This window comes from Cheilinus undulatus, linkage group 9 (assembly GCF_018320785.1).
Source record: "Cheilinus undulatus linkage group 9, ASM1832078v1, whole genome shotgun sequence".
Classification (NCBI taxonomy): domain Eukaryota; kingdom Metazoa; phylum Chordata; class Actinopteri; order Labriformes; family Labridae; genus Cheilinus; species Cheilinus undulatus.
The window spans coordinates 19,011,145-19,299,502 of NC_054873.1; the positions used below are offsets into that span (position 1 = coordinate 19,011,145).

Genomic DNA, 288,358 nt, shown 5'->3' on the forward strand with positions numbered 1-288,358 from the left:
ATTTCCATCTGACATCAGCACATTGAATAATGCGCCCAGCTTGTAAGTAAAAATATAAAATGGAAACTGATATTTCCACCATCATATTATGTGGAGAAGGTGCGATTCGTGGAAGCATTGCCTTTTCACAGAGCATCACGCAGCTTCATATACTGCTGCTGTCATTTCTTTATCTTCAGGTGGCGCTAATTTCCCATCCTCCAGTATCCTCTCTCTTTCATCCCCTCAGAGAGTTTCTGGGTTTTTTTCCAATTGGCTCCTAATAATGGCAATCTATGCATGGTTGGAGAACCTGGTGAAGTTTGAGAAATCTCATGGAGTTAATAACACCCTGGACACAGAGATCATCCCAAAGTCTGACACTTAAGAGAAGGAGACACATCCTTATTGTGGAAGGCTTTTTGCTTTACACCTACAGACCTTTGATTGACGTGCTGAACCAACAATACTTTACTTCCATGGAGGCACTGTCCATATTCTTCCGTGGGTCATTTTGTTTTGGGGTTTGATTTCCTTTTTCTGGTTCTTGTGCTGTAACTTTCTGTTACTGATACCAAGTTCTGAACCTTTCAAAATAATGCTTTCACAGCTTTCATGGTTCAGAACTTGGTATGGACCCAGACCGCCTCTTTTGGTCGTTCTACTGTTTGGTCCGGACCATAGTCCAGAGGAGGATTCATACCTGTGCGGATCAAACTGAAAAACATGAAAGTCCAAACCAAATGATGTAGGTGTGAAAGCCTCAGAAACATAAAGCAAGAAAGCAACATTTTATTCTTTAGTATTTAAAAATGTATTTATTTTTAATCAAATAAAGACATTAGGAAATGTAAAACTGAAAGCAATTTGTCTTGAATTCATGCACATTGTGTTTTAAATGTATTTTTTAACAGTAATAGTAAACCAAGCTCTGTGTGTCTTTTTGAGAGTTACAAACAGCACCTTAACAACCTAGTGCCTCAAGCCAAGTCCACACCAAAGATTCATGTCAAGATGGAATGAAACTCCTAACTGTTTTTGACAGTCTGCTCTGCAACATTTTGAAATTAGGAATGCATGATTTTGGATTTTTGCAGATATCTAATATGCTGATATTTACAAATCAAGTCCAGTCAATTGGTGCTAGTAGTCTTACAGTTACTGAAATGGGGATCACCTGAGTTCAGGGAATGTGTCTCAAGAGAATTTAGAATAAAGGCACCTGAGTCTGGAAGGTCCAGTCACTGGTTGATCAGTATTCCTGTTTACCATTACACCATGAAGACAAAAGAACACTCCAAGCAACTCAGAGAAAATGTTATTAAAAAGCATGAATTAGGGGATGGATATAAAAAACTTTCCAAGGCACTAAACTTCCTCTGGAGTTCAGTTAAATCCATCAACAACGAATGGAGGGAATATGGCACATGTGTAAATCTGCCTGGATCAGGCTGTCCTTTTTGGCCTCCAGACAAGATGCTGTTTGGCAGACACCAAAGGCTGCACATCACCATTAACATTCCATCCCCACTGTGAAGCATGGTGGTGGCAGCACCATGCTGTGGGGATGCTTCTCAACAGCTGGCCCTGGAAGGCCCTGAAAGATTCATTTTTCAGCAAGACAATGTTACGAAGCCTACAGTAAAAGTTATATAGAAATGGTTTAGAGACAACAAGGTGAATGTTCTGGAGTTTTTGATTCAAAGCCCAGACCTCAATCTGTTAGAGAATTTGTGGCTGGACTTGTAAAGACCTGTTCACACTTGATCCCCATGCAACCTGAGAGAGCAAAGAGCAAAGAGGAATAGCGTAAAATTGTAGTGTCCAGATGTGCAAGCCTGATTGAGACCTATCCACACAGACTCAGTGCTGTGATTGCAGCCAAGGGTGCATTAACTAAACACTGACTTGAAGGTGTTGAACATTTTGAGTGACTTATTTTACATAACATATACCCCACATGGCCCCAAGGACTTTATGCTGATAGTACTGTGCATCCCTACTTAAACTCTCCAAGTGTTCCTGGTTTTAAACAAGATTTTCAATGGCACAGAACAAAAAGGGCTACCAGACCTCACTTCTTGGAAGACCTCGTGGATAATTGGCATTTTTATTCCTAAAATGTTTTATTTCTCACGGTAATCACTTACAAGTTTCTCTAGGACTTTGGTATTCCACCACAGCTTGTTAACTTTACATGCACTGAAATGTAACTGAAATGATTCATGTGTCACAATCCTTAAGGTTCTTAATTATCTGTTTAATCAGGTCGTCTAGCCCCAGCAACAGATGCCCGCTCCTCTTTACTGGAGGCTGTCAGGTATCAGGATGCCCTCGGGCAATAATTGCATCTGACAAATGAGTTTTGACAAAGGAATAGAGTGAAGGGTGGTCAATCTTGTGCTGATCTGACGGTGCAACTTAATTGAAACTATCAATCACTAGCACTATCCACAATCTCTTCTTTTCTGACTTTCATTTTACTCCTGCAAAATCCATTTCTCCCACTCACAGCTGCAAGAATATCTCTCCTCTCTGTCAGTCTCGCTGCCTCTCATGCTCACTTGCACACACATATTAAGACCTATGTATGTGCGTGAAAAATCAATACAAAAATATTGCCTCTCTCTGCTGGCTCTCAATCCTCATCAGTCCCCCCCTGCGGTGCACAAACACATTACTTGTTCATTACATTGTGACAGAGCTAATTAATATGTCATTACAGCGTTTTTCTGCAGTTTTTCCCCCAACAGTCTGCCTCTCCAACTCTGCAGCAGGTTTGTGTTTAGTGCAGTGCTATCTAAAGTCTGTGCATAAACATAGTAGTGGCTTTCCCCCGGCATCACTACAGTCCCACATGGGATGTCACAGTCACTGTCAGGGAAGAGAGGATAGAGTAAGAACAATAGGAAATACCTCCCTTCTCTGGAGAGGAAAGGGTTAAGCCTATTACAGGAGACCAATCAGGACTGGGGGAGCACTGCAAACCTCCGCAGTAAGAGAGAGAGGGAACAAGAGAGAGGAGAGAGAGAGAGGAGGGAGCAGAGCAGAGCGGGAGATAGAGAGATACGAGGAGTGTGATGGTTTGCACTCAGAATCCACACAGCTAGGCAAGGAGGGAGCGCAACAGAGTTCTTTAAAATGAGGAGGAGCCGTTTTTTTGAATGGATGGGAAAAAAAGGGGAAGGAAAAGAAGAATCTCTGTCAGGACTAATCTCTGTGGACTTGTTTTTCTCTGTGCGGGACTCTGGGAGGAAAGAACATCTGTCAGTTGTGTGACCCCTTGTGTGGTCATCAATATTCAATCCCACTTCTTGGATTACAGCTGGAAGGAGTGGAAGATAAACCAGCAGGTTTTTTATCGGTCGACCTAGATTGTTGCAGAGCTGGAAAGAGGAGAGAAGACAGGGTTGTGTGTGGACCAGCTCCGGAGCATCTGTGTTTACCCTGCATGGTGAGCTTAGCTTTGTTTTGATGGGGCACTCTACTTATTGGTTTGATTTACAGCAGAGCGCTGCTGAGGTGATGGGGGATAAAGATGATGCCAAACAAGGCAACTCATGCACCTGACTGGAGAGCATGAAAATGTTCCTAATAACTTCTGTTCCTAGATGACTGTCATTAAGAACATGTTATGTTGAAGTAATTTGAAGTAATTAAGTGGCTGCTCCTGCAAACATAACACTCTTATGCATTGAGATGTATGTGCATTCCCACACATCTTCCTCTTAGCCATCTGGTTCAGCGATAGTTTAAACTTAATATGCAAAAGCGCACTGTGAAACTGTGCATCTCTACTACATGTACTCTAATCCTCTCTCTTGCCCTGCACAGGAGCATTGCACTCATTGCTCATTTCTGACATGATTGCATGGCAAAATCACTGCATCCCTAACTGAAACAACCTTGAAAGATGACCGACATGTTCCCCTAAAGTGATTACATGGATCACATATGGTGACACACGAGGGGGCATCCTTGTCTTTATGACAAGTTACCCTAGGAACCACACAGCGCTGAAGCTCTGAGGCAGTGTCTGATCATGAAAAATGTATGACCACTTTATCACCGCTGTGTCTGCAGAAGTCATACTTATTTTCCTGAAATGCTTTACAGTTTATATACAGAATATTACAACAGTGATAGTGAAAGAAAGAGGCTGAGATGTACAGTAGTCGCTTTTGTGCGCCCTTCATTAGTGCACATGTTATGTTAAAGAGAGCAACACTAAAGATGTAAAGTGCACCAGGCGATGAACAGGAACATGATAAGACATCAGAGGCTTGTTGCTATGCTAATAAGAGTTTCCTTGTCGACTCTCAACTGAGGATATGTTTATTTTCACTAACGCATCCCCCACACCTCTCTCTCCTACTCCTCCTCCTACTCTTTCTCTCTCTTTCTACCATCCATTACCTCGTCCTTTCTCTTTCTTTAGGTCGCCGTGAAAGAAAAGATGCAAGACTTGAAGGATGGGAAAATGATGTAGTGTGCAGCTCCTTCCTTCCAAAGTCCGATTGTTGTCTGGGATCTGATGTCTGATGAGCTCACTTGCACTACCTCAAGAGGATGACCTTCTTCTGAATCACTTAATCAACCCCCCTCCCGCGCTGGTATAAATACTGGTGATCACAAATGTCACAGTGATCACACATGTCATGGTGATTGGACACACAAGCAATCTAATAATCTGCTCTGCTCATGCCATAACCGGTGATTGAGGGCTCGACATGCCGGAGACCCGTGCTCGATTTAAAAGTCAATGGCGGCTGGAGCCAGGCGTACGGAGACCGATGGGAGAGGTGGAGAGTGAAGGCCTGTTCCATTAGAGCTCCCAGGGGGAAAAGCATGGGCCTGGACGCTGCCTGGATACGCTGACCTCTCCTGGAAGGATTCTGTGTGTTATAATGGTGTAAACTGGGGGATCTACATGACTGGCAGGAGTACACGCTAATGGATTTTACTGTTTTGTTTTTTTTTTAACTTACAGATCTGACTGCTTTCTCTTTGAAGCAAGAATTTGGATTGCACTTTAAGCATCACATTCCAGTCCTACACATAAGAAGGAGTCTGTGTTTCTTTGTTTGCTCGGTTTGGCTTTCTCTTTCCTGCCTGGGAATATCATGAGAATATAAACAGGAGGCTGCTCTGACATCTTAGCCCTTTTCCCCTCATCCATCAGTGCTCCAACTATTACCAAAGCATACAGCCAAGAGATCTGGGGAAAAATTCAGAGAAAGACAAAAGCCTATATCCCACAAACGATGCAGGCAGCTTAACCTGAGTGTACTCTCAATTTGGGTTACCAAAAAGCCGGTTGACATTCTTTGGGGAGGTGGACAGGTGCTTTTCTGGCTGTCAGCTTCTCTGGGACAGACAGGCAGTGAAAAGACAGCCTCACTGGGGGCTCTGCTGGAGCAGAAACACTTTCCACAGGCTATGTTTGGATGTGATGCTTGTCTCTGTGGATGTAACATGGACTCTATGGCCTGATTACACAGCCCTGGTATTCAGATAGTGTTGGAGGAAAGGTAAATAGTACAAAATACCATTTATGTTTTCCAGTGCCATTTTGAAACCCATTAAGATTGGATTTATTTCTCTTGGGGAGGTTGGATGACTTTAATATTCTATTCACTAATCAGTTTAATTTATTCTGGAGTGAAAGTGTCCCAGCATTTTCTCATCCTTCTTCTTCTAGTAGTCAGGGCTGGCCATGGGGTCCATTGTAAATGTAAGCTGTTATAATACTCTAATAACCAATCTTACCAAAGATAACACAAATGTCAGGAAGCCAGAAAAACAGCAGAGAAAATGAAAAATTGAAATGGATAACAATAACAGAATTGTCAAAAACCACAACAATAGTTTAAAAGGGGCACCAAAGTAAAAAAAAAAAAAAAAAAAAGAAGGGCTGAAAACAGTTATAATGGGGAAGACGGGATAAAGTACCAAAAAGCAATGACACCCAAAAAATGGGTAAAAAAAAAAGACAGAAAGTGGCAAAAATTGTTTAAAATTGGTATAAAGTAGGAAAAATCAGATAAAACTCTGTAAAAGGAAGTGGCAGAGCATCAACAATTTGCCAAATAGTGGAGAAAATGGGCAAAAATGGTGAAAATGGGATAGAATTTCCCAGACAAAATTGGCATTAAGTGGCAAAATAGTGGCATACATAGGTATGAATGAAAGAAAATTGGACAAATTTGCCAAAAAAGTGGCAAAATTGGGTGAAAAGTGGCAATGTTGTAGCAAATATGGCAAAAAAAGCAAATGTGGGATCAAGTGCCGAAAAGAAGGGATTAAAATGGGCAAAAAGTGGCAAAATGGACAGAAAGCCACAAAAATTGGTAAAAAGTGGTAACACAGTTTGACAGAAAGTGGGGAAAAGTGGTAAAAAGCAGCAAAATGGGATCAAATTACAGAAAAGAAAGTGGCATAATGCAGCAAAAATGGGCAAAATAGTGGAAAAAATGGCTGAAAGCGGCAAAAATGGGATAAAATTTCCAAAAACAGGTGACAAAATTTGCCTTAAGTGGCAAAATAGTGGCATGAGTAAGCGATAAAGGGGAAAAAAATTATTAAGGTGCTAAAAAGAATGGCACAAATGGGTGAAAAGTGGCAATCTAGTAGCAAATATGGCCAAAAAAACAGCAAATGTGGGTTCAAGTGCAAAAAGAAGTGATTAAAATGGGCAAAAGGTGGCAAATGAGTAGAAAAAGCAAAAAGGGGGTTAGAAGTGGTAAAAATAGATGAAAAAGGGTGTAGCTTGGATAAAAGTGGCATAAAAGGGATAAAAGTACCATAAAGAGAGGCAAAAAGTGGTGAAAAAGGGCAACAAACAGCAAAACTTGGTTAAAAGTGGCTAAAAGAAGTTCCAAAAATGGGCAGAAAAAGTGCTGACATAGGGTTAAAAAAAGTATGAATGAAAAATTCTAAAATCAAAACTCAGTAATAGTTTGATGTACTTTTCACAACCAAAATGAGGCAACTGTTAGCTAGCATGCTAGCACCAATGCTACTGACCTAATGCTTGCATCGACATCATCAATCAGTCATAGTTGGGGAGGACCTATTCTCCGGGGTTTATCAGGTGCCAAGCCAGTTCTGTGGGCTGCCCTGCCAGTGGTAGTTACATTTTCACATATACGACTGTTTTTGGTGCATTTGTTAGTCCTTCAGTTATTCACGCCTTGTCTGAAGTCTTGGATTCAAGGTGCATCTCTGAAAGTTGGAAACCTCCTGGCTGTAAAGTAAACCATTTTCTGCCAGAATATTTTTGTCACTAATGAAGACCCTCCTGCAAAATCCCAGTGATTCAATACTGCCACAAACTCTTCTTAAGGGACCTCACAGAGCAACAAGTCTTGAAACAGTGCCCAGAAATATCAAGCCTGCCCAAATGAGCTTCAAATCTGCTTTTAATCCTTGCCTTCACCCTTAATCTTTGCCTGCTTCAAGACCTCTGGTCCACATTAATATGTAAATGGTACAAACTAATATGTTATGACTGCGTCAGCTTAAACATGCTGCAAAAGCCTGATAACCAAACCGTAACAAAGCCACAACAAATCAAGTCATAGCATCTTTGGGTCTATTAGAATTTAATTTGTCCCAAAGTGTTTCCATTATGTACCTCTGTGGTGGATAAATCTGTCTAGTCAAAGATACTGAACAAAAGTTGAAGCTGATTAAGGCGAGAAAGTTGGAAATTAGTGATGTCATGTGCAAAGCAAGCCAATCTTATGTGCAGGGCATAACAGAAAAAAAAAACTTCAAGTGTTGTTTTAGTGTCTGATCTCAGCATTTCACATTGACTCTAAAGGCTCCTGAATCATCTCATTAATACCACTTTAACTTTTTGTGAGACTTCGTAGTCGTGGGTTAATTTCAGCATTGAAACGCTGACCTCTTCTTTTCCTTCATTTACTTTGTTTGTCTCCACTCTTTATTTCTAGGATAATGCATATCCTTCCCTACCTGGAACAAGAAGCCACCATGAGCAACGTCACGGTCACTGACAACACTGAACCCATCAGCCGCACCATGAGTCCGGCAACTCCCACCCCTTATGCCTATCCAGTTAGTTTCCAGGTCTCCCTGACTGGCTTCCTCATGCTGGAAATCCTCCTGGGCCTGAGCTCTAACCTCACTGTGCTTGCCCTTTACTGTATGAAGTCAAACCTCATTAGTTCCGTCAGCAACATTGTCACTATGAACCTCCACGTGTTGGATGTGCTGGTCTGTGTCTGCTGCATCCCCCTCACCATCGTAGTGGTGCTGCTCTCTCTGGAGGGTGACACGGCCCTCGTCTGCTGCTTCCACGAAGCTTGCGTCTCCTTTGCTAGTGTTGCTACCGCTGCTAATGTGCTTGCCATCACCCTGGATCGTTATGACATCTCCGTCAAGCCAGCCAACCGTGTGCTGACCATGGGCCGTGCCCTGGCCCTGCTGTCTGCCATCTGGGTGCTATCCTTTATTAGTTTCTTGGTACCTTTTATTGAGGTAGGTTTCTTTGCACAGGGCCACGCTGAGCTGAACCAGACTGTGGTAGAGAATGTGGTCCATACTAACCAGTACTACACAGAACTTGGCCTCTATTACCACTTGCTTGCCCAGATTCCTATTTTCTTCTTTACTGCTGTTGTCATGCTGATCACCTATTCAAAGATCCTGCAGGCGCTCAACATCCGCATCGGCACGCGTTTCCATGCCTCACAGAAGAAAAAGGCTCGCAGGAAAAAGCGTCCATCCATGACAGCCATGACACCCCAGACAGAGGCAACAGACGGATCCCAGAGCAGTGGCAGCCGCAACCCTACGCTGGGCATGCGTACATCTGTCTCCGTCATCATTGCATTGCGCAGGGCTGTTAAGCGCCACAGAGAAAGGCGTGAGCGCCAAAAGAGGGTTTTTAGGATGTCCCTACTGATCGTATCAACCTTCCTGCTCTGCTGGACGCCGATTACAGTCCTCAACACAGTCATCTTAAGCGTGGGTCCCAGTGACCTCATGGTCAAGTTGAGACTGGGCTTCCTGGTCATGGCTTATGGGACGACAATCTTTCATCCTCTTCTGTATGCCTTCACGAGGCAGAAGTTCCAGAAAGTCTTGAAAAGCAAGATGAAGAAGCGAGTGGTGTCGATCATTGAGGCAGATCCTACTCCCAATAACGCCATCATTCACAACTCCTGGATCGACCCAAAGAGGAATAAAAAGGTGACATTTGAGGACAAAGAGGCCCAACAGAAATGTCTGTCTTCTGAGGATGTGGAGTGAAGGAACTTATTATCTTTAGGGTATACGGTCAATAAAAGCAGCTAACACTGACATCAGGTCAGGATGAAAAAGGGAACATGTTTATCCAAAGCAGAAATGTAAATAATATGTGCAATAGAATGTACAAAACAAGAAGTGGATAATTTATTACTATTTATTGAGAAGCAAAAGTAGGTTTCATAGATACAACATATATTGTACTGTAGATATTGCATGGCCTTTTGTAATAGTAGTAACATAGCCTACGGTAAATTGTGTAAACATGTACAGCATAGGGTATACAAGGTATATAAATAGAGACAGAGAAGTAGAAATTGTATTGTAAATGTATATTTATAATAAATCTTGTGTTCAATAACTCAGCAAAAGGCTTCCTTTCCTCCCCTCCCCCGCGTTGTTTGTGATTCTGTAACAGCCGTGAGATTACAGCCATTTATCATGACGCCACTTGTTCTGACACTAGACCCTGAACTCCCCAGTGACCACTGACCTTACTGCCCCGGAGCCCTCCAAGGAGAGGACCTTAGACTCAAATGAGACTGTAGGTGTAAATGCAGACAGATAAAATGGTGGGAAAATGCAACAGTATCCCAGGGTATTTATAAATAGCCACAGTGTTGCGTTAAGTACCATCATAAAAATGGTTCTATGTAATAAGCGCATGTTTATGATGAACGCCTCAAGAATGTGTGTCTGTTTCTAGCACAGCACCACTGCCTGTGTGCTAAGATGTTATAAAAGTGATGACAATGCTCATGCCAAAGTCAGGCCGATATGCTAAACAACAAACCAGGTATGTAAAGGGCTCGCCGTGGCACAATGGCACAGCGCTATGGTCTTCTTTAAAGTTGAACTCAAACGTGCACCACAGGTTGTAATATGGTTCACAGTGATGTAAAAGTTTGAAAACAGATTGATTCCTCCTTCTAATCGGAATAGTTTATGTATAAGTCTACTGTTAGTACCCATGTCTGCTACGTTTTGCAACTGTAACATCAGGCACAATGAAAGCGTGAAACATTATTTCTACATAGAGAAACTCCACCAATAAGCTATGTTTTCAACTGCTAACGACTATTTCAAGTGTTCAAAGTATAAAAACATAAACTTTCTTAATTCTTAAATTACTTTGTGTCGCTAAAGTAGTGACATACTTAGGATATATATATATATATATATGTATATATATATATATATATACATATATATATATATATATACAGGGCTTAACAAATTTACTAGACCACCCCCCAAAGTAAGGTTTATGCCACAGCTGCCCTAAATTAACAGCATTGGTAATTACCAAAATCATTTTTTATGTTTCTGCAATGTTTAATACACCAATATGTAGAAGCTCATAAACTGAAATGATATTTTTAATGCTAAAATATAAGTATTATTGTTATCCATGGATTTTCATATGTACTGATTTACAAAAAAACTGAAAAAAATAGTAAAGCACATTATTATTTCTTGATTAATATGTCAAATTATAGTTATTTACTTGCATTCCTGAAAAGAAAAATGAGTTTTAGTGGTTGAATGTTATGCTTGATTAATTTCTGACTTCTCAGAGAGCTGGCTCAAATTTTGGTATAAAAGGTGAAATCAGTTTGAAATTCCCCATTCCTGTTCAAAATAGTAAAATGTGGAGAGCTCACTGTAAATGAAAGAGTCCGCATTAAAGCACTTCATGATGCTGGATGGTCTCTGAGACAAATATGACAGGTGGTCTAATAAATTTGTTAAGCACTGCATATATACACTACATATAAAAATAAAATATAAAGCTTAAAATTATTTTGAGTAAGGCCATAACTTACACTCATACACTAATCTTTATGAACTGTGGCAAAAACAAAAATAAAATGAAATTGCACTCAATTTGCAGAAAGACAGCATCTTTTAAAAAAATAAACTATTTACAATAGTGAAATCAAATCTCTAAGAGTGCCAGATATTTTTGAGCATACATGTTTGCAGAAGACCATGTTGAAACAACAATAAGTGGGACTTATGAATTTGCAAGAAAACAACACAATTATAGCCCAGATTATATAATATTATATTGTTTTGATTTGTGCGTTTTATACTACATTTCTGCAAAAGAAGGAAGGATATTTCTATAAGAAAACAGAACTCTGGAACACACTGAATGTGATATGTTAGTGTTACTCCTCTGATTTTATATGCAAAAGGAATTTTTGCTCTATTTTACAATTTTGGTAACAATTCTACCTTTGTTAAAAAAAGGATATACAAAATGGAGCGCTGGTGATCCCGTAGGTTTTAAAGCGTTAAGGGATCTAGATAATTTGACTCAGCTCAGTAGCGCTGCTTGTTTGGCTTTTTAAATGTGGATTAAATAATGATAAAGGATGGAGGAAAGGAAACTGGCACTCAAATGGGAGCTAGCTACGGTGGTAAACATTGAAGAGCCGTTTTGTTAAACAGGCTCGTTCTTGAACGGCACATCATCACTCGGCTACTTCCCTTACAAGGTTAATTTGGCTGGCAATACATCAGTTTCAATTAAAAGCATGTATGTGACAAGATGAAGATTTTTTTTATTAGTACTGGCTGCAGCTAGCCTCTTAGCTCAATACAAGACTCCTCAAGATGTCTCCTTTCATTTGGCTAGACAATGCTAGATGCTAGGAGGTCTGCAGGACTGAGTAAATTGCAAAATTGATCACCTCCACGCCAAATGAACTGGTTAAACTGAAAACAAAAAAAAATCTGTTATATCGGGGTCATACTCATGGGTCGTACAGGTCAATTTAAGCTTTAAAGTCCGAACTTTCCTCTGTCCTATTCGTTCCCAATGGCTGTCCCTCACTTCCTGACCCCCAATGGACATTCACAAGTCATCAAAATCATGTCACTGCAAAGAACCTGTAAAATCCTTCCAACGCCCCTATAATAAACTTGCATGTACACGCCGGCAGGTGCTCGGTGGACCTGTATGATGTGGTCTTGGTGGTAATACTGTATACTGTAGGAAATTTCTGGCAAGCTTTAACAATATTCCAAAAAAAGAATGCTGCCTAATCCTAGGGACTGAAAAAGAGGGAAAGCAGTAAAGTAGCAGCATTGAATTGATGCTACTGAGCAGCTGTAGGGTGTCTGTTCATAGTCACCGCTTCTGGTGTTAAATAACACCTGTGCACACAGCAGAAAACCAACTTTTTCGACATAAACCAGGTGTAATCAAAGTTTAGTCTGTTTTGCTCTAACAGTCACCTCTTTGAGCCAAAAGGAAAATCTACTGTCCCCTTATTTTGGTTTGATGAATTAGGAATGACTTTATAGTGTTGACAAAAGGAGCAAATATTAACACAAGATAAAAATAAGTATTGTTCTCACACTCAAAGAGAATAAAGTCCTTGGGTTAACAGATGTAATTTAATCAAACAAAAGGAATATGGAGAAAACGGTTGTTATCAAATGGTCTGTTTTTAATAAAACTAGTACAACAAGCTCTCCAAATGAGCAAATCCATAACCTAATAAAAGAACTTACTCCTAGAGTCTAATAAAAGATTGTGTCTACACAGCGTAACAGATAATGAAGTTCTTCTTTCTGGCCTGTGTATATGAACCAACAGTGCGTGTAATTCTTTGTTTGTGAAGGAATAAGACAGAGAAATTGTATTGCACAAATGGCTGCTGCTGGAAGATTATAACGCAGTCAGCCTTGTATATTTGGCTCAACTTTTCTATGAAACAAGTTTGCCCTGAATAAGTTGGAATAATCTTTTTAAACAGCTGCAGAAAAAGCACCCGAGTATGAATCCACTACAACCAAAAAAAGCTGTCAGCTTATTACATTCAGCCTGGGCTCTAATGCCAAATCTAGATGCAGAGTTACAATATCCATTAGCATATAAAACTGTGCTCAGCTAGCCTGCCAGCTCCCTTCATTACTATCCCCGGGTCAAGGATTACATTCTGTCTAAGATTAGGATATATACAGTGCATTCATATGCATGCATTAAGGTGCATACACACATATGAATATAATGTACTTCACAGTAGATCTCAGTAATGAGCTTATTACACTGCTGCTGTCTCAGGTACAGCAGAAAATTGAAGAGCCCTTTAGAACCTGAAAGCACAGGGCTGTTGGCTAGCAGAGTGATTACACAACCTCGATCAGATGCTTCCCCGTCTGCCAGTGTGTTGGATGTAGCACAACGAAGAGGGCAGAAATGGGAATATTGATGCAGGCGAGGTTCTTTATGACCCTGCTGTAAACAGGTTTGTGGATGTCCCACTACCTTAAGGGCATGTCTGTGATTGAGAGTGAAGATGGGATCACAGCCAGTGACAGATTAGCCGACAGGGGGAGGGAAAAATAACCTACGAGATAAAACACAGTGCCAGAGGAGAGATATAACACAAATATGCAAATGAGCCCAACTTTCAGAAGGAAAACTTCAAAGGTGGGGATTCAAATATGAATGCCTGCACTTTTTCTCCTGCTTCCACCATAACAATGATACATACCCAGGATCTATTTTGCAGTTAATACATAATTTAGACCCTTCTTCAAATGTCAGGTATTACTCTAAACTTTATCACCACTGCTGAAAAATCATTCATATTGATTAAACTATAAGATTCCCCCTTTAAGAGCAGTTCTTTTTACACACAGAGGTCTGTAGTGCAGTCTCATAGGCTGAGCCAAAAAAGGCTTTTCAAGTACAACCAACATGCATGATGTTCTCACTTAATCGCCATTTAGTTAACACTCCATTATTCAGTCTGACATTCACTTCTTGTTAGTCAGTTCATGTTTGGGGAGGGGAGGGGCGTTGTTTTGCTCTCACTAATCACTAAGACTGATGTATCTGTTCTCCTGATGTAATTTTCATCTCACACTGAAGCTGAGGATGGGAGCTTCATTTCATCATGTTCACTGATGTGAAATGACATCTTAATAAACGTATAGCAAAGTCTATATTACTATTAACTATTTAGTGCCCACACTGAGACTATGCAATAATGAGAAAACAGCAGACACGACAGCAGCATGGGGAAGAATGAAAAAGATAACAGAGCTGATGGAGAAACACGTTTCTTTTTTTAATCTAAGGCCAGCCACACACTTCAGGATTTTAAGCCCGATTTGAGGCAAGATTTGTCTCCTCTGACGATTGTGGGGGCGTATCCCTGGTGGCACCTGTCGCAAACAATTATTTGTCTAAATAATCTGCATGTGTGTGGTGTCAACACGATTATTTTACTGCTCCAAATTGCGTAGTACCTCCCAGACACATTTCATATTTACGTCAGTGAGCAGACGGGGTTGCATCACTAGCCGGATCATACGTATTGTCATAAACCATAAACACAACTGTAACTTATTTTCAGCCAGGATTTCATTCTTAGTCTTTCCCTTGTTTTATGATTTTTGCTACATCTGTATTGCATGCCAGGACAGCCTGTTGTGGAGGGACAGCAAGAGGGTATATCGACAGTCATCTGTGTTTGTTTCTTTCTGAAGTCATGTGATCACGCGAGGTCACTGGCAGGTTGGCAGGTGTGTGTTCTCCAGTGATCTGACAGTCGGGTTGAGTTGTCTAGTGTGTATGTTCAGAGGATTAAAGATGAAAAATTGTTTAAAATTGTCCTAATGAACGTGATCTCCCATGTTTTTAAAATCATTTTAGATTTAAAAATCATCCAGTGTGTGGCCGACTGGCCAGCCTAAATGAACTTTTGGCTCTCACGTATACTTAGGCCTGTGTGTCATCACATTCTCCCTATATTGTTTAGTAGGGACAATGAAGGGATATAATAAACTTAATTAGGGATACACACGGTTAGCCAGATAAATGTTTAGATTCAGATATCAAATTAGCCAATGCAAGATTTCTGTGTTGGTTAAACTAATTCATTTTCATCATTTTTCATAAAGAGAACTGAAATCCTGACAAATGCTTAGCAGTTAGCATGTCGTATGAACAGTGTGGTATGGCAGTGTTTTGAGCCAGAAAATGGTAAGAAAATCATTTTCTGTTGAGGGTTATACTCAACCAAAGTGAGAATTAACCACATTAAGCAGGGTATTACTCTGCAAAGAGGAACGAAGGCAGGCTGATCTAGCTGCTATTGTTAACTGCGCTCTACAGAATATAAGGCCCACAGCCCTGTTGCAGATTTTGGGTGAAAAATCAACCATTTTTTAAATGAGTCAAAATTTGTCCCAAAACTGGCACCCACGGCCCTGTTTCAGTTTTTTGGGGGAAAAATTGACCATTTTTGAAATGAGTCAAAATTTGAACAAAAACAAGCACGCGCAGCCCTGTTGCCGATTTTTAGGTGAAAAATCAACCATTTTCTAAACGAATCAAAGTTTGACCAAAACATGTCAAAATTTGACCCAAAATGCAGCATCATGGCCCTGTTGCAGATTTTAGGTGAAAAATTGACTATTTTTGAAAAGAGTCAAAATCAAAACAAAAACGACCATGCTGTTGCAAATTTATGGCAAAAAATTAACTATTACTTAAATCAACAATTATTTAAATTATTTAATTTTTTTCAGTGTTTGGGGTAAAAATTAACTATTTTTGAAAAGTCCAAATTTAACCAAAAATGTGGCACCCATGACCTTGTTGCAGATTTAGGGCAGGCTGAGCTGGCTGCTATTGTTAGCTGCGCTCTACACAGTATATCAGGCTGGGGAATAGATGCCAGGAAGCATCTTTATGTTGCCTCTAAAAAAACAGAATGTTAGTGTCTGAAACTGCCTGGAAGGAATCATAGGGTAACTCACAACATGACTAGGGATGTTCCCTGGTGAACTACTTCACTTTTTATTACAGCAAATTACAAGTGTATTAAGCTGACGAGACCCTAATGTCAAGTAACCATATTCTGTACACCAACTTTACATCATTACACGCAAAGTTGGTTTACAGAATGTGGCAAAAGCCGTGTACATATTTCTATGCAAAGAACTACCTATCCCACAATGGAAACAAATGGAATCAATTTTATTCATTTTTAAGGTAGTGTTTCAATCTTTAAAGTCACATATCTTTCTTCTTTTTTATATCTTTATTGTGTGTTTACAGTTTGAATGATAATGTTATAATATAAAATTCAAGATATGGTTATGAAATAATAAAGCTGTGCTAATGAGGAGTTCTTACCCTCACATACATCATGAACTCCACCACAAGGATTCATGGAGGAATTTACTCTTTTGGTCTATTGGTAGAGAAATCTTATAAGAGAAAAATGGCATCACATCATTAATATATCAGTACTTGGCAGTATCAATGCCATTTCTAAATCATGAGTCAGGACAGCTTTTTGTGTTCTTGTGATATTTTGTCCTTCTCTTAAATTGCTCTGTGGGTGAGGCCTCTAAAAGGAAACACTGCAGTTCAGTGCAGTCAGACGGACTTTTTCCTTTGAAAGGCTATGAAAAACATACTGGTAAGTTTTTAAATTTGCATCAAACAACAAAAAGTGGCAGCATGATGCCTTCAAGGTTATTTGCCTGGCATTTCACAGCCTGTGTGAAATGCAAATATTCCGAGAGTAATGGTTAAACAGCATATAGTTCTGCCCTAGTCCACAATGTGTGTGACTTTTAAGTCAAGGCTCTTGGCATCTTTAATTTTGTTCTCATTAAGGCTGTCGAGGTAGAAGTATTGAAAAAGCCTTACATTTTATCACAGTCCAAAAGGGCCTTTTTTAATCAACTAAACTTTTCTCACTCTATTCCAGAGAGAAAAAGGGAAATGGAAAAAAACTCTTTCTTTCAGAGAAATACCTTCAAATGCTGAGCTGTTTCTGACTCACTCTCTCCACCTGTTTTATTGTTGCTATATTTATTTTGATTCTGGCTTGGCACAGTAAGATGACGTTCTTAACCTTGGGCCCATCTATAAAGGCACTGACTGGTTCAGTAGCTTCTCCATCAGGTGGAGAAGACACTCAGGCGAAAAACAACAGACCTTCAAAACACTTTGTAAAACTTTAAATGTGGCGATCCAGAAGCCTGGTGAAACTCCACACCTGACACTGGCTCACTTCGGCAAAGATGCTCTTTACTTGTGAACAAGGCCCATCAAGGGGGATAAAGGGGGGCCTAGCCGGGGGGGGGGGGCATGGAGGTCAGCAGAATCATGATTGTATGTTTAAACTGTGATATCCATAGTTTATGTTCTCACTGAAAAAAATAACCACTCTTTTAAAAGCAAGAAAAAAAAGTTTGATTTAAAATGCTGTAGTATAGTATTTCCTTTGTCAAAGTGTAAACCCCTTTTCTGTCATTGTGCTGTCCCTAATGTTTGTGGGTTGAGAATTGAAGGATCCTAAAAGTTGAAAACAAAAATCAAAAAGTGTCAAAATATGACAGAAGCAAAAATGGGCAATAGGAGTGTAAAACAGGCAAAAATGGGCCAAAACAGGAAAACAGGGGTTAAAAGAGGCATAAATGGGCTAAAAGTGCAAAAATGGGTCAAAAGTGGAAAAATACGATTTGAAAAAGGTCCAGAAAAAAGAAATGGACAGTAACAGGCTAAAAGATGTTAAAAGAGGCAATAATGGGTTAGAGTGACAGAAGCTAAAATGTTCAAAAGGGGTTTAACTGGCAAAATGGGTTAAAATTGGGAAAGAGAGGTGAAAGGAGGCTAAAATTGGCAAAAATAATGGTTACAAGAGGATAAAATGGACTGAAAATATGTTCAAAGGAGTGGAAAGGGGTTAAAAGCAGCTAGTATGTGGAAATAGAGGTCAAAATGGGTTAAAAGCTGAGAAAATTGGGGTTTAAGGGACAAAAATGCAAAAAAAAAAATGCAAAAAGATGCATATTGGCAAAAATGGGTTAAAATAGGCAAAAATGGGCAAAAGGGGTTGAAACTGGCAAAATGGGTGAAAATTGGAAAATAGGGTTTAAAAGGCAAAGAATAGGCTAAAAGTGGAAAATGGGTTAAATGGTAAATAGAGGTAAAAACAAAATTGGCAAAAATGGGCCAATAGAGACAAAAGTGGACAAAACAGACGGACTCAAAAATGGGCAAAAGGGGTTTTAACTGGGAGAAATGAGTTAAAATAGGAAAACGGGTTAAAACGAGGCTCAAATTCATCTAAACGGGGAAAAAGTTGTTTTAAGTGGAAAATATGGGGTAATAGAGGCAAAATTTTTCAAATTTGTGATAAAATTAGGCAAACATTGTGCAGATTGGGGCCCTGAAAATTTAGTTTTTCCTGGCCCAGCTAGTTCTTTGGGCAGGCCTACTTGTGTAGGCATTTAAGTAGCAATGCAATGTCCTCTAGTGAAATATTTGAGCTCAGATTTTTGCCTTGCACCCAAATACAAGCTTTATGGCATAAGTTAAAGTTTTATGAAAGAAGCAAAATCTTGAAACATAATTACATTTTGAAGCAACACTAAGCACTTTTTCAGCTCCAAGGACAAATAAAGAGCATTAAATCCTTGACATTCCCTTCCTTATCAGCTCCGTAACCCTGCCTAACACATTACAAAACACAAATCAATCAAGTGTTCAGTCAGACCTCAAGGTTACAGCTCCTTCTTAGTTAACATATTGTTTAGGTTAGCAGGTCACTATTAAACCCCTCTAACCTGGTGTGACCTGCAGATAACAAAGGGGTCAATACACTCCCATAGTCAATAGCAGGGGTGTAATGATGCCACAGCGTGAGCCTTGTTACAATCACTTGACCCTGGCGCGTCCTTCTCCCTCTCTCATATAATCCACATGAAGGCTGGAGCTAGCTGCTGTTGCCCATATCTCATACATTATGTCCCTCCATCCCCGCTCAGAAAGCCGTCCCCTCAAATTCAGATGCCATCTCTTCTGGGCCCCTCTCTTTCCAGCTACAGACACAGAATAAAAGCCTGGGAAAATCACATTACTTTGTCCGTATGGAGCCTCTATTGGATTAGGTCAGCGAACACTCAACTGTAATTCTGCTATCGGAGAGAAAGAAGAAAGTGAATTGAGCACACCAGTCAGCACAGCTTGACAAATTGTGGCTTGTGGTCATTTTCCAAATGTTACTCTCGCTGAGCCACATTTAGAGAGACGGTGGGACACTTCATGGAGTTGGAAGATAAATGACTGTGATATACAGCCTATAATCTGTGTACAAGAAAATCTATGGCAGGAATCAGAAGGAGACAGATACAACGGGGTATGACCTCCCCTTTCTTTGACCTTAACGCCACTGTTGTGAAGCATTACAGAAAAATGATACAACAGTCTACCTTTAAATCAGTGCTCTGTAGATCACCGCTCCCTGACACTATCAGCACAGAGCAGCGATTAATGACACAACAAGATGCCTCCTTCATTATCCAATCGGCATCACAGAACAAATAAATCCTGGGGCGTAAACAAGGAAAGCAACCTAACATGCATGCTTAAGTAGACAATATGGCGCCATGCAATGTTATAATTTGGGAAAACAATATAATTAAGAGTTTTTAATGAAGATAAATTGCCCGTAAAAGAAGGAACTCAACTGCTCAGCATAGAAGATCTTCTATTTTGATGAAATGTGCCATTATGCTGCAAAATCTTAATCATCCTTTAGGGAAAGTGGTTCAGACAAAAGGACAGACAAGCACATTCTTATCGCACTCAACCAAGTACACCAAGGACAAAAAGAAGACAGAAGTTTTGTTGCCGGTATGGCTTCATGCCTGGTGTGTATGCACCTTTCACTCAGTGTGCATGCGATTTGTTTGTGGTGTATGTGTACACCATGTGCTGCTTCTCCCATATGTGTCAGTGCAATTGTTTTATCAGGCCCTGACAGAGTGTCAACCACTGTGGGTGAGAGGAGAGACAGCAGAGAGAAGATTGCTGCCCTCCAGCTCTCCTCACAGTGATGATGACTATACTGTCTGGTGATTATACCGCCACTCTTCTCTCCACATGGAAGGAATATGAATGGGAACGCCACAACAGAGCTCACTCCCTCGCTCCCACAGTCAGGCAGCTTGAGTCTGACACTAAAGTTCGACTGTTACACTTTAAATGGAGTTCATTTTCCTCTGAGTGTACTCGTCACAATAGAAAAGCAAAGTGGTGAAAGTTATTTTACAATTATCAGGACACCTGAAATCAAAGTTCAATTTATTTTCTGCAGAGAAAGTGTTTGGTTTGAATGGACCTGAAACTCATGATGGTTTTAGGTTGTCCAAATGTTCATGACAGGTATGGCTGCAGCTCAGAGACCTCTTGGATACAGACCTCTCCCGTACAGACTTCTTGCATCCAACCAATGTGCATCATGCCATCTCAGTGCATGTGCAGGCATTCACAACAGCCAGCCTACTGGAGCAGAAGTGATCTGGGATGATTTTTTAGTACTTTATACCTACGTCAGGAAGGCAGAAGCTGAGATTCAGCATGGTAAAGGCGGGAGCCGTCTTCAAGAGCCTAATAGTCTTATCATACAGATAAATAACAAAATCAGCAGTATGTTAACAATAGACTACATCATTTATCTGAATTATAAATATGAACAGAAATAAACATGTTTTACTTTGAAAATTAGAAGTATTTCCTCTTCATTAAATATGAAATAGAGATATAAACAAACTAGACGTGATCAGATGTGATCTTTTATTTTGAAAATTAGACCACGGGGAGAGGGCATCCCTGCAGCCTCCTGGAGGTCTGTATGGGAGAGGTCTGTATCCAAGAGGTGTCCTAGCTGCAGTCAAACACTCATGAAATGTTCTGTACTTTTTGAATTCAGATCATATATCTGATATGATATCTGATAGAGTGGGGGATATGGCCTAAAATTTATATCTGCATTTTTTATTTTGCTCTTTGTTGTAATGGTACTGAATTACGGTTTTACAAACTTAAAAGAGATTGCACATTTTAATGCAGTTCACCTGCTACTATCCCCTAGTACTCCTCAAACAAGCCTGTCACAGCATGCTCAACTCATGTTTGTGCGTAAGATCACAGAAATCTGTCTTTATATTTACTTCTTCATAACCACACCTGTCATTTTAAGTTTCATTTCTCTCCTGTTAAAATGTGACGCAAAACACGTACATTATTATCCTCTCCCCAATAACTACAGGTACTGTATCAGCCTTAAGTCCATCCGTAAAAAGTGCACTTCCTTGCATTGGACACTAGGAGGCATGTCATATATTTACAGATATACAGATATCAGTCACATGCGTATGAGGAAACTAGATGTCAGACTTGCTTTACCTGTTCACATGGGAAAGTGTCTGTTCTTCATCAGTAGTATCAACACATCTGCTGCCTGTCAGCGTAATATCGTGTCCTAACAGGATGCAAACACCAGCACTGTGCAGCATTGCACATTTGAATCCATTAAAAATTGCATCCTCTGTGCTGTGAATTTCAGGCTCCACTCATAAAAAAAAAAAAATGACAGTAAGAATTGTTATTTTAATGGTAGGCACAAAGAGGCATGATGTTTTGAACTGAAAGCCTTTAATGGCTGTGAGCTGATAATTCTGCATTCATTTTTTTAGTTCAAGCGCAGCGTGTGATTCACAGATATGGATATTATTAATACAGTGCTGTCTCCCCTTTAACAAGCTTAAAGCTTGCTGTGGACCACTCCCATCATCTTTTAAATCACTATATCCCCTTGTTTTAACTTGAAAACTTAAGAATCAAAGCTTTAGGGGCACTCAGTACCTAAAGACATGGTGGCAGGTACCCACACATTTTCAAAAATCAAATGCAAGACTTTTTGAAGACCTGAACAAGGAAAATTTAACAACACTATTTGCATGGCAAATGGTAAAAGTAAAAGGAATTGAGATACCTCAATACACGCAACAGGGCTAAATTTTCTGATGCAATCAGCTGTATATTAAAACCGTACAGGGCAAAGACAAAACAGTTGTTGGTGAACGAGAGGGTCGCCCACTGCTACTGACAGTGGCAAGGGGTAAGACTCTGACTGTTGTTTGTGGTAATGCAGTGCAGAGCTAGTGCAAGAGGTGGAGCGATACTGACTCACCTCCACGCACAGCTCTGTCTCCAGAACCAAACTCCTGGAGAGGGGCTGAAATCCCCTTTTCCGGAGTTGCCCTAGGTGAGAGGTTCTAGGTGGTCGTAGGGATACTCACAAGCCCCCGGCTGAGCACCGCTATGTTGGAGTTCTCCCTGGTGAACAAGAGGGTAGGCAGGGGGTAAGACTCTGACTGTCCTTCTTGGAGTCTCTGGGTCAGGTCCTGGAGGGATCCTGCCTGGGGACTCCATGGTTCTGCTGGGAGACTTCAACGCTTACGAAACCCAGAGGGGTATGACTGGGAGGACCAGCATGCCCAATCTGAACCTGAGTGGTGTTTCTCTTAATTGATTGGATTTAATTTCATTATTGTGTCATGCATAAACAATATGCCCAGCCCAAATAGGCTTACAAGACACCTTTATCTTTACAGAAAGACCAGAAACCAAAAGTAGACGCTCAATAATATAGTAGACTAGTTCAACAAACCATCCTGATGCTTCCAGGCTTTTGCGACAAGAGGCCAACTTATAAATATCAAAAGAAAACAACCATTCCATCCCGTCAACATCATTGCTCCAAAATATTTTACAGACATTTCATTCATCAGAGGTAATCTTAACTCATCATAGAAAGGATAGTACAAAAACACTGAGATTCATTCTCGACTTCACCTAGATCACAAAGTTCAAACAGTCTCTGCTCCTCTGGGATGTTTTTAAACCTGCCAACTTCGAGAGCCAGAGGAAGGATTCCTGTTCTTAACTGGACAACCAAAGATCTCTGACTTCTTGTCTGATTAGTTTTGACATAAAATTCACTACCATAATTATGCTTGATTTGAAAATATGTCCTCAATTTGGGTTTTACCAAGACATCGTTTAACCATTTATTTTCAAATCTAAAAAGTAACAAAAAAAAAAAAAAAAAAAAGAATGAAGTTTATTTCATTTCAAGCATGAAAAGAAAATCAGAGGAAATACAAACTTTAACAAATGAAATCCAGTCACTATGTACTGATTCAATTACTAGAAAAAAACATTAAGAGGCTCTGCTGCTACTGTCCTTTTCAATGGTCTAAAATTGGAATTTTAAATCTTTGGTTACAAGCTCATTTCAAATGATATGCAGGTAGATGAAAACTGAATACCATGTCTTAACAGCATGCAAGCATCAGATATGTCCCATCACACAGCATCACTCCCTTTTTGTCCACACTGCATCTGTTATAAATCACAGCCTTATCACTTCTAGTTTTATTTTGAAAGTGAAAAAAGCAAAAGTGTTCTTTGCATTGATATCTGCATGTTTTAACAAAGCCAACAAGCCCTGTTGAGTGAGGAAAGTGACAGAAAATCAAGAAAATAATTCAGTCAGACACTCCCAATCCCTCATCTCCCTCTTTCCTTGTTCACTAATCTCAGCATACACTGTAATAAGATGACAGGCTAAACCAGCATAAATACTATCTTATTCCAAAAGTAAAAAAAAAACATATGATCATCTTATTATTGGTTTCTTTGGTCACATAAGTTCATTAGTTTTAAATTTGATTTGAAGTTTGAACAAAGAAGTACATGCTCGTCCCCACTCACCTACATGATATTACATCTTTAAGAATATGACATCTTCAAAATGTGATACCTCAGCTAGAGCTCAGAATAAAACATTTTTACTGTTTTTCACTGGATAAGAAAATAAAACAATTTTTGTTTAACTGTCTACCTCAACCTAGATTAACCCTTGCATGAATTTGTCTGTTTTTGGTGTGATAAACAACAACAAAAGTAACACAAATGAAGACCAAATCTTAAAGATTCAATGTATAGAAAAAGAAAGATGTTTATCTGGATTTGTTGGGGATAATATGGCTTAAAGTAAGTGTACTTGTTATTTTTTTGAATCTCACTGGGATTAAAGTACAGGGTAAATCAAATATTTTTCAAGTGTTTGCCTTTTATTTTTTAATTTAAATGTATTTAAATAGTCTGTACTTCTATAGTGCATGGATCCACTTTGCTTCTCTACAGCAGGACACATTTTGAATTGAAACATGTTTTTTCTTGTATTGTGTTTTTTCTTTTATTTCTTGTATCTAAATACATTGAATATCGGCAAAATGAAATAAAATCCTACAACAATTTTGAATGTTTTTGTCAACTGAGAAGAGAGTACTCTTTAGCTGAATATCTTATGAGTGTGAGAACAGACAAGACCCTTAACAATGTACAGACTCAGTAACCATAGACTAGAAATAGAAACCATAAAAGCTGGAAACCTAAAGAACAAAGAATTTGTAAACATTGTAAATTGGGAGAAACTGAAGATGAGGTCAACTTTTTTCTCATCTGCTTGCTGTATGAAGCTGTAAGAGAGAACATTTTGGGCCCAGTTACAGCAGCAGAATCACAGGAAGACTTAATGAGACTGTGTCTAGCTGAAGAATCACAACGTATACACCTAGCTGCACATTTTGTTGCTGAGTATAACTTTATTAGACATGCAGTTTGTTGACTGATATGATTTCATTACAATCCTTGTTTTTTTTTATGTACTCTGCTTTGGCAACAAAGGTCTTAACCATTCATACCATTAAAGCATTTTAAACTGAACTGAGAATATTCTTCAGCTCTAGAATAGAGCATAGGGCCCCATGATGTGACACAGACAGTTCTAGAGCATCTTGAACAGTTTAAATAAGACATTTTGGTTACTTTCTGTCAGACCCCTTCAAGCATCGAGAGAATAGAGACATATTTTTGGATAAGAGAGAGTTTAGTGTTGTTTATTTCTGGAGCAAGCAAACTTTCTGGAGGTCCCTCTGATTCAAACTTTTATTTCCAGCTTTGGAAAGTTCACAGAGTGTGAAAAAAAATGTCATCTGGTAAGACTCAAAATTCAACTTTTTCATATTGTAACATGGATTTATGTTACCTAATTCTATTTTTACACTATACACTCAGAGGCTCAATTAGGGGCAAGAGTAAGATATGAAGAATTGTTTTAAACTCTGCAGCATATTAGGTTCATGCTCTGGATTAAAGATATGCTAATCTCCAACTTAATGGCTCTCAACTGATGAGTTGGAGCCAAAAACTGTGTTGTAAGGCTTTTTTCCAGTGGGTCACCACTGTGAAACTGGAAAAACTGTGGAAAATAATCCATGTAAGGAAGCCCTAAGCTGACATACATCATATTTTTCTCTGTTTTGCAATGAAATGAGAAGAGGCCTTTGTACAGGCCATTTTTGGTCAGAAATTGCAGCTAAAAAAGGATTATGATCTTACTTGTGTTTATCATGTTTGCACAATTTTGCCAGTATCTATTGTTTTATCATATCTGTCCATGTCATTCGAATTTGCTAAATAATAAAGATCAGAAAAACAAAGTTCTGATGCCTTTCTTTTACTTGCTTCTCTTGAAAACTATACAGTGGTGTAAAAACAGCATTTAAGTGGTCAAAAGTATTCATCTATACACAACCTGCCAAGTCATTTAGAGATCAGGCCAGTTTCAGGTTGGGCCATCATGGCTTGTACCTCCTAAAAAGTGGGTAATCATAAAAAAGTTTGGAAAACAGTGCTCTTGGTTATAAATGGGAAATAGAGTTAAATCAAATAAATGCATATTTTTATTAGGTTTCTGGAATGGTATGTTTTTAAAACATGGTTTTTGTCTGGTCTCTGTTAAATCTACCATCCAATAGATCCTCCTTAGAATAAACTGAATTTAAAAAAATCTTCTCTCCAATTTTTCCACAGTCAGTGTGTGTGAATCTGATATCCAAGTAGGTCAAACCCTACTCAGCAGCTCCTTTGAGTACTCCATCCTGGAGTTTATTGGTGAAGGCTGTTTTGGCAAGGTGGCCAAGTGCCTGAACCTCCACACCAAAGAAACAGTAGCTGTGAAGATCCTCAAAAAGGACTCTGAATTCAGCGTGGACACCGAGAAAGAGGTTTGTACTTCAGCTCCTTTTATTATTATGGCGTAACACATAAGACAGATTGGTTTTATTATCAGAGGACTCAGTGAAATAAACTGCGGTATGTCCTCTTTTCTCCCTAGGTGTCCATGTTGCAGGTTATCTCTGCTCTCAATGCAGATGACACCCATCTGGTGAAATACTTTGAGCGGTTTGAGTACGAGGGACAAACCTGTCTGGTGTTCGAAATGCTGGACAGGAGTCTCTACGATCTGCTCGACGACAGAGACTGGAAACCCCTGTCTCTGAATGAGATCAGAGCCATTGCAAAGCAGCTCTTGCTTGCTCTAGATGCTCTAAGCAGCCTTGGTGTCCTGCACACGGACATAAAGCCTGACAACATTATGTTTGTCAGTTGGCAGGATCAGCCTTTCAAGATCAAACTGATAGACTTTGGAGAGGCCATCCATGTCTCAGAAATGCAGCCTGGTCTGGAGATTCAGCCAGCTGGATACAGGTACGTCTAGCCGGCTCAGTTCAGCAGTAAATACCCATTATGTTTCTATTTAACAGTCACTGTTCTTCTGTTACTTTAAGATTGGGAAAAATCTGTAAAATATACATTAATCATGAATGGGTGGAAGAATGTTTTTAATACTGTACATTTCTATGTAAAACCTGCACTTTTGGTTCCTACTTTTTCTACAAATTGCAATTGGCTGCTTCGGCTTCTCTGCTTAGTACATGCTCATATACATAAGGACACAAACCAGACCAGCTAGGGTTGGTCCTTGTCCCCCTTGTTAGGTTAGGTCATAGATGTACATCCAGAGAAAGTGTGAAGTTTACCATTAAATGAATAAACGATGTGGGGGCTGGTTTGACAGATGGGAACAAATATGCCATGGGGCACCAGATCAGCCAGGAGAAGTTTTTCAAAAAAAAGTTCCTGCAGCAGTAAGAGTGCAGCCTCTATGCACAATTTAACACAAAATGTAGAATTCAAATACTTTGTACTAAAACATCCAGATTTGGACCCTAACTGATGAACTGTTCTACTAAATCTACATGTATCGATTTAGATCTGGGGGCTTCATTACTCTTTAATGACATTTGTTTCTGTTTAAAATACACACAGTCACCAATCAGAAACCCAAAAATATCATCTGTTGAATCTCGTTCCTTCTCAGGGCTCCAGAAGTTGCTCTCGGTCTGCCTTTTAATGAACTGATCGATGTGTGGGGAGTTGGCTGCATCTTGGCCTTTCTCTTCCTGGCTGAGAACCTCTTTCCGGTCAACTGTGATTATCAAATGGTATGTTAGCGACCTCAGAAACAGTCTAGTTGTTAGTCTAGTCACAGAAACTCAGTTGATGGGATTTTTGTGTATTTTGTGTGCAGATGAAATGCATGGTGGAGGTTTTGGGTATGCCAGCAGAGCACCATCTCCATGAGGGAAAATACACCCGCTACTTCTTCACTGAAGAGGAGACTTCAGATGGGCCAACATGGAGGATGCTGGTACAGTAACCATGTTCTTTTATGACTTTAGTACTTACATCACTTTAAATGAACCTGTTTTCAACATTTTCATGTGTTTTGTACTTTTAGACCTCTGACGAGTTTTCGTCTGTTAATGGCTACAAGGTACAGGACCGTAGTTACCCGGGCCTGCCGAGCTCACTGGACGCTCTAGTCAATGTATGTACTCTCTGCTGTTTGTAGACGCCTTCAGTACCAGGTATTTATCCGTCTTTATGAGGTTTAGAAGTTAGATGAACTGACATGAATCTGTTTCCAAATCCAGGTCCACCCAGAAGGGGACATGAACCAACAGGAGGACAGGAGGGTTTTTGTGGACCTCCTGAAGGGTCTGCTGCATCTTGATGGAAATCAGAGGCTCTCTGCTCGCCAAGCTCTGCAGCACCCTTTCATCACAATGAGCCACCTGGTGAATCCTAAAAGTGAAGCCTAGTAAGTGTAAATGCGTCTGTTCACAACTTCGACTATTTGAAACTGGCAATTACACACTACAGTTGAACAAAACATACAGTATGCACTGAATACTGCATTTGACAGTGGCATGTAGTATGACTGCCAGCTGGATGTAGTTTGGCAGTATGTTCACCCCAGCTTAGTTGGTTTCCAGTCTTAAAAAGACTGTGGATGTTGTCTGCAAACAAACTATTGGAAATGCTGTCTCAGCCTAGCTTTTGATTAAAAAAAGGTAAAGAGGTGGAACTGAGGTGGGCCTTAAGCCTCCTGGCAAAAAGGTAAAACCTGTCATTCAACTGAGTAATACCCAAACTACACTCTTTTATATACACTTTTAAGACTTAATAAAATCAAATATCTTCTGAGTTTGTAAACAGGCTGTAAACATGTTTATTCAGCTTTAAAAATGGGCATTCTAACATGAAACATGTGGATTTCATGGCTTTTAGAGACAGCCCTGAGTAGCTATTTAAGGAATTGCAATTATATTTTCAAATAGGCTTCATCTTAAAGTGCCAAATGTTTCTGCTTGGTTCACACTTGTAGTGGACAACACGAGATAAAAAGGAGTGCTTGTTTTACTGAATGACTGATTTACTAACTTATTCTTATTCTCCACTTAGCCTGACAGCTGCCAAGAACCTCATGGCCTACCGCCAAGAGCCTGGCTCCAGTAACTTTGGCTCCCCCACTGCATCATGGGACGGAGCACTTGTCGATGACTCCTGGGAGGAAGATTCACTCTCATCCCATTCTGCCAAAGAAGAGCAAAGTTTCTATCATGAGACAGGCTCCTCTTCCTGGAGTGGAGATCCAACACATCTCTGGAATGAGGAAAGAACATCATCTGATGATGAGGACTGGGATGAGAGCAATTCTTGTGTCTCCAAAGGAAAAGAGACCAATAATGCAGCTATTTTCGCTGTTAAAGAACATTTATCTTCTTGGGCGGGCGTTCAAGACTGAACTTGTCTCTTTAAAGAGGACAGCCCGGCTTTCAGTGATGAGAATAGTGCAGATGAGGTTCCTCCTCTTATTGATTGGGAGAATGAAGACTCCTGGTCCTCTGAAGACTCTCATACTCTGATCACCGATGGTAATGGAGTTCAACAGAGAGACACAGTTTCAACTGAGGGAGAAAAACCTTCCTGGTCAGTTAATGAAGAACAGGAGGGTTGGTCTTGTGAGGAAGCAGAACCAGAAAAACCAGAACCCTCTGCCTCTGGATTCACAGCCTCCACTGGTGGCATGATAAACCGCCTAAAGCAGATAAGGAACTTCTTTAAGAGAGTTGCACTCAGCCTCTGCTGCTGCTGCTGCCATGGCGAGGATTGATATGTTGTATTTTTCCATGTCAATTCTTGTAAATTTTCAAATAAACTTTGCATTATTACCCTCAGAGGTAAAACTTTAAATGTTGTATTTTCCATGTCAATTTTGCTGTAAATTTTACATTATTACCCTTAGAGGTAAACTTTTAAATGTATTTTCCATGTCAATTTTCACATAAACTTTGCATTATTACCCTCAGAGGTAAACCTTGAAATGTTGTATTTTCCATGTCTATTTTCACATAAACTGTGCTGTAAACTTTGCATTATTACCCTCAGAGGTAAACTAAAAGAAAATAAAATATTCAATAAAAACTTAAATATGTTGTCACAGACCTTTCTGCTTAACAAACAATAAGCTTTCGTGTCAAAAGAAAGAAGTTTCAGACTATAATCAATAACACACAATGTTCCAGCACCATTCAAAGTTCAAATCTGATTTTAAAGTGTCAGAAAGTGCTGCACATTAACACTGCCACTGGTGGATGACGTTCAGTCAGTTCCCCGATGGCTCCTCAAGTGTCAGAGTGAAACATGCTGATGATGAGACTGTCATGCAAATATCACTGCAGACAATGAAAATTTCGAGCTACTGCTATCATTTTAAGCATGTAAGACCTAGGGAGCTCCTTACTGACCTGGGACCCTGAGCAGTTGCCTGCTTGCCTTACCTGTTGACATGCAACATGTCTGTGTGAAAGTTAGGCATAATATCATCATTTGGTTTCATGAAGATCATTGTGACTAGCTGCAAAGAGTAGTTTTTACTGTGCAGAACTTTTAGGTATGTTTGGGCTAAAAATTGAGGATGAAGTAAGGCGTGTAATGGTGAGCAAGCCCACCTGAGGCACCACTGGGTGGGAAGGAGGAGAAACACAACCCTGTGTGTGCTCTGGTTGTCCTTGCATTTTACCAGGGACTTGAGAAAATAACCTGTTGAAAAACTTACAAAGTCCACACCTTTAGGGCGAGGTAAGGGGTGGATGTGGAGCGTAAGCACGGTCTAAGATACCATCCAACGCAATAGTAGGAATGCCACAAGCCCTTGATCATGCTTTGGATGCCCCAGAGGGCCCAAAAAACGCTGGTGGTCGTTAGGCATATCACCAGGGGTGAAAAGGCTGGAGAAAAGAAATGCCATCGAGCTTGACCTTGGATAATGAACAACACATGTCAACATGGGTTGAGCTTTATTTACCCTTCCTTTCTTCCCCCAGGCCTTGTGTTGAAAAAATGTTTATACCAAAGGCTGGTACCTACAATACTTGAGTCTATGATTCAGAGATGAGATACACAAATAGAGGCATTATTTCATTTATCGTTTTGAAAATTAACTGTGGTATTAAATCTAGGTCATATTTTTTAGCCAGTATCCTCAGTTTTTATGGTTACTGTGCATGCCCTGTTTACACAGCTGATACACCCACTTTAACTAAGGTGTCATGAAGTGATTCATCCTCTAAGTTCTCATTCTGCCTCCTCTTCTTAACCTAAAATACTTCCTGCTGTACATGAATCAGCAAATCATGGATCAATGACCTGCTCTTGTATTTTAGTTTGGCCTAAATATGAATACAGTGTTGCTCTACATAAACCAGGTGTTGTTCTGACATTATCTTATGGTCCATTATTATACACTTCACTAATATACATGTAAATATAAAGTTTTTAAAGCATAAAACCATACATGCTGTGCTGATAAGAACATTAGCCTCTTGACAACTACATTTAAATTCTCATAACTTTTTTTTAAATTCAAAATGTTAACAACAACACCCCCTCACCTCGTCTTTCTGGAGCTCTCTGTGAAACTCAGCCCTCTATATTCATGCATCCTAAAATAGCGTTGCTGGGAAACAGTCTATAAAGCTATGATACTGCAAATATTTGAATTCACGATGAGGTCTTATTGTCATATTCAACAAGGTTTTATTAAGTTTGGACTCAGAAAAAGTCCCAGTGTGAAAGCCTCACGTACTCTTATTAGGCTTACCACTAAAAGATGACATATTACCCAAGTTTTAACATCTTTATGTTGGCTTCCTTTGTTTAATAATTGATTTTAAGATTTTACTTATCATTCTTAAGGCAGGTATGGGTCTGGCTCCAAGCTTTAAAACAGAATTATTGATCCCTGATGAGCTAGCCCAAACCCTCAAGTGGGGGCCCCATGGTTGTTCCAAAGTTGAGGGTTAAAACTATAACCTGGCACGCCAGATGGATTTGTTTCACACATCCTTCTGGTAAACCACTCACAGACAGTGTTTGGGAAAGGGCAGTGCCTGTGAAAAAAACTTGGAGGGTTATGGGATGAACATTCTGTCTGTCACATCTTTACAGGCCAATCAGAGCAACAAAACACATGACGTAGCCGCTACCAAGCTGAACCCCTACCAAAGGAGTAAACTCCATACAGAACTGCATAACACGAACCATGGCGACTGTAGACATGTCAGTACACAACTTCTGTCGTTTTTGAAAAGAAAACAACTCAGTGCTGTTCTTTATTCTTCTTTTAATGAAAAAATGTCATCAAGTTCTGTTAAAACTGGCGCTTTAGCAGCATCCATACTTATGTCTTCTGCCATTATTGCACTGGCCTCTTGTTGCTGTTTGCTTACGTCACGACTCCACTGCACCCAAAAGTACTGCCCCTCGACACTGATTGGTCCTGTCACTTTTTAACCGGTACCAATCGCCAGTGGATTTGCCAGTGAGAAACAAGGAAACGGGCGAATCCATCTGCTTTGCAAGGTTATCAAAACTAAAGGTGACAGAAGAACAGAGGAGGACTTTGGAACAACCTACCTGAGGAGATAAGGCGTGCAGGATCAGTAACATCTTTTAAGTCACTGCAAAACACTCATTTTTACTGACTTGCTTTTATGTGATGTCATCTTCTTATTTGTTTTTTGTCTTCTGTATATTATTCAAAATATTAGAATTCAATTTTCTCTTTAACTTGATTTTATTCCCTATTAACTTCAATGTATTTTATTGCACTTTTGGCTCATTTTAATTTCTACTGCCTTCCTCTCTTCAATGCTTGTATCTCTTCTAATGGTTTTATTTTTGTATACTTTTGCCATTTAATTATTAATTTTAACTGTTTATATTTACAGAGCTATTTTAATCTTAGTTTTACCTTTTATTTTGAATATTTTCACTGGCTCTTGTTCTGTTTCTCTTATCACATTTTACCCTCCTTTTATTTATTTTTTTAATCTCTGATAATATTCATACCTTTTTGTTTTCTCTTTTGATCGTTCACATCTTCTTAAATCAAAAATTGTAACTTTTAACTTTTTTTAACTTTTAAATTTTTCTTTTTTACAGATTTAAAAAGTGATTGGATGAATCAAGCACAGATGTTTATTAATTACTAGAGGTGGAAAAAGTAGAGGACTATCATACTAAAGAAAAAGTAGAATTACTTTGGTTAAAATTCACTTACTTTGAGAAAATACATTGCTCAAAAATTCCCTTACCAATGTGAGCATGACTGTTTGTAGCTCCATTAGTGACATGAATCAGCAAACACACATGAGACCAACGGAGCGCTCAGTGGTCCCACATGGACATGATGACACACCTGCTCACAAAAGAAGATAATACAGAGCATCAAGTAGATGGACTGACAGCAGATAGGTTTTGGATGCCCGGCCATTATATTAAAAAAGAACATGAGCCTGAAGGCAAAGCTTTCCGTTTACGAGTCAATTTATGTGCTAATTTTCAGCCATGATCATAAGCTTGGTTAGCGGCTGAAATGATAAGATTGTGTGTCCAGGCAGATGAAATGAATTTCGCTCGCAGGTCTTGTGTGCAGTCCCTCAGGGACAGACTGAGGAGCTGATGTATGTACATGAAAAATTCAAGTTTATAAACATCTCACTGTGGAGGTATTCTGCACACAAACAGACACGAGTAGAGCATTTCTGCAAGAAAACTTAAAAGAGACTGTGCTGCCTTGTTTTCCTTGCAACATGAAGAAACTGGAAATACGTGTCAACTCCCAGCGGCCTACTTTAACTGTGCATTTGTTGGTGATACAGCATTTAAGGCATATAGAGAGTTTCATGTTCAAGATAGGATTTTTGCAGTGTTCAGCATGCTCACATTTTATGTCTGTCATGCAGCAACCCTTCTGTTATACACAAACCTCCTTGATTTTTACAGATTTCAAAAATTCCAGAGATGCACAAAAGGTTTAGAGATTTGTTTCTATTCCAGCATGACTGTACCCCAGTGTGCAAAGCAAGGACTATACAGACATGGTTTGATGAGTTATGTGAGGAAGAACTTGACTTGCCTGCACAAATCCCTGACCTCAACACAACTGAGCACCTTTGGGCTGAAATGGAACGGAGATTGCGAGCCAGACCTTCTCTCCAACATTAGTGCCTGATTTCGGCTCTACAGCAGTGGCTCTTTACTGGTCTAGCCTTAGGACCCACCGATATCTTTGATGACAAATCGTGACCCACATTTCCAAAAAATTTCAACCATGCAAATTTAGTGATTTAAAATGTTTCACTTAGGATCTTGGATGGAACATCTCTCTCCCCATGATAATATGTAGATTTTAGCCAGTTTTCCAGAGATCTTGAGAAATTACTTCATTGACATGCTAAAAGCAGCTCTTTTATTGCAAGAAAATGGGATAAAAAAGTTGAAATATTGATAAAACATTTAAATTCACCCATCATCACAATAAAACAGAGTAAAATAAACAGTATAGATGCATGTTCTTTATAGACTTTTGCCACCATTTTTTTCCAGACACACATTCGCAACCCACTGAAAACTGCTCCGTGACCCACTTTTGGGTCCTGACCCGCAAGTTGAAGATGCCAAAGGGGGACCAACTCCATATCAAAATGCATCACAGCCCCTGATGGTGAAACTTTTAGGCTTTTGACCCTATAATGTATTTCAATTTAATCAGTTTGGCCATCAACAACCAAATACTTCAAGAGTTGTTTTCCTCTCCAGTTGAGGATAGAGCTGGCAGTGTGCCACCTTCAACTTTGTACAATTCTGCATCTGGATGTTATTTTGGCAAAATTAATGCAGGTAAATCAAAAAGAGAAATGGTTTGATTTTCATGCTCATGCTGCTGAGGTGAACCAGAGTGAAGATGCTGTATACATTGTACTCTATTGATGCTCTGGGACTCAACAGACTGCACTACTCCAGGATATTATGAACCAAAAAAAGATGGAGTTTACATCTGCGATCTAAACATTGCTCTGAAAAGGAGGCTGTTCCAGGGAAACGTTTAACACTAACCGCTGGCTTTATTGGAATCGCTGCAAAGTTCACATCTGTTCCCAGAGGTATTTATCGCTTATCAGGCAATGCTAAAAGATGATGGCTGATGGTTCCTGAGATTGGTGCTGCCTTCAAAAAGAACAACCCAGGGACCCAATGGAAGAAGAGGCTATAAATCATTCCCACTTTCCTCCCAATAACAAGGCCCATCCTGCCACATCAAGCAGTTGTATTGACAGTCAGTAAATAAAACGACAGAGCTCTTTGGTAAAAGCTTCCCACTGAGCGCACAGTCATTCTAGTCTGACCATCTGTGTTTTTTTTTGTTTTTTTTTTGCAGCCGTTTTGCTGTAATGACTCTCCAGTCTCCTGAGCTGCGACCTCTGAGATGCTGCGGAGAGGAGAGCAATCAGCGCCCATTCACTTGTGTTACAGTCATTTTACCCACACTCCAAAAAGCTATCACTGTGCAGCTGTAAACATTTTTGCTCCTCAGCAATCCTGAGACTGGCAGTCAAAGAGGATAGCAGCTATCAGTTTCTTTCACAGAGGAAGCTCGTGTGAATACTCTGCAAGCTGAATTCAGTGGAGAGGGCGCGCAGGATACACACAACGGTCCTTGGAGCTGAAATGGAGCCTAAAAACATCATCTTTCAGGAGGCAGAGGAGTGTAATGTTGGCTGAAGATTTCCCTACCCTCTGCTGTTGAGATGCAATACCCCTCTTGCAATTTATTTGTGTATGAGCAGACTAAGCTGTTTGTGTTCGCCTCTAAAAGGCAAAAAACTGCAATCCTTTTGAGCCCTTTATGTAATGATAGAGCTTTTTGGAATAAGCCTTTTAAAACAAGACTATTTATATTCATCTGGTGTGTAAGCTGAGATCTTGATCCTGACTGCTGTCTGTCTGTATAAGAGCTCCTTTGCACACTCAGAATACCTGGATTAAATATACAGCAGTGCTAGAAAACCCTGCAAGACTTTCTTCTTCCTTCTCCTATGTGCAAAGCAGTATTGTATCATTGGTGAACACTGCCCTCTTGTGGGCATTTGTTTGGATTTTTGTGCATAAAATGTCCAATCAGAAAAGTTAACATATTCAAGATATTACAAGGGTGTGATCTATTTTATTTTACTGTAGGTGTGCATGTCTTTTAAGAGAAATAAAAGACACCAAGTTAGCATTATTGTGAAAATACAGGGACTTCCCTTCTCCTTACATGACTATTTTTGTACCATGACATGTAATCTGAGAAGACAGCAGCAATCACACTCAGTCTCTCTCTCTTACATATATTATGGGAGGATAAGTGATCCTGGAGATTCCAGGACAAATATTGCTCTGATTCAGACCCAAAAGCATTTGCTGTGTCTTTTCCTGAGCTGTGATGGATCAAAAGGGGTCTGACCAGGGGTTTTAGTTGAGTTTTTTTTAGGGCTGTAGCTCCTCAGATGCTCACTAGCAGCTGTTGTGAATGTTTAGGACTGCGCATGTCTGGACTTCCCCATTCGTCTGATCACACAACTTTCTCTGGTAAGCAAACAACTCTGTATTATTTTGAATGGATTGACAACAAACAAAACAAGAAAATAGGGCCTAAATAGTAAAGCAAACATTTGTGTCTTCCATGATTGAATCGTGTTCTTTACTTTGCATTAATGTAGGTTAAAGGGAAAAAAAGCTGTGATCTTCAGCTTGTTTGGTAGGAAATGTCGTCATGATAATTTATTGTAACAGTGATTATCATTCGATGGAGAATTCTTTGTCAGTGGTGCTGTATGTGGAGCTCATCAAAGCTGTTAATCCTCACAGGAAATCACTGCCAAAATGACTCTTCAGTGGACGGCTGTGGCTTTCTTCCTCTACGCAGAGATAGCAGTCAACCTCATCTTGTGTATACCCTTCATTTCTGCAAGGAGGTATTGCAATTTCCTGCACAACACTAAAACATAAAGTAAGTGACACAGTGTGGGGTCAGACCATAGCTTAATGAACCTGGCTGTTGGATAGTAAGTTTTTTACAACAGCATTCTTTAAATAATTGCTATTGCAAACACACATTGCTTCACATCTATTAAACTATTACATGTACCTTCCACTGTGACAGAACTTCTTTTACAGATTTGTCTGTTTTAATTCAGTGTAGGAGCTGGTGTGTCATCTGGCTCCTTCTTTATTACCTCCACCAAGGAGGTTATGTGATCGGCAGGGTTTGTTAGTTAGTTAGTTAGTTTGTTTGTTAGCAATATAACTCAAAAAGTTGTGGATCGATTTTGATGAAATTTTCAGGAAATGTCAGAAATGGCATAAGGAAAAACTGATTAGATTTTGGGAGTGATCCAGATCACTGTCTGGTTTCAGGAATTTTTTTAACGGATTCTGTACTATTGGGAGATAGGGCTAATGGCGGAGGTCTGCGCTCTCCGAGTGCTTTTCTAGTTTGATATGTGGTCTTAATGTGTTATTATACCTGTAGTTTATGAGTTGTCTGACTGCATCATTAGCATCATCTGACAGGGTCTTTAGTTTAGTTGTGGCATGACTGTATCATAAAACTTGTAGTTGATGTGTCCTGTAATGGCATCATTGTTTATATAGTTTATGAGCAGGCTGACTCCATCATTAGCTGTTGATAGTGATACAATATAAGGACAAAAGTATTTGGACCCCTGGCCATTATACCAACAAAGACAGTAATGACATTGTATTAGGATAAATGTATTTATATTTATATTGGCTTAAAAGTGGCAAAAAAACAGCCCCATACCATATCATACCATAGGCTATAGCTCTGTTTAAGTCCAGCCACAAATTCTCTATTAGATTGACATCTGGGCTTTCACTGGGCCCGTCCAGAACATTCACCTTTTTGTCCTTAAGCCATTTCTGTGTGGCTCTCGCTGTGTGTTTTGGGTCATTATCTTGCTGGAAAATAAATTTCCCAGAGCCATAGTTCTCTTGCAGACTGAATAAGAGTTTCCTTCAGCATTTCTCTATATTTTGCCAAATTCATTTTACCCTCTGCCTGAATAAGCCATCGATGGGCCGGCTGCCAAGAAGCATCCCCACAGCATGATGCTGCCACAGTGTCACAGTGGGGATGGTGGGTTTGTGGTGATGTGTGGTGTTTGGTGTCTGCCAAACATAGTGACTTGGATGATGGGCATAAAGCACTGTTTTGGTCTCTTCAGACTAAAGAACTTTTTCCACTTGGCCATGGAGTCTCCCACATGCCTTTTTTCAAACTCTGGTTGAGATTTATTATGAGTTTTCTTAAACAGTGGCTTTCTCTCCCATAAAGCTTTGACTGGTGAAGAACCCAGGCAACAGTTGTTGTATGCAGAGTCTCCATCTCAGCTGCTAAAGCTTGTAACTCTTTCAAAGTGGTCATTTCACATAAGCGTTGTTCTTGGATTTTGTCTAAGCTAAGATTAACATGAACAAACTCTAGTGACTGTCAGAATCTTATTCAAAAACTGCACAAGCAAATTTAAAAGACAAATTTCCCCCTAAGAATGGGTGGCAAATTAGCCTCAATGTCTATTCTCTCACATTTTTAAAAATCCATTTCTACTTTTTGGACTTTTCCTGTTGACATGTACTGTTTTTGCCTTCCATAAATAGGTAGTGTTTTGTATTTGTCAGAAAAAATTGTCACAATAAACATCATTAAAAAAGACCTATGTAAAGTTGGCTGTAAATAAGAGACCTGAAACTGGCAGTTCACACAAGCAACCAGCAGAGTACACTCATGCCTATCTATGTAGATCTTGTCTGCATGCTGACTGTTCAACTCGCTGTGCCCTTATGACCTACTTTTTAGATGGCGTTCTGTCTTCAACTTGAGAATCTGGAATTGGTTATCTCCATATTGGAACAAGTGCTTCTTCACAATGATCATGGTTCTGATTGTTCTCTTCCTTGGTAAGCAGTCTGCTGACTCATAGACACTGTCAGACACCGAATAACACAGAATAGACTGACAGCATGTTCCTGGCATCCTGTCAACCCTCAGATGCTGTCCGTGAGGTGCAGAAGTACTCTGGACCTGAGCCCATGAAGGACGCCAAGGTGAACCCAAATGTGTACGACCACGTCCACATGAAGCTGTTCAGATCCCAGAGGAACCTCTACATATCTGGCTTCTCTCTCTTCCTCTGGCTGTCAGTCTCTTTTTTTTCATGTTTACTCACATTAGTAACTCTGTGACCCTTTTCTTCTGTATACTTTCACTTTCTTCAATCTTTGCTTACCCTGTCCTGTGTTTCCTTTCCATCTCCTGGTGCTCCTCTCTCTTTGTCCTGTGATCACAGTATAATGCGGCGGATTGTCACCTTGCTAAACCAGGTTGCTGTCACTTTGGAGGACAGTGCAGGTCTTCAGGTGCAGATGGACAGTGCTGTCATAGCAGCCAAGCAACACCAGGAGGACAACCTGACACTCAAACAGGTCACACTTAACCAGAGTTGGTTGACAGAACTTGAGCATATATATATATATATATATATATATATATATATATATATATATTTAACATTGTAGTCTTCTTTGGTATGTTTTATAATTGACCATTTTAACATGGCGGCCATTTTTCAAACATAATCAGGGTAGGAGACCAAAATGCTGTTTAATTATTATACAGCTGCTGAGTTCGGGAAGGAAAAGCTACACCAAAACCACAAATTTTGATAATTTGTCAGCAACCACCAGACAGTTGCTAATGTTAGCATCTTCCCACCCTCTAGCTAATATTACTGTTAGCTAAGAAGGAGATGCTTACATCGTTTTTTTCATTCTTATGAAAAAAAAAATGTCAATAACAACCTTTTAGGTTTTGATAAATCATTAGCTAACATCAGTCAGCTAATGTCAGACCTATATGACCAAATCTTGGCAAGTATTAGCTAGATTGGAATTAGCTACTTCCTAGCTAGCAGTAATTGACAGAGGCTTAATGTTTGCTGTTGCCTGCTAGCTAACAGGTTGTCTAATGTGTGTCCCAAATAGCATACCACTGTACTAAATGTTACATATTTTGAGTGCATAAGTGCATGTGGTTCATTGACACTGCTGGGTATACTTCTCTATTAGTAGCGACTTCCTGTTAGCACAAAACAGAGCGCAAACTGGGAGAATGCTAACCTGTTATGGTTTAGTGCTCTGTACTGTATTTAAGTGTACTGTATTACAGTCGACTAATAGAAGTAAGTGATTTGAGACACTCTACGCCTCTTTCGTAGCCTATAATATGGTAACGATTAAAAGGTTATGCTAGCTAACTGGTTATGCAGTATGTTATTTTAGCTAAAACTTTAGCCCAATACCAGCTGCAATGTTTTCATTTGGAGATCATTTAAAAAAAAAAAAATAGAAATATGATAATGATGGTTGGATTCCCCATTGTTCATTGAAATTACCACCTGAAGACACAGCAACGCAACCAAGCAGCATTGAAACTCCCACTGTGAATGTAATGTCAGGAAAAATTGACTCTATTTGATCATAGCATATGAGTACAGTGTAAGACCAAACAGTAAAAAGCCTTAGTCACTTTTGCCCCATGAGTGAAGTTACCCTCTAAGAGTTCCAGTTGGCTTGTAGGGGCCAACATTAACACAATAAGGATGATGTACTGAACTACTCTCCTGAGTGATGAGTGGTCAAAAGTGTTTTGTGTCTATCATCAAATCTATTAAATCTAGTGTGTATAACTTGAAAAATGTTTTTTAAAAAATAATTAATAAATTTGGGTTGATGGGACAGAGAGTTAAAAAGAAAACAACTGATTAAACCGAAACGATATATTTCAACTTGAGTCATACATAGGCTACTCTTATTTATTTCCACTAAAACATTTATGTAATCAGTTATGACACATACAGTGTTTGGAGTGTTTTCATATTGTTTGGTTATGCAGTGTGGTTCAAAGTGCACCATTCAGTCTTTGTTTCATGTAATACTGTAGTACTGAATATTGCCACTGCTGTGATTCAGTCATAGGTAAACAGCCACATGCTTAGTAACAAGCTGAAAATAGTAGTAAAAGTTGAAAGTCACAGCATACAGCACTTTCAACTCCCCTAACTAGTTCCACTTTTTGACAAAAAGACTGGCAAAGCAACCCAAACATTCTCCTGCACTCCATTATTCTGTCTCTATAGTTACCACGGAGCAGCTAATGTGAAGCATGAATATTTAGTTATATGTTGAAATTTATCATAAAACCAGTGAAATAAAGAGTATGCTGTGTAGTTCTGAGGAATGTCAGTGGTTCATAAAGCCTGCACTAAAGTATTTTAGAACTCCTGGCACATACAGAGTTATAAATATTAAGTAAAGTCCTGGCGATGCTCTCCTTGGAAAGATTGTCGTCCAGTCAGATGGCTTGGTTCAGAACAAGCTGCTGTATAAGTTTGCATTAATACGTAAAATTATTACAGTAATATGTATTTAGTATGTGCTCACATGCTGGCTGATGGTAATTAAAGGGACCCCTCTGTCCTCAGGCTCTCCTTGATGAGGACAGAGCCATGTCAGCAAAAAACCAGCAGCTGAAGCTGGAGGCTGAGAGGCTGGCAGGTCAAGTGAAGGTTGCAGAAGAAGGTGAGTAACAATCTCAACTTTCATACAAGATAATGTGACACTTTACACCTTAGAACAACTCATAAAGCATTCGTGAAATTGACAATGTTTGAATGAAATTTGACAATGACAATATGTTTCAGTGATACTGTTAGACATTAGCAGATCTTAGACCACATTACTACTTTGAAACATCATCTGTTTAATTACAGACAGGCATAACTTTCAGAGACATTGATGCTATTAAGTATAGATCGGAGCATGGATATAATTCTCTTTGTATAGCTGTGCGAAAGTCCCAGGCTGAAGTTGAGGCCATGAAGAGGCAGGCTAAAGGTTTGGCACAGGAGTATGACAGACTATTGAGGGAACACCATCAACTACAGGTAAAATCACAGGAAGATACAAAACCACAAAATACTTCTGCTAATCCCGCTTACCTCTGAATGGTTATTTTTTAATTTCTTCTCTTGTCCACAGAATCCACAGAGCAGTGCAGACAAAAAGGATCAGTAACCGACAGACAAAAGTCATACTGTTAGTTCCATGGATATCTTTTTCCATCTTAGTACTCTAAAGATGTATATGTAGTATTTCATGACTTAGTGGAAACAGATGACTCTTTTTCATTGATTTTACCAAAGAGAAAATAAAGAAACAAAATCAAAGACAATGGTTGCTTATTGTCATGCAAAGAAGGGATACAGTCATCTTATAGGTGGTTTTGTGGTTGTGTTCTGGATGTCCTTGCATATAACCAGGGATATGGGAAAATAATCTGTTAAAAAAAATAACAACAGAACAGAAAAGAGTAAGGGGTGGATGTAGCGGGTAAGCACGGCCTAAGTACTGTCCAGGTTAACGAAATTGGGCATGTAAAGTGGTGAAAAGAAGTAAACACTGGCAAAATGGGTTAACAGAGGCAACAACACAAGTGGCAAAACAGGTTCAAGTGGCAAAAATAGGCAGAAAAAGCAGTGAAATAGGATAATAAAGCAGCAAAATGTGTTAAAAGTGGCAAAATGGGTTAACAGAGGCAACAGCACAAGTGGCAAAACAGGTTAAAGTGGCAAAAATGGGCAGAATAAGCAGTGAAATAGGATAATAAAGCAGCAAAATGGGTTAAAAGTAGCAAAAACGGGCAGAAACGGTTGTGAAAAGGGGTTACTTTAAAAAGAGATGTAATTAAGGTGGAAAATGGGCACACACATTTATGAAATTCAGTTAAAGTGGGTAAAAATGAGCAGAAGGTTGTGAGTAGGGTTTATTAGAGACAAAAATAGATTGAAAGTGGCAAAAATGTACAGAAAAGGGGGTGGAATAGGATTAAAAGTAGCAAAATGAGTTATAGTGGCAAAAAACAAGCAGGAAAAGTGGTGAAAAGGGTTAACAACTGAAAATGAATTTAAAGGAGCAAATGGAATAATTAGTAATGTGGTTAAAAATGTAAACAGTTTGCTTAAAAGTGGCAAAAACTAGCAGAAAATGTTGTGGAAAAAATATTTGAGATAAAACTGGACTGAAATTGGCAAAACCTGCCAGAAAATTGATTAAAAATATTGGCAAAAATAGGTTGAAAGTGGCAAAAATTGGTAAACAGAGGCAATAAAAATCAGCAGAAGGTTAAAAAAAAACTGGGTCAAAAGTGGCAAAATGGGCAGAAAAATGTGTACAATTGATGAAAAGTGGCGCCAAAACTAGAACAATGCTACTGATGCAACACAAATACATTAATTTTATAAAATATCGCAACTTTGAGGCCCATTCTTTGGGCAGGGTGTCTAGTCTCTGGTCATTTATTAGTACTGAGAGCCCTCTGCTTGTGGAACAGTTTTCCCATTCTGATGCTGAGTCTGAACTTCAGCACATCATCTCAGTCAGGTCTACATGTCTTATTACCGCCACATTAGTTGCTGCCATTACAGCAGTTGAACAGGTGTACCTAATAAAGGTGATTGTATGAAGTCAGGGTCAGCTTAAGAATTTTTATATTGATGTTGAAAGAAGTATCATCAAGTAATAACCTTTAGAATAATGGAATTACTGAGGATGTTCCTGCCTATTTGGATCTGCATGTTGCCCACGCTTGTTGCAAGGAAATTTAATTAATGCTGCCTTCATAATCCTCCTCTTGTTGTGTTATAACCTGGAGAAATACGATCAAGCCATGAACAAAAGACTGACACAATGCATTTGAATTCTGTCATTTGAAATATCAAATTTATTCATAAAAATGAAGACAACCATTATAAAATACGGCACAATTAATTTTTTTCATTTTCTACAAAAGGTTGCAATTAATGAAAAAAACACAACAATATGAATGTATACATTCCAGAAATTAAAAAAAAACATATGTCTCCACAAATCCTGTACAAATATTTACTTTGTGTGCTACGAAAAGTGTCCACAGTGATTCTCTGTACATGCGATGTGCTCTATGGAGCTTGGCCGTAAGAGACCAGATTGTGCTGAGGCTCATAAACGTGTCTCTCTGTCAGGATTGCGGTCTGACGCGGGTATGAAGTGCTCACAGTGCGTGAAGCTGTTGTCTTCCTTCTGTAGTGTCTCTAACTCTGAGCTCCCATTGGTCAGGGCGTTTTTCTCCTCTCTCCTGATGTGTCTTTTGAGAAGAGCAAAGCCAGGGATACAGAGGAAGAAAGAGACCGTCCTCAAGCCAAGCGTCAGGCCCAGGTATACGATCCTGGAAAAGAAAAAAAAAAAAAAAAAAAACAGAGAAAGGAAAAATGAAAACTGTTATGGTAAAAACCGAGGGAAACCTTTAACTCAACAGTCTTTACTAAAGTTCCTGTAAAGTGAAATCCAAAATTTGTGTCTAAAAAAACTTGATAGATGGAATAAACCTGTTGTTAACATGTGAAAACACTGAGATCTATGTGTGACTGAATTTTGGATTCAGACCATGAGAAAGTCTTTCACCTCTTTCATGGCTTGGCTTTATTTGGGCCTTTGGTTTGTTCATTGTGAGGTTAATTTGCCAACTCTATCAGCCACATTGGCCTACAGCTTGTTCAAAAAAAGCATAATAACATAGAAATTTGTGACAGAAAACAGACCTATGTCTGTGGCAACTCAGGCAACTGCGCTCTGGTCAGAATTCACTGTAAGGTCAGGGGGCAGGCTAATTGCTTAAGTATGTGTCTATCTTTTACTTGAACCAGATGCAGCAAGAACAAACATCTTACCTGCTGAAAGTGTGTTTTAATCTATATCAATCCTATATTTAGGCCCTGTCCACAAGGCAACGAGTTCAGGAGTATATGCCATGGTGTTTCATCCACAGGGAAATTGCATTTTGGGAGGCCGTAAACACTACTTTTCTAAACCGGGTCCCAGAGTGTACAAATCTCTAAACTCTTGACGTTTTGTCTCCGTGTGGACAGCCAACTGCATCTTTCTTGAAACCATTACATCACACATATCATAGCCCACTTAGGCCGCATGCCAAACCAAAACAACTATAGCAGATTACAGGGCTGTGTTCATACTGCAGAATCTACTGAGCTTATTACGGCTTTTACAGCAAAATCTGATTCTCCTTGACCACCACCATGAACAGCACATACCAGTAGTTCTTAAATCTACCACGGTAAACATCCAGAAGGCAACCAAGAGAAAGTTTTGGCAGTTTTCTGTAATCTTGTTCTCTCTTTTGGTGCATTTCTGTGGCAGTGTTACAGTGCCACTTACAGGCTTGGCATATATACTAAAGCATTTTCAGTCATTTTCAGTGGTTCAATGCTTACGCAGGCATTTCCTGAAACAATACAGTGTTTATGGAAAACTTTTTCAAAACCAAACGGAAATATTTCGTTTTCATCTCAGTGTGGACAAAGCCTTAGTCCTGGATGATTTAAAGAAGCAGACTGTGGCTTTGTCTCTCTCAAAGCAGCAAGAGTTCAAGCCTCCTGTCTGTCAGTATTATGATGCTAAAGTTCAGTAGAGTATCTGATGGTATGTTCCTGGCACAACAGAAGCCTCAATGCTAATTATCATTGAAGATTTTTATTTTGAAGAGCAACATCAGGAAATGGTGTTTTTAGCAGCAATTTAACAACGACGATGTCTCATAAACGGGAGAGAGAAACATACAACCAAAAAAAAAAGAAATAAGAAAATTCAGTGGCTCTGTACAAAGTGTTATTCTTCAAAGCCTTTTACTGAATGATTATCAGAGTACAGTGTATAGTTAGTAGAACCGGTGTGCATTACTTTTCTGTAAGACATTTGCATTTCACTGCTGCTACTACTACAGTAGTAAATAACTCATTCTAATTTCTAATATCTTTACTTGTGTTCAGGCGGCTTCTGGGTCACTACCTTTTTAAGTAAGCGATACTGTAAACTAACACCAAACTAAGCAAAAGGTATAGGTCATCTTCATGAACTGTGCCCTTTAAAAGTGGTAAATTTGGATACAGCAAACATGGCACTGACACCGGTACCATGCTTGTGCTAAAGCTACATGTCATTTTTTAACATGCTACCATTAGCAAAGGTTCTATTCATAGAATTAAGTATCTCCAGTTTTCATCAGTTGAATAATTTATCTTCCAAAAAGCACATGCAGGAATCTTACAGGACAGCTATGATGTAAAAGATATATTATTTCAAAGTGAACCCTAGTGTTTACCAGACAACCCTGTGAATAATGCATAGAGTTTATAGACAAGGCCATATGGATCATATTACCTGTAGGATGAGGTGTTGTATATTCTGCACGCTCCTCTTCCTGCACACATTTTGTATCCCCACTTGAGGCACGTTTTGTCAATTATTGCTCCAAAATATATTGGGGCAGGAATTCCAGCTGTTGAGGGATTTATACAAGTTGTTAATTAAAGGAAAGACCAAAGACAAGATAGAAAAAAGAGAGTAATAATAAATATTGTTTGACTTATAATGCTGATATGTCAAAAACAGGCCACTTAAAACTTCATTTTCACAAATATATAATGATGTACCAAATGTAAAGATTTTCCCCCATACACACAAATTTCAGTACTAGACATAGAGTAATCCCAGCGTCAGGAGGAGCAGTGCCAGCTCTGAGGAGGCTTCTAAGATCTTGACATTCACTCTAATGGTACATTTCTACCAAGCAGTCCAGTTTGGTATGGTTTGATACAGTAAATCCTGATTTTGCTTTCCTTTACAGCTAACTGAACTGTATCTTGGTAGGTGGGAGTGTAAGCCTTATCAGCTATGTAATAGCGTGGCATCATAGCAGCACAAAAGAGTGTAACCTAGCAATTACTTGGTTTAGACGAATGGCACAAAGCAATAGACAGAGGTAAACAATAGAGGAAATACTCTTTTGTTTTCTTTTAGCATATAGTGGTTTATTTCAAAAAAAAATACAAGAAGTGATTATTCTATTGACTAATTAATGGACTGCAGTGTGTCTAGCACCCTTTAAGCCTGGTTAATATGACGGATAGACATTGTTCCAACACCGTGGTGACCCACACTGTTATGAGTCCTACATACTTGTGCACTGGTGTGTCTGCATCATACTGCAAGCCACATTTCCTGCTTGGTTGTGTACAGAAAACCAAGGTAACAGCAGCTGGCCTCAACATGTAGTTAGATTTTTTTTAAGAGATGCTACATGAGCTACAGTACATGTCTAGGCCTCTGGTATGGTTTGGGCTAAGTGGACCTACAGCATATTGATAAGAACAATCCATCTGGGTACTTTGACATAACAATGACGATCCATCCAAAACAAACGGCACTAAATGGGGAAAACTGGGACTTAAGTAACTTGAAAGCTTAAAATACAAAAAACTGTACAATTTAACAGTTACAGAAGACCCAAGTGAGGCAAGTGAGTTGCGCATAAAGTTCTTACTTCTCTGAAAAAAGACTGGCATAATATTATAAAATAAACAGAGTTATGTGTATATACACTTGACTGTCAGAAGAAACTGGAAGCCTGACCATAACTAAGGATGTTTCCAAGCGTCTACCCTATTTGACTAAATGCTCATTTAAATTTCTTTTGACTAGTTTAAAGTTGAAAAAACCCCTAGAAAACAGTCAAATTCGTCCCAGGGTCATTGTGTCAGCAGGTGTGATGTTAGCCTGATATACTCTCTACAGCATGGCTAACAATATAGCGCCACCTGCCTTCGTTCTTCTTTGTAGATTAATATTGTGCTTTGATGTGTGGCTTCTTTTCACTTCAGGTGAGTATTTATGTGTGAGTTCAACTCTTGACAGCCTACATACCACTTTATTTCCATTTACTACTTAAAACTGTCATACTGCGCTATTCCTGCTTACACGCTAACCTCTTAGTCACTGCCGGGCTTCTCATATTTAAATCCGGTGAAGTGCCAGACAGGAAAGCAGCGGCCTCTAGTGGCGGGAGGTTCATTACAGTTTAAAAGTGCATTATAGACCTGGATTTCAAGCCTGTGATTATAAAAAATTATAAAGTTATTAGTTTAAACAACTCGTAAATCCCATGCTGGCTAATTCGATAAACTAATTTAACCGTTTTACCGATTAACTGCGCACATCCCAAACCATAACACCAACAGGAACATCCTGGAAGGCTCTCCACAAGATTGGTGGGCTTGTTTTTCTTCAAAATGGTGATTTTGTACTGCTTTTATCAACACTACAGTGTAGATTTGACACAGAGAACAAATCAATCTTTAGGGTGGGATAGGTAATACCCTTACAGAGGGGTGCAGAAAAATAGGATTGTGTAGATCGTTATTTTGGTACCTCTCCCATCTTTTGACAGTGAAAACTGGACTGTTTGATGGAAAGGCAGCTTAAGTGGATCATGTGCACAGAATACTGAAAATGGTTCTCACCAAGGGTGCGAGTAGCTAAGGTGTGAATTCCAAGAGCAAGGGATTTTAGCTCCGGCTTAATACACCTACAAGCACAAGACAGAGAGGTTAAAAAAGACTCAACTTTTACTCTGGAACATAGACATTTATTGATTTTGTACTGGAAAAAGTAATAAAAAGTCTTAGAAATAACACTCCACTGATGATATGTTTGAAGGTAAAATTGCTTATGAAAGCTTCAAGGCAAACTTCAGATTGTTCTCTTTTCAATTACTCATGACGCATTTTATCAGATGATACTGTATCCTGTGAAAGTGCAAGAAAAATATAACAGCAGGAATTTCAATCTGTCCAAGAATGAGCAGATGATATATTGCTTTAAGAAAGGAACGAGTCAACTGATGCCATTGTTTTTCACACAGGTCCACACAAATTTTTTTCCCAACAAACCTGACTAGCAGAACAAAGCCAGGTGTTCCCCCCAGAGAGATGATGAAGGAGCTGACCACAGACAGAGCCAGGAAGTATGGAAATATTTTGTCACAGCTGTCTCTGCGTGGACACTGGCCCAGAGTGGCTGTCAGGTTGCCGGTAGGGTTTTCAGCCAGCGATATACAAGTGCAATTATTAAAAACCTGCAAAGAGTCAGTAATAAGTAATAAGTCATTGATAAAAGGCAGATCTACATAGGTAAATAATTCTGCAACACACCCTGAGCACCATGTGCTACATTGCAGATATCAGCAGATGTCGTGTCCATAAAGTTTGCATGATAAAACAAATGTTTGCTGGACCCCACTGGCTGGAAATAAAATCAGTCATATTTATATTATTTTCTCTCAGTTACCAGTTATCACTTAATAAATTATTTTATCATCTACCCTGTAAATTTTAGTTTCCCCTTGTAAATAGTATCACATTTTGTGCTTTTATTTTGAATGCCGAGAAACAGAAGTGCAGAACAGGCGAGCATTTGATGCAATATAGAACTCCAAATGTTGTATTCACTCAACTCCCTCAACAGTAAAATAAGTAATCAAGCCCCTTATGTATGTCTGACCGTGTTTCTGCCAGATCCAATGGACGAGGTGCATCCGGCCCAACAAGGAGACATGTACGTGATCCCATTCTCTCCGCACACTGGATCCCATTCTCTCTTTGAGCACAAGCATCCTGAGTTACAGTTGGAGAGGAGAGACTGCTCCTGATAAGACAGGCCTTCCAATCTGTGTGCGACAACACGAAGAAAATGCATATTTTATCGACAGCTCAAATGAAAAATGCATCAAATAGGAAGCCACTATCATTACCGTGCATGGAATATCAAAGCAAATGTTACTGAGAAAAAAGGCAGTATTCACAAAACCTATTACCTATTCCACTTAGATTCAAGAATAAAGTGTCTAGACTTTACAAACCCAGTGTATGAAACTGTGATGCCCGCCACCTTGGAGTTCTCACAGCCCATAGCTAAGAAGAAAAGTGAAAAGAAGTAGCCCAGTAAGGAGGTCCCAAATGCAAATTTGGCTGCTTCCATGATGCCAAGCTTATACTTCTTCATGACAACTCCTCCAGAGAACATCCCAAGGGCCACCGCAGGGATGTTTATCATCCCTGCCAAAAAAATGCACAAGACAGCAAATCATTTAGAAGAACAATAATCAGGGAACAAAGCGGACAGGATCAACCATTTATAGAGATAAAAAGCAGAAGCTGTATTAATATGAAAGCCAAACAAATAATGTTGCTTGTTGTGATTCATCACTGACCTAAAGGTTAATTAAAATTAATGACAGTTTTAATGGCACTTAAATGCAATCATTTTTTCAATCTAGTGCTGCACTGACTTTGAAACGTATTAAAAGTGTAAAATTATACATTAAGAAATATGCAGGAGAACATGTTCAAAATGACTCCCTGACATCCATGCTTATCCTGAGCATTTGCTCTATTCTAAGGGTTCTGGGCCAAGTGCACCACCAAGGCATAAAAAAATCAGTCTTATCTACTACGCCTGAAATAACTACAACTGACTTCTAGACTCAACTTTACACTGAGTGCAGCAAGCCTCACTCAGATTGGTCATGGCTGCATCTGCTCTTACCATGCATGTTCACATTAATCTTAGCCAAGAAGTGAATGACCCCTCACATTCTAACCTCTACAAACTACCAAACAAAGACTTGGATAACACAAACCGAAAGCAAAGAAATTATAATTTATTTTTAAGGCCAAAGAAATATCTCTTATAGCCTGGCATGCTTTTGTCTGATAAATATTAATGGGTCTCTCACTGTGTTTAAAAGAGCCTCTCATGCTCCCCTGTCTGGAATTTTGGAATAAAAGGGGGAGCTTTCTGGGGCCCAGTCAAATTGGGGGCCCATCTAGGTCAGCAAAATCATGGTCTATTGTAAAGTTTAGTTGTGATAACCATTTTTATTTTTTGACTTAAATAATAACCACTTTTATCAAAGCAACAAAAGTGAATTATATTTATTCATGCTGTATATAACTACAGCATAAAATGTACAGTATTGTGGATGTGGATGGTGAAATTGAACTTAATCATTTGGAAAGTAATGTTGAACTTGATATCATGATGGGCACAAGCATCAGAATACCTGAAAATGAAAGAGATGATAATGAGGTGACTATAAAGGAAACATGCATGAATAATTGCAAAAATAATTTACTTGTGGAAGAAATGGCAAGAAAAGGTGGTAAAAAGATTAAAAGTGTCAATAATGTACTATAAGAGACGAAAAGCTATAAAGTGTCAAAAATGGATTGAAGGGGCCAAAAATGAATAAAAAGTGGCCAAAAGTGTCCAAATTGGCTGGAGAAAGTGGTAAAACGGTGGCAACAATTAGCTTAAATGACAGATACGGGTAGAAAAAGCTGAAATGTTGATCTCTTGTCTCATATTCATCTTTTTGTGTCAAACCCAAATGTTTTTAGTCTACAGTAAAAAATAAAGGAATTGGCCTCACCGTTCCAATACTTGTGGAGGGGAATGTATATTGATATCAATAAAACACAACTGAGGCCCACTGACTGAGTTTTCAGGGGCAAATTCTGTGGGTAAGCCTGTTAACATGTATAGACTTCTTTAGACATGTCCATGGAGCCATCTGGAATATCCTGAAAGTTAAATCAGACATTCAGTGATGAAATGGTCTCTTTGTTTTCCATCACTGTAGGAGCAGGGAGGTGCTGAGGTTAGTGGAGTCCAGATGTAGCCTTGCTAGAGTAGCTTAACTAAGTGCACAAGATATCAAGCGGTTAATGCTGATAGTAATTCAGTGCTTTATTTTTGGACTTTTGTTTGACTGCGACTACCATGTTAAAGCTGACTGCCCTAATTATTTTCAAAGGAGATCGTTTTAAATCTCATTTTAACTTCATAGCTGATAGCATTTGGATGCATTTCTCATCCTTGGACAGCCGTCACTGTCTAAATTCCCATTAGACTGACCTTATTACAAGTGCCATTATTCTTTTAAACCAATGTTTTTTGAAGCTGTAGCATTTACTAGAGACTGATTCGTGACTCAGAGCATAAAAAATTCATCAAAAGCTTGCTCATGAAACACTTATGATGACCATCCAGCTTACATCATTTTGCATCCTTAAATACGGTCCTCTCAGTGAAGCAGCACAGGTTTCAAACATGCCTGTGATTCATTTGTATAATGAAATGACCATACAAGGAACATGAGAACAAGCCAAACATCATGAATTATCAAAGTAGTCTGCTTACCCATGAGAAAATTAGCCTTGGATGCTGACTGGCCATAGTGCTGCTCGATGTATTTGGGTTTGTAGGTGACCATACCGATGAGAGAGTTGAACTGGATGATGGTCACACATAAATAGATGATGTAAACGGGGTTTCCAAGGAGACACTTCAGTGTGGGCACAAAGTCTGTGTGGGAAATTATGAATATCATTAAAACACAAACTGTATTTCAACAAATTCAAGCATTTCTTCTGTTTATAGGAGGACTTTAGATGAATTTACAGTATAAGCAAGCAGTACATACTGTTAAAAACTTAACCTTCAATGATCATTAAACTAAATTCAGATTTGAGTTGCCATGGCAATACAAGATAAAGGTGACATATCATACCAGTTTTCACCTTTGAACACAGTCCCCTGTGGTCTAAATGAAACATCTGTGCTGTGCTGTGCTTTGATAAAAATACAAAACAGATCAAACACCAGAGGTGATTTCTGACCCTGTATAAACCAACTTGTAACAGTATGTGTCTATTTAACCATAAATGAGCTCCTTCTCATTCTGGCCCTCTCTTCTGCAGGGTGTGCCAACAAGCTGCTCAGCTGTGTGCTTCCATGGCTGTGGGTAGAGACGCCGGGTAAAGGGGCAGGCACTATTAAAATGTCCAAGTGCGATGTCACAAGGATCACAAATTCGAAACAACCAAAAATAAACATTACTCTGAAAGTCATACCCTCCTACCTCTACAACAACCTCTTTAACGACAAAGTGAAAAACAGTTTTTCAACAAAGTTATGTCCATTAAAAAAAGTATGGAAAAAACAATTATTACATAAATATTCACCCCCTATAAAGTAGCTGACCTAGTTCAACAGAGGTCCAGCCAACTGGTACTGTTAGTCTCATAATTAGTGTAATGGGAATCACAGTGCAGTGAAAGTGTATCAAGTGGGAGTGTAATGGGTTTTTTATTGGTCCCAGTTCAGTGCACATAATCCACGACAAATATGTCCAAACCATTAAAATAAGGTGGGGGAAATAATACAAATATCACCAAATTTACTGTTGATCCCAGTGACAGTAATGCTGACGAGTGTTTGCTAACTGCTAATAAACCACTAAGGAAGAAAGGGAGGCAGTCGGCCTGGCATATGAAAACACACTAAAGAAAAGTCGGCTCCAGAGGCAGAGCAGCGAGAGCTCCATGATGTTTTGTTCCCTCAACTTTGCCTGTAAGGCACTGGCTGTGAGACCCACTGCCCTTTTCTCTCTCTCTTTATATCTGCACAGTTTCTAAAAAGCCTCCGTATGTGAACAACGTCCCTTCCTGTGTTTGCATGAGCTAGTCTGTGATCCTTCATTGACTAACATGAGTCAGGATTTAGCCCAAGTAACTACTGCAATGGCGTTTTATTCAAAACACAGTGACAACGCACTTTATAAATCATAATATGACAAACTGCTCTAAAAAGCAGGCATTTTAATTTGTAATTTATGATGTGTTCATTTTTATTATTTTTTAAAATCAGGAAATATTAGGTTGATTTCTGTGTTGATTTCAGTTTGCATGTTTTTTTTTTGTTTTCCAATTTTGTCTCTTGCTTAATTTATCACAGGATGTACCAACTATTACTGATAGTTCTAACTAACACTAAATGGAGCAAAGGATTTATTGATTCAAATGTATGTTTGAAACATGTAACAAAGGCATTAGCAACACTAATGTTAGTAAAAGCTAAAGGGTAAATAAAAATAATAATTACAGTAATAATAATACAAATAACAGTAACAATAGGTAAGTGGTATCTAGAACTATAAATCTGGAACTTTTTATTTTTTGATCGTGACCTCAAAACCAAGGTACGGACCGAGCCATAATCTCTGTGAACTATTACTCCCCTAGTATTAAGTGATTGTAGCATCAAGAAACCTTTGTCTGGAGGGTCCAGTAACTGGTTAATCAGTATTCCTGGCTACCATTACACCATGAAGACAAAAGAACACTCCAATGACTCAGAGAAAAGGTTAAGTCAGGAGATGGATACAAAAAAAATTCAAAGGCACTGAACACCCCCGGAGTTCAGTTAAATCCATCATCAAGAGGGAATATGGCACATGTGTAATTCTGCTTAGATCAGGACACAAACTGAGTGACAAAGAAAAGAAAAGGACAATATGCAAGGAGAGATAGAGTAGGAAGAGGGAAAGAGGCAGAGTGATAATGTTCAGCATTTTAAATTATGTAGTTATAAACTAAATAGATGTTTTTTTTTCAAGTAATTGTTTTCCAATCAAAATTGATCATTCAGCTCTATGTAATCAAAGTTTCATGAGCCCCTTCTTAACTTTGAGCAACTGCCCCTCTACAGGTCTCAGATGTTTCAAATATTTTGGCTTTACTTCCATGTACCTGTTGCTGCGTCCATCTACATATACTGTACATTCTGAGGTTGTATGTAATTCTTTTCTTTTCATGTAGTTATTTAAGATTGTGCAGTCATTCACATGCTCTCATAGGGCTGAGTTAGAATCTACATATTGGGTGTCAGTTGTGTTTTTTGTTGCTCATAACAGTCAAAGGTTTAGTTTAGCCTAAAACCATGACCCTAGTCTTGATCTAAAACTCATCCTCATCAGACATAACTCAGTGCTTTTCACAGTATGCAACTCATCAAAGCAGAAAAAGAGAATTTTACTTTGCAGAAGAGTCAGAGGAGCCTTCAGCCAGCCCTGAATGTAAGAATACCGAAGGGTAATAAAGGTCCTCTAAAGAGGGTAGTTGGAAGAGACTCAGGTGACAGCAGAAGAACAGAAAATTATAACCTTCAAAAGATACAACTGACCACATATGGAGGACTTTCTCTTTTTAATAACTGTCTGAGACTATAATTGTACCTTTGGCCATCTGATGTAAATTAGCCGGCTCCTCGGGTCTAAATTTGTGCTCCATGCTTGGAGAATCTTTGATGAACCTGGTTTGCTCTGGAGTGCAGCTGGTGTCATGTTTCTCTACAGGCATGGGCAGAGATTTAGGGAGGAACCAGAAAGGAATAGCAGACATGAGGGTGATGGTACCAGCGATCAAGTAGCCCAGCCACCACGCCCCCACCCAGCGGGCGTCACCAGGGGTTATAGTCACCGTTTCTGCACACACAAAAAAAGCATTAATTAGCATCATATGTGGGCTTATGCATTCATTAATTGACTAGTGCTTGAACAATAAAGCTGTAGTTAATGTGCAAGCACAGATCTTACAACAGGAATTGATGCATTTCAGTATTTACACACATTTACTGTATCTATTTGCCTGTATTCATGATCTCTTTGCAGTAGTTTTGTGTCAAGTATTTTCAGTTGACATTTAGTCATTATTAAACATAAAAGAGCACAGACGAAAACCTGGCACAACATTGTTATTTAAAGCTCCTATGAAGAGTTTCCAGCTGGTTTTGAAACAGACTAATATTAATACCAGTACTTCTTTATGAGTCACAAAGGCAAACAAGAACATTATGACTAAGTTTATAAATATTTTCAATGCTGCAACAGGGTTTCAGACGTGGCAGTTTACTCCACAGCCTCTGTTTACATGTTGTGAAGCAAAGATTCATAAGAATCGAAACATTAGACCATTAAAAAAGCTGTATGAGATCTTTCAACACAATATTAAGTACTGTGCAGAACTTTTAGGCATGTTTAGGCCAAAAATCGAAGCTGAAGTAAGGCTAGGATGTGGCAAGTAAGCCGCCTAATGGTACCAATTAGGCAGGAAGGAGGACACAACCCCAGTAGTGCTCTGGATGTCCTGGATATCCCATATTACCATGGGCATGAGAAAATAATCTGTCAAAAAATAACAGTTAAATAGAACGATAAATAGGTCTTTGTTCTCTAACAAATAAAGACATGTGGCCCAATTCTGATAAAACTGCTGCTATACTATAGCTACATCCAAGCTAACCGTAACAAAGGCGGAAGCGCAGCAGCCATTGCTATTGGCTTCTAGTACAATTTAACCCTGGCCATGGCTATGCTGATTGGTCAGAACCATTTTTTGGTTTGGCACAGCCAAAAAATTGTGGATTGGAACTTTGCAAATGTGCCTGATGACAGTCTGGTAAATGCATCTGCTTCACAAGGTTAAGGGTTGTCATGAGCCCCTGGTCATGCTGTAGATGTCCCAAGAACCTAAAAACTGCGAAAAAATCTCCGAGGCTCTGACAAAAGAGGGTGCAGTCGAGCTTGGCCTTGGCTGCTGAGCAACACATGTGCGTCAAGCTACACTCCCTCATTCTCCAGCACTGGGTTGTGGTACATTGGGATCCTTAATGAATCCTAAGCAGTCTACATGCCCAAACCTTGTGCACATGACTATGTGTATTTGAAATAATTGCACAATGTTTGACCTATTTCCTGAAGTCAACATAAAAGGGTTGACAGTATAAACCTCAAACACTACAGACAAATTTAAAAACTGCCTTGTTTAGCAAATATTCTGTAATTATTAATAATCATTTTAAAGGTTTTCTATACAGAGATAACATCCTGAACCAATTCAAGTCACCTTTAACGATCTACAAGATTTTTTTTTTCTTGGTAACTTAATACTGGCAAAAACAACTACACTCATCAATGTAAATTGCATTATAAAGTTGGATGATCTTTTCTCCAGGTGAGATGGAATCTTTTTACAGGTGCATCTCTAAATGTTATGGAATAATTAATAAAATAAATGGAATATTGTGGGATATTATGGAGAAGTCTGTAAAGCAGTCAGTTCTATTAGATTTGATACTTTAGGTAGATTCCAGGTCCTGATGAAAAAGGGAAACAGCATCTCCGTAAAGCCTGTCAGCACATGGAAGTTCATTAAATTTCCTTGTAGACAGCTGCGTTGACTCTGGACTTGATCAAACACAGTAGACCAACACCAGCAGATGACATGGCAAACCCAAAAATCCTCATTGACTGTGGAAACTTTACACTGGACTTCAACTAACTCAGAAGCTATCCCTCTACACTTTTCCTCCAAATTCTGTATTTCTTTATTTCCAAATGAAATGCAAGATTTACTCTAATCTGCAAAGAGAACTTTGGATTTTGGGGTGGCATGACATCTGCTGCTGTTGGTCCACTGTGTTTGATTAATGGAGCCTTCTACCAGGAGATTTTAGAGCACGGCATGTTTCTATCTGCTGAGAAGATTCATGGAAATACTGATGCCATTTTCCAACCAGACTTTCATCTGCCCACAGTACTAAATCTACTAGAAACTGGTCTGTAACTGTGGTATTAAAGTGCAGGACTGGCCAGCCAACATGCCAAATCTGAAACCCTGTAGAGAATTAATTGAGTATTGTCAAGAGGAAGATGAGAGACTCCAGAGCCAACAATACAGATGAGCTAAAGGCCACTGACAAAACAATCCACACATCCATATCACCTCACCCCAGCCAAAGGGTAATTGTCTCTTTTCCATTTACATGAGCTGTTAGCTGTAAGCTGCAGTCAGACTGTTGTGCACTCATCTAGTTCAGGAGTGTCAAACTCAATTAAAGCAGGGGCCAGATTCTGAATTTAGGTCTAACCTGAGAGCTTAACAGGGTCAAGATTTAACCATAAACTGTCATTTGCACCAGTAAAAAAATAATAAAAAAAATTAAAAAATGGGAAAAACTAACTGAGCACTGATGATACATGGTTTTCAGATTTTAAAAAAAGTCAAAATTACAAGTTTCGCGGCTCAAAATCTGAGATGAAAGTCAAAATAGTCAAAGTAATGATATTAAAAGGCAAATACATGAGATAAAATGTCAAAGTTGGGAGTTTTAAGAATGGAAATATTACATAAAATCCAAAATCATTACTTAAAAGGTAAAACATGAGTTGAAATTTTGAATTGTGAGTCTAAAAGTTCAAAATGTGGGATTACAAGCCAAAGTTCAAAAGGTGAGATCAAATTTGAAACAGTGAGTTGAAAAGGTCCAAATATGACTTTAAATTCACAACTGCAAATTTAAAAGGTTGAATTTTGATATAAAAAGTCAAAATTGGAAATTTTAAAAGGTCTAAATATGAAATAAAAAGTCAAACAATAAATTTTATTGTAAGATGAAAAATTGAAAATATGAAATGAAAACAAATTGATTTCTTTTCCACATTCCTGACTTTTGATCCAGAGACTTTTACTCTTTACTTTTTCAACTTTCAAAGGTTAAGTTTACATTTTTATACTGTAGTAAATCTGCAGACCTCATACCAGCGGGCCAATTACAATAGAAATATGACATGATCATGCAGGCTGGATACAACAGTACCATGGGCCAGATTTGGCCCCGGGCCTTGAATTTGACACCCCTGATCTAGCTCTTTAACTAGTTCTGTCAACGTTCATTACAAAACATTCACTTAATTAAAAAAAAAAAAAAAAAAAAAAAAAAAAAGGATTTCTACCAATAAACCCATCTAAACAACCACCCCAGCCCTCAAGGATTTCTAGAGTATAAATTAAGGTTTTGCTCACATAATGAAAGCAATATTTTGGAAAAGACAGAAAGAGAAAAAAAGTTTTGCTTTTTTTGGCAAAGATGGCGTAAAATCTGACACCAATTAAAAGCTCTTTAGGGGCTTTATCTTAGCGTATGGCTCAGGTGGCAGCTTACCCACCCATATCCACATAGCCAATGTCCACGTAGATCTTTGCACACAGCGACCCCAGCAGGTAACCAAAGACAGGACCAATGATGGAAATGGTCTGGACACATCCTGGAAATGTAAACACAGAACTGACTTAAGTTCAGTTGCAATCAAGAATCGAGGACTTAATAATTAAAGATTTTCATATGTTTGGGATACAAAATAGGTAACATTATAAAATCTAGTCCATTTAAGAGGAGTTTAAGTTTGTTTTAATCATAATAATACATGTCTGCTAGTGGGCCTAAACACTGTAACTACTACTGAAAAGTCATATTTGGATGAATATAAAGTTTTCATATTTCACTGTATAATTTAAATCCTCGATTATTTTTAGTTGAATGGTTATGTCAATATAAAAGTTTTAAATTGCTTTTATCTCTGCAAGAACAGGGAACAACTTTCTTAAGGAACACCAGTGTATCATTTTTATCGCATATGTGTTATCTTATATGTTGAGAACTGAAAATCATCAGGAACATTTCCTTCAGGTTGACAAGTACAGAGAAAATGTGCTTTCTGATTAGTTCATATTAAAGATTAATTGACATTAAACTTTGTGAGGTGTAATTCCTACCACAAAGACAGTGGGTTAGGTGAGTTACCGATATAAAGGGCAGCGTTCTCAGATTGTGCATAATCGTCAATGTAGGAGATCCCTAAAGGCTGCACAGGAGTCTCTCCAATCCCACGCAGGATGTTTCCCAGAAACACATAGATCCACATAGAAACGCTGGACTCTCGTTCACAGCCTACGGTCCCAAAACATATAACAAATTTGACTCATGCATGTTTCAATTTTATAATTCAAGGACGACGTTAATGAGACAGCTGGTTTGGGAGATTAGCTTCACATTAGGACAGATTGTCTGAGTCATGTAAATCACAGATGTCATCAAGAACTAATTACACGTCATTTTTTTAATTCTAATGGATTTGTCGTTTTATCTCTAGGTGAAAACACAATTTATTTTGGCAGCCATGTTGCTCAAATATTGCTTAGAAAAAAAATCTGTGGAGAATGTGATAAGATATTGTTGTAACCCACTAGAGTGAAAAGTCTACTCTTACCTCTAGAAGGCAGTATAGAGGGCCTATCACCTGCCCTGGCTGACTCAGGTGAGCTTGCTGGACATGGAGAGAGGTTATTGGTTGAATTCACTGAAGATCTAACAGATGTTTCGATCTTATAGCTGCGTACAAAATACCAATGTGACTGTTAAACAAGGGAAGGAGAAAGCATCAGGCAATGTTAGATCCTCACTATGTGAAGCACAAATACACACATCAGAGACTACATTCTAGAGATGCAAGAATAGCTGTCTGCTTTTTTTTAACTGCTAGGGTCAAAGGGATATGTGGAACACTTTAAAGCATGCACATGGACATGACACTCAACATACCGTCCAATAATGAAGTGTGGCATGGCAATCAAGAAGGTCCCAAATGACATCAGGACACATCCAATCGCGATGATCTTGGGTCGGTGGAGTTTAGCACCAAAGTAGCTCACAAAGGCAATCACCAGCAGGTTACCTAAAGGAAGATGAGTTAAAGTATAACAATGAGATTAAGTATACGTATAGTGAATTGTTTTTGTAAAGAAAACGTAAAGATACATAACACAGTGTTCATTTCTGTTATCTGCTTTGTTTTTTCTGCACTCTATAAGGTGTATTTACTGAACAACGCACCAATGTTTGGTTATCATTGATAAATTTCACACGTTTGGGGAGAAAAGCAGTTAATATAGACCTTTCTCGTTAATGCTGCAAGTTACTCACAATGCATTTTGTTTTTGCTCACAACGCAAACAGCTTTTCTATCTCCTGATGTGAAATTCATCTATGAAACCAAAACATTACTTGCTGGAACAGAGTCCTTGGACCTTGTCAACACGGGGCAGTTGTTAGTTAGCAGCAGGCTCCCTGAGTACAGAGGCCACAGTCCTCACTGTGTCCTGACACTATTTGGGAGAGGTGTCAAGACTGTAACTGTCAGAATAAAATTATAGACTAAAACTTTTAAAATAAATTCAGATTTAGCTAGGTTGGGGTGAGTGTTGGGGTGAGGGTACGGATACTAAAGTTGAAAGTTAAAAGTCTGTCCTGCATAACCTCATTACAAAACCTTTAATAAAGCCAACTACACAGTCTGCTTACAGAACAAAAGCTGGTCCTCCATGAAAGTATTCCAACATAGCAAACGTAGCTTTCATAGCTCTGTAAGCTATGTAGATAACTAGACTACATAGCTAACGCACCCAAAACTAAAGCTCTCAAAGCTCATCGATATCTATAGTAACGAGGCTAAAAAGTTATCGTTAGCAACGTAAGCTACGTAAGCTATGTAGTCTAGTTATCTACATGGCTAACATGACTACATTATCTTTAGCTGCATTTAATGAAATTCACATTGCCAAAGCTAACTTAGCTATACTGGCTTATTTGGTAACATTAAAAATGTAGCTAGCGTAGCTATGTTTGCTTTAGCTAAAACTACTGAAGCTAAACTTCTTTAACAGGTCTATACATGATTTATCATGTAGAGACTAGGGGAGAGGGAAAAAATCAATACAGCATAGTATCGCAATATTTTACATGGTGATGTATCATATCTTATTCAAAGTATTGATTTTTTTCACATTAATTGCTAATGTGAACTGAAGTCTATGATACTGGATAAATAGCATCAGTTGCTTTTTTGTCCACTTGATGATGCTGTTGCACCCTTTGTCCAGTGAGGTCGGCAGAGGTGACAGTCATACAGCAGGAGGAAGTTAGTACAACCAATATGGTAGCAGCAGGGAAAGGACATTAGGGATGCAAGGAGGGCACCAACAACATGGACATGACACATGGGGTTTGCAAGGAGTGCCGCATGAAATTGAAATACTGCAGTAATACAATAAAAATAAAGGCAAGGCTAATGCTAATTCAGCTCAACAGTTGAAAAAATAGTATAGATCGCAGTATATCCCCATACATGGTATCGCAATACTCTGTGTATTGCAAAATGTTTAAAATCTCAATAATATCACATTGTGGAATGAGTATCATGATAATGTTGTATCTTGGGGCCACTAATGATTCCCATCCCCGGTAGAAACCTGTTAAAAAAAGAACAAATTTTATAAAAATGCTTCCAAATATAAACTCTTCTGTGTTTCTGCATATATATATCCCTACTGGTTGTTCATCTCTTGTCTGTCTGTCATGTGTCAGAGCAATCAAATGTCATTTCTGCTTCTTACAGCTTTTTTCCTGGTGTAAACATTTTTGAACTTCATGCAAATCAAAGGCGATTTGCCAGAGTTTTATTTTGGTTTCCCTCTTTATAATGGATAAGTGCCCTGTCTAAGCCATGACTCCTTGAGCAGTTCCAGAAAGGACAGTTTTTAGTTGATGGTGTCACTTTCAAAACTTTTCCACAACAGCATGACACATAAACCCACATACTTGACATTTACTCTTGCTTGACCACATTACCTGTCCAGACTAAAGCCAGCAGGTGCTACTCCTGGTTGGGTCCAGGCTGCTGTGGCTTTTTATGTTTCTGTACAGAGAGTCTCGCCCCATGAAATATAGGTCACGAAGTGATAAAAGTTTGAAATATTTGATTGATGATGAGTACCATCATGTATGAGAACTGTGATACATGATGGTACATTCAGTAAGAAAGCTCACTGGGGTAAAAGCTTCTTCTAATATGCACATTTTCACTAATTAATCGATTTACTGTACTAATTAATAATTTCATCCATTTACCATACTCAAATACTGTAAGTAATTAATCTATTCCCTGTACTCAAACACTTAAAGAAAGTTCACTGCTTTAAAATGTCTCCCCTCACATGTACATTTGCCCTTATCAACTATCTTAAATTTTCTTATCCACCTCATGAAATCTGCAGACATCCTTGAAAAATGTATTCCTCTGATCGTGTCTAGTCAGCATTCTTGCACTCTTGCAAATCCTGCAACTATCAATGCAAACAGACTTGTATATACTTTTTTGCATGTCATGTCTAATTCCTGTACACTGAGAGCCAAGCTAACTGGAGTCAAATTCCTCAAAAGCTGGAGTCAAAAGCTGATTCTGATCCTAATAAAGTGTGCACATGCAGAGTTTTAATTATTTAGGTGTATCTCCATAAACAAAAAATAGTAAAGGAACATTTATTAAGTAATATTTTAATGTATTGTACTTGTGTGGCCATGTGAAAGAGAGGAATAGAGAGAAACACACACATACCGCTAGAGTGTGCACGTACATATAAACAACACTGCTGCACTGATCCACCATGGACAGAAAGGTGCTTTAAAGCAAGAGGAGAGAGACCAGGTCTGTGTTGACCCTCCAGTATGTCAAAGCATTTTCTCCTCTGCAGATGGATTCCTTTCATTTACACCACCAACAAAAATTTCTCGCTCAGTATAGGGCAGAAAGCCATTGCATCTGTGCACATAGACACACCAGCACATGGAGAGGCTGAGCCATACTGCAGACATTTGAGTAAGAACTACCCCCCAAACAGCCCTGTTGTAGTATCTTAGTCACAAACAATGGCAATAACAGTCACAGTGGTACCCCCAACAGCTGTATCCACCTGCATTTGATGAGTTGGTGGGTGTAAATATTAGTGATGTGCGCGGTTAATCACTAAAATGGTTAAATTAGTTTATCAAATGAGCTGGTGCTGGATTTACGAGTCGGTTAAAAGAATTACCCATTATTTTTTCATAAACACAGGCTTGAAATCCCGGTCTATACTGTTCTTTTAAACAGTAATGAATCTCCTGCCACTAGAAACCGCTGTAGCTTCGGTTAAGGGCTGCTGCCTTCCTGTCTGGCACTTCAAGGATGTAAACATGAGAAGCTCAGCGGTGGCTTAGCGGTTAGCGTGTAGCAGGAACAGCGTGGTATGACAGTTTTTAAAAGTAGTAAATGGAAATAAAGTGGTATGTTGTCTGTTGAGGGTTGAACTCACGTTTAACTTATATATCAATGCACAATATTAATCTGCAAAGAGGAACAAATGCTGGTGGCGCTAGCTTGTAATGTTAGCCTTGCTGTAGAGAGTATATCAGGCTAACGTAACACCTGCTGACACTATGACCCTGTGAGGAATTTGTCTGCTTTCTAAGGATTTTCTCCTCTGTAGACTAGTCGGTTCAACAAAATTTAAATGAGCATTTAGCCAAATACTGAAATAGACACTTGGGAACATCCTTAGTAAATATCAAGCCCTAAATAGAAACATGGAAAAGTAGTCTTTACTACACTCATATACTATAGTCATTTTAATCAATCAAACATATTACACCATCTTTTTTATAGCATTTTTTCCTTTTTTGCAAGTCAAATCTACATCACTAAGAACTGGGAATATTTCTCTATTTCTGACTGTTTGTCATTTACAACATCAACAGTGCAGTCAGGCAGCCCAGCAGGTTTAGATCCCTGTTGAGGAAAATATTCATGTTTATCCCAGACACATACATAAAATATAAAATACTCTTCATTCAGTTTCCAGTCTTCTGTTCTGATGCACAGACCATCACAAAAAAAAAAATCCTTTATTTCTGAGCATACACGCTGTAGCTTCAAAGGATGTCTCGCTCATTAAAAGTCAATTAGGTATGGGACCATTCTGAGTATTCCAGGCTCAAAGGGGATGCATATGTGCTATAGTGTCAAGCTGGCTGACATGCTGAGGACATATTTTCAGCTTACTGGCATTAGCATCTAAATGCTTCAAAAACATGTGCATGAATAGCCAGTAAATAGAAGGAGACATGAAAAAAAAAGGATTGAAAAACTCACCTATTTCAAAGCTCCCATCTATGATGCCGATCAGATAACTGGGAATCTCGAACCGCCTCTCCAGTTGTGTTATTGTGCTCTTCATGTAGCTGCCAGATAAAGCTTTGGCAAAGTAGGCAAAGGACAAGGCTGCTAGAAACATCTGAGAACAAACACAGAGGACAGAAAATTGTTTCAAAAGGAAGTATTTCATACATTACACTGTAACTTTATGATAAGTATTTGTTTTACATAATAGTGGTAAAGGGAAAACGAGTGTGAACCACCTGTACTGTTTTCTGTATTACAGTTGATCTGCTATTTTTTGTCTATTCTTTTATTATTCCATTTCATTTTTAATGTATTTATCTTCTCTCACTGCTGTAATGTGTTCAAAATAACTATATCAGTCCATCTTTATCATGTAAACAATACTAGTGCAATGATAGAACTGTTATACCGTAGTTTTCAAAATGAACCTTCATTTTTCAGCTCAAACTGAATGCTAAATCTGTTAACATTGAATTTAAATCAAAGGAAATATTTACTTTAAAGGCTTCCCTCAAAAGGTAAATATAAAGGAAATCAAACACTTTAAAGGGTATAGAACTTAGCAGCAGCCTGTGATTTTGTGCACATTTGCTCTGAGTGACTTTGAGAGAATGCATGATGTGTATCTGCACTGCAGATACTGCAGTGCAAAATCTACACCGAGTGCACTGAGCCCCCTCTCCTCCATTCTGCCAAACCACCTGTGGACACTGACAAACAGTAACAAAGGGAGGATTAGAGCCAAGGCAGGGTTGATATAAAAGCCGATCCCACCAGGACACGGACACATCTCACTGCACGAGGAGCCGACAGACCCACCGACACGCTACATAATTAGAAACAGATGAGAGGTAACCACAGCTCGCACTCAGAGAGATGAAAATAGCCCCAGCTCGGACAAGATGCACGTGCCAATGGCCAGCACACACATGCTCAAGCTTTTACTCTTTAAAATCTCAAAATGTGAGTTTGAAGGTTAATAAGAGCTCTATCGGGGCACATTCACATTTTGTATTGGCCCATGATAAACACTGCAATGATTTGCTGTGTGCTTAAAGAGGTAGTAAACACTTTAACATTGTTTTTCAACTGTACACTCAGGTATCCGACTGAACTATGATAAAACACATCAGTGTTGGTGTTATAGCTGAAATTTGCACCAAACTGATAAAAATCTGGATTTTATGGCTTTTAATTAGCTCAAACGGACATCTGCCTTGAAAAATCTTTTCTGAAAAGGTGGGACTTATGTGACGTAGAAACTGACCATCAGTAGGTTTCTACATCACAAACTCTATAAAAAAAAGGTAGAGCGTTACCGCCACTAACTGACTTTACCATTCAGAGACCACAACCATCCTCTCATGCCTGCACCTGCACTGTCTCGGCTCTGAGAGCTCCGGCTATAGTAACGCCGCTGCTGGAGCCAATGGACTGAGCAGGTAGTGCTCAGAACCACCACGGTCCACCACGACACTATAGCCTGTGTCGGGGGGACTCTAAAGGGAAAAACTCCTCCACTTTAAAAGATCGCTATGAGGCAGAAGTGCTGTGAGACTCTGTCTGTGTCTCTCTCTGACAAGGGGACATCACTATCTCTCCCCCCTCATATGGAAAGCCCCGTCCTTTTCCCCTCCCTCCTCTCAGAGCCAAACTGCCCACTTTCTGTGCATTTTTTGAATTACGGAGGTGGGCGGAGTTAACTCTGAGCCGGGGGTTCTCTTACACTTTAAAAATCAATGGTCACAGCTTGAGTTCTATTTTGTTCTTTCCTGACAGGTGAAATTGCCATCATCATAACAAATGACTATTAAATTCTTTTTGAAAAATGTTCTACCATTGGAAATGATCAGAGATAGATCAACTTAAAGACCAAAGGAAAACAATTGTGAAGACCATAATGTTTCACATTAGTTCAAAGTCTCCAGCCAAAAATTAGTGCCAGTCTGCCCTGAACTGTTGAAAAACTGACCTGTTATTAGAGGGAAAATACATGGTTTCTTTAGCATTGGAGACTATTTATTACATTCCTTGAAATTCGTGTGCCAAGATATAAAGCTACTTTTGAATATTTAATATGCTTTTACAGAATGTAATACCAGCCAACATAACTGTTGTCTAAAAACCACACGTCTTAGCCAGGCTCAATCTAAAAAAATACAACCAGTGAGTGGATTTGTGTGGTGCCTTTCTGCAGCCAAAAGTCTTAGCAAAAATATATATAAAAAAATACACATTACGATTCTAAAAGCAAAAGGAAAAAACCATGACAAAAACAACTAAAACAGTTTGATAGCAGAGCAATACATTATTTAAGATAAATTAACACCCACATTAACAAGAGACAGGTCTTGAAAATTCTGTTTTAAAATTAGACAGGAGTTCTCTCTCTTGGGATCAAAGTAAGGGGTTTTCCACAGTCAAGTGCCATAAAACTGAAAAGCCTCACCAGATTTCCTCTGGGACACTGTAGAAACTTCTAAAGGAAGAGGGTGGAGGAACTGAGTTTGAGTTGGAATTTAAAATGAAACCTCAATGTGGCAGAATTGAGTGTAGTCTTTGTCTTTCTGTTTTCAGACCTTCAAAAATGTGTTTTAAAAAATCTTTCTAGTGTCCAAGGGTTGAATTAGTGATATAAGTAAAAGTATGTAAAGTGCTGCGGTTGTTAGGCAAGATGGACATGTTTAATTGTCTATCATCAAGATCAAAACCAAATTTCAACAGTTCAAAAACAACTTTTCTGTGAGGAAGTATAGCATGTACAAAGAAAAAAGAGAAGGACTGAGAAGTTTCCTTGTTGAACATCAAATTCTGTGTTGCTGTATCAGTATTACCTGATCTAAAACCTTGCACATACTGCTGTTGAGTGGTCATCAGTGTAACTCTGTGACTGTTGGTCACCATGGCTGTGTTTGTTGTGCCCCCTCCAGTTAACTGGCTTCTTAATCGGCTCTCTAAGCATGTCTGAGCATGTTTATCTGTCATGTTTGAAAATCAGAGGCCTTTGCTAACTTTGAGAGAAGGGGGAATCAGTGTGAATATCCTGAACGTTGTTACCTGCTTAAAAAGGAAGTTCTGTTTCAAAAGTTTGAGCAAAATCAGCCAGATGTGCATGAGAAACCCATAGAAAACAGTTACACCAAATAGTGTGGCAGAATTATAAAGTATAAATTCCAACTTTTTAATATACTCAAATTTTGTGTGAATTTTAACAGCAGCTTAATTTTTCTCTGACTCAAAGCTCTTCAGATCAAAGTGTAGCTCAGTAGGAGAATTAACAGCCATTGAGATTAATTACCATGTGATGCTAGTTTAATTTAAAAAACAAAACACTTTTCTCAACATTATTTTGACTTCATAAACAATCACTGTGTGTATACTGTATTTGCAGCAGAAGTCTACATAGGTAACATGTAGTGAGTCTGTGTGGTGCTGTGAGGGACCACGGGAGCTATGGCAACCACCTGGGTGGTCTGCAGCTGATTAATAATTCTCTCAATACAAGAGCAGGCTTTGCTCTAATGTCAAGTGCGTAATAACCCTTTAGCCCACAGAATATACGCTGAGTGAATATAATGCTCCTGCATGAATGCAGAGGCACGATGCCGCTCATATGACTGCAGTTAGATTGTTGACATGGGTCTATAGAAACCTCAAAGCTCATACTGGCATGGCGTTGGACAATAGCCATCACTTAAAGGAACTGCCACCACTTTTTGAAACATGGATGTTGAAGTGTTTGAGGCACATCATTTCAGATCCCTTTTAGAGATTATTTTAATTATCATTTTCTACCTGTCTTGTTTATGGAGATTATTCACAGCAGCATAAATCCCTCCATCATCTAAACCTGCCATAATGAATGTTCACATACTTGATGTTAAGTTTCACATTTCTTTTAATTCTGTCATGCACTATATTTGTAGTCACTTGTGAAGCCTTGTGACAAACATTTTCAGGAATCACTCATTCATGCATTGAGCTACATACACTCTGTATTATAAGGTTGGCTGGCCTTCTCTTCAGTAAGACATGAATCTTACTCTTATTTTTTGTGTATGAAACCATTCTACCGTCCTACCATACAGGATTTCTACATTTCTCTGTCAAACATTATCAGACATGCTCTTCAAACCGCTCACTTTAACATTTTCCTCAAGTAAGACCAGAACTTGGAAACACTGCTTTGAGTCATACTTTATCTGACACCTGGAGCAAGTTACAGTAACTCCTTGAACTCAGTGAACTTTTACCTTTAGAGCATTCCAGTAATATGATTTCAGACCTCCCAGCCTCTATAAGCTGTAGTTTTACCATGGATCCAGTTTCATTTATTTTTCATATTTCAATCGCCAAACCTTTTTAACTACTATGTTTCATCCTAGGTCTTATCCTCTGCGCTGTATTGTAAATTACCTTCAAAAAAAACTTGGGACAACAGCTGCAACTAAAATATGTTCAGTCCTAAACGTTTTGATGTTGAGGATCCCTGATCAATCTAAATATCTTCTCATATGGAAAGTTTACTCCAAGCGATTTGTATTGCAATTTTCTTAATACCATTGTCTGCATGCACTGTTTTAGTGTCACAGTACATTTAGGAACTTTAGAGTAAATTTCAGGGTATTTTAAAGTCTTGAGGTAATACTAAGAATGCTGGCTGAAAAAAATGTATAACCATGTATACTTTGTATTATGCATTTTAGTCCCATTTCAAAAGTGTTTATATGAATCATCATGATGGATTGTTTTAGCATTTGTTACCCACGCCGATGAAATCGGTATGGGGTTATGTAAAGGGTTCCATATCTTTGTTTGTTTGTTTGTTTGTATGTGTACAAGATAACTCAAGAACAGAAAGTCGTATATTCACCAAACTTTCAGGGAATATTGGGATAGTGACAGGGAAGAATCGATTAGATTTTGGTGATGATTCGCGCACCCGTTTGGTTTTTCTTGGACTTTGAAATTTTCAACACCATAGTAATCAATGGGGGTGTGAGTTCCTCGGTGGCGTGGGTCTGCCTCCTCAGACAGCCATTCTAGTATTGATTATGTATATATAAACTGATTGATTGATTGAAACCTCTGATTGTTTGAATCTTTTTTTCAGAGTATATCACAAGCTTTATGATTTTAAAGGCTATCAGTTACTCTTCTGGATTTCAAAAGTCAAATTTCTTCTGTAACTGTCTAGATATTGTTGTAAAAGAGTGCTGCCCTTCATTTATCTCTCAATTTTAAACAGATATTTATTGATAAATTGATTTCAATTAGTTGCGTAATTAGCTAGCATTGTTCTTGTATACCTACTTCTAGCTTTAGCCAATGGAGTACAAGTAATGTTGCAAAATAAGCTTCATTTGCTTTTGTTTAGTTGTATAGCTTTGTTTGCTTTAGATTTAGCTATGTACTTGCGTTACTTATGTTACATACATTGGTAATGTTGTTAACATAGCTAATCATCTTTACCTTTAGCTATGTTAGTTATGTAGCTACATCATCTATGCAGCTAACATAGCTACCTTAGCTTTAGCTTTAACTATGTTAGCTGCATCAGAGTGTTTTCATGGAGGACAAGCTTTATTTTGGTAAGCAGACTGCTTACTGTTTTATTAAATGTTTTGTAATCTGGTTTTGAAGGGCAAATTTTGGCTATTTAACTTTTGGCAGCCTAACCCTTACCTTACCCTACTGCCCAAGCACAGTGTCCTTTTGGGGTTGAAATTCTGGTCAAGGCAAGATCAGTATCCAGGGTGGGCTTTTGGAAAAGGTCCTTCACATCATGAACACCAGTTTATCTCTCAGATGTACAGTACTGTGCAGAACTTTTAGGCATGTTTGAGCCAAAAATGGATGCTGAATAAGATAGAATAATGTAGGTGCGGCAAGTGGGACCATCAGGTAAGAAGGACTGACACAACCCCGGCAGTGCTCTGGATGTCCGTGCATATTACCAAGGACATGGGAAAATAATCTGTTGAAAAGTTAGGACACAGTAGTGGCAAGTAAGTATGGCCTCAGGTTCCATCCTGGCAGGTAGTAGAATTGCCACAAGCCCAAAGTCATGCTATGGATATTCCAAGGACCTGTGATCTCCAAAGGGCATCGCCAGGAGGTGAAAAGATGTACATATAGTTGTGGTTGTGGCATATTGTAATAAATCCTTAGCCTGAAACTTATGCATATGACTTTACATTGCTAAGGACTGAAGATTATGCTAAATTACATTGTAACACCGTAGAACAGCATATTCCATAGCCATATCTCATTTGTAACAGAGGCAACGCTAATGCTAGCCAACTCTGGTATTATGGTTTAAAAAGTGACCTTGTTTGTTGGTGACTTTCAACTGCATGAGCTGTTGAAAAGAGAGAGTACCACTTGCCACTATGCTGCATTGGTAGTCTGATGGTCATTATTTTGACATTTTATTTAAAAAACAAAAAAGCACCAAGGCCTTTGTAAGCTTTGAGATCAGTGCCTGTGGAGAGAGAAAACACCTCTTTTAGTCCAGTCTGAGCAAGTTTCTCTGTTGGTCTGGGCCATCGAGGTGACTCACCTCATTTAACAGAGTCACCTTAGGCCAATTCTGTTATGTTACTTGCTGTTACTTACTTGGCTCCCAAATACGCTTAGAATTCTTGACCAACATGTAGAGAAGTCTAATGTCAACACATAAACTCCTGCCATCCACTGTAGTGTGATGTTGTGGTAGTCACATGAATGCAAAAGGGCAATGGAGTTCCAAACTGTGATTTTAGGTTCATTGGAATTAAAATAAACATTCAACAACATCAGTTTATAAAATGTCACTTAATGAAGCCAAGTACTTCATTAAAGTAGTGTATCTTAACTTGTGGGGATGAAATATTTAATATATAGAAGGTGGGACTGACAAAAATACAGAAAACTTGAGTGAAAATGTTTGCTGAAAGCAGCCAAAACCCCCCGAAAGTAAAAATTGAATCAGTATCCTGACCCTGAAAGGTTCATTTCAGGATTAGCACACAGAAAAAACAAACATGCACCAAAAGGGAGAAAAATTGAAATTCCTTATTACTGTTTGTTGCAAGTCACCCAAGTATTTCACTAAGCAGCTTTTTCTAACATTTCTTCAGTGTGCTTGTTAATCCTGTCAAGAGGTACAAACCCTGCACTCTGACCTCTTTCACTGAAGCTCAAACTTGTTGAAGGAATTTTTCACAAGTTAATACCCGGAGCAAAGGGCACAGCAAGCTACTGAATGCAGCAACTCACGGTGTCTTGAGAGAGTGTGTAGCACGCAAAAACTTTTTTGGATAAATGTCCTTGAAAAGATAGCTATCAAAATAGCCAAGCTGAAGAAACAGCAGCATAGAGACCTACAGCTTTAGCTTTTACATTTCTTCTACTTATATATTAAACAGGGAGTAAAATGGTTGTTCCAGGTCAGCTTTTCATACAGTTTTTAAAACATTTTCATACAGTCTTACTGAAAGATGGAAAACATGACTTAGTAGTAAAAGCTGTTCACAAATCATTACACTTGTGCTCAAAAACTTTAAAAAGAGTAGTGCTTAATTTTCCACAAATGTCAGTCCCTTACCTTCAGATTGGGGTGGCAGGAATTCTTTCCAGCTGAGGATGTCGGATTGTTTTCCAATGTCCAGCTTCCTGAGGCCGTGTTGTCCATTTTCATGACGTGCCTCACCTCAGATGTGCTTTCTCTTCAGTGGATTTACCACAGCTGTCCTCATCCACACCTGCTGGACAGACAACAGAATGTAGGTGTCGAAATCTGGTGAGCTCATTATTGTCTGATCTAAGACAGCATATCATTACAGTACTACACACTAGGAATTATGTATTCCGTGGGGCAAAACACTTTGAAAACAACATATAGAGTTAATATTAATTGCTTAATCTGGATTTACACAAAAATGTAAGTCATACAATGTGTTTATCCAAGCTAAAAAATGAAGAAGACAGTATGAAGATATCTTCCATGCACTCTAGTGATGCTTACATCTTTAAAACTCACAGCTTTCATGTTAAAGATGAAATTTTTTCTGACACCAGTGATGAACAACATCATGAGAGGTTTATCCTTCTGAAAAATTGCGGACTACGATGCATCGTCCATGTAATTGCAGATTTGTATATAAATTTAGATGTGTTTGGGCAAACACTGTTAACATACATAAAATATCAGAGTCTGATTGGAGCATGTACAGTGGATTCATTAACCACCTCCTGTTTTGTTGCAAATTATGCAAATTTGATGGCTCATCACAGCCAAGCCTTTCCCAGTCTTTTTCCAGTTTTCCCACAGCAACTTACAGTGCCAAGGTGGCTAACTTTACAACCCACGTCTCCTGCCTTAACTACGCCTGCAGAAAAAATCATTAAAACCCTTCTGTGTTTCTGTCATGTCCCTGTCATCTTCTAACGGTTTTATATTTATACATCATTGTGGATTCCATTGTCTGTTGCCTGTCAAACGATCCTTGTTGATAAGGCCAACATTGTTGGTCATTTTCTCTATGACTCATTCAAAAGGGCAGATAAAAAAACAGGCAAAATATCAGGATTCTTCTTACGAAGAAGCAGGTCAACTTCATCGTCTACAACATCTAACCTTCTTTTACCCTATAGATCAAGACGGACCTGTGGAGCAAGCTACAGAGCAGTAGTCTGACAGCTTGCATGAAAGTCACTCTGTATATGTGTGCACGGCTAAGTTTAGCTACAGTTACAGCTCCATTAGGACATTTAACTTGACTAGTGTCCTTGTCCCAGTATACAAGCACCAGGGAACAATCAGTTTATTTGGGAGAGTGTGTAGGTGGAAGTATGACACCTTGTACAGTGCTTAACAAATCTATTAGACCACCTGTCATATTTGTCTCAGAGACCATCCAGCATCATGAAGTGCTTTAATGCCAACTCTTTCATTTTCAGTGAGCTCTCCACGCTTTACCATTTTGAACAGGAATGAGGAATTTCAAACTGAATTCACCCAAATTTGAGCCGGCTCACTGGGCTTCTCTTAGAAGTCAAAAATTAATCAAGCATAACATTCAACCTCTAAAACTATTTTTTCTCTTCAGGAATGCAAGTAAGAAACTTTAATTTGACACATTAATCAAGAAATAAAAATGTGCTTTACCATTTTTTCCGTTTTTTTTTTTGTAAATCAGTAAATTAGAAAATTCATGGATAACGATAATAATTATATTTTAACATTAAAAATATCACTTTGGTTAAAGAGCTTCTACATGTTGGTGTATTAACCACTGCAGAAACAAAAAAAAAATGATTCTGGTAATTACCAATGCTGTTGATTTAGGGCAGCTGTGGCATAAACCTTACTTTGGTTAGGGTTAGGGTGGTCTAGTAAATTTGTTAAGCACTGTATATTGGATCATGTTAAGAGATTAGGAAGCAGCTAAACAGTTTTGACTTTCTGCTCTGTGACACGATTTGTTTTTCTGTGATTGTAATTGCTATGTTTTTTATAACTGTGCCTTCCTTAATTGTACTGCTGTCTGTTTTCCTGGTTAAATGAATTTAAATAAATAAATGAAATGTCCAACGTTAAATCCATGAAGAGCTTTACAGCTCTTCAAACAAACGGTTATACTTCAGTGTTTCCCACACATTGGTAATACTTTGGTAGACCACCCAGATTATTGTATATCTAATCAAGTATATTTGCTGACCTATTACATTTTTTTCTTTCTTATATAATCACCATCTGCATCTAGAGAGACATCCACAAGCACATCCCTCCTATTAACAACACAGTCTGGCTGCAGACCATTCATCTCTGAAGGCCACTCTCACTCTCATTTCAGAACAGAAATACATGCTAAAAAAGTTTGAAAATAAAGATTAAAGCTACGTAGATAATGGAACTACATAGCTAACACAGCTAAAGCTAGGGTAACAAAGCAGCTTTATAAGATATGTATCTACATTATCCATGTAGCAAAGTTAGCTTAAGCTACATTTGCTAAAGCTCACGTTGTTAAAGCTAACTTAGCTAAAGATAACGGAGGTATGTAGCTAAAGCAGCAAATGTAGCTAAAACTAAGCTCACCCATCAGCTATGTAAACTATCTACATTCTGTTGGCTTTAGCTATATTTGCTAACGTTCACATTGCTAAAGCGAGCTTATGTAGTAACGCTATTAAGTAGCTAAGTAGTTGGTGTAGCTATTTTAGCTAAAGCTAACAAAGCTTACACGTTAGTGTAACTACTTCCAAAACGACTCTATTCACAATTTAATCTCAGATCTTTTTTCTGTTTCATTTATGAAATGTTTCTTTGCCTTTAATATTTACAGTGTGGTTACTTTGTCAATGTAACTGCCAGACTTCGTTCATGAATAAAGTTGAATATAATTTTTTTTTTAAAGTAATACTGGACATATTTTTTACTGGTAAATGACAGCACTTCCTTTCTGAGATACACAGTGTCTCAGATAAACAGTCTGTGAGAGTGGCCGTCAGAAAAGTACGGTGTGTAGCCAGACCCCTCTCCCTGTTGATGAATAATTGAGTTGCCATATGTCATGTAAAAAACTAAGCTTCATTTGACATCATTTCAACATTTTTTTGCAGCTTGTTGCTGCTGATATCATCCTGCACTTCTGCACTCCAGGATGATGGTTGTGATAAGCCTTGTCAAACATTAACACCAGCTACTCTTAGGTATAAGTTAAAAAGTGAGATGTTATAATAATGTCTTTATAAATCATATTGTTGGTGAATACTGTCAATAAAAGGTAACATGTGGATGAGGCACGGGGGCATTGTCAACTATACTGCCCAAGTAAAGTGTCAGTCCATGGGAAACAATGCACACTATCTCTAAAGCTTATGGTGATGAAAGGCAGACATCAATTTGACTTCTGCTATGATTAGCATTTATGCTGTTCTAGTTCAAAAATCAAGTGAGGACACTTTGGAGTTCCTAGTCCAGTTTGAGTCTACTAAAGGTGTATAGTAAATTTGTATCCAACCTTACCTTACACATTACACCACCACACTAACACAATAACGTTTTCTAATGCAAGTAAACATACTTGATACCAGTGGCCCTTCAGTTGCTGATTTAAATTACAAAGGGGCCCTGGAACTGTTGGTCCCACAGCCACACAGGATAACATTTGTTCAAAGTTTTCTTTCAGCTCAGCCACAAAAAGAAAACTATAAACACATAGAGTGGCTCCAGACACATACACAGTGGAAAGCATCATTTTGTACTTTGTTCCAAAATACAGGCAGTTTCATTTACTTAGTACACACATATAATACACACACATACCACCGAAGATAACCTGCAGGAAGCACTGAATTCCATAGCTTTCCCCAGCACAGGTCTATTCTACTTGCACACAAAGTTTTTTGGAAAATTGGATGAACATCATTGGAGAAGTTAATCCAAGTAAGACCCCTGGAAATGACAGGTAACACTGTGGTTCTTACAGTCTTATTTAAAACTTCAGGTTTCCTGCTGGAGTTAGAGTATGACTCCAAAAGGCTTTTTTTGTAGATCTCATCAAGAACCATACGCCCTCTACGTTTCATACATGTAGCTTAAAGCAGAGCACTATAGAGCCATTTTTGATGTACCCACATCTGTAGCCTTTATAAGCACAGCCAATTTCAAATATCACCTGTACAAAAACCAGACTACTATTAAAATTGCGAGTATATGGAGCAATAATGAGTAAGAAAATAGGAAACATTTTGCAGCTGCTAAAGTTGGACATGAGCTGTTTCCCATCACTGTCGATCTCACTCCCTTGATCGATAAGAAAATGACCTTGACAACACACTTCTATCCACCACAGCGTATGAGCCTTCCTTTAACTTAAAACTGACACATGCTAATGATTCAATCTAAGGAAAGCGAGTCTGATCAATACCCTTGAGATTGTGTTAGGAGCAGCATTTGCCGTGTCTTAGAAATCCATTTTAGGCTTAAATGGATTCTGCAGACATTACATGTGAACCACGCATGCACTGATACTAAACTAATAAACTCCTGACAATTTCAGCAAGTGTAAATGCATGTATGTTTGTTCGTTTTTTTTTCAAAGCTTGTTGTGCTGGGTAAATGTCATTTGAAAGTCCTTGGATTAAGGCATAGATTCCTTGCACAGTGAAATCTCTCTAAGTATCATGTAATTCAAGGGAGGCAGATAAGAAAAAATACCTCACATTCTTTACACAAGTGACATGATTTCTACAGACATTTAAATCGTGTAAAAACATTTTAAGTACATGTCCTGACATATAATTTATGACTCCTGTCTGTAGCCACATTTAACCCAGCATATAGGTCAAGTATGTCTACTTTAACAATACACTCAAGAACCTTATGGGAAACAAAGACAAGCCTTAAACAGACTTAAAACTGCTGTAACAGAGAGATCAGGTGACTTGAAGAAGGAAAAACAATTGGAGGGAGAAAATGTATAACGGCTGTAGATGAGAGTTTAACTGATCTTTGGAGTCATCGAATAATCCTGTGTCTGAACAAGAAATACGGGTTTAAAAGCACCTGCGGTGTATTTAACATCTGATACAATCAAGATAAGAACATACCATTTTCGACAAACAGAAAGCTAAAAGGGCATCACTCTTGATGTGAGTCCAGACAGTTTAATCTAACGAGAGGTTGTTTTTGAAGGTTGCCAAATGTTTCAGCTTCTACCTTTCACTCTACGTAGTTTGGTGAATGCCAAGTAAGACCCTTTAGAATGCTCCAAATACTCTGGTTTAATAAATGGACAAAATGACTGATTTCCTGTTGGAAGATAAAATTTTCATTCCACTGTAGGAACTGTACAAAATGTTCTATTAAACTTTATGTACAAACCTCTAAGTAGGGATGAGATTTAATTGTAGTTCCAGTAACTGCACGACCTTGCGAAAAGGTACTTTTATAGTTACTGTGCTGCTCCTCAGTACTTCATATCCCAGTTCTGTATGACGATGCTCAGGTTATTAACTGTCAGATAAAAAGGAGACATCAACACAGACCCCTATAGTATGAATGAATTATCTTTCCATCGCAATTTAATTCTTTACAAACTTAAAGACACTACTCCAAGATAAAACAGCCAACAGTAACAGAAGACTCCATGGAGTCAGTCCACAGTCCAGTCCATCAGTCCACATGTCTGCAGTAACAGTTCACTTTAAGACACGTTGTCCTCTCATATACATCTGTTCTCTTGTAGCTGTGTTTATCCGGGATGGTTCCTCCAGCTTGGCAAACACCATCTTTAATCTTCCCTTTACACAAAACTAAACATGAGTTTATCTCCAGTGAGTCCACGCCATTGGTTGCTAGTTAGCTCATTGTGTTTTAGGTGCCAGTAGGTGTAGCTGTGTCGACATTGACATTGGAAGTGAAATTTTTCACGGCATTTTGTTTTAATCTTGATGATTACAGCTAACATCTCACAAAAATTCCCAAATATTAGAATACTGTCAAAAAGTCCAACATGCAAAGTTTTTCTGAGTCTTCATTATCTCACTTTGGTTCAAGTCACACAACCACACTCATGGGAAAGACTGCTGACGTGACACATGACCAGAAGAAAATCACAGACACCCACCACAAGTAGGGTAAGGCTGTTGTTGCTGCTTGCTTACGTCACGACTCCACCGCGCCCAAAGGTACAGCCCGTTGATGCTGATTGGTCCTATCACTTTCTCACCAGACCCAAATGGTTCAGACAGCAGTTTTGCAAGATGGATTCACCAGAAAGAAACACGGAAATGGGGGAAGCCATCTGCTTTGCAAGGTTACCTGCTCATAGGTTTGTAGAATCTGTTTTATGTAAAGAATAACATGAGCATTGCTCAGAGCAAAATACATAATCCTTTATGTATTAAATATTAAACTGTTTATAAAGCGTCACAGTTCATTCAGTTTATTTTAAACAGCAGACTAGCTGCCCTTGATGTACATGGAATTAGGTATTGATGATATAAAATTAACTTTTTGAACTCAGTGAGTTTCCTAGTTTTGTAAAAGCACTGTATAAGAACAAGTAAACAGCACCATATAATTGATTACAGATAAAGAGGAGTTATCAGAAATACAAATTAAATAACCAAAACTTTATTTAAATGTATGTTTTAGACTTTACGTTGTTCATAAAGGATCATTTCCACAACTTGAACATCCCATATAAACATGCTGCTTCTTATCACTAGGTATCAAGTATTGAACTTCAAATTTCAAGTGTCATTTTAGTATCGAATACCGTTGAACTAAACTTGGTATAAGTATTTAAGTTCAAATGTTGGTATTGTGACAACACTATCAACGTTTTGAAATCTCTAAATTACTGTAAAACTGTTTAATTGAGCCCTCTGAGGCATAAAATAACACCAGTATGATGAATGAAGCAGACCATTCTTTTGGATTTTAGAAATTTGTATGCAGAAAGGGTAAAATCAATATCAAGTTAAATTTACCACACAATAAAATAATGCAATGACAGGCCTTCAGCTAAAAAAACATGTAATACTCTAACAGTCTTTTAATGTATATGAAAAGTTATGGAATGTTTTCTTATGTTTAATGATGTTTAAAAAAAGATAATTGCTAATGACTTGTTTCTAAGTAAAACCAAGTCATATTCCCTGCACTTTGTTAGTGGAAATACAAGTGTTAACATCAGTGTCTATCTGCCTATTTTTGGCTGATTAATGATTACTTTTGATAGGCTATAATTGGCTGATTGAATTGGCCTAGCTGATATTGATACCAATTATTAGTAGTGCATGTGACTGATGATGACAAACAAAATGTTCTAAATGTGGCAAAAGAAGAACACACTCCTTGTTACAGTGCCACCCAGGCTGCAGTGATGATTGGCTGGTAGTTGTGTGGTATTAAGCCAGTTAGATTGTGTTGCGGGGAGGACAACAGGTGAGACTGTGGAGAGTGAAAACAAAGCCAGAGGCCAGACACACCTTGCATTACAGCCCAAGTAGCACATGTTAAAATAAAATGCAGCTAATGGGCTAAATGCCAAATATTGGCATCAGTAATCCGATAATCAGTCTACCCCTTGTTGCGATATCGTCATTTTATACATCTCATGTGGCAAAAAACAAGGTACATCGACAGAAACGATGTACTGTGCACCCTACAGTGGATGATGGGCGACAGAAACCTCTCCAATAGAAACGGAGTAGAGTAAGAATTCACTCATGACATTGACAGAGAAACAAAACAACTGGGTCTTAAGAGGAATCTGGGGTCAAAGAGGTTCTGCCTTAGTCTGGGCTTCTGCTTTTTCTGTTTGAAATCAAACTTTCATGCCATAGTAACAACCCTTTTGAGTTGAGCAGAACAAAAAAGTGACAGTCATGAGATTACATGAAGCATAAAGAACGATCAAACAAGCAGCAGAATGTACCCAAATCTGTCCATCTTAAATACAAGTGTACTGAACATTTTGTAGCGTGAGAATTAGAAAAGGAACAGGTCTGAGAGGGGGTGTGACCTGCTGTATTAAAGAAATAATTAAACTGAATTTCAAGATGCCATGAAAGCAGAAATAAAGGATAAGACAGAATAACTGAGCAAATGGCAGAGCACTGACACAGTTTTAAAAGCCAGACGTCTTGTTCAGTGACATGACTAGTCCCTATGGATTCCTCCTTCGGGCACAAAACCCACACACATGCACTCACACATACAAACGCTCAGACACAAACCACACACACTGCTTTTGATTCCTGCAGCTGCAGATGATGACATAAGGTCTTTCATGCTCATCTGACCCTAACAAACAGAATTTTGGCAACAAAAAAGCCTGTAAACAACAATGTCCTCCATGTTCCTCTGACAAGCGTGAAGAACTTCTTTGTTTTTATTTACCAATTAGGGATGCACAAAGAAAGAGGAGCCATTCATGCAACCTTATCATCATGCAGCGATACGATGGCAACTTCACTCCTGTTTGCAGCCTTCTTAACATGCAAAGACTTATTTTGGATGTGTCTGACTGAGAGGGGCTTCTAAGGGGAAACGCCCCCCTCTGTACAGACATACTGCATTGTCTCCACAGTGGATCTGGGACTAGACATCCCGTTCAATTCAGGAGGAAGGGTGGGAGGGGGGAAGTTATTTGAAGGTGAGTGAAGTTTTTTTGTCCTCTTGTATGAACATTGTGTTCAAACTCAGTAAAATTAACCAACCTGCTATACAAAGTAGTACAGAGCACATTCAAAGAGAACCCCCTGTTTCCTTATGAGCATGCACCTGCAGGCTGTGTTACTGATATCTAATAAAAAAAATGAGTAGCATGGTTAATTGTTAAAAATTGATCTTTGAATGTATTGATCCGCCTCCTGATCACACACCTGACAAGGATGCACATGTGCTGTGCAGCTGGCACTTGAATACAAAGACGTACAAGAGGACAAGCATTCATTATGACGCTTAAACTCTACAGCAAAGAAACTTTAACGTTACATTTAATAAAAATAACTTGTTTTGAGTCCAGTCTTTTGGTAAAACGTGGGGACGATCTAGTGACGTTTCTGAATCATTGGTAGTACATAAAATGCACGTGGGTTATTTAATTAACATGCAAAATGAGGAACTTGATACGCTTTCTATGGATTCTGCAAATCACCATCTTTGAGCGTACAGCTGTGCGCGCGCGCCATGCGTGCAAGTGTAACTGATGCGGAGTTAAAAATTTTAAGTCTATCACTTCAATCTGCAAGCATCTAACATCTCATGAGCTTTAACTTCACTATTCAGCTCTACACATCACACTTAACGTTAGAAGAACAGTATTAACAGTGTATTTGTAGTCTCTGAGTATTTCCCCCCGAAAAAGAACATCATGATACTTACCCAAACTCGCAGTTTTAACCCTGTCCCCCTCGCAACGGCTCCAACTTCCTAATTTTAAAACAAAATTTCAAAAAACAGATCCAGCTGTTCCACATAAAAGCTTCAGCTGCATGCAGAGCGCGTCTCCTGATCGAGTCACCTCCTCATAGTGAACATGAGAACGGCATGTCTCGCAGGGAGCGACAGGGTGGATACTGAGCACCGTGTTCGCAGACACGCTCACGTGATGCGCCTTAAAGTACTCGCCATACCACGTCCCACCTTTCCCCCCAGTCTGAGACAGGTCAGTGGAAACCGTCTGCTGTGCGTCTGTTAAGCCACGATGGCCACACGCGGGTGTGATATCAGTGAAAAAGCAGCGTGTCAACCGTGTAGCATGTGGAAGCTGTGGAGGTGCTGCAGACCAGCATCATGCTCAAACATGCTGGATAAATGATTCCGTCTGCCTCCTACAGTCTGTGCGTGTCTGCTGCTTCAAGTTTGACCTAAATTACAGAAAATATGCACACTGAAACCATAATATGCGCACTGCAGTGAGGGCACATGTAAATATAGGCAATATCCACGTATAGAAAGATATGACGCACTTCTTGACCTTTGTTTAGATTATGGAGCGCGTTGAAATTGAACTAATATTCTCATTGAACTATCTCTTCCCCGAGGCATTCAAAGTTCAGTGACTTTAAAATGCAAAGACAGATTGACAACCATATAATAAACCATTGTTTTTTTCTCGGCAACAAACGTGAGTACCTCTAAGAACCTCAGAGAACTGAAACTACTCAGAGAAGTGTAGGATGAGTGAAATGATTACAAAAGTTATGCCTACTTTTTGTCTTCAATAAGTCACAAAGCTTTTCTTCAGTGGCAGGAGGTTCAATCTGGAGTGACTAGCTCCCTCAAGTAATACGTTTTACTATCTGAAGTCGTTAAACTGCACTGAGATTCATTAAAATTTCCATCAAGGTACCATTCACGTGGTAAAAACACATTGTAGTAAAGATCAAATCAGATTTAGTGAGTGAGGAACTTTTGGTTTAACTGGTGAACTTAGAGGGATGCAGGAGGAATGCCCTAATGTCAGAAAAAAAGGCAGTTAAAGTCATTTTGAACCCCTAAGGAGAGTAAACATGATGAAGTGCCCTCAGTGGAGGTCCTTTAAGTGGACAATGCATGATAAAGTCCCCTCTTTAGAGCCCTCTAGTTGTCAAGATTTAAAAAAATATATCCAAAAGGACACCCTCAAAGTGCCATTCCAGTGGACAATACATAAAGTGCCCTTCAGATGCCCTCAAAGAGGAAAATGCATGATAAAGTGGCCTTTAGGTGCCATTTCAGTTGACAATGCATGGTAATGTGCACTCTAGAAGTGGACTATTTATTATTAAGTATCCTACAAGTGCCATCCCACTATACTCGGTAAAGTGCCTCAAAAATGCTCTCATAACGGACAACACATAATATAATGCCCTCTAGGTGCCATCACAGTATATAATAAATAATAAAGTGCCCTCTTCATGCCATCCCAGAAAATTAGACATGGTAAAGCGCATCCAAGTGCCATTATTGTAGCAGTACATGATAAAGTTCCCTCCAGATGCCCTCTAAATTGGACTATTTATGATAAAGTGCCTTACAAGTGCCATCTCACATTATTTGGTAAAGGGCCCTCTCGATGCTCTCATTAAGGATAACACATGATATAGTTCCCTCTAGGTGCCATTACAGTATATAATACTTGATTAAGTGCCCTCTTGATGTCATGCTTGGAAATTATAATGGTAAAGTGCCTCTAGGTGCCATTCCTGTAGCAGTACATGAAAAGTGCCCTCCAGATGCCCTCTAAGTGGACTCTGTATGATAAAGTCCATATAGGTACCATCCCACATACTTGGTAAAGTGCCTTCAAAATGCTCTCACAATGGACAGCACATCATAGAGTGTGCCCCCTAGGTGCCATTACTGTGTTTTATACTTGATAAAGTGTCTTCTAGATGCCCTATAAGATTACAAAACTTTATAAATTGCCATCGAGGTGCCATTCCAGTAGTGAATACATGGTAAAGAGCATCCTGGCGGGCCTTTTAAGTGGATGATAACGATACTTGATAAAGTGCCCTCTAGGTTGTTCTCTAAATGAACAAAATACTATGAAAATTGCTGCCAAGAGTTGCCCTGTAAATGTAAAACATGATGAAGTATCCTCTTTGTGTATGTGGTAAAGATAACTCTGAAGTGCTTATTCAAAATTGACAAAGTGCTGTCTTTGTTGCCCTCTAAACAGACACAACATGATAAAGCGCCCCCCCAGTGGAAATGATTATGCACCTTCTTCATAGCCTTCTAGTGGATTATCTGTAATAAAGCGCCCTTCTTGTGAAGACAACATGATACAGTGCCACCCAGGTCAGACAAATTGTTATAATTTTCCCTCTAGGATGTCCCTCCAGTGAAAAGAAATGCATCAAAGTGCCGTCCAGGTTTCTCTTTAGTGATAAGGTGCCCTCCAGTTGCACTTCTGGTGAATAATATATGATAATCTAGTTGCACTTTCATTGGAAGAAAAGTGATAAAGTACCCTCTAAAGGGAAGGGCACTTGTCCAAAAGTGGAAAAAATGCAATAGAAATTATATTAGCTCCTTGGCATAAGTTTATATTTACTGACATCGTTTCGTATGTATTTGTGTGAAACGAATGATCAAATGAATAACAATTCTTCATGTGTTGTATTAAACAGAGATGGATATAATCATAATATATATATATATATATATTTTTTTTTTTTTACAAGGGCTTTGTACTATTTCATGAGAAATGTTATTATTTATACTTTGAGATTAAGTCTTTTTTTCCAGAGCGCCCTTGCCAAGACAGCCCCTCTGTGTTTGTGCCTTACGACATGCAGCAGGTGCTCTTTTATTATTTTGCCCCAGTCACTCAAACATCCTGAGTCCAACACTGGCTTATTCTCTTTCCTACTTCTGTCCTGTACATGTGTCAGTAGCCTGACAAGAAATCCCATCCTTCTTTATTTCAAATGTCTCAAGCGCAGCTCTCAATGTATGAAAATTTAATAACTCTCTCGCTGTGTGTTGTTAATGCCTATTAAAGCCCCTGTGGAAGGTTTTTGGTTGATTTGGCACCCCCTACAGATGAAGCATGTGTTAATAGTATATCTCACACATGAATCCCTGTTCCTTTTAACACTGAAGTACAACAAAAAGACAACTAATGATTGTATAGGATTAACAGGGCACCAGTGGCCTCGCAGTTATTTCTGTGCACCCCTTGTATAGAGGCTGTTGTCCTTGAAGTGGACTGCCTTGGTTCAAATCTGACCTATTGCTCCTCTCTGCATGTCTATTCTGACTCTGTCAAAAACCTAAAAACAAATCTTAAAAGAAATAATCAATCTTTATGTTGCTGTTTTTATTTGGTTTTATTGTGTATTATAAATAGGCATCAGTATTAATCAAAGCAGCTAAAACCTCCTCATAGTAGATTTATCCCTGCATTTCTAATACAGTGTTCTATTTATGGAAATCTTTCAATACACTTAATGGACAAAAGTGTTTGGCCACACCTGTTAATTATTGAATTCAGATTTTTCAATCAGACCTATTGCCACAGGTGTATAAAATCCAGCACCTGCAGTGACTATTAGCAAACGTTTGTTATACAATATTTGTCGTTCATTGGCTTCAAGCGTGGTACTGTGATGAATGCCACCTTTGCAATGGGAAGGTTCATGAAATTTCATCCCTTCTGTATATTGCATAGTCAAGTCTTGTGATATTAGAAAGTGGAAGCGTTTAGGAACAACAGCAACTCAGCAACTCAGCCAGGGGACCATGTGAAATCCCAGAATGTTAACAACTGCTATTATGTGTGGTGTGTAAATGTTGCCGACCCTCTGCTGATTCCATAGCTACTTCTTCACATATCTCTTGGAAAAAAGAATAAAGTTTAGCCCAACTTCTCTTTATGGCTACATGTTTCTATCTCCAAATTTCTACCAGGACACTAAGCAGCAGCATCCTTATATCAACTATTACATCAGTCACATGCATGTAGGTAAGAGGAAGACAGGTAGAGTTTCTCTGTGTACTATAGCAAGTTTAAGGTAAAAGTTTAAGGTAAGCCAAAAAAATAATCTTGGCTCAATTGTATGGTATATCGAAAATTTTTATTTTGTTTTATTTTCACCTAGAAAGCCTCTGCTTTTGGCATTGTTCCACCTCAGTGTATCTGAACAGTTGTTAGGGTCTGTGGGCTTCAACAGGGGAAACAAGAAGTTACAAAGCTCAAGCAAGTTATTTCAGCGCATTTTTCCGTTTCAACAGATAACAGTGTTTGAGATGGTAAACATATCGTGCCAACTGTAGCTAACTGGTTATCAGTCATTAGAAGAAAAAAGCGACAGCCATAAGATTACCTGGATGACTAATTTGTTCAATTTATCTTCAGAAAATGAAGGTCTATAAAACACTGGTGATCAGTAAGGCAGGGAACTCTGGATGGGGAGTGATGCAGGCTGCAGGGATATATGGGGCGATATCCTCCATCAGGGTAAAGGTTTTTGCACACTAAATCCGTTGTTTTTGAATGTGTTTTTTCCTCGATAGTACAAAGATATTGGACAAAACTTTGGAAGGACATGCAGCAAATGTCATTTAATTCTGTTTTACCAAGATAACATACATTTTGGTGTTTTTTTTAATTTTGGTAAATGAGGTCATCATATGGGACTTTACCATTACATGGCGCAACTCGGCTCAACTTGGTTTGACTTGGCACAGCAGCCCAGCTTGGCAGGGGACTTGCTTTTCCATCACAACTGAGCTACCCATTTGAGGGCTTGTCTAGAGTAGGGAGACTCCGACTCCAGCCTAGAACCACAGGTAGTTGCGGGCCTCGCTCCCAAAACCGCGTCCACGGCCTCAAACCACCAAAAGCTTTTTCTGTCCATTCCATTTGTGCTGTTGTGGTCCACCACACGCTTGTACTGAGACTTAAGTTTTTTTATTTTGTCCCAGCACTGAACGTATGTCCTCTGGACGTACCTCCAGCTTCGCAGATATTTCATGAAACACCTTTTCGTTTTTGGTCATGCCATTCAGGTCTTCCTGGATGGCCTTTTCGCTCCAGACGGCGATGAGGGTCTGGGTATCTTCATTCGTCCAACTTGCCATGGTTTCGCTGCGAGGCGTCTCCGAATGATGACAAACTGCTTTGACGTCAGCGTGGCGCGCTTGGAGGCAGAGTTAGCTTGCGATTTGAGCACGGCTTGGTGTGGTGCAGCTCGACCAAACTGTTGATGGAAATGCAAATCAGCACGGTTTGGTTTGGCTCGGCATGGCCCGGCGTGGCCAAAAGCTGTAGTGGAAAAGCCACAGTAGGTAAATCAGCCTTCTTGGTAATATTCATATCCAGGATAATTGGTTAAATACATCAAAAATTAAAAAAAAAAAAAAAAAAAACAAAAACAAAAAACAGAATTTACTCCTCCTCCTCAATACTCTTCAAATGGTTTTTCCAGGCACCAATTTGCAACCCACTGAAAGCAGCTCACTAACCCACTTTTGGGTCCCAACCCACCAGTTGATAACCACTGATCTAAATGCCTTAGACTGATGAGAAAATTCTGAAATTTAAATGGTTTAGAAAACAATAATGACAGACTAAAGTTTTGGTGTTAGTGAGCAAGCATGATTAGAACAAAATGGCGTTGATTTTATTTTTTCTATGGACCTAAAATGGGTTCAAAATGCCTTTACTTGGAACCTCTCAGGCTAACCAGTCTCCACTGAAGTTTCTCTCTCCTCTCTTTCTTTCCACTGAATCTCTATCTGTAGGAGTTCCTCTATGTGCTCTGGCTCACAAAGTATCCCCTCATGACACACCACTGTCACTTGAGTCCAAATGGCTGATTTTAGTTTTGTTTAAGTTTCCTTTGATGAAGTCTGCAGATCTGCAGAGTACGTCGCTGGTAGCTGAAGCTCACATTGTGAAATAGGTCCAAACACAAATGCTTTCTGGATAAGAACTAAAAATCTTCAAAAGTTTTTGATATAGTGTATAATTGAGCCAACATTGTTCTTTTGGCTCTTTTTTTTTTTTTTTTTTTAAACCTTAAAATCATTTAATTATATGGAGCAACTGTACCTGTCTGCTAAACTATATAGCCTGGCTTCTCCAGGCAGCTTCACTGAAATCTCTGGAGGTGGATGTCACTACTATAGCCAAGTACCTGAGACAACCCAATTTCAAAAATATAGAAATATCACAATTTTTTTTTTCCAGTAAAACACCCATGAGGAGCCTTCAGATGTGTGTTGATTTTGTCCCATGTGGATAAAGGAGTACATCTTTTCCTTATTGACACAAAGACTGGGTATGTATAGTTTAATATGAAAAAATCCTCACTGACAAAAATCAGAGAATTTGGCAAAAGGCTGGGACCAAAAAAATTTAAACATGAGAGAATGCAAGAAGGAGGTACATTGAGGGAACATAAAGCAGCACAATCAGAGGATAATGAGACCCAGGTGTGGATAATTAGGGGCGGGGCTGACATAGGAGGTGGGAAGCAGGAGGAGAAAACAGAGACGAGGGTGAGTGAAGAATAAAATTCAAAAGAAAGGACATACCAATAAAAACAGAAATTCACAAAAGCTTCACACCAAGTGACTTAATAAGATATTACATCATTTTAAGTGAGTGTGTGTAAAAAGTAAACCAAGGCACTTGTGCTCCATGTGCCCTATGCTTCTTTGTCTGACACTGACCCAGCAGCAGTGGTAGCAGACATCATAAATAACAATGAAAAAAAAAACATTCTTCCTTCTGATGGTCTGGTTTGGTTTTGTAGGTCATATGGAGGCACCAAAATTAATTTCAGTCTGTTACCTCTAGTAATTTAGGTGGCTTAAATCAATAAAGGGAGGCATTTTAAAAATCTGAAAAGCACAAAGTGTCCCTGAGTACATTCAGCGCACTGACCCATAATAAATATACATAGCTGAATAAGGCTATAATTCCCCCTTTGAGCCTACAGACACACAGGCAGACCTCATTTCTCAAGTTTCACTGTTGCCATGGGGATATCTGTTCTGTACACAGCAGGTCTGCTTTTTTACAAACATGGTGCACACCTCTGTACACTTAGTGATATGCAGAAGTGACCTAACATTCATTTTCATGTTTTAAGCTGCAATTGTTTGATTTATTGTGTAAAATTTGGAGGAAAAACATAATGCAGCATTTTTTTCTTTGAACAGACGCAAGGATCAGAGAAGTCAGAGTGAAAATTTTAAGTGATTTCTTAAATACTGTGATAAATATTTAAGAAAGTCAACATCATCAGTGAGATAAGTTGTGATTTTTAACTTTGCCTGAGATATTAAAATAATAGAGCAAACCCAGAGATACTGCAGTGCTTTCAAGGCTAACCTACTGGTCATATGAGAGCGCTTTCTACTAATCTAGATCATTTTATAAAAGAAAAAGCTTTACCTCCAGTGGGCACAGTATTAAATCACAATGTCGTCTTGTCATATATTATACAAACTAACTTACTACACAAGAAAAACAAGGGTAGTTTGCTATATAGCAGAATTACAGCATAAGTGATCTGATAAGACTACGCATAAAGCAGGTAAAACAGGACTTTTAGACAAGATGAGCCCTGCCAGAGTAAACACAGAGCTAAGAACAACAAACCCCAAGGGAATTTGACACTCCATTTTCTTAAGTCACTACCAACAGTATTAGGATATATTTCATATCTGCTTTTTCAATGTTTAAAATTTTGTCAACCAGCCCAAAAAGTGGACCAGAGAAGTTTTTTTTATTATTACCATCTATCTTCTCCATCTACTTTTTTTTCTATATAGATGTCTTATACAGTTCTCTTCTGCCCTGCCCATCTTGCATCTTTGTCTCTGTCTGCAGACATGTTGGCTCTTTCACAGGCACACCTGCATTACTATTCTCAATCCATCCACAGGATGCTGTCAGACTCTCCCGCCAGTCAAAGTCACCCGACGCTTTCATCCACCTACTCCATGGTTTATGTTCTCCCTCATCAGCCATGCAGCGCTCATAGTCTGGCCTTGTTCCCTCCCAGACTGCCAATGTTGCTCTATATCTTTGCTTTACAGCTGCCATAACCTGAACCCTGAACCTGAGCCTTTATCTGCATCCCCCTACATGCATCATCAATGTTCAGTTTTCTCTGCTTCAACTTCCCACCTTACCAACAAGGGTTGGAGTTTCAATACGTCACTGAGCTGTCCTTGTCTAACATGATTACCTGTATGGGTCTTCGCCTTGACTCCCACTCACCATACATAATAAGGTAACATAAGGTGTAGCACTCCTACCATGCTAAAGCAACAAAACATGTAGCAGTAAAAGTGTATACTAGGCTAAACAGACCTCTGAATGCTGTTGTCAGTGCTTTATTGGGTCAAGGCAGCCAGATGAACCAATGGAAGTTACTCTAACCTTGTAGCATCACAGAAAGAAAGATCAACTATAGAACCCCTTTGAATAAGAGTGATAGAAATGTGGAAATACTGAAACTGGATGGCAAATTCTATACAGAATATTGATAATACCCAATGTGTGGTCAACTAAAATCCTGTAAATATCTGTACTTTCTAACAACTCACACAGTATTTGGCCATAATTCCTGACAATGTTACAGTTAAGTTCTGCCATTGTCAAAGTATTCATCTTTGTTCTTTGTGCTTTTCTGCTCTGGCTTGAGCTCTGAGGGGGGTCTGGATTCAGACTCCAGATCTCAGATGCCCCCTCTTGCAGACAACTACAGTGGGACATCACGTCTGTCAAGACAAAGCAATGTAATTTGACGGTGCAGTATTTTTCCCGTTTTGGAAGGTTTTTCTTTGTTTGTGTTTTTTCAAAATTCGACTTTTTTCATAAACAGAAGTCTGGCAGTTACATTCATTAATAAATAACCACATAGACAAGATAGCAAACTAAGCAAGATTTCATAAATAAAACTGAGAAAAGGTCAGAGGCTTTAGCTAATTAGCTGTAGCTAACATAGCTCCAGTAGCTATGTAGCTAATGTTTCTCCATAAGCCAATTCAGTGTAGCTACAGTAGTTTTAGCAATAAGAGCTTTAGTTAAAGTAGTGATTTCTAACATAGTTACGAAGGTAGCAAAGCTATGTAGATATGTTAGCTTTTGTATAGCATAGGCTAACATATATAACATAGCTTAGTAAGCTTTAGCTATGTAAACAACATACCCATTTTACATGAGTAAAATATGGTTTGAGATCTGCAAAATTTGCAAAAAAAAAAAAAAGAAATGCTGCGTTACGACCAAGATGCCTCCTGGTCGCCTCCCTGTGGAGGTCTTCCGGGCATGTCCAATTAGAAGGAGACCCCGGGGTAGACCCAGGGATTATATATCTCATCTGGCCTGGGAACATCTTGGAATCTCCCAGGAGTAAGAAAATGTTGCTGGGGAGAGAGATGTCTGGGTTGATTTGCTTAGCCTGCTGCTACCACTACCTGACCCCAGATAACCAGAAGAAAATGGATGGATGGACCCTCAGAGTTAATATAACCAGTAGTTTCTATAGGGTTACTGAATCTATGTTGAGTTTCTGATCAATTCAAGGCCAACTATACTACTGAACTCTCAGTGATCCACAAAAGCAAATCAGACATTCAGCAAATGATTGGTGGTTTCTGTATAGAGTTCTTTTCAACACCTAAAACCCCTAGTGTCGCGAAGGTGTCAGATAAAGTGATAAGACCATCTGCAAAAACAGACGTCTCTATATTTTTCCATAGTAAAGATTCTTGATGAGTGGTGGCTTTCATGGTTAGGAAGATGGAAAGATGGTGTATTTTCTTAAAAAAAAAAAAAAAAAAAAAAAAAACAGGTCACATTGTACTGGACAACATCTGTAAAGAGATGTGAAGCTTTTTTTTTTTCCACAGGGAGCGCCAAAATAAACAAAAAACACAAGTTCCTCACAGGAGCTTTAAACTCAGCTTATATCAAAAAATAAGAAAAATAAACACACAAACAGACACAAGGGTATCACAGAAATTATAGTCTTGTAATTCAATGTATTCACATTACAACATCCACATGGTTCAGTTTGTGACAACTTCTAATGATCTTCAAATATGTTCACTGTATGATACATAATACCAATATAGGCACTTCCAGTAAGTCTGGCAATATTGAAGCTACAGTATAGTGTCTAAATTACAAAATGGTAAAAATAAATAATGTTCATCTAAAAGAGTTTTTGTAGTTTTAAAATTTCTTCACTGTACAGCATATATATGTATATTGTACAAAATGGAGCATCAACCTGCAAGAAAATTAATTATTGGGCATTGACACATACTGTGTATTTGGACAAATTCTTCCCCGTGAAAGTATTAGTACATGTGGTTTAAGTGCAAGTAACTAGTGAGAAGAAAGTAATATTTGAATCATGTGTCAACTATAGAAAAATACTCATATCATCTCCTTTTTTTACACAACTGTTTGGTTCCAATTATTACAATTATGCTACAAGTGTGAATATTTATAACAGATAAAACCAATCAAGACGTGAAAGTTCACTATAAAATTGATGGTGTTCCAGCCAAAGTGTAATCACTGGCTGATGTGACAACAGGAGAAATGCATACAAATCTGACAAGTACAGAGTTACATCATCAGCATACTGACTGACTCCCATTAGCTTTAAAGCTAGGAGACGCGATGAAGTCTCTACTGCTGCTGCCAGTGAGGATCTCTGATCTGCAGGATGAGGAGTTCAGATCAAAGAGGAAGCTCAAGGAGAAATACTGCAATAAGAGCTTCTGCAAAAAAAAAAAAAAACAAACAAACAAACAAACAAAAAAAAAACAGATGTGTCCCAATTCAGGGGCTGCATCCTTCGCACATGTTACAAAGGCGCTTTCAAAAGTCTCCTCTTTCACCTGGCCCATGTAAGATCCATTTGGTGCCTCCTTCAGGGCGCAACATATCCTGAGATTCATTTCATGCTAATTCAAATGAGCCATCATACTCTAAAGTGACATGCACTTTTAATCGTAACTTAATTGACTAGCTAACAATTTTAATGTTGAAAAATGGGGCTCTGAAATGTCAAATTATCTTTAAAACAATCATTTATGCCATTTTGGTGAAGAAAGTTGTAGACACCAACAGGAAATCCTCTGTGGATCAGACTGTCTCATTTCAGATCAGCCTGAGCAGTCCATGCAGGCTACAAAGGCTGAATCCAAAGGACTATCCCCTGAACTGAGACACGACTTTTAAAACGGTGAAGTATTTAATTACTGCATCACCTTTCCTGATATTATTTCCTCGCCACCAATTGTCCCAAGAAGAAAAAAAAGGAGAAGTAATGCTAATTTTCACTCTACTAAAAGATAGAAAAGTTAGCCAAAAACAGTATGGAGTCACATTAGAGAGGCTGATGGAAGAATTTACAGACACAAACACTCTCTGTTATCTTTCTCTAAAACACACACACACACACACACACACACACTGTATACTGCATTTATACATTCATGAAGCAGAACTTTTGGAGAGTTTCACTTGGTGCTATTATTTAATCCTATAACTTGTAAGTTTACAATAGAAACCAAAGAAAATGTTTTTTGTTGTTTTTTCAAATTCTGTGTAATTTTAGCAAAAATGTATGTGGCAAATCAATTTTAGAAAACATACGCAGTCATGCAAAAAATCCATGTCTTAAGGAGCAGCAGCTGAGATTGTGGGGTGTGCTAGTGATTAGCAATGAACATCTTCTGGCCAAAACCTTTGTTTAGGTGCATTGCCTGACTAAAGATTTGAGGGGTGCAAATGAAGTTGAAGCTTAGAGCTGACGTCTAATCTCCCTTTCTCCCTGTCTGCAAAGTGAAGAAGGCTAAAAGATCTCAAAAAGCAGCATATCATGTTACAATGCAATTCAAGACCAGATGAGAAACAGTTATTGACATAAGTCAGTCTGAAAAGGGTTACAGTGTCATTTCTATGGTTTTTTGACTCCAGCGAATCATAGTGGGAGCCATTTTCCACCAAAGGAGAAAACTTGGAACAGTGGTGAACCTTCCCAGGAGTGGTCGGCCAACCAAAATTTCTCCAAGACCGCATGGGCAACTCATTTAGGAGATCACAAAAGAACCCAGAAAAACATCTGAAGACCTGCAGGCCTCAATTGACTAAGTTAAGGTCAGTGTTTATGATTCAGCCATAAGAAAGAGTTCGGGCAAAAATGGCATCAGTGGGAGACTTCCACCGCTGACCTAAAAGAACACAAAGGCCTGTGTCACATTTGCCCCCCCCCCCCCCCCCAAAAAAAAACAAAACAAAAACAACAAAAAATCTTGATGATCCACAAGACTTTTGGGGAAGATATTCTGTGGACCGACGAGACAAATGTTGAACTCTTCGGAAATTGTACTTCCTGTTTCATGTGGCGTAAAACTAACACAGCATTTCATAGAAAGACATCATGCCATCAGTCAAACTTGGTGGTAGTAGTGTGATGGTCCGGGGCTGCTTTGCTTCAGGACTTTGTTGGAACCATGAATTCTGCTCTACCAGAGAATCCTGAAGGAGAATGTCCAGCCTTCAGTTCATGACCTCAAGCTCAGGCACTCTTGGGTTATGCAACGGGACAATGATATAAAACACACCAGCAAGTCCACCCTGTGGACACCCCAATGCTGCTTAACTGCTCTTTGTAACAATAAGAAGACTGTTCACAGTGCCTGTTTCCATCTGGGTAGTAGAGCAAAGACAGGAAGGTCCATTAGCCAGTTATAGTCAGTATAAGCCTTCAGACTTCATAAGAGTCGCTTGCTTGTATAACACCAGTCCTATCTCGTGAAGTGTTTCCAAAATCTGAATGAAAAGTTTCCATTGTGTCTGTTATGTTAATTACAGCTCATTAGGCATGAAATGCATGCAACATACAGGAAACTGCAGGCATGTTTTAATAGGACACAATGAGTTGAGACAACATGCTGGCCTAAAGTGGAAGAAGTTGTTCTGATTCAGTGGCTTCAAACTAATTTGGTCATACAAAGGAGGTTTAGGGGTAAGTGATTGTCTGTTCAATTCATTTCTACACAGTGGTTTGACAAATTATCCTCAGCTCATGTGGTCTGAGCTGCAGTTTGACTCCCCCCTCCCCCCTCCTCTCCACTATAGTGGAGTCAGGGCAGTGGTAAACAGGCCATTATGGATGTACTTCGCAATTCACCGCAGCCTGGGACATTGTGTTGTGATTCAGTATGTTAATGCAGACCAGGACGTGATGTTCTACACATGTATCTTCCAATGTTATTTGCCTCTTCTGTCCTTATATGTTTGCTCTTCAGCTTTTTTTACAGATCAGTTAAAAGAGATGAGATTATGGAGGCGAGCTGTGGTGCAGACAAGATACCACCAGCGCATAAGAGATTTCAGATGTGCATGTAGGTCATGAGAACCCGACAAGATTAGCGGTGGATAATTCATTACATATTGCCTCACTGCACTCTGTGTGATGGAGAGTTGACACGCCATCTCTGCATAGAGGACTGTACTCACTCATGATCTACTTATGGTCCCTCAAACACATTTTCTTTGTAAATGTGAATTATTAAAGCAATGTGGGACATTCATGAGGGATATTCTGCATCCTAAACATGCAACTGAGTAGTTGGATGTGCCACTGGGCAACCTTGTGTTTTTTTTTAGGTGAAAGCATGGGCTGGCATGTGACTTTGCCTTACATGAAACTGAGGCCCTCCTCCTCTTACATTTTGTTTAACATCCTGCACCCTGACTGTTACTCTGTTATCATGTCATATGCACAAAGGTTGTTCTGTTTGATTCTATTAAGAAAATTTGTGGAAGGAACAATACTTTATGTCCATGAGGAAAACTCTTGAGCATGACTGAACTGAACAATTAAAGCTCCTGTGAGGAGTTTTGACCTGGCTATGAAATGGACTTAATTAATCTTGATACCTAAGTATAGTCATATTTAATGTCTGAAAACACTACCACTGGTAAGTGTCAGCAGGGATAGCTAGCGCATAATCCTAAGGGCGAGTGATATCCCATTTCAGGGGCTGCATACTTTTGATGGTGCCTTTAAAGAGCAATTATGCCATTAAAGCTGTCCAATTCTGAAGTCTCTCTCAAATGCTTGTTTATCCCAGGGCCAAAAAGGGTCATCCAGTACATCCTTCAGGGCCCGTCGTATCCCAACATTCATTGCGTGCTAATGCAAACGAGCCGCTGTACGCAAAAGTAGCAGAGTATTGCCCTATAAACTGTATTCATTTAGCTAATGATACAAGACAGTCCTGTCCTCCATGAAAATATTCTAATGCAGCTAATGTAGCTAAGGCTAAAGCTAACAAAGCTACATCTGTTACATAAGCTCAATAGGTAATGCAGCTGAAGGCTATATACCATCAAGAGTTTTGCAAACCTCATAAACCCATGTTGTTCATGTTAAACAGCTGTTATGAACACAGCTAAGTTAACAGAGAAAGTTAGCTTATGCTACACCTGCTAAAGCTTACTTAGCTATGTTGCCTATTTAGCAAACTTAGCAAAGTGAGCATTTGCTAAGTTTGCTGAAGCTCACATTGCTTAAGCTAACATAGCTACATAAGCTTATGTAGTAACGCTATGTTGGTAGCGTAGCTATGGTTAGCTGCCACAAAAGCTAATGAAGCTAAAGAGAATCACCTTTAATGCAACAAATTCTAAATTGGGTTTGTTTAATAGAGCAAAAAAGCAGTCTGGTAAAATGAAAAAGCTCTCACGGAGCTAACATAGCTAAGGCTAAATCTAACAGGCCACGTTAGCCTCGTAAGAGACGTAGATAAAATAGTTACACAGGCAATATAACTAAGTTAACAAAGCTTCATTAGCTTATGCCATGTTGCTAAAACCAATGTAGCTACATAACTTATCTACATTAGCTTAAAGCTACATTAGCTTTAGCTACATATCTATGTTACCTATGAGCCTCCGTAGCTACAACTTTAACAATGTTTGCTTAAGCTCACATTGCTAACAAAGCTAACTTAGCTACACTGGCCTACATAGTAATGTTGACTACATAGCTAGCACAGCTATGTTAGCTTTAGCTAAGGCTAATGCTACATCTACTCCTAAAACAGGTCTATACATAATTTGTCCCAGAATGACCTTTGCCCCTTTCTGTTTTATTTATAAAATGTTGCTTGGTCTGTAATGTTTGCAATGTGGTTATTTCATGAATATTACTGCCAGACTGTGTTTATCAGTAATTTAAAAAATCATCAAATACATTGCAATTCATGGCACTTTCATTCTGACAGTGGCTTCTCACAGTAGTGGTCTGCAAGAGGGGGCATCTGAAATGTGTGGTATCCCTCTTGCTCTACTAAAGATGTGAAAGATATTTGGCATCAGAGGTGGCACAGACACAAAAAGGTAAGGGTGGGGAGAGTTGGTGACGATTAGCACTTATGGTGTTACAACAGTGCCATCGGCCATTCCCTTAGCTTTAGTTATACTAGCATCAGCGTGTTGATTAACTCTTTTAGAAGAACATAACCATAACAGGCGCAGAGTCAGTTGTCCAAGGAGAAAAAAGTTTGTTTGAGAGAAACCAACAGAGGGAGACTCATTTGGTCAGCTGGTAAAATCTTGAGAGCTTACATTCACTACTACTTTTCCAGCGCCCTGTAACCAGGAAGTATTGTATTTACAGAGAAATTAACCAGAATGATCTGCCTTTAGTCACTGATGACAGGGGCTGATAGACACTTGGAGAGTTTAAATAAGATAATTAAGTAGACTTTCTTCTCTATGTGATTGGTGGAACAGTGCCCATTATAATAAATCACTGCTGGTCAGAGTTAGACTAAGTGATTGATAGGACACTTCCAAATCCCCTTTCTTTTTACACTTTCCACTCTGAGTACAAGTTTTTCTTTTTCGTAGTGAGTGTTTTTGATGGCTGTTAAGACTGCCAGAAGCAGAAATGCTGCTACATGTCCATCCCTCAATCCATTATCTATACTGCTTCTCTTGTTCTGGGTCAAAGGCAGCTGGAGCCAATCCCTAATCATTAAGCAAGGGGTGGGGTACACCCTAGACCGGTTGCCAGTCAACCACAAGGCTGACATATAGAGACAAATGACCTGTTACACCTATGGACAACTTTAGAGCCATTCATTAAACTAATGAGCATGTCTTTGGACTGTGGGCTTACCCAGAGAAACCTACACATACATGGGAGAAATGCAAACTTAACAGATAAAAAACTGGGAAGTTTTATACTGGGAGGCAATGGTGCAACCACTGCAACACAGTATCCTCACATGATTTTTGTTGGTTGGTTGATGGCTTATTTAACTTTACAATATGTTGATCACTAACAAAAACCTACTGTCACTTTCAGATTTCTACCTTTTCCTTGAATTGTGCTTTGTCTAGTATATCTATGCGACATTGTCTCAATTCAAATTCTAAACATTAGTCTCCTATGTAAGTTAAAGAATGAACAATAGTGGAATCAGGATCTAAAATTATTACACTCACACTACCTATTTTCTTTTTCTTCACTCTGATTTTTGGCAAGAAGGAAACAATAGCCCTGGATTTTTAAATTACTCTCCAAGTGTTATAAGCATTGTACTTCTTCTGCACTTATTTCCCCATGTGTGAAAACCACATGGGACACACAATGTCACGTAATTTCATGGCCAGTGTGGGGTAAATTTACATCCACTCTGTATGAGTGACAGCTTCTTGGCTAATGGGAAATTCCAAACAAGAATTTTTATGACTCAAACTATAAAATTAATTAAATTACACAGAATGCTTGTAATGCTTAGCCTGTACTGGGGGTGAATTTTACAAGGTTGTCAGCCGCACATCAACTTAATTCCAGGAAGGATCATTGTTTTACCACTGACAGGTGTAATGATGTTTGCTTCTGCTCTCCTTATTTTACAATGATGCTGTAAAAGTCTGCAGCACAGATCAGTCTTATCAGCTTTGACTGGATCATAAATCTCTTTTTGTCTAATCTATAAATGAAGAGGAGGTTTTGATATAATGTTTAATCTTGATCTAAGCCTTTCAAAGGAACCCTGCACATTAAGACATTATGGCCTTTTGAATGACACTCTTGTATTATATCCCCTCACCTCCCTGAAAGTATTCACTTTCATCTAGATCAGGACCGTCTAAGGCCAAAGTGAGGCCCTGAGAAGACTCTGGTATGAGGCCCCCCTACATTACATGATGCCCTCTATTTACTAATTTGTGACGCCCAAGTAAAGTTTATGTTTGGGCGACACTTTATATACATTATCTTGATCATGTTTATCATACAAACACTGGCCTGATGCGCACAATACAAATAACGAGCCCCTATGCGCTGTGCATGGTCTGCCTATAGGGAGGGGCAGCCCTGATCTAGATTGTGAGTAACCTCTTCAATCCCCAACACTACCAGTGGTTTCATATCAAAAAGGTTACACGGATGACTCTCACATAGGAAAAGAGACGAGGAACAATGAAACCATTTGCCATTACTGCCATAGTTGCATTGTAAATAACAATGGTAGCCTACGTCTCAGTTTATATTCTGTAATTTCCTCAAAATGTTGAAATCTAGTGTTTTAATGAAAAACATTCATATAAATATAATAGATTTAATCCAATAAGGTCAATTATCAGTGCTTCTAATATTCATACAAATATTGTGAGTCATGGGTGGCATCTTATTTTTTTTGGACTTGTTTCTAAAGTGTAGTTGCTTATCGCTAGCATCAGGCCAAAACCTTGAATCTCCAGTTTTCATAATCTTAATTATTTTTATATGTCAGTGCTATTGGTCACCCTTTACATCTGCATAACCGATTCGAATGTAAAAAAAAGTGCCAAAAAGATGCTGGCTATGACCATTTAGTGGATTACTTTAAAAATACAATGTTTTTTTTTTTTTTTAATTCCTTGAAAAGTAGGATTTTGGAGATATAAGGTTTTGGCTTGACACCAATATCATCTAGGCCTGCCTTTCTCCCTGTACATATTCCTCCTGCTTCTCTCCTTGCTCTCTCCAATAAAACAGAATACTACATTTTGTCCTATTGTAGGATCCATCCACAACTGTTCCCCTGGTTACCCCTGCCCCTCTCTTCCCCCCACATAAAAACTCACAGGTGTCAGCTAAAGACAGCCCATAAATCCTATAATTTTGTTGTCACTCAGTCTGAAGTTCACTAGACTAACAATGCCTACGGCTGATTGAGTGAACAACAGGTGTAGGTACAATAAAGAGTGGGAGAGAGAGAGCATGTTTAAAAGAAAAGTTAGAACCTCAAGTGGGAGAGCGGTCAAAGGCACTGTGCTGGTTTTGTAAATGTAAAATACAGTGCACTTCACACAGATCCAATTCAACATGCCAGTACTGATAAATACACAAAAACTCAGCACCTTTCTCCTCTATGAAGCTATCTGGCATTGGATTTACTGTGTAAAAACAAAATGAAACAAAAGAAAAAGGAAAAATAATTGATAGTACAGTGTTGATGGCTGCTTGTGCACTTGAAGAATTAAGCCAGCCTTTTAACCCATGACCCCCAAGAGGCTGCCAGAGACTTGGGACCTCAGCTCTCCCTGGGGGAGGGTAAAGCATATCATGCTACCCACCACAGAAGACACTCACTTACAGACCTTTCCTAGCACCAGTTAGGGACCAACATAACAGAAAATCACTGCAGCAGACCCATGTCAACTGACTACTAAGAATTTTTTGTACATTACTTTGGTGACTCAGATTTTTTTCATACTTAAACATATTTTTCATTGATTTTTAGAAGGCATTTTGTTACCCCCCCTAGGTGAGTATCTTGCCACGCCCTGAGGTCCTGACTCCCATTTTGGTAATCATTGACACGTACGATCATGTGCATACATTTCAGGCATGTGGGGTGCTAAGGATTCATCCTGGGGCCTGCTATAGCACAATTTGGCACTGGAGGGGGTGGCCAGAATCAAGCTCAACACATATCAACACACGTGTCCCTCTGCAGCCAAGGTCGAGCTCATGAGCCTTTATTTTGTACAGGTCTTTTCATCCCTGATGATACGCCTATATACTGCCTGTGGTTTTTGGGACCTTGGGACATCCACGGCATTACACACCTTACCTCAGCCTAATTTTTCCCCCAAACATGCCTAAAAGTACTGCATAACATACTCTTACACACTGTGGTAGGTAAGGTCAGCTGTTTTGGGCTTTTATTTATGCATTTAGGGAGCTGAGTCACTTATTTTGAGCTTGTTTTCACTGAGCAGACTGCTTGTTCCTCTTGTGTGATCTGGCATCCTGCATGATTCCTTTTAGTGAATATTGCTGGTGTCAGACCAAGACCTCCTATCTCCAGAATGATCACTTTACAGGAAATGACAAAAACACTGTATTCTTCTAATGATTATACACTGAATAATAAGAGTCAGCATCTTGTTGCTACTTTTACTGCTAAGAATGTGTTAAACCCACTGACATATGTATAGAGTGACCGTTAGCATAGATTTATGATCCTTTATAATGCTTTATAAATAACTGACTGCCTAATAAGTCATTTTTTTCCTTTCATTAACACTTTGGCAGTCTTGGCAAAAATTTTGTTAACTTCCTTTCTCTCTTTTTGGTTTTATTTACATCATAGACTTTTCTCTCAGTGGTGGTTTCATCATGCTCTAAGGTCCCTCAAAGCATACGCAAAAGTAAGAAATAAAATACATATTTTATATTAAGGTGATAATTTACCCAGGTCACATTGGAGTGTTATAATACCTGTGGAGAGCACCTGGACCCTCGACTGAGTTTAAACTCAAAAAGTCTCCCTTCGTCTTTATGTCAAGCAAATTATAGCATGGAAGATGTACTGAAACATCCATTCAATGAAATAGTAGATTACTGGGTGGTAAATGTCAATAAAAACAATTATTAAGTTATTTGCAAGTGCTGCTTGCTCACATCTGGTAAGTGTAAATGCGTAATTATGTTGTTCTCTGGCTTTGTTAATTGAAGAAAAAAAAAATCTTCTGCCATAATTGCTACAAGCAGGATGAAGAAGGGCCTCATACTGGTCTTTGCCCAGAGCCTCCAAATTCCTAAAACCACCCCTACTTAGTGCCAACCTCTGGTCAACAATATTAAGGATGGATAACCCTTCAAAGACTGTACTTGTCTTGGTCCTGAAGACCAGAGATGGCAAAAGAAACCCCACAGATAATCTGCTTCATTAATGCTTTGTGTCCTGTAAAGACCAAGTGTGTTAACTATGCAGACACGCATGCACACACACACAGTCACACAAACATACTGTATACTCATCAGTAGCCTCAGCTCTCCTTTGAAATATGGTAACACTTAAGGTAGAAAGAAATTAATTTGGCAACAAATATTAAAAATAAAATGCATAAATATTTAATTTTGTGTGCTAAAGCCTGTGGGCGATTCCTTTTGGCAGACATTGAAAGGAAGAAAGATACGCCAACGTTCCCTCATGTGATTGGCTCCTTTTATAATCCATTTTACATATTTATATATATATATATATATATATATATATAAAAACATAATACGGTCCATGTGCGACCTAAAAAAACTCTGGCTAAAATTGAAACACAAGTACAAGTTACTGTGGTGTTTATATAGAATTGCATTCAGAAAATAATTATGTATAAATTGGCAGCAAATTTCTGCAGTCCTGTGTGACCACGTTGGGTTGAGGTCTGTGCAACCAGTCTCTCTCTTCTCTCGACAGTAGCAAAAAGAGTCTGTATCCCAAAGTACACAAATAATACTAATAATCCTGTATTGCATTATGGAAAGCTCCGTTAAATGTTTGGTGCAACCAGATAAAACGTGTAAAGCACAAAATTTCCCACCCTGTTCTTCTCTGTATAGGCACACATTTCCCAAACATCTACAGTGTTGTGTCTAAGTGACGTGCTGGCAAAAACAGGAGTCATTTGATAGGAAAAGAAGAAAAATACGTCTTCATGTCCTCGCCCTGACAGACTCCATAATTCCCATGAGCCTTTTCACTGTGGGTCATCCTCCTCTAGTTCCTCTGGAGGTTTAGAGTCTTCCTGCGGGGATGCAGGCCAATCTGCTTCCTCCACTCCCTCCTCAGGATCCTCTCCCTCCACCAACTCCTCTCTGCTGCCTGGCTCCTCCTCCTCCTCGTGAATGGCCAGGATCGGCTCGGCTACATTGTTTAAATGGACGGACTCCGCTCCCTGGCTCTCCTCTGCGATCACCTTCTTCCACATCTCATGGTTCTCCAGGAGGTGCTGCGTGATCTGGCAGAAGACTTTCCTCCTCTTCTTGGGAGCTGCTTTCTCTGAAAACACAACAAAGAAATTTAAATGTTGGGATAAAGTGGACCTGAGCTGCATTTTAGATTGTTTTCACATGAAGCACGACTGTTTGGTACCGCACTGGGTTCAATTATCCCCTCCTCTCCCCCCTACTGGTCTGCTTTCAAATCACTAACATCATTCTGTGCCCAAGCCTGCTAACAGATGTACTGTCAACAATACAGCAGGTGGCAGTGTGCATGTAGTTGGTTTGCAATTCTGCCAGGGAGAGGGAGAAGAAGAGACAGCCATGGCAACCACTGACGCTGACATCTGTTCAAGCTCCATGCAGACAATGGAGTCGATCCTGCAGGATGCATGGATGTTTCCGTTACTTTCTGTGAGGGCAATCACACTGATCACTCACTAAGTGAACTGAGAGAAGCATTTCAGTGTAGTGCCAGGTGTGTGTATGACTGATTGGCCCACTCACTTTTCTTCTTCAACATAAAAGCTATTTTGAGCTCCAAAACAGTTCAAACTAATGCCTTATGAAATGATCTGACAAACATTGATTTGATGGGTGAACTGCATCAACAGTTTGAGCAGAAGAGTCTTATATTGGTAGATATACAATATAGGGACAAAAGTGGCCACTATTTTTCGAATTCAGGTTTTTCACTCAGACCTGTTATTGCAGGTGTATAAAATCAGGCGCCTAGCAATGCAGTCTCCATTTGCAAACATTTGTGATACAAAATGTGTCAATATGAAGAGCTCAGGGACTTCAAGCATGGTACTGCGATGGATGCCACCTTTGCAATAAGACGGTTTATGAAATTTCAGCCCTGTGATATTATTAGAAAGTGTAAGCATTTAGGAACAGCAGCAACTCAGCCAGGGGACCATCTAAAATTGCAGAGCAAGGTCAATGATGGTTAAGGCCTATGGTAAATAAAAGTCACCAACAGTGCTGACTCCATAGCTGGAGAGCTCTGAACTTTCACTGACATTAATATAAGCATAAAAACTGTGCAACAGAAGCTTCATGGAATGGGTATCCATGGCTGAACAGCTGCATTCAAGCCTCACATCACCAAGTGCAATGCCAAGCGCCAGATTGAGTAGTGTAAAACACTAACACTGGACTGTGGAAACATGTTCTGGGGAGTGACAAATCCCGCCTCTTGGTAGTCAGATGGGGGAGTATGGGTTTGGTCAATGCTGGGAGAGTGTTACCTGCCAGATTGCATTGTGTTCACTGTGAAAGTTGGTGGAGGAGGGATAATGGTATGGGGATGTTTCTCAGGGTCTGGGCTAGACTCCTTATCTCCAGTGAAGGGAAATCTTAATGCTTTAACATACCAATACATTTTGGACAATGTTGCAGCAACAGTTTGTAAGAGGGCCTTTTCTATTCCACCATTTTTGTGCCCCAGTGCACATAGCAAGGACCATAAAGACGTGATTTTTGTGGAAGAACTTGACCTGTGCAGAGCCCTGACCTCAGCCCCATAGATAAAGTTTGGCATGAACTGCAACAGAGATTGCAAGCCACTCCTCATCCAAGACAAATGCCTGACCTCATAAATGCTCTACAGAATGAATGTTGGCAATGTCTTTAAAGTTCCTGTTAGTGAAATGATCAGGCGGCCAAATAATTTTGTCCATATATTGTATATTTAGTAGTAGAAATATATTTCTTTAGTACTAAATTTCAGATTTAATTCATATTATGAGATATTTGAGAGCCAGATTAGAGCCATGAAGAGCTATGTTTTGCTCATAGCCACCCACCTTGAGTTTATCTGTGCAATAAATCCACTAAACTCATTTATTTCCCATGATTCAGAGCAGATAGGGCTGATAGCCTCCTGTAGGACATTTCTTATCCTTCCACTTGAAGCATGCAAAGCTACTTCAAGTTGAACACTGTGCTTATGACGACAGTACTTACGTGATGCCTCTGAGCTGGTTGATGCGTCTTCCTCTGCTGTGTCCTCCTCCTCTTCCTCTTCATTCTCTGTGATCTCCGGCTCCTCAGCCTCTGGACTGGGCTCTACCCATCGTCCTGGCATCAAGCAGGCTGAGTCGTAGGAGTTGCACAGCGGCCCCACAATGTGTGTGATAAATGACTCCTGAAGTTTGGCTAACTGTGGCGCAGCTCGGTCCATGAAGGGGCTGATGGGAAGGCCAAGACTGGACTCCTCGTCACCCTAGAATTGCATGAATCACATTAGTACAGTATCAAAACCAGCTGAATGAATACATGATTCATATTTAAACACATGCTATTCCAAAAAGTGCTGACTCACACTGGCAAGTGTGAATAAACTGCATGATGTTTCACTTTTATCCAACAAGTCTGACATTTTTGTGCAAGTTTGTGAAGGTAAGTGCCAACAGCAGCAAAGAAAATCATTTGTTGCCACATGTCGAGCAGGTGGAACCACAGACAAAGCTGGCTAGTGACAAGAAGTTCCCCATGCCAGTCTATGACTACTTTACACTTTGGCTGCCAAGAGAATGAAACTCAACCAAAATCCTCCTGGGCACTGAACACAGGCTGAATAAAAAGATGGACAAAACCCCAGAACCATGTTAGTGAAGCTAAAACATCTAAAGCGCCCCCAGCTGACTGGCTGCAATTTAGGTAATGGGTTGATTATGGTCAAGTGTTTCTTTTTTCTGAGTAGTTTTGTTTTAATTAGTTATTTGATGCAATAAAGAGCAGATGTGATGCCATAATTAACAGCTCCTTTGACATATGTGCATTACTGCAGCAATGTGTGTGCTGGATTAGCAGCAGTAAGAACAGAGAGAGGAAACATAACAAGGACTTACAAAGGAGTCATTATAATTTTCTTAACCAGGAGTATCTGTTCAAACAGCCTAAGAATCTGTAGACTCCACTGACCTTTGACGCCTTATGAATAAGTTAAATATGTGTTTTGGGATAAGAATCGGCGTCATTTTAAAATCCACATGTCTTGGTTTCAAATAACTACTGGTGGCAGTGGTTTTAATGAGTCAGTTTTGTACAGCTGTGTTGTACGTGTTTATATCTGTTTGGGCTTTTAGCTTTGTCTAAGTTTTGAATTAACAAAGTTCTAAAATACCATAATCACATGCTATTTTGTGCATAGTAGTAAAGATACCATAGCAGAGCTCAACATAGTGCCCCCTGCTAAAATAAGGGTACTGCTCCTCCTTCAAATCTCTCATTCACCAGAAAAAAAATTCCCAGAATGCTCAGTGGAAAAATAAAAAATAAAATGCAATATTTTCACTGACTTTGGGTCTTCGGCACATACTTCTCCCTGTGGCTAAGCTACTATCATCACTATTATCACTACCTGTTGTTCTTTCCAGTATAGGCAGGCCTGCCCGCAGAAATTACTGTGTCCCTTATAGACTCAATTAAAAGGCCCTCCTTGGATCTGATTTAATAATATTAATGCATTAAAGATTCACAATATTAGCTGCATATTATCAGCATAATCAGATATAATAACTGTTATTTTAACGGGCCCTAATTATCTAGCAATTTAATAAGAATAAGGAGGTTATTACCTTGTAATAAGTCATAAGAGTCATATTAGGAAGTATTTCCCTAGAGATAGAATATTAAATATCAAGTTATTCCTTGTAATATTGTGTTAATTCTCTGGTAATAAGGTGGTATTTTACCATAATCCTAACCTCCTTACCCTTACCCTTAACCCTAACCCTTAAAATTAGTTGAAAATTATTCAGGAAGGACCCATGTAAATTCAGTGGTTATTTACATGTTGAATGATGTTTGATGCTTGAAACTTTAAATGTTGGTACGCCAAAGCGCACATAGCTGTGTAAGCACGAGAGCAAGAGAAGGGAAAAGAGTGAGAGACGTGACTTCCATATCAGCTGTGGCACAGTGCCTTGTGTGTGTGAAATTTTATTTTAGCAGTGTTTTGAAGTGAAACTTGCTGTATTATTAACTGGCAAACATATGTATAGTCTGGCGCTGACTCTGACTACTCTGCTGCCATGAAGTACATATTATCATTCAGAAGATTGATAAGTTTAATGATTATTTAAATATTTCTGGCATGTAATGAATGTAAGATTCAGTGTACAAGTGTGCGTTTGTGCTGTAAAAGATCAGACTGTGATGTCTGGGCTGAAAATGTCACATGCGTTAATGTGGCGCTGTCTAGAGGTAGAAAGGCTGTTAACAGCTGATTCTACTCTCTCATGGATATTTGGAGTCATTATCTTGATGGCTCTGGTTTGTCCTACTGAATGTATTGTTAAAGTCTGTGACCCAGTGATCATGGATATTATTGTTTATTTATTGACCTAAACAGAATTTTTTACTGCGTGCCTGTATGTGACGTAGACAGACAGACAGCAGCATAGAGAGAGGAGAAGAAGTGGAGGTTTCATCTGTAGGTGAACAGTAGGCGACTACAATATTCTGCATTAACTCTTTCTGACAGCAGGTGTAAGGAGTGTTTGATGAATAAAGAAGTAATGCTAATGGTTATATCAGTATCATTAAGGATAAAAATAAATAATCACTTGCTGATAATAGCACTTACAGATAAAAAATATGCACACAGTTGTTTCTATTATAGTTCTAAATCCATTATTCCATCAAAATGAAAATGATGATTAAAATACCGGGTAATAATATAATAACAACTAAGTGGAAAGTTATCAGTAAGATCAAACATATAAATGGATGGCCATATACCTTTGCTCAGCCAGCCGATAGACAAGGACTTAGGCTAACTGACTGCATCGCCTTCATTAGAAGGTTCAAATGTGTTTTGCGGCTCTTCAAAGATTTTCTGGAAGGGGGTGCGACCAAAAATAGCTCTTTCAACCGAAAAAGGTTCCTGACCCCTGGTCTAAGGTTAGGCTTAGGCATGGAGTCTACTGACTAATGACTATACATGTAAAATTAGGCTTATGCTTGGAGTCAACTAACCAAACTTCTAAGGTTAAGGTTAGGCATGGAGTCCTCCTACCAACCATCTAAGGTTAGGCTTAGGAATAAAGTCCCCTAACCAAAACTCTAAGGTTAGGGTTAGGCATGAAGCCTACAGACCAACCATCTAAGGTTAGGCTTAGGCATGGAGTCTACTGACCATATGTCCATGGTTAGGTTTTTCCAGGATCCCAACTTTAATGTCCTGGCATTGCTTTACAAAGTCTGTTTTAAGGAGGAGCTAAATTTAGAAACAGTACATTTTTAAGGAGTATATAAAAAAATTGCATTTTTGTTGCTTTAATAAGTACTACATTTTTTTTGTTAAAATATTGGAGATATTGTAAGGATGGACCATTTTTTTGCCAACCTTCATGGGTCCCTCCAGTGCTGGGACTTAGAAAACTTTATCCCCCCTCATGAGCCGCTTTGGGTATAGGTTGTCATCCACACAGGAAATAAAATGTTTTTAGCTTAAGAAATTATAAATTATAAAGTAAAAGCATTACAAGTAATAATTTTCTTGCCTGTTAACAAAAACATAACTATTATTTTTGGCATCTGAAGCTGACCTGTGCCATATGACTGAAATGAATGAGTGAAAATGCCAAAGGGCTGGATACATCTACATTTCCTCTGCATGCAGACTGCTGTTCAATCTTCTAGTGAGTTATTTTTGGAGAAATTCACCAGCATGTGTGCTTTATATCATGTCTGTATGGAGGGGCATGAACAACAGCTATAGCAAGGTTTCCTGGTTGCCTTGGCAACTAACCCCAAAGTGTAATCCCTTACAGTGTATAGTAGAAAGTCTTTGTTCCTGTTGAGCAGGGTGCTGCTAATGTAAGAGCACAAAGAGAGTCATCAAAAGATTAGGTATCAGGGGGGCTGGTAACTTGATGGAATTTCCTGACAGGTGTGTAAACATGAATGGATTGAAAACGTAAAGGTGGGGTGAGGGAGGCTGAGATCTGACATCCTCAACAGATGGATGTCAGCAAAGCTTTATCCTTTCAACGTCTGACAGTAACGCCTCTTCTACTTGTGCTATAAAAGCAAATACAAGAAAAATATTTAGGGAAATGTTCAATTTTTAGTACCAGAGTGATGATTGTGAAGAAACTCGCAATGCGAGGCCCTCAATAACAGCAATGTCACAAGACAGCAATTCTGAGTTCAGTTACCTTAAAATCCAGATAATAGGTCATATTAGTCCACAATTGAGAGTTTGAACCTTCAATTAAGGAGTGAAAAACAGATGGAAGTATAGATGAAAAAATAGGGGGTTTAAGGACAACTTACACAACAGAGTTATTTGGTTCCTTGATATTATTATTAATATTATAGCTATCATAACTACTATAATTACCTCATATCTTAAAGTGAATTTAGGAACTGTTCATATTGCATTATCATCATCACCTTTATATATTTCATACGTCTTTCTCTCTGTCGCCATTATTTTTGCCAGTTCTAGTACTACGGTGATCATTGCTTCATCATTAACATCATTACTAGAACAGTTTCACTGAATCTATGAGCAATACTTCTTTACTGCTGTATATATGAATAATAGTTGAATAATAGTTCTCTCTATTTAATTACCATCCTAGCTGCTAATGCTAATACTAATTATACCAATATCCTATAAAATTGGAGACAAGTTTATGGTCCCAACTGTCATGGATTGTCTTCCATTTGATGTTTTGTTGTTTCTCTTGTCCCTCTCCTCTTCTTGCTTTTCTCCACCCCTACTCCTCCTACTCGCCCTTTCAAACCCCAGTGTGGTTTCGGCTGAGAGCTGTTCAACACGAGCCTGGTCTGCTCAGCAGTCCTACCTGTTAAAGGGAAGGTTTATGTCGCCACTGTAATGGGGCTAAATACCGTTGGTGCTCACTGTGATTAACGCTGGTCTTTATTATAACAGGGTATAGTCTTTTATTATAAAATAATGTTTGATGCTGGTCTAAATTGTCTACATTCAGCAGCAGCATTATAATAATTGTAGCACAAGTCATGACGTGACATACTGCATACTTCCTATGTAATGTCCCAGCTTTATTTATATGGAGGCTTACAGCAGTTATAATCTATCAACACGTGAACCCCACAGATTCATCTACAATACAGTACCGATGCAAGACACCCACATCCTGGTTCACACATCTTAATCAAAAATCCTCTCAGCGCGGTGACACAACTCATCCACAGGGCTTTGTTTCCCGATCCATGACCATGTTTCTGTGTATTATGTGCTGTATGCTTTGTGTATATGCCTGAACATGTCCTGTGTTGAAGAGGAGATGTATTGCTTTGCTGTTTTTTCCAAGGTTGCTGGTCTCTCCACTGTAATGACGAAGGCTGCTGCTCCTGAATGACAGTTGCCTGGGCAGCCTGCGTGCGTCACCACATCCAGCAGGAGCACCAGGACTGTAGACACTGAAGAGCAAGTCTCTAGCACTTTGTACTGCTGAGTGGCCCGTAACAAGGTGGTTACGTTCCCTGGCTGAAGGAGTGGGGTACATTAAGAGTTGAAGCTTGACCCTGATGCAATTAGTAGAGATTGGCAGCCAGTCAATGCCAAGGGGACATACTGTTACTAAGGTTGCTGAGAGTGGCACGATGGGCTGAATGTTCAACTGGATCCAGAGCTGTACACTTAGTGGCTACTTCAGTACTTAAACAATGCCATAAATCTGCTTTAATAACAGCTATAATTTTCCATCTTTTACATGGTGTTTCAGGGGTTAATGCAACGCTATATAATGAGGGCACTAAGGTCAAAGTTCCTTGTGGCATTTTACTGGACTGAATATTTGTGTTTGAAACATTTGAAGCCAGCGTTGGGACAAGATCTCGATATGTCAGTGCTTCATTGCCGTGATTAAGGCGATAAAATCGTCCAATTATTGGTGACCAGCGTCCATAACTGAAAGAAGCACTCTGCAGTTAAACTATCTGTATGGTGATAGATCTAAGTGCTGCTCTGATTAAACTATCTAAAAGCAACAGTGTGAAAAACTGGGAATAACATCTAACAGTCAGATTCTAGACTAAGGTGGCCACTTCTACTACTGAATGTATAAAAAGTTTAAAATTGGTAAAAAGTGGCACAAATAAACAATTTCAACATTAAATCCAATAATAGTTTGATACACTTTTCAGCTCCTAAATGAGGTCATTGTTAGGATGCTAACACCAGTGCTACTGGTCCAACACACACACATTGACTTTGTGAATAAATCCCAGTTGCGGGGGGCCTTATAAAAAGGTTTACTTTTACGCAGATGACACCCAGACATACCTAATTTAGAGATTTGGGGATCCAAGAGGCATACCTGTTACCATAGACTATCTCAGAGATGTAAAGTTATAGATGGATAAAAACTGTTGTAACTATTGCGATTCAGTCCAAATATCTTTATCTCATCAAGAGCTAGCATGACACACCAGGTGGATTTCTTTCATACATCCGGAAAACCTCCCATAGCCTGTGTTTGGGAAAGGGCAGAGCCTTTGAAAAAAACTCAGAGGGTGATTGGATGAACGTTCTGTCCGTCCCATCTTTACGAGCCAAGCAGAGCAACAAAACGTGTGATGTTTAGACTTGTCGAATCCGGTCGGGATAAGAGCAAAACATCGTTTCTGTGAAAAAAAGAACTCAGTGTTGTACTTTGCTCTTCTTGTAACAAAGAAATGTCATCTAATCTCTTCCACCATAATTGCATCAGCCTCTTGTCGCTGCTTGCTTACGTCACAACTCCGTCATCCCTGGAAGTACTGCCTCTTATTCCTGATTGGTCCTGTCACTTTCTCACAGGGCCCAATCGGTTCATATGGGAGCTTTGCAAGATGGATTTGGCAGTGAGAAACACGGAAACGGGTGAATCCATCTGCTTTGCAAGGTTAATCAAGAGCAGTATTGCTGAACATCTACAAACATGAAACTATCTTCCAGATATCTAGGTGTTACATTTGGTTGTATCCTCATCTTTGAATATCATACAAAAAGAGATTTTGTGTTTACATCATCTATCTGCAAAATTAAAACTTCAATAATCAGCCCTTGAAAAAAGTTGTCCATGCCTTCATCTTTCCTAGACTAGATTGTTGCAACTCCTCATCATTGCCTTCCTTGTCTTTTTTCTCATTGTTTTTAAATGTCACTATACAGCTCTTCCTTCCTGTCAAAAACCTTTTTGTATTGCTTTATTGAATTAATTTGTACTGCTTCATCACTACAGCATGACTTACTCAACATTTTAAATGTTCTGTAAATTTCATGTACATTTATTATGAACAAGATAGTACATTTGCATTTGGATGCATTAGTTCTGTCAGGGATTCACAGATGTGACAGATCCTCTCTCTAGAACAGCTCTTAGAGGTCTTTACCATCCTTATATGTTAGAAAGACTGAATCAAAAACAGAATTAAAGGAAGTGGCTTTCAACAAGATTCAATGCAAAGATTGCATAAGGACCAAGATGGATTTTTCTTTTTCCTCTGACTGGAAGTTTTTTTGTTTAACAAATCCTTGAAATGGATAGAACAAGACATCTGTGTGTCTGTCTAAAAACAGAGTGACAATAAATATGTAAGAATTCATAGTTAATATTCAAAACGATAAAACAATGTGTGTAAGATCAATGCTGACCACAGATTTCATAATGCAGAGCTAGTGTAATGGACTGGAGGGTGTTAATCTCTACAGGTGTTCTGTCATGCATGCAAACATGACGGCACATTGATCTTCATATTAACAGATACAAATGAGGTCTTAGTTGCCATCAGAGACGGTTCACACACCTGCTCATAGAACTCGTTGACAATGCCCTCTGTCCACTGCAGGTGCAGGTCTTTACACTTAAGAGGCCCATTGATGTCAGCCAGTTTGATGCACATCTGGCACACCAGCAACCTGTCGTTCTCGTTCGACCAATCAATACCCGTGGAAGGATCATCACCAACCTGAGGGAAACAAATAGATGTGTTGACAGTTAACATATTCAAACATAAATGCAGCACAGCAGGGTAGACACCCAGATATAATGTCGACAATATGCACATAATCTGCTGTATGTTAAATATTTGACGCTTTTTTTTTGCAGAGCCTGTTCAACTGTTGAGCTTATGAAACAAGGGTCATTCCCTCCATCTGTATGCAGATGTTAAATGTCTAATTTTACATATTTTGCCCATTTTCTTAAAATAAATCATGACTAAAGGTAACAAGAATACAAAACAATTGTACTCAAGTAAAAGTATTAATTCAGTTCAAATTTACTTAAGTAGAAGTAAAATTACTGGACAACATATAAACTTGAGTAAAAGAGAATTGTATTTCTTTTAAAGTTTACTGAAAGTACTGAATAGCTACAAAGGAGTTGGACTTAATAAAGCTTCATTTTCTTTCTTTTCACAAACTGCATCATGTTGTCATGTTGTTAAACCTGAAAAACAATAATTGCTAGTAACTTGAAAGGAATTTTGACTATTTTTTGGGCTAAAGTGAGCCAGAGTGAAGCTGCTAACTTATCTGCTTTTGAATGGGGGACTCTCAGATAAACTGGGGGCTAGTCTGGGATGTTATGGAGCGACAAATGACACTGTTTTTGCAGATTTGGAAGAGGGATTCTTGCCTGGAAATCGTTTAACGTTAACAGCTGGCTACATAAAAATTACCAAGAAATTAGTAGCAGCTCCCAGAAGCATGATTTGCAGATTCAGTCTATTAAAACCAGTTAGAAATGCTCATAGGAGATTTGGCCAGTTGAGAAAGGAATAAGGAGGAAAGGAATAAAACAAACAGAAATGGACTTTTCATGAGAAAAGAGAGATAAGACCTTTTGTGAGGCTTTCCTTCTACCTGGTCATGTATTGTCATAAACAACCTTGATAAAATTGAACAGAAATAGAGGATATAATCTTCCAATAAGACAAGCTTGATTAAATCATGGCCATTTCCAGCTCCTAAAGGTTACTCAGTGCTATATGATTAACACCTTATTTCCATGAATGTTACAGCATCAAACACAAGAGGTCGAAGCTTACATTAACCTCAGCTGTTTAAATGAATTTCTTATTTCTACCAACGTTTAATAAGCTTTACATCAAGAGAAGGATGACCCCTGACTCCCAGTTTTATCTTTCCCTCTTAATAACTCAGGAAGCTGAGGAGATCAAGTGCAACACTGGATGGGTAGTAACTTAATTTCCTCACAGAGAGAGCAGAGCAGGCTGATCTGCAGTCAGACACATTGCTGTTACTTTTGCTGCTGAGCTAATAAGCGTGATGCTGGCTGACAGGCCCTGACCACGGAGGCTCACCACTGTACTAATAATCACAATGAACAAAGCCAAGATTCCAATCTAAAGCCAACATCCTGTCTGCACTTAAATGAGTTTGTGAAGAGCTGCAGGGTGCTTTGTGTTGTATTAATTGACAGGAAGGTACTGCAAGTGCCTCAGTGTCCTCGACATACAGAGCTGTTCCTAAAAAAAAATCACTGGAAATTTCCCTTTCAGTTAATCCTACAGAGAACATGTGACTCACAAAGCTGATATGCTGGCATTGACCCAAACTCCCCCTAATTAGACCGCCTAAAGTTCCCAGGCAATTAAATTAGATAGAGATAGAAATTGATGATGCAGTTCTTGTACTGATTGCTGCATATATGCCACTATCTGAAATAAAAATGCACAAGACAAAAGTAATATAAAAGGTAAACTTTATGATGCTTAGGGTTTGTCATTCCACAAAAAGCCAAGAGAACTGTCAGTGACTCATTCAGCATGCAAATAAAATTTCTTAAAACTTTAATTCAAGCAGTCATCTGTGTTGATGTGATGTGTATGAATATCTACTGTCAAAAATGTATGTTTAGTTCTACCTTGGCATTGAACTCAGCCAGGAAGTCAAAGTGCTTCTTCAGATCAGTTGCCAGAATAGCCTCGATGACCAGGAAACGGAAACGCTTGAATTCCACATGGTCCAAGTTGACGAGGAAGTTGTACTCCGGCTGGGACATGAAGAGGTTCCAGGCTGAGGCAGCGTGGTGGTTTTCCAGGACAGATCGATCATTGTAGAGCACTGCCTGCAGACACAGATGATTTACAGTAAGAACTACAAATCTGTGCACATGAATAACTACAAAGTGATGTAAAAAGTAGGACTGGATAATCCTACAACAGAGGCTGGAGGTATACCGCTATTGACCATGTATACATGTATGCGTGTTGCTGACTGCTGTGTGTTCCCTGCAGTGGTTTGTCATGCTGACCGTGCACTTCCTCAAAAAATTAACTCAACGCTGACACAAGTTACACTATTAAATATTAATGCCTGCCCACAGACTGGACTAGGCCCCTGAAAAACCCAGAGAGAATTCATGCCTGTAGGATATTTACCCATACTTGCTTCTTTATGCCATTTTTTTTTGCCACTTTTAACCCATTTTGGCCACTTTTTAACTGCTTTTCACCAATATTACCGCCCATTGTTGCAATTCTTTTGCCACCTCCTGCTACCTTTCACCAACTAAGCCAGTGATTTTCACCAATTCAACCCATTTTCACCACCTTTAAATTGCTTTTCACCTATTTTTCCACCCATTTTTGCTACTTTTTTCTTTTCTTAACCCATATTTGCTGCTTTCTCCCATTTTTGCTACTTTTTAACAGCTTTTCACATTTTTAACCACCAATTTTTGCCATTTCTTGACCTATATTTGCTGCTTTATCCCATTTTTGCTACTTTTTAACTGCATTTCACATTTTTAAGCACCCATTTTTTGCCACTTCTTTTGTTGCTTTATCCCATATTTGCCTCCTTCATCTTATTTTTGCCCTTTTTAACCATTTTCATCACTAATGTTTTCCCATTTTTGCCACTTTTATCCCATTTAAACCTTTTTTGTTTTGCAATAATTGGATCACTTTTCCCTTTAAGTAATTTCAGTGCCTACCAAATTCTCTGTTATCCTGACATTTGTGCACAAAACAGCTTAGCTATGTAACTTTACCAAAAAATGTAATTCTGTTTTAAGAAAATGGGTTCCTCCTAACAATTCTCTGTAACCAGTAACCAGTGGTGCCACCAGTCGTAATCCTGTACACACTGAGCTTACAATTTATTACCGGTGTTTCATTGTTTTTTTTTTAAAAACAAACAAAACCGTAACAATAGCTGGTCATGTGTTTAATGGTTTTATTTATTCAATTTATTTCTTTTTTCTGTTCCTGAGTTACATCTTTGGCTGCGTCCACTCACAAACGCCAAAAAATGAATGAAGGCATATGATAGGTGTAACGTAACTTGTAGTAGTAGCAGTAGAATTTTAATTAAGATTTCTGGCACCAAACTGTTTGTAGGAAAAATGTGAATTTCTGGAGGGGTTTTTTGTGAATAAGAAGCGTCAGCCCACTCTGCATCAACACCTTAGATGACAACTTCGGAAATAGCTGAATACCCTACACATACAACTACATACAGTGACACCAGCCAGGTTTTTGAGATTTTATTCAGAAAATCTGTGTTAAAGGTTTAGTCTTTTTCTCTGATGGTGTCAATATTCAGTAGTGAGCACTCCTTTGGCTGCTTATCTTGGTCAAAACACATTAATAAAGTCTGACAGACAAACGTTTGAGTGGACTGACACTGATGAACTTTCATAAGGATAATGACATATATAAGGAGGCAATTCTGAAAGTTTGATGGAACAGGAAGATGAATAAATGATTTAATTTGGTAGCAATGCAGTTTGATTTTTTATTCTACTTCCTCATCTGGCTTTTTATTGTTATCTATTGATACATTTTGTGTCGCTATTTCAATTTCTTCTTGCACTGTCTTCTTTTTTTTCTTTGCATTTCTTAGAGTTACGTTGCCAAATTTGAATCAATTGCCAGGGTAGTTGCAGCTTTTACTTTACATTCCTCTGGAATAGCTTTATAACAGGTGTTTACTTTGTTTACATGCTCATGGAAGCATGGTGAATATAGTGGCTACCCCCATGGTAGCAATTAGCTTGGATGCAGCTGTAGAAAAGCGGGAATTTAATCAGATCTTGACAACATTTCAACAACAAGAGCAAAGTGGTACACTGGAAGCTTCTCTTGGAAGACAAGATGGTTTTGCACATCTCACTTCAGCATTACGTTTTAGCCAACGACAGCCTTTGCTGTTCAAATACCCACAGTAGTGTGAGCCTGTACAGCTCAGGTTAGCACTGGAGCTGCAAATGTCTACTATCTAAATTTGCCTTGTTGTTCTGATTGGCTTGCAATGAAGGTGACAGACAGAGCATTCGTCCAATTAACTGTTTTGAAAAGTCGTGCCCTTCCCAAACATTTTCAACAAGAGGTTTCCCAAATAAATGTGAAATATATCTATAATATGTTTATTTGGCATGCCACGGTTTGCACACCAAATATCATTGCTTATTTGAAAGCACAGTATTGTGTGAGTATTGGTATCTGCCATTGTCTGATTTTGATTTTCAGAGCATCTAGGATTTCAGAGACAAAGTTTGGACAAAAGAGATCAACTCTGTCTTGCCAAGGAAGGAGTAATTACTGAAACTGGGACACAGACTGATGATTACCTTCAGCTTTTGAATGATAGTGATATAGACAAATTAGAAATCAAGCAAAGCTGATTGACTGTTATAAATCAAACAGATTAAACAGATCAGACAGATTAAATCTTCTACTTGACACAATACAGATGCTGTGAGACTACTGTTGCTTCTGTAGCACGAGTACCTGTGGGGCGCTGGTGGCCACGAGGAAAGCATTGGTCCGCCCTGGGTGGTCGTAGTCGTGCATTGCTGCGGCCACATAGAGGGCCATGAGCTCCAGAGCAGGTATGAGTCCTGACAGGCAGCCGTAACCATCCTCTGACACAGTGTAGGTCTTTGAAACCAGGAAGCCCATGTGACTGTGCGTTATTCCACTGTCAGAGTCTTGTATAGGGAGAGCAGACAGAACAAGGACACAAACACATTATTTCACATACATATACCTTGACATGCTAAAAAACACTCAGATCCACTTATATGTAGATCAAAGGGCTGGCCCTAGTAAAGCATACAAGTGAGGTTATAAAAACATGAGTAAGAGGGAACTCTAATCTGCCTGCAATTTCATGCTGTTCTAGACTTCAAATAGAATTTGAAATGTCAAAGAAAGAGCCAAAAGCCTGAGAAAGATTAGATAAAGAGTGGGTAGGATAAGAACACACTCTCCTGCAGGTTTGACGCTCTGACATTAAAAATCCCCTCACTGTAACGCTGCAGGCACAACAGAAGAATCATAAAATCTGACCTACATATTGACAGTCTTCCAGAGAATCTATGGTTTTAAATATTCAGACACATTCGCATGCACACTACTACATAAATAGGACTGCATGTATGTACCTGCAGCATCAGACACACCTGAGTCACTGGCAGAGCCATGGTCTGCCATGAGGCTGGGCAGACCGGGCACAGGTTGCGTGGTGAGGTACCAGACTGCATGAAGAACATCTGTGGCATGGACCCTGTTGTGATCTGGGTCAGAAGACAAAACACGTCTGCTGAGTGTGTAATCTTCACCACCAGGTGGCACTGCAGGGCTACTTATGTTTTCTTGTAATAACATACAGGCTGCATGCAGGCCTATATGACTGAAAAATGGTAAAACATTTCCCTCTAGTGGACACTTTTGTCATTACAGATTAAAAAAAAAGTCATGGGTAAACTTAAGGACTGTTAAAGCATGAAGAGGAGAGGGATGTCCAAGCTTACATGGTATGTCTCTGTAACCGTTTTCAAGGGCATGGAAGTAGTTCATGAATTCTTTGACAGGGATTTTGAAGGTTTCAAACAGGCCGGTGTCTTCAAAGAGCCTGTAGGAGACCTGAAAACACAGAAATCTCACTGACAGATCACCAAGAAAGTTCTAAGAAGTTTGAAATATGGGAATTATTATAAACCTTGAGTCTTTGCAGATAAAATCATGCATCAAATTTGTTCTAATTTCAGTGTTGTGAAAGCATATATGGGCTTGTCTGTGCAAATGTTCATCATATTGCATGCAAAGGTGTCCTTTTAATTCAACTGTACCACTTATAATGTCTTAACTCTCTTTATTCTAATTGTCTTATTTGCAAATGACCGATATTTTTAGCACCCTAGCCCACTGGTGGACTCTCACCTGACTGAGGATGCGTCCACATTTCCCACTGGTTTTCTCCATCAAAGTAAAGATGGGGAAGTTCCAATTGTTTAGCTGACTCATCAATGGCTCCAAGTCCTCCATTATTAGCGGCTCCGGAGCCAGAATAGGTTTTTCCTGTTGAGGCGAAACATCATAAAGAACGGTGAGACAATGAACATATCGCACATTCCAATTCATCTGTGTGATTGTAAATCCGCTGCCTCTCATTAACAGCTTTATGTTGCATTAGAAGTCATTCTGTCCTTGCTTTACCTCTGGAGGTATTAGCGGGTGCAGGATGACATTCTGGGTGGGGTTTTTTCCCTCCTCTGTGTCCTCCTCTGTTTGTGCTACATCACTGCTGTCACTGTGGTTGGCTTCGTGGGTGCTGTCATAGTCTGATGACACAACCACTTGGTCTTCTGCCAGGGGAGGAAAAAACAAAGAGATGTCACCCTGCGGCTTAAGAGGAAAAATCCCCTCTAATCATGTCTTTAAGATGAGGCACACTGTCACGTTTTTTTGGGGGGTGTTTAATTCACATCTCAGTTATAGCCTCTCCCCCTAATCCTTCTCTATTATAACTAGTTATTTTCAGCAATTCTCAACAAGAGTATGACAGGGATAGTGATTTGTGTGTTATTTTCTCAGTGATTTTTGCTTTTGATCAAAACATCTTATAACAGTGACTCTCAACTTGTCTGACCACAGGACTCACTCTCACAGCCTTAGTGGATACTCAAATAAACTTGTGAAAATGTTCAACAATTCAACTAGATTTTATGAAAAATGTTGCTGTTGAGTAATTCAGGGAAAGCAATTGCACAACTGAGATTAAAGACAAGAATAAAAATAGTTTAAGGATGCTATTTTGAAGTCGAAAGGTGCGCGACTTTCTTATTTCAAGAGGTACACTATATGGACAAAAGTATTCAGCTGCCCAGTGTTAATTATCACAGCAATTTAAATTTTAGTCTTAGTTTTAGTCTTTAAATGAAATGCATTTTAGTTTTAGTCGCATTTTAGTCATTTCTAACCTTTTAAGTTTAGCCGACAAAAACTCATAACATATTAGTCTAGTTTTAGTCCATAAAAGCCCTCACATTTTAGTCTTTACTTTTAGTCCAAGTATTTCATTCTTGCCTAAATCTGGCACCAAATCATAGTAGTGTGTTCTATTCACTCTGCCAAACCTGGGGTCCCTGCTCTCTACAACTGAGAGGCAGAATAGATACAGATGCATTGTTTTTAGACAGATTCACCCACAGTGAAGAAATATCACTGACTTTTAAGTGTCCAACAAAAACTAAATTACATTTTAGTCTAGTTTTAGTCATCTTGATGAAAACTAAACCCACTTTTTGTCAGTTTTAGTCATCGCAGATCTATTTTTAGTAGTCTTAGTCTAGTTTTTGTCATGGAAAAAAAGGCTGTCGACGGACATTTTTAGTCATAGTTTTAGTCGGCGAAATTAACACTGCAGCTGCCTGACCAATACACCAACAGGGACATTCAATATTCAAATACATGTACTTAATATGGAGTTGGTCCCCCTTTTGCAGCTATAACAGCCTCAACTGTGATTTGTTGGAATTTTGTGGGAACTTGTATAGAGCATTTATGAGATCATGTACTGATGTTGGATGTGAAGGCCTAGCTTGCAATCTCTGTTCCAGTTCATCCCAAAGGTGCTAGATGGGGTTGACGTCAGGGCTCTGTGCTGGCTTTGCTCTGTGCTCTGTGACATGGTCATGTTGGAATAGAGAAGGGCCTTCACAAAACTGCTGCCACAAAGCTGGAAGCATAGCATTGTCTAAAATGTCTTGGTATTCCAAAGCATTAAGGCATTCACTTAAATAAGTGGCCTAGCTCAAACCCTGAAAAACAGCCCCATACCGTCATCCTTCCTTCACCAAACTTCACAGCTTACACAAAGTAGTCAAGCAGGGAATGTTCTCCCATCCACTAAACCCAGACTCACCCATCTGCCAAAAAGAGAAGTGTAAATTATCACGCAACAGAACACGTTTCCACTGCTCCACAGCTGAGTGTCAGTGTTCTTTACACCTCTCTATCTGACTCTCACAATAATGCCAGTGGAAGTTCAGAACTCTTCAGCTATGAAATCAGCAGAGTGTTGCCGACTTTTACACACCATGCACCTTAGCAGTCATTGTCCCCCGCTCTGTATGGCCCTCCATCTTGTGGCTTAGTTGCTGTTGTTCCTAATCGCTTCCACTTTCTAAAATCACTGAAAGTTGACTGTGGAATATCTAGCAGGGATAAAACTGTCATGAACCGTCAGTGACAAAACTCTTCAAAAATGACCTATTTTTTATCACAAATGTTTGCAAATGAAGACTGCATAGCTAAGTGCTTGATTTTACACACCCCTATGGTGGCAATGGGTCTGACTGAAACGCCTGCATTCAACAATTAACAGGTGTGGCCAAATACTTTTGTCCATGTAGTGTAGCTTATTCTCTATCCAGTAGCCACTGCAGAAAATGCTCGATAACCTTAGGCTTTAAATGTAAGAGATAGATAAGTCCATATCTTAAGAATACAACCAATATCAACTTATAATCATGGACAAATTAGTAACATGTCGTTAAATGAGGCTAAGGGCTTCTCTAAATAATAATTTTGCTCCCTATTTTCATGCACATATTTGTGACCCACTGAAAGCACCTCTGTAACCCACTTTTGGGTCCTCAACCACCAGTTGAGAACCACTGTCCAGTGTTGCAGTACAAGCTATTGGTATCAGAAAAACTGTCTGCATTGAACTGCTCTGGTAGCAAAATACTACACCAAAATAATTATGATATCAAAAAGGTATGACATTTAAACATTTTTGTATGCCCGTATTACGTATACTGTATATGTAAAAAAAAAGAGAAAAAGTGGCTTAATGGAGCTATTTCAGTGTCTAATATATCTAATGTTTTTGTTCAGGTTTCCTCTATAACAGGCCTTAAATACTTTAAATCACTGCTGAATTCATATAAGTTCAATCTTTTCTTATTTTCTTCTACACAGGTCTTTAATTCAATTTATAGTTTTTTTTTTTTTCTGAATGATCTAGCTTTTTTTTTTAATCTAGTTTGCAAGTGACCCCCTCTTTCTTCTAAAAAAATTGTTATGATTAAATGAATTTTATAAATTATTCAACCAATTTTAATGACTTGGGTATGTTTATGTATCTTTTATATTTTAACTTCTAAATTGTTTTGATGTTTTAATGTCTTGTTTTTTGCTCTGTAAAGCATTTTGAATAGTGGTACATAAGAATAATTCTCTATAAATAAAGCTGCCAGCACACTATGCACATTACTGGAGGACACCTCCAGAGGGCGCTCCAGAGTGCTCAGACAGGATATGACTCCCGATGAAAGAAGTTCAAGCTACAGATGTGGCGTCACTGAAGAAAAGAAATATGATTTCAAATGTGAGATCAGCACTAACATAAAAGTAACATCAATACTCTTTAGTGACACCAGGTGAGCTCAGGTGAGTGATGACTGGTGTACAGAACAGGCCGCAGACATCATCATCTCTGAGTGAACCTTAAGTGTTATCACATATTTTGATGGGCATGTTTGTCATTGTGCAGTGGCAATGATATATAACTGGATAACAGCAGACAGTAGTTGACCAAGGACATTTGAGGCAACCCCCCCCCCCCCCCCCCAAAAAAAAACATCTCAAACATCCAAACAAAGTCCCTAAAAATTCCATGAAATTTCTGGAAATTTCAGAAGGAAATTCACTTCCCAAATTTCAAATCAAATTTCCCAAACTTTGAATTTCTCTTAAAATTACCAAAAGAGTAAAACATTTCTAAGAACCCCCAAGAAAATTCCTGAAAATTTTAGGCAAATTCCCCAAAACTTCAGAGCAAATTCCACACACACACACACACACACACACATAAAAATCACAACGTCAAAGAAATTTACAAATAAATTCCATTTAATGTCCCTGGAAAATTCTACCAAAACATCTAAACAAAGTCCCTAAAAAATCCAGGAAAATTCAAGAAAATTTCAAAGGAAATAATCTACCCAAATTTTCAATCAAACTTCGAAAATTCCTTGAAAAAAGGAAAGGGAATTCTGTAAACATCCAAAGCAAATTATCTAAACAATTCTACCATGATTGACTTCAATGAAAGGGTAAAACATCCAAGTGGGTGTCTTGGAGCTGGAAGTGTCTATGACAGGGAAAAAGTAAGACTAAGTTCCTACCTGGCCGTGGTATCCTGTCTCCCTTGTCTAAAGAGCCCTCACCATGGCTCAGTCTGATGTAAGGTCTCCCACAGCTGTAGAGAAAAAGAGTTGACAGGTTAAGCACAGAAAATCAAATCTAGAGCGTGATATACTCAGTAATGTAACAATGGGATATCTGCTGTTGAGGTTGCATTTTGATGATGTTTAAGCAACACCAAAAGTAGAGCATGCATACAGAAAGATTTTAATGGAGAAAACCAACACAATCTGAAACTCATACATGTGTTTTCAAATGCATGTTGCATCATTTGCTAAATAGCAGATAGTTTTACAGAATATGGGGATAGTTGAATTACTGTGATCTCAGTAATGAAGCTTCTGCTGGTTTTGTTGGCAGAACAAAATGTTAAAAAGGGGTGCAAACACCAAAACCCGTGAAGATGGAGTAACTAATATGGAATTGTGCATGTATTTGTTAGTGGGGCACAAAGTGTGTGTGTAGCTGTGCCAAATGCTCGGGAATAACGCCATACACTACATCTGTCTTTGATGTTGAAGCAGTCATCAGAAGTTGTTGAGAAAGAGAACCTAATGGGACTCCTACTGTGCTGTCCCCGCACAAGCAGACGCTGCACGGATGTTTGAAGAGAATTCTCATTAATGAATTTAATGGATGCACACATTAACACAATGCAATGAGGATAAACAAGAAAACAAATGTGAAACAGTTGCCTGACTGGCGCTGTTATAAATGACTCATTAGAGATGTACTGAGCCCACCGTCTTCGAGATTTATGACAAATCAGCGTGAGATGGATTAAAACATTCACAATAATGGAGCGGAGAATAAATATTATCCTTTAGGTAAACAGCCCTGAGCCGGTCTTGACTGGTTAGTTAGCTGTGTGACACCGTGAGGAGCCTCCGGAGCTGCTCTCAACCGCTTTTCCATGTTTCTCCAGCGAGGCCGTCAAGCTGGAGGTGGTTCCAATTAAAATACCTCTCCCTAAATGTTGTAAAACCTGCCTTCTCAGGGCAGGAAATGCCTGCCGTTAGCGCACGGTGTCACAGGGAGCACAAAGGCCTGTAGTGTGTCTATCTCCTTCTGATAAATTGTTTCTTGAACACTCTCAAGCTGTACCCACCCTCCCTAATGGTCCCGAGGCCCCAACAAAGGCAGTTCTGTTGTATTTGCATGGCCCAGGATGGAGCACTGTGTGTAATGTCTAGCAGGTGTGGAATATAAAATAGTTTGATAGTTTGGCGGGCGAACAGTTAGTACATTATTGTCAGGGGGGTCTGGGCAGTCAGCGGCAGCTTGGCTTAAAAGGTTTACTTTTAATGAAAGTTGAAGAACTGGCACACATTCGTCCTATTCTGCTAATGCAGCAGAAAGGCCTCAGCTACTGACATGCAGCCTTCAGCTCAGAATGTAAATAAGACGGACATTTACAGCCCAGGAATCTGTCAGTCACATATCGAATGACTCTGCTTTTATCACAAAAAACTACTTAAGAGCAGTTACAGCAGTTAACACTAAAATTACAGCAATTTTACAGTCCCAGATCTGCAGAGGGAAGACAAATTATCATCTTGTATGGTTTCATTTCAGCCCTTTCTCTTCGCCGGAAAGTATGTTTGTTCAGCCAGGGAGACATCTCAGGTTCTGAGAGATGCTTAACAATGACAGTTAGGGTAAGAATGTTGTAGTTAAATATTGAAAGGATAAACTGTCTTGTATAGTTTGTTTTTTTGTTTTTTGTTTTTTTTCTCAGGCACAATGCATGACCCAATGATAATGACTTTGCAACCCACTTTAGGGTCCTGACCCACCAGCTGATGGGAGGATTTCCACTGGTTGCCACAAGGGTAATTATTATTTTTTCCTTCTTTACTCACTGTAGATCCTGTCCACCTAAAATGTAAAGATAAGCTGTCTAGGCAGTGTAATGTAACAACCACCTTATTCCTATCCCATGATACCTTGCATGAATATTGGGTGTGGCTTCTAGTTGAGACTATCACTGAATAAGGAGACAGTGTTTCCATAGTGACACGATGCTTATCCTGATTATTTGAAGGATTTATTTTAAATATTTGAAAGTCAGTTACACTTCAAATAGGATGATGTGATTATTTCCCTGCCCACAACTATCAAGAGATAGAGGACAATAAAGAAGTGCCCTTAAATAGCATATTTAGCTAGCTTTGTTAACTCCACATCAGAATTTATCAACAATTGTGTGAAGTCTCCTACAGCTAAATCAGTTTTATACTCTCCTGGTGTGGGTGTTCATGTCAGTCATGTCAGTCAGAGAGCAGAAGGCAGACTTTGTAACAATAATGTATGGAAATGAAGGTGATGGGTCATGATGGCTTGTACTCTGTTAAAAGTGGGTCTTCAGGGAAAAACAAGTTGGGAAACACTGATTTAGCAGACACTTTGTTGAGAATGACGTACATCTCAGAGTCAGTATAACAAAAGCAAAGATCTAAAGAGGAGGAAACAGCGTCAGTAAGTGCCACAAAGTGCTTCAAGTCCAGTTGAACGCAGGTGCAATCCTGCAGAGCTAGAGGCAATGCACATGGTGAATGTTTGTTTTCTAACACTACAAATAACATCAGCAATGAAACAACCAGTAATCAACAGGACACCCTCTATCATCATCAGTCTTCACTGACATTCATTACATCAATTTACTTTCAATTAAACAATGTTAAGTTCTGAAGAAACTGCTGCTGTAGCTTCATCCTGTTAGAGTCTCTCTCTACTCAAACAACCGTGATTGGTCTGGCCTCTCTCTGACTGAGAAAGAGCATTTCAGCTTGAAGATGTGTGAGATAACTGACATGGAACTGGCCAATCCATCTGCTTTGTGAGGTTATCATAAGCAGGCATCGGTATCACTTTCATTCTGTTTTCAAATCCTCACAGGAGCTTTTAATAGTTTGTTATGTGCAACAAATATACACCCATTCTTAGTTTAATTGCATAACAAACAAAACAAATGAGAGTGTTTCCTTGAAGGAAGTGTTAAACGGAGCATAACTATGTATAAGATATGTTTTGATACTGTTGCAAGAAAAAGTATGTGAACCCTTTGGGATTTCTTGGATTTCTGCATAAATTGGTCATAAAATGTGTTCTGACCTTCGTCTAAGTCACAACAATAGACAAACACAGTCTGCTTAAACTAATACTGCACAAAACTTTAATGTTTTCATGTTTTTATTGAACAAACACATGCTAACATTCACAGTGCAGGGTGGAAAAAGTATGTGAACCCCTAGGCTAATGACTTCTCCAAGAGCTAATTGGAGCCAGGAGTCAGCCAACCTGGAGTCCAATCAATGTGATGAGATTGGATGTGTTGGTTAAAGCTGCCCTGCCCTATTTAAAACACACACCAGTTTTGAGTTTGCTGTTCTCAAGAAGCATTGCCTGGTGTGAACCATGCCTGGCACAAAAGAGCTGTCAGAAGACCTACAATCAAGAATTGTTGACTTGCATGAAGCTGGAAAGGGTTACAAAAGTATCTCTAAAAGCCTTGATGTTCATGTGTCCATGGTAAGACAGACTGTCTACAAATGGAGAAAGTTCAGCACTGTTGCTACTCTCCCTAGGTGTGGTCGTCCTGTAAAGATGACTGCAAGAGCACAGCACAGAAAGCTCAATGAGGTGAAGAAGAATCCTAGAGTGTCAGCTAAAGACTTACAGAAATCTCTGGCACATGCTAGCATTTGTGTTGACAAATCTACCATAAGTAAAACATTAAACAAGAATGGAGTTCATGGGAGGACACCAAGGAGGAAGCCACTGCTGTCCAAAAAAACTCATTGCTGCACATTTGAAGTATGCAAAATAGCACCAGGATGTTCCACAGCAGTACTGGCAAAATATTCTGTGGACAGATGAAACCAAAATTGAGTTGTTTGGAAGGAACACACAACGCTATGTGTGGAGAAAAAAAGGCACAGCACACCAACATCAAAACCTCATCCCAACAGTGAAATATGGTGGAGGGGCCATCATGGTTTGGGGCTGCTTTGCTGCCTCAGGACCTGGACGGATTGTTGTCATTGATTGAAAAATGAATTCCCAAGTTTATCAAGACATTTTGCAAGAAAACTTAAGACCATCTGTCCTCCAACTGAAGCTCAACAGAGGATGGGTGATGCAACAGGACAACAACACAAAGCATAAAAGTAAATCAACAACAGAATGACTTCAACAGAAGAAAATACGCCTTCTGGAGTGGCCCAGTCAGAGTCCTGACCTCAACTCAATTGAGATGCTGTGGCATGACCTCAAGAGAGCGATTCACACCCGACATCCCAAGAATATTGCTGAACTGAAACAGTTTTGTAAAGAGGAATAGTCCAAAATTCCTCCTGATCATTGTGCAGGTCTGATCTGCAACTACAGCAAACATTTGGTTGAGGTTATTGCTGCCAAAGGAGGGTCAACCAGTTATTAAATCCAAAGGTTCACATACTTATTCCACCCTGCACTGTGAATGTTTACATGTTTTGTTCAATAAAAACATGAAAACATATCATTTTTTTGTGCGGTATTAGTTTAAGCAGACTGTGTTTATTTTTTATGTTTTTATTTTTGTGACTTAGATGAAGATCAGAACACATTTTATGACCAATTTATGCAGAAATCCAAGAAATCCCAAAGGGTTCACATACTTTTTCTTGCAACTGTATCAATAACTGACTCCAGGTATCTTTTAGATCTTTCTGTTATTTTGCATACTTGTTTGAAATTAAATGAACATTACATATTATATTTTTAATATAAAACATTTAGTAGTGTATGAACATAAACTGCAGGATGAAGTGCGGTTTGACTTTTTTTGTATTTAAGTGTCATCTATTTTTTGTTCAGATATAAATAAACTCAAAGTGTATTGTCAACAGTCTCTGAGGCAGAAAATGACTCTCATACACAAGCACCTCGCCATTCTCCAGAATAAACCTTCATCAAGTTAATTACCCTGCAAAGGAAAAGTGTATAAATTGCAGCACTGTCTGCTTGTTCTCAAAACAGTCCCGCTGCCTCTCCTCCGCCCATGTTGCTTATCTTAATGTATCGAGTCATGCAATAAGCTCCGACTGGCCTCGCGGCTGCGTTTTACTCCCAGATTTTAGACCCAGCCACTCACTCTGAGCTGGATGACAGATTACATTTGGTCCAGAGCCTAAACTGACAGTGTCCAAGCCACGATAAACACAGTAGTCATTATTTCTGCTTCCAGTAATCTACCTACTCTGCAGCCAGATGACGTGAAGGAGATAACAGCACAGTGGCTGGGGCCGAGGAAAAATGGACGGCATTCAAGCGCCCTCTTTTCACCGGGTCTGCCTGATAAAAAAAGGGCAGATATTGTAGCTTTGAAGTTGGTGTTGTTTGTTCTTAGCGCTGGACGTCACTGAAAGCTGACATGATGGAAAAAGGAAGGAGAAAAAATAGAAGCCTAATGTCCTAATTAAGATTGTAAAGATTTGATGATGGAGCAGAGAAAAAGCAATTGAAGCCATGTGTTCATTTTCTCCCAGGTGTTATTTCTTTTTCTACTTTTTACAAATAGTTTGAGCCTCAAAGTTTCAGAAGGGACTTACTTTATGTCATACATTTACAGTTTTAGGTTCTAGCCATCATTAATAAACAACAAATTAACAACTATTTACACAGGTAATAGCTATTACTATTAACAAACAGAGTGATGCTCAATCATGAAACTAGTTCACTCATTATTTGAAGTTTTGATGATCTAAAATAGTGAGTGAACTAGTTGAATCAATTATTTTGAGTTTTAACTCTTTTGTACTTGTGGTGCCAACACAACTTATTTCAACCTGTTTTATATATTTTCAAAATAAATTCCAAATTAAGATCTTAAGGGGCACAAGATACTTCTGATCAGATTTTGTCAAAATAAGATGCACATATTTATATATTTAAATCATAATTACAAACATAATGTATGATGGCCAGCAATAAAGATTAAAAATGCAGAGAAAGAAAAGCAATCTCAGAATTTCAAAGATTTAAAAGTTGGAAATTTAAAGGAAAAAACTTGATTTTTTCCATCCATCTTCTTCTGCATATCCAGGGCCGAGCCATGGTGGTAGCAGGTTGAACAAGTTGACCCAGACATCCTTCTCTCCAGCAACACTTTCCAACTCCGAGGCATTCCCCCAGACCAGATGGGATATACAATCCCTCCAGCACATTCTGGGTCTTCCCTGAGGACTCCTTCCAGCCAGGCGCGCCAACCTCCAGAGGGAGGCCTCCTGATCAAATGCCCGGACCACCTCAGTTGGCTCCTTTCGATGTGAAGGGGAAGTGGCTCTACTCTTAGTTCCCTTCAGATGTCTGAACTCCTTACCCTATCTCTAAGGCTGAGCCCAGCTGCCCCCGGGAGAAAACTCATTTTGACCACTTGTATGTGCAATCTCATTCTTTCAGTCATTACCCAGAGCTGATGATCATAGGTGAGGTTTAGGAGGTGGACTGACTGGTAAATTGAAAGCTTTGCCTTCCAGCTCAGCTCCCTCAACACCCACAGAACTGCTGATGTTGCACCAATCACCTGTCAATCTCATGCTCCCTTTAACCCTTACGCGTGAACAAGACCCCGAGATACTTGAACTCCTTCACCTGAGGCAGAGACCCACTCCCCACCAACTGGGAGCAATCCACTGGGAGAGAACAATGGCCTTGGACTTGGAGGAGTTGACTCTTACCTCCAATATCCACATACAGTGACGGCGAGGCGATCCGCCAGCAAATCGTATTGCAGAGCAAATCGTTCCCTGCTCTATCAAAGCAGTTCCACAGCCAGCACGTCCCTGGAGCGCCACTCCACTCCACTTTGTTCAAGATACACTGCAGATCTATTTTCAGTGCCGACAACTGCCAAACTGCGTCAATTCCCAAAGCTCCAAACAGGAAGTCACAAGCCTAGAATATCCAGTTCTCTCAAAATACAACACAATGCATCATCATCGATCATCACTATTTTGACATTACGTCTCTTCCTGCAGCGAGAGCAAAGGGTCTCCAGGAGGTCAGTGGGTCACAGAGCTACAACAGCACCAATGAAGAAGAAAAGTTAACTTTTGAGGCCATTTAGATCCTTTAAGCATACATTAACCTTTTAACTTCCTAATGTACTCACCCAGTGGTGGAAGCAATAATATCATGGACATATACCAGAATGGATGTTAAATTAACCCAAAAAGGTAAAATCGTCCACACTATTCCTGTGTGAACTCGCAGTTCTCCTGTGATTGCCCGCTGATCAGGGCTGCAGGTGTCATAGCGCTCTAGACACACTTCCAGTGGGCGAGGTCAGGGCAAACCCATGGCACTTTGCTGCGCAGCACAGTCGTCCTATGTAGAAATTGCGGGTTAAACTTTGACACTGGAAATTCAAAAATTTCAAATTCTTAAAATTTTAAATCATAACAGTATGATGTCACAAACATACAAGAATCTAATCTAAAAATAATGGTTGTATTTTTGACTTTAAAATCTCAAAATGTTTTTGCTTTATGTACCTTTACAACTTTTAAATTATAAAATTCCATTTTTTTCGTAATTTGATGACTTTTTAAACTTGGTCCTAATCTAAATAAGGCCCTAACATATATAAGGTAGTAATGAATAGTGTATACAATAGAGATGCAGAGACATGCCAGAGATGCAGAGGGCAACCTGTTTTCATAAATCATAAATTCCCACAGTATTTCAGACCGTGAATGCAACACTCTGGATAGCATAGTGACAGTCTACCTACAATGCACTGCATTGTTTTGAAGCGTAGCTAGCGATGCTGACAGAAGTAGCCCTAAAATACCGAGTATAAAACATGTCCTTTTCAACTGTAGCTACAACTGTGCAAATTTCATTTTTACGTACTTTAAGCTATGCCTGGGTAATATGTGATCAAATTATTACTTACAGAGTTTTGTTTTTTATTCTATTTATGTTATTTTTATTCAAGTGGAAAAGCATTTTTATTTATTGTTATTGTTGTGTTTTTCATCACTTTTTGTTGTGCTTTTTTTAATTTAAAAGGGAGAATATGAATAAAAAGAGCATATTTTTCATCAAATTGATATGCATTGGTTCAAAATTTTACATTATCAGCTGCTTACTGGGCACCAAATATGTCTGGCCCAGCTACATTTCTTGATTTTAAAATTTGGCCCAGTTGAATTTGTAATTGAATAGCCCTGGATTAGCATATTAGCATTCAACTGGAGCTATGGTCAGAAGTGCTAGCATGGCTAATATTAGCAATGCTTGCAAACACAGACACTGTGGTAACATAGATAAGTCATGCTCAAATTTGACCATTTCTTACCAAATTTTTGACATCAAATGCAACTTAACATTACATTGAATTTAAAACCTGGCATCCATGTTTTGCTTGCTTTATTTAAAATTCATCAACATGTTCATTCTCTTATCCCAAAATATAGGTTATACTACTTAAATTACAAAAAAACTTTGTTATACTCCTTTAAACTTGGGTTTTTGTCTTGTCTCTGGTAAGAGATGATGCGTTTTAGGCTGCTGTCAAAGGTTTGATCCCAACAGCAGCATGTCATTTTCAGTAGGCATGGTCACTGTTAATGTGTTTTATCATGAGCTAACTGAAACATTAACAGCTCTCTTTTTTCATTTCAGGCATCTGGCTCTCATCCGGATGAACACATTTTAAATAAAGTGTTACTCAGAGGAGAGCCCACTCAGCTGCAGTAAACCAAACCCTGAGACTATCTGTTCTCTCCTGTTGTACCGGTACAAGCCCTGCCAAAAGAAGCAGCTGTGACTTTGTCTCAGCATGTGTGTGTCTGTGTGTGTGTGTTTAATTGTGGGGTTCTGGTGACTGGGGAGAGACCCAGGTGTTTGTTTATACTCACACCACCATAAGTGGCGATGGCTGGGGCCCGCTGCTGGGGATGGGCTGAGCTTTAAGAGAGCAGGCGACATGGCTTTGTGTACAGAATGTGCTCAGTGTGCTTACATTTACGGAGCTTGTTCAAGTATCACACTGTCAACGTGCAAACAGAGCCAAACAAGCCACTGACAGATGCAGCCCACACACTTCTTTGGAGGGCTTGAGACACAAAAGAAAACAGTGTGCAGAGAAGTGAAGTAAACAGTATTATTTAGTGCTGAAGGTTGGATAAACCCGAGTCATCAGCTGTAGACTTTTGTATTAGTTTAATAGTTTATTACATCAACACAGCTGATGTCACACAGCTTAGTTTATTACATTATGATCTAAATGCAAGGTTATTACACTTTACACATACAGTGGCAAACTTTTTTGTAATGACAATAGAAAGATCCTGAATGAAAAGCTCTATTACAATCAATACTATGAATAAAATCTATATCATAAGGACAGAGGCCTGTGATGTAACAGGGGCCCAGCAATCCTGGGTATGTTATTATTTGGTAAGGGCAACAGCAGCAGTTAGAGTAAATACTCAATATCTTATTTATGTAATATTCATGCAAAGTTTTAAAGGATATCAAGAGAGGCATATATTGTTTTTCCTTTAGAACCTGGGGAGAAAGGGAATAGGAAATAACATGTGGCAAAGGATTTACAGGGCAGTCCTGGGCAGTCCATTTCAAGTACTACGACATCTGTGCATGAGCCGAATTGATGACCACAAGGTGTAAGAGAGAGGTTTGGTAAAAAAAGATACACATTTGATAAAAGATAGTTAATATATGTTTCAATTCAGGGTCAATGTCCTTAGGAAGATCAGCCCTACAGCGGATGCAGCCCATGAAGGATGGAGCCTACAGTTGATGCACTGTACAAAGGATACAGCCGATAGAGGATTCAGCCAGCAAAGGATGCAGCCAAAGCAGGATGAACACTGTAAGATGCAGCCTATATAGGATGCAGCCCAGAAAGGATGCACACTATGAAGAATGTTCCATAAAAATATGTAGCCTATGAAGGCTTCAGCCCAGAAAGGATGCACATAGGATGTGCCATAAAGGTTTGCAGCCTATGCAGGATTTGTGCTATAAAGGATGCAGGCTAAGCGTCCTTTGAAATATCTTATGTGCAAAGGATGCAGTTCATAAAAAGTGCAGACAATAAAGGATGCACCCTACAAAGGATAAAGCACACAAAGGATGCAGCACATGAAGGATGGAGCCTACAATTGATGCACTTTAAAAATGATGCAGCACATGGGGGATGAAGTCTACAATTGATGGACTCTAACAAAAGCTTCAGCCAATAGGGGATTAAGCCTACAAAGGATAGAGCTTAAACAGGATGCAGCCAAAACAGGATGAACCCTAACAAAAGATGCAGCCCAAAAGGATGCACTCTATGAAGAATGTACCATAAAAGTAAGCAGCTTATGACGGCTACAGCCCAGAAAGTATGTGCACTATGAAGGATGCACCATAATGGTACGCAGTCTATGACAGACTTATCCTGCAAAGGACATGGGGTTAGTGTCTTTTGAAAGACCTACTGTACAAAGGTCACAGTCAATTAAAGGATGCACCCTACAAAGGATAGAGCCTACAAAGGAGGCAGCCCATGACGAATGAGGCATACATTTGATGCACCCTATAAGGGATGCAGCCTATCAAAGATGCAGCCTGCAAAGGACACTGTCCTCGCAGTGTCACTGTCCCACGGTCACTTTATTTGAAATACACTTTCTGCAACCTAACAATGATGCAGCTTGCAAAGGAAGCAACCTATGAAGGTCACAGTCAATTGAAGGATGCACCCTACAAATGATAGAGCCTACATGGGATGCAGCCAATGAAGGATGAGTCCATCAACTGATGTACCCTACAAAAGATGCAGCCTATAGAGGCTGAAGCTTATGAGATCCCACCAGTTTATTTGAATTGGTGTGTAAAAATATTTTGGGCTATGACCAGATGGATCCTTCATTGGTTGGGAAAATTAGAAATTATCTATTGGCAGCATTGAAAGAGCCTTCAAAACAGAACAGCCTTGGGTTTTGATGCAATGGATTTTCAAATCCTTCAGCTGATGGATTTAGCCCCTTGAAATGGGACGTAACTAATGTGTAATGAAAACATGTTACTACCTGAGGCCAGATATCATCTTGAACTTCTTCACTTATTTGATCTAAATTCCTCATTTACAGAACTTGATATAAAAAACTAATTTTGCATTAAACTTTTCCCCATAGCAAACCTGAAGTTTCTTGGTGTAAATTCATTATAAACTGTATCATTTATAAACTAGTGCATCGAATTCCCATCCAACCATAAGAAATAAACAAACATAAAGAAGCAACCTAATGTGTATGTTACATAATATTTAGTAACTGGTTGACCCAGAGAAAAAAAAAACGCATGACCCAAAGTATATGCAAACTTTAACTAATTTATTTTGTCAGACTCTTGAACATGACAGATGTGACATGTAAATATGTCACTCCAAAACCAGGAGCATTAATCAGCTACATGAGCCACTTGCCTCTGGGAAAGCTTTCCACAGAAGTTTGGATCTAAACTCCATTCAGCCACAGGAGCGTGAATGGGGTTGGGGACTGTCCTGGGGGGTATAAATGCATCTAAATGAAACCAAGAGATATGATATGACAAATGTCACAGGCATGTGTCAAGGGAAATCCAGAATTCTTAAAAAAAAAACAAAATTGTTCATGTGACGGGGACCGGTCTTGGTACATGTTTTGCAGCATATCTGCTTCAGCTTCCACTATCACAGCTCTCATACAGGGCACTAATGTCACTTATTAGTTTTACCCAGGGATGTAAATTGCCTAATAAAATTTACTTAAATTACTGTAAATGAGAAGCATTTTTCTGGTACTTTTTTTTGGTACATTTTGAAATCAGTACTTTTACGTCTACCTAAGTACATTTTTATAGAGTACCTGTACTTTATTTGAGTACTATACTCTTGTACTTTTTCCACCTCCATTGATTTAACTCCTGAAGTGCAATTTCAACTACATTTATATTGAAATTGTCTTCAGTGTTGGAGTTTTTTGACAGTGCTTATCCACCTGTTGTTAGTTGAACTGTGTAAAGAGTCACTTGATCTTAGCTCCGCCCACTGGGAAGAGTGTTTAGGTGTGTTTTAGATGTCCATCCATCCATTTCCTAGACCACTTATCCCGTTGAGGGCTGCAGAGGGCTGGAGCCTCATTGGGCGAGAGGCAGGGTTCACCCTGGACTGGTCAGCAGTCAATCACAGGGTTGACATATAGAGACAGACAACCAGGCATACTCACACCTACAGCTAATTTAGAGTCAACAATGAACCTAATGAGCATGTTTTTGGTGGTGGAAGGAAGCTGGAGTACCCAGAGACAACCCGCCCATGCACGGGAAGAACATGCAAACTCTGCACAGAAAGGCCCTGACCAGGAAGCCAACCAGGGACCTTCTTGCTGTGAACAGCACCAGCGCTAACCCCTGCGCCACTGTGCAGCCTTGTGTTTTAGATGTGTTGAGTTATGTTTGGATGTCATCTGTTGTACAGTGATCTCTGCTGGAATTGCTCGTTTCTGGTGGACTGACGTTGTTTTTGATGTAAGACACATTGCACCATGAGTGAGGTTTTTCACTGAGTTAGTTCCCACTTGTGATTTCAGGTGTTCCTAAAGGATGCCTAGTGTGTATTCTTCATCTGTATGCATTGCCTTGCTATGAAGTTGACTCTCTGTTTTGTTCTTGCCAGAGGAGACCCAAATTGTCACAGATTTTCCAGAGTTGCTGCAGACTGTACAACTCCTCAGTAGCAACTCAGCACTCAGTATATAAAGTCAAAGTTAAATCAAATACTTTTTACTAGTTTGAGTAGAGTATAGTCATCGTATAGTTGAACTAAGCTCTGAACATTCTGTACAAACAAGATGAGGTGAAAAAGGAGAGGGAAGCTAGGCCAGGCTTTTGCTTTAAAATGCACATGTAAATGTACTTTATTTATATAGCAAATCATAACACTGCAAAGTGCTTAACAAAAAAAATCAAATAACATACACATGCACAAACACAAAACACACAACATAAGACAAACCCATACAAATAAAGAAATAAAAGCACTGATAAACATGGACTAAAAGGATGCAAGTGTCACCACACTACTCGGTAATATAAGCCATCCTGAATAAATTAGTTCTGATTTGAAGAAACCAAAGTCAGAGATAACACACATCTTGGAGGGGAAATTATTCCAGAGCCTTTGAGACCCAAATATTTCTTTTGTGTGTGGGTGGGGGTGTGTCTGTGTGTGTGTGTATATATATATATATATATACACAATATACCGTACTGTGCAGAAGTTTTAGGTATGAAGAACGCTAATGGTTCTTCACAGGTCCGGACATTCCGCAACCCCGACTGAAGACAGGAGGGAGGGCGGCCAAAGTCAGTGTCAACACATTTGACATGTCAAGCTTAACAGCATTTCTTTTGTCCAGGCCTTTGCACCCCTGGTAATACACCAAGCAAACACCAACAGTTTTCAGGTGCTTAGAACATACACACGACAACCAGGGGGTTGTGGCAACTCTCCTACCCACCCTAACAGTACCCTAGGCTATGTTTAAATGCCACCTTTACCCATAACTCCGCCCTAAAGCTGTGGTTTTTATTTTGTTTTCATCAGATTATTTTCCCATGCCCTTGGTAATGTACAAAGACATCCAGAGCATGACCTGGGTTGTGTCAATCCTCCGTCCTGCCCAATAGGGCCATCAGGTGGGCGTACTCGCCATTACACGCCTTACTTCAGCCCAAACATGCCTAAAACTTCTACACAGTACGGGGTGTGTGTGTGTGTGTGTGTGTGTGTGTGTGTATGTATATATATATATATATATATATATATATATATATATATGTATATATATATATATATATATATATATATATATATATATATACATATATGCAATTTGCAATTTGAAATAAAATCATGCATTGTTGTTGCCTAGACTTCAAATTAAAACTAATTGGCAGTTGAAAATGCTGCATCTTACAGGATTTGAAATTATTTGCCTATCAAACACTTTGACCAGTTACATGAGAACAAAATGAATAATTTGCTGTCAGCTGAAATAGTGTTATTTGAGTCCTTGCAGATTGTTTTTTTTTTGTGTGGTTTTTTTTTTTTTGAGTCAGGATTCTTTCTGAAGTTGGACAACACATTAATATCAAAGCTCCAGTTTTATTTTAGAGACCACATAAATGCTCCTGTGAAGCATTTGAAAATCAAAGAAACTTGGAACAACAAGATGCACATTTAAGCAGACAAACCTCCTCTACATTAGTTGTCATTGTGCTTGGGTTGGTCTAAAGTATCTGTGACGGTGCTGTGCAGGATAGAGATGGTCTGAAGTGTCTGTTTTTAGACGAACTCCAGCCTCTATCTGAAGATGTTCGTGCCTGCAACGCAAAGCCAACAAGGGAAAACTGAAGAAGGTAGATGAAACATGAAGAGACTCTTTCTAGTTGAGGCGTAGTTAATATTTTAAAGACGGGGAGCTGTCTGCTACTGCTTGTGCACCCACATCATAAGAAAAAAAAACACTGTATGCATGAAAAACTCATTTTTGAGTACACGCAAACATGCACAGCTGAGACTTTTCAAGCTGAATCTCCATTTTCTGCCGCTTTGAAATTCAAAAAACTTTCTTCCCCCCGAGCTGTTCTGAGATAATCCAAACATGTCGTCACAGTAATCACAGAGTAATTGTATGGAATGCAATCTCTGCACTGATCACAGTAAATTATGCAGAAATATCTCACTTAGCGATGATGACTCCTGTAATAAATTAAGTCCTGTATTTGCTCGAGCTTTAATACAGTGATTTAAAACAAAAACATCAGGGAGACATTATTTTTATTGCATTTTCAACAATAAACAACATTTCTCTCGCTTCAGTGCGTCTGTATTAGCTGCATTTTAACACAATGAAGCTATCAGCACAGATTTTCTCAGCATCTGCCACACTTAACATACTTTCATGCACATGAACCCATGGATGCATGCACAAACACAAAACCTGCAAACTCCTCCATCCTACAGCAACTGAAAAAAACACCAAACACTGCATATCTTCCATTATATCACATGCAAACACATCTTAACCATGTTGCCTCAGTGTAGCGTGAGTCTCGTCCTCCCTTATGTGCTGAGAGTTGATGTGAGTCTTAGTTATTCAGGTTAATGCGTTCGCCTGTGGGGGTTTCTTTCCATTCCCACTCCCCTCATGCCCACATCTCTCTCCCGAAAATGCCTCACTGCTGCTGCTCACTCATGCTGAAGTCTTCCGTAAAACTACAGCCTCACTGCTGGGAATAAACCTCTCTAAAATGATGTGTCATACTGTGGTAGCCCATGTAGGAGTGCTCCTTAGTACTTGTACCACAGTTTGTGTGCCTCTTGTGCAACTTGAACACTTTGTTATTATGGTTGCCATACAACATGGCAAACTTGTCTCCATATGCTGAAAAAGTGGGTGTATCCACATCCACAGAGAGTGCTTTTTGCTTAGGTGTTGCCCACAGCTTTAGTTATAAAGCGCCTCTCACCAGTGCTTATTGTTATGAATATTGACTTCTGTTTCCTGGCTGCGATCTATAAGGTTGTTTTTCTTGGTGCAATTAATGTTTTCTATTATTCAAAGACCTAGAAAAAATCATAACAATGTAAAGGAATCCTGTTCTGGCATTTGCAGCAGCTGCAGTCCTGGAAATTGTACACTTAGACAAATAACATTGGCTCCTCCTTCATCATGCTGTTGGCAAAGCTGGTATCATAATTCCTGCCCCTTTTTGATTTTGATTGGTCAGTAAGGCCGGCAACACACTACAGGATTTTAAGCCCCATTTGGGGCAAGATTTGCCTCCCCCGACGATTGTGGGGGCATATCCCGAGCCTCGTCGCAAACGACTATATGTCTGAGTAGTCTGCATGTGTGTGGTGTCAACACGGTTGTTTTACTGCTCCAAATTGCGTCGTAGCCTTCAAAATCCCGAATCATACAACACATTTGATATTTACAATTCTAAGTTGTAGTGCCGTTTATGGAGTACCCAAAACAACCAATGAGAGCGAGCAGACCGGGTAGCATCACAGCCAAATCATACGTGCTTTCACCGCTCACAACCATGAACACAACTTTAATTTCAGCCATGATTTCATCCCAAGTCTTTCCCTTGTATTATGATTTTTCCTTCACCTGTAACACACGCCAGGACAGCCTGTTGTGGAGAGACAGCAAGACGGTATTGACAGTCATGTTTTTTTCTTTTTTTCTGAAGTCACGTGATCACACAAGGTCGTAGGCAGGTTGGCAGGTGTGTGGTCTCCAGTGATCTGACAGTCTGGCTGAGTCGTCTAGTGTGTGCGTTCAGAGGATTAAAGATGAAAATCTTTGGAAATTGTCCTGAAGTCTGTGGTCTTCCACAGTGTAAAAATAGATCCAGATTTAAAAAATTGTCTAGTGTGTGGCCAGCCTTAGAAAGAGGTGTCATTGATGAGCAAACAGCGCTTTTCCAAAACTCTATTTTAAATCAAAAGCTAAAAACACTGGACTACAGTGGTTTTGTACTGAAAATGGATGCCGCTGCAAAAAATGGAAACTGTGGACACAGTTCGGTTTTTCATCTAAGTGGGTTGAATCATTGACACGAGTGCAACCACTTTACCTATATATAATGCTGAGACCTGCCTGTCATGACTGCAACGCAGTTGCCACTATGACCAACTTTGTACTCAACCTGACACTAATCAAGCATATAACTTAAGTTCAGTCAGGCCACTGTGTCAAGCACTGCCATATAACTGAGATCAGCTGATCTCATGCAAGCCCTTATCAGCTGACGGCCAGCTGATATACTTCAAAGCACACCATTGGCTTATTGCACTCATGCTGTCATATCTAAACTACTCTAGCCTGGCTACACTTTGCTACTCCCTAGATAGTAAGCCTAGATGTTACAGCCCTCCTCCACCCCAGCTCCTCTTTTATGCTCTATCTGAACAATGCCATACTGTAGTCATTAATGCATGCTCTAGTCTGAGTTCTTTTGCTGCTTCTCTCTCTGCCTCAGGCTTTCCTTATCGGCATAGGAAAGGCAGAAACGTGTGCTGCTCCTCCTTGATGCTTTCCACGTAAGCTCATGGAAGAGCAGGGGGGATCCCGGAACAGCCACATTGCCAATATAAATAACAGTAATAAGTGCTAATTAATGAGTGCTAATAAAGAAGAAATATTTATAACCACAAAGCATGAGGGTTTCTTCAAAAGTTGTCCTCCTAACTGAACTAAAAAGTTAGCATCAGCTCATACTTGCCGTTCCGGCCATCTTCCCCCCTTCAATGTGTCATGGTCATTTCACTCTGCTATCATGATGGGATACACAGCAAAAAGGAGAGCAGTAAGGAGATATTATGCCAAGTACCTGCAGGTGAGTGTTTCATGGTATGGTTTGATGCTGGCGCTGCGGTCCCTTCGTACAGGTCCAGGCTCGATGGTGGGCAGACCTGTAGCGGAGGTGGTGGTTGTCCACGTGGAAGAGATCCTCCGTAGAAGTCCAGGGTGGAGACTCCGCCTCAGACGCTGTACATGCACACATGAAAACAAACAAAAACTCAGGTTAGCCTAAAATGGATGGATTTTCAAAGGATGAGTAAAATCTATAAGTTATAGAAAATACAACTTGACTGTAAATCTGTGTTCTTCCAGAGAAAAGCTCTAAAGTCCTGGAAGACGAAACTGATGCTTATTCACTTTGTCTGCAGTCAGATGGATCATCTAAATGAAACAGTTGTTTTCACGAACACACCGAAGATGAAACAAATGATGACGCAGATAAAACCTGGTGGATCAGTCGTGGTTACAGACCTGATTTTTGTCTCTTCTTTGGATCCCAAGAAACGTTGGACATCAGTGACAGGAGAAAAACCATCAGGCAGCAGTGCCATTGATGCCCCTCAGGCCGCTTTATTAGGCAGTATTGCACTGCACAGATACATTTCATCATAGACTCTGCACCACTGCCTCTCATTCTCTCTGTAATTCTCTTTTGTCTGGCTCTCTCAGTCTCTTTCTTTATCTCTCTTTCAGTGGGATTCCCAGTGCTCTGTGCCCTTGTGATGCCTCCATCTGTTCAGTGCCATGCAGCAGCTTGGCACAGCCGCATACAACATGGCAGACTCTCTCTCTTAGTCTTCTACAGGGTGACCTAGTAAAGTCACCTCAGAATCCTGAATGAGCCTATTCTCAGTAAAGCATTACATCCTGAGCACAAACACACACTCATAAACACTGTTTGTTCAGCAGACTTTAGGGGATATTTCACTGAATTAAATTCTCTTTGTAGTCTTCACCAAAACTTTAATAATAGGGACAGAAAAATGCTCTACCTTTTACTTAGTTAAGCTGCAGTTTAACGTGTGAAAGCAGATGCACTGTGCTTATAAAAATAAGTCATTTTTTCCCCTTTAATTGATTTTATAAATCAATCATGGTCGATAAAATTTGGCTTTTTTGACAAAATAATTTACAAAAAACCCTCTTTGATCTCAAAGTGAAAACTGATTTCTATAAAGAAATGACAATTAAATAAAAATATGGGGTTATATTAGTGACTGCATAAATATTCACGCCCTTAAAGACAGTATTTAGTAGATGCACCTTAGGATGCAATCACAGCAGTTTATCAAAAGTGAAATGAGCCAATAAGGAGTAGCTATGGACTGATTTTACAAAAGTGACTCTTTCACCATAATTGTGCTGAAAGGGACAATAGATAGTGGGATTCATCACAATTAAAGAAAATTAATACACTAATTGAGGATCTTAGTTAATTGCATTAATGCAATTAATCTTGACAGCTCTAACATTGAAGTGCAATAACTGCATGCAGATCCAAAGACCAAGTATTTATATATACCCCCCAAAAATAAAAAGGTAGAATAAATTACAAAAAAATTGGTACAGGAATGACAAAAAATTATTGACTGACTTACATTAGATTCAGATCAGGTTTTTGCTGCACCCTTTCTCCCTTTAGTAAAAGCCCTGAAATGTCAGACTACAAGAGCAGAAATATAAACCCAAATAATCATGACAGAATAAAAACAGATGCATATATAACCCTTCATCAGGCCGTCTTCGTAAAAAGAGGAAGAATTAGAACAAGAAGAGGAAGACAAAACACAGCTGCATGTCTATGGCTTGACTTTTATGTAAGACTGTATAGCCTTAAATATTTTACATTTTTAAAAAGTGTTTTTTAATTAATGTTGTTGACTGCTCAAAAACATGTTTTAAAGATGCAGTGGTTTTTGCAGTATCACAAAGGACTTGCCAAAGAGTCAGACAGAAAACAAGTTTCTTAAGATAACTTTAAAGGCATGAGCTTGCATTCTTAGCCAGGAGGAAGAAAAGCCAGTTCAGATCTCTCCCCTTCCTTTACAGTCGTCTCAGACGGTCAGAGCCGGGCGCTCTGTCTCTTAGGAGCCGGGTCATAATAAGTGCAGCCTCACCGGTCACTCCACAGGCGTAGTTTGTCTTAGCTACTTTTACAAAGTTCAGACGCTGAATAAATACACCTGTCAGCCAAGTGACTTGTTTGATGGCATGGCAGCCATCAAGCTCACATGAGCTTCCTGAGATCGGTATCCTCCCCGGAGAAATAACTCCATCTATAATCATAGTGGGGGTCCGGCTTCTTTGACATCCACTCGTCCGTCTTTGTTACCTTTTGAGAGCTGCATTCACCTTCATATTGCCTTCTCTATACATCCAGAGTGTCTGCCTCTGCACATCTGTCATGTTGACACAGCTGTGGCTGTGAAAGAGAGAACAGAGCTCTGAGCAGTAGATGCTCTCTATTTTTCTTAACTTAGCTTTATGAAAATACACTCCTCCACTTGACACTAAAAGCACAGCAAGCAGGAAGCACCCATTAGCAGAAACATGGGCTCAAAGATTAACATGTGTGTGGAAGGCTGTATAAATCATTGGCCTTAACAAGCTGAAGACCATTTCCATCTAAGGGTTATTTCAGAAGTTTCCAAAAAAACGTTTTACTTGTCTTGCTCCTTTTTATTAACAACCCTGACTTTAATATTTGGATGAAACTTTATCCCTTTCATCTAAGAGTACAAAAAATAAGGTGTAAATCTTGACACTTGGCTTTTTAATATCCTCACCTTGTGGATGGAAGTCTTCTCTCCCTTCTCAGGTCCCTCCTCTGAGTCGGAGAAGGTGTAGGCATCACTGGGGTTGAGCAGGGGAGCAGGGCGTGGCCGGTGCAACGGCTGGAAGGTGAGCTGTGTGGTGAGCAGTTTGCTGACAGCCCGCAGTGATGTGCAGGTGTTTGGGGGCAGAGCGGGGTCAGCCAGCAGGTCTGTGATCAGTCCGTGGGCCTCTCCCATCACTGCTATGTCCACCATGACAGTGGTGCCTGATGACTGTGGGGAGAGACAAGAAATAAACATCCTGGTTAGAAAAATAATCCAGACTTAAGTTTTTCTAAACATAATCACATCGTTTCATGTAACTGTTCTGATGCACTCATAGAGTGTGGTTTACAAGTGTGACAAGGCTACCATGTCTTTATCCATCAGTTTGATTTCTGACATTTTACAGAAAAACATCCTATCAACAGCTGATTTTCATATCAGTAACATAAACTGGAGCACAATATTCAAAAATTTTCATTAGGCTAAGTTAAAAAAGACTTGAACTTAGGACAGACAAACATAAAGTCATTAGAATTATCTTCAATAAGGGGAAAAATGAACCAAGAAGCTTTCTTATAAGTTGGGATTTACAAGACTGGGTTTTTGATGATATCCAGAATGCCGATATTCACAGATTCTTTTGAGATGATATTGATACTGGTATTTAAATATGAATTTAAAACTTTGGTCCTTGTAGCACCGCATTATGTAAAAAAGCCATATTATGTAATAACCCTAACCATAGGACTTAGTGTGGGCTCCCCCCCACCCCCTTCAGGGCTTACACTAAACACCTAACCTTAACCCTAGGACTTAAGGTGGGCTCCAGGGTATACGCTACTACCTTGCCCTAACCCTAACCGTTTAGTGGCTTACAAAATGTGGCGTTATTACATAATGTGGCGCTACAGTCCTTAAAAAACACTACTTGGGGATGAAACAACATTTCAGAGCGCTCTGGCTGCAGACGGTAGCACTCACCCTTTCTCGCAGATCATTTCTGTGAGATGCCACAACAGCGCTACATAGCTAAAGCTCATGAAGCCCATGGATCTCCATATGAATAATGAACCTACAAAGCTAATGTTAGCTAAGTAAGCTGCATAGCTACACATTTGCTAAATCTCACATTGCTAAAGCTAATCTAGCTACACTGACTTATGTAGTAACATGAACTACATGGCTAAAGCAGCTATGTTAGCTTTAGATAAAGCTAACGACGCTAAAGGAGCCAGTGTCTGCATATCTGCTTTTAAAATGGTCTGATCTTTTTCTCTGATTTATTTATTAAGTGTTGCTTTTTAAAATGTTTACAATGTAGTTATGGACTTTGATCATGAATCTTTTTTTTCTTTTTTTTTTTTTCCTAAAACTGGATATATATTTTACAGGCAAATTATGGCACTTCTGACAGAGACGGCGTCTTACAGTAATGTTCTGCGAGTGGAGGTGTCTGAGATCTACAGTCTGCAGTCAGACTAGAAAATATTTGCCAATACTGATATCATGCTAATTATATCATTCACCCCTATTTGTAGGTTATGTCCCAGTTCAGGGGTTACATCCTTCAGAGGGCACTTTTTGAGTGTGTCACAGCACTGTGTCAATGACTGTCTCATTGTGAAGGCTCCCTTAAGTGTGGCAAATATATCCTCCCTTTATCATGCAACAGTAGATCCATCTGTTGCACCTTTCAAAGTCAAACATATCCCAAGATTTACTAGGCACAAATCCATGCAAGTTTATGGACTCTCCAGTGGCCCAGTAATAAACTTAAATTGGAGGTAATTAGTTTAACTCAGTAGAATAGCTAGAAGTACTACACTTAAAACCAAAGAAGGCTCTGAAACATTTTTAAATAATAAATTGTGTTGGGTACGTCGCCTAGTTCTGGTCCAGATGTTGCGTTTGCTCAGGACAGCACTTAATTAAAAACTAAGGAGAAAGAGTGGTGATACATGTGAGGAATCCTCTGACTGAAGTGGCCAAATTTCAGATCAGCCTGAGTGATCGATGCAGACTACAAAGGAGTGGCTCTTCAAAGAATGCAACCCCTGCATTAGGACACAGCTACAGACTTCTTATAATATGACTTCTTTTTGGAACCAGTAGACCTACCCTTCTGTTCACTAAAGAGTTTAAGGCCGTTTGCACGCTTGGTTCATGTCTACTTGTTATTAACAGTCTTCTGTGTCAATGCTCTCCTCTGTACCTTTTGAACGGCTCAGCAGACAAACTGATAAACTTGATGGCCCAGTTTTGCAAATAATATGCCTGTTAATAAAATTGACAATGCACATTAATTTATTTTAATTAAATGATACAAGCTGTGGCTGAATTGTCTCTTTTTGCTGAAAATTTTGATGCATGTCTTTACAGTAAGTTGTAGCTTTAACTTTTGGAATCAGCACAAAATATTGTTTCAGTCCTTTTTTCCCCACTTATTTATTTCTAATATGGCTGCAGTGATGTAGAAGTGCACTCTAGGGCATGTCAGCTCACTCTGATGCCAAGGTTCAATGAGTTCATGTGCATCTGACCATAAACAGCTAGACTGTATGACTTGGTGTAGGCACACAAAGAGGAGCATTGAAGTCTGTTTTGCTGACCTGGTATCAACTTATTTTTCAAATGTTGATACCGTTATCAAAATTCTGTTCAAAAAAATCTTCTATTTCCTTCTGAATTATTACATCACAAAACATCATAAAACCACTAATTTAATACAGTTGATTTAACCAGTGGATATAACATCCATCCCTAACACCACTGGAATAATACATAGAATACCAGAAAAATGACATCACAAAAATGTTTTTTTTTTTTTCAAAGTGCACTTATCTGAGGATAAAAACAAGATTGAACCAAAAGAAACCAATTCTATTCTCAAGTAGGGCCAACAAGAACGATTTAAGAGAGATGAAAACAATAGCTGATTGATTTTAGACCACAGTGAGAGAAGACATATTTAATCACAGTGTCTGTCATACAGCCAAGCTTTGCAGATTGTATTATATTATGTTATCACACAAAGAAGCACACACACTTGCACACTTTGGTCCATCAGTAGTTTTATTTTACACCATATATGGATCTTTTTAGAGCAGAGGAACAAAAATATTAACAGAAGGGAGACCTACTTCACAGTCTAAGGACTGGACAAAGTTTCAGTCTTTCACAGATCTGAACAACATGAGGTGAAACATGCGCAGCACAGCTGTGCCATACTTGATACCTAATAAATGGACTCATTAGCGATGTCTTAGTGAAAACCTAACCTTTGACTTCCTCCCTTCTGACCCCCTAAACAGCCAACAGACACCCTCTGTTTCAGACCGTCTGCCCCACAGCTTTGAATGCCTGTAGAGTGTGAGTTGGACTTGTTCTCAGCAGGGGGGGTAAAAAGTTCACAACCTACTCCAGACTGCTGTGACTTAAGAAGTTTAATAACCAAACATGTGAGCATTGTGAATCAATATACATGAAGTCATTTTTGTTCTTTTTGTTTTTTTTAATCATTTTTGGCAATACTCAACATAATATCCTGAAACTGACGCGTGGAGCTGAGAATACGGCTTACGGTGCTGTTAAGTATAAACTGCTTACTTCATTTTTAAATTCAAGTTACAACATGAGACACAGGGAAATTTGATACAACATTAGAAAAATAAATCTTGCCAATAGTTTGCTAAATTGATCTGTTTTGGTCTCAGCCCTATGAGAAAAATATGTCATCTGTTTCTAATAAACTAGCAGTATCTCTTTTTCCCCAAAGAATGATATCACATTATTCTCCCTTAGCTGGTTGAGAGGCAACCACACACATGCACAATTACTTTTTTCACATCAGAGAAGGTACTTTATTTAAACAAGTACCCTGTTGGAGTATAAAAGTATAGACCTGTGTTCACCAGATATAAGGGTATTCCTCCATAATGGCACAGATTTATAAAGAAACTGACACATATCACACAGAGTTTGAACATCTAAAACCCCAAAATGGCATTGCGTAAAAACAATCCAGATTTATAAAACCATGCATGTAATGTTCCCACTAAAACAACACGATCCAGCAAGAAATTTTTGTGAATAAGTCAGCCACACTCTTCCCTTTACACACCCACAGTGCCCTCACCATAAAATGTCAAAGCAGAGGATGTCATGATTGAAAACTTCAGCCTGCAGATGAAAGTCTGAGACATAGAAACAACAAAGAATGAACGCTTTTTGATACAGAAATTACAGTAATATCATTAAGTGGCCACTGTAGCTTTAACTTCTTACAAGTTGTTCAATATGAAGCTTGAAGGATCATCCATCAACAGACCAAGGAATCTATAACAGACTCAATCACATTACGCTGAGCCACAGTAATATGAGGCAAGTTCAGCTCCTTTAGCTTTGAGTTTGAAAACATGAGTTTGGTTTTATCAGGATTTAAGATCAGTTTGAGCTTAGAGCGTCCTGTATAGTATTCAAAGTTTCATGTAAATGGCAGAGAGCCTGATGTTGTTGAGTTATGTATGTATGTATGTATGTATGAAAAATTTTATTGGGATTATTATAATATTGTTGATATATCAAGACTTTTAGAAGAAAAGCCTTTCGCTTGCACACTACATTCTGTTTGATAAATAACTGTCAACTAAATAACTATGTTAAAGCTGCTGCTGTCATACTCTATTTTTTTCTAAAACCAGCACATTTAGTCAGTCAGTTTGCTCTCCACATTCTTTGCTGCATATTTTTGCTACTTCTTTTTGTCACTTTTAACCCACTTTAACACATCTTTGTTATTTTTCCCTAGAGATGTGACAGTATCAATAATACCCCGTAGCAGAAGTGTCCCGGACATGTGAAAGTTTCAAATGGTAAGTCTTCAGGGTAAAAAGATTAGTTTTTCTAGTGAAGCAAGGCAAAGGGGAGTGGGAACTACAGTTCCCATCAGCCCTTGTGTACCCATCATCCTCTGGCTCCACTCTGCTTGATCTAACAGTGTGAAAATGGAGGATACACCATGAGTGGCAAGAGACAATCAGTCTATGGGGAGACCTGAGCGACTGAAGTCTTTAAGATTGTGGAGACTCCAGAGAGAAAATCTGACGTGGGGAAGCATTTTGGTTTCTCTGGTGTCAAGAAGTGAGAAAGGAGAAAAGTGAAGGACAAACAAAAAAAACATGCAGACACTGCCAGACTGTGGTGACACACTTAATGCGAATACGAGTTTGAAAAGACCCACTTGGTTAATTATCACCTCTAAGAGATGTGCAAGGAGCAAGGAGCAGAATCAGGCCAGGCCAAAAGACTGTTAAAGAAGCATTCACAATCCCACTTCCCCACAACAGTGCCAGGGCTCAACGGATCACAAGATGTATCATTAAATATATATCTGCAAAGACAAACTGCTTTTGTCAGTGGAAGTCTTCATTTTAATACTGATAAATCACGTACCATGAGAATTTGACAGTTTATCGCCCTTTTTTGTTCCACTTTTGTTCCATATTAATCCAATTTTTGACACTTTATGTCCATTGTCCCCATTTTTCCTACTTTTTGCCACTTTAATTCCATTTTTGGAGATGTTTTGCCTTTAAAACCAATTTTTGTACTTTTATCCCATTTTGATGCTCTGCATCCATTCTTACAAGTTTTTTTTTTTTGCCACTTTTAACCCATCTTTGCTGCTGACCTTTTATTCCATGTCCAACCCATTTTTGCAGCATTTCACCCATTTCAGCTACTTTTTTTCTGCTTTCTGGCAATTTTTGCCATTTTTTGCCAGTTTAAGCTCATTTTTGCCATTTTACGCCAATTTGTACCTCTTTAAGTTACCTCAGTTTTTTCTGCTTTATTTCCAGTGTCCTTGCATTTGTGCACTTCATGGCTTAGCTATGAGGCCTGTCATGACCTCCCTCATTAGTGTTCCATCCATCTTGTTGACATCACCAATAAAAAGGTAAATCTCTTTAAAGAGAAGAGGTTTACATTTTGAACGAGACTATGTTGTACTCAAGTGTAAATGAATAAATTAAGTTCATTTTTTATTGCTTTGGTAAAAGTGTTTTTTATTCAGTTTAAAAATAAAAGATGGTTATCGTAGCCTAACTTTACAGTGGACCATGGTTTTCCTGACCTCCATGGGCCTCCCCATTTGGCTGGGCCCCAGAAAGCTCTCCCATTTATGCCCCCTTATGGGCAGCCTTGCATAGAATACACATTTAAAAATGAGACCCCTAGTACTGGGACCGAGCTGATCTCCTTAACAGACGTCCTGTGAGACAGCTGATGGAACGTTTCAGGACAGACGACTATTGTGCTCCTCTCATTTCCTCCTCTTCCCTTACATCTCGTCTTTTCTCCTCCTCCTATACCGTGCTCTAATGCACGCTGTGAGGAGAAGATGTAAACACCTGTCTCTCAGCTCATTTACAGGCTGATTTAGGAGTTTGCTAAAGGGGGGGGTGTGGGGAGGATAAAGCCACAGGAGACCATCTGGCCGCTTCTCATATCCACAAAAACTTTTGTGCAACTCCTACAAACTTTAACTATAGTTCTCAAACTACAATAAACTCAACAGATGAGTGAAAATGTAAGGAACATACACAAAGACTGACACAAAAATATACACTGACACCAGCATACAAACAAAAGTGCACGAAAGATACACAGCAGACAAACACACATCTTCATGAGGATGAGCTTGTGTCAGGAAGCATGACTCACACCACAGCTGGACCTGAAAGGCCATGAAAGGTGAGGGAATGATCAACGAGGTGGTTTTGTTTTAGGAATTTAAGCAAGCCAATATATGCCCTGAACCTGACATGAGAAATATAGCGTGCTGAAAGGCTACAGGCTAAAAGCGAAACAAAACCGACTGCAGGGAAAGAAAGTAAAGTTCTGACTCCACCATCTCTGGCTCAAGCTTTTATGAATCCTTTAAAAGACACATCTTGGCTTGACAATGCCTCCTGATTTTTCTAATCTTCCTACAATCTGCAACCTTAAACGTTGGAGTCATCAGTGGACCTCCTGTAACAGATCAAACAGTAAGCGTGTTACATAATATCATAAAGTTATATAAGAATTTCCTGTCAGGTTGGATGATCAGTTTCATTCATCAGCAATGGCCACCGCTGCTGCAGTGGGCTTCACTTTCTCAGGGTTTACATCTCATATGAACCCCACAGAGGGACTTCTGCCTGGGAAAAACACTCAGCGTGAAAGAAAAAAAGCTTTTAGACAGATGTTATGATGAAGTATTTCAAAAACAACGTACTGAATGTTGCTACATTGGATGTAGTTTTTTAAAAAATTCCAGCGAACCTTTTGATTAATATCAATGTGTTTTACACTCCCAGCCGGGCTGTATATGTGTTTAATGACTTACTTCTAAATGGCTCCCTGAGCATCCATGTTTCTTTTTACTGCTGCTCCACACCACAATCATAGTAACACACATTCACATCTGGGAACTGTCAACAACAGTCACCCATTTGCTCAAACTCCTCTCTAAAAAGTCTCTCACTTAGTCGGGGTTTTAGCACCTTAGAGAGTTGTGTGAAGGACAAATCTGAGAAACTACAGCAAAGTAGAACAAAGACATTCAGGCTGTCTCCCTAATCATTCAAGCAAAAGCTTCCTAAGCAGGAAATCTCTCGTCTTTTCTATATTTCCAAATGGTACTGTTTGTTCTTTCATGTATAAGGCACACATTATGGTTGTCAACCACCAACCACTCAGGTTAACAGTGTTTTCTGGATAAGTTGCACTTCAAATGTTTGAGTTTGGATGACTCTAACTTTTGAAATATGAACATGACTCTTGACTCTTACTCTTGGTAAAGAATAAACAAAAGCACGACCCACTGACCTGACCCTGCAACACAATATTCAGCCACCTAACCATCACACCAACAGGGACTGTAATGGCATTCAAATACATGTACTTTAATATGGAGACCCCTTTTGCAGTAATGTCTTGATTTCCACAAGACATTCATGAGGTCAGGCACTGATGTTGGACAAGAACGCCTGGCTCACAATCTCCGTTCCAGCTCATCCCAAAGGTTGTCGATGGAGTTGAGGTCAGGACTCTGTGCAGGCTCATCAAACTATGTCTTTATAGTACTTGCTTTGTGCAATGGGGCTCAGTCATGTTGGAATAGAAAAGGGCCTTCCTCAAACTGTTGCCACAAAGTTGGAAGCATAGCATTGTGCAAAATGTCGCATTAAGATTGGCCTTCAATGGAGATAAGGGGCCTCGCCCAAACCCAGAAAAACAGCCCCATACCATTATTTCTGCACTAAACTCAACAGCTGGCACAATACAGTCAGGCAGGTAAAGTTCACCCAACATCCAACATACCCAGACTTGCCAATCCAACCGCCAGAGAGAGAAGTCACTCAACAGAACACCTTTCCACTGCTCCACACTACAGTGTCGGTATGTTTTACACCACACCATCCGATGCTTGGCATTGCACTCAGTGATGTGAGGCTTGCTGCTCAGCCATGGAAACCCATTCCATGAAATCCCCACAGGTTTTTGTGCTTACATTAATGCCAGTGGCCAATGCCTTTTCAGCTATGCCATCAACAGAGTGTTGGTGACAGTTAGGCAGCAAACACCTTAGAAGTTGTTGACCCTGCTCTAACACTTCCACTTTTTGATTTCCCAAACCGTATCATTGCAATGATAGAACCCATCGAAGTACCATGCTTGAAGTCACTGAGCTTTCATTTGCAAATTAACAGGTGTGGCCAAGTAGTTTTGTCCATATAGAGTACGTGTTCACAATAGAAGGCAGTTTTTTTCTAATTACTTTGTATCTAAACATATGACCCTTGTGTTTCTGAATGAGCTTTTGAGCCATTTTGGAGAGGGAAATTCTCTCCTTCATGAAAATGAATCAAAGTCTTTGTCCCAAGATATTGAATAAAATTAAAAGAGCTGTTTCAGACTGTAACATGTATTGTTCACAAGATTACAGTGATTTTCTATGGAAAAAACAGTAACTGCATTAAAAAGGCAATTGGCTATTAGCTAATGCAAAGGTGATGTGAAATGAACAGATAAGAATATAAAAATATGTTTTGGTGCCCCATGGATGTATGGCTCCTGTAATGGGTCCTTGGTAGCATCGCCATGTAGATACCCATGATTTTACTACCTAGCACAATAGCTAGCAGAAGCCAGCCTTAGCGCTGAACAAATGGTTTTAGTATAACTTAATCCTGCACAGATATGTTACATACCCATGCTTGTCAAACCTTCAGCAAGACAGCAAATCATAAGAAATATTGAGAGACAAACATAGCCTATTCACAGTCTTCCTGGAGCAACAACTAGCATCTCCAACTTGGCACAAAGAATAGAGATAAACTTAACCCCTTGCAGCCTGTTGTATAATATCTGATACATACTTTTATGATACAGCTATCTCATCAATAGGATCAATAAATTATTAAAAAAATTCTAAACACAATCTGATAAATGATAAAAATGCCCTTCAGTGGATTATCAGTTACCAAAAACACCTAATGTATCAAATGAGATACAAAAAATATATACAGTGCTTAAAAAAATTATTAGACCACCACCCAAAGTAAGGTTTATGCCACAGCTGCCCAAGTTAACAGCATTGGTAAAAACTGGTAAAACCAAAATCATTTTTTATGTTTCTGCGATGGTTAATACACCAATATGTGGAAACTCTTTAACCAAAATGATATACTAAATGCTAAAATATCATTAATATTGTTATCCACGAATTTTCAAATTTACTGATTTACAAAAAAACTGAAAAAATAGTAAAGCACATTATTATCTCTTGATTAATATGTCAAATTGTAGTTATTTACTTACATTCCTTAACAGAAAAAAATAGTTTTAGTGGTTGAATGTTATGCTTGATTAACTTCTGACTTCTCAGAGAAGCCCAGTGAGCCGGCTCAATTTTTGGTGAATTCAGTTTGAAATCTCTCATTCCTGTTCAAAATGGTAAAACGTGGAGAGCTCACTGAAAATGAAAAAGTCAGCATTAAAGCACTTCATGATGCTGGATGGTCTCTGAGACTAATATGACAGGTGGTCTAATAAATTTGTTAATCACTGTATATGTTAAATTTTATGGAAATTTGGATTTTTTGGATTTCAGTAGAAAGTGAAACAAACATTTCAGTTCCAAAAGATGAAAATTTTAACAGTCTGTTAACAGACTGTTAACAAATGTTAACAGCACAACCTAAATATAACAGATAGCATTTGCCGGCGCCTCTAAAGCTGAAGTAACGACATGTTAGATCTTGTTTGTTTGCTATTCAACTTTACACAAAGCTAAGCTAGCAGTAGGCAGCTAGGCTACGGCATCTGCTAGCTAGCTAACGTGTTACTAGCAACAGCAGCAGATTTCAAGCAAGAAAAGGGCATTTAAGTCAAAATAGGTTCATTTTATTTAAGCAAATAATGTTAACATGAAATACAAGTTACATGAATCCAATAGTGAGTGAAAACAGCCATCAAATTTCCATTATAATCAACTTACATTTATTTAAACTTGCTGTTAAAAAAGAACTAGAATAAGAAAACAGAGGCAGTAAGACCGTCATCACTTCCTGTTAGTCCAAAATGGCAGTGTGTGATTTGAGAAAACATCAACCTGCTGTGATTAAGTTCTCTGTTCTGCATTAAAGTGTACTGTATTACAGCATACCAGCAGAAGTATGCAATATGAGACACACTAATAAATGAGACATTCAGTTAGCCGCCCAGTGAATGAGCAACTCAAAAGACATCTAATTGTGAAAATATGGACATGGGTTTAAACACATTGTTAAAAAAAAAAAAAAAAAAACATACTTAATAAGTCCACTAACATGCTCATTTAGTCCTTTGACTATGTTTTCATGAGCTTCTAGAAGAATGCTAATGCTAGCAAATGTCAGACAGTAGTTTGTGGGTTATAAAATCCACTGGCATGGGGCAACCCCAATGTCAGTGGATTTCATTTGCAACATAGCACCATAACATCATAATAGGCTACCATTTAAGCTTGCAACTGTGAATATAAGAGGAAATTTATGTCATCTAAATACGGGGTGAATTGATTTTCTCACCTACATGCTTTGGAGGAATAATAATGCATTTTTAAATCACAAGTTTATATTTGCACCATAAATGTTTAATGACCTTATGCTTTAAAAAAGTAATATTTTTGGAGCATGCTGAGAGCTCCAAGCAGTAATTTTTGCAGACGTTTTTTGGCATTAGTCACAGACTCCACAGACGCCAGCTCCTTCACACACCCACTTATCCTCCTATGCCAGCACCTCTAAAGCACTTCTACACAATAAATACCACAAATGTGTGTAACATTTTGTAACAAGATCCCAAACTTTCCTTGACATTCAACATTTGATAACACTGACCACCGGCATCAATAAACAGTTTTTACGTCTCCTCAGCAAGCCAAGTAACACACTCCACCATGCATGAATATTCTGTTTTGACATTTTACTCTGACTAACAACAGTGCACATGAGAAATGTTCTTAACTGCCTCTTTGAACACAGTTCAGAGCAGTATGTCAATAGACATGCCATAGATTAACACCCGCGCTGCAGTTCATGTAAACCAGACTGAGGGCCAGTCAAAACAAACCAGCAGTCACTCCTGTAGAGTGAAAAGCTGTTTGTCCACACAGTGTCTCTGCAATCAAGGATGTATTCTGCTGTGTGTTGTCTAGTTGCATTAAAGATTGATCAAATAACCTGATTGATCACAGAATCTGTGGAGGTTCAACTACAGTAGTTTGGCCAAAATTTGTAGATTCCCTCTTCCAACCAAAGTCAGCAAAGGCCTGACTATCTGATGGCTCTCAGTATTATCCAGCTAGATTTTTCCGTGGTGATGCATTAGGAGTGATTTTATCCTCAACAATCCACTCAGGAGAAGATTGAGGCTGCTCTGATATGAAACGTTAATATTTTTCAATATCTACAATCGGAAATCCTGTTAGACAGCTGAGAATTCACTCTGTTGACTGTTACATTGAATAAAATGATAGCCTATCAGGGGGCAAGCTGATTGAAGAATAAACACAGCCATGGCATCAATAGTTAATGCAGAACCTAGAGTAACATGCACCATAGAAATGTTGGATAAATGGGCTAAAAGTGGCAAACAATTATTGATAGTTAAAAGTGGCTAAAATCTCTGCATTGTACAGTGTCTTTGAGTTTTTATGAAAAGCACTTTATAAATGAAATGTATTATTATTATTATTACTATTAAAATGACTAAAAAAAGACAACAAGATGGTAGAAATTGGTTTGAAGTGGCAAAAAGTGGCAAAACTGTGATGAAAAGTTGCAAAAAAGGAGAGGATGTAGTTTGAAAGATGCAAAAACACGGCATAAAGATGTTAAAAGAGGTGAAAAAGAGGTGAAAATGGGATTAAAGTGGCAGATAGCGGTTACAATGGATTACAAGCAGCAAAAAGATGTACATAGGTCAAAAGTGGTAAAAAAAGGGGGAGAGTGGGTGAAAAGTGGCAAGAAGTCATGAAAACTGGTTGAAAAAGGTAGAAAAGTGGTGACAATGGACAAAATGTAGCAAAAACTACCTAAAACTTGTAGAAGTGTGTTTCAAGTGGTAAAAATGGAGTGATACTGGTTACAAGTGGCAAAAATGTGATGACAATGGATGGAGATTGGTAAAAAAAATAATGAAAATTGTTTAATAGCGGCAGAAAGTGGTGACAATGTGTATTAAGTGGCAAAAAGTGGCAGAAATTGGCTAAAGTTTGCTAAAGTGTGTTTCAAGTAGCACAAAATTTGATGAAATTGGTTATAAGTACAAAAAAAATGTGATGAGAATGAGGTAGAAAGTGGCAAAAAAGTGAAGAAAAATTGGTTAAAAGTGCCAAAAAGGTGTTTAAAGTGGCAAGAAAGTGGGGAGAATGGTTGAAAAGTGGCGCAAAAGTCATTACAATTGGTAAACAGTGGCAGAAATTAGTGACAACAATTTAAAGAGTGGCAAAGAAGACGACAAGTGTGGTAAAAGTGGCAAAAAAGTGGTAAAACAGTGGGCAAAAAGTGGTAAAAATTGGCTAGAAGTTGCAAAAGTGTGTTTCAAGTGGCAGAAAATGTGGTGAAAATGGATAGAAGTTGCAACATCTGACCAATTATAGTTTGACACACTTTTCAGCTTCAAATGAGCTAACTGTTAGCCAGGATGCTAGCACCACTGCTGGTCTTTCACACGTGCACTGACATCATCAATAAATCACAGCTGGGGAGGGCCCTTCTCTGGGTTTGTCAGGGGCCCAGCTGACTCTGTGGGCAGTCCTGCTCCCAGCCCTGTCAATGATATTCTGAAGGCTTTTCTGAGAGTCTAGTGTAGATGCACACTCGCTGAAACTCTGGGGTTTAGTTTCACTTTAAACAATCCATGATATGATGTTTAAAGATACTGCTCAACACTGTGCATACATGCCCATCCAATATTTATACTTGTACTAACAGACTTTAGAAATGTATATGCACGAAATTTCATTTCTCATGCAAAGCAGCAGTGCAACAAGGCTGTGAATCAGAATTATGATGGCTGGTGTTCCTGCTGTGTCCACATAGTTTTGTGCCAGCAACTCTGCAGGAGATGGATGAAGTGCATTTTGTGCAACAAACAAACACTGATCCTTCTGTCTAATGCTGATTATTAATGATATACAAACACAGAGGGTTCACATTTTTGTGATTTCAGAGATGCTCCACTTAGTGCACTTTTAACCCCTTGGCTCCTTTATCTAAACATGCAGTCCTCTAGACTCTGGCAGTGTGGGCTTCTTAAAATTATGCTACAGCGAGTATCTAATGTTTCCCAGGGGAGACTGGACAAACGTCTCTGGGGGCGTACTAGGGGAAAAAAAGGCATTTGATTCTCTTTGTAAACACATTTTAATAATGTAAACAACTCTGGCTCTAAAGAAGGCACACATGTTGGTATTTATTTTGCAATTAACCCCTTGAACAAATCTTCACTCACTGAGAAAAGCAGGAATATGCTCAAGGAGAAGCTTGGGAGCATATTAAAAAATGCTTAAGAGAGTCTATTATTTTTTCTCAGGTTGATTTCACTTACACAGAACTCTTCAAAAATCATTACAGTGCAGCTTTCCTTTTCAGTGGCAGTGCAGTTAGTGTAATGGGCCTGATTACATCTGTCGAGAAGGATTAGTTGAAAAGGAGCCTAGGAGATGGTGATGTTCTTGACTTAGAGTAACAGAGCAGTGATACAGTGTGAATCACAGCAGAACTGTAACACTAAACTCCACTGAGACAATCCTCACTGCTGCAGCCAAAAGTACACCCGGCACCACTGCACTTCCTCAACCCCAACATGACCCAGCTCCCCCTCACAGTCCCTCAGACCAAGCTGGGCTGCAGAGCCAGCTCCTTCACTGCTGCAACAGCCAGTGTACAATTACACGCTATTACATATTTTATTAAAAGGGGGGGGGGGGTGTTGGGGAATTAGAGGGGGGATCAAAACAAAACAAGAAAATAACTGCCTCATTAAAAATTTACTGGGAAAGGTCGGGCCAATTGACCCCTTACATGCAGCCATCCCATCTCCAACTAGAGGCTTGTTTGTCCTTCACATGAAAATGATGTGTGAGGTAAAACAGATGGCTTGTGTTTGGCGATGAGTGAGTATTGATTTCCCATATGATATGAGTGGAAGTAGTCCTATATCTACTGCAACCAGATTAGCAATATGTTTTAAATTATTCCTGATAAATTAGGAGTCAATATGTTAATTTTCTCATACTTCATTACTTTTCAAAGCCATATGATTAAAATGCTACAGTCTATTATTTTTACATTTGATTGTGTCTGAAAGTACCAAAGCTTATGTGAGGAGGAGATCATCAGTCCGATTATAGCTGCAGAGAGAGCAGCAGTGGTCAACTGAAACAGAGATGAAGTGAAAAGAAAGAGTGGTCAGACTGACAAAGGTTAAACAAAGTACAGTTAAACAAATGGCAGAGTGCTATACATGCTCAAACCCATCTATCGTTTACAAATAAGTGGTTATTTTCTAATTTTTTTCACTGCTGACCCACAGCTCCTCATAAGGGTGCAGGAAGAAGCTGCATTTTTGTCATCTGCTGCCTTGCATCATACACTCCCATATGGAGTGAGCCATCTAGAGTCAATGTTTATATATCAATGTATAACAGGGTGGCCATTCCCCGCTACAATACAATTTTGTCCATGATACCTATGGTATGATACAGTGATTCTGAGTCACTCTATTCATTGAAGGACCAGTTGATCTATGATATATCATGATGTAGTGAAGATCTCTTGGTCAACTCCCATTCCACTGTCTACACTCCTGTATAGCAGGTGATGTTTGACTGCATGATAGACTTTATAAAACTCCGCAGTGGGTATCTTGTCATCTTGGGCTATGTTGCTTCTCAAAAGAAAGACTTCAGGTGGTATCCACAGCTCGTCTGTTGCCCTTATGTTTTCTGTGCTAGCATGCCTATCACTGGCCCCATTTCCTGTGGTACTAACATCCACATCGCATTGACAAAGAGTACAGTGGGAATGTGTCATCTTTGCTGCTTTTACCAATAAATGAGCGCTCTTTTGACCATTCTGGATTGAATGAGGTCTGACTTTTCAGCATGCTAACATTCTGGTGACATGACAACATGAAGTAGGTAGTTAGCACATAGGCAAACGTTGGACAATCTTTCGTTAGACTGTAAGTGTTATAGCATTGGATAACATGCTGCGTTACGTTCAGGTGCAACTTCAAAAAGGGGATAAATAAGCATCTGGGTTAAGTCTGCGCCGAATGCCGGACAAGGCATTTCAATTCTGGACTGTCCGGCCTAAAGCCGGCATATGGCTACCCTAATGTATATGATATTGAATGTAGCATATATGCAGCCTATATGGACAAAAGTATTTGGCTACAATTGTTAATGTTTGTAAAAGTCAATGCTCTCCTTAATCTATAGCTGAAGAGCTCTTAACTTCTTCTGGCATTAATGTAAGCACAACAACTGTCTAGCAGGAGCTTCATGGAATGGGTTTCCATGATCCAGAAGCTGCGTGCAAGCCTCACATCACCAATTCCAATGCCAAGCATCAGAATGATTGGCTTAAAGCACACTGACACGGGTCTTTAGAGTGGTGAAAACATGCTCCGTGGAGTGGCGAATCATACTTTTCTGTTTGACAGTCAGATGGGTCAGTCTGAGTTTAGTGGATCCTGGGAGAAAGTTACCTGTCTGTCTGCGCTGTACCAAATGTGAAGTTTCATGGAAGGCCCTTTTCTGTTCCAACTTGACTGTGCCCTAGTGCACAAAGCAAGGACATGGTTTGATGAGTTAGGTGTAGAAGAACTTGTAGGAGCCCTGACCTTGAGCCCACTGAGCACCTTTGGGATGAACTGGAACACAGACAGCAAACCAGGCCTTCTCACCCAACATCAGTGCCTGACCTCATAAATGCTCTACAGGATGAATGGGCACAAATTCTTTCTTCTCTGCTGATTAGTATTGTTGAAAATCATCACTTTGGTTGTGTACAGCCTAACTACAATTTTATTTCTAGTTCAAAAACTGTCATACCCTGCTCTTCCTAAGATATGCTAACCGCTAAGCTTGTTTAAGTCCAGCAAAGTACCCAGGGGAAGCTCTGATAGGAGGGCAGCAGCCATTAACTCAAGCTACAGCAGCCACTAGTGGTTGGAGGCTTCACAACAGTTTTAAAATAGCACTTGACTGGGATTTCAGGCCTGTGTTTATAAAAATGATAGGTAATTGGTTTAACTGTCTAATAAATCTTGCACCTGCTTATTTGATATATGAATTTAACTGTTTAGCAAGCTAAGCACTGGCATCCCCATCTGGATCATTAAAAAGAGCTGGAATTATCATCAGTAAAAACAAACAAGATTATTGCGCATACTATGTCTTGGTTTTTCTAGAAATAGTGCACCAGCTCAGAGGTGTTTTCCTGTCATAAAAAATAGGAGCCTGAGCTTAGCTAATGCCTCTGTATCATCTATAACAGATCCAATTATTTCTCATGCTGATGTTATACAAACGTGCATGTTTCATGGTCTCATTGATCCTTAAAATGTTTTTGCCACATGACCTGATTTAATTAAAAAATATTCTACAATGGCAGTCATATTGTAACAACCAGATAAAGGGCAGAGGCCCTTTTTAAATCCCATACCAGCAGAAACACTGATTTCAAGTGTTTCATACTTTTATAGCCATTTTGAGAAATCTTCAACATGACGGCAATGTCATGGCTCGTCTGCCTCATGGACCCCTCCTCTGGCCTTTCTGTAATTTAGAATAACAGTCACCAGACCCAGAGCCTACAAACAGTCTTTTCTCTGATAATCTCCCTGAGTAATGTTCCAAAACCAATGTGTTTTCAAGTCGAATACAAATATTTAAATAGCTCTTTCCATACATAACTGTGCTGTCAATTCCTAAGCTAAACATCCACCACAAGCTCTGGACCAGGAAAAAAGATGTGGTTTGGAAAATGAGCCTGCTAATGTGTGCATGTTGGCAAATACGACACAGTGGAGATCAATCAAACTGCTCTGGTCACTGGCGAAAGAGAGGAGCGTGTGATTTACACACCCTAAGAGGTGCCATGCCGTAGTAGTGAAATGCCACCAGGCTTCGGACTAACAACCAGGTCCAAGAGAACAGCGCCAAGGAAAAAACAGCCCTGAGATTGAGAGAGATGCCAACACAAGCCTTGGCTTCTTCAATGTCTTGTCAGTCTCTGAACTATTGCAGGATTCCACAAACGAACGCAGAACACCATCCAAAAAAAAAAAAAAAAGAAAAAAGACTCAACTGACCACTGGGTCTAAAAGGCAGCTTAGGGAATGGATCAATCAAAAAATATGTGCTTTCCTGCTAACCCCTCATAAACAATTAATATGAGAGACAGAATTTCAAACTGGTAACACGCTATTGTAGAAGATAATACAGTAAGGCTGATTTCTGGACAAGATATCCCACTGTAGGAGTCTAAATGCTGGAATGCCTTACCATCAGCAAGGTATGGGGCAGCTAGGCCTTGTGTGAGTGTCCGCTAAAAGACACCACTAATTTATTTTTTAACAACTTCCAGTGCAAATAATCCAGATGGATGGATTTGTTCGACTTCCTCTGTCTGCAAAATCAACTTAAACATGTCAGTGACAAAATCAACACAGACAGGAAGAACTGTTTTGTCCTCCAGGGACGCCACAGAAGCTTTAACATGTCTAGTGAATTAAAAATGGTGCATCTTATACCCGGTCAAGTTTCAACCCAGCAAAACTTTATTTCCACCACTGTCAGCTTTGACATATTGTCCATTCATTCCTAAAGGATATCCTCCTGATAGTAGAGCATGAGAAAAAGAACACACTGTATAAGGCCATGCCAACGCCAAGGGCATTGTTTGTTCTCTGTGTGCTCCTGTGTCCTGCCCCGTGGCTCTGCTGAAGCTCAATACATCAATTCCCAAACACACACACACACACACCCCCGAAAGATGAGAGAGGTAATTTAAAGTACAAAAAAAAGTGTGTCCTCTGTGCTGAACCCTTCTAGTTTTCCAATTCCCTGGCCTTTAATAGCTTGTCCCACACCTTAAAGCCAATCTCAGACCATCATCCTGAGAGCAACAAGGACTGGAAGTGACACCTCAGGACATGCTGTTTAACCACGGCTGAAATGAGTGGGCCAGCAGGCCTGTTACTGTTAGCATTTCTGCTGTTTGCGTCATTTATAAGGTGTGTAGGCTGGTGACAAAGACCAGGAAGTCAGTCCCTGTGCGCGTATGTGCATGTGTTTTCTCTCAGCTGTTTATCATTATTGTTTTCAGTCTCCTTTTCTGTGGACAGGGCTAACCTGTGATCCTCGGGAGCCTCTCTTGTGGTCCCAATCCGAGCGGGGGAGCATCTGTGGGAAAAAGCAGAGACAGAGACATGATCAGAAACCGCAGTCCTGCACATCCTGTTTCTGTTAGCGTCCTACAACACGCTCACAAAGGCTGCAACATACAACTGATACACAGCAGAAAAGAAACACAGAAATGGGGATGCAAAGAGTCAAGGAAGTGTGGGGGCAAAGGAAACGCTCATAAATGCAAAAACTGGTTTTGCACATTTTTTTCACTTTCCATTAAGCATAGACGTCTAATGCTATTTCACAGTCAGGTTTGCTTTACTTTAGCTCTCATTCACAGCCTCAGGGGGCTGGTGGAGGCTGAGGATTTTTACGCTGTCTAATTACCAGCCACTGTGTCCTCCCACAGGCCTCTTAAACCGGTTTTCCACTTTCTTAGGAGTCGCAGAATGCATCAGTGCAGCTCTGTCACCACTTTTTTTTTTTTTTTACTGAACACGTTTCAGGAGAGCCAAGTCAACATAAAGCCCCTCCTCGCCTCTGTAAAGGCTTTCAGGCCCTGAGAAACCCAGCGTGTCGCTCTGTGACAAATTGCTGCAGCACACACAGAGGCAAGAGGCTCGGAGTAGGAGCCAAACTGATAATTCAGGTATAATTTAGTGTGTATGTGTGGAGGTCATTGAGCTGTGTCATACTGTGAGTGAAAACAGAGAAAACAGTTGGTTTTTCTGAGGGCCTGTCTGGACAGCAGTGTTGTTTTCCCACAATGCTGCTTCACAAATACAGCAGTCACGTTAATGTTCTATTGCCTTATTAAAGGAAAGTTTATGAGGTTTATTTTTGACTTTAAAAATACAGTTAGGGCTGGTGTAGTGATAATTACATTTACAGATTACCGTCCAGTACTGACGGTTAAGATATCTGGCTTAGATTAGGGAATCTAATCAGTGCTATTCAAAATGTTAAAACCTTTATTTAGAATTTTAAGTAGCATTAAGGCATCCTATATACCTTAATGTCAGTACTTCCTGTGGACCATTTCTCTTCTTCTTTAGCAGTGTTTTTAAAGTGAAGGACCCGACACCCCACAGGGGTTCCAGGAGGTGCAAAGGGCCACATTTTCTATGCCAATTTTTCAGTTTAACAACCACCACACCAGCCAATCAGAATCAAGCACTTGCCATGTGTGACATTGATGAACGCCAGCTATAACTGGGGGTTAAAGGAAAATGTATGAGCAGATCATAGACCATTCTAGATTCAAGTAATCATGGCCACATGTTAATTTTTTTTTCACAAAAACACTCAAAATAACTGAAGGGACCAAAATACAAATTTTCTTTTTTGACTATTTCAAAATGCAACCTCCTCACCCCCACATGGTATCAGTCTCTGTCAGGTCATTGTGATTTGAACTCTGTATAGCCTTGCCAGGACCTGAACAAAAGTTAGGAATCTGGAAAAAAAATAAGGACAGCAAAAGGAGGTGCATATGACTCCAACAAGGACTTAACAAACTTTGTTCCAGTCAGCTTTATGGTTGATCTGAGCCAGGCCTTGGAGGCCAGTAGTAGCCAGGGGACTAGTGTTAGCACTGCTGATCCATGAGTAAATGTTATTGAATCAGATCAAAGGAGGGCCCTTTAAATGGGCCATCTCTGATAAACCACACTCTGCTTTCTGTACTTAAAATCAGGTCCATATAAGCATCAGGAACCCCGATTTGTGGCCACATTAAAGGTCCAAGGTTCAGGAAATAGCATGGATCTCTGTCGAGACCAAATATCCCAGATTTAAGCTGATATTACTCTGTTTTTCTCGTATTCACCCACTCCTCATAGAGCAGACAGCCATGTTTTGTCACTCACGACTGAGCAGTTGTGTGCCGTAGTGACATCAGCGCATAGCCTTTATTGTTTGTGTAGCTCCACCTTTTTTGAGACAGATAGGTACGCCTGGCACCCTCACAGAAGGGTGCCAAAAAATAGGGCAGTAGGGGTCAGTTACTTTGGACCCTTTCCAACTTTTTAATAATGAAAATACATATAAATATGTACCATGCTGTTCCAAATTGAACCTAACTGCTCGGTGGAAACAACCTATAATTAACCCAGTAATTACTGTAGGTGGGCCGTAACTGATATATCAGTACATTTCTGTTTCACTGAAAACTTACTGCCTATCTCCTTTGAAAATTGAGAATTTCTAGAATGAAAAAGGCCACCAGGTGACCCTACTGAGCCTGTTTAGGCACAAAGACTGTTTAGACCCAGAGAAAGACAAATTCAATTCAATGATGACAAGAGAGACAACATGTATCGACTGTTGTCAACACTTTTGATAGCTGTTGTGACAAAAATGACCAAAGACTGACAATTACTGTTAATAAAATGAGGAAATGCACTGAAAAATTTTAGCCAGTTTCTCAAGGATACCTGGCTGATGCTTATAACTGAAACATTAACATGAGTCTCATCAGTATAACACATAAACCTAATTCACACATGTAGTCATGAGTGCCTCTGTTGCTTCTGAGTATTTAGTTTAGTTTATTTAGCACAGTCAGAAAGAGGAAAGTGAACAAAAGTAAATAACATGTGCAGGTTAGATTGAAACCCAATTCAGGCATATCTCAAAACCTCACTTAATGAGGTCAACAACGTGACACTACAAGAAACAATGCATAAACTTGACTACCAACCTAATCAAAATTTAATATACAAAAGAAATAAAGCAATTACTGTTCCTGTAAATAATAGTAAAAAAAAAATTATTATAATAAAGCTTGCGTTGTTGGCCAGTGATGAATCCTTAGCATCCTACATCTCTAGAAATTATGGACATGACTATGTATTGTAAATGTCTATCATCATCCATCAAAAAGAGCTGCAATAATAAAGTTACAAAAGATGAGAAGTCGGTGAAGATCTGTTGAGTTTTATTGATTTTGTCATATCTAACCATAAATGCACCTCTGAGATTCTTGATAAAATGTTTATTTTAGGACTGATCTGTTTTTCACAGTCCTGACAATAGTGGGTACTGCTTCAGAGTTTGAGACCCTGTGATGGTAAGCAAACAAGGTCGCTGTCATAACAATTACACAGAGTGTGACGCAAAACCGGAGACCAAATGCAATTTTCTGACATTTAAAAGATAAGAATGTAAAATGAAGAGGTTGCCCTTTCAATAAACATCCTCCCTCCTTTCCCAGCCTCAGGGCTGCATTTTAGAGGCTCTATATTATCTGATTGTCAGAGTGATGTCTGTGAGATGTTTTAAGCTCTATGAAGCATGATGTAGCTTCTCAAGCATTAAAACAGCAATATTTGATGGGCAAATGAGTCAACACATGATCAGCTGTTTAAAAAGTGACTATATGAGATGTAAATGATTGTGAATGACGGTGTCATCCAGCCTGTGAGTTGTTTATCTTCTTCTTTATGGCTCTGTTGATGGGGTTATCTTTTACAGTATAGGATCTGGCAGCAACTCCTTCATGGCCGCGGTGAAGTCCTGCTCCATTAGGACGTCCTTGAATCACTGAGGCTCTCCAGGCGCGCACATATAAACAGGCTTTCGTCCTAACGGTCTTACGTAACCAAACCTTTCATCTCCATGCTCTGAGAGACAGACCCAGACTACACACAAGTCTACATGCATGCTTTGATGTGCCAAAATACAAAAAAAGCCACACAAAATCAAAGCTGGGCATAAAACTCAAGTGACGCTGATAGCCTCTCTCTCACTGAGTGACTTTACAGGCCACAGCGGAATTCATTTCCTCCGAGACCGGCTCAGAAATGTAATCAACAAATACATGTGGATTGAGGCTGCTCACTTTCTAAACCAAACAGTGGGCGCATTCTGGTGCCACTGTGATCAAATGTTTTAACCAGAGCTGGAAAACCAGTCAACATAATGTTGATGTTGGTGAAGTGCTTTCAGACTCCAGACCACCAGTGTTAAGATGAATTACAGTAACGCAAACATCATCTATTTTTCCAAGACAAGAAGCAATAATCAGTCACGATTCAGCAAAACGACAGAGCAAGAAGAACGGCACAAATCACTAATGATAGTAATGAAAATGAGAAAAATGTTGAGCTTCATTACCTGGTTTAGCAGCAGGAGGATAAGCATACGATACCTAAACCATTTGACACTTTATTCAAGGCTGCCCATCAGGGGGAATGAAGGTTTCCTGGGGCCTAGCCAAATAGGGGGGCCCATGGACATCAGGAAAATCATCGTCCATTGTAAAGTAAATCTGTGAAAACCGTATTTATATTTAACCTGAATAATAACCTCTCTTATCAAAGAAACAAAAAATGATTTATATGTTATTATACAGTACAGCCTTTATCAAAATTTAGATTGTTTTTTAAAACAGATTTACCTTTTTTATGTTAACAATGAATTAAACAGTTTAAAAAGTAATGTCAGACTTTAAAAATAGGCCATGATGTGCACAAATGTCAGCCTACTACAGAATTAAGTTGAAGGAACTGAAAAAATTGTAAGGGAAAATCAATTTCATAATTGCAAAAAAAAACAAAAAAAAAAAAACATTGGGTTAAAAATGGGGGAAAAAAATGGCAGAAAAAAAATTGGTGAAAAGTAGTAACCTAGCTGAAAAAATTGGTTAAAAAAGACAAAAAAAGCAATTAAAGTGGCAACAGGGGTAAGAAAGGCAAAAAGTGGCAAAAATGGATTTCAAAGTGGCAAAGACGAGGGAAAAATAAGTGTATAAAATAATGACAAAGGAGATTAAAAGAAGTAAAATTGGTTAAAAGAGGTAAAAGTGGGATAGAAGTGGCAACAATGGGTTACAGAGGAAAATATGCAAAAAAAAATTCATAAATCGTTTGAAACTGGCGGAAAAAAAAGTGGCAGAACGAGTTTCTAAAGTACTGAAAAGGGGTTAAGATGAAAAAAAAAAGCAAAAATAGGTTGAAAGTGGCAAAAAAGAGATTGCAGTAGCAAACCTGGGCTAAGAAAGGTAAAAACGGTCAGAAATTTGTGGAAAAAACAATTAAAGTTACAGTTTAAGGTGGCAAAAATAGACAAAAATTGTCAAAAATATATGAAAGTGGCAAAAATTGATAAAAAGTGATGAAAAACAGAAAGAATGCTGTTGGTACAAAAGGGTGCAAAAATAGGTAAAAAGTTGATAAATTTGACTAAAAGAGACAAAGATGGGTTAAAAGTGGTAAAAATGTTTTAAAAGAGACAAAAAAAAGTGATGACAGAAGCAAAATGGACTAAGAAAGGCAAAAATGGGAGGGAAAATGATTAAAAGCTGTTAAAAACTGGCCAAAATGGATTTTAATTCATAACATTGGCAGAAACCATGATGAAAAGGGGTCTAAAAGCGGTATGACTCACTCATTTGATCAGTACCCAACAAAATGAAATACCTGTTAGCATACTGATCCAACACACGTGCATTGACTTCATCAATAATCACAACTGGGGAGGGCACATTCATTGGGTTTTTCAGGGGCCCAGCCAGTTCAGTAGGCAGGCCTGGTTTATTCCCAACATTACCTCTGAAAACTCTGCATGAATGATCTCTTTGATATCTCCTGCTTTTTCATGGACACCCTCCAGGCAGCATTACACACAACCAAAGAGGTAAAATCTCCCAAATGGATTTGTTTTCTTTTGAAAGGTCCAGTCGACCTATAGGGAAAAACAAGTAGAAGTTGTGCCCTTTGTTTCACCCTGTGCAAGACTCATTATACAGAGCCAGAACTCAAAATAAGCTGGGACAAGCAGTGGCTTTCCATTACTAAAAGCAATACTGGTTATTTATATGAGACTGGAACCAGTCCTCTGGAGACAAAATGCTTTATGTCTTTCAAAGTGGAAGTATGTCTTTCAGTCGGAGCTACCAGGGAAACATGACACACTCAATAAGAGCGAAGGCATTTTTATGGGACGCTGGCTCCACTGAGAACACATTCTGGAGATTTACTGTACTACCATGAGCAATACAGTCAGAAAATAAACATGCATGTATTTGAAATATTGATTTTCAACCAGATGTTATCTGGTTTCAAAAGACATGGGTGGATGGATTCAAAATCAAAACTGGCCATATCTTAAGGCATCCATTTGGCTTGGCATCCAACACAGTATTATAGACCCAAGTGGAATGTTGTTTGTTTTAATCACAGCGGCAGAAAATTACCTTTACAAACTTTAAGGTTCAAAAACTCAAACGGCACTGCTTCTTTCCAGGAACAATGTCTTGGTTACTGTGGATAACCCACAACCCTCACTGTCAACAGTTTATTTTGGATCCATGTTCAAACCTTTCAGGTCTGTTTCCAGTGAGCTCTGTGGAACATTCCGGGTCACCGTGACATTGTTCCTGGAAAGAGCCCTTTCTGTTGGATTTCTTAACCTCGTTTTAACTGCATTACATTTGATACAGTGTAATACAGGCTAAGACGTCTGTGTGTCATGAAAGTTGGACAGGTTTAAACTCTTCTGTGTAGCTAGGCACAATAAGTGACACAGTCATCAGGATCAGCTGCTACCTTAAAGTAGGCTAAGGTTAGCAGAGAAGATGTTGTCCAAATGTTACAGATGTTTCAGTTTGGGCCCTCAATCTTTGCTTCTCTACCAACTATAAGTGCATATTTTCATTGTAGTTAATGGGTATTCTATTATCATTCCACAATTACTATTTGCCAAAAATTAAAAAAAAAAGTTGTAGCAGACCCTTCATGTGAGGCACTGTCAGAACGGAAGTGCTGTAACTTTTCAGTACAACGTATATCCAATTTTCTTTCTTTTTCTTTCTTTTTTTTTTTTGTACATTCAACTTAATCAATAAAAGTGTGGCAGTTATACTCATGAAATCACCACATTGCTAAGATAACGGACTAAGCAACATTTTATAAATAAAAAGAAAGGTCAGAGCAGAGGTCTAAACTGGGGTCAAATTAGAACAGTTCAAGAAGTTACTCGAAGGTTGGCTCGCTTTAGCTTCATTAGTTTTAGCTAAAGCTAACATAGCTATGCTAGCTATGCAGTTAATGTTAATACACAAGACATTGTAGCTAAGTTAGCTTTAGCATTGTGAGCTTTAGCAAACATAGCTACAGCCAACGTAGCTACATAAGCTACATAGTTCACGTAAGCTATATAACTCAGCTATATAACTTACTCAGATAATACAGTTACTTAGCTTACGTAGCTTACATTAGATTAATAGCGCCGTTAATATAAATATCCATGAGTTTTGTGAGCTTTAGCTTTAGCTTCATTAGCTTCGTAGTGCTGGTATCTATGGAGCTACACTAGCTACATTTGCTAGCTTTAACCTATTGAGCAGACTGTTAAGTCGGCTTTATTAAACATTTTGTTAGCAGGTTAAGCATGTTAGGTTTTTAACTTTTAACTTTTGCTATCCTAACCTTTACCCTAATCCTTTAGCCCGCAGACCAGAACAGCTGTTCAGATATGCTAAGGTGGAAGAGCACACAGCTGAGTTAAAACATGCATTGCAAACTAGTGCCAAACACAAAAGTTTTCTGGGTGAAAAATAATATGCTTAAAAAATTGTTGATATAGTGTGTTGAGCCAGCATTTTTAATCAGAATCACGCAGAGAAACTGTACCTGTCTGTTACACCATATATGCTAGCTTCTCCAAATGCATCATATTTAAAGGGGCAGTGATCTCTGAAATCACTGGAGGCTAAAGCTACTACTATTGCCAGGGACCTTGTGTTGCTCCCAATCAATGTAACAGTCATGATATAAATGTCTAGTAGCCTAATTTCAACACCAGCCCTCTGCCATCCACTGTAGTGAGTGAGTCATAATAGTGATGTGTCTAGGAAAAGATCTACAGTGTAAAACACATAGGGATAGTAGATAAATAAACTGTGACTTACAGAAAACATGCCCTGTGTAATCTTACTAATATACCACACCTTATATTGTTATATCAGTGTTGTAAAATGCAATTTGAAGTTTTTCTTTGTTAAATCTAACTCTGCACAGGTTGTGTTTCAACTTGATGACGGATTTATTAGAAACCTTTATAGGCATAATGGTAAAAAACAAGCATAATAATCTTAAGTAGATTAAATGACAACGTCAGAAACACAAGGAAAGCAGCCAGCCAAAATATGCCTCCCGCCCTCTTTAAATGAGCTGACGCTCTCATGACTCCAAACAGTGCCAGCCGAGCAAACTCCCAGCCTGCCTCTCACCTAGAGTGTTAAGAGGGCAGCAGTGTGGATGCCAGTGTGCAGCCGTGCCCCGTCCACCGCCGTGGCATCAGGCCACAGCCCACAGCAGGCTGCCGTGCCTCTGAGGTGCTGGGTAAACACCACGGTGTCAAAGCACAAACAAACTACTGGAACTCGCCCGTTGTTTGACTTGCTCACGCCAGTAACCAGCCGAGGACCACTTCCCCGTGTGTGGGTGTGAAGTGGTTCGGGCTACAGCAGCAGTATCTATAGCGAGGCTCAGCTTTCACACTGATCGACCTGAATCCTTGCGGTGAGCGTGACCCACTGTCATCCACTTACAACGAAGTGCTTTTCTAAATCTGACTGAGAAAGGGGACCGGAAACTGGTTGGTCTTAATATAGCTCAGTCCCAAAGTTTTTCTTGATTATTCATTCATAATAGGGCCTTCATTCTTCTCTCCCTGCCTCTCGTCTCCTCTTTCGTCTCTCATTACTGGCTTCATGTGAGTGGAGATGAAGTGTGTCGACTCACATCTTCACTAGCTCAGTTATCTTGTTAGCCACCGGATATAACAGAACCAAAATTCAGGGCTGTTCTGGACTCTTTTAGAGGAGACAGTGTGTGGTTAGAGCGGGAGGAGAGAGACAAAGAGTGGGAGTGCTGATCTTACAGTATGGTCGGGTTAATTAAGGCAGAGTTGAAGGGTAGGGAGATCAGTCTGCAGGATTTTCCAATCAGCTTGACCCAAGGGTTTTTATGCACCACCTCTCAGTCCAATTAAACTCATCATGCTCTCTCTCTCTTACAGTGTGAGCTCTGCAAAGTCATGGATTCACACACACTCATGCACTCAATCTCACACCCACTGCCTCGAGGTCCCAGAGGATATTTTCTTACTTAGTCCAGGCTTTGTTCTTTTATCGCTGCTTTCTGTCAGAGATATTCTGACGTCTGCAGCAGCCTGGTCTCACTTTCATTGCAGGAGTGGAGAGAAAGTAGGTCAGATTCTGCTAAGACTCCCTGCATGGAGGCTTCAGAGGCTTAACTGTAAAGGAAACATCAAGGCTACGATTAAAGATCTTTTCTCTCACCTTTGCTGGTGTTAGAGTAAGCTCTATATTAAAGTGTAATGTTGGTCTGCACCCCCAGGTGGAGGTGTTCTCCTGATTTGTATCATATTTCTTTTTCCATCTGAGGAGTTATTGGTTTTTGGCAGTTTTGAAGAATTGTGATGATGCATTTTTCGAGGATGTGATTGGCATTAGACAAAAGGCATTAAAAATCCTCCTTTCAATGATTTTCAACCTAAAAGCTAAGGTAATGTGAAATTAATTTGATTTTTAAACCACTTTAGATATACACATAGGGCATAATTTTAATTCAAACCTCTGATTCAGCAATATTTCAGTAATGCAGAAGTTCTATCTGTAGGCCTAACATTGCCGACTGTCCCATAGTAGCTGGGACACCCCTTATTCCTTTTCCCCATCTTTTTCCTGCTTTTTATGCCTTTATTTTATGAAGACCAGTAGAAAGAGAAAGAAAAGGGGATGAAAGAGTGGGAAATGATATGCAGGACAGGAGCCAAAGGCTGGACTTGAATGCAACCTAACTGCTAGGTCAACTGCACCCCATGCAACATCACATATTTTAAAATAAAGTGGTTTATCTCCAGGACACTGGTGGACTCAGAGGGGGGCAAGGGGGGCATTGCTTCCCTTGGTGCCCTAATGTTTGAAAAATCCCAGCAAAAGTGCACTCTTGTATGCCACACAGTGCACTCTTAAGTATCCTGGGCATGGACTTTATTTGAAACAGTGCCCTCTTAAGAGCCATCTGAACAGACTAAATTTGAAACAATGCCCTCTTAAGGCCCTCTGAATAGACAATAATGACAAAGTGTGCTCCTAAGTGGCCCCTAAATTAAAAAAAAAAATGACAAAGTGCCTTTTTAAGTGCCCTTGATGTGGTCAAAATTTGACTTATTACAAGCTAAGTGGACAACATGTGGCTTTGTGTTCTTTGACCAAGAGCCATCATTGATGCCCTTTAGAAAAAATTATATAAAGTGCCCTTTAAGTACCCTCACAGTGGTTATAATCTGACTTATTACCTGATAAGTGCCAACTGAATAGACACAAGTTGACAAAGTGCCCTCCTAAGTGTCCTCTTGAGGCTTAGTGCTCTCAAGCAGATACACTAGGTATGACAAAATGTCTCTAGGCTGCCTTTGAATGGACAATATGATAAATGGCCCTCTACGCTGCCCTTCCAGTGAATAATAAGTAGGGGTGTGACGAGATTTCGTGAGATCAAAACGTCACAAGATGTCTCGTCGGGGTTTAAAAATCGTCTCGTGAGATCAATATTTCCCAGATACCAGGAGCAGCAGCTCTCCTGAAAGAAAACCATACCTAACTGGAAGTTATCAAAGAACACAAAGATGCCCTGGACACTTTAAAATTGTTGGTTTGCCAGCTAATGAAGAAACAGAGCTGACCCGTGACCGAATCAGATCACCGCTCCAACCCCCACCCCCTAGTAACGTGAACTACTCAGGGCTGCACATCATCCGCAAATGCATAATAAGTTCATGATAACGGTGTGAAATATTTAAATGCTGCTGCTGGAAACCTGTGCAGTCTCTGCAAGTTCCTGTATGAGCTCATAGACTTGCTCACTGTGCCGGTATCTGTGACTTTGGTAACTTTGATTCAGTCGCTGCTTCATCATGTCCACCTTTCGTCTCACCGTCTGTCAGTCACAAATCTATCAGCTGTTCGCTGTGCATATCATCAATCAGAAGCTTAATACATGTAGCGCAACGGGCCGTTGTATACTGCAGTGGTAAGCTTAGCAAAACAAACTCTGTGTGAGCGCCATAGGGTCCACTGTTAGCTCAAAAACTGAAGATCTAGCCCCAGTTAAATGCGCCCTGTTTGTTGTCTGACAGCAGGCAGAGCAGACACACACTCCCTCACTTACACACACACATTAACACACATGCTCATCTGTGCGTCTTGCCCAACACTGTCAAAGCTCATATGGGAGAAAAGAGCACAAAACGATAATATGAGCTATTTCTCTAAATTACTGTAAAAAAACAAAACAAAACAAAACAAAAAAAACGTGTTATTGACAGAAATATTTATTTTGGGTGTTTTAAATATGTCCTTAAAGAGGATGAGAAATAGTTTGATTTTACAGATGCAGCTCTTTATATTTCATTCTATTGTAAATAGTTTTTAAACTACTTTCAAAATAATCTAATTTCTTTTATTACTGTTATTGTAATTGCAGCAATGAGTGAATAGCATAGTAAATTAAAGATCTGGTAGACTATTAAAATGAAAGGTCTGATTTGAATGTTAACTCTTAATCACAATTTCTAACTATTTAAATATAAATGTTTTACAACTTTTTTGATTGATGGTGTCCCACTGCACACAGCAGGTGCCCGTTTTACCATTTTTGCCCCTGCCCCTCAAACATCCTGAATCTGCCGCTGCTCCAGTGCAACACTCTTTGTCCTATTTATTGATGTTACTTCTCTGTAATCCCTCTATGATAGCTTGCATCAGACATACCTACAGCATCAAAAGCAACAAATCTCACAGTTTAAAGTTTTGTTCATGGATGGGGTTGTTTAGTTGCCTTGTGGAGCACAAGAGTGAACAAACCAACCGAAAAGAAAAGGACTTCGCAGTATCAACGTGCAATGGGAAGGAAAGAATATACAATTTCAGCCCATCAGTGGTCACTCAGTGAAAACTTTCGGCACTTTATTCCATCAGGAATATTCAGGGCATGGAGGTGAGCATCAGCTAACACTGCATGCTGCTACAGAGTTGACCCAAAGGCAATGTTCACATAACATGCAAGCGATATCAGCACTGTGGTATAATTTATCTGGAATAATATGTCAATTATATTGAAAATCTCTTTTAATTGCTGCCTTTGAGAGTTGAAGCCTCTGGTCTATACCTGTATCTTTAATCTATTTTTATTCTGATGTGAAGACTGATGCAGCCTCTCTTTGCAGCTTTCAGCATTAAAGATTTCCAAATTTAGCAATGGGAGGGCAAAAACAGCCTGTTCAAGGTACAGTATGTAAATCTGACACATCTCAGACACGGCAACAAGTAAAAAAAACATAAATCTTGGACTGTGTAGAAAACAGCATGTCTTCATATATGCATACTAAATATAACATCAATTTTACGTAGTTTTCTGTACAAACAGTTTGTGTAGTTACTGTATATGAGAAATCCCCAGACGTCAACTTGGCTTAAATTGTTAAGTATGACATGGGAGCTGACTTTTCATAATCAGCAGCACCACAATGCATTTCAGCTCATCGGTCAGTCCAGTGGCAGAGCTCTAGTAAGTCAAATACAAATAATAAGCTGGTTCTGCTGTAATAGATTTATGTGGTAATATAAAATGAAATGACTGTACAAGTAATGCTCATATGTACACTGTAGAAAATTCTACATATAGCCCACTGTTTGAGCTTGATGCTAGGTTATCTAATATACCTCAAAACAGAAATACTTCAGAGGGGGTTAGCATTAGTGTGCTAGTGTGATTTAGGCAAGCAGTATTTAGACATTTTGCATCTGATAGAACACAGTCTGTTCCATCCACCTCGCCCTTGCATGGGGCGATGTTACTCACTGGATACCACTGCTAAATAAATATTCCTTGCAGTAATCTCAGTAGTGCACATTTTGTGCACTGAAAGTTAACAAAGCTTGAAATGTAACTTTTGTTATAAATAAACATGATTATGTTATTTCAATTCTTTGATATTTTATTCAACTACATATTTTGTCTCCATAAAAAGTTACACTGCTTCAGGTACTGACGCTGAACAAGAGAAACCCAAAACAGGTACTGCCATCTATTGGTTAAATAATGAATATTCTAACATACAGTTTTGTCAAATCAATTTAAATTGCCTATTTGTCCAACTGTTTTTTTTTTTTATGTAAGTGGAAGGTATCAAGACATCCCTAACTCAGTAAGTGGATCACTGGTTTTCTTAATTCTCTTTCCTTATATAATCAATTTACTTTGCTCCTTGTATTTTCCGTCTTTTACATGTTCATTAAATAAACTACCATCCTCCATGGAAAAGCTCTTCATAAACTGACCTTAATTTTTATTGACCACAAGGAAACTGCAACGTGAAACGGCAAAGGAAAATAAGATATTTAAGTGCTAAAAATTAATAGGGGTGTGTACAATGTACAGTAAAACTGTAATAGAGAGTGGAAAGGTTCTGGTCCAGGCCAACTTTCTGACCTAGACTGTCTGGCCCTTTGTCACTGTGACTCTAAAAAACCTTCCTTGCTGCCACATCCACCCGCAGCACGGCAGCCGTGGGTTAGAAGGGCACTTATAAATCCTTCCCTGCCTGCCCGCTCGCTGAGGGGAGGGTATGGAGAGCCTGTCTTATTCACGCTGGCTAATGTTTTACAGGTTTTACCGTGGGGGTCAGTTATCGTGGGTCATTTGCGTCATCGCTAGAAGGAAGGGAACTATTGAGGTGGGCAGCCAGAGTGGAGGGGGCTGTGTGCAGGGAATGAGGAACACACTTTTGTTTGTGTGAAGATTAGCACACATACACATTTCAAAGCTGCTTGGCTTCCACACACACTCTGTCTCATGCACCAGCTTTAATAGCAAATGCACACAATTACTTCATGTTTTATAAAACACTCACGTGCATGAATATGATCACACAGCAGCCCTGCATCTGCACTCTGGCTCGTATTTACCCCTCACATGCTCTTCACACTTTCTTACTCTTCTTATTTCTGAAGTGTGACTAATGGGATTTCTCGTCTTTATGTTTTTCTGGGAGAGACTTAGCCTGATCCTAAAAGAAACCCAGTGTGTGAGTCTCTACCAGAGCTAGATCAGGGTGAAAGCACGGGCCACAAGGAGGCCGTGGCCCAGAGAAAACCTCACAGGGAGTACCCCACATTCTGACCTCAAAAGCTGTCCAACAAGACGGCATGAAATGTGTCACTGACAAAGCAGAAAATCTCTTCAATGGATAGGAAGGAATATTTTTAGCACTGCAGCCATGTGGTTTCATGAATAAAAGCATCCCACGTTTTTATGCCTCTGCACAGGAGACAGGCACAGCCAGCATTATCTTTTCTGTCATTCCAGGGCATCCTGTGAATATGATATCTTGAAACACTGTGACAGATTCTCTTCACACTTTGCAGAAATGTTCACCCCTACCCTACAATGATCTCTTTAGAGTTTGGGGGTCATAGGTGAAAAGTCAATGTCATTGTTCATCTCTTGCTTTTCAGATCATTTTTATAAATGCAAAATCTTGGAAATGCTTTGAGTGGGTTTTTTTTTTTAAATTTTTGCACAAATATTAACCATGACTCAAGGATGAACGGTTTTAATTTTAAAGAGGTCAGAGGTCAAGGTTACACCGCTCATATGCATCCATGATTGTGAATCCAACATTTCAAGAATACTTTGAAGGATTTTCTTCAAACTTTGGACATATGTCCACTCTGACTAAAGGATTAATTGAGTAGATTAATTAGGTCACAGGTCAAAGGACACAGTTCAGAGAGTTCATGTGCATGTGATAGGTCAGAGGCAGGGCCGGTTTTAGTCATTTAGAGGCCCATGGCAAAGACCAATATAATGCTCCTCCCCTTCACTAAAAGCATTAATAAAGAGTGGAAAACAATAGAGAGCATTTCTCTTAAGTTAACAGAGCCATAAATTACATGAAAAGTCCAAATGTGAAATATAAATACTCAAATTCATCAACTCCCCAAAATAAGGGTGGCCTTATTTACTCTTTGTTTTTCCCTACTCGTGAGCTCTGGCCGACTCCTTCACTAGCAGTTCAGTCCGCGTCTCTGCAGATTCAGCTGGGTGAAAAAAAAAGAGGGAGGATCTGGCTGGGTAGACCTGGCAGCTCACCTTCAAACAGCATGCCAGCACCATTAGTGTATAATGGTCCAGTCAGGATTACTGTTGGGGCCTGGGGAGAGCTGAGCAGCAAACACAGCTCTCACTTGTTTGTTTGTTTTACAAGCTTATGCCCTGTTCAGTCTGCAAGGTGCCAATGGGCTTTGTGTGCTTTAATTCGCAGTTGATTCAACAATAGTGGCTACTCTACAGCCGAGGCATGCTCAATTCAGATAGTTATGGGAGAAGAAATGGTTATGATACTGCAATTTATATCATAAATCTCAGCTGACTCTCAAAAAGACATTAAGCCTGTGCTGTCACTCATGTTGTGGCTACATCTGCTGTGTGATTGACTTATTAGACACGTCAAGACTATAAAGAATGCTCTGTTACATGCTTTTCATGATGTACAGCATCAAGATAAAAAGCATTTCCACGTCATCTATCAGCTGTTCCACCCCTACAGCCTGTGTATTTGTTATTCTCCTGTGCCAAATGGTAATATTAATTAATTTGTCTTCTTAAAGACAGCGTTCATGAATTACATTGTGAAAGGCCAGGTGCTTGTGAGTGTGCATTAATAAAATGAGTTAAACCAAATTCATACAGCTGCTCACAGCAGGTCTCATCTAGGCGATGAAAAATAAACACATTTGTGCTAGTTTAGCACTCAGTGCAGGCCTGAGACTGCAGGGCTGGGTGCTACCGTTCCACTGTAAAATGTTTTATGAAGCCATAAGTCAGACTGCGACAGGAGGCTGTATTTCACTTCTAGGAGGCGTTCTACGTCAAACTGTGGGTTTTTAAAGTTAATGAACACTTGAATAACAAAACAATTTGGACTCTAGTTTGACATGAGAGCCAAAGGAAATGCTTGAGTTTTAAATGAGGGAAAATTTTTGCCAAAAAATGGCATATGGAGAACAAGATTATGATTATACATTTGACCTTGAACAGGCACACATGAATATCCTCTAATGCAGTGGTTCTCAACTGGTGGGTTGGGGCCCTGAAGTGGGTCACAGAACAATTTCCAGTGGGTCACAAATATGTGCATGGAAAAATAAAACGTGGCCAAAATGTTAATGAAGCACAGAGACCATAAGTGGATGTACAGAACATGCATTTGTTTGTTTGTTGGTTTGGTTTCTCTGTAATTATAAATAAATGTAGATCTCCTCTTCCCAAGATAACAAAGGTGGTTTCCCCAAAATAATGAGGAAATTCCTAAAGGAATTACCAAATTCCCATGCTGTCTTATTAGTAAAATAAATCCTATGCACGCATGTCTTTCTGTCATCATAAGCCTTTTGAACATGTTTCTTCTATCCTGTGTCTTTTTTCAATCATATTTTGTCTGTTTTGGGTCCTAATTGTAACATTTACATTTTACAAATAAGTAATTTGAATAGTTGAACAACTTTAAAAAACTGGGTTCATTTCTCATAAGGAGGTGGTGGTGGATCCTGATGCCAGACCAGTTGAGATCAACTGCCCTAATGTATCTAAGAAATCCAAAAATGAACTGTTTATCTAATTCACATACACTGTTTCCAGACACACATTGCCCATTTAGTGCAGCAGTTGTAAACCATGCATCCAGAGAGAGAGCGCTGTCAATAATTGCCATCAGTTTTATTATTTTAGTTAAAGACCCTGTAAAGTGAAAACCAAAGTTTATGTCTCAACACTCTAGATATGTTGGAATATGGTTGCTGTAAACATGGGAAAACACTGAGATCTACATGTGGCTGAACATTGGATTTGGACCGTTAGAAAGTTTTTCATCTCTTTCCTGGTTTGGTGTGTGTGGGCGGGGCCAATATGTGGGCTCATGATGTCACAAGCCCACAGTGGGGAATGACCCCACCCCTCTGACACTACAATATAAAATCACAGAGCAGTTCATCTCAGTCCAGTCTGTTGTTAGCTGATGTCACTGCCTTTATTGAGAGTTAACAGTCAGTTAAGTGCTGTTTTTTTGTTCATTGTGAGGTAAATTTGCCAAATCTATCAGCCACAGTGGTCTATGGATCATTTAAAGCATCATCACAGAGATTTGAGCCAGAAAAAACAACTTTGTCTCGTCTTCTAAGGTCAACAAAAGGTCAAGAGGCAGGATAATGGTGTGAGTGCTGTCCTCCATTCAGATTGTATCATTCTCTGATCTGAGAGGATTGTATTTCTCCTGAGTGGGTGTGGCTTCAGCTCATTCAACAGACACGCCCACACCATCCTGGAGCAGATGTTTGATTTGACTGAAATTTGACCTGGAGGTTCAAAGCACAGTGACCTATCATACAACAAACTTAAATACAGATTCTCTTTCACTTTACAGGGTCTTTAAACCTAATTTTCTATATAAATCTAATACAAATCTTACATATCCTAATACAAATACAAATACATTCTTTAAATTCTGGGGGGTTGTGAGATACTGAAGGCTGGGATGTGAATATACAGCGCTTAACAAATTTATTAGACCACCCCCCAAAGTAAGGTTTATGCCACAGCTGCCCTAAATTAACAGCATTGGTAATTACCAAAATCATTTTTTATGTTTCTGCAATGGTTAACACACCAATATGTAGAAGCCCTTTAACCCAAATGATAGTTTTAATGCTAAAATAGCTTACCAAAGTGACCAAAAGCTTTGCACTTCTTACAAATGATGGGGGTTTGATCATCTGTACTACTGCATAAATTAGCACTACACAGCTTATTACTGTAGATTACACCGTAGAGAATCAGTATGTACAGCACCAGTAAATAAATGAGTGATTAGTAACCAAACTAAGCTCTGCAGGGAGAAAACTTAGTGGAAATGAGAAACTGAGAACAGAGTTCATTTGAAGGGAATGTCATGAGCGGTATGGGAATATGTGCGTGCATGCTGCCTGCAGTGCATACATTATTTCATCTTTTATTCACAGGCCTGACTCAGCAACGTCCATGTTTTGTGTTTTGTCTGTGCTCATCGGAGAGAAGACCACACACACACCCCCATATACACACATCCTCAACCGTTTCAGCTGCACACAGAACATTTACAATCCCATCAAGATTCCCACAGGACTCCAGTAAACAAACAGACAGCGACTGCTCGCTCAAGCATATGCCTTTAAATCACATCCCTACATCCTTTATAAATCACTGGGGTAGAAACATGAACGCACAGTCACGACAGCACCTATGCACTGACTGATACACTCAAACATGTGTGTGAATGCCAGCCTCTAATAAACAGCATGTGTACCTGTGTGCGGGCATAAATCTCTGCTTCCTCTTTTTGCAGGTGGATTTGCTTTATACTGGCTGTTCCCCCAGGACAGGCTCAGCTTGGCCCCAGGGGCAGCCAGGTTTTCCACCATTAGCTTGTAAAACGCTTGCATTGTCAGTGGAATCCGCAGAGGGCTTGAATTCCCCCTTCGTAGAGGGATTGCTAGTAAGTCTGCAGGGAGGGTACAGGGAGAACCAGAGATGGGCTTCCTGACACACTCCCTCCTGACTCTTCTCTCTCAGAGCTTAGAGCCATTTAGATCAGACCATCATGCTGATAGCTATCCTGGAAACCTGGCTGGGAGCAAACAGGAGGATCAGATAGAAGAGGTTCCGGTGGTCCTCAGGGGAAATAGCCTGCAGGCTCCATGAGTGACAGAAAGCCATCTTATACAATCATGCCCCCACTGGAGCTCATGAGTGCCAGGCCAGAAATACACACAATAAACTACCTTAAAGCAGCTCAGTGTCTCGCTCACCTAAATGATCTATGATGTGATAAAGATACTGTAGAAGCAGCCTTCTCCTTGGCTAAGGTTTATCATGATGTATGGGTTCAGTAGAGCTTTACTGAGGTGACAACAGCTCTATGATGGGACCACCCAGAGGGATTGTTCACAAGGCCCACAGCCGGAGCATGTTTACTCCAAACTGTGAATGTGAGAGTGGACACATGTTTTAATGCATTTATATGCACGTGGAGGAACAACTGAGATCATTCATTCATGCAAAAGAGTTACAAGCACAATGCAAAAGCATTTACAAAAAGATATGCATGATTTAGTAAAAGCAGACCTTTTTTAGTTTTGGAGACACGCTTGGTGGTATCAAACATGTAAACACAACACTTGTTTAACATGTTTAAAGTTGCTTTGTAGGATGTGCTTGCCAAAAGTTGCAGTAAAACCACTCTGGAGTTACAGTAAGCAGCAACGCAAGCTTTCTAGTGAGTACAATATAATATGCTTTATTGTCCCCTTGGGGAAATTTGTCTTGGTCTCCAGTGCTGCAAACACTTAGCTGTATCTGCAGCAGAATCAATGAATAAAACAATAGAAACAAACAAGAATCTCTGCATGTAAACACAAATAAAACCACATGTATAATACACATTACACATCTGCCCCCTGACATACAAAAAATTTGATTAAAAGATAAATAGATAAAGAACCATGATGCTATTGCAAGATCCATTAGGCTTAAAGGTTATCTCAGTTACCAAAAGCAGTTTAAGGGAGAATACAGCGCATTCAGAAGGTAGTCACTTGTGTCTCAAGTGAATGTCGTATAGAGACACCTGTGACTGGCTGGTCCAGTCACAGGTTAATTAATATTCCTGGCTACCATTACACCATAAAGGCAAAAGTACACTCCAGGGAACTCAGAGAAAATGTTATTTAAAAGTATAAGTCAGGGGATGGATATGAAACAATTTCCTAGGCACTGAACATCCCCCACATTTCAGTTAGACCCATCATCAAGAAATGGAAAGAACATCGCACGTGTAAACCTGCCTGATCAGGCTGTCCTCACAAACTGAGTGACTGTGTGAGAAGGAGACTAGTGAGAGAGGCTGCCAAGACACCTAAAACTACTCTGAAGGAGTTACAAGCTTCAGCAGCTGAGATGGGAAGGACAACTGTTACCCAGGTTCTTCACCAGCCAAAGCTTTATGGGAGAATAGCAAAGAGAAAGCAACTTTGAAAGAAAAAATATTAAATCTAGACTAGAGTTTGCCAAAAGGCATGTGGGAGACTCCGTGGTCAAGTGGAAGCAAGTTCTTTAGACTGATGAGACCAAAATGGTGCTTTTTCATCATCAGAAAGGATGCTATGTCTATGCACATCACCAAAAACACACCATCCCCGCTGTGGAGCACAGTGGTGGTAGCATCATGCTGTGGGGTTGCTTCTTGGTAGCCGCCTCTAGAAGGCTTGTAAAGGTAGAGGGTAAGATGAATGCTGATAAAATTAGGACAAGTCTGGAGGACAATCTTGTTCAGTCTGCAAAAGACACAGGACCTGGGAGAATTGGATTTGATTTCCAGGAAGACAATGAACTAAGGGATACAGCAAAACAGTAATGACAACTGTTCTGGAGCGGCCAGGTAAAAAACAAAGACCTTAATCGAGAATTTGTGGCTGGATTTGAAAAAGCCAGATCCCTGTGCAACCTGCCAGAGCTTCTCAAGTTTTGCGAAAAGAAAAGGAGTAAAACTGCAGTGTCCAGATGTGCAGACCCGATTGAGACCTATCCAGACAGACTCAGCGCTGTGATTGCAGCCAAAGGTGCATACATCCGGGATTTCCCCGTTGCAAAATGGTTCAAAATTCCCCCTCAGTCATCATTTTTGCCGCTTTCCCAATGCTAAAACGAGCATATGGTCAAAGTTATATTAAAAAGCAACCAAAGAGGGTTTGCAAAGAGGAAAAATTAGGTCTTGGATGTTTGAATCTGATTTCACCCAATTTCAACCTTTCTGAAATATTGCGAGAAACACAAGTCCAGTATTCACTCTGCTTGTAGCCCTCTCTACAGTCTTCACCTATGCATGGGAAAATTAAATTCAATAAAAAGTATTTCTACATTAGGCAAAGACTAATTTCAAACTATTACTTCTCACTTTTAAATCTTGTTATATCCTTAAATTTTTAGATTTGTTGATAATTTAGATTTCAGAAAAACTTGGTTTTATATAAAATGATCTATTTCACAACTGTATAAGACTGAAGAGTAAAATGTGCATGATCCAGAAGTCGTGTTTTGAGACATTAAGGCAAGTGAGAAAGTTGAAATACAGGTTTGTGTGTTAAAAACACATGCATGGAGAGTTGATCTTCTGTGTGTTTACACCACACATCTGTGAATTCATCCATGCACTAGTGTACAGTAAACATAGAGTACAACCCTCATACATGGCTTTACTTTCATGTCTGTGTGAACGCAGATATGTGATCAGATCCATGTATGCTTCTGTGCTCAGGATCAGGAACAGCACGAAGGCCAACCACAAGCTACAAAAACATTGTTAAAAAACTTTGTTAGTCCGCTGTTTAAACATGGAAGGAATCCTTGTAAAAATATACAAAGCATTAGTTTCTTTTTTTTCTGCACATGACAACATGGAGCAAAAAAAAAAAAAAAGTATCTTCTGAAGGAACACTTTGCTCCTGGATCCCCCCCCCGATCTAAAAAACTGCTGCCATCTGACCACACACACTCACACACCAGACCGAGCAGCTACTTGTGTTTACCTAGCCATGTGACTCGGGCTACAGTATGTGCAATGACGTCAGCTGACATTCCTCACATTCATCTGTCTCAGTTCTCACTGATACTGTGTCAGAAGCGGAACAGAGGGAGCAGAGATAATACATAATAAAGGCAGCAATCATTCACTTGGCCTGTGTTTGCTATATTTATCTTTTCCTGATAAAATAAATAGGTGCTACTCTGTGTTTACCATCTGTTTTTTATAAGAAATCTCTGTGCTTATGTGGAGTTTAGTCCAAAATAATCATCCTGTTCCATCAAACATGATTATAGAAATAATGTGTGTAGTAAAAGAACTTTATCATGTCCCCACTTATTGACCGTTTACATGATACTCCCAGGTAAAATGTTGTGTAAAGCACAACAACATTTACTTTCATTGTTACACTGATGACACTATCGAAAATTTCTGGTTGGTTTTATATTTACAACATTCTGGGCTACAACTGAAAGTTTAATGCACAGATGTAGGTGTTAGGCAGAGGTGGGTAGTAATGCATTACATTTACTCCATTACATGTACTCGAGTAGATTTTTTTGAAAAATCCTACTAGTTATTGAGTAGAGTACTTTTTAGTCCTACTCCATTACATCTGTTAATAAAAAAGACATTTGTACTCTGTTACATTGGGCAATACACTGATCGCTATAATTTATTTTCATTAAGTATTTTTTACACTCAGCTGAGCTCTCACAGCAGTGTGAGGTAAAATCCTCAGCACCACAGAGTAAACGGAGGAGTGACCCCTCCCCCTTAACTATCAACAGTTGGAGATAATGGCTGAAGATGTAATACCTGCGTCTCCTTCAGAGGAGCATGCTCATCCCTGGACCAACATCAACACTCTTTGCCTTTCAAACGATGAGGAGCAACAGCCACATAATGCGCTGCCTGCTGTGTCTACCTAAAACAGTGGAAATGTCAAGCTTCAAAAATAGCACGTCAAATCCAAGAAAGCACGTTATGGTGAGTAAGCTAAACAACCTAACGGCTGCACTGCTAGTTAGATAAACGTATAAGTTCAAATCTCTGTTTTTACTTGCAGATTGCAAAGACACAGTTGTGTCAGTGATAAATGATGTCATGTGTCCAATCACCTCTGCAACTCTGCCACAAATGTGATTTTACACACCATTATTTAATGTTTTATTTACTGTAATTATTTTGGCAAGTTATGTCACTTTATTTATGACAATGTGCACTTTATGTTACTACCCCTGAATAATATGTTGTAATGCAATACGTTCTAATAAACTGCACAAAATTAAGTTAGTCATCACTTGAGTTGTATTTTAATGAGGTACTTATTTATTCTTACTCAAGTACTTACTTTTTACTTCTACTTGAGTAATTATTATTGTGTATTATTGTGTATTATTGTGTGTCGAGTACTGTAACTGTACTCTACCCACCACTGGTGTTAGGGATGAGATTTAGCACCTTTTTTATTTTCAAGCATTAACAGTATGTAACCTGAGGAATGAGTACTTAAAATGCTCAAACTAAAGGTAAACCGGTATAAAGGACCCAAACATCAAGTAAACCAATATCTCAATACAAATGTGATAAAGATGCACATAAAAGCTAAGGATTAAGAGAAAAGTGATGAAGGTTTAAGGAGGGTTTAAAGGAGGACACTGAGTTTTCCTGCAGGAAAGAAGTTCTTAAGCTGTGGGGCCTGAACTACAAAGGCTTGGTCACCCTTTCTGACCACTTAGGAACCACAAGTTGGAGAATCCCAGGCAGCAGAGAGGCTCAAAGGGAGTTAGCAAATCAAAGGCTGGGATATGGCCACTTAAGGCTTTAAAAACAAACAGTTTGATCCTAAAATCAACCCAAAAAGTCACATTTAGCCAAGGAAGCAAAGACAGATGTAATGTAGTCATTGTCCTGCTATGCATTAAAAATAGTTTGACAGACACTATATGGAGAAAAGTACTTGGTCACATGAGTTAATTACTGAATTCAGGTGTTTTACTCAGACTTGTCGCAGGTGCATAAAATCAATCATGCAGTCTCCATTCCCAAACATGTGTGATGCACAATGGGTCGTTCTGAAGAGCTTAGTAACTCCAGGTGTGGTAATTTGATGGATGCCACCTTTGCAATTAGATGGTTCGTGAAATTTTATTCCTGCTGAATTATATTATATTATATTCCACAGTCAACTGATGAACGACTACTGAGATTTACGGTGTGTAAAAGTTGTTAACGCACTGCTGATTCCATGGCTGAAGAGTTCTGAACTTCCACTGGCAATAATGTAAGCATAAAAACTGTGCGGCTTCAAGGCTGAGGAGCTGCATGTGAGCAGGGGCGTAGCTGGAGATTTTGGGCCCCCAGAAAGAAAATTACACAGGGGCCCCCTTAGCTGGCAGGTCAAACAAAAATGTTGCTTGTATTTTGAATTTTAGTGTAGTGTTTTTGAACCACAATATCACCAAATTAATGAGCTATACTTTACTATGGTAAAATTAAACGTATTATTTCCTTCACACTAGTTAATGTGTTTATTCCAAAAGTCTCAGATAATAACACCCACATGTCTTTACCAGGACACTCTTGTAAATAATATTATTCATCACAATGAGGTTTTTTTCTGGTTAAATAAATTTAAATAAAATAAATAAAACATTAGAAAAATGCTTAAAATACTGCATGATGTATTTCTTGTCTGACTTAAACCCCAGCAAACACCTTTGAGATGAACTACAGAGAGATTGTGAGCCAGGCCTTCCTTTCCAATATCACTGCCTGACCTCATAAATGCTTTACAGAATGAACGGACACAAATTCCCACAGAAACCCTCCAAAATCTTGTGGAAAGCCTTCCAAGAAGATTGGAGGCTGTTATAGCTGCAAAAGGGGGACCAACTCCATATTAAACTGCATGCATTTGGAAACATTACAGTCCCTGTTGATGTACTGTCAGCCAGCATCCGTTATGAGTTAAAATTAAAATTTCTGGAACTGACTTGTTAATATGCATGTGTATGATAACAATAAACACACAAACTTTTTCTTTCACCCTTTCCTGTCAGATAATACACTTTATTACACGAATTTAGTTGCTGAAAACAAACTCAAAAACAAACTCTCACAGCACACAAAGTTTAAAACAACAAAACAATCCTACAAGGGCTTCCCTTCTTCTTAGCCTTTCCTAAACAGTCCACTCGACTCCACAGCTGAGGAAACAATTAGCTTTAACCCTTTGCCTTTCACATTCTGCTCCCCACGCCATGTTTGCACACTAGCAGGCTCATCCTGCTACTATCACACACAGAAAACATGGAGGAGAGAGGGATGGAGGCTGGGTTTCATCTTACTCACATTCTGCATTGTCCTCATTTGTTTTTCTCCTAATTGGCTAATCAGTAAAGACGACAGGATAATTAATCAAACAATGAAAAGAAAAATCTTGGTTTAAGGATCGTGTTTAGCGAAGGGTTCACATCATGAATTTGTGGGTCTGTAGCCTGAAGCTTGTGTGACTTCTCATGTGTAATTGCTGTAATTGCACTTTCCGCAGAGCATGTAAAAGCAGAAACAAATAACTTTGCTGCAGCTCCGGATAAATGACAACCATCAGAATTGTTGTTTTTACAATTCTGGCTCCAAAAAAAATGCCAAAATGGAACGGGTAAACCAGTATAATGCAAAGTAGTCCAATTAATTAGGGAGGCAGACCAGAAGAGAGGTATCATAAAACAGAGCCATAAACAGCTTCAACTGCACGGTTGATAAGGCTTCACTGTTCAGGACTTGTAAATACAAAATGATGCAGTTAAAGTCAAAATCATTTGGGCAGACCATCGTTTTTTTCCATTTGAAAAATCAGCATGTTTCTGATTTGCATTTTCACATTAATCTAGTGGAAAACAGACTCCAGAGCAAATTAGTTCTCCCCATATAACCCGATTAGTACAGCTGCATCAGCCTGAACCAAATGGATCTGGTGCAGACACTAGCGGGGATAATGAGGCGGGATGAGCAGAGCTCATAGATCTGGCCGACACTCACACATCTGTAAAACCCTGAAGACAAGAAGGGAGGAAAAAGTGCACACTGACCTCGCCCAACCTGCATCCTTATCCAAAACCTTCACTGTCAGTGATTGCAACATTACTGAGCTAATCACAGCAGCAATAATGAGCCGTCAGAGGTTGGATGCCAATTGCTGGATAAGGCCTGTCAAGATGATTGGATATTGTTTTAGAAGAACAGACTATTTTCCATGTGTCACATTTAATATAGATCTTTTTGAACCATGATTCAAGCTGGTGGATTAACAGTGATGGGCTGTTACATGACAGAACTGTCGATGAGGGAGGTTAGCTTGAAGGAATATTTCTGTTTCTGGGGATTAACTTTTCACCATTTTGCTTCTGCTTTTTTTAGGATAGATACACTAGACATTACTACACAAGTTTAATATTCTACATTTAGAGTGGAGCATAAGAGGTTAGTGGTAATAAGCAACATAAAAACTAATGCTTCTCCTCTCTGTTAAATGTGAATCCACCAGTCACATAGTGATGTTGAATAAACTTGCACCAAGTTAGCCCAACTATCAGGCCACTAATAACTTTTTAACAATATCTACCTGTTCAGTTGTTTACAAGCTATTGGTCACCAATCTTTTTCCAACTAAAGATCCCTGATGTTAGCAGAGGAAGCTCGATCTACCCAACCAAACTGGGCAAAGAAGGCAAGACAGTCTGGCTACAGACCGCTCATCTGAGATGCCATAAATCTCAGAACAGAAATACAAGCAAAATGAAACTGGATTAAACTTCAGTTAAGGGTTAGGATACCAAAAGTTAAAAATCTGGCCTGCAAAACCTGATTACAAACCTTTAACAAAGCAGAGAAAATAGTCTGCTTACAGGAAAAAATCTCATCCTCAATGAAAACGCAGCAAGCTTAGCTTACATAGCTCCGTTGCTAACGTAGCTATTAAGCTGCGCATGTGCAGCTACCGAGGAATAACACAAAACATGGTGACTAAAGACATGTAAGTACTCGACTTTTGTTGTTTTTGAAAAGAAAACAACTCACTGCTGTTCTTTGTTCTTCTTTTAATGAAGAAATGTCATCAAGTTCTGATAAAACTGGTGCTTTAGCAGCATCCACGCTAAGCTCTTCTGCCAGCTCTTGCTGCTGCCTGTTTACGTCACGACTCCGCCACGCCTGAAAGTACTGCCCCTCGTCGCTGATTGGTCCTGTCACTTTCTAACTGGGCCCAAACGGCTCAGATGGGAGCTTTGCAAGATGGATTCGCAAGTGAGAAACAAGGAAACGGGCGTATCCATCTGCTTTGCAAAGTTATGAAAAAACAGCATGAAAGGAAATATTTGAGTCACATGTTATGGTTGTACAAAAGTGGGCCCCAGAAGACTTTTAGGCCTCTAACTGGGCCATAGCAAACTAAAGTTTGGGAACGGCTGCTGATTTTGACATCATACTTAGTAATAATCAAATGAAAGTTGACATGCTTCCAGTCTTAAGGATCTGCCATGCTAAACTGTCTCCTCCTGCTGTAGCTTTTACAACTAGAAAAGCACTCAGAGAGCGCAGACCTCCGCCAAGGCAGCTCAGTCCCCCCATGCTGTGATTTACTCCTAAAAAAAAAAATCCTGGATCCAGATGGTGATCTGGACCACTCCCAAAATCTAATCAGTTCTTCCTCATGCCATTTCTGTAATTTTCATAAAAAATTCATCAAAATCTGTCCTTAACTTTTTGAGTTATGTTGCTAACAAACTAAAAAAACGAACTAACAAACTAACTAACATACCCTGCTGATAACATAACCTCCTTGGCAGAGGTATTAAAGAGAAAAATGGTACAGAGATGGGGCTAGTTATATTTAACTCTTGGCACGGGTGCAGACAAATGTGTTTCCCAAAATGTCCAACTCTCTCAAATTGATTTTCAAAGGCACCTAGTCCTCGTCCTTGACTTGTTTCAACCTCTCTGCTGAGCTAGCAGTGCCATGTTAAACTGTGGTGAGCCTGTGTTGGCAGAAACAGGCTTCCCTTGGGCAATGGCACCCTACACTGTGGATCATTGGGTTATGGTTCAATAGTGCTCTGGGACTTTGGGTCACAACTTTAGTCAAAGGCAACAATGCACTAATGGGTATGGCTCTGTCTGTCACTAAGCTGCTGAAACAAGTCATTGCCAGAAACGCAGCCGTGACTCGAGCATAGAGGCACAGTTTTATGAGACACACATTTCTTGTTCTTCCTCTGCTTGCCTCTTTTTCCCACATATCCAGTGGGAAAATTCATACTCACACATGCACCTGTGCTTCTGCCTGTTTTCCACTCACATCTAATTGATTGGAAAATGAAGACAAACGCCCGCACAAGGCAAGCCACGCTGATTAGCTAGAGACACTGAGTCTATTACAGTGATCCTGCTCTCGACCCAAACACATCAGCCAGACAAGCAGTCAGCCACCAATCACACCCCTGACTGGATGAGTGACGGGGCCGAGCGTACATGTGACAAAGAGGCTGTAGTAGATCACGGCTGGTTTGGGAGACAGCCATCCATATGTCTTTCCTCTGCAGCCATACAGCGCTTCAATAGGGGGAGGAAATGGGTTGGAAATGGGCAGTGTGATGCTTTCAGCCTCCGGCCTCTCTGAGCAATGACAACAGACATAACACAGCCATTAAGTGTCTCACCATGTGCGTGTTTGGCTAGCCAGAGAGACTCTTCTAGCTAGTGATTTAGGAAGGTCTTCTTATTGACATTTTGATGTTTGCAGGCTTGGAGAAAGTGTGACTCCAAGGACAAGTGTTGGCTACCATGCTCAAGTTTTTATGGTGCTTGGAATAACACATGTACTTGGGTAATTGGAGACCAGTTGTGTCTGATTTATTGTGATTTACTCCTCACAAGCGGATTAAAGGTTCTGTAGGGATTTTTTTAAGTTATGAAACAGACTGAAATTAATTGTGATGCCTGAATATTAATTACAAAGGCAAACAAGATCTTCAGAGGCAACATTATCCTCTCTTAAATACTTCTCAGAGTATTTCATGTGCTGCTGTGGGGAAGTCGTCAGACAAAGAATCCGGCCTTTTTTTTTGCCTTTTTAACAGCAAATACTCACATCCGTTATGTATCAGTTATAAGGTGAAAGGATTGTATTTTATGTTCTAGAAACACTATACACACGTGCAGGATGAAATCAGAAGCATTAAGGCATTCAGCTTTGACCACAGGGGGCGCTAAATTTGATGCAAACTGAGTCCCTCAGTAGGTTTATTTTATGAGCAACAAACTGAAAGATTACAAATGATGGACTGTTATACAACAGAGAATTGTTTCTGAAGATGGTTAGCTGTTAGCAGTTCAGAATTTAGGGGGATACAGAAGATATTAGCTCAGCCTGTCAACAACTGCTAAGAGATGTCAGAGCTAGGCTGCCAGTTACCCCAAACCACATACTAATGCACTGCCTACAACACACTTTATTTTCCCTTTAGCAACATACTAACACCATCAGCTATATAAAGCATGGACTTAGTTTCATTAGTGTCACCAAGTGGTTACTAAAGGATAGTTTTGAAGCTCAGTGGAGGCTCAAACTCACTTTCAGCCTTTGTAACAAGCATAGAGGTAGAGATAAGGCTCCTAGGAAAGAGCTTCAGTCCCCTACAAAAGTATTGGAACGGTGGGCCGAATTCCTTTATTTTTGCTGTAGACTAATAACGTTTGGGTTTAAAATCTAACTTTTTAAATCTTATTTTTAATTGCAAATACTGTGAAGAAATGAAGAAGTATTTTTTAATATTGTGCTAGATATAAACACTTTCTGAATTTTTGAAATTATATCTAAATCAAGAACAACACAATTTGCATTTAGTGCTCTGTTTATAAGTGAATAGTGCTTATCATAAACTTAATAAGATAAAATAATAAGATACATGTCTTGCCCTTTTTTAGCCAGAAAAAGTTAAAATGATTAACCTTCAATACAGTGTATTAAGTTTTTAGATTGATGGCCACACTTTGGAACAATTGCATTAAAAATAAACGATGTTGGCAGTAAAAGATGCTTTTTAAAGATTGGACTTCATCCTTTTTGCCCATTTTATGTTTAGTTTGGTAGGTGTTTAAAACCTTAACTTGTCTTTAAGATTGCTTGAAAATAGAGCAGATAACTGCCTTTTGAGCAAAATTTTATTACTTGGGAAGCATGCCCTGGACCGTCCTCAGTTTGGGTTAAGCCCTGGATGTCAAACACTCTGGCTCCGCTCCTGAGTATTGTTGTTTGGGCTGCACCAGGGAACGACAAAATGCTCCAACTTAGCAAACAGACTCAAGTTTAGTTTAAGTGAACACAGGAAAGTATCCATAAAAGCTTACCTGTGCATCCCAGAAAGTTTTCATTTGGCTATTTATCTCTTTTCTTAAAAAAAAAAAACAGAAATTGTTTTACTAAGCACACCTATTGATTCTTGGCACTTTTTAATGCCAGTGTATGTTGTCACAGGTACACAAGAGAGTGTTTCCTTTTCATCAGAGTGAGGAAAGTGAAAGGGAAGAGAAAAAATGTATAAAGGAAGAGCCTGTAGAAATGAGCAAGGTCATCCATTCAGTGGAAGTTAGCAGTGCATGAAAGGCAGGAAGAAAAAAATGAATACATGTGGCGTGGAAACAGGAGAGGTGGTTTGCCGGGCATTGCTGAGTTCACTGTGGAGAAGAAAGGAGACGAAGAGGACAGAGAGTAAAATGAGGGGGGCTCATCATGAAAGAGACAGAGCTGGGAGGCAGGAGAAGACAGCGGATGACTAAAATAGGGACAGGGACGCTGAGAGAGAAGGGGAGAGGCTGAGAGAGATAGGGATGAAATAAAAAAAGAGGAAGTGGATAGTAAAAGTGTGCGTCTCTAATCATACAAGCACATTTTGGAACTTAAGATTAGGGGGAGGTGATTTCTCCATCCAGAGCCAGAGAGTTTGAGTGCATACAGGACAAGATGAGGGGGGAAAGAAAGAAAAAAAAGAAAAATGAAACGCACCTCCCCAGAGTGGGGAGCACTGTGTAACCATGGAAACAGCTCTGACGTCAGAGCAGGCATTATGTGATTACTCATAGAGTCTGTTGAGGAGCGGGCCAATAAAACAGGGACCATTACTCACACACAGGGAGATGGCCGAAGCTCATGTTGCACACATGCTCGTTTCTACTCACACACAAACACCAGACATATTAACAAAAGCATATGGGAACACACTGGGAGTACAAACTCATTTCTGCAGCTCCACCTTAAATAAAAAGCAGACTGGTGATAAAGTGTGTGAATATTTTTACAATCCAGACGCAGGAAAATTGTCACACTTTTACAAGCGCTCCTGGTTTGGAATGCAAAAGTGCAAATTCAACGTTTGCTTAATAAGCTCGCTGCCAGAGACCAAGGCAATAACCTGAACAGTCATCGCTCGCTGCTGAAACCTCAACATGAGTGTCCCCTCTGTGGCCACAAGTCTTAGTCCCAGAAACGAGGAGGGCAAACGCCACCTCATCAGCACAACCACAACCAGCAATATCACCGGCACAATCTGCGTGTTCTGCATTCCACACACGCTGACCCTTGTCTGACAAAGTACATCAAACATGCACGTTGACATGTACACCACTGTGTGCCACAACACACACAACACAAGCATGTACACTTCCTCTCGCCATCTCCCACACATTCTCCTCTGGTAGTTAAAACACTGTTAGGGCTGATAAGGATCCAGGCAAACAGTGTGGATAAACAGTCAATCTGGTAATTAAGAACAGCAGGCCAATCAGAGGAGAGTATGCTGAGACAAACATGGGATCCAGACTCCATTACTGAGGCCCAACACATTCCCACCACCAAGACCATTAGGTGAGCTCCAGACAGAGTCAGACGACTCAAGAAAGTCAGGCTGGCTAGTCCCACTGTGGTTCTGTGGAGTCAGAAAATATAATGTCCCTCAATAGGCTTTGCTGAGAATAAATAAATATCTCAATAAATAGTTTCATAGCTATAATTTTTAGGACAAGAATGCTTCTGTAATTTGTCGAAGCAGTGTGTTTTTATCACTGATATATATTCACTTTGAAAAGCTCACAGAAAGTTCCTTTATCTGTGGTTAAAGGGATATTTCAGTATTTTTCAAGATGGGTTGTGTAAGATACTTGGCGATAGAAGTGCTATTAGCCTGCAGTGATTTCAGTGAGCATTGTCCCTTTAAATATGATGTGCTTGGGGAAGCTAGGCTATAAGGCGTAGCATTTGGGTACAGTTTTCTGCATAATTTTGCAAGTTTCTGATAAAAATGGGCCAAAAACCAAAATTGTCATCCAAGTAAGTTTATGCTACAAGCAGGCAGCACAACACGTTTGCCCTCTGAAAACACTGTGCCAGCTATTAAAGTGGAAAGAGATAACAGAGAAATCGGTCTAACTCATCTTTCTTTGTCTTTTTTCAAGGTCAGTTTTCAGGTCTGCAGCTGCTGCTTGTGTCAGGAGAGGATTCCTTTACATCGTCTGCAAGTCTTTTTAGTGATATTTCCTAGAAAACGGAAATTTGGACACACATCAACGTTTCTACTGAGGAAAGCAGGATTTAGTTTTTGTAATATAGCAACAAGAAGTGCCTAAAAGAGGCACTCTGAAAAAGAGGTTATCGACGCTGCCAGCACTATTAAAGCCAGCAATGGGCATAGGCCCTAAAACACTTCAAAAGCTTTCAATATCATATAATATTGAGACAGCAATGTTTCTGGACCATCTTTACCCAAAACACTCTAAATTATGCAGAGCTGCTTTACCCATCTGCTACGCTGTATAGCCTAGCTTCTCCAAGCACATCCTGTTTGAAGGGGCAATGCTCACTAAAATCACTGGAGGCTAATGCCACTACTATTACCAAGTACCTTACACAACCCAACTCCAAAAATACAGAAATATCCCTTAATTTCATGGGATTCTAAATATCTTCAAAGTTCCTTATAAAAGTTCCAACATGAGGTATCCTCAGTTTAAGACAGAACAAATATCCAAAATGAAACAGTCTTAAATGCAAAATAGCAGAATTTCAAGATTCAACAAAAAAGGAGTTCAACACTTATTAACCACAAAATGGCCAAACCTATGTCATGTATCTATATTTGTAATTTGAGTCGAGTTCGTACATTGCATGAAATATTTGTAACTGTTTTCAAAGCCAGAGAAATCTTTCATTTTATCGCTGCTACATGTCCAATTGGCCACCATGACAGAGCTGCCATGACATGGCTTTACATGTGGAAACACTGGATTTAACATCAGAGACTGCAACATCCTACTGAAAGCTGCCTTTGTCTTGCTCTATTTCATTCATTTTTTTTTGGTGCTACTTGTAAGGACCACGATTATTCTCAGTCATTGGCTGTGCATTCTGTCTCCCAGCTCCTAACGCCTTAGCAGTTGTGGTCTAATGTGCCACAATCCAGGACAGGACCCCAGTGGGAGTCTAGCTCAATAGCATCTTGTCTGGGCCTTTTCACCTCTGGTAATACACTCTGAAACCGCTGGCAGTTTTTAAGCCTTTGAAACATCCACAGCAGGACCAGGGGCTTGTGGAAACCCTACTACCCACCCGGATAGCATCCTAGGCTACGCACTCACCACATCCATCCCTAACTCTGCCCTGAAAGTGTGGACTTTGTTATTTTATCAACAGATTTTTTTCCCACTTTCCTAGTAATATGCAAGGACATCCAGAGCACTACTGGGGTTGTGTCAATCCTCCTTCCTTCCCAATAGTGCTCCCAGTTGGACTTACTTGCCATTACATGCCTTACTTCAGCTTCATATTTGGACCAAACATGCCTAGAGGTTCTGCACAGCACTGTGGCTGGAATTGTTAGTCAATGAGGCTAACATTTAAGTTTCAGATACAAGCAATAAGAGGGGGCAAGACATATACTTCAGTCACCAGTAGAAGTGTCCATCCCCCTCTTATTGCTTGTATCTGAAACTTAAATGTTAGCCTCACCAAGCATCAGCCTATCTTACTCTGCAGTATTTTAATCATCTGTGTTTTATGTGCATGACGCACACACTGTTATTGCATTTAGGACAAGTGCTCCATGTCTGCCACAAATGTGACAGAGCTTTGGCAAAAACCTGATACACTACACTCTGCATCTTCACTAATGTAGTTACAATAAAACCATATCTGAGATGATCAGATTAGAGGCTTACAAACCCAACAGCTCTCCCTTCCTCTGTTTTTCTGTCCCTTAGCAAGCATACATGCACACGACAGTCCACCATGGTGTGACTGTGTATGTGAGCCATGTGCGTGTGTGTAAGAGCTGAAACAAGCTGTAGTCCACCTGGCAGGCCAGTGAACTTAATGAGTCTCGTATTCATGCAGCGTGCACAGCCACATCCGCTGCCCGAGGCTTCGACCAGGTGCTCCGACACACAGCATATTCTAACAACACGATCGTCTCCCAGGGCCGACCCCATCGTAACATCAGCGTGACTGACAGCATACCACCCAGTAGGAAGGGCTTTCTGTAAAACCTGGCACTAATAATGTTAGCAGACTATAATTGACTTTTCAAAACAAGGGAGGTTCTGCAAACAGGCTGATTGAGTTACTTTTGTAATGTCATTTATTATCAACTTACTTCTGTAAAGTATAATCAAATTACAAAGAATCATATCATTTTATCTGCACTTGTAAACACAGAATATTAAATTAACTGGAAACTCTTCTCTAATTTCATTGCAATAAAATGTATTTACTTTATAAAGTAGCTATGAATTTATCTATGTATGTAAGAAGTGCTTCTTTAAACAGGACGGGTATGCTTCAGAGTTAAAAAGCTCTTAGGATGAAACTCCCACAAGTCCTTTAGAGTAGGCCTTCTATTTGGCCAGTGTTCAGGGGCAATTTGGCCATTGGGTTTTACTCAAGGACACTTTGACATGTGGGCTGGAGAGGACAGGGACCAAACCAAACACAGAGAAAAATGGACAACAATCAACCCCTCAAGCAAGGGAGGTCCAACATTTAAAACAGTTTAAAGCTCTCCAATGATTTGAGGTGCCTGGCCATATTAGAGGCTTGTAGCAACCAATTATGAGTCCAAAAAAGTGTGGTGTCAACAGGATTATTTCACTGTTCCTAACTGAGTCAGAGTCTCCTTGATCTGGAATAATATATATTATACTTAACTGGATCAGGCAGAATACCCACAATAGCCAATGAGAGTGAGCAGACATCAGCGTCACCAACAAAGATGTTGGCTTCTCTAAAAACTCCCTAACATAAACACAACTCAAACTCGATTTTACCCAGATTCTTTTCCACAGTATTTACACCAGTACAGCCGGCTGAGGATCCTGGACATCCTCCGTATTTGTTTTCTTCTGAATTCACGTTAGATGACGCAAGTTTCTGTTAGATCACCACTGTGAAGACTTTACTACTAACAGCAGGAGTGTGGTCTCATGGCCAGACAGAATGGGCTCTATGCACGAATCACTTCAGCATTTGGCATTAGACGGCTCCAAAACCTCCGGTTGGGAGATGGAACACAGAAGAGAACAGTGTATGGCAGATTCGTTGCTGTTTACTCACTGTTTGCAGGAGTTACCCAAACTAACTGTCAATAGCGAGTTAATCCCTTAAAGCCTGAAAACACAAATTATAGCTAGAAAATTCTAATTTTTGGGAACTGAAATGTTTATTTCACTTTTGACTGAAATCCCCCCCAAAAAAAAAAAATTCCCACAAAATTTTGGTACATTGGGTGTTTTTGGTAACTCATAATCCACTTGCAGGCATTTTTGTCATTTATCAGATTGCATTCAATTTTCTTTTTTTTTAGTAATTCATGATCATATTGATTAGATATAGGTATCATAAAAATATGTATCAAATATGATACAACAGGCGTTAAGGAGTTAAATTTAGCTGAAGATGTACATTGTAGCACACAGCAATGATGTCCAGAAGTGCTATAACCCGTTTTTTGGAACATCATTTTAGCACATTTGGATGCCATTATGAGAAAGCATAAACACAAACAACAATTGAAACAAACCAACAAACAGGTAAACTGACAAATTTTATTAGATTAAATGTGGTGACTCTTGGGACCATTGGAGAGCAGTGAACTCATTGTCATGTTCAAGAAACCAATTTCAGATGATCTGAGTTTTGTCACATGGTGCATTATCCTGCTGGAAGTAGCCGTCAGAAGATGAGTACACTGTGGTCATTAAGGGATAGGCATGGTCAGCAGCAGTACTCAGGTAGGATGTGGTGCTCAAATGCTAAGGGGCCCAAAGTGTGCCAAGAAAATATAAATCCCTCACACGGTTACACCAACAACCGCCTTGGTACAAGGCAGGATGGATCCATGCTTTCATGTTGTTAAAACCAAATTCTGACCCTGCCATCTGAATGTCACAGGTGAAATCAAGACTGCTTCTAGGATCTAGCCTACGTGTTGTGCGTTCAGAGATGGTATTCTGCACACCTTGGTTGTAATGAGTGTTTATTTGAGTTAGTCACCTTTCTATCATCTTGAGCACATTCTCCTCTGACCTCTGACATCAACAAGGCATTTTTGTCCACACAACTGCGGCTCACTGGATATTTTCCTTTTTTCAGATCATTCTCTGTAAACCCTGGAGATGGTTGTGTGTGAAAATCCCAGCAGATCAGCAGTTTCTGAAATACTCAGACCAGCCCGTTTGGCACCAACAACCATGTCATGTTTAAGTCACTTAAATCCCATTTCTTCCCCATTCTGATGCTCAGTTTGAACTTCAGTAAGTTGTCTTGACCACACCCACATGCCTAAATGCATTGAGGTGCTGCCATGTGATTGGCTGATTAGCTATTAGTTTTAATAAGCACTTAAACAGGAGTATCTAATAAAGTGGCTGGTGAGAGTAAATCTTAAGGCCATACCAGTGTTAATTTTGTCAACTACACTAAAAGCAGACTCCTTTTTGATTTGATTAAATATTAAGAACACCAACCTCGAAGCAAGTGCGTGTGTGTGTATGTGTATGTGCGTGGTTGAATGGGTATGATTGCAAATATGAATGATTAGGGGTGAATGTGAGGGGTGGGAGGGAGAGGAGGGGGTAGTATTCTTTGTATATTTAATTTGTTTTCTTTACGTAAGACAATGATTATTATTTTTTATGTTTGTGCAGTGACATCTTAATTCACCTGTACATGAATACAGACAAACTAAAATGAAAACTAAATAAATGAAAGAAAGAAAGAAGGAACATCAACCTCATGGTAGTGGTTACAAACATCATAAATATACAGTAATAATCAATCATGTCGCTGACAGTCATGAAAATAGTCACAGAGAGGCATTAATAATATTTTCAAGGCTGTTTTAGAGCCAGTTTAAAACTCTTCATAGGAGCTTTGAATTCAAGTTGACTGTTTGATCATCTATGTCAAAGTTGAATCCAAAATCATAAGCCATAACTGTATTGCAAAACAGCACTGTTTATGTCTAATACATTTAGCAGGAATGTCTCCAGGCATAGTATTTCAAATAACAGTTAGAAAAGTCAGTGAGAAACTGTTGGCCCTGCAGGAAGTATCCCAGCCTGGCCTGGCCTGGGTCCATACATGGTCCAGTCAACTCAGACGCAGCAACACAAATATACTAATAAATCACAGCTGCAGGCTCTGAAGGGCCTCCTCTTTACTTTACTTCCTTAAAACTTTCACAAAACCTTCCTCCGTTCTCTCCCACTTCTCTCTCGCTCATCCTTTTCTCTTTTTTCACATCAAACAGGTAGAGCTGCGCAATCATTACACTGCTACAGTAGCTGTATTGCAACTAATGAGAGTTACATTTCTCCCCCTCTCCTTTTCTCATGATCCTCAGACTTCCTAAGAACAAACTTCTCACAGATCCAAAAAGCAACCCAGTAGGAGAGGAGTGTTAGATTGTGTTGTGGCTCCAAATGTGTGAGTGTGAGGGATTATTTTGCCGGGTCGCCGTCTGCTCCAACCTGCAGCCAAGAAGCCCTGTGGATATAAACAACTTGGCCAGAGCGGCGGTGAAGGGCACAACAGGACTTTGAAGAGTGTGTGTGTTTGTGTGTGATCACAAAGGCTGAGCGGATAATGAAATTTAGATTAAATTGCAACATTGCCTACTGAAATTTTTTTTCTCCTTATTTTTGTACAGCTTTTTATCGAAAATGAGAATAATATAAAAATGTATCATTCCCTTCAATAGAACAATTCATATCAAATTTAATTTACTAAACTATTTTCAAAGTGGTGAACATAGACATTTGAAATCTCTGATATAAGTAATCTTTATTTTTTCTATATTGTATTTGTCATCTAAAAAAGACTGTCAAGTAAAGCTATGGTGCAATCCACATGTTTACATGTAAAGTTTTTACAGTGACTTAGTCTGAATGGTCAAAATATAATGTGGCAAAGCCGCAGATTTGTTTTAATAGTTTCTGCAATCTGCCCTTTACTTTGTGTGACTTTTTGCTGTTATGTTTACACCACACTTGTTTGGCAGAACATTGTTATGTTGTCATGATAAATGCATACAAGACTGTAAGTTAAACTACCAGTAATCATAAATTTTCTGTGATTGTAGTTGATCTAAATGAATATGTAGTAGTATAATTATTTTAATCAGTCAGCACACAAATCCTAAAATTATACACAGTACAGAAAGTTTAAGCAAAGACAACAGTCATGCACTGAGTGGAGACCGAACAGCAGGGCTGTTTTTCAAGGTTTAGGCTAGGCCCCTTATCTCCAGTGAAGGCCAATCTTAATGCTTCAGCATACCAAGACATTTGAATTCCCAAAAAAAATTAAAAAACGCAGTTAGATTTTTCCCCATATTGTTTAGCCCCGGTGACCACCATGCATCATCTCCCCTAATGTGTTCTCTCAAATGTGACCCCTGTTTCCAGTTCCTCCCCAGCAGCTGACCACCATATGTAACAGGCCCGCACAGGTCCTCTGAGTCTAATGGGCTGCACAGATGCCACTTTCCTGGAACAATACCGCTCATGTGTGTAAACAGACGTTCTAACGCTCAACACATTTCCCTCAATGTGTTTCACCACTGTCTGGAAACAATGAAAGGTGCTGGCGGAGAAGAGGAGAAATAGTGGTGGAAGTGTGGAAAATGGTACGGTGGGAGAGAGAGGGAAACACATGAGGGGGAAAGTTATGCTGCTGTTTGGACAAGCGTTGTTGAGGGTAAGTAAAAAGGGAAGTACGCAAACTAACAGCGGGTCAGTCTTGAAGGGAGGAGGAGAGTGAGAGGGGCAGATTATTGACTTAATGGCAGAATTGAGGCTGTCAAGGGCTTCAGAGACGCTGTTTGTGTAGTTTGGAGCGGGCTGGGCTGAGCGTGCGGCGTGATGATGGAAATCTTACACTCACTCAAAACAAGCCCACTGACCTTTTCATCTCACGGCCCCCTGAATCAATCTTAACATTCTGCCAACATGGAAATGAATGAGTGCTTATTACATCTGCAGCACCATCACAGGCTCCGTCCCGCTCTATGAAGGTGTGTGCGTACGCTGTGAGTGCAAGTGCGCCTCATGAATGTTGTCTGTTTGTCAGCCTCTAAGGAACAACATCAGCACACGTGAAAAGAAGCAGGATTAATCTTTCTCAGCATGTAATGTCATCATGTCTGCTTTAGCATCAGAGTATACAGTCAAAGAGCATCTAGGAGCTGGCGTGACAGGAATCATTAAGAACTCAGACACAGTAAATTGAGCCGCTTCTTGAAGGTGACCAATCTTCATTACTGCTGACATTCCAGGAATAATGACTTGATCATTGACAGTGCAAGTGGCGTCCCGCTGGAAGGGCATCCATTTTGATTTTTCTGGACTTTGTCTGAATTCTAAACACGCAGAAAAAGGCCAGAGCAAACATCTGCGTGTACAGATACAGCCTCTGACTCATCCCCTGGGGGAAACATGACAAATGAGGAGGACATGGCTGCCAAAAGAGGAGCGAGATTACAAACTTAACAGTGCAGTCAGGAACACTCGTCATAGATTTAACCATTTATTACTCACTTGAAATGCAGTTAAACAGAATTTCGCCAAGGGCATCGAAATGGCTAGGGCTCTGGACTGCAGAAAAACTGCACTCCATAAGATGTTGAAACTAAACAATAGGCCATAGTTTTCATTTCATGGATGATTTTCAAAGAAATGAAGGGGAAAAGCTGTTAAAGGTAGCCCATCTGGTTTCACCACATGCTACTCACATAGCTTGGCATATCGGCATATCTTGCCCAGATTGTGTAACAACTTCCTTCCAAAGGCCATGAGACTCTTAGACCGCTAATATGCTACTGCTGTAGTCCACTATGCTATCTTTAAAATACGTCTGTACTGCATTTTATGTTTTCTCATTTTAAGTCTTGCAACAAGTGCATCTTTTTACAAAGCATGGGTCTCTTTAATGTTGCTCTTTTCTATTGTTCTTTCTATCTTAGATGTGTCTAGGATGGAATGCCAATTAAATAGAGTTGAACTTAAAGGAATTCTGGGATATCTCAATTCAAATTAGGAAGTAATAGGTGAGAGAGGCAGAGCTCAGTTTGTTTCTACTGGTCATCTTTTGTTATTGTTTTGATTGAGACCCCAATGGCAGCAGAGTACTGTGCAGTGTAAGTAATTCAAATCACTGCAAGAAAGATTCCACAGAAAATGAAGTTGTTTCTATTGGAAAAAGTCAAACCAGTGTTGTTTTCATGCAGATCGCCAATCACATGAGGTCTTAGATGCTGGACAGCTCTAATTTCACAATAAAGAAATGTTGCAAGAATTGTTTAAAGACTGCACTTATGATTAAATTTAATCAGTGAAACTCTGTGAAAATAATACATTTCCCCCCTTTAAACAAGTTATGCATGGTCAGCTGCATCAGAAATATTGTTTGTGTTTATTAGGTTTAGTGGGTGAAGTCAGAGTGAATGAAATGTTATTATCCACAGGGAGCTGAGTTCAAATTCACATCAACTTTTAACCAAAGAAACCTGATAGGCAAGGGAAACAAACTGGACTTCGATAAAACCTTTAATAGCTTTGTTTTTGGTCAGTTTGGGCATCATAATCTTTAATTTCATTTGGATAGTGACATTTAAAGATGATCTCTCATAACATAAATCTGAACATGTTTGAGTGCAGAACCATAGACCAGATAAAGGGTGTCTTATTCTTCTCAGCACTGATGAATCATGTCATTGCGCACAAGAAATTAGCCAGTGTATTTCTTTCCTGGCATTAAATAATTTTTACTGGAAGACAATTTAGCATTAATTGAAATCATTATAAACAGCTACCTTCATATGAGTGCAGATTTCACCTGTCAACTCTGAGTCCTTCCTTGCATCTTAAGTTTCTGGACTGTAAACAATTACCAGCAGATGGATGAGGAAGTTTTTGGCCAGTTTATGTGATATCAGTTGCCTGGATCAGCTGGCTAAAATGGAAGTGCCAAAACATGAGGTCTAAGCTACAGAAGGCTTAATTGCTGTCTGGAGATAGCCAGAGGGCTCTGATACAAGGAGATGGGTATGTGATTCAAATCAAATGGACTGTTGGCCACATTAGAAATGTATTCCCCTTAGAATTTCCCCTTGTGGGACTAATAAGGGAATTTCTTATTTTATGTTATGTACTTTCCTCACATTGTGGTAGCTGTTTGTTCTGTATATATACTGCAACAGTCATGCCCAAATGGTGGTCCATTATATAGAAAAGAAACAATATCTGCAAACATCCAAGAAATTTTAATGGTCAAAAAAAAAAAAAAAAAAAAAAAAAAAAAAAAAAAAAATGTCTGGCCCTCATCTTTGTGTCCTTGAAATATTTTGGCCCTTGGGAAAAGTAATTGAGGAACCCTGCACTACAATGATCAAAATGCCAAAATGCTAACTTGTACACAGTACTTGCTCCCTGGTGACAATATGGAACTATCTGAATACAAAAATCTGAATTTTGTATTTCTTTGGTAGCTGAGTATAAGTATCAAAGCAATGTGAAAAACTAGTAAGCAATCTTTAAACATATCTTTGTACACCAGCCAAATCCATTCATTTACCCATTCATAATCAACATACTTTTCCTGTTTGGGTCACAGGAGCCCAGCCATCCTAGCTGTCAGTGAGCAAGAAGCGGAATATACCCCAGTCAGACTGCAAGTCAGTCACAAGGCTGACTTTCAAACATAGGCGGTCATACTTACATTCATACTGGCAATCAAAGCATTTCTAATAATGTAATAAGCAAGTCTTTGAAGCATGGGGGAAGGCCAGATAACTCTGAGAGTATACACATGCATGGGAAGAACATACAAACTCCATAATGAAAGCCTCTGCCAAGCCTGCAACTACTACGCTGCATTGTGCAGCCCTTTTTACTGAATGGTCCTTGCAGTCATAAGAATCAAAGCAATACTTCATTTTATTCTAACCTGCAGGTGATGAGGTACAGTATAATAGTTGAGGCTGATAGTATTCAGTTTACGGGATGTTTAATATATGGGAATGTGTCTACTATTAAAGAAGCTGGTTAAAGTTTCCATTGCAGCCAGGTCCTCAAACGCAGATTTAATTGCAACTAAACCTCAAAACAGAGGCAAGATAACCAATTTATTGTTATTAGCTTGTTTATTGTTCTTCTATTTGCTTCTGCACATGTCAAAGCACTTTGAAAACCCTTGTTTTTATAAGGGCAAAAAAAAAGCTATTACATTAGGTGAGTTACCACAATCATAAAGGTTCAGCTGGAAAGTGTGAGTGTTATTTTGTTGTCACATGTCCCATGTTTAAAGACAGCAAGTTGTTTTTAGAACTACTTTGATCTTGTCCTGTACATACTTAAGAACGACTAGATGTATAGTGTGCATATGTCTTAGGCATGTAGGGCGTTAATGATTCATCATGGGGCATGGTGAGCCACAACATGGGGCTTGAGTGGGGGTGGGTGGCAGCCTAAGTCACACGCAATACATGCTGAAACCCATGTGTGTCACTTGGCTGCCAAGGTCAAGCTAAACGGCATCTCTTCTGTCCGGGGCTTTTCATCACTGGTGATTCACAAGGAGACCACTGGCGGTTTTCAGGCCCTTTGGATGCACAACCAGAGGCTCAGCAACCCTACTTCCCAAGATGGTACCCTAGGCTGTGCTTATACTTGGGAGGTGTGGACTTTGTTATTTTTTCAACAAATTATTTTCCCCTGGTAATATGCAAGGACATCCAGAGCATGACCGGGGTTGTGTCGATCCTCCCATCACATGCCTTACTTAAGCCTCCATTTATTGGCCCAAACATGCCTAAAACTTCTGTAGACTACTGTACCTTTTTATTGACACGGCTCACCAAAATTAGCACAAACTATACGCTTCTCGCAGTAATGTTAACTATGTGTAGGACTCTGATCAGGGAGCATGCAAGTCTGCTTGGCTTGACTCATAAAGCCAGAAGGAATAAGCATAAAGCAGAGATGTCACCAAATCACTCTGTTATGCTACTTTTATCTACCTGCTCCGGTGACTGGTAGGTTGAGCAAACTCACCTGACACTGCTCAGAAATACATGCATTTGTCTGGTGGTGGGTGCCAATTTCCCACCCTGCAACACTCCCCAGACTATGAGGCAACAGTGCAAATCCCTTCACCACACTACCACCAAGCTATTTTTAGGTGCTCCACTGTATTTACTAGCAAGAAATAGCAAGAAATAGCATAATAGCATTCACACACCAGTGACAGCAAACTACAACACAGGGTAGTGACCTCACAGTCAGGAGCAATTTGATCTTTTACTGCCTTGGCCAAGGATGTGTTGATTTGAAGGCTGGAGGAGGTCAGGGTCAAACTGCCAATCCTGTGACCTGTTATGGTCATTCTGTATGGCTACTGTTTGCTGCTGTGTGGTTAGTGCACAGTCTGCTTTATGGTGCAAGCAATGGACCTTATTCATTAACCATTCTTATGAGGAAGTTTGTTCTTAAAGCTTGTGTGCAGCCCAAAACAGCCCCAAGCCCCCAAAAAAAAATCCTGAAAAAATTTGATTGTGCTTTGTAGAAATAATATATGGGTTTCAGTTTCTATTTCCATTTGTGCTAGAGAAGCTATAAAGCTTCGGTTTGCATTGTTTCACTAGGAATGCATGTCAGTCTGGAGCTGTGCAATCTTTTCTCCAACACTTGGAGCATGCACTATGACACGCACCTCTACAGTTTCAATAAACGGTCTAAATAGGAGAAAGGCAGAGAGAGGCTTTTGCAGTTTAACATGTCTAACTAACTGATAGACCAGAAAAAAACGGCCTTACATAACATCTGAGAGCACCAGAGTGATGGGGGGGGGGGGGATTGCCTCTGGCTGATGTGCAGGATGGACACAGTGGAGAACTGAAAAAGTGGCTTGCTTTGGCCCAACATTACCTCCTCTTCCCAACATCTACCTTACATAACAGGAGCGATGAGACTAAGAGCTAAACTGCGCAAGATTCATTAGGTTACTTTCCATCAAACACCCAGCAGATACACCAGCAGCCTCCTTTTTGTCATGTTGTGCCTTTTTTGCCATCACCCCAAGCCATATCAGCTCACACTTGTGCACAACCACAGGCACCAATTCCTGTTTTAGTGGAAAATAAAAGCAGAGTATGGAGTGTGCAATCTAGGTAGGTGCACATACATGCGTGCCTCTGTGTGTGTGCGTGCATGCAGCCTCATCTGTGCAACATCTGCTCAACCAGCCCAAGGCTCCTTGCTTCTTGAGAAGTGGGTCACGTTTCCCGATGACGTCAAAAGTCCTTCTGCCTCTCCGGTTTGTGGAGCTTTGCCAAAACCGCCGCATGCCATTCCTGCTCCTTACAATGGAAACGCTCTCTCCAAAAGCCTTGATGAATCACCTGCCAAACCTCGCATAATTCTTAAACCTTATTGATGAAATCCGTCTCACTATGACCGCAAGACACAAGGTGAAGAGCTGGTTATTCATGAGGGAATAAGGATGATGAAAAATGTCAAGCGATACTCTCAAAAAGGAGGCATGGGAGAGAGAAATCAAGTTGATTCAGGAGACTCAACACTTAACTTCTTCCACATGGTGAGGCCCGATCAGAGAAAAAACTAGGAGAAGTGAAGAGGTTAGGTGTCTGCTACAGTAGTATAGAGATTTCATTTAAGCTGTCCACTCCCCGAGGAGACAACGCAGGGATCAGTGAGAGTATGAATGGAACAGCAGCTAATGGAAAACATTATTGAAAGAGTGTGTGTATGAGGAGAGAGAAGCCCGAGGCAGCTCAAGGCACAGAACCATTCAAATAAAGGCTCAGTCTGCCTGTATAGCCTCAATCACAGCACTGTGGCTCCCATTTTCAGTTTTCACTCTACACAGAACATGTAGCTATGTGTTATCTGGATGGACAGGGGATTGGTTTGAAGTTCTCTGAGACAATGCCACGCGTCTTATCTAGAGGCTCACATGTTGTCATATAGGCATGTCTTTTCACGCTTCTTCTGCATGTGAGGACGCAACAAGGGCTGCAGTCCATGGAGTGGGGTTGGCTCGTGATCCATGAAGTAATTAGCTGGTGAGCTTTCCTATCTCACACAGGAGGAGGTGCTTGGAAAACCAACATCCCACTATCTCAGCCGAACAGTTCTTGTCTGACAGCACACTCACATACTTTCCTATAAAACCAACTGGGGAAATATTTCTGTTTATGGTCATTTAGAAGCACAAATAATTAAGAAACAATTTATTTTTTTGTCTTTCTTCAGAATAACACTGAATACATGCAATTTATTTTGTTTTAGTTTTTATGAAATTGCCAAAACAGGTTTACCCTGATAGCAAAACTCCCTTTGGCTTGAATACAGGCCAAATAAACAGCAAAGATGTTTCCCATATTTGGGACCTAAATGACGGCCCTGGTCTGGCCCAAGTGCGTGCCTGAACCATAACAAAAGCCAGACCACTACCAGGACTATACCAAATAAAACAGTTCATAGCTGGGACTCATGTGGAATCTGTTTTGGGATGTGATGTGGAATCATTCTCTCAGGATGTGCTACTGTGTAGTCAACAGAGTTGGGAATGTACAAAAGTATAGTACTTAAGTTACTTTCCAGCCCTGCCAAAACCACTCAAAATAAGCCACAAAGTGAGTGAAGTTACAGTCATGTTTGTCTGCATATTTCTTTAGTGTGGTGAATCTGTGATTCTGCATTTGTCAAAATACAATGTTATGTTGTATCAGCACAGTTCATTGCAATCTGAATACAGGCCAGCAGGGGACAGAGAAGGGGGCTGAATCATGCTTCAGTACGGTATGGGGCAACTGGCCCTAGAGTGTGTGAGCCCTTACGTTCTCCTCTGCTATTTCTGTTGACAAAGTTGATGACAGAGGTCCTGCCTCTTTTAGATTTTGATTGGTCCATTAGGGAGAAGAGACATTAAAGAGTGCAACATTTCCAAAATTTGAAGTTTTAAACGAAGAGTGCTGTGAGCACAGTGATGAAAAACAGCTGATACCAAGAGAGTTTCTGCACTTAGGAAGCTGAAAACACAGAACTGCACTGATTTGTGCTGAAAAACGCGGCCAGTGCAAAAACACAGCATTACTGGACACAAGCCTTTGATGTTTGTTGCTCTATGATCTGTGTGTTAATGTAGGAGCATTCATGTTTTTTGCATCATTATAATGGACTTACTTGAATGGAGTCCAGTGAGAACACTTCCCAATCTTTGCAACTGAAAACATGGCATTCTCCCCTTTGTAGTGTCTGATGGTGAAGTATAACTAGATGTCATTTACACCATGACATGCCAGCTCAGCTCAAAACAGATGAAAGCATCTACAAATCAATGAAGCCTTGTCTAGCCAGCCTGCAGGAAAGCATATGTGTATACAGTATATGTATTAGCAGGTACATACAGCGTATAGAAAAGACTTATCAGAGGTGGTCAGCATGTTGTCATACTCCACACAGACAAAATTCAAGGCCTGAGTAGGCCTTTGACAACTGCATAAAAATCACACCTTTAAACTGAATAAATTGGTGTAAAGTTTAATTTAAGCAATGTATGAAGCCCTCTGGATGTCTTTGACCAAAAATGTTAATGTCAACTAAAGATGACATCCCCTTTATAAATGGGAAATAATTGCACCTGGCAACTGACAGAAGAGAGTTCCTTTAAACGTTGTAGTGTCTTAAATTAATTAATTATTCACAATTCTGCCTCTCTCTGTCAGAAACACTGCTAGCAAATACAGATATCTTTAAAAGAGCAAAAGTGCTTAACACTTTTATAAAACCAATTATTTCTTCAACCTTTTCCCCGTTTGCTGCTGTTTTTGAATATTGAAAATAGCTAATTTCCTTTGACTGACCATTACTGATGAGTGTTTACAGAGGGATTTCAGAAATGTGACCAAACTGGCATAAACATGGCTCTACACTATTAAACTCTGCATTATAAATGCATTCCAGCACTGGTATTTTGTGTACACACACTTCATTTGTGCATACAAATCCCATACACACTCTGTAAACCATCATGCCAATTCAGTGCAGCGTTAAACCTACCTATTAATTTTAATATCTGCCTAATTTGAAGTGACTGCACAAAAAAACAGCCTTAACCCAAACCCTAAGACTCCTGCCCCAGAGGGGGTGAAATAACCTGAGTGACAGACAGATGTACAGACTGTTTTTTTTTCTCCTCAAACATATTTAGAGAGTAAAACATAGCATTGAGCAGAGAACAGCAGAGGCCTTGTTGGCAGACAGGCTCATGGCGAGCCAGTGAGGCAGCAGGGACGGGGAGGGCTCACACCAGGCAGAGGTTACAATAACACATTCCCTTCTACCACGCCATCACACTGGACAGACATGCAGCCCCCTAACAAAGAGAAAAACTGAAGTTTTAAGTCCACAACAGGATTTTACATGGTTGTGCGAAGCTCTCTGAAATTGAAGTTGTGGGTGCTGCTAGCCAACTTTGCAAAGCAAATCGATTTGCCACACTGTCATCAGGCAAATCAATCTTGCAAAGCTCCAATCTGAAACATTTGTGCCAGGTCTAAGAATGGACCTGACCAAACCAGCACTCATTTGAGGAGAACGAGGCAGTAAAGACAGCCGGGTTTAGTTGTGCTGGAAGCTAGTAGTAACAGCTGCTGCTGGTGGAGCGATTAGCTTAGATGTAGCACCAGCAGTTTTATCTGAACTGGGCCACATTTCTTTATTAAAACAATAGCAAAGAAGTCCAAAGAATTGCATGGAAATCTTTCAAGAGGTTTCAGTTCTTCCCCTGACCTGCTACAACATGAGATAGCGATAGCTTAGTAGCTTTAGCAACAGTTTTTATCAGACCTGGACAGCATTTCTTTAAAAGACGAAGATGAAAGAACCACAATAAAAGCTTTTCTTCATGGAGAAGATGTTTTTGCACTTTTCCCTACCGGCCTCAGCATGAGTTTTATCCAACAACAAGCTCCATTGTTGGTTAACTTTGACTTACTGCAATGCTTACCAGAGCTATGCACGTCTACTGCCTCATTTGTCTTGTTGCTGTGATGGGAGGTTTTCTAGAAGAATGGCATTTGGCATGTCAGGTTATTGCACATAGGATCTGTTATCAACAGCCTTTTCCGGTGTAGAACCAGCTCTAAATTTGTCAGATTTTGTTTAGGCTCGTCAGTTTTGATCGTTCCTTAAGGTTTCTATAGCAGCAACATAAGTCTTGCGGTATTTATTCTGCTATAGGCTCTTTGCGTTTCCCTACATGCTACCAACAATATTTTGATCAAATATGTATCCTTGGCACTAAAGGCTTTTTTCACAGAATGTACAAAGGTAAAGTACCAAACAATTCTTCCTACAAGTTTGTCCTTTTAAATGTGGATTCAATTACAAAAAAGCATGGTGGAAAGGAAGCACATTAAAGAGCCATTTCAAAGCACAAACTCATTCATGAACGGCATATCTTTCCTCTTCGCTAACCCCACAAGGTTTTTTCAATTGATAGTGCATCATTGTTTCAATTAAAAGCATGTTTATGACAAACTAATGATTTTTTTTATAGATGTTAAAGGGGCTCAGTTAGCCTCTCATGACAGTACAAGACTTCTCTAGATGCATGTCTCCCTTCATCTGGCTAAATGACACTGCCTGGTCTGCAGGACTGAGTCATTTAGATAGTTATTGCCTCCAAGCCAGGTACATCTGTTAAACCGTAGTAAAAAATGACCTTTTTGTAAAGTGCAGGGGTTAAACTCAATGTACGCAGAAATTTTCTGATGATAATTGCAGCGTAAGGGTCCATTTAGATCTGTTAAGTTCTAATGTTTCTCCATTTCCAACCATTTTTAATGGCTGTCCCATCTTCCTGACCCCCAATGGGCATTTAGGATCATGTGATTGCAAACACCCATTGAGCATCTTTTTCTAAACCAATGTCCACTTGATAGAGATCTAGTAAAAGCCCCCACGTTAATCCAGAGATGTCACTGTTCACTTGGTACACAAGTTTCCACTTCAAAAAAACACACTTTCCTTTTATCAATATGCCAACTTTTAACCTCCCCCAAGTGTTAAAACTCTTGAGATATTTCCTTTTTACTACCAGTCAGGATTTTTATCCACAAATTAAAAATGCTCATACAGACTGGTGGATAGAAACCCAAATACAGTACATAGTTTTTGAGAGGCTAAAAACCACAATAAAGCTTGTTCTTCAAACATGTTAAATTTCAATCTCCAGAAAATAGTTGTGTCAGAATGAAGAATCAAAATCAGTACCTGGAACACGTATAAAAATAAGAACCCACACAAACAAAAAGGTTCCCGACCCTGTCTGCACATTTTATTCTCCATCTCTGCAGAGCAATATTTTAACACAGCAAACAGAGAAAAGGGTTGTAATGTTAAAGGGAAATGTATACTACATCAATAACTTGAATGTAATAAAACATCTGCAATAGTCTACCTCTGCCCCTTCTAACTAGACAGAAGATTAGCTAATACCATCACCCATCAGTGAAAACAGCCAGCCTTGTCATCATCCTGAAATATACAATCAATTAACAGCTGACCATGTTTAGATTTATACTACAGTTCCAGTCAGAGGGGTTCAAAATGTTCCTGCTTGTTGAATAAATCATAGCAGTAGCAGCAGCAGTGTCTGTGGCCTGGTTTGTTTCTTGTTGAGACACAATAGCCAGACTCAACCTGAGGGATTATCTGCACTTCCTCCCTGAACCCCGGACACCAATCAAATGCTGTGAGATCAGATGTTGGGACACTGCTGTCCCAGATATGCACAAGAATACACTCACGGAGAAACTTAAAGTCTTTCTTCTATTTCTTTTCCACTCGTTCTACCGACTACAGATATTTACATCAAGGACTTCTCTCCCTCCTCTCTCTGCTTCTGCCTCTCTCTCCTTGTACGCACATTTCCTGGGGCGATGTGAGAGTGTCTATTCATTCTGCAGAGGCCAGCTGCACACCTGGTGACAGCCCAGGATGGTGGTGTTGGCTCAGGTCAGAGCGTGCAAGGGAGAGGAGGGCAGAGAGGGGAAGAGCCGGGTGAATGAGCCCACAGGCCTGTCCTTCAGGGGTCTGCTTAACCTGCACATTCCTCTTCATTTAGCACTAGGGCAAGCACAGGAATGTCCTCCCATGTAAGGGATCACTGTCTTAAAGGTGGGTTCCTCGTGTGATTGAAAAGGCCCTTCAGGAGGATAAATAGATATGAAAGCTGGACGTGGAGCGCTGTCATACTAGAACCAATTAAGAGTCCCATCTACTAGAGAGCAGAAATGCTGCTCTGGTGTCACGTAAGTGTTTGTATACACTTCAGTTGTTTTTGGTTCTGACCATAGACAGTGTAAAACATGACGCAGTCTCAGTGATGTCACACATAGGTTAAAATTAGAGGTGTTATGATGCCAAACAACGGAGACTACCATGTTAGCAACGCTGCCTCAAACTAAGAAATCAAACAATATCAATAACTGTTTCAGTGCCACAGCAACAAATGGAAAAAATCTAAGCACCCAATGTTGGGTCATTAACTTAAATGACACATTTCTCTACAAACAACATCATATGTAGCTCTATGTAGTCATACTTTTAGGTATGTGTTTCCAACTCTCCTAAAACTAACTTAGACTGCTAACATAAGCTGAATTCAGTCAGCTACTTTGTTGCTTCACTGCTTCCCTCTAAACTAAACTACAGTAGCCTTGGAGGGCTAAAAAGTCAAAACTCAAAGACATAGCTAAACCCCTACTTATAAACTGTTATGATGACATGATATGCTCATAGAGGGCAGCAAAAAGTATATTGCATCCTGTTCCCTAAATCTCACATAAACAGCAACAATGTCATTTGGATTAAAGCTATGAAGCAGACCACACAGACAGGTAAAGTTAAAGATCAACAAGGATGTCTACATTTGTGCTAAATAGGGATGTATTCAGTAATGGCTGACATTGGCCACCAGCAAAAAAAGTGTGCATGAACCAATCGAGATGTTGACTGATGGCTAGCAGAACTCCTTTGTGACATCTTTGTGTGACATATCGTTGGCAAGACTGTGTTTAATGCTCAGGAAAGCGTGGATGAGAAAGATAAGCTGGAACGCTCTCCTAGGCCTAATACAGCTCACTGCATACTGGGTACACAGGACCGAGTGGGCTGGTCTAAACTGGCGACCACATGTATCATGGAGAGGGCAGCTAGAAGAAAAGGGTATGGGCCTGCATAATGGCCATCAAGAGGCCAGAGCAGTACAGGATCAAGGCTGACATGGCGACATGTTTAACTGGCCTATGCTCCCATACCACCTGACCTGACGTGGACCAATGTCAGAAGCAGATTTAAGGCTGCTGAATCAGTGAAAAGACTTTTAATGGGCAAAAGACATGATCTGTTGGACATGTAGCCAGTGGCTAAATTATTTTAAACATTGGTATGGCCCTGGTTTTTACAAATCTGTACATTCTTAGCTCTAAGCTAAGGCTACATAGTGTTACCAAAGTTTGCTGCAAAGTGACATGCATAATGTTGCCATCAGTTTGCAAATCCCTGCTAACATTATGGCCAAATTCAGTGTATCAATCTTATTTAGTCTATTTGTTTTTTGACAATTGGATATCACTGCTAATTGTTGCAAAAAGTTGCAGTTAGAGTCCACCCAACTAAAATCATTAACTTTGGCAGCTTGCTGATTGTTTGTCGAAGTTAGCCAAAGTGGGACAGGGCCTAGCAATAATTCAACTATGCAAAACTTTTAGCTATAATATAATCAGATCTGATGTATTCAGTTAAATTATCATCCTGTTAAGTTTTCCCAATATTAAATTGAGCTATAGTGACCAGAATAAATGTTTGAGTGATATTGGCTAAAAAAGTTCATTTCAAAATGAGATCCAATGGGCATCCCTTGCTCTTCATTGGCTTCATTATTCAACATCAGAGATTACTGCTTAGTTCACACCAGTCCAATAAAAGTAAATTAAATACTTGACAAAAAATACTTCCATATTGCTAAGTCAAGCTTATCTGCTGTCAAAAGACAAAGCTGTAAAAAAAATTGAAATCCATACCATGTAGGCATTAAACATTGGTAGGGGAGACTGCCTTATACAGGCTACAGAACCCCCCTCCAATGCTGCCCATTACTGGCGGTGGTATAAGCAATTTAGCTAGATGACAGCTGGAGGAGGGACCCTTGTACATGACAAACAACCATCACTTGAAGCTGGAATATTTTAATGGTGGTGTGTACTGCATTAACAGTTCTTGTTGTAAAGGCCTGTTTTTGGTTTACCGTGTAGTTCATCTATTGACAAATGCACAAATGCATCAGAGAATTGGGACCAGTGACCCTTGCATACCCTCCCTCCTTTCTTATGATCTCTTTGCCTCAAAACTGTCAGCTTTGAAACAATGCCGAGCCATTATCATGCACACCAATATTAGATTTTGCACACTGCATCAGGCTCCGGCCTCTCTCTCTCTCTCTCTCTCTCTCTGCCTCACACACACATTTCATGCACAAGCACACACACCGGCATACTGTAAGCGTAGACACGTGTGCCAGGAACATTCTGTTCACCTTGATCACTGAATAAGTCGGTTTCTTATGGTAACACAGAAAACTTGAGTGACATAATTACCCGAGTCGAGAACAGAAAGCAGAAGAAGAAAGCCCAGAGAGTAATCTTCCCTTCAACGCACTCGTGGAAATAAAAAAATTTGCATCAGATTACTTTTCTATTCAGATATGAGTCGTGTTTTTAGGAGACTGAGGTGTTAATATGTGTGCTGTGTGTCAGGACTGGAGGCCTTAGCCTGTCTAGCAGTTCCAGCTGCGTTGGGTTGTGTCTGTGGTTTGAGGCCCTCCGTGTTTCTCCGAGCGGATTCAACCTCTCAGCCTTCAGCAGCTGGCAGCCATCAAGCTGCTGGCAACACACACATACACACACTCGCTTACATGCGCACACATGCTCACACAGACGTCCTTCCATAATTTCCATGGTAGTCAGTGGGGAGCCAGATTGTGGTCGTGCCAGGGGTGTTGGAAAGAGAGGGAAGAAGGGTACTCAGCTAAGTCCTGGACCTCATGTTCAGTTGGCTTAGGTGATCACAGGCTCGGGGCAAGAGTCAGGATATGAGCTGCTTGTGGTGCTGTGAACGAAGGTAATGAAAGAATTGGACACAGATGGGTGAGCCATGTAATGTCGAGTTTAAAGGATGATCAGACTATCACAACTAGGGTTTCAGTTTGGTGCTTTTGACCATCATGACCATCAGTAATGATTAAGGTTGTTGATAAGTCTTTGGTTAAGATCTAGAGCAACAAAGTTTAAATAAAACCAATCAATCAATTTATATCCATACAGCAACAAATCAAACCAAATGAGAAGATCTAGCTTTAACACAAGTTCACATGAGAAGAAACTCGGTGGTTTATTATCTGATAATTAAAGGAAAAGTTCAACTTTTTATAAAGAGTCTCAGTGATGTTACGCATTGATTTCTTAAGCAGTATTTCTCTTTAATAACTTAGTGAGATTTAATTAAAAAAAGAAAACATAAATTATGGAAAAAATTACCCAGGACTATCCAGTGTTTGCAGATGGAGAAGCAACATTTTAAGACAAAAACTGTTTGAACCAAGGCATAAACATGTTTATTTCTGCTTTAAAAATGGGTATTTTGACACAGGTGTTCATGGGACATCTGGGCTTTTGCAGTCATTTTCAAGTAGGCCAGGGTTATCAAAACCTTTACCAGTGAGGGCCACATACAGGAAAATATAAGGATGATAGGTCCACTTCTATATACCTCACCGTGAGAATATTAAAGTTAGTAAAATCAATCTAATGTAGGTGATGTTGTTGTGTGTGATGCTAGTGATATGCTTACTATGGTTAGTGGTTGGGTATGCTTAGATGGCTAGTTAATGGCTGACAAGGCAAATTGCCAATCATATTAAATATTTAAGGAAGGCTAATCAGAATTCAGGGGCCCTGGCCTCACCCCTGAACACCACTGGTACTGCTATTTGCTGCCATAATCCATCAGGGTGTTATAAATCAAAATACCATTATTATTTTAGTTGCAAACATATTTACCATTCATAGTGTTTTCTCAATTTAGCAAAAAAAACAAAAAAACTACGTTTTTCTTTTCAAATATTTGTTTACAGGATTAGCATGGTACCACTGCCTTGTGCTGAAACTAAGACGAATGACACAGTCAAGCACAGGATTCATGATGTAATGGGGGTCATATTTTATTTCATTTTCAGAATTTTCTGCTGGCCAATAAAAAAAGGCCTGGTGTACAAATGTGGTCCCCATTCGCCAGACTGTCATCAGGCTTATCCATCTTGCAAAGAACTCCAATCCACAACCTTTGTGCCAAACCAAAAACGGTTTGGACCCAGAGGTGGGTAGTAACGTGTTACATTTACTCCATTACATGTACTTTGTAACCTGACACGCCAGGAAAACCTGGAAAACCTTCAATACTGAGCGTTTGGGAAAGGGCAGAGGCTTTGAAAAAACTCGGAGTGTGATTGGATGAACGTTCTGTCTGTCACATCTTTACGGGCCAATCAGAGCAACTAAACACATGATGTAGCTGCGACCCAGGTGCGCGTGCGCAGCCACAGAGGAATAACGCAAACCATGGCGGCTGTAGATATGTCAGTACACAACTTTTGTCATTTTTGAAAAGAAAACAACTAAATGCTGTTCTTTGTTCTTCTTTTGACCAAGAAATGTCGTCAATTTCTGCTGTTTTAGCAGCATCCACACTAAGCTCTTCCGCCATTATTGCACCAGTCTCTTGTTGCTGCTTGCTTACAGCATGACTCCGCCACGCATGAAAGTACTGCCCCTCGACGCTGATTGGTTCTGTCACTTTCTAACCGGGCCCAAACTACTCAGACGGGAGCTTTGCAAGGTGGATTCACCAGTGAGAAACAAGGAAACGGGCATGTACTTTTTACTCCTACTGTGTTACATTTGTGATGAAAAAACGATTCTTCTACTCCGTTACATCGGGCATGCACTGGTCCCTACTTTGTCTTGTCTATAATTTAATTTCAATAAGTATTTTTTACACTCAGCTGAGCTCTCACAGCAGCGTGAGGTAAAATCCTCAGCACCACAGAATTAATTGGAGGAGTGACCCCTCCCCCTTAACTATCAACAGTTAGAGATAATGGCTGATGGTGCAATACCTGTGTCTCCTTCAGAGGAGCATGCTCATCCCTGGACCAACATCAACACTCTTTGCCTTTCAAAAGACGAGGAGCAACAGCCACATAATGCGCTGCCTGCTGTGTCTACCTAAAACAGTGGAAATCTCAAACTACAAAAATAGCACGTCAAATCTAAGGAGGCACGTTATGGTGAGTAAGCTAAACAAGCTTACTCACCATAAGCTTGCACTGCTGGTTAGATAAACGTATACTGGTAAGTTAAAATCTCTGTTTTAACTCACAGACTGCAAAGACAGTTGTGTCAGTAATAAATGATGTCACGTGTCCAATCACCTCTGCAACTCTGCCACAAATGTGATTTTACACGCCATTATTTCATGTTATGTCGTAGGTGACACTATTATCATGCTTGTGGCATATCTCTGATATCAGTGATTATACCCAACATGGTTATAACGCGGGGCTAGTGGGCCAAAGTTGTCTTTGGTTTAATAAGTTTCAGATTGGCTTGCCACATATGTTGAGGGATAATCAGGATAAAAATTCATAAATTGGAGTTTAAAAGTAAAAATCAAATAAAAGAGGGCAAAAAGTCAGAAATGAGGCCAGTTCATAAGATTAATTTCATAAATATAAGCAAAAAATCACCAACACATGATAAAATAGATACAATGTGATTAAAAAGTAAGAACTGCAAGGTATAAATTCATGTATATCATATTAAAATCATCATGTAGAAATAAGATAACTATTATGACAGATAGTCTGTTTTTTTCTCATTATATTGAATTTTTCATCCCATAATTGTGATTAACAAACATTTGACTGCTGCTTTATCTATTAAGTTAAGTTTTTTAATTTCTTTTACTTTTGGCAAGTTATGCTACTTTATGACAATATGCAGTTTACATTACTACCCCTGAATATGTTGTAATGCAATACGTCTTAATAAATTGCAGGAAAATTAAGTTACTCACTACTTGAGTAGTCTTATAATAAGGTAATTTTTTTACTCTTACTCAAGTATTTATTTTTATAAGTACTTTTACTTCTACTTGAGTAGTTATCATTGTTAAGTAACAGTACTTTTACATGAGTACTGTAACTGTGTACTCTACCCACCACTATTCGGACCAATCAGCGTCATTTGAGGAGAACAAGGGGGTTAACTATGGGGAGGTTAAAGGGATACTTCAACATTTTGGCAAATTCGTCCATTGCCATAATCCCTATAGTCCTAGTAATAGGTTCGTTACCTTCAGTTGTCGGTGCAAGCTGTTTTTAGAACGGCCGCTGCCGAGTTTGGACCTGCTGTGCCAACTCAATGTAAGCAGACGGTATTCCGGCTTTCCCTCATCAAACTCATCAAATACACAATCCAACAACTCCAAAACGCTCTAGTGGACAAGTTGTGACCTGTACATTCACCACGCTATGAAATAATCATGGAACATTACAAGACGGAGATGTTTTAAAGCTAATCGCAAAGCCGGAACTACACTCCAGGCATGGCTGCTGCACTGTGTCACTCCGCCCAGTGGTTTACCCAAGAAATAGTTCCGAGTATTTGCTTCATGCGTCGTATTGTTACATAACTATACGTTATCATTTCATAGCGTGGTGAATGTACAGGTCACAGCTTGTCCACGAGAGCGTTCTGGAGTTGTTGGATTGTTTATTTGATGAGTTTGATGAGGGAAAGCTGGAATACCGTCTGCTTACATTGAGTTGGCACAGGATGTCCGAACTCGGCAGCGGCCGATCTAAAAACAGCTTGCACCGACAACTGAAGGTAACAAACCTATTGCTAAGACTATAGGAATTATGGCAATGGACGAATTTGCCAAAATGTTGAAGTATCCCTTTAAGTTGTAATTTGTGTCAATACCAATGGCTGCATCCAGTGTAGCAGTTAGCTTGGGTGTAGCTCTAGTATGGCGGCAGTTACAGAACTGGACCACATTTGAAAGCTTTCATGACAGGAAACATTTTTCGCTCTTCTCCCAACCTGCCTCGGCACATTTTCGGGATTGCTACAGGGAGGGTGTTGTAGTGTAAGTTGGTATGTGGCTGCTAGCGAAGCAATTAGCTCAGATGTAGCCACAGCAGCAGTTCTATCAGAATTGGACCACATTTATTCATTGAAAAAAAAAAAAAGCAAAGAGCCACATTAAAAGCTTTCCATGACAGTAAAGATGTTTTCACTCTTCTGCCAATCTGTTTAGGCATGAGTTTGCCGAGAGTGTTACGGGTGGGGCTGGGTTGTACTGTAAATGGATAATGGGTGCACCCACTAGCTTGTATGTAGCTATTGGAAAACGACAGTCTAATCAGACCTCAAACACATTTCTTTATTAAAACAAGAGCAAAGAGCCACACTGGAAGCTTATCTTAGCAGAGAGGATGTTTTTGCACTTTTTCCCTATAGGCTTCAGCAAACATTTTAAGTAGCCTACTGACAAGCTTCGCCATTAGACATTATGGTGATGTCAGCCTGTATAGCTCAGGATAGGTCTGGAGCTGCGCGTGTCTACTACCTCATTTTGTCTTTTCACTCTGATTGGTCCAGGAAGGATCTAGACCTGCCCTCTTTGTAAAGTGTCTAGATACAACTTTGGTTATGAGCTGGCGCTAACTAAACAGTGATTGATTAGTTGATTGACTGATAAATGTGACAGTAAGGACATTCGTGCAATCACCTTCCAATAATTTTTTGAAAAGTCCTGCCCTCCCCAAACACGTAGCTTTCCCAGATGAATGTGAAACATATACATGCAGTGTATAAATGGAACAGTCTTTCTGGGGTGATGGTTTATTTCCACATACATTTACCACTATATACAGTAGGGGCTTTGGTACAGTTTTGGCCTTGTGCTAAGAGCTAATCTTCTGTGTTAAAGGGCAATTTTGTCACTTTTGGTGTAAGGTCATGATAATATGGACAAGATAATCTTATTAGTTTATTTATACATCATTTAACTGCCTGGCTTGTCTATTTTTAGCCCAAACAAACTCTCTACTAATGTTGCTGCATTACTACATTTTATAAGCTACTCAGGGGGTGTCCTGAATTATAATTAAAACACTTAGGAATTGGCCCTCACCTGTCCGGATCCCATCTGTTTGGTGGAACATTTTGTGTAAAAAGCTCTTGTTTATGCTGCCACAGACCAAACCCCAGAGTAATGTGGCTTCACTCTGGGTAGCCAACATGGCAGAAATAACACATACAAAGCTGAAGCACAAGCACACTTAAAGTTTCTTCACTGCATCAGTCAAATGCTAGAGTCTTCCACCATTCTGGGGGGTTTGACTAAGCCTGCTGTTTTGCCTGGCTACTAAACAAAACCTCGAATGACCTACTTTCATTCCTACACCAATTCCTCCAGCATTTGCCTCCATGCACGGTGTGGCTAATACAGTGGGGCTAAAGGGGGATAGAAAGTGTGAAGATGATAGCCCAAAACACAAGACATAGCCATGCTATCAGCTTCCTCTCCAAAGGCAAAGAAGGAGACATTCCCTAATGGTCCGGTCAAAAAAAAAATGTTTAAGAAATCATATCCCACAAGGAAATGTGTTTAGAATACAAACAAGTTGTTTGGGATGAGAGTGCACAGTGGTAAATCAGTGGCCTACAGGTTATCAACAACCTCTTCCATCCAAAACACAATTCAATTATAGATGGTGCAGCAAATATAGAGTAACAGGAAACATTTACAACAGCAGCAGTAATTATGTTTGGATCCAATTCCACAGGAAGTCATTACCATAGATTTCATGAATGTCTTTATCATCCAAGTTAAGGAAGAATTTCCTCTTCGGGTTGGGATAATATTTGTGTTGGTGTCAGAGAGAGGACAGAGAGCAGAACACTGAGAAGAGGGCCTGGGTTACAACCAGAGAGGGGGCTTCCAACTAGGGGTGTCACGATACAAGAATATATGATACTAATAAAATTAATGAGATAACAATGCTATTCTGATAGCACAAGAAAAAAACAGAAGCTCTGTCTACAAATGTTGGAGGATTTCTTGCTTTTAATTGGCAAAAATGTTAAGTATCTCCTGCACTAAACTGCTAGAAAGCACGTGAAATTCTTCAGTAATGATGAAATGCACTGTTCAACTTGCACTGTAGGACTGTCAAGACTTCTAAAAATATGTGAGAGGCCACCTGACATTAATCATGACAGATTTAACCCTTTTGTAATAAACAACAACATGGACTACACATACACCACACACTAAATCTAGTGTAGAAGGGATAATGGTATGGGGCTGTTTGTCAGGGTTTATCTCCAGTGAAGAACAATTTTAATGACATTTGAGAAAATGCTATGCTTCCAACTTTGTGGCAACAGTTTGGGGAGGGCCCTCCTCTATTTCAACATGGCTGTGCTCCAGTGCACAGACCAAGGACTATAAAGACATGCTTTGATGAGTTCAGTGTGGAGGAAATTTAGTAGGCCACACAAACTCCTGACCTTAACCCCATCCAGCAGGATGAACTTGAACGGAGTTTGCAAGCCAGGCTTTCCCATCCAACATCAAAGTATAATGTTTGATTTTACTAAAAGTCAAAGTTTTAAAAAACTGGTAACATGACAACCATGGCACTTTCTCAGTTGAAAAGAATTATGAAAAAGAGCAGGTGCAAAACTCCCATAGCTGTTGTTCATGCCACACAGTATTCAGGAGCTTTCGTGCAATTTTTGACAGATTAAATCCAGGCAAAAAATTCTTCTATACTCTTGTTTTATAAAGCACATGTAGCTTTTAGGAGCAAGAAAGCCTTTCTTAGAGAATCCTCTAAACAGCAGAAGTCCTGTTCTTGTCCTGGCAGATCATCTTTGCTCAATCTCTGCAGCTGAGGTTGCTTTGGGTGAGTTTGTCCTGCAGAAAAGGCAGACGGATTTTTCTGCTTGAGAGGAGAGAAAGTTCTATGACAGTGCTGATGTCTGCAGCAGGGGAGGCTTGGACTCAAATTTCCTTGCATGCTGTGAAAAGCGATCCATAGCACAAGTCCACACCTCTTCCTCTAGTTCGATATCCCCAGCTGAAACACAGAAAACTGGCCTGTCACTGTGTATTAACCCAGGATGAAGAAGTGTCCCGCTGAGGCTCTCGCTAACCGCTATCAGATCAGCTGATAATGACTTTCTTTTATTACGCTCCTGATGGGAAGGATGACCTCAGCGCTGCAAAATGCACCTACTTAGCGAGCTGATGTGCCCTGGTAGAAAATTTCTTATCAAAGGGAGGGAAAAAATAGCTGTTTATTAAATCTACATGAGCAGAATGACATATAGCCTCAGAGCATGGCTTTTGCAGAGTGACAAAGAGCGACACGGCAGTTTTAAGGCAGAGGGATTCCTCTTTGCTCTATTTATTTTTTACATAAACTGTTTTAACACAGTGCAGATCAATCTGAAGGGCCTTTATATAAGACTCTAAAGGTCTGTGGGAGAAGCTTCCTGAGAAAAACAAAGTCAAGTATCAACTGTAATCCTTCATCCAAACTCACACTGCTTCAAACACTTCAGGCACACAGCACTAATGCAAACATTTTCACGTAAGCAAAGAGCAGACCTACTCCTGTCTGCTCCTTTCTTAAACATCATAACTCTATCGATCACAGCGAAAGGGCAGAGCTGTTAAAACATCATCCAGCCTCTTTAGAATAAGAAGCTGTTAGCCTATATTTTTCCCCCAGGGTGAGTCAGTTAAACATTTTATGGCGTCTGGCAGCTTCATTTTTCCCGTCACCATGTGGCCGTTGCATTGTGGCCCTAAAAACGTTCGTCGTAACCCCTCCTCACCTCTTCAGAAGGCCTGAGTCCCGTGTGAGCGAGGTGATGACTAGCGTGGGTCAGCATGGGCTTGTTTACACATTAGAGACCACACAGACAAAACACAGTTAGGACAGCATATGTACACCATGTGCGTCTCAATTACAGGCAGGCCATGACTGGTCAACTGCTTAAAGCACTGCAGACGTCGATGAGAACGGATGAGCAGTAAAACAGTCGGAAAATTACTATCTATGACAATCTGAACTCACGTTTATATCCCTTCAAGATAAAGCATTTCTGTCTTTATGTTCCACAACAACAACATATAACAGAGGTCTTCTCTCAGTGGAGAGCTTCAGTCAGAACAGAGACACAGATGTGTCGTTGCTCTTTGCACGATCCTGCAGACTTTGTTTGTGAGTTTGTGTCATCCTTTAAAACTCCTATGGCTATGTTTGCAAGGAAAAACTTAAGATCAAGGTTTTAATTGCTGCAGTTTTATAAATGAAAAGTGTTAACAACTTTAACGTAAAAAGTTAAATCTTAGCAATTTTATTTGTCATCAAAAATATGTCACTACACTAAAGTTAAGATACATTCACAAGACAAGACCAGATAAATGTCTGACTTAATTACATGAAAGGCAAACAATGTGGCCTAAACTGCTTGGAGTGTGCCAAAAAATCTGCCAGATGAGCAACAAAAAGTTTCTTTTTCTCTATCTGTATAAATCTGTATCCTGAATTACTTAATATACTGTATCTTATGCCATCCCTCTGTTTTTGCTTTCAAAATCTCGCAATTAAGATCTCGACATGTCATCAAATGTGGCTTGTAAGTGTGATAAGATATTTTTAAGATTTTAAATGGGAGAGGTGCCTTTATTTTGAAAGGACAAATTATAGAGGGACAGACTGTTAGTTCATACAGGACATGATAGTCATACACCCAGGCGTGATCAGCTGACGACCAGCTGTTCCCATTTGTCGCCTCCCAGCTCCCACAGCCAATCACACCTCTTTCTCTCAACATAGCCCTGTATTTAAATATGACATACTTTTCTCTCATCTCTGCTTGCACAGACACTGCTGCACCACACTGCTGCTGCTGGCAAAGCTTAACCTCCTCCACCCCAGCCTCCTCCTTAATAGCATAAAGCTTGTTGCACCCTCATTTTCATTAATGTTTTCATCCATATGGGGGTTTCTAGCCATGCGCTCCCTGGAAAGACAAAGTATGATGCTTGACTAACCAAGGGAGCATCTTTTGAGCAGAGCCTTCTCCACCAAGTAAAACTGTAGATCCATTTTGCAATAAAAATGATTAAATATATGACGAGTGTGTTCCTGAATGAAATTTAGTGAGAAAAAGTGGGTGAAGACATATACCAAAATGCACAAGGATCAGGAATCAATCCAGTGACCAGTGCCTCATACACGATCACCTTATATAAGGGCACCTGCTCTATCAGCTCAGCTAAATTGGCACCCATAATAAAATACATTTGATCACAAATTACACAAATAGACTTGATAAGATTTCCCCTAAAGTGATGACCAACTCTGCCAGTAAAATAATCTTTTCTCTTACAGTTTTACACACATTGTCTGTGATTTGGGAGAGAAGAATAAAGAAAAAATATCACTCTGTTCATAGAAGCTAAAAATAAGAAACTAAAAGGTATAAAGACAATTTTAGTTTGTTTAAATGTATTTATTTATTTTGTCTGGGTGGATATTTGTGTTTGAGCTGATAAAAAGTAGACCCTATAAGACTAACAAAATACACAACACTGGTGTGTTTTTTGGAACTTAATATGTCACATGTTTTAAAGTGAAGCATTGTCCGCTATCTTAATGATTGATAGTTTCAAACACAGGGACTACATGATTACAGTAAAAATCATAACCTTGGTTTTTGCTGAAATCATAATGAACAAGATTTTCTTATCAAAGACCAAAAATATTTAAAATTGCATAAAACTGAATATTAGTGTCAATAAACGTATTTAAACGTTGTGCTGACTTCCTGTAGAAACAGGTAGCAGCAAAAAAGCTAATATTTTCAAATTAAATATTTCAATCTGCAGTGTAAAAACAGCTGCAACAACTGCAAACAACCAACAGCACAACAGGGCAACTGCAGCAAATGGAATATTTTGAATGTTAGAGTATTACTGTATAAAAAGTAAATATGTAGAATATCTACAAAAATGAGAAAAAAAACTCTTCAAATAAGGAAAAAAACATTCAACTTCATAGGACATATCTGGTCTATATCTACTATATCTATATCTGCGGTAGGAAGCAACAAATGTCAAACAAAAACATACAGAAAGGGAAGAACCGTGTTTATCATTTATTTAACTTGCCTTTTATAATCGCTGTCACATACAGCAGCTTCGCTAAATGCCACAGAGTTAAAACACAATTTTAAACCGTTGTTTAATCTATGTAATCTGAAGCTGCATCTCATATTAAAGTCACAGTCAAGCTGACAGAGTAGACTCCTCTGTGTTGCTCAAACATCAGAGAGGAGAGAACACACCTTTCACCCCATTACTCTGCTCCACATTAATCACACAGACACAGATAGGTAAAGTTTGGGTTATCTGACTGCTTTTAAGTGACGGAGTGACGTATGATGATGAGTGGTCACTAAACACTCTGCTATGCTAACGGCGTTGTTGTCTCCCATGTCTGTGTGGTGCTCAGCAAAAACATATGCATTTGGATCTGTGGTGTGGATTGGCGTCGTCACTCCTATCGGCAATATCAAAATGACAGAAATATTGGACCCGATACTGATATTGTTTCAGATCTGGTGCATCCCTTATAAACATAACAAGAACATTTCTCTTATGTATGGTACGGCATGCAGCATACACATCTTTTATCCTAGATTGTCTCGTTTTCATGAATGTGAAAAGACAAACTGTGATTGAAATTGCCCAGCACTATCAAACAGTGTGAAGCTTAACAGTAAGACAGGAGACAGATGCATAGGAGGGAAATAAATCCATCACAAATTGCAGTTTAACTTACTGTCTCAGCTGCACAAAAACATTGATAATCTTCCTGGCAATGGATTTATTCAATGTAGACATTTTGCAGGAGTTCGCCTGCTTTTTTTAGTTTAAAAAACAATAAAAAATACAATAAAGGCTGCCTTAGACTTCTGTTAGTTTGTCTTATAATGAAGATCATGTTTGAACTACACTGTTCTTAGTATTTACTCGCTCCTAGACCTGATTGATTTAATATATACACCAAATATATTCATTGGGTATTTGTTGCTTCTTATAATGTTTAAGTGGACTCTGTGTTGATGTCTGATGCTTTGTCCTTGCTATGTGAGAGTTTTACTGAATGTTTTGCATCAGTTTTAAGTCTGACTACATCTACATCAATATAATTTGATTTTTACTGGATGTTTTATACTCTGGAACCATGACAAACTGTCATCTTAGTCCTTTTAGAGCAGGGATAAGCAACTGGTGGCCCCCCACATCTTCACATCCAGCCCCGAGAACATTAGCAGATTCAGAACGTGCAGAGAAAAAACAATGTTTGTTTTTTCTAATACTCCCTACAGCTAGTAAAACAACTCCAAAACAATCAAGATGGGAAGAATTTGATCAGGAATGGCTTTGTTTCATCCATTCTTTTCAAAAATCCACCTGTCAGCCATTAAAAGCAAATACATTGCATGTTAACACGTATTTATCAGTCCATTCTTTCTTAATAAAACCTGCAGTTTTCTGTGGAAACAGTCGTTTTAGGAGTGTAATGTTCCTGCTTGGGCTTTTAACTTACCACACAGCATATTAGCATCAAACCCCGTGACAGACAACGTCTCAAATATTCAAATAAAATATCTCAATCGCCCCCCTGTGGCTGGCTGTGATACAGGGACTGACCTCACTGTCAGAGATCCTAAAAAGGACATGCATTTGAAAGAAAATAAAGAATATTTGAACAAAAATATTTTAACCAGACCATTTCAAAAACGTATTTGGTTTATTTGAGAGTTTGGCTCCTCAGAGTGCCTGATTAGGAAAAAGCTGGCCCTTGTACAAATGTAGTTGATTTATGTTTGAGTCTAGTTGAATATGTTAGATGCTACTGTTGTTCAGGCTCACTTTAATATTTTTTATTTCTTTTATCATTCATCTATTTATCTATATTACAGATTTAAGATCTCCATCTGTCATTGAATAAAAGGAATGCCTCCAGCTTTGTTGTCAAATTCTTATGTCCAATCTATGTAAAGTTGAAAACATGTTTTCATTTAGTGTCTCAAGCTGAGTTAGTCTTATACTAACTCTTTTATGCTGACAATAAGACTATACAGGAAATTTGACCTTATCTTCTTTTTAAGAGAGCAAGGATGTTATAAAATGCATAAACAATAAAAATAAATAACAAATATGTTGGTTTCTCTTTTTGTGTATCAAAATAAATCTGATTCCACTTAAACACAGCAGAGTGTGAAACACTCATCCATCTGTGTGCACATGCTTGTTTACAGCCGTACACTAACCTCCAAATGTAAACCGGCTTTTTTCCAGCTCATCACTCACTGAAAAACAAAGACACTTCCTTACCACTGCAGGAAAACAAAGTGCAGCACGTTTGAGCTCCAGTGATTGACATCTAAATGAGTCTACGTCTCACTGACTTCAGCGTCAAGTGTAAAACCGTGAAGCATCTATGAGTCTTTTCATATCTGATATGTGTGTGTGTGTGTGTGTGTGTGTGTGCCAAAGAGTGTGGGACCACAAAGAAAAACAAACAAGCACACTACAACGCTAACCGGCCCTAAGAGCCCTGGGCACCTTTCAAGTGGCCGGGGCCGACACTGCAGCCTCTCACCCCTCCACCTCACCTCACCTCAGCGCACTCACAGGTCACAAGGAGAGCTTTGATCACTGCCCAAGTCTGTTTCCCATTCACACACTTAGCACGCTCATTGATTTTCCATAAGGAGGGCCGAAGAGCTGATAGGACCCCCCCCCTTCTTCCTCCTCCTCCTCCTCCTCCTGCCACCCTCCCCTTTAACACAGGTAGGCATGTGTATCAGTGTCAGAGGGAGGTTTAAAATCCAGAGTTGCTACATTCCTGCAGGTTTGGGGGCCAGATAAGAGACGACAAGCAAGTGCAGGGCAGAAAGATTCAAATGCATTTAGAGAGATCATCATTCTGGGAAAATGTCTCACATAAATAATCAAGAAGCAGATGAATCACTCAGATTGTATCCCGGGTTTCTCTTTCTGAGCTGCTGCAAAAATAGACTGCCTTTTGGCGACAAAATACCTCATTTGGTGCTTTATTTTTAGAGAACAAAAGAGACCTACACTTGCATCTTTACAGCTCATGTCTTGCCTATCTAAAAAGTGTCAAATCAGAATCAGGTTCAATGCCAAGCATAAGACGCCTGATTTGGTGTTTGGGTGCAAAAACAAGCAAAAAAAAGTGGAATAAGAAGCAAAAAAATATTAAACAGCAGCACAACTGAATAGAAGTAGTTGATTTGATTGACAGTTTAACTGGGTGTAAACATAATTTCTTTATGGAAAATGTAAAATAAATCCTTCTGGATTAAATTTGTGGAAAAATAATGTTCTAATTTGTATAATCCCATGCTTGCCTGTCATTGGATGCTGCAGAATATTTTTAAAAATATGATCAGAGTATTATTCAGTAAATATGTGCATAAATCAAAGCACAAGGTGAGTCTAAATACAAGCATTTCAAGTAAAAACTCAACAACAATACATGCCTCATTTTTTCTGCTTCTTATTTAAAATATATACAACAATATATAAATTGTAAAGCTGTATGTGCCTCTCCATTAGAGACTCAAAAGGCCACCAGTCCTTGTTTTTGCCATCTCTCTTCTTCCTTCCCTCACTCACAACGCTCATCACCACCACAGGACAAAAACAGCAGAAATAGAAAGTTGACCAGGACAGAGCCTCCTTACCTGGTCCCTCTGGATGCATGGCAGAGAGGTCCGCCGATGTGACTTACTGTTGGACTGACTGTTTGCCATGTCTGAGGCTATCACAGAACTGGACCTCCTGCGCCTTTTAAATACAGGGACCTCTTCCCTGCCTCCAGTCACGGGGGTGCAGCCCTCCTTGTGTCTCCCTTGGTTGGGAAGGAGCTTGTCAGCATACCTCGCCAGCAGGATGCCCAGCACTCCAACCAGGTACGCCACGTACGGTCTCCAAGTGGCCCTGACTTTGTGCAGCGAGAAGAGCGAGATAGTCCTAACCAGGCTGATGAAAACGATCACGGATATGCCCTGGTTAAGCCGCGCTACCATGAGTGCGCCGGTGGCCACGCACGCGAGCACGACCACGGCTGCTGTGGAGAAGGAGAGTAGCTGCTCATCTGTCCCGTCCAGCAGTGACCACGCCGCCGCCTCGCCCAGGTGGCACAGGGTTAGGAGGGAGAGGGCGGTCTGGATGAGAACCCCGCAGCGGATCAAGTAGACCCCGACCCAAAAGAAGGCACATACGAGCGTGAACAATGGCGAAAGCACACTCCAGCAAGTTTGCAACAGCTCCGCTGCGCAGCCTGAGACGAAGTGGAGGGGGGACGATGAATGCAGAAGTGTGCTGTCAGCGCTCCAGTCTGCACTTTTGACCAACAGAGCGAGAAAAACCGAGAGCGACCCCGCGCACAGCGCACTCCGGAGTCTTTGGGAACTCCATATTTTTGTGAACATTAGCCTCACCCACGACTCGTAATCTCGGTCACGGCACAGCGGGATGACACATGTTTTCACATAACCGTTGCGTTCCGGTGCGCTGGAGCTTTTTTCATGAGCACTGCTCTGCGCACCGGTACTGCCAGATTCTGCAGGCATCGCCATCACTCATGACACATATGAAGTATAAGGAAGTCTATAATGCATCTATACCAGTGGGGTCATGAAACAGGGCATGAGCTAGTGAGCAAACAAACATGATTTATTGCACGCATGGTGAAAAAGTACAGCGAATACGCACCGATGCGTCTCCATTTACGCATGGAGATTGTGTAGCTCTCAACGCATTCTCTTTGTTTTCCCAGATGCGAGAGGAGAAAGTGCTGCCTGGGAAAGCATGAGGGGAGCCTGAATGACAAGAGGATCTCAGATGTACATATCTAGGGCACCGGCTTCTCTGCGCACATACGCGTCCTGCTTTGCACTCCTTTGTGTAGCGCTCTTTCTTTCACTCCTTCTGTCCTCTTCGCTTTGTGGCTCCTCCACTGCCAGATCCGTGCAGCAGCAGCAGTCTTTGCAAAACATCAGTCCAATTCTGTGAACATTCGTCGGTTTAAGGCGCTCCCTGAGTCCATTGTTTGGCCACTTCCCGGTCTCTCCTGTAACTGCAGAGGCTCTCCCCCCCCTGCTACTTTCGAGGATAAATGCTGCTGAGGAATTTAAACAGTAGGAGTAAAGGTCCGGCGGGTTATTGCGCGGCGTTTTGAGGGTAAATCCAGAGTGTTTGTCACAAGCTGTCAGCCTCTGCTCATTCACACCCCCGAGTTCCGACTTCACACAGGGAGCAAAATATTGCAGCAGCAGTGAAACCCCCCAAATCTTTCCTCAGCCAGCCCAGCAGGCGTTGTCCTCTCCTCACACAGTTGTTTAGATTTTTTCCCTCTTGAATTTCCTCATCATACATTTTATTTTGTAAAAATCTGATTATTTCTTGCTGGATTCCTCTTGTTAATTCAAGTCACAGCAAAAGCTGCATTTATGCAAACAGGGTTGACCTATATTTGCTTACAGAGCTTCTTTCTGAAAGGAATAAAAATGGTGTATTCATGAGCAAATATTTCAGGTTATACTTCATGCCAGTGGGTTCATTTAGCTGTATTGTTTTGGTCAAGGTGACCAAGCCAAGACTGCTCCTCCAGCAGAGCAGAGGTGTCTACAGAGAAATTGAAGCCATGCATTCATGTTTTGCAGTGAAATCCCCAGACTCTACTCCTGTGGCTTCCCCCACGCTTGACTCCTAATGTCCTCCACTCAGCCAGGTCATTGAAATATTCATCCCACTTTAAGTGTCACTGATGATGTGTTGCATCACAGTGGAAGGTCTCCGCATCAATGTTTCAGCATGCAGATCTTCCGTGTGCAAGGGTACATGTGTTCAGCAGCTCAGGGGGCACACTTGTGTTCCCTGCTCTGGGGAGCACAGTCTCTCACACGCTGCATCTTGACATCCAGGGCAGAGCAAGCACCTGCGATATCAATCAAGTTTGCTGATGCACACGCGAAGATGATGACGTACGTGCCCTACATGCAGTCAGACACATGCACAATTGTGTTATAACCCTGAAGCTTCTCAGCATCTGCTCCTCTCACAGCAAATGAAGATGGAGTGTTTAATGCAAAAAGCTGTCATGCTATGCTCTTGTTTTTCCAGCCGCACTTCTTTGAGTTATTCATGAACATCTTGAAGATTACAAAATAGATGGAAATCATCTATAGCAGATTACCTGAGCTTACTCCACCCCTAGAAGCTCATCAAGTGTAGAGAGAACTGAAGGGTAGCCTGATTCCTTTTGTCCACTGGTGAGGACAGTCTTGTGCATCCCTTGTCTGTTTTGATTAGCAGGAAGCACAGGGGGAGTGAAGTGCTAACAGGGAGTGATAGGAGCAGGAGGAGGCCAGGTCCCGTAGCTCACCTCTCAACACATGCTCACAGACTGCCAGACTGAGTATGACACAAGTCGGCCTGCGGCTCCAAGTGACAACATCTGCATCTCTTCACCGTTTCAGAGCTCACAGGTAACTCTTTGTTGGAGGAGCTGAAACAATCCTGCTTCATCTGACTGTTTTATTTCATGTGTGACAGGAAAGAAACCTTCCCTCCTTTGCAAACAGAAGATAAGAATGAGACGAAGGAGAGGGGAGTGAAGAAGTCTGCCAGAAAAACAAGGATTCATTTACTTGCAGGAAACCGTGGTGCACTCCTGTTATGACAATTTTGTTCTTCTTTCACAGTTCAGAGGGAAATCCATTAATAAGAAGGGGAAAAGGTTAGCCAAAATAACTATATCTATGAGAGGTAATGGGCTAGTAATAATAAAACGAGACAAAGATTGTGTTAAAGGCTTAAACAAGATAGGAAGATAAAAAAATATCTAAAAGGAGGAAGAAATCTGAGTATTTTTACCCACAAAGTACTAGTTTCTTTTTTTTTTTTTTTTTTTTTGAGGCAGATGAAGATGAATCACTACATTTTTAGCAGCTGCAGTACCCAGAATATTAGAGGGAAATTATTGTAAAATTCTCTCAGTGTCTCTACCAACATGTGTGCAGGCCATTCTGAATTACCCGTAAGAATTTTAATGACTCATGTAACAGTCTTACCCTATTTGGCAATGCCACGCTCCATTGTAAAACAGGAATCTTTTTATGAGGAACAATCCATCAGACATCTGGTTTGGATGTTGGGGGGGCAGGCAACTGATGTGACCGGGGTCAGACCTACTCCGGCCTCTGGGGCCGTGGGTGGCTGACAGATCTGATGTATACTCAGGAAGTGTCAAAGGCCGCCTTCCTATGGAGAGGTTTACCATCAAACTGCTTCATCCTGGAGCCCTGATATGCTCTCCATAGAATCAAATGTTCCGTTCGTCGACTCCGTCAAAAGTTTGTCATATCTGACAGATGTTCAGCAATGCAGTCAGATGTTCGTCGACTCCTTCAGTTGTTCGTCGACTCCCTCAGATGTTGGTCATCTCCATCAGATGTTCATCAACCCCGTCAAAAATTGTTAACTCTTTCTTCTGAATGTTTCTCTAGGTGGACCTTCACACTCACTGACCAAATGGAACTACCTCCACCTCATCAGAGCCCATGTCAGTGTGGCTGGGCCCCTGATAAATCCAGAGAATCCAGTTCAGATTTAGTGATGGTATCAATGTATGTGCACTGCTGTTGGTCTTTGTGCCACTTTGATCAATTTTGCATACTTCTGCCCATTTTTGCCACCTTTGAGCCATTTTTATCACTATTTTTTTGTTTCTGTTAGCCCATTTTTGTCACTTTAAAAACATTTTTGCTCTGTTAACTCATTTTTTGCCAGTTTAAATCCATCTTTGCCACTTGTAACCTCTTTTCACCACTTTACTGCTTATTTCTGCCACTTTCTGCATATTTTTTGCCTCTGTCTATCCATTTTTACCTCTTTCAACCAATTTTTGCCACTTTTAAATCCTATTTCACCACTTTTTCTGCATGTTGTACCATTTTTATCCAGTTTTTTTGCCACTATCACCTATAGTTGACTGATAATCCCTGCTTGCCACTATTAACCCCTTTTCACCACCTTTTTGTCCATTTGTACCACCATAAATCTTTTTTTTTTTGTCAATCACAACCCTTTTTTACCACTTTTTACACCCATTTTGCCAATTTTTACCACAACTGTTTTCTGAGTTTCTGAGATCGAGGACTGACTGGTCTGAGCAGCAGCGAAATAAATCCCCCATGGAGTCCGGATACTGGTGGTGGAGCTTGAGGGATTGCAGATGTTGAGGACTTGATGGCTCTTGATTCTGTGGACTGGCGGTGATTGGGGTGGTGGAGGGACACGCAAAATGTCAGCATGAGAGAACTAGGGGAGAGAGAGAGAGGCATATTTAAAAAGGAGAGCAGAGCGATGATTGGCTAACAATTAGGGAGAGGTGTCGTGCGATTGGCTAGATAAGGCCGTGTGACGAGACAGCTGATTCCCCGATACATCCCACAGACAATTAAAGCCCACAGACAATGGCGTCCCCTTGTGAGGCAGATTCAGCAATTAATAGCAGACAATAAGTGGTGTGAGAGTGGAATTATTAGAGAGAACTTAGACTGAAAATGTGAATCCATAGTCTTCCTGACTGAACTTACGCTAGAGCTTCATATAATCAGCTGTTGAAGGTGTGCTGATTTGTAATGACTCATTTGTTTTAAGTTCAAATTTATTTGAGGAAGTGGGCCGTGGCTCTGATGGTGGTCAAAGAAGTGGCTGTAAACACTGTAGATACATACACACACAACTATCTCTGCTAAAGCTGAGTTAATTCAACAACGACCACATTATTTCCTACAAATTCTCTAAAATAAAAGTTGTTCAAATGCCTTTATAGTGAAGAGATGCGTCAGGAAAGTCAGAGTTACAATCAGCAGGTTGTGACAGACTTATTAAAGCATCTTTTTGTGATCTTGTGCACAGACATGAGTATGCCATTAAAGGATTGTTGGAAGTGGTTTGAGGTGCTTGAGTGTGCTTTTAAATGTGTCATCCCTTGTAATGTGGTAATGTGGAGAAATAAGACCATTAGCATTAAATACAAAAACAAAAACTACTGTTATATATATTTAGCTCAAGTTATGAACACATCACATCAACTATACATAAAATACATCATCATTCTGAGTCTTCAGATCAGAGAGAAAAAGAAGAGCGAGCATGAATGAAGTGTTAGAAACAAGTTAACATTGTGTTTGACACTTGTGTGCAGAGTGAGATCCATCACAGAGTGTTTACCAGCCCTCATGGGCAGAGGTCGGCTGATGGCCAAGTTTCCACTGAGGTGCTGTGGACATCCATCTCCATACACGCTTACACACACACACCCCCACACACACAATGGCAAATGCCACCACCATCATACTCACAATCATGCATGTGCACACACTTCCGGACCAGTCCTCCTGTGTGTTTGCAGAACAGAAGCTGTAAAAGCAGGACACCAGGAGGATCAACAAGCGCCATCTCTCTTTAGGAATGGGGATCAGACATGAACCATTTTTAGTCCATGCTATCTCATACTGCACAATCAGGGCTAAAATGGAGCAGGAGCCCACAGCAGAGCCAGCTACATTATGCATGAGTGTGGGTCGATGATTTCAACATCTGCCAAACTGTTCCAATCAATGTTCCAATTTAAATCATGTTCAATCCAGGGATTCATCGGCACAAGAGAGCTGCAGGCTTTAGATACAATTCACCAGACTAATATAAGAATGCTCTGGCTGTAGATGATGAGACAAAGCCAGTTTAATCAATAGAAACTGTAATTCTGCTCCGATGTAATAAGAAATAGAAAAAACGGTGCTCATGTGCTGCGCTTGAGGATTTAATCGATAAACAGAAGAATAATCTGCAGGATTCTTGTAGTCAGCCATTTGATTTTCAAGCATTATATCAAACATTTGATGGTCTAGGTTTTGTCTTCCTTGTCTTACAACAGAATAAAAGGAGTATACTTGCTCTGTTGGTCAACTTGTAACAGTTTTATAATGTTTTAAAAACTTGAATAACAGAAAAATAATCAACATTGAAAATATTACTTCCCTGAGAGAAAGAGGCCTTTGCCATTTTCCAGTTATGCTTGTTGGTAAATAACACTGTCAGCTGTCATGGCATGGTCAACTGTGAACAAGAAGGCCTCTAAAATGTCAGACAAAGCATGTGTATTTACAGGACATGCAAAGACAAAGCACTCACAATAACACACACACACACACACACACACACACAGGGTATCAGTGAAAAGGCTTCTGAAAGATGACATACCAAAGTATGATTCAAGACAAACTGATGACAGCTTCATGTGGTTTGATGTTCTGCTTCCTTCAATTGCTCTTTAAGAGTTTATTATCAACTAGTTCAATTTTTTTTGACAACTGTACCAAACAAGTTGAAAAAACCTTTTTGAAGCTGATTCTGTCAAAGTATTTGAGTAGTGGAAATACATTTTTTAAATATGACTCAAGTTCAAATACATAATTTACATTGTAATCCCCAATAAGTTAATAGAACTCAAAATATTAGAGGCAACTGATAACTTCATTTTTCTAAGTTCTGAGCACGAAGAAAACAGTATTTGGCTATGTTTACACTGCAGGTCTTAATGCTCAATTCTGATCTTTTTCTCAGATCTGATTTTTTTGTTTTTTGTTCACACTGCAGTCAACTCCCAAAAGATCAGATACATATCTGATTTAGAACCACATACAAAAGGGGCCTGACTCTGATTGAAAAGGTCAGATTCAATGTGACTTGCGCTGTTCACACTGTCAGAAAAAAATCAGATACAAGTCACATTTTTAGTTTTTTTGGCAATATGGGACACCTGTCAGGGGCCAGACCCAAAACGGCTTTTCACTTTTTATTTTATTCATTCAATTTTGATGTTTGTATACAACTCGTGACCTAAAATGAACCACTGTGTGAAGTCTTCTGCGATCAAATCAGGCCAGTTTACTCTCTCTGGGCCTGGGTGTTCCTGTCGGACAATCTGCTGCTGTCAAAGACTAAAAATAAGATTTTGTCTCTAATTTTATTTCATTTTAAATCGTTTTGTCAGCACAGAATTTAGTTTTAGTTAGTTTTTGTTTTTCTCATAAAGCTCATTTTTTGTTTAGTTTCAGTTATGATTTTTTTCCCTTTAGTTTTAGTTATTTAGTTAACTAATAACCTTTCACTGCACCAGGAACTCTTCTTCCATCATTTTCAGTACTCTGTCAATTTTATATTATAGTTGTTCCCCACAGATGGGACCTGTCCAACTGAGTCAGTATCTTCACTTATTGTGCAAAAGTGTCTAATGCTTAAAGGCATTCTTGGAAAACTCTGCAGGTTAAGGAATGATAGTCAAATAATTTGAGTGCCATAACAAAAAAAAAAAAAAAACCTAACGTGATTGAGCAGTGTTTACTTGAAACTAAAATATGCACCCTTTCTGAAATAGTTGTTTTTGATTTTTATGTTACCCCAACTTAGCTTTTTGAACAACCTCCAACTCTTTAGTCCCACAGAGTAAGATTGGAAGGTGCACTTTTCCCAGAAGGTTCTGTTTCACGGAGTTTAATTACTTATCCATGTTATAATGAGGATGGTTCCCAGAGTCAGGACTTCTCTAAGTGAGTTAATAACTTCACTCGTGGTGCAAGAGTCTAATGCCCGAAGGTATTCTGGGAAAACTGTGCAGATTAAGTGACGGTCAAATAATACAATGAAAAAAATACTTAGATTTACTGAGTACTGTTTACTTCAAACTAAAAATAAATGTATAATCAGCTATGAAAAGTGAAACTGAAATTGTTATCTTTTTTTCAAGTTAACAAAACTAATTTTTAACAACCCTCTACTGTAAGGTCTTATATTGTACAGAACCCAACAACAATAGTAGTTAAAAGGAGCATTTCATACCCCTTTTTTAATTTGAACACACTCCCCTGTGGTCTAAATGAAATGTCTGTAATGGTCAGAATAATATGGATCAAGCACTAGAGGAGGTTTTTGACCCTGTACAAACCAGCACTAAACAGCCTTTCATAGAACACTTAGTTCGGTCAGGACCACTTGATTTACAGTCATCAGTATTTCACCTTTATTACAGTTATTAATATGCTCTTTTTCCATTATTTTTGGTGGTGTGGCTGTTCTGGGATCCCCTCTCCTTCCACAAGCGTACTTAGAGAGCATCAAGTAGGAACAGCACATGTTCTTGCCATTTTTGTGTCTAAAAGGAAAGCCTAAGACAGAGCAAGAGGAGAAGCAAAAAAAGTCAGAAGCAGTGTAAAGGAGGAGCTGGGATGGAGGAGGGATACAAAAAGCTGCTTGCAGAGAGAGCAGCGAAGATTAGCCAGGCTAGAGCATCTTAAATAAGGCAGTATGTGTGCAGTCTACCTGAAGACCTGAGGGCTGTGCCTAATGTTAATGTTTTTATAAGCAAACTCAAGACCTACCTCTTTGGTCTAGCTTTTACCTGAATTTAATATGCTCATCTTAATCTGTTTTAGTCGTTTAGATTTTATCTTATTATGTTTTAATTTCAGAATGATCTTTTAGTAGTTTATCCTCTTGTTTTGCCATCTTTTTCTAAGTTCTTCTTAAGTGTTTTATTTCCATGTTTGATCATATTTCCGTTACCTTTTTTACACTTTAACCTAACCTCCAGTGTTTACTCATTTTAAACCTTCAAGATGGTGTTTCCTCTGTGTGTACTGGGTACATACATTTTCCTGTTCTACTAGTGTCTTATTTATGATGCATTTTTGCCAATACTGTCAATGGATTGTGGGGGGGGGGGGGGGTTAGGGGGTCAGGCAGAGTGGGTTTGGGTCATACCTCCTTTTATCTTCTTTTAATTTATCTGTCTGTGTGTAAAGCACTTTGTGCCACATTTTCTTGTATGAAAAGTGCTATATAAAAAAAAGTTTGATTGATTGATTGATTAGCCCATTGCATGTTATTGGCCAATCCCTAATAGATTCTAAACCAGAGGTATAAAAATCCATCCACACACAGTGTTTTCAAAGACATCTTCATCCAATGAACATTTTCAAAGTTGTCCCATTAACCTGAACCAAGACATGTCCAAACTGCTGACGCTGGTGGTGAAGTTTATGTCTTCGAAGTATTGATTACGTATCCATATGCATATGCAAAAGTGGTGCATAATTGTTGTACAATTCAAAAATGGCGTACACTGTTATGTTGTACAAGTATTCATATACCTAATTTAGCCCTCAGCTAACAAATTCCGTGTATGGTAAAGGTCATCTTGCTGACAAAAGCACAGCCACAAACATCACCTATATTGGTTTTAGATAGTCAGTTGATCCACAGATGCAGTAATTTTGCTCATACAGAAGTATTTTCTGAGTGTTTCAACTCAAGAAGTTGGTCTAAACACTGCAATTCTACTTTAACCAACAATTAGACATTTCTTCATGGTCCAACTCTCCAGTTGATCTAAATCTCCATGAACTTTCTGGCATAATAAGCTAAAATGGGTTTCATGTTTCTCCACTGGGCTCATTCAGACGTAAAATATGCTCACCAGTCGGGCTCAGATTTTGGAGAATGATGGGGAGGAAGATTGGGATTGAATTAGAAGAAGGTACTTAATTCACTGGTGTGGGTGGGAGCACTGCGGGCAGGGGAAAAGAGAAAGTTGAAACACTGCCTCAGATGAATAATGCAATTCCAAGGTTTAAGTGGGAGAGGAGCCGTGCATTTGATTGCATATGTATTCAGGGGAGTCAGAAAAGTTTCATGTATGAGTTTTGAATATTTCACATCAAAGTTTTCAAAGCGGCTCTGCCACCGCAGCTCTCTCTCAGGCCATGTGGCAGTTTGCTGCTTGTCTTCGACATCAGATATCTGCTAAAGTCTGGGATTTATGCTAACCCAGGGAAACTACAGGAACTTCCATTCTATTTCTCCCTCTCTCTTGTTCTAGCGAGTACAGATTTACTTCCTAAGCCTTTTCAAATAATGCAAAATAAAACCGTAGATCATGGTTTGACACACCAGGCAGCCAAGTGTAATTGGTCTGTGTTTGTTTAAGACTGGCCAGGAAAAACATGAGCCGTCCACCTTGTATGAGACCAGTGCAGCACACAAAAGTCAGCTTTCATATGGGCATCTGGGCCTGCCGAGAAAAGGCCAAGAAAGCTGACTGCTCACTTGAATTTTTTTTTTTTTAAGACGTCACTTTACATGTTTTCCTAAATATAAGGAATGCTGTTGGGAGCTCAGGCCCAGACACACATCCACAGGCTCTATTCACTTGTCAGGGAAACAGGGGGTCATGGGTAAAGTGCTTCACGGCAATTTTCCAGGTGGGAAAAAGCATGAAGGAACTGGACAGCCATTTCCAAAAGTCTAATTACAAACAACAATCACAGAGATCCTTACTGAATGCAACATACTTATAAACTGCCTGACTGTGTATGTTTGAATTACTAATGACCTGGAACAACCCTCTTCATCACTGTCAGGAGGAACCATCCGACTCCTCTTTGGTGGATTTTATTCAACTAAAACACTGCAAGATGACAACATCTCATGAGCCTGTGCTGATGAAACTCTTCCAGAGCCAAGTGGAAGTCAAGAAGTGAAGTCAAGAATGCACAACTGTCTAGTTGTCACTGCTTTTTCGAGTTTTGGACAGAAAATGTTTTGGAACCTCAGTTTTCCCTTTGTAAAAACAAACATACAAATATAGATTCTAAAACAGATATTTTAATTTTTATGATTGAAGCTAAGCCAGGGCAAGAACACTTTTTCGACGTTGTACTCAGGACATATGATTGTATAAGTGCAGTCCTTTGGCTCTGCTCTAAGTTGTGTTTTCTCCTCTGGCTCTGTTCACTCTCTATAGTCTCCCTAATGTTCCACCCTATCTGATTGGCTTGACATCCTACAGGGAACAGCCATATTCATCTGTTGTAATTAGAAATGAAGCAGTCTAGATTTTGGGGAGTATTAACGGGATTACATCCTTTCTCATGCTGTAAATATAACATTGAAATTTTTTACACTTATGTCTCATTTTAGCTGTGAATGCATACGTTTAAAATGCAAGTTATTGGCCTGGTTAAGTACTTAAAATTACTATTTGTATCAGCATTGAATAATTAATATCAGTTGACCTCTACATGGGGATCATTAACATGGAGTCCAGCCATGTGGGAAACAACTTGGCCTGCATGGCAATTTTGAAGCCTGAGCTGTGGTAGTTTTGGAGGCTAATCTTTAAAATCGAGGGACTCGTCATCCCAGGATCCTTTGCTGCACATTCAGAGAGAATCCATTCCCCTTTCTGATAAGAGGAGATCTGAGGAGAAACTGCAGGGGGTCTACAGGCAGTGTTGTAGTCCAGGACTTGGGCTCAGGGAAAGGAGACTCGATGTGGACTCAACTCGGATTTTCTTTGGTGTTTCGGACTCAAGATTTGTTGACTTGACTACACAACACTGTCCACAGGTAATGAAAGCCCCTGTGACCCCTCCTCACTGCCTCCATCACCATTCCATCGTCTGCAGTGTTGGGTAGCGTTACTTTTGAAACTAACTCGCTACATCACTGCGTTACATACTGAGAAAAGTAATTTGTCACGATACTGCATTACCTACTTCTAAAACTAAAGCATAAGAGTACTTTTGCATTACTAAATATTAAAACCCTTTAGCCACTAGTTCCAGTCGGAGGTTGTAAAAACAACAGATAACTGCATTTGAATGTGCAGACTCCAATGCCAATGTACAGCATAATTAACAGCCTATAATCCGTATCTCTGCAGCCTGAGAACACCGCTAACAGACAGGAGAACGTTTAAAGCTCTTTAACATGCTCACAATCTGACAACAAGCTGAGAATCACTTGAATGCTGTGCATAATAACAGCGCGTAAAGGGAGCAGCTGCACAGCCGATTCAATGAAAGCAAACGGAGCTTTTAAACTTATGTTTCACTGTGATGCTGTTCTTGTCCCTTTTTTATCCAAAAATCCAACATAATGGGGATAATTCCACAGTGGCCTGCTGTCCTCTCTGTCATCTTGTTTGCTCAACAAGATAACAACGCACGCGTAATGGCACAGAATGTTTACCTTCCGCTGGCACAGCACTACATGCCAACGTGACCACAGGAAGAAAGAAGGACAAACAGAGCAGATGCTTCAAGGAGCTTCCTTTTTTCTTTCTCTCTTTTTGAAGCTACAGAGGAGAGAGGAAATTTGGGTTAGTAACTAATAACGGGATGACTTGAATTGTAAAACTAACACATTAGGCCACTCATTACAACAAAAAAGTAATCTGAGTACTCTAGCGGATTACTTTGTAACGCATTACCTCCAACAATGATTGTCTGTAGCCACATCATCCTTCTTTGAATGTCGTCTGAACAAGAGTGCCACTGAAAGCCGACCGGTATCTGAAGGACACGCAACTCTTCTCCCGATACTAAAAGGTTGATATAAGCCCTGCTCTAAACCTAAAGTTAAACCCCTGCACCAGAAACATTAATGGACTGACCTCTGCTTACTCCTGGACCTAGTTGGACACCAGACTCTAATCACATCTGAATACAAGTCAGAAGCATTGCTCGGGCTGAAATAGTTGTACGATGTGCATTTGTTGAACCCTGCATTTATTGTCTTATTATCTCTGCTTATGTTTTGTTGATTTACTTTGCTGTGTCCATTTATATCCAATACAGTGCCCCCACCTTCTCAAACATCTGTGTGAGAATGCTGTGGAATCAAAGCACGGCCACTGGGTTTTTGTGTGGCGAAGTGACCATACTGAGCTTGTATACGTGACTTTTCTTCACTCTTAGTCCCCCATCTTTAAGGTGGCACGTGAAACCACATTCGATCCGGCCATCTTGTTTCTCCTTGCTCCATCTTTTTCCCTCTCTCTTAAACTCAGACCACACTTTGCTTTCCTAATATTTTAGAATTTTATGAAAGTTGTTTAAACACCATTGGTTCTGATTGATGTTGCTTTGTTAAATAAATTGTTATGTTATATTTTCAAATTATATATTCAAAGAGAAGTTGTCCGTAATTATTGTGCATACACAGTTAAAAAATCTGCTGGTTGAGAAGTCACACGTACCATTTCACATCCTCAATTCATTTGAATAGACATTAATCTTGATTAATAATATAACTTAGGATTCAACCCTGAAACTGATTTTTCTGCTTTTTGGTTGTCGCTGTCTTCAGGATGGTGCCCCCTTATTTATTAATCTTGATTAATAATTATATCTATTAATATTTCTTTTTGAACAAATGAAGGATTCAGTAAGAAAAGGAACCCTGACTGCTGTTTGCAATGTGGAAACACTGGAGGTTAGGTACAAGTGTAAAAACAAAATTACATAAAATTAGATAAAAAATTAAATAAAATGAAAGAATAAAAAATGCTACAGTAAGAACAAAAACACTAAAAGACAGCCCCATAAAATAAGCTAAATGTCTGCACAGAACACATAGAGAGATCCTGTTTAAGTCTGATAAAATAAGAAGATAAATTCATAATAGATAATTCTCAAATTAAAACAGAGTAAGATAAAACAAACACTAAAACAGAAAAAGGTGATATTATAAAAAATAGATTAAATAAAGTTGCTTAATGAGTGAACTGTAATTTCTTTAAGATAGAGAAGTTCCGATACCTTTTTTTTCATCCCAATACTGATTCTGATTCACAGTAACCTGACACACCAGATGGATTTGTTTCACACATCCATCAGGTAATCCTCCCAGCGTTTGGGAAAGGGCAGAGCCTGTGAAAAAAAAACTCAGATGATTGGATGAACATTGTGTCTGTCACATCTCTACAGGCCAATCAGAGCAACAAAACACATGACGTAAGTTGTGCCCCTACAGAGGAGTAAACTCCATAGAAAACTGCATAACGCGAACCATGGAGACTGTAGTCATATCAGTACACGACTATTTTCGTTTTTGAAAAGAAAACAACTCAATGCTGTTATTTGTTCTTCTTTTAACAAAGAACCTGGCCCAACCGTTTAGACGGGAGCTTTGCAAGATGGATTTGCCAGTGAGAAACACAGAAACGGGCAAATCCAGCTGCTTTGGAAGGTAAAGAGCGCTGGGTATCAGCTGACACCGAGTACTGATCCGATACCAGTGTGAACTCTCTTGAACAATTGTGCTGTGAGAGACTAGCAAATTATTTTAGCCCAACATTTGACTCAGAACACTGCTCAGCAAATAAAATCTTAATGTACAGCCTCTGTATGACCCTCAAAGCTGTTTTGGATCAAATGCATAAACACATGTACTCGCCAATACCAATACCTGCATTCTAAGCAGTACTGGACGTATTCCCGATACTGGTATTGAAATTGGACTCTAGCTTGAGAAGTACTATTTAGATGGAATTTTCCAATTCTTCTTGTCCCTCTGACCTATGGACTCTAGACGCCCCATTATGACATTATGGCGATGTAGTGAAGTGAAATATGATCTGGCATTTGTCTGGCTTCAACATTTTGTTTGGAAATTTAACTGGATATTTTAGCTTGGATTTGGCAAAACTTCCTGCTTTGCCCGATCTCTTCCTTTGCCATTTTGATGCGTAATGGTCTGGCATCCAGCAAAGAAGTCCTACATATCTGCTGTGGAGGACTCCAGGCTGCCAGAGCTGTGATGAAGTGGAGATGGATTGTACAGTCATCTAATGGAATTTGGGGATTACTATTGACAAGTTCCTCATTCAACCTCAACTTTCTTTTTAGCTCAAAAGACAGCACATGGTGTATGAGAGTCTCTATCTCTATAAATGTTATGTCTTTGGTTTTGAAAATGAATTCAACCCCAATAACTGAGTATTCGGGAGTGAAGGTGGTCAAAGTGAGTAGTTTGACAGTTGTTAAAAGAAGTCGTGTAGTAAAAAGTCTTGCCCCATATGATATGAAATAACAAGTTGTCAGTGTGGACTAGCAGACTACTTTATTCTACTGTGGTGTAAACATGCTGGTGGAGAATGTGTCTGGCTTCTTAAGGAGGACTTCATACACGGAGGAATCTGAAGTACATGCTGTTGGTCATTTAAATGCCAGACACAAACAACCATCAGGGAGGAAAACCTTCGGAACAATTTAGGGTACCACTCAGAATCAGCCAACAGCTGTGGGCTTTCAGTGAGGCATGTGATCCCACTTTCCTTCCCTGAGGCCAAATCCTCCGAACTCCAGCAGACCCCTTGTAAAAACAGCCACTTTTTCCCCCTCTAAACACTTGTCAGGTGATTTACTGTAAAACACGATGAAGCTCTGTGATGAAAAGGAGGGACTGAGATTTCAGTCCAGCGTTGGCTGACCTGCAGAGAGTTTGATGCTCAAAAAGGAAGCAGACAAAAGACAGCAGACAGGCAAACTGGCACCTGAACAGAGAGAGAGACAGACAGAGAGAAGACAGGTCACCACGACAGACTTCCTGTCCCTGAGAAGCAGTAGCGTCACTCTCGGCCCCATCCTCGTTCTGTCCAATCAGATCACATCTCACATGGCTGGTCTTCTCTACATTCTGACAGCCACTCTGCCTGATTTTTTTCCTGAACTTTTATTTGGGACAGAGGCTTTTAAGCTGCCATGTATCCCTCGCTGTTTGTACCGTTTATCCTGGTTGCCATCACAGAGCATGGCGCCGGAACACGTCAGGCCACTCTTTGCACGGAGACGAGGAGGAAGTAATCCCTAAAGTGTGTGGTCCCTCAAGAGGAAGCAGGCAAACCGAGGCCTACATTTACAAATGCACTCTTCTCTTGATCCCTCCTCTATCAATAACATTTTATGGGAAACACCTACATGGCTGATACCCTAAACAGAGACTTTTAAGGCAACATTTTTGCCTCAGGGATTGAGAATATAAAGCATCTCCGCCCCTTCACTTCGCTCTCAGGAGGAGGGATTTCAAATCTGCCATTAAGAACAGTGTGAGGACAGTTGTGTAGACGGCAACAGGCTTTAAAAAGCCCTATTTAGTCTTTTCAGTGGCTGTTTGACGTCATTTAATGGAGGAAAGGCTGTCTTAAGTAAACTGACAGAAATGAGAAACCGCTCTAACAGCTTACAGTTGTCATTCGTTTAAGCCTGAGCCTTGTAAACATCAGGGAAAAATGGCACATGATTCTGCTGCTCATGAGTCTTCACTGACCACAATAAGAGCTGTATGTTTGATTTTAACACTGCAGAGTTTTAAGGGTTATTAGTGATTTTGCTCAGAAAACAGGAAAATTCTCCCTACACTGTAATACCTTAACGCCGAGTTTTAATCACAGAAATCGAGGGCAGCAGTGATTGACTACTTTAGTAAAGGAGCATTCTGGTGTTTAATCACGAAATTTGATGAGAGATATGGCAATCTTCAACATTTTTAAAATGGATCATTTTTGCCTTACACTGCATTCCAAATGATTATACAAATAATTTTTTTCTCTGTATTTTCTAAATAGTTGATGCAAATGACAGTCAATACCATATGGAATGTTTATGACACCAAAACCCCATTTGCATAATAATTTGGAATGTGGTGTATTTAAATCCAGTTTTAATATGTTTGGTATGTGTGTATGGATTCGCTTGTTTAGAGTGGCGTTTCCTCTTCTTGTTGTTGGCTAGGTAATTTTGTACGTGTAAGTTATAAGTGTCTCTATCATCACAAACAAAAATGATGCTCACAATTCAACAAAATAAAGCAGAATTTTCATCTGTGTGGGTTATTATCATCTTGAACTAAACTAGGCTAATGTAGTTTCCCTTCAAGGGACACAAAGCCACCACACTTATGATTTACACTCCTAAACAGCTATAATATTGCCACAATCAACTCGTTGTCTTTACAAGTCTTTATCTACAAACAGATTCATTTATGCTAAATGCTACTACTATAGGGAAGTACATCAGTGCCATCTGAGTTTGAATTTGAATTTCTAAAACTGAATTTTTTTAGCATCAAAATTGGATTTTGAATTTGAAAAACCATCAAATTTGCACGAATTTTTTTTTTTTTTTGCCACTGAATTTTTATCCAATGCAAAAATTATTTTAGTGTGAAAAAAAATTCAGTGTCTCAGAAAAATTAGTTTTTAAAAATTCAATATCGAAAAAAAAAATTCAGTGTCAAAAAATTCAACATCAGCATCAGAAGAGACCGAGTAAACCAGGGAGAAGCAATCGATCCCTGTCTCAATTGATCTAACATCCAGCCAATCAGGTTACGCTCCCTGGGTCATGTGACAGAGACCCACGAAGCTTCATCAGTACTGTCGGCAAACAGAGGAGATTGTGCCTCTGTCAGTGTGTCTACTTTCTCTGCCAACTGTGTTCATAAAATTTAGTACTAGATATTAACCTACACATCTGCACATTAACCAGGTTTATTGAACAATCTCTATGCTGCACTTTTAACGAGGTGCAGTCAATCCAATTTTGATACTAAAAAAATTCAGTTTTAGAAATTCAATTTCAAGCTCAGATGGCACTGATTTACTTCCACACTACTAACGCACATTCGAGTAACTAAACCCTCAGACCACTTTTCTCAGATGTAAACATACACAATATGGACAAAAGTATTCAGTCACCTGACCATTACACCAACAGCGACTTGGCATTTTAGAGAGGCAGAACCTCTCATAGGAGGTTCATAAGACTTGTGGAACAATTTCAGAAAATGTTCCCCAAAATTACAAAGACTTTGAATATTCTACCTTCTAGAGCATTGGTTCCCAACCTGGGGTGGTGCAAGGCTTTGTCTGCACTGAGGTTGTCAAGATTAGATTGGAATATATTAACTAAGATGATGGTAAACCTTTACTGAAATAGTTCATACTAATGTCTTTTGGTATGATAAACATATATAAACCGATTCGGGGGGTTTTGTCCATGAAACAATTAAAACTGATGTTGAAATTTGACAGTAATCAATCCCATTTTAATTGGTGTGGGTCTTGGGGTCTCAGCTTTGTTTAGATGTTAATAGGGGGGGCTCCAGGGAAAAGGTTGGGAACCACTGTTCTAGAGTACATAATATCATCAGGATACAGAGAATCTGTAGAAATCTCTGTGTAAAGGACAAGGCCAAAGGTCAATATTGGATGCACGTACTGCATCCATCACAACAGCAGGGCTTCACAGTAGATGAGTTTGGTTAATGAATTGGCCTGCCTGCAGTCCAGATCTTTCACCGATAGAACACATTTGGTGCATCATAAATCTGGCAAAAAAGACCCAGGACTGTTGAGCTGCCAGAATTCTAAACCAGACATGAATGGGACAACATTCCTCTCCCAAAACTCAACTAGTCTGCTCACTTCCCTGATGTTTACACACTGTTGTTAAAAGAAGAGGGGATGCTACAAAATAGTGACTCCGTCCCTACTTTTTTTAAAGATTTGTTGCTGACATTACATTCAAAATGAGCTAATATTCCCATTAAAATGGTAAATTGTCTCAATTTCAACATCTGGTATGTGGTTTGTGTTCTACTGTGACTAAAATATTGGTTTATGAGATTTGCAAATCATTGCAATCTTTTTATTTACATCTTATACAGTGCCCAAGCTTTTTGGAATTGGGGTTGTGCTTGCCATGTCACCCTCAGTTGATAGGCCCTTACTCTTTAACCGTGTTCACAATATTGTGATAGAAAATGACAACCATGCAGTAATTCTGTCAGTTATCAGCAGCTCAGTGCTTGGATTAATCAGGAGACACAGAGCTTTGTTGCTAATAGGGATTTCTTTGACTGACACTGTTTAAACGGAGATTCAGAGTTGGCAAAGACAGATGACGTGTGTTTAATTTACTGCGAAACCCTAGATTTGATTGCTGCTTTTTAAGGCATTAAATTACAAAACAAAATTAATTTCTTGAATCAAAGCTGTAATGTTTTTCTGGATGATAAGCTTAGAGTGGATCCTCTTTTGTTTGGAGCAAAAGCGATTGAGTGCAATTTACAGAAGGCGTGCGTGCCCCTGGTTACACTAAACATTACCCATGTCAGGAGTGTTTATAAGAGCCTGGTGCACAGTGCACCAACAGATCTGTGTTGGCCTTTAAAGGCAAAGTCAGTGGAGATTGTTATACTGCTGAAACAATGACTGAGAGTGAAGAATGTACATGGTTTGCATTTACTCAACCTAAAACAGTCATAAATATTACACCAGATTATAAGAAGAACTTTTAAAGCATCAACACACATAATTCCAGCAATAAACACCCAAATCCAGGAACCCTGATAAATAAATCAGCAACTTTTAATCCAAGGTCATCCTCTCTATGAATCTGTTTACATGTTGACAAACATTTCGCTGACTTCAACGCCCTTAAAAACCCCTGACTGTTTATTTTTTCTATCTTTTTCACACTGTAATGAGCGCTCTGCTGCATACAGACATGGGCCAAATTTCTTACAATATACAGCGCTGAAACATTTCTCTGGGTCTGCATTATGCACAAGTTACTCACGCCTCAGTGGGAGCATTCAATAATTAAAGTGCTAAAATGGCATATCTTTAAAAATTTAAACATCCCCCAGCCCCCCACCCCCCCTTTTGCCAGACTTGTGCACCACACTGTTCCTCCCACTATCCCATCAGTTTGATGTTGGTGGGGGGATGTGTCGTATACAGAGCTGAAGAGGATACAAATAACACTGCTGATACATACTGACGAGAAAAAAGGAGGATTGGACTATGGATAAAAAGAAATCTGTCTAGTGATAAAGGCTGTTTGTTAGAATTCTTATTTGATCAATACTTGACAGAGGCTTCAAAAAATGATTTCCTTTCAAAGAAGATTGTCAAACACTGATATCTTTCAAGTTAAAAGCAATACATTCTCCATTATTTAAATGATGGATATCAAAAAACATCATTTATGTGAGACAGGTAATCAGGAAAGGAATGGATCAATCAAAAATAACAAGCAAAGTCCTGCACACTGCTGTTGATGTTAGAAATCACAGCTTATTCACTGTTATTTGTCAGTTGTAGTTTGCAGTGTTACACAAACATGTTTGAATGTGTCCGTCTCTGTGCAGCCGAATGGTGTAACACTTTGCTAAAGCTCCACAATAAAGTGTGTGCACTAAAACTTTGTAAATAAGTCAAAAGGCACAGCCCTAATGCTCCCCTTTTTATGTTGTTGGCTCATTACTGCAATTATGTACCAGCTTGCAGAGAGGCTGTGCCATTATGCAGTGATTTGGGGAAAAACACCTCGGATGGTTTGCAAACTATCTTACTGGCAGAACCAAGGCTGTTCAGTCAGAGGGTGTCACATCCGAGGTACTACAGATCCACAAGGGGGTACCTCAAGGTTCAGTCTTGGGATCACTTTTATTTACTATTTACATTGATTGCCTTGGATGGAATGTTACAAATGCTTATTTTCATTTCTATGCTGATGATACTGTTATTTATTGCTGTGTACCTACGTCTGCACAAGCTTTTGTAAATCTTCATCATGCTTTTGATTTAGTCCAAGATCAGCTTAGTCAGCTCCAACTTGTTCTAAATGTAGATAAAACAAAACTCATGTTGTTTACATCTTTAAGAGCAACAAAAGGAACACTGAGAAAATTGTTACTAAAGACATCAAGAAATTGAGCTGGTATCTTCCTTTCAATATTTGGGGTTTTTACTTGATGAAAGAAGGACATTCAGTATGTTGCTAAGAAGCTGAGGGTTTTACTTGGTTTTTACTACAGAAACAAGGCCTGTTTCTCTTTTATGGTCAAAAAGAGACTGGTTGAGTCTACTTTTTTACCTATTCTTGATAATGGTGATGTATTGTACATGAATGCTTCTGCTCAGAGTCTGCATGTTGGATAGTGTTTATCATGGAGCTCTGAGATTTATCACAAACTGTTGATTTCTTACTCACCATTGTTCTTTATACTCTGAAGTCAACTGGACTTCTTTAAGTACGTCGTCTTGGACATTGGTGCGTCTTCATTTATAAAGCAATTTGTGGCAAAATTCCTAATTATCTCTCCTCTTTTTTAATCTTGAAAGATGGATTACACAACCTGAGATCATTGAACTTTGTGCAGTTTGTTGTTCCCAGAGTTTCGAACTGAACTGGGAAAGAAAGCTTTTAGGTTTTCAGCACCTTTTGCTTGGAACAATCTGCAGACTGAATTTAAACTGCAAAACTTGGTGGCTCTGAATGTTTTTTAAATCTGCAATGAAAACTTTTGAATCCAAACTGTCTGAATGTCACTGTTTTAACTGATGACTTCTAATTGTTTCCTATCACTTCATGTGTACTGTATGAGTCTGAGTGTATTGTTTGATGAAACTGTGTATTGCTGCCATTCTTGGTCATCGTTGATCTCAGTGAGACTAACCTGGTTAAATAAAGGTTGAATAAATAATAAAAGCATTTAATGAAAAGGATGGTGACAGTATGAGAGTAAAGATTAGTCTACTGTCTGCGAGAGCTGATGGAAGTGCGCTGCAGTTTTCATGACACACAAACTTTCCAGAGATCAGGAAACAATTTCGTCTTTCTATGACTTTAAAACAAATTATGATAAATGATGTGCCAATAAAAAATAATTTGACATTGCTTTTCCTAAGCCATAACCAGGAGTGAAATCAGTCTGAAGCTTAAATTTGCACTTTTATCCTTGTGTGACACTGTTATGCATGACAAGGATGTGAGTGTTGCGGTTGTTTTCTTAAGTTTTCCTTCATTCAGGGAGGAAATGTTGTCGACATTGTTAAGTTAACACATCAATATTACCATTCCTCTAATTAAACAGTCTGCTGTTCTTAATATTCAACATGGATTGTCACAATCCAGGGCTCAAGGCCTCTAGGTGTAAATAATGTGCAAGAGTTGCATTTTTTCATAACTAAAAACAAGAAATGATTTTATATTGGCTGCATCGAATTTATCTTTTTGCTGCCTCATTTTGAGAGCGTTTTTGATAAGATTGTCAATATTTTCAATACTTTTACACTTTCAGATACAACATTTTTAAAATTCTTCAACCTGTTATTCTAATGATTGTATCAAAACATCTAAAATAATAACATCTATGAAAAAATGTGTTTCATTAGACAGGCACAAGGCAAATGAGTGAATCCATGATCAAAAACAAGGAATGACTTAATTTTGGGTGCACTGATTTTTGTTGCCATGTTATTGTAACAGATACCACTATCATTTGATTATTACAAGAATTTAAAATTCCAGTGTTATAAACCTTGTTTTAAACTAACCTTTAATAAAACAATCAGTTGAATGATTAAGACAAGACATCATCTGGAATCAAATAAAAAAAAAGGCTCCAAAGCAAAGAAAGTAGCCTAAATGACCACCTGAAAAATTCACTGAAAGGACTGAATAAAACATCCACATGAGAAGCAGAGGGAGCTGCTGAAGTGTGTCCTCTCCCTGTGGTATCAGATGAAGGGTTTAATGACTTCCAAAGGCCCAGGTCATTTCCTGCCTGTATTTCCTGATGTGCTCATTTTTTTAAATGAGCACAAGACATCTGTGCCCTTCTGAAAGGATAAGTAGTCAGTGAAGAAACCCCTAAACCCATGTATGCCCTTTATATTGACCCCCACAACTCAATCATGGAGACAGATGGGGTGCAAAACCCAGCATACATCCTGAAGTCCCTTCACCAATGTGAAAATACAGAACACAAATACAGACTAGAAATAGAGCCAGGGTGAGGTGCCCTGACTGGGGCTAGCATCCACTCCTGTTGGATCAGACTGGTGGTCTTCCTCACTCTGCTCCATCATTTTCATGAGAGAGGCGTGCATAAAAAAAACACAGAAGACAGGAGATGAATGTTTTTTCTTTATTTGGATGCCCAACTGGCATTATTTATTCTCATGCAGATCCATTGACTTGAAACAAATGCATATAATGATTCATCTCACATCTCCCAGTTGGCCCCTTTCTGGCTGTTCTTCTGCAGACAACCAGTACCTCCAGGAATTCTAGTGATGATTCTAATCATACTTTACACAAAAACAAGAGCACTTCCAGTACTGAAAAATCTACAGGACCTGCTATTAGAGATTAGCCATAAAAAATAAGTTAGCTTGGTACTCACAGATTATCAGAGTACAATTTGAGAAATTTAGAATGGAGGTTTACAGAGGAAGACCAAAAGAGAGTGGCAACTCATAAATAGATTTCAGAGTAGCTGAGAACTTCAGGAAATGAAATGTTTGCAAAATGTGAAAAGCTAACCTTCTTGTTGCACATGCTTTTTTTAAGAAGCTATATTTTAACTGATTTGACGTGACATGTCTGCTAGTACTCTCCAGATTCATCAAACTGAATATAATTGGTAAGAAATAAAACACTATAAGAAAATAATAAATAATACACAGAGGTAAATCCTTTCTGGTGATGGCCCTGGCTTTATTAGCACAGCAAGATGGATTACAGCATCACCAACTGCTTTACGACACCTATGGTAACTCTCAAGGGACATGTGAGTCAAAAGGCAAAAAAAAAAACCATCAAGACAGTCTGGCTGTAAACTGTACATCTCTGACAGCCCGTCTGGAAGATTGTTGATGTCAGAGCAGAAGTGAATTAATTTGCCCGTGCCATGCATTTCCACTTTGAGATTGTTTTTTTTTTTTTAATTCAACTTTATTCATAAACAAAGTCTGGCAGCTACATTTATGAAATAACCACATTGCAGACATTACAGACTAAACACCATTTCAGAAATAAAACAGAAATAAAGGTCAGTGGTCTAATCTGGGATTAGATTATGTATCAGGCTGTTGTAGGAGTAGTGACATGATCATTGGCTCATTTTAACTTCATTAGCTTTAGCTAAAGCTAATAAAACTATGTTAGCTACATAGCTCAGATAGCTTTGGCAATGTCAGTTTAAGCAAATGTAGATAAAGCTAACATAGCTACATAGCTGATTTGTGATCTTAGCTTTTGCTAGGTAGCTATGTTGCTACTTTACCTACTTAGGAGCAACATGAGCTATGTTTTCTGCATTAGAATGTTTTCATGGAGAACAAGCTTTTGTCCTGTAAGCTGACTGTTTTCTTGGCCTTATCAAACATTTTGTAATTTGGTTTGCAGGTCAGGTTTTTAACTTTTGGTATCAGGTATACGTTACGGCTTCTTAAAATTCATAAACAAACCAAGGCTCAAACACAAAGAGACCAGTTATATATGATGAATGGACACAAACAACAAATCGAAAATTTGAAAAAGAATCCAAGTTTTATTAAGCAAAATGAGAAGATAAGAGAAAAAATAATTAAACCTCCTTGCACATTGTCTAGGAGTGTGTGCCAGGGTACACGCTCCCCTCCCTGCTCCACTAAATACTCCCCTCTTCCACTCTGAGTGCGATCACTCTCAGGTAGAGAGGGAGAGGACATGCTGCCTGAGTTGACAGAGATGGCTGGATGACATGTGGGCTGTCTCCTTCATTCTATGGCACTGTTGGTGCGTTCTTTGTATTTATATAGTCAATAGCCATCGGTTTCGTTATCATCTCTTGGTACTTCATTCAGAGCCGGGATTTTAAGTAATGATGGGCAGAGGGGGATAAAAAGAATAACTAACAGGTCACCTGCAGCCCCATGTGTTTTTTAATAGTGATTATTATTATTTGCAAGTACTCATTCATGCAAGTAGTCAGGTACTGAAAAGAAAGTTCAATCCCATCCCTCATGTTAGCTGACTTTTCAGGTCACATTGTTGCACTCACTGATTTTTGGGTTTAAGCTGTATCACTGTTTAGTTCTTGATTATGTGACAACTTATCCCTTTGAAACAAAGCTTTATGGAACCGCAACAATAGAGCTTTAAACAAACACAGCTTCCAGCACACCATGCTAATGAGCAGCACAAAAACTCCTTAAAAGCACCTCTACCCCGGTATGAACCAACGCAAGCTCACAGAGCACACACTCTGGCCGACCTGGTCAGTTCACTCGAAAGCCAAGGCCAATTTATGACTACATTTACGCCATAGTGCTAACTTCAAAGTTACTTTGAAGATGTTCAGGCCAAAAGATGAGCCTGTGGGGTATGTAAGAGCAATGCTTGGTATCCTGATCATGTCCACGGTGCTGTTTTATACCATCTGAAAGACCAAAAAATATGTAGCTCAATGTTGAGAGGATGAACCTGGACTGAAGATGACCTTTACATCACTAAAACACCATGGACATGTTTGATATTAACTGTAAAAGTGTATTGAGGAGGTTAAGAAACATAATATACTAAAAAAAAAAGTATAGTTAAATAGTACTCAAATACGTTATTACTATTTCAAACATCAGTGGTGTTTGCGCTCCATTAGTTCACAATATTAACACACAAAGTACAGCAATGGTGAGGGATGATCTTTTAAAATGTTAAGGGTCAATACAGTACACATGTTGTAAATCTTAGTGTTTCTGTGGTGTTTACCTTCATACAGCTTGCATGACTCATGTCCAACTCCTGACTTTATGCTGTTTAAAACGTTAAATAATCAAGTCATCGTTTGGATTGTATTTAGGATGAAAGCTGATTGGCACGTCTCTTTTGATTGCCAGATAGCTCGGCAGGCAGGGGCTCCGTTTCTGTCAACCAGAATGCTAGCTAGCAGGCTGACAGGAAGTTGCGCTTTGTGGGAGGGCCGTTAGGTTGATCCAAAATTCGGTTGAGACCACGATTTCAATACGGAAGCCTCCACGGATTGGCTTCAAGAGCCGTTTGAGTCCACCTATTGTAAGCTGATGACTGACATCACATGGCATTTGTCCAATTCTCTCTACAGTCTTTGGTTCTGATCTTAGGAGAGATGTGCATGGGGCTGCATTGTGCAGTTCTATGACTGCTGCCATCTGCTGGCTTTTTTGGTTACTGCACCTTGGGAGATATAAAGGGAACATGTTTTTTGAGCACAGGCCTTTTGACTCTGTAGTTGTCCCTGTGTTTTATTACCTTTTGTGCCTGCTTTTTCACTCCATGATTGTGTTTCTCTAGCTGCAGGAAAACAAACCTTTCATGACAAACTCAGACATGTGACGGTGATTATTCTACTGTATGTTCTTTAGCAGGTGTGATTCAACATACAAACATGACAAGTCCAGACCTGATGGACAACACACACTAAAAGCTCACTGCGAGGACACATTGGGGCATTTTGAGTGGACATCACATAGCAGAACATATAAGTTGTAATAAACAAACAGGAAAGCCAATACTACAAAACAAAAATAAATGTACTGAAACAGGTATTTGCTAATAAAGTAGCCTTAATGTCACCCCTGCACCTCGTTTTTCCATCAGAGTGGCACACAACTCAAATACTGATGAAATGGATGGGAATCCGTCATAGCCATGGAGAACTTTAATCCCTGTCCAGATTAGCTTGAACATGGCTTGCAGTATATTTAATAAGAGTCAGAAAGCTGATGTTCTTAGGAGAGGCCAAGGTTGCACATGCCTAGGAAATTTGCTGCTCTGTAGGGAAACGATCCAAGTCATCTGCTCTGGAAAAAGGTAACTGATGGGGATTTCTGTTTTCTGAAATAGCTCCCAAGCTTCATCGTGAATTACCTTGATGCTGCCTTTTGCCATACCATGCTAACGATGCTTACACTAGCATAGCCTGTGCTAGTATTACACTCTGAACAAGTTTTGTCGCAAGGCAACTTTTGATTTCCGAAATGTGTCTAGGTAAAGTAGCCATAGCTCCAACTTCTTCACGGCCAACCACTTCACAAGAAAACCGTGCATTTACCGGCCATTTATATGCACACTTCACTTGCAAGAAACACAGCAGAGATTTGAGTACGCACTGACAGCTAAATGAACCATAACATAAGCTTGCTGCGATTAAAACGAAATCTAAAAGCTATTAAAGCTTTGAAAATTAAGACCTGAAAGTCTTGCATTTAGTACTTTTGATCATTTTTTAAAAGCTTAGTTTTTGTTTTGTTGATTTATTAACTTTAAAACTTTTATAGAAAGAAAGAAAGATAACACCAATGTATTCTACTGTGTTCAGCTGTGATATTTTGTACTTTTATCTATCGTGAAAGTGGAGTACACAGTGATACAAGAAAGTCTGAAACAGTAAAAGTTAAAACCTTAGACAGACAGTCTCTTTGGCTTTCCATAAGGAAAGTTAAGTAAATGACCTTTGAATAGACAGCTGTAAATAAAGATAGACTTACGTTATTGCATCCAAAAGTGGACTGTTGTGGAAAAGTTGAAGAAAGATTACAGAAAGAACATGTCTCTAAATCTTGAAGTGTAAACATCTAATTTTACAGACATGATGCTGTCTCCACATTTAATCCCAAAATACTGGTTCACCCTTCATTTTAGGGTTGATACGCGGAGATAATTACAATTTTCAGTGTTGCATTTTATATGATAAGGTTGACCAGTCCTTACAGTCGGAGAGACATAATTACCGTCGGCATTTATTTATATAAAAATCCACTGTTGGAAAAAAAACATCTTGTATCTGATTTCTGGAAATCTGTTCCATACTTAACTCTCTCCAAAAACCTGGCTGATTCTTCAGGCGCCCATACTTAATTGATGTCCAAAAGACTGCTTTTGTTGTAAACACAGCGATGTCATGGCAGCAGAGCCAGTAAAAATCCAAACATGCACTCTCTTGTGTGACTAAAATGGACCTCAAATGCCAAAAAAATACAATTCACCTCTACAGGGGATTGCAAACTCTGCAGCTTCCAATTCAAGACATTTTGAGCGTGCATCAGCTACTTTGCTGCACTCGCTGTGGCTCTCCAGCTCACATAACAGCTGCCGGTAATGCGAGTTGAGAGAGCCAGGTTCAGTGAACCGACCAGCAGTGTGCCTGCAGCATGAATGAGCACTGCATGTGTGAACACCAGGAGCACAGAGGTGAGGTTATGTGTCTTATGTGAAAGAGGATAGGAGCTGGCTCTCTTTGAGTAATCTTAGTTACAGCATACAATGAGAGTAAAGATGCTGAGATTTACAATACGCTTCTATAAAACCACATTTCAGTCGCTTTGGTGGATATAGTTCACACAGAGGCTCTGGCTCACTCTCAGATCAACTTTGAAATCCACATTTTGATAGGAAATGTATGCAGATTTATTCTTAAGCATTAACAGTCGTCATGTAAACTGGATACAAACAGTGAGTTTGACTTTCCTTAGCTGGATAAAGGCTCATTGAAACTGTCACACCATTCCTACATGCCAGTATTGCAGCAACAAATGAAACAACTGTATGCTAAGCTAAAAGTGAATTATGGATTATTACATAACTTGTTTTATTTGGGTTAAATCTAGTGTTGTCTCATGGAATCTGTTCTTTTTTGGGTAGTATTGTATAACCACTTTTTTAATGAGTAGTGAGTAATGTTGAGGGGGTGGTTAAGATGATACCTCATCACTCCTCAATTCCTGCATGTTAAATGAATCTGCAAAGGGCGATGGGTCAGAGCTTGAAATTTTGTCTCACCTGGACTTCTTGTCTTGAAACGCTTGTATTACATCAACCCTGGAGTGCACGGTCAAGCTCTACACATCCTTTTATCAGGACACTCTGGGCTCTAAGAATATGTGTGCTACAGTAATGTCATTGAATTTAATAGAAATATTGGACTATAATGACCACAGGAAAAAAACTAAACGGAAATTAAAACTCGAAGGTTTGTGTGACTTTTTTGCACAAACTTGTTCTTCTATCTCTTGGGAACCAAAAAGTGAGGAAAAATATGATTGTGAAAAAAAGAACTTTCAAAATATTCACAGGGCCACATCACAGGCTTGCCTTCTCTCATGTATGAGCTATTTAGGCCATCTCTTGCATGAGCTAAGTGTAAAGACATGCTCAGTTTGACAAAGCATGACAGGATGACAGAATAGCCCATCACAAAGCATTGTGGGATACAGAATAATGGATAGCGTTAGCTGCTAGCAGCAGAAATAATCTAAACATATTATTGAATGTTGGAGTTACTGGTGTGGATTCAATCCTTAAATACCCTGGGAACTCACCCAAGTTCCAAGCTTGCTAGAAAAGCCACCGTAAGAGCTACAAATGTATGGATAGCATCATTAGAATGGCACAATGGCTGGCTAGAAGAGGAGAAAAAGTAAATGGCTATAATTGGTGGTTCAAAAGTTATTTAACTTTCAGTAGCATGTCTCTTCTTGTCGTTTATGACAACAGTGGTCTCAGGGGGTTTCAAGTTTAGACCTTAAACTTCAAATTTCAGTCCTAAAAACACACTTAAAAGTGTAAGGAAGGATTATGAAGAAAGAAAAAAGATTTCAGCTGTCAAAACTACACTTATTTATTTGTTTGCATGGCCAATATCTACAGCTAATATAAGAAGATTTTTACAGTCAAAATAATGGTTGAAGATGAAACCTTTTGCCTTTCTTTGGAGGAGGTAGTCAAAAGTCAGAATCATTTTGGGTATATTAAAAAACAAAAAAAAATAAAGCGTTCACACGTGTCTCTCATTTACACTTCATGTGAATAAATGAGGATGCGTCTGAGCATGGACTTTAAAATTATAAATCTTTTTTTAGTTATCATTTATATTGAATAAGATAGCCTAGCCCATTTAATTTCAGCCATCTCTGCTCATGCTAATTGGAGGTATGTCACTTTTTATTCTGTATTTATAGCATGCATCTACTCAGGCATAAATTGCTCAATCATAACAATACAAGAGAATTAAACAATAAAATAATTTCCCCCAAAAAAACAAGATAGTATAAATACAACTAAAAAGTCGCCACATATATTCATATCTCAGATCTAAATGGTGCATGGTCTGTTTCCATATTGACCGAGTCATCGCAGCGATATTTTCAATTTTGAGGTCACACAAGTCACAGCTAATAGAGCTCTGTCAGGATTACCAAGGCTTAATTAAGATTAATTGTAGCATTTATTCCTCTCCACAAAGTCTATAAATCAAGTGTGACAGCACAGTATTGAGTGTAGCTGCAGGGCATGCTGGGTATTACTGTACTGAGTTGACATCGGCACACAAGGCCTCTCAAAGCAGGTGGTTTTAGGCTGCAGGGATTTTGACAGGCTCCATTAGCCAACACTTGACTCTGACACTGAAGACCACATGCAGACTGGAGCTCCCAGACCCCATGGGCCCTGTTTACCTTTCAGACCACACTAGACGACAGCCTATCTGACAAGGAGGAATGTTAGAGATACAGTGGTACTAACAGAGCAGGACACCCACAGTGAGATAGTTTAATTTAACAATGTAACAGCAGGAGAGGAAAATCGTGAGGAATTCATCTTTATCAGACGGATGACAGGCATACATCACTAAAAATGCAGTTAAATTCTATTAATTTTAACTATAAATCACATTTTTAAATATTTGATGAGTTATATCAGTGCTGTGAGTGATCAAGCCTTTCTAAGACTTTAACTCTTGGGAGGGAACCTTTGGACACAAGTTTATCTTGCCATCCTGTTATCCCACAGTTCTTCTTCTGGCTGCTCCTCTGTCTTTAGAGCCAAATTTTAACAGGAAACCTTCCAGATGGCCTGAGTGCAAGGCCACTAATTAACAAAAGAATCTTATGTTTGGTTGGAAATAGAGAACAAGATGGATTTTACTTCTGTATGGGACTGGATTTTTACCTTGGTTATGGCCAGATGTGAAATACACGATGTATAAAATTAGGCCATCTGGGGTTCTTAGTAAACAATAACAACTGCTTTGCTAGTAGCTCACACAGCATTAACACTGACAGCCACTTTTAACAGCTTTTCTCCCTCATTATGTGAAATTCATTCATGAAACAAAAACAGTGGTTTATGTGTTAAAATATATATATATATATATATATATATATATATATATATATATATATATAAATATAGGGAGTGTATGTCACAATCCCAGCCTGACTTCACTGGCAAGCTGCACTCCTGCCTGCAATCATCTCACAGATGAAGCACACCTGATGGAGATCTTCAATCAATAAGTTACTTAGGCTGAGGGCTGGCAGCATGCCGCTGCCAGATCGTGTTTGTTCTCTTGGAGTTCACAGCCAGATAATGTGTTTGAGAATTACAGATAGATTTACTGTTTTATTTAGCCTCTCAGTTTTCAGTTTGATTAGATATCAAGAGATTGATTTTGTTTGGTTCTGTTTTGAACTTCTTCAGTAAAGTTTTTCAACTCTACTCCTGTGTTTGAGTCTGCTTCTGGGTCCTCCACTTTTTCATGTCAGTGCAGTTTGTTTTAAAACAAAGTCCTCGACTCAGAACGACAGTAAACTCAAGAGCCACACGTCTGGTCTTAATCGGACCTGTAGTGTCCAGTTGGTAAACAGCATTCAGGGGTTCTGCATTACAGCTTGGGTGATAAAATGCCCAGCTGATGGCAGAATAACAGTGGTCAATCACAAGTAAGCAGCACAAAATATGAACATGATACAGCAACAGAACAGCAGCTTCTAGTAGCAGTTCCTGATTCCTTATATGGTAGCCTTGATGTGACATCCAGCCTTTCTTCAGCAATGGTAAACATTAGTGCTGTCTGCTGATTAAAAAAATTAATCAAGTTAATCACATCACTATGCAGTGATTAATTATGATTAATCATAGCATTTCTTTGGTTTTAGTCATTTTTAGATTTTGAAACATTCTTATTATAAAGTGTTTATTTTCATTATTTTAACTTTTTATACAGCACTTTGAAAGAGCTTTCTACTAAAAAAAATGTATTATTATTGTTATTATTATCTATAAATGAACATTTAAAATACTTCCATTTACTTGTATTTTGGGTTGAGATAAATTAGTACATACATGGTGTTGAAATGAAGAAATATTAAACAAACTAGAGTTTTAAACTTATTTGTGGTTTTTAAATCAGAGTGTCTTAATTCACTGAGCAATAATATTTATAAACTGCAAAGGAGCCCAGAAGACAAACAAATCAGGTACAGAATAACTTCTGCTGTAAAGTGAATGATAAGGTGTGCTGTTACCCTGAGGTAGCTGTTTGCTGACTGATGTCCAGTGGTCTCTCATCAGCGTAATAAATGTAGCTCGGGCCAGCTGCTCCACTTTAGCTGACTTTTTAGCTGTCATACAGTTCATGGATTCTTGTGACAGTACTTCTCGTAGGTGTTTTGTGGTACAGGTCATCCAAGGTGACCCGGATGATGTCTTGCAGCCCCTTGTCCTCAACGATGTCGATGGTCTGCAGTCTCTGGCGACCCATTAGCGATCCCACTAGTTAGCTTAGATGTTGTCATTTTGGGGCCAAATCTGAGTGTGCTGGACTGCGCCGGTGTAGCTTGGCGATCCTGTGTTGTTATTAGTGTCTCTGCCAGCATTAGCAACATTGGCTATCATAGCTTGATCCTGTGTTGTTGGTAGCATCTTTGCTAACATTAGAAAAGATGCGTTTTGCCCGGAGGTGGTACTTCAGACTCGTTGTGCTTCAGTGTAAAGACAGTTCATCATCGCAGTGTGTACACACAACTTTTGTTAAATTCAGACTTCCATTAGGCACCCTCACTCATCACTGCTGGCTGTGTTTGGTCCGCCTTTAATCTCTTCACGCCAGGGACGTAAACATCCGCACAGGAGAACAACGGGAGGAAGTTGTGGTCAAACTCAGTCATATGATTAAATTGCATTATTATTTTTTTAACATGTTAAGCTTCCCAGATTAATCACGAGCGTTAACGCGTTTATATTAACAGGCCTAGAAAACATACTTTTATACTCTGGCTTCTGAAATTGTTGTTACTATTTTAGGTGATATAATGAACTAAAATTATAACATAGGAGTAGTCATTCTTGAACTAATGCAGACAATTCAGTATGAAAATTTATACTGTCCCTTTAAGGGCAGAGAGCATAAGAGATGAAAAAGACAACCCCAGTTTCCAGAGAGTTCCTCAACTATTATGTTTATTCCTATATGTTTTCAAAATGTATGGAAACTAAACTGTTTAAAATCCTTTAGACAGAATATTTAGACCAGCACACATATCAATCAGCTATCCAGTATCAGCTGCCAATCTTTGACTGTTTGACAAATCCAGGCTACTATGAAACAAGAGACATAAAAAGTCTTCCAATCAACAGCAGTTTAACTTCAGTGGTCCAAACAAGTGGAAAAGTGGTTTGTTCATTTTGGATCAAGTCTGCCCAGCAGCTTCACTCCTCTTTTCTTAAATAAAGGTAATATAAGGTAGAACTGGCAGACAGAGTCAAACCTTATTTTAGTCCAGACTTTTGGACTTTCAGTTTGATCTGAATCTAAATAACAGTTATGAAACCTACCGTGGACCATGGTCAAGACCAAACAGCCGGACCTTAGTCCGACTTAAAGAGGTGGTCTCGGTCCAGACCAAACTGAACCTGTCCAGTTCATGCCCAGTGTGAAAGCAATTTTATGTATAAATCCCACACCAAAGCAAAAACAAAACTGTCGTCTAAAGGCCTTTGCACATTAAAGATGAGGTGAATAAAAGGCATGGAAATGCGGATAATTTGGAGGCAAATTCTGATGATCCTCTTTTATGCATATCAGATGCAACCCATTAGGTGATAGAGATGCGTGCAGTGATGAGAGCGCAAAGATTAATCAATGTAATGCAGACATTACCATATCTGTTTCACCTGTGCGTCTTATAGCAAAGTGAAATTTATATAAAATGATAGGTGAGAACAAGGAAAATAGTATAAATTAAAAGAAGTACTGGCACTACTGTCTGCAGTTTTGCTTGCGTCTTTTGATTTTTTTGATCAAATGATGATATTAAAGTTTTGCCAACCACAATCAGGGAGAATGAAGATGAGACTTTGATAAAAAGATAAAAAGTATCACATTTTCATGTCAGGAATAAAAAATGTTTTACCAGGCATACATAAAAATTTAATTGTCTGCTAATGATGATGTGTATAGTGAAGTAAAGTTTTGTATTTCGTAAAATTAATTGTTTCAGTCAGATGCATTACTATACGAACTGGCTTCAATTCACCACTTCTCTGTGTCGCCAGTTTCCCTCTGCCTACAATTGATGCACGAGTCAGAGTTTGCCTACAGGTGCACACCAACTTAAGACCCGGTTTTGTGCGTATGCAGCATTTAAAATGAGACACCAGGTGATTACAATAGGCTACTATGCCTAATTTAGTCAATAATCATGTTCAAAAAAGGTAGAAAAGTAACAGAAAGTACCACAATAGAGTAAGCCTACAGAGCAAAAATGTCAGTGACTGTCAAATGAAGTGAATCACCCTGAAGGCACTCACACAGAAACTTGCGAAGACTAGATTGGAAGAAGAGTTTCTCTGCCAGGCAGTGATATTTCAACATACAAAAGCCTTAATGCCAATATAGTTATCCATGCAGATACCTCTTTGTTTATCATTTCATTAAAACGTCAATAAAACTAATAAAAACTAGACAAAGAGGCATTTGCCAGTGTTCTTGCTGTTTTGTCTCAATCAGGTGAAAGGCGCAAGTAGCAGGGTCACGTTCCACACCGTAACACCATTAGTGTTAGTCTGTTTATTTGCATATCCAGTTAGTGAGGATAGGGGCAGACATTAGAAGTGGGAAGCAACTTTGAACCTGTTTGTAATTGTAATAGTGAAGGTCTTTATGCTATGAAAAAGTCTTAGACATGACAGAATAAGGGATCATATGCATTAAGCAAATTAAGCTACCTGGTGCTGGGAGAGAAGGGTAAGAGCACTGGCACTGCAGTAGATTTTTTTTCTTGCCACTGTCCAATTTGTTAATGTCTCAGAGTTAAACCAAACCAACAGTGTTTACTGCCCAGCCAGGCTCAGTAAGGATCACCCCGGCTCTGCCTGTTAATTATACACTTGTTTGGTTTATTTTCACGACAAGACGGATGTGTTTTGGTCAGCTTCCACTGCTTCTCAAGAGTCCACTTCATCAAAGTGTCTGTTCCTGGTCCAGATAACAAAGTTCAGGCATATGAATCAAACAGTGAGTCCAAGTTTTTATCCAAGTGAGAGCTTTGGATGGAGCTGCCAGCGTCTTGGCACCCTGAGTGACCCTCATCAGCAGCAGAGAGGCTGGGCCGAAGTGACGAAGCAGTGCTGAGAGATGAAAGACTAACAGTGTGTTTAAGGCTGCTATAATGACACAAGCGGACTGGAAAGCAGTGGATGGATGCTAATTTATGGGGTAGACAATTCAAATAAGATTCAGACAAATTTAGGAGCAGTTTTAGATGCCAGTGAACTTGTATACAGATTATACATACTCTAATCTAAGCTTGGGCATGATAATAACAGACACCTGCAGTGATTTAGCGCAGGCAGTAGTGATCATTTATTCAGACATTTTATAAACTATACTTGCACCTCTTACTTTTCACAAGTCGAGGGTAGCAATGGCTAGTGATTGTGTGTGTTTGTATGTCAAGAGCAATGGAGATGAGGAGTCAACTAGACAACAGGCTTTTACCAAGCAAATAATAGCTTGGCCAAGCAGTTTATAAAGTCTGTGGGTTATCACAATATTCATATCCTTTTGAATGCTTAGGCTTACCTTCAAAAGATGCACCAAAAGATATTTGATTGGTTCAGTCTTTCCCTTTTCTGTGATCAAATGTTTGCCAGGGGTAGTGGTAAAAGTTAGTCCTAGTGTTATTAATAGTCATTCATTTAAAGTGTGCTGGTACTGTCATTAGTTTGATCTTTAAGGGATATTTTGGAGTTGGGTTGTATAAGCTGCTTGGCCATATTATCACTACTGGTTAATAGTTATGACTTATAATGAGGTTTAATTAAAAGCCCTTCTCGAGTTTCCTTACCTCTTCAGCACAATCTCACACGTGTACTTTCCTTGTAAAAAGTGTGCACAAATTGTAAATTATTTTGTTTTTTTTTGTGCAAACACAAGTGAATAAATAAATGAAATAGTATTGGCATTCACCATCAGTGATTTCAGAGAGTGTTTATCCCTTTAAATAGGAGCACTGTGAGAAACTAGGCTGTACAAATGGGCAAAAAAAAGTCAATGCTGGCTCAATTGTATGCTAAATTGGACATTTTCAAAGTGTTTTATTTTTTAACCCAGAAAGCCTCTTTATTTAACACTATTTTGCCATACTAGCTTTGGCTACTGACTACATGTTCTTCTGCCCCAGCATATCTGAACAGCTGTGTGGGTCTGCAGGTAACTAAGCTAAAACAGTGCCAAAATGAATAATTTTGACCTGAGTGACAATGATGTGCCATTTACTGTGGATAAGAGGGGATACTTTAATGAGCCGGAGCACACAGATGTCTGAGAACACATTAATAAGAGCTACTGTTGTATTGAGTGGAACTTACAACACTTCCTCATGACATTTCTGATCAAGAATAACAGCTCACAGACGCCTGCAGCCTTCATCACTCCCAATCCAGAGTTCCCTGCTTTACTGAACTCCGGTGTTGAAAAAAAATTGGCCGATTAATCAGTTATAAAATAATTGCTAGTTGCAGCCTTGGTCAGATTTGGTAGAATGGGCAAACTTCATCATGACTAAGGCATCTGTTTCCCTATTCAGCTAAATGAACATTTAAATTGCATTTAATCAACAAGTCTAAAGAGGAAAAAATGCTCAAATTTATCGCATGATCATTGTGTCAGTGGGTACGATGCGGAGAAGGACATCATTTGTGGATCATGCAGTGCATCTTATCTCTTGGGTGATCCTCTCCTGAATGTGTAAGTAGATTTTATTTTAATGAAAGTTGCCATCTGTCTTTTTTGCCTTTAAATATCATTCACCATGAATGTTTGGAGGGGATGCAAAGTCTGATGCAACTGACGTTGATGATGGTCTCATTTGTTTTTGTAGGTCATATGGAGGCATCAATAATGGTTTAGTCTTTTTCAAACTCCTTCCAGGAGCTTTAAATATGCTATATGTGGGCTGTGGATAAGTCAACCTAAATAAAACATAAAACATAATTGGCATTCTTCTAAATCAAATAATCAGTCACATAGAAATGAGGGCATATGAACTCATCATGAAAATACTAATTATCCTAAGGTCTAACAGAAATCTTTCACACTAAACCATGACTGATATCCTGTCAGGGATGTGCTGTAGTGCAACATCCTTACTTTGTGTGCATGTGTGAGTATATAAGCTGATAATAAGCGGTCCCTCTCAGATTATCATTCATAACATACCAGCAGAATACCACAGTACATAACCGCCATCACTGCTCTGCTCTCCAGTCATTACTGTCATCCTCAATGACTGAGCCTCTGCCCTTTCACTGTTATGATGTTTGCTGGAGCTGGACTCTGATAGTTGCTGACTTGGCCTTACTTAACAAAGTTCCTGAGAGCTGGCAGAGATGATCGATTATGTGGGTCGCATTGTTTTTCCAACATCCCCATTTGGCAGTTCTGACCCTGTCATTTATTGTGGCCCTAGTCCATGTTTAATTCATACGAGCTCTGCAGAGGAAGCTGGCTTTACAGGCGACAGCCATTCCACTTTCCTGCCTTGGATATTTTATCAAGACGGAAATCCGATCCAAGATTTATGTTGAGCAGGCCGTACATCAAACATGAAGTAGAGCCCAGTTCCCCTGCCTCTGCTAACCTCCAACTTCAGATCAGTGTAGCAACAACTTAACAGCTTCTCCAGGGTGTTCTCCAAAGCGCTAAGCTATTACATCCTGATGTAAGTCCATGCTAGTAAATGATGTAAATGTAAGTGACACAGTGTTAACACTAATCACTGGACAGGCTTATGCTCACAGTGTTAGTGCCCGGTGGCATTAGCTGGGCTCAGTCCAAAGTTGCATCAGAGACGCCCTCACGGAGGTGCACACTCCATAGCCTCATTAGGCGCTTCAGTGGCTGCTGTCAACACCGCCATCGTGGGCTTCAAAGCACGGGCTCCAGCCTGTGATCTGTCTAAATATTTCTCACATGAAACCCTCATCATATCAGAAAGGAGGAGGAGGAGGGAGGATAATCAGGTGGTGAGATTGAGCCAATGGAAGAGAGCTTGACCCCCTACAAGTATTTGAAACTCTTGTGCATGTCATGAGCACATCCAGAGGGACTTCTATGATGCATGAAAAATCTCTTTTCATCTGTCCTCACTTACACTCCCTGGTGCAGCACGGCATTGCTCGGATAGTCAAAGCAGGCTGATGATTTTCTGCGCCTCCATGTCACACATAACACGGCAGATGTTTACACCCTAAATCAAAACTGAAGGGACAATTAAGGGATCTGATGAGTGATCTTGATTTTTATGCTTTTATCACTCGCTCTTGTAAAATCCTGCCTGAATGCCATATGGTGAATTGGAGGAGTTTCCACAAAGAAAGAGGAGGATAATTTAAAGAGTGAGCGCTGTGGTTTGACATGCATACTGTACAAGCAATCCTTCATAACAATCCACATTCTGCATTGCTCGGGCTGAGGCTGGAAAGATGGTCGAGAGTGAGCGCTACAGACATTCTTGGAGTGTTAATGTCATCAAGATAGCCTGACCATGGGTCCGCAAACTGACAGACCATCATCTGCATCTGGCCTGCAGGCACGCTTGTGGTCCCAGGTCTCTCGAGAAAGAAGTAGAGAGAGGGAGAGAGAAATGTGCAGTTGTTTAAAAGGTTACATAACACAATATTTGGAGGTGATCTGTTTCTTAGAAGGACTGTGGCAGCGGTGGTGATGACAGTGGTGATTGTGGTCAGGCTGGAAGGCTCTAATCATATACTGGCTTTGTGTCTGATGCAGCTGAATGCGTGTGTGTTAAATGTTGAGAATAAGATTGTTATATGATGGAAATATGAATGCATGCACAAATCATTTTACACTAAATGTAAAGGGCAGGAACAGTTTCCTTACTCACAATGATTTCTGCATGAAAGATGAAATAACAGGATGAAATGTAGAAAATGCCAGTGGCTGTGGAGAATCCCCTGAGACTCTGACATGCATGCCTGCACAAACCTTCATATGCACGCACACATTCCTGTATGCACTGTATATACAGTAAATATATTTGCATATGTCCCTATTAAAATCCCATAAAGACTCTCTGGTTTCTGTGACATACTGTGTAGGCTTTCCAGGATGTAGGCAGAGTCTTTTTAAATGATTAATTTGGGGTTTTTTGCTTTTATTAGATAGAGCAGCTAAAAAGAGACAAGAAATATGAGGAGAGAGGGGGGCGGCATACCCAAAACAGTACTAGTAAACTCTTTAATGTCAAAGTGAAAACCGATTTCTAAAAAGTAATGTCACATAAACTACAATATTTAATGTGAAATATGTGACAGCATAAATATTCACCCTCTTTAAGTCTATATTTAGTAGATCCACCTTTGGCTGCAATCACAGCCCTAAGTCTGTGTGGATAGGTTTAGCTCAGCCTTGCATGTGAACTGCTCCAGCTCTGTCAGGTTGCACGGGCATCAGGCATGAACAGCCTTTTTCAAGTCCAGCTAAAAATTCTCTATAGGATTAAGGTCTGGGCTCTGACTCGTCCACTCCAGACTATTCACCTTGTTGTCTTCAATTCATATCTGTGTAGCTTTCGCTGTATGCTTCAGGTCATTGCTGATCTTGCTGGGAAAATACGTTTTCTCCCTTGCCGTAGTTCTCTTGCTGACTAAATAAGATTTTCCTCCAGGATTTTCCTATATTTTGCTGCTTTCATTTTACTCTTTATCTTTATGAGCATTCCAGAGGCAGCTGCCTGAACCTTCTGGTTACAGGTGTCTTTTTACTACAGCCACTTGAGACACACTCACTGCACTCAGGTGATCCCCATTTCACTAACTGTGAGAATACCAGTACCAGTTGGCTGAACCTATGTTAAATTAAGTCAGTTGGGGGGGGGTATTTATGCAACCACTTATTTTACATGACATATTTTATTTAATTCATATTACTTTGTAGAAATCTGTTTTCACTTCGATTCACTTTGACATTAAAGAGATTCTTTGTACATTTACTTTGTCAGAAATCCAAATTATATTGACTGTGATTGATTCATAAAATGAAAAAGGGGTTGAATACTCTTAATAGGCACTGCATGAGCACCTGCTTTACCAGTAAACTAAACAGATCTTCTGAGACCATCCTTCATATTTTCCAAATAAAAAAACAATATGTCAGTCAGTCACAGTCATCAAAAAACTGTAGGGCACATGTGAGAGCGCACAGAACCTTCAGGTCTTGTAATACAAACTCCGACAAGCTACCAAGATGTTTTCAGGGCACTAACAAAAGGCTTTGATAACCACTGAAGCCCAAAGACATGCATCTATACATTTTGCACTCTAGTTCTTCCCTGATCTCAGAGTTGCAAAAGGATAAAGCAAACATAGAAATTGGCTCAACTTTCCCCATTAGTGTAGGCGATGGCAGCATGGCATGTGGTCTGATCTTTGTTTGTTTGCTGTTTCCTACACTGCCATTAAAAATCAGCTTTGCTTTCTCAAGATGATGAGATACATGAATCCCAAATAACTGAAAAACCAGCACAGTTAACCTCTGATTCCAGGAAAAAGAAATTATAATCTTGAGAAAACAGCTGAACTTAGAGTAACTAGAAAGAAGTGTTGCTATTTCAGAAAGAAATCATAAGAAAAGCAAAAGAAAACTGAGTGATTAAAATGTATGAAAGCATATACACTTAGGCCAAGCACAAACCAAGGGACTGTAAAAACTGTCATCTCACACTGTGCAAATGAATCATTTACAACACATGGCCACAGCTCATTATTAATGTGCATACACTACAGCAGGCATGACCTTGATGTTTATACTTGAATGTGTTTAATCAGGACAAAGCTGTGACCATTTTCAGTGAAGTGTCCTTTGACAACTACAAGGAGGTGGAAGTCATATCTTTGTTTACTGCAAAGTTTTCATATGTATTGATCAAATCCAAACACTGGAGGTATTAGAAAAAAATCCTTTCAGAATCACAAATATCAATTTCAACAGTTCTGAATTTAAAAAATGTTTAAAAATCATTGTATTTGAATTGTCTTTTAAATCACACATTTCAAATTTAATTGGAAAAAAAAGTCTGGACATGGAGGCATGAGAATCTCCTGCTCCGACTGCAGCTGAGACAGACTGCTGCACGAGGGCTGGGCTGAGTGCTTTGGGACAGGGGACGGGGGAGGGGGTGCCCACGGCAGCACCCACTGGTCACTGAAAGGAGCAACAACGATACGTGCTTTCATTTCAGAGTCTCCAAAAGTCTTCAGTAACACCAGAAAAAGTCGCTAGATTTGTTGCTAGTCGCTTTTTTGAAAAAGAGTCGCTAGAGGGGTCTGAAAACTCGTTAAATATAGTGACAAAGTCGCTTAGTTGGTAACACTGAATCACCCTCCGAGTTTTTTTCAAAGGCTCTGCCCTTTCCCAAATGCTGTATATCAGAGGTTTTCCAGATGAATGTGTGAGACAAATCCATCTGGCATGTCAGGTTATGGATCCCCACGAATCTTTTCAGATTTATCAAGTGGGTCCTCATGTTACTCGTATTCCCCATGAACTGTGTCACTGCGGTCTGGCAGTGTCTGCATACTGTCTTTTGTTTGTCCGTCATCTTTTTCTTTCACACGTCAGATTTAAAAGTTATTGGAGCCTCCGCAGTCTAAAAAAATTGTCACTCGTCTCTCCTTCGCTACTCCATGCATCCACCATTTTCGCGCTGTAGGATCAAGCGAGTGGAGCGCAAACATAGACTGTAGAAAGAATTGGACGAACCCCATGTGACGTCAGTCGTCTGCTTACGATAGGCGGACTCAAACGGCTCTTGAAGCCAATCCGTGGAGGCTTCCATATTGAAATCACAGTCTCAACCGAACTTTAGATCAACCTAACAGCCCGCCCACTAAGTGCGACTTCATGACAGAAACGGAGCCTCTGCCTGCTGCGCTATCTGTCAATCAAAAGAGATGCATCAATCAGCTTTCATCCTGAATATAATCCAAACAATCATGGTACAAAAAAATTCATCCCCCGTACAGTGGGAGCACAATAAGACACTAGCTAATGAGACACGTTTGGTGTTTTGAACCAGGCTGTAAACAAGTTTATTTCTAGTGTCAAAACCGGCTGATTAACCGGTGTCCAGATGGGACAGCATTGGCTTCATTTTTCAGGACTAGAGGTTGCCGCTTGAGCGCAAAGCATGGTGGATACGCAAGGGCCAATGAGAATTGTGGTTCCTACATCTAAATTTTCCTACATATATAAAAAAAACCCTACACTTTCTGCCCTGAAGACATACCGTTTGAAACGGTCACATGTCTGGGACGGTATTTAGATGCTGCTGATACCGTGGTATTACCGATACCGTTACACCCCTATCTGAACGTGATTGGCAGTGTTTCAAAATGTGACGTAATATTTAGGGCATTGCATTATAAGAATGAGTGTGTGACTATGAGTGTATTTGTAATTATTCATTCTGTATTTTTCTGTTCTCTTACTTTATTGCTGCAGGGCACCCCTGGAAAAGAGACCTCAGTCTCAGTGGGCACTCTCTGGTAAAATAGAGGATAAAAAAAAACAGCTCTTTAATGTCAAATGACAATTTGCTGCTGATTTCTGCACAGCAGACTGGAGTAGATGCTGAAACTAGCCCCTCTCTATAACTAATAGGACATGTTGTGAACTGTGAATTTTTTTGAATTGAAAATTCAATTCTGAATCAAATTGTGAACCCCAGAATTGAAATAAAATCAAATTTTCTACTGCAGTTCAAACCTTTCATGACTGAAGAAAAAGGTGCATGAAACAGGCATACATGCTATTTTCACAGTGATTTATACGCTGTTCAAAGCTCAGTAAGAAAAGAGGGAGTTTGAATCAGCTCTTTATCTACTTTGAATCTGCGAATGCAACAGTTGTACAACCAGAATATGGAGCATGCCCCGAAATCCATCCAACTGGTTTAGGCGCAGCAGTTCGGGCAGTGACTGGCAGACTGTCCCTAAAATATGACCCAACTCAAAAATCGGCTCAAAAGACATTGTGTCCAGTATTAGGGTTTCTGTTCATAACAGGAGAAATGTTATGTTCACTCCACAGGTGTTTGGATCATGATGTTGCCCCAGATGAGGACAAAATGTGTGTCATTATCTATAAGACAATAATAAACCACAAACACTCACAGCAGATGATTTACAGCAAATATAACCATCACGTAGTTAATAATCCAGATGATAGGAAAATCAAATCAGAGGGTAGAGACAGCTGATCAGTGTTGTTCACTGCAGTGCCATAAAGCTCTCACGGAGTCCATAAAGAGCTTGTTCTCAGACTCCCTATCAACAGCCTCCTAAAGTTATCACCAGTCCCTCTGCACACTTCCTCTTCAACTACCATAAATAAAGTTGTTTAGTTATTTTCCTTTCAAAGACTGTCAGTTTTTTAAAAAATATGTATTAATTCTTCCTGAGAGTATAGAAGAGAGCTTTGCAAGGACTGTGGATAAGAGTTAAGAGTAAAATTCATGTAATTGTGGATTTGTTTATGTAGTTTTGATCAAAAGTGTACCATTTACTATTCACCCAGTTATTATTAAAACATCAGATCAATACTTTGATCAGAGATTTCTAAAGTCAATCACTCTTTGTGTTAAAAATAAAAATCTTGTATAGCGAGGCTCAGTAAAGGCATGGACACACAGAGGCATTTCTCCCAAAGCAAACAAAGACGGTTTTTCCTTCCCAGCATCTTCATCATGGTAGGAATGTGATGCAGAGGCCAGACGGAGATGAGCAAAGGCTTCTGTCGCCACAATCAACACTCTCAGAGATGGGAGCATGTGTCATCAGAAGACGACTTAAGGTTATCATAGTTCAAGATGCTCTGTTCACCCATTTTCTCCTTCTATCTCACTGAGTATCTTTACTCTCCTCTCCTCTCTCAACCTGCTCTGCTGTGAGCAAACAAACCCTTTCCATCAGCCTCTGCTATCTGTAAATGTCAATCAAATAGAGAGAGAGACTGAGGGGAACACATTTTAAACAAGCATTGTGATGTCAGCGTCAGATTAACCACAGGCAGGACACGAGAGACGTGCTGTGCATGATCAAGAGAGTATTTCAATGTAAACCAGTGACTGAAAGGCAGCAGTGTCACAGAGCAGCATTTCTGCCTTAATGTTCAACCACTTTAGGGAAAATGCACCAAAAACTTGAGTCAAAGCCACAGAGGAGACAAAATTATTGCCAAGAGTCATACAGAACACAGATGTCATTTTTTTGATTCAACGGAGCACTCATTCGTGGCGTGTCACCGGACAGTCATTGCACCGTGGCCCTGAGAATCACAGATCCTCATGGAGGACAACCTTATAAATCAGCTGAGAGGCCATTTTTATGTGGGTCCTGCTCTGTTTATTTTATAGTCAGTATTTAACTACTGCGAGGCTGACACATGTAGGCAGTAAAGAGGGAGAGGTCTGGTAAACAGTGCAGAGGGCAACACCATCATCTATCACAGACACCTCTGAGTTTGGCCTTCTGTTGTCACACAGCAGGATAATAACTACCCGAGTGTGGGATAGCCCATAGACATGGACAAGTGTAGTTATGGATTCATTTATCAAAGGAAAAATGATCATAATATAATGAACACAGGAGGAAAAATTAAAGCACAATTCATTGTAAACATCAGAACCAAACTGATGCATGCAAAACACATGTAGCAATACACAGAAAATCAATACAGCTTCAAGACACCACAAAAAAATCTTTGTGGGATAACAGAATACATCAGCTTTGCACTCAAACTTATAATTCTCTTGCTTCAGGACACCAGAATAAGAAAATCACAACACATATTACTTACATTATATATACATGAGACAGAACGGCTAAATACACTTGTTGTTTCACACACTTTGACACATTTTTTTTATAGGAACACATTCACAACCAACTTAAAATGGCTCTGTAGCCCTACAGCTGCATTGGTTGTCATTTTAAAAAACAACGCAGTCCATAATTAGTTTACTTGCAAGGAATTATTGTACTTCCCATAATCACATAACCCATTACCATCTACAGGCCCTTACACAGAGATAGAGCCTTAAGAGTGAAATAATGAACTAATGAGGGTCTAGAGACTTGCTCCCCCATCATTTATTTATGTATTTATTTATTTATTAAGAAGCCAAAAGTCTATAAATGATGTAGCCAAAAATGATACAATTTCATTTAAAAAGGTGGAATGACAAATTTTACTTTTTTATGATGCATTACTTAAAAAACAAAGATTTTTTGATAAGAGAAACATGCGTATGCCTTTTTCAGGGCTTTATCAGTGAAACAATAAAAATCGGTGTTGATTTTTTACGGCAATGTGTCACTTTTTCTTCTCTCTAGGGTTCTGGGGAGACTCTGCTTTTCTTAGGTACATTTGTGGGCGGCTCCAAAGAAAAATGGTTGCAATACATTGCCCTAGACCATGGTCCAACCATTTGGTCCCCTCTCTTACTAAGGCCCTTCTTCCCTGATTGCTCAGTTGACCAGCTTGTGCATTATATGTTGCAGAATGCTCATGGTAGTATGCAACAGCAAGGTTATTTACTGTACAATAATTATATCTCCAGGCTAACACTGCATCCAATCACCACAGCAAATGGCTTCAAATACAGGTGGACTTGAAACAGAATAGGGTATGTCTGTTAAAGCCAATCAATCCCTAAGACACAGGACAGCAGGTGTAAGCACACACGGATTTCCACAGATCATTTGAAGCACACTAGATAGTCTTTTTTTCTTTTAATCAGCCAAATGAATCTTCCCTGGCTGCACAGCATGGAATAATGGCACGTTGTCAAAAACCCAAAGTTTGGACATGCTTCAGAGTTTTATGATCCATCTGTTCATGAAAAAGAGACCCAGGAAACAACTTTTATTGAATGGATAGACCGTAGGAATCAGTGGGAGGAAAAATTATGGAGTCTAATATGTGAATCACTGAGTTGGGAGAGATACCTGACATCAGAAAGAGGTTTTGGTCATATCTGTCTGTATAGTTTACTGACCTGTGTGATTTCTCTGGCTCTGTAACACAGGATCATGCCAAAGAAAACTTAAGACTCTCTGTCTCCCTCTTTAACCTGCATACTAATCTCTCTATTGACATTTTAAGAGACGATACATTTGCAGACAGTGTGTTCTTTTGATGTCAAGAAGAAGAGATTGTTTTCAAGCTCTGGCTTTGTCTGTTGTCTCCTGTGATGCCTCTGATCACGCTGAAGAGCTGAAGTTTCTGTCTCCGCCAGGTACAGGGAGAGCTCCGGAGACAAACTCCCTTTTCTGAGTGCTATTTTTTATAATCACAAGCGAAAAAGGAACTAAAGAGTCCCTGGCACATTTGAGGCCGCAGAGAAATGTGGTCACTGTCCTTCTCCCTGGCTCTCTCCTTCCTTTGACTTCCAATTAGATGAGCTATGAGTCACACTATCAAGCCTGCAGGGTTGAGCGAGATACCAAAAAGAGAGGAATGTCATCATAACTCAGTGGCTCCTTCCTCTGTGCCAAGAGGAGGATTTTTGCTGTGTCACGTTTTAAGCCCAGAAATGTGAGGCGAACACTCCTGTATCTTTGAAACTACTCCAGTCTCTAACCAATCATTCCTCCTGTTACTTCAATTAATGTAGGATGGTTGAGTAATACTCAGGATCATGTCTGAATGCATGCATCATAATAATGTAATCTGTATGTGTGTCACAACTCTAAGCCACAGTCAATGCCAATCATCTCTCACTCACATCAAGATGCTCTTTGTTATAAGATGTGACAGCACTATTAGATGAAATAAATGCATTAAATTAAGCATATAACTCCACTTAGCAAACCTGAGGACTTTCTATTTACATAGTTAGACTCCAATTATTGTTTGGATTGTCATTTTATCCATGCATCCATACAGAGTGAACCTTACCGATGTAGTCCCAAGGTGAAGCACTGGAAAAGGAACATGTAGTATTTATTTGTGACAGGAATGATGTAAATCTATATTTAGTCTCTCCTCTTTATATCTGTTTCTTCTAAGATGATGCATACATAATAATAGTGGGAGCTCCTAATGGAATCAGAAGTATCTGTTTGCATCCTCAGGTGATTTCCACAGTCCACTCTCCATGGCTGTTTGCTTTAGTCAGTCGTGCATTTTTTATGGAGGCTTGTCTTCCGCTTCTGCAGAACTGAGGGCACGGAGGTTAACAGGACTTACCCAAAAGTTTGGATGGCAAGAGGTAAGGGAGCTATTTAGGGCATTTGACCCAAACAAAAAACTGTTAAAGGGATGTTTTGGTGTTTTTAAAGTTGGATTGTATGAGGTAATTGGCAATAGTAGTGCCATTAGCCTCAAGAGAACAGGGCATGCTTGGGGAAGCTAGGCTATATAGCGCCACATATGGGTATAGCTGCTCCGTGTAATTCTAAATACTTTTAGGTAAAAAATGGGCCAAAAAACAATGCTTGCTCAAGTGCATGCTATATCAAAACATTTTTGAGTGTTTTATTTTTCACCTTGAAAGCCTTTGTGTTTTGCACTATGTTGCAATGTGCTCTTCCGCTTCAGCTTATCTGATCAGCTAAACTAGTCATTTCAGCTCATTTTTCCACTTCAACCACTGACACAATGTTTTCAGAAAGTAAATATATCGTGCACACCGTAGCTTGTCTAATCATCCGCCATAGAGGTAAAAAGCAACAGTCATAAACTTATCTGGATGACAAACTTCTATTTAGGTCTTCTGGTCAGGGTCAGTTTCTCCAGTTTATCTTCAGAAAGTTGAAGAAGGTCAGTAAAACACAAGCATTCAGTAAGGCAGTGAACTCTGGATGGGGAGTGATGCAGGCTGCAGGTGTCTGTGAGCCATTATCCTTGTTCATAAATGTCATGGGGAAGTGCTGTGAAGTCCCACTCATAACAAAGCTTTCTGGGGCAGAACTCACAGTTTCCACCACAAGGTAAGCTAATCAGTCTCCACTTTCGTTTCTCCTCCTCTCCTTCTTCCTGCTGAATCTTCATCTGTAGAAGTTCCTTTGTGTACTCTGGCTCAATAAAGATCCCCCTGATCGGTAAAAACCATGTCTTTATCACTTGAATGTTTTCACTTAGTTGCTTCTTGTTTTTCTCTGACGAAGCCCGCAGACCCAAACAGCTGTTCAAATACACTGCGGTGGAAGAGCACTTAGCTGGCTGTCGAAGCTTGCATTGCAAAATAAAGCCAAACACAGTAACTTTCTAAAAGAAATAAAAAAACTTAAAAAATGTTCTATATAGCACACAATTGAGGCAGCAATGTTTTTTGGCCCATTTTTAACTAAAACTCCCTAAATTACGCGGAGCAACTTACACCCATTGGTAGCGCTATATAGCCTTGCTTCCTAGCTTTCTAGCTTGTGCGTCCTGTTTGAAGGGGCAATTGTCACTGAAATCACTGGCTGCAGGCCAATGGGGCAAATCCAAGCCAGAGGCAGGTGCTTTGGCTACTGATCCAGCACACATGAGTTTATATTAGATCTTGCAGGGGCTCACCTTTTTTTGTTGGCAGACCAGCTGCTTTCACATCAGTAACATCACATAACAAGCATGAGCACACTTGCGTACAAACATAGTGCAATAAAAAGGTGCTAGTAAGTATGCAGTTGGTTAGCAAATCTGCCTAGAAGAGTAAAAACAGAAAAGGCAACCATGGCAACCACTTGGGACATTTGTATGTTCTCCAAACAGACAGTGAGGTCTGTCCTGCAGGCTACAACTGAAGTTTTTGAAAAGCTAACCTCAAGCTTCTTCCTAATTCCATGTTAACTGTGCAGCTCAGAGGAGAAAATATGTCCATGTTGCACTGATTTGCTGATAAGCAGCCCTGCTTTGTTCACCCCCCCTCCCCCCTCCATCATGCTCAGGTTTACATTATTCATGCTGAAGACTACCTCTTCCAGCATGTTCAAACTGATCAAATGAACACTTTGGGGTCAAGTGTGCTCAGATCCAGGCACGGGTTCATAGTGTGAAACTACCCTGAAAGGCCTCTATGGACTCAGTCAGCAAATTAAAAAGAAATATGGTCTTAATGTTGTGATATTCATATTGTCACACTGACTCCAATACTTCGCCCCTCATTATTTTTTCAAAAACAGGTTCAATTTTTGCATTTTTCACATCTATCCAAGTTATTTAAATGGGTAATTGTTTATTCGGAGCAGCGACTGCAGCTCCCTTTCTCTCTCTCTTGCAGAACACTAACTTCAAAAACCCTTATTTGCCCATGTTTTATGGGGATTTCGACCATGAAACATAATAGATTAAGATCGGAATCTGTATTCCCAGCCACAAAACAGAGACTGAAGAGAAATTTGTGTATCGTCCCTTCAACTTGGCACAGCACCTTGATGAACAAGCTTTTGCAAATAGCCTATATGAATATCTCCACTGCACAGTGATGCAATGGTTAGCTTTGCTGACTCCCAGCAAGAAGGTTCCTGGTCCAAAACGTGGCTGATCAGGGCCTCTGCGTGGAGACTGCATGTTCTCACAGTACATGTGTAGACTCTCTTCAGCTACCCCGGCTTCCTTCTACAGTCCAAAGACAAGCTCATTAAACTGATTGGTGATGCTAAATTGCCCATAGGTTTGAGTGTGAGCATGGCTCTGTTAGTCTCTACGGGACAAGTGATGTAGACAAAGGATAGATGGAAATTGATTTGGCAGGGGCTGTTACGCTAACACTAGCACAGGTAGATAGAGCATCATGCATTATAAACACACACAGGCTGATGACCATCCAAACATGGGGTTTCTATCTTAAAAACACCAACATTATTTTACTTCCTCAAGTTAAAGGACAAGAAAATACAAATGAGTTGGCGTCCATGCATGTCAACTACCAGCCTAGAGAACCTGGTGCTGCAAACACCAGTGCAGAGCATGTTAGCTGAACATCCCTGAATAAATCTGGTAAGAAAAAGATGTAATCATGTTAAGAGCAGGTCCACAGAGAGAGGTCAGCTATAACAAGAGAAATCTCTACAGCCGAATATGCATGAAAAATCTCTTTGCGTGCACTTCTGATCTCATTTGAGTTACATCTGGGTCCAGCATTATAAGTGCAACATCTCTCCTTCTTCTCAAGTAAACAGAGGGCGAGTGTGATCAACTGTTCAGAAAACCAACCCCAGCCCAGCTTAAAAAGAAACCTCTGATCTGAGTCCTCCTGACAAGCTGCAAATGTCACAAGGTGTTCTCATACAGTTCATGTTCAAAGTGCTGTTCTGCAACATTGCAAGGTCTATTCTGAGTCTTTTCTCTGCTGCCATGTTGCATCATGACCGGCTGATGTAAGCTGGTGAACACAGAGGAAAGTGTCAGCGTCATTACTTCGGGGAAGCCTGTCCTGAGGTTTCTATTCTCCTCTAATGTAGTCCCTGACCACACCCGCTCAGCAGGCCAAACATCTGTCTGTGTCCTGCTAAGTTCTGGTTTGAACTACGGATCACTTTCAGCCAAGAGTTAGACAGGATAATGACGACAACGTATCCTTGGATCAACTGCATGCAATATGTGAAAAACAACATAAAATTTGAAACATTTTTCTAAGAATGCAGCACAGAATATCAAGAGAGAGAAGAGAGAAGGATGCATGAATTATAACAAAGAGCAGGATGATCAAAAACACAGGAGCATTGTGGGTGGTAGGTGGGGGCTGGCGGATACAGCTGTCTCTGTCTTCACCAGCGGTGCCAAATTCTGCGACACATCTAAGAGTTGGCGCAACATCCTGATCTGAATTCAATGAAATGGAAAAAGTAGGCTGTCCAGTTTTATTCATATGAAGCCCACCCAAACCCACTGAACTTTACCACTGCCTGATTTTTGCACTTCAAAGGAATATTTAGAGGGAGGTCCATCTTTTTTTTCTGCTTTTTGAGTGAGAAGTTAAATCAGTATGGGACTCAGTTAAGGTTTACTCTACAATTGGAAATATAGTTCTAAAAAAGAAGCATTTTCTCCTTCTTCCTGTGGAGGCTGCACATTTGACAGCACCTCAGGGAGAACAGGAGCAAGAACAAAGCTTACCTTTGTATCAGAAGTGAAGCATATTAGAGAGCGTTTGAACTTGACAGGCTATAAGGCACTGAACCCCATGAGGGCAAAGAGAAAATAAACCATGTTTGACCCAGTTCATTCCTCTTAGAACATTTATTTTGTGTGCAAAATTTAAGAAATGAAACTAACCAAATAAATAATAAACACAACAAATAAAGAAGAGAAAAGGAGCGCTATAAATAATAAAGAGCGATTATGAAATTCACATATTAGCATCCAGATTGGAGTCTATATATGAAACAGCTGTCCAGAGGTTGGTTCCTCCTGTCCATTCATCTCATGGAGAGTCTGGCTCTGCTGCCTCCTTGTGACACCCATCACAGCTCTGCTGTCATCACTGGAAAAGACAACAACAGAGCCCACTGGTTCCACATTAACCCCAATAATGATGGGACAGCTGGGATACTTTCTATTTGGAGCAGAGCATCAGTGAGCAGCTCATCATTTATTCTCTGTCATGACAGAGCAGACTGGATTTACTTCTTTAATGACTTCTTATTAGTCTGTTATTCTTTTTTTTCAGTTTGTATCTAAAAAGGGTCAACCCTTGCTGTCTCAGAGAGAAATGAATTAGCAGCAACTTTATCATTGGTTTATCCGCTGTGTCCATTTTAAAGTGGACATTTTCTTTTATGAATTTCTGAAATTTTAATCCACGTTTGTAAAAGACTGAAGTATGACCTTTTGAGATGGATCACCCTGATTTTTTTTAAGTTTTAAGTTTTAACACAAAACATTTAATACAGTGCTGTTGAATGTTTTCAATTGTGTTGCACTTAGCACCCTTAGCTTTAGTATATGTTGCATAAGCTAACATAGCTCAAGCTAAGATAGGTCAAGCTAGCATACCTTAGCCAGCCATGTAGGTGATGTGGTTACATAGCTTATGTATCTAATGCTAAAGCTAACATAGCTATGAAGCGAATGTAGCATAGCATAAGCAAATGCAGCTAGTAGAGCTTAGTAGTTTAACAAGTTTTACGTAAAAAGTGGCCAAGAAAATACGTTGGAGAGATCCCGAGTTACCTGTCGGTGTAGGTGTCAAAAGTGCGGACCCATGCTCGGGATCTCTCCTGCTCAAAACTTTCAAACGAAGTTTTTCTGCTCTCTCTTTCAGCCCACTGACGCTCCATCTGTATAAGTTCTTCTTTGGTGTACGCCGGTTCATACAAGTATCCTCTTGTATCCACAGAAAACAGCACATCATCATAATCACTCAAGTCAAAATCGCTCATATTTGCTAGTTTTAACTACATAGCTTATGTAGCTAGCCAAGCTTAGTTAGATTTAACATTTTCTACTCAGCTTGATTAAGCATTTTGTAATCGGGTTTTGCAGGTCAGGTTTTTGACTTTAAAGTTTTGGTGTCCTAACCATTTCCTTAACCCTTACCCCTAAATTCCACCAGATACGTGTTAAGTCCATCTCAGCTTCATCACGACAGCAGAGCAGATAGGTTTTAGTTTTAGTGGAGCCACCAGCTCTGCTATGCGGTACGTCTCTGCCCCGTCACGGCTCCAGCAGTTCGGAGCCTTCAACAGGCCAGAGGGATAAAAGGAAGAGCGCTCATTTATAAATAGGTTATTTACTTACAGTAGAAGCACAAAAATCCACATGGGAAGTCTGGGGTTAGCCTAACCCTAACCAGAAGTTTAATCTGATTTTAGTTTGAATGTGTTGGTGTGTTTTTCAACCCTGACAGAGGCAGCATCTCACAGTGGTCTGCAAGACATCTGAGAGTTGCGGTCTATGGATAGACAGAATAACTTGAAATAACTGAATTGAAACTTTGCTAGACTGGAACCAAACTAAATTCAGTTCTATTTGTCATACAATGACAATAAAGTATCTATCTATCTATCTGTCTATCTATCTATCTATCTATCTATCATGCACAGTGCTTTAAAAATACAGGAAAGACAGATCTGCTAAATCTGCATGTTGATATTTTGATCAAAATATTGAGAAGTACAGCCATTGAGACTGGTGTGCAAAACCATGGCACAGACACACCCATACAGAAAACTGGCTTGAGTTTTGAAGTGTGAAATGGGGCTGCATGTGCACGTATGCATTTTTCATATACATCGAACAAGAAGAAGCACTTCTATACTACTGGTGCAAGTGTGTGTGGGTGTGTGTGTAGCAGGCCTGAATTCTGCAGAGAGGCAGCTCAGAGATAACCTGGTGACGTCACAGCCAGAGTCAGGTCTCTGCTATCTCTCTCTGACAGCAGGGCCGTGCGTCACTCTTTACATGCAGAGCCAAAGAGAGAGAGAGAGAGAGAGAGAGGGAGAGAGGGAGAGGGAGAGGGAGAGGAGTTAGGATGGGAGAAGGACGGGAGAAAAAACTTTAAGCACCTGGAAAAGATGTCGGATCAGTGAGTGGCTGTGTTTGGACCAAGGCCAGTGCGGCACTAAAGTGAGATGGCATTTAATAAGAATGTGCAGGGACAGAGAGAGGGGTAGTAGGGGAACAGTTAGCAGAAATGAGCTGAAGAGAGTGAGCGCAGAGAGGAACAGTAATGTTTCTGAGAAATAAAAATGCAAAAAAGGTTAGAGCGAGAGGAAGAGAAGATATTGGTATAATGATAGAAATAAACAGTGAGAAAGAAACAATCCCCTCGCTCCTCATGTTGTATGATAATGAACATGGTAACAAGAAGGAAAAGCAGCGTGATTCATAGAACCTGGAGCTGGGTTCATCATTGTGCTTAAATGCAAGAGCGTGTACTCCTGCTAATTATGTGCATTGTTGTGCCATAATTACATTCAGGACTGTCTCTTTTGAAGAAGGAAATCTCCCTGAGGATTTTTTTTCAACACGTTACTCAAAACTGCAGCATCAACATGACCCCCAACATATCTGATTCTCATTCAGGGTTTTGGGGCATATTCCAGATACTCTAACCCCGTGTCTTTGTATGTTTGTGTGAACAGAGCTACATAATTAAACTGAATTTGCATGAATGTATCATCTATTCAGAATTCCTTCTACAATAGGTTTACTTTGTGCTTATTTGAACTTCTTCACTCCCTGCGAACATCAAAGCCCTTTTTACACGTGCGCTAAGCTCAGGAGGTATTCCTGACATTTTCCAGGTGAGCTGAATGTGTGAAAACAAACAGCAGAATTTTTCCCAGAATTGTTCCTAGTAAATTTTCAGCTAAAGGTCTGGTTGAGCTGATATGATGTGTAGCCGGTGATTAGCGTGTGACAATACTGTAAATCAGTGGTTCTCAACTGGTGGATAAGGACCCAAAAGTGGGTTGCAAAGCTGTTTCCAGTGGGTCACGACCAGTATCTGGGAAAAAAATGGTGGCAAATGATCTGAGAAGTACTGCCGTTCTTAGTGGACATGCATCCATATGTGTAATTTCACTGTGTTTCAGCATAATGATGGGTAAATGCAGGTGTTTGTTCAATAGTTACAAATAGTAATTTGTCTCCTGTTCTTGCAAAAACAACTTTGCTTCTCCCATGATAATGAGGTACTTTCTCAAAATCTTTTGAAATTGAGAAAAAAGCATGCATTCATAGGGAAATGGGATGGAAAACATGCTTTTATATCTCTTTTTTGCTGTGATTTTTTTCTATCTAATATTCAAACTCCAAAACTATTCCTTAAATAAACATACTTTTTTAAAATTTTGAGTCCTGATTTGTCAATGAAGAAACTGGTGGGTCCTGAGGCTTCACCAGTTGAGAACCACTGCTGTAAAGTCAACAACTGTTGCATTTGCAATGCAGGTTTCCTCTTGGTTAAAAAGGGTTTTCCTGCTAAATGTTGTTTTGTGCCTATGGAGGATGAATGTAACCTGGCACGCTAGATGGTTTTGTTTCACACATCCATCTTGTAAACCACTCATACACAGCGTTTGGGAAAGGGCAGAGCCTATGAAAAAACTTGGACGGTGATTGCATGAAAGTTCTGTCACATCTTTACGGTCGATCAGAACAACAAAACATGTGACATAGCCGCGACCGAGCTGCGCCCCTACCAAGGGAGTAAACTCCATAGAGAACTGTATAATTCAAACCATGGTGACTGTAGACATGTCAGTACACAACTTTTGTTGTTTTTGAAAAGAAAACAACACAATGCTGTTCTAGTTCTTCTTTTAACAAAGAAATGTCAAATTCTGATAAAACTGGTGCTTTAGCAGCATCCACGCTAATGTCTTCTGCCATAATTGCACTGGCCTCTTGTTGCTGCTTGCTTACATCACGATTTCACCGCACCCAAAAGTTCTGCTCCTTAACGCTGATTGTTCCTGTCACTTTCCAACCGGGCCCAAACGGTTCAGACAGGAGCTTTGCGAGATGGATTCGCAAGTGAGAAACACGGATATGGGCATATCCATGTGCTTTGCATGGTTAGGATGAATGTTGGTACTATAAGAATAATAGGGGTGGGCTTTTATTGTAATTTCAGTCCTCAGGTACTCATTAGTTATGGTTTTTCATTCTTCTTCTTCTCTATCTGTTAAGTACTTTGGATCAACTGTGTTGAGTGTAAAGTGTTATATAAATAAAGATGATTAGATTTGATATTTTAACATAAAAACAAACCAAATACATTGCACACTAACCTGCTGATGGACATCTGTTGTCTGTGGTTTCCTGCCCATCAAAGCTTCAAACTCCAGTTGGACCACTAGGCATATGCCTAGTGGTCCAACTGGATTCCTTAAATCCTTTTCTTTGTTTAAACCCATTAACACAACTTTAAAGTTTGTGTTACAGACTGAAGTACTCAACTACAAGTACAAATCAGCTTCAATATTGGCTAAAATGAATTTGTATATACACCATATGGTCAAAAGTATTCGGCTGCCTGATCATAACACCAACAGGGACTGTAAGACGTATTCAAAACATGCATTTTAACATGAAGTTGCCCCCCTTTGCAGCTTTAACAGCCTCTAATCTTCTAGGAAGGCTTTTCACAAGATTTTGGAGTGTTTCTGTGAGAATTTGTGCCCATTCATTCTGTAGAGCCTTATTAGGTCAGGCACTGATGTTGGATGAGAAGGCCTAGCTCCCAATCTCTGTTCCAGTTCATCCCAAAGGTGCTGAGGTCAGGGCTCTGTGAGAGCCACTCAGTTCTTCCACACTGTACTCATCAAACCATGTCTTTATAGGCCTTGCTTTGTGCACTGGGGCACAGTCATGTTGGAATAGAAACAGGCCTTCCCCAAACTGTTGTCACTAAGTTTGAAGCATAGCATTGTCCAAAATGTCTTGGTATGTTGAAACATTAAGATTCTCACTCAAATTTTGGGCCAGTCCTGTTCTGCCACTACCTCTCTTGATCCAATCACCCTGCTGCTGTCATATTTTAAAATCCATTCTCCTCCCTTGGCAGTCAGTCTGCCACCCTTCTCCACCCCAGCCACCTCCATTACAGCTCATTGGTGTCCAGGTCCAGCTCCTTTGTGCCATCCTGCACAAAAGTGGAATGAATCACAGTACCATGTTTGAAGTCACTGAGCTTTTCAGGAGGACCCATTTTATATCAATAATGGAGACTTCATGGCTAGGTGCTCGATTTTATACACCTGAGGCAACGGGTCTGATTGAAACTGCTGTTTGGTGCTTACTCTGCCCATAGTTCTTGGTGGGCACTGCTGCTCTGTCCCTCACCTCTGTGTTGTTTTCTTCAATAATTATCACACAATTGACTTGAAATAAGAAAGCAAACTAACATCTTTTAGAAGACAGTTCAATCTAAGATTTGTTATATAGCTTGATCAAGGGTCTTGTTTTGCATTTAAATTGTGTACACAAGCAGACATCTTTGAATCTTCTGGAAAATATCTGAGAGAAAAAATTAAGAAACAAGCACAGTGCCAAATCTTCATCAGGGCTTCAGAAAGCTGTGATCAAAACATACAAACAAAACTACAGCACTTACAGATAAAATCCTCCTCTGACTTCTCTTTCTGTTTTTGCATATTTCAGCTGAGAGAAAGGAGCTGTTTTGTCTGCCTTGATGACAGCGACTGAAATGCATCATCCAAAGCTGATGAAAGAAACTCATTTTGAAGAAAAACATATGTTTGAGGTTTACATCTCATATGAAAAGCACTAACCAAGAGTTGTGACAGCAGCAGTCGGGAACATGATGCAAGCCATCAACAGGCTCATATCAAACACTGTTTCAACAGAAGAGCAGCCAGAGCACTGAGAGTTCAACAAAATAGTCCCACATTTTAGAAAAAATACTGTATATTCTGTTTTATGAAGAAAGAGTCGGGGGGATTAGCCATGCTTTTTATGAAGTCTTGTGGAAGGGGCATATTGGAGATATGAGATAAGGCTATCAAAGACATGCTGGAAGCAGGTGAAGATTTTGGTGTTTAGAATTTGCTTCAAATCAGGAGTGGAGAAGGAAGGTGAGCAGAAAATAGTGAAGACAAACACAGTGGGCAAGTATTACAAGAGAAAGAATGGCTCATATTGTACAACCAACATGATACAGCACATGCAACGACACTGCATTATGAATCTGGAGACACAACAGCATATTTCACTCAGGACCACTTTGTCAAAAAAACCCACATAGCGTGCAGTTATTAATATTTAAGTTTTATCAGCAACTACTATTATGCACTTACTGCCGTTATTTATATTAGGCTGTTCTGGGATCCCCCTACCCTTCCACGAGCCTGGACAGCATCAAGCAGGAACGGCACACGTTCCTGTCCTTCCTGTGCCTACAAGGAGAGCCTGAGGCAGGGAGAGAAGCAGCAAAAAACAGAGCAGAGTAGGCATCAGTGACAACAGAATGATATTGATTTAGTCAGATGTTGCATAATGGAGGAGCTGGGGTGGAGGAAGGTTGCAAAGCAGCCTGCAGAGGGAGCAGCAAAGAGAAACCATGCCAGAGCAATTTAAATGTGATGTCATGAGTGTATAGCCAGTAGAAGGCTTAGCATGAATCAGCTGGCATTCAGCTGATGAGGACGTGTGTGATCAGCTGATGTCAACGAAACAACATCACTTGACACTGTTGCCTGCCTGAGCTAATGCTATATACTCAATTTATAACATAATCTGAGAGCAAGAGTCACACAAATAAGCATGTGATTGCTGTTCCATAGATTTGGGCATAAATGT

The 288,358-nt window shown here is 39.6% G+C and overlaps 4 protein-coding genes across 8 annotated transcripts; 2 read left to right on the plus strand and 2 right to left on the minus strand.

Annotated features, from left to right (window-relative positions):
* Positions 1-5,056: 5,056 nt before the first annotated feature.
* LOC121515495 (G-protein coupled receptor 22-like) lies at positions 5,057-9,411 on the plus strand. The gene is made up of 2 exons (XM_041796298.1): positions 5,057-5,510; positions 7,938-9,411. The coding sequence occupies exon 2, from the start codon at positions 7,942-7,944 to the stop codon at positions 9,256-9,258; it is 1,317 nt and encodes a 438-aa protein (XP_041652232.1). The 5' UTR covers positions 5,057-5,510; positions 7,938-7,941; the 3' UTR covers positions 9,259-9,411.
* A 26,650-nt stretch (positions 9,412-36,061) lies between these two features.
* On the plus strand, positions 36,062-42,026 carry LOC121515448 (B-cell receptor-associated protein 29-like). 2 transcript variants are annotated; one of them, XM_041796225.1, is made up of 9 exons: positions 36,062-36,322; positions 36,454-36,491; positions 36,602-36,708; positions 38,613-38,713; positions 38,805-38,952; positions 39,103-39,238; positions 41,296-41,392; positions 41,657-41,757; positions 41,852-42,026. In XM_041796225.1, the coding sequence occupies exons 3-9, from the start codon at positions 36,617-36,619 to the stop codon at positions 41,885-41,887; spliced, it is 711 nt and encodes a 236-aa protein (XP_041652159.1). In that variant the 5' UTR covers positions 36,062-36,322; positions 36,454-36,491; positions 36,602-36,616; the 3' UTR covers positions 41,888-42,026. The 2 variants fall into 2 exon arrangements, with proteins under 2 accessions (XP_041652159.1, XP_041652160.1); XM_041796226.1 differs by lacking the exon at positions 36,454-36,491.
* A 1,607-nt stretch (positions 42,027-43,633) lies between these two features.
* Positions 43,634-81,643, minus strand: LOC121514420 (solute carrier organic anion transporter family member 1C1-like). Of its 3 annotated transcripts, none has more exons than XM_041794526.1 (15): positions 81,382-81,643; positions 72,082-72,241; positions 64,464-64,605; positions 60,041-60,173; positions 59,709-59,830; positions 59,243-59,389; positions 58,608-58,706; positions 54,837-55,085; positions 51,962-52,126; positions 49,620-49,815; positions 49,262-49,427; positions 48,652-48,836; positions 48,223-48,287; positions 46,085-46,202; positions 43,634-44,075 (listed from the first exon to the last, which is right to left on the minus strand). In XM_041794526.1, exons 2-15 carry the CDS (start codon positions 72,172-72,174, stop codon positions 43,850-43,852), a joined length of 2,106 nt encoding a protein of 701 aa, XP_041650460.1. In that variant the 5' UTR covers positions 72,175-72,241; positions 81,382-81,643; the 3' UTR covers positions 43,634-43,849. The 3 variants fall into 3 exon arrangements, with proteins under 3 accessions (XP_041650460.1, XP_041650459.1, XP_041650461.1); XM_041794525.1 differs by having other exon boundaries at positions 72,082-72,238; positions 81,382-81,642; XM_041794527.1 differs by lacking the exons at positions 72,082-72,241; positions 81,382-81,643 and having other exon boundaries at positions 59,709-59,853; positions 64,464-64,587.
* Positions 81,644-93,727: 12,084 nt separating this feature from the next.
* Positions 93,728-230,732, minus strand: LOC121514953 (cGMP-inhibited 3',5'-cyclic phosphodiesterase A-like). Of its 2 annotated transcripts, none has more exons than XM_041795417.1 (14): positions 229,753-230,732; positions 162,425-162,475; positions 143,434-143,694; positions 140,676-140,833; positions 123,209-123,282; positions 119,232-119,380; positions 118,956-119,093; positions 118,547-118,658; positions 118,196-118,309; positions 117,522-117,721; positions 114,650-114,853; positions 112,566-112,727; positions 104,739-104,997; positions 93,728-102,825 (listed from the first exon to the last, which is right to left on the minus strand). In XM_041795417.1, the coding sequence occupies exons 1-14, from the start codon at positions 230,647-230,649 to the stop codon at positions 102,524-102,526; spliced, it is 3,081 nt and encodes a 1,026-aa protein (XP_041651351.1). In that variant the 5' UTR covers positions 230,650-230,732; the 3' UTR covers positions 93,728-102,523. The 2 variants fall into 2 exon arrangements, with proteins under 2 accessions (XP_041651351.1, XP_041651350.1); XM_041795416.1 differs by having other exon boundaries at positions 118,178-118,309.
* Positions 230,733-288,358: the final 57,626 nt, after the last annotated feature.

Coding starts and splice junctions, on each gene's coding strand:
- LOC121515495 (XM_041796298.1), top strand. CDS start 7,942: ATGCATATCCTTCCCTACCTGGAACAAGAAGCCACCATGAGCAACGTC.
- LOC121515448 (XM_041796225.1), top strand. CDS start 36,617: ATGACTCTTCAGTGGACGGCTGTGGCTTTCTTCCTCTACGCAGAGATA. Junction 38,953..39,102: donor TTCTCTCTCTTCCTCTGGCT/GTCAGTCTCTTT, acceptor CTGTGATCACAG/TATAATGCGGCGGATTGTCA. Junction 41,393..41,656: donor AGTGAAGGTTGCAGAAGAAG/GTGAGTAACAAT, acceptor CTCTTTGTATAG/CTGTGCGAAAGTCCCAGGCT.
- LOC121514420 (XM_041794526.1), bottom strand. CDS start 72,174: ATGAAAATGGACAACACGGCCTCAGGAAGCTGGACATTGGAAAACAAT. Junction 60,174..64,463: donor AGATGGGAGCTTTGAAATAG/GTGAGTTTTTCA, acceptor ATCTTCCTTTAG/GTAACCTGCTGGTGATTGCC. Junction 49,816..51,961: donor CAAGGCTAATTTTCTCATGG/GTAAGCAGACTA, acceptor TTTTTTTGGCAG/GGATGATAAACATCCCTGCG.
- LOC121514953 (XM_041795416.1), bottom strand. CDS start 230,649: ATGGCGATGCCTGCAGAATCTGGCAGTACCGGTGCGCAGAGCAGTGCT. Junction 119,381..123,208: donor AGACAGGATACCACGGCCAG/GTAGGAACTTAG, acceptor CTCCCCTGGCAG/AAGACCAAGTGGTTGTGTCA. Junction 118,659..118,955: donor GTGGACGCATCCTCAGTCAG/GTGAGAGTCCAC, acceptor CTGTGTTTTCAG/GTCTCCTACAGGCTCTTTGA.